The sequence below is a fragment of the Colletotrichum siamense genome (genome assembly GCF_013390195.1).
Source record: "Colletotrichum siamense strain Cg363 chromosome Unknown KSG_Cg363_contig02, whole genome shotgun sequence".
NCBI lineage: Eukaryota > Fungi > Ascomycota > Sordariomycetes > Glomerellales > Glomerellaceae > Colletotrichum > Colletotrichum siamense.
In genome coordinates this window covers 6,391,817-6,612,160 of record NW_023501015.1, presented here as the reverse complement: position 1 = coordinate 6,612,160, position 220,344 = coordinate 6,391,817, and the positions used below count along the sequence as shown (strand labels likewise).

At 52.0% G+C, this 220,344-nt stretch overlaps 69 protein-coding genes across 69 annotated transcripts; 32 read left to right on the top strand and 37 right to left on the bottom strand.

Moving 5' to 3' along the window:
- Positions 1 to 613: 613 nt before the first annotated feature.
- On the top strand, positions 614 to 973 carry CGCS363_v003735 (uncharacterized protein; the record flags this gene model as incomplete). The annotated part of the gene is made up of 1 exon (XM_036635584.1): positions 614 to 973. One exon carries the CDS (start codon positions 614 to 616, stop codon positions 971 to 973), a length of 360 nt encoding a protein of 119 aa, XP_036499350.1.
- A 1,220-nt stretch (positions 974 to 2,193) lies between these two features.
- On the top strand, positions 2,194 to 5,745 carry CGCS363_v003734 (Dynein heavy chain-like protein; the record flags this gene model as incomplete). Its single annotated transcript, XM_036635583.1, has 1 exon — positions 2,194 to 5,745. The coding sequence occupies one exon, from the start codon at positions 2,194 to 2,196 to the stop codon at positions 5,743 to 5,745; it is 3,552 nt and encodes a 1,183-aa protein (XP_036499351.1).
- Positions 5,746 to 9,234: 3,489 nt separating this feature from the next.
- Positions 9,235 to 10,425, bottom strand: ustQ-6 (Tyrosinase ustQ; the record flags this gene model as incomplete). The annotated part of the gene is made up of 3 exons (XM_036635582.1): positions 9,235 to 9,473; positions 9,557 to 10,362; positions 10,403 to 10,425. 3 exons carry the CDS (start codon positions 10,423 to 10,425, stop codon positions 9,235 to 9,237), a joined length of 1,068 nt encoding a protein of 355 aa, XP_036499356.1.
- A 725-nt stretch (positions 10,426 to 11,150) lies between these two features.
- Positions 11,151 to 11,733, top strand: CGCS363_v003732 (uncharacterized protein; the record flags this gene model as incomplete). Its single annotated transcript, XM_036635581.1, has 2 exons — positions 11,151 to 11,220; positions 11,297 to 11,733. 2 exons carry the CDS (start codon positions 11,151 to 11,153, stop codon positions 11,731 to 11,733), a joined length of 507 nt encoding a protein of 168 aa, XP_036499357.1.
- Positions 11,734 to 12,583: 850 nt separating this feature from the next.
- Positions 12,584 to 13,437, bottom strand: cctO-3 (Cyclochlorotine biosynthesis protein O; the record flags this gene model as incomplete). Its single annotated transcript, XM_036635580.1, has 4 exons — positions 12,584 to 12,816; positions 12,878 to 12,980; positions 13,045 to 13,316; positions 13,398 to 13,437. 4 exons carry the CDS (start codon positions 13,435 to 13,437, stop codon positions 12,584 to 12,586), a joined length of 648 nt encoding a protein of 215 aa, XP_036499354.1.
- A 2,609-nt stretch (positions 13,438 to 16,046) lies between these two features.
- On the top strand, positions 16,047 to 18,588 carry CGCS363_v003730 (uncharacterized protein; the record flags this gene model as incomplete). The annotated part of the gene is made up of 3 exons (XM_036635579.1): positions 16,047 to 16,354; positions 16,412 to 16,709; positions 16,771 to 18,588. 3 exons carry the CDS (start codon positions 16,047 to 16,049, stop codon positions 18,586 to 18,588), a joined length of 2,424 nt encoding a protein of 807 aa, XP_036499355.1.
- A 557-nt stretch (positions 18,589 to 19,145) lies between these two features.
- On the top strand, positions 19,146 to 21,424 carry SDA1 (the record flags this gene model as incomplete). The annotated part of the gene is made up of 2 exons (XM_036635578.1): positions 19,146 to 19,192; positions 19,237 to 21,424. 2 exons carry the CDS (start codon positions 19,146 to 19,148, stop codon positions 21,422 to 21,424), a joined length of 2,235 nt encoding a protein of 744 aa, XP_036500382.1.
- Positions 21,425 to 26,276: 4,852 nt separating this feature from the next.
- On the bottom strand, positions 26,277 to 27,188 carry CGCS363_v003728 (uncharacterized protein; the record flags this gene model as incomplete). Its single annotated transcript, XM_036635577.1, has 2 exons — positions 26,277 to 26,854; positions 27,026 to 27,188. 2 exons carry the CDS (start codon positions 27,186 to 27,188, stop codon positions 26,277 to 26,279), a joined length of 741 nt encoding a protein of 246 aa, XP_036500381.1.
- Positions 27,189 to 30,984: 3,796 nt separating this feature from the next.
- Positions 30,985 to 34,362, top strand: CGCS363_v003727 (Adenylate-forming reductase; the record flags this gene model as incomplete). The annotated part of the gene is made up of 7 exons (XM_036635576.1): positions 30,985 to 31,561; positions 31,627 to 31,761; positions 31,823 to 31,905; positions 31,973 to 32,076; positions 32,138 to 32,422; positions 32,474 to 32,567; positions 32,626 to 34,362. The coding sequence occupies 7 exons, from the start codon at positions 30,985 to 30,987 to the stop codon at positions 34,360 to 34,362; spliced, it is 3,015 nt and encodes a 1,004-aa protein (XP_036500378.1).
- A 310-nt stretch (positions 34,363 to 34,672) lies between these two features.
- patC-1 (Efflux pump patC) lies at positions 34,673 to 36,541 on the bottom strand (the record flags this gene model as incomplete). The annotated part of the gene is made up of 4 exons (XM_036635575.1): positions 34,673 to 35,728; positions 35,788 to 35,935; positions 35,996 to 36,278; positions 36,346 to 36,541. 4 exons carry the CDS (start codon positions 36,539 to 36,541, stop codon positions 34,673 to 34,675), a joined length of 1,683 nt encoding a protein of 560 aa, XP_036500377.1.
- A 1,377-nt stretch (positions 36,542 to 37,918) lies between these two features.
- CGCS363_v003725 (uncharacterized protein) lies at positions 37,919 to 38,852 on the bottom strand (the record flags this gene model as incomplete). Its single annotated transcript, XM_036635574.1, has 2 exons — positions 37,919 to 38,686; positions 38,739 to 38,852. 2 exons carry the CDS (start codon positions 38,850 to 38,852, stop codon positions 37,919 to 37,921), a joined length of 882 nt encoding a protein of 293 aa, XP_036500380.1.
- A 1,716-nt stretch (positions 38,853 to 40,568) lies between these two features.
- ASB5 (Ankyrin repeat and SOCS box protein 5) lies at positions 40,569 to 42,548 on the top strand (the record flags this gene model as incomplete). Its single annotated transcript, XM_036635573.1, has 1 exon — positions 40,569 to 42,548. The coding sequence occupies one exon, from the start codon at positions 40,569 to 40,571 to the stop codon at positions 42,546 to 42,548; it is 1,980 nt and encodes a 659-aa protein (XP_036500379.1).
- Positions 42,549 to 42,766: 218 nt separating this feature from the next.
- CGCS363_v003723 (Peptidase M20 domain-containing protein) lies at positions 42,767 to 43,875 on the bottom strand (the record flags this gene model as incomplete). The annotated part of the gene is made up of 2 exons (XM_036635572.1): positions 42,767 to 43,262; positions 43,322 to 43,875. 2 exons carry the CDS (start codon positions 43,873 to 43,875, stop codon positions 42,767 to 42,769), a joined length of 1,050 nt encoding a protein of 349 aa, XP_036500374.1.
- A 530-nt stretch (positions 43,876 to 44,405) lies between these two features.
- On the top strand, positions 44,406 to 45,386 carry CGCS363_v003722 (putative 2-hydroxyacid dehydrogenase; the record flags this gene model as incomplete). Its single annotated transcript, XM_036635571.1, has 3 exons — positions 44,406 to 44,473; positions 44,572 to 44,866; positions 44,925 to 45,386. The coding sequence occupies 3 exons, from the start codon at positions 44,406 to 44,408 to the stop codon at positions 45,384 to 45,386; spliced, it is 825 nt and encodes a 274-aa protein (XP_036500373.1).
- An 84-nt stretch (positions 45,387 to 45,470) lies between these two features.
- CGCS363_v003721 (putative transcriptional regulatory protein) lies at positions 45,471 to 47,738 on the bottom strand (the record flags this gene model as incomplete). Its single annotated transcript, XM_036635570.1, has 4 exons — positions 45,471 to 46,199; positions 46,256 to 46,777; positions 46,831 to 47,497; positions 47,545 to 47,738. 4 exons carry the CDS (start codon positions 47,736 to 47,738, stop codon positions 45,471 to 45,473), a joined length of 2,112 nt encoding a protein of 703 aa, XP_036500376.1.
- Positions 47,739 to 48,135: 397 nt separating this feature from the next.
- On the bottom strand, positions 48,136 to 50,001 carry CGCS363_v003720 (putative transporter; the record flags this gene model as incomplete). The annotated part of the gene is made up of 8 exons (XM_036635569.1): positions 48,136 to 48,453; positions 48,505 to 48,548; positions 48,611 to 48,888; positions 48,945 to 49,265; positions 49,316 to 49,465; positions 49,522 to 49,701; positions 49,778 to 49,812; positions 49,867 to 50,001. The coding sequence occupies 8 exons, from the start codon at positions 49,999 to 50,001 to the stop codon at positions 48,136 to 48,138; spliced, it is 1,461 nt and encodes a 486-aa protein (XP_036500375.1).
- Positions 50,002 to 50,480: 479 nt separating this feature from the next.
- CGCS363_v003719 (Uncharacterized protein) lies at positions 50,481 to 54,677 on the top strand (the record flags this gene model as incomplete). Its single annotated transcript, XM_036635568.1, has 5 exons — positions 50,481 to 50,548; positions 50,631 to 52,821; positions 52,874 to 53,189; positions 53,240 to 53,742; positions 53,796 to 54,677. The coding sequence occupies 5 exons, from the start codon at positions 50,481 to 50,483 to the stop codon at positions 54,675 to 54,677; spliced, it is 3,960 nt and encodes a 1,319-aa protein (XP_036499311.1).
- A 260-nt stretch (positions 54,678 to 54,937) lies between these two features.
- Positions 54,938 to 55,318, bottom strand: CGCS363_v003718 (uncharacterized protein; the record flags this gene model as incomplete). Its single annotated transcript, XM_036635567.1, has 1 exon — positions 54,938 to 55,318. One exon carries the CDS (start codon positions 55,316 to 55,318, stop codon positions 54,938 to 54,940), a length of 381 nt encoding a protein of 126 aa, XP_036499312.1.
- Positions 55,319 to 56,176: 858 nt separating this feature from the next.
- Positions 56,177 to 57,151, bottom strand: nlhH-0 (Carboxylesterase NlhH; the record flags this gene model as incomplete). Its single annotated transcript, XM_036635566.1, has 1 exon — positions 56,177 to 57,151. One exon carries the CDS (start codon positions 57,149 to 57,151, stop codon positions 56,177 to 56,179), a length of 975 nt encoding a protein of 324 aa, XP_036499317.1.
- A 3,214-nt stretch (positions 57,152 to 60,365) lies between these two features.
- sirT (Thioredoxin reductase sirT) lies at positions 60,366 to 61,397 on the top strand (the record flags this gene model as incomplete). Its single annotated transcript, XM_036635565.1, has 2 exons — positions 60,366 to 60,784; positions 60,836 to 61,397. 2 exons carry the CDS (start codon positions 60,366 to 60,368, stop codon positions 61,395 to 61,397), a joined length of 981 nt encoding a protein of 326 aa, XP_036499318.1.
- A 1,455-nt stretch (positions 61,398 to 62,852) lies between these two features.
- CGCS363_v003715 (uncharacterized protein) lies at positions 62,853 to 63,455 on the top strand (the record flags this gene model as incomplete). Its single annotated transcript, XM_036635564.1, has 2 exons — positions 62,853 to 62,956; positions 63,032 to 63,455. The coding sequence occupies 2 exons, from the start codon at positions 62,853 to 62,855 to the stop codon at positions 63,453 to 63,455; spliced, it is 528 nt and encodes a 175-aa protein (XP_036499319.1).
- Positions 63,456 to 65,449: 1,994 nt separating this feature from the next.
- CGCS363_v003714 (uncharacterized protein) lies at positions 65,450 to 66,412 on the top strand (the record flags this gene model as incomplete). The annotated part of the gene is made up of 2 exons (XM_036635563.1): positions 65,450 to 65,754; positions 65,806 to 66,412. 2 exons carry the CDS (start codon positions 65,450 to 65,452, stop codon positions 66,410 to 66,412), a joined length of 912 nt encoding a protein of 303 aa, XP_036499320.1.
- A 765-nt stretch (positions 66,413 to 67,177) lies between these two features.
- On the bottom strand, positions 67,178 to 69,193 carry CGCS363_v003713 (putative MFS-type transporter; the record flags this gene model as incomplete). The annotated part of the gene is made up of 7 exons (XM_036635562.1): positions 67,178 to 67,340; positions 67,419 to 67,748; positions 67,804 to 68,282; positions 68,348 to 68,470; positions 68,537 to 68,656; positions 68,715 to 68,922; positions 68,985 to 69,193. The coding sequence occupies 7 exons, from the start codon at positions 69,191 to 69,193 to the stop codon at positions 67,178 to 67,180; spliced, it is 1,632 nt and encodes a 543-aa protein (XP_036499313.1).
- A 969-nt stretch (positions 69,194 to 70,162) lies between these two features.
- Positions 70,163 to 72,035, top strand: CGCS363_v003712 (putative amidase; the record flags this gene model as incomplete). Its single annotated transcript, XM_036635561.1, has 5 exons — positions 70,163 to 70,714; positions 70,780 to 71,204; positions 71,267 to 71,560; positions 71,626 to 71,858; positions 71,920 to 72,035. The coding sequence occupies 5 exons, from the start codon at positions 70,163 to 70,165 to the stop codon at positions 72,033 to 72,035; spliced, it is 1,620 nt and encodes a 539-aa protein (XP_036499314.1).
- A 3,960-nt stretch (positions 72,036 to 75,995) lies between these two features.
- Positions 75,996 to 78,022, bottom strand: CGCS363_v003711 (putative transporter; the record flags this gene model as incomplete). Its single annotated transcript, XM_036635560.1, has 6 exons — positions 75,996 to 76,067; positions 76,124 to 76,251; positions 76,309 to 76,373; positions 76,427 to 76,505; positions 76,557 to 77,573; positions 77,629 to 78,022. The coding sequence occupies 6 exons, from the start codon at positions 78,020 to 78,022 to the stop codon at positions 75,996 to 75,998; spliced, it is 1,755 nt and encodes a 584-aa protein (XP_036499315.1).
- A 1,979-nt stretch (positions 78,023 to 80,001) lies between these two features.
- Positions 80,002 to 81,112, bottom strand: CGCS363_v003710 (Glyoxylate/succinic semialdehyde reductase 2; the record flags this gene model as incomplete). The annotated part of the gene is made up of 4 exons (XM_036635559.1): positions 80,002 to 80,395; positions 80,466 to 80,797; positions 80,849 to 81,034; positions 81,086 to 81,112. The coding sequence occupies 4 exons, from the start codon at positions 81,110 to 81,112 to the stop codon at positions 80,002 to 80,004; spliced, it is 939 nt and encodes a 312-aa protein (XP_036499316.1).
- Positions 81,113 to 85,460: 4,348 nt separating this feature from the next.
- Positions 85,461 to 87,128, top strand: CGCS363_v003709 (uncharacterized protein; the record flags this gene model as incomplete). Its single annotated transcript, XM_036635558.1, has 4 exons — positions 85,461 to 85,489; positions 85,544 to 85,811; positions 86,283 to 86,685; positions 86,740 to 87,128. 4 exons carry the CDS (start codon positions 85,461 to 85,463, stop codon positions 87,126 to 87,128), a joined length of 1,089 nt encoding a protein of 362 aa, XP_036500310.1.
- Positions 87,129 to 89,955: 2,827 nt separating this feature from the next.
- On the bottom strand, positions 89,956 to 90,696 carry tropI-6 (Hydrolase tropI; the record flags this gene model as incomplete). The annotated part of the gene is made up of 1 exon (XM_036635557.1): positions 89,956 to 90,696. One exon carries the CDS (start codon positions 90,694 to 90,696, stop codon positions 89,956 to 89,958), a length of 741 nt encoding a protein of 246 aa, XP_036500309.1.
- Positions 90,697 to 92,046: 1,350 nt separating this feature from the next.
- On the bottom strand, positions 92,047 to 93,099 carry sdh (Serine 3-dehydrogenase; the record flags this gene model as incomplete). Its single annotated transcript, XM_036635556.1, has 6 exons — positions 92,047 to 92,057; positions 92,115 to 92,209; positions 92,265 to 92,650; positions 92,706 to 92,861; positions 92,927 to 93,013; positions 93,070 to 93,099. 6 exons carry the CDS (start codon positions 93,097 to 93,099, stop codon positions 92,047 to 92,049), a joined length of 765 nt encoding a protein of 254 aa, XP_036500318.1.
- Positions 93,100 to 95,352: 2,253 nt separating this feature from the next.
- Positions 95,353 to 96,264, top strand: ykvO-1 (putative oxidoreductase YkvO; the record flags this gene model as incomplete). Its single annotated transcript, XM_036635555.1, has 2 exons — positions 95,353 to 95,542; positions 95,654 to 96,264. 2 exons carry the CDS (start codon positions 95,353 to 95,355, stop codon positions 96,262 to 96,264), a joined length of 801 nt encoding a protein of 266 aa, XP_036500317.1.
- Positions 96,265 to 96,529: 265 nt separating this feature from the next.
- CGCS363_v003705 (uncharacterized protein) lies at positions 96,530 to 97,936 on the top strand (the record flags this gene model as incomplete). The annotated part of the gene is made up of 1 exon (XM_036635554.1): positions 96,530 to 97,936. The coding sequence occupies one exon, from the start codon at positions 96,530 to 96,532 to the stop codon at positions 97,934 to 97,936; it is 1,407 nt and encodes a 468-aa protein (XP_036500316.1).
- A 122-nt stretch (positions 97,937 to 98,058) lies between these two features.
- Positions 98,059 to 99,029, bottom strand: CGCS363_v003704 (uncharacterized protein; the record flags this gene model as incomplete). The annotated part of the gene is made up of 2 exons (XM_036635553.1): positions 98,059 to 98,784; positions 98,844 to 99,029. 2 exons carry the CDS (start codon positions 99,027 to 99,029, stop codon positions 98,059 to 98,061), a joined length of 912 nt encoding a protein of 303 aa, XP_036500315.1.
- A 1,064-nt stretch (positions 99,030 to 100,093) lies between these two features.
- Positions 100,094 to 100,935, bottom strand: CGCS363_v003703 (putative short-chain type dehydrogenase/reductase; the record flags this gene model as incomplete). Its single annotated transcript, XM_036635552.1, has 2 exons — positions 100,094 to 100,438; positions 100,492 to 100,935. 2 exons carry the CDS (start codon positions 100,933 to 100,935, stop codon positions 100,094 to 100,096), a joined length of 789 nt encoding a protein of 262 aa, XP_036500314.1.
- A 608-nt stretch (positions 100,936 to 101,543) lies between these two features.
- On the top strand, positions 101,544 to 103,258 carry CYP7B1-2 (25-hydroxycholesterol 7-alpha-hydroxylase; the record flags this gene model as incomplete). The annotated part of the gene is made up of 3 exons (XM_036635551.1): positions 101,544 to 101,791; positions 101,868 to 102,293; positions 102,355 to 103,258. 3 exons carry the CDS (start codon positions 101,544 to 101,546, stop codon positions 103,256 to 103,258), a joined length of 1,578 nt encoding a protein of 525 aa, XP_036500313.1.
- A 1,797-nt stretch (positions 103,259 to 105,055) lies between these two features.
- On the top strand, positions 105,056 to 107,414 carry agl2 (Alpha-galactosidase 2; the record flags this gene model as incomplete). The annotated part of the gene is made up of 3 exons (XM_036635550.1): positions 105,056 to 105,149; positions 105,201 to 105,804; positions 105,872 to 107,414. The coding sequence occupies 3 exons, from the start codon at positions 105,056 to 105,058 to the stop codon at positions 107,412 to 107,414; spliced, it is 2,241 nt and encodes a 746-aa protein (XP_036500312.1).
- A 162-nt stretch (positions 107,415 to 107,576) lies between these two features.
- On the bottom strand, positions 107,577 to 108,239 carry CGCS363_v003700 (uncharacterized protein; the record flags this gene model as incomplete). The annotated part of the gene is made up of 1 exon (XM_036635549.1): positions 107,577 to 108,239. One exon carries the CDS (start codon positions 108,237 to 108,239, stop codon positions 107,577 to 107,579), a length of 663 nt encoding a protein of 220 aa, XP_036500311.1.
- A 625-nt stretch (positions 108,240 to 108,864) lies between these two features.
- On the bottom strand, positions 108,865 to 110,687 carry CGCS363_v003699 (uncharacterized protein; the record flags this gene model as incomplete). The annotated part of the gene is made up of 7 exons (XM_036635548.1): positions 108,865 to 109,065; positions 109,143 to 109,283; positions 109,369 to 109,985; positions 110,041 to 110,234; positions 110,288 to 110,361; positions 110,416 to 110,492; positions 110,543 to 110,687. 7 exons carry the CDS (start codon positions 110,685 to 110,687, stop codon positions 108,865 to 108,867), a joined length of 1,449 nt encoding a protein of 482 aa, XP_036500615.1.
- A 2,900-nt stretch (positions 110,688 to 113,587) lies between these two features.
- On the top strand, positions 113,588 to 114,755 carry CGCS363_v003698 (Isoflavone reductase-like protein P3; the record flags this gene model as incomplete). Its single annotated transcript, XM_036635547.1, has 4 exons — positions 113,588 to 113,671; positions 113,735 to 114,019; positions 114,079 to 114,405; positions 114,456 to 114,755. 4 exons carry the CDS (start codon positions 113,588 to 113,590, stop codon positions 114,753 to 114,755), a joined length of 996 nt encoding a protein of 331 aa, XP_036500614.1.
- A 607-nt stretch (positions 114,756 to 115,362) lies between these two features.
- Positions 115,363 to 116,743, top strand: hisD1 (Histidinol dehydrogenase 1; the record flags this gene model as incomplete). The annotated part of the gene is made up of 2 exons (XM_036635546.1): positions 115,363 to 116,433; positions 116,480 to 116,743. 2 exons carry the CDS (start codon positions 115,363 to 115,365, stop codon positions 116,741 to 116,743), a joined length of 1,335 nt encoding a protein of 444 aa, XP_036500607.1.
- A 54-nt stretch (positions 116,744 to 116,797) lies between these two features.
- On the bottom strand, positions 116,798 to 118,744 carry prtT-4 (Transcriptional activator of proteases prtT; the record flags this gene model as incomplete). The annotated part of the gene is made up of 1 exon (XM_036635545.1): positions 116,798 to 118,744. The coding sequence occupies one exon, from the start codon at positions 118,742 to 118,744 to the stop codon at positions 116,798 to 116,800; it is 1,947 nt and encodes a 648-aa protein (XP_036500606.1).
- Positions 118,745 to 120,551: 1,807 nt separating this feature from the next.
- Positions 120,552 to 122,620, top strand: CGCS363_v003695 (Pantothenate transporter liz1; the record flags this gene model as incomplete). Its single annotated transcript, XM_036635544.1, has 11 exons — positions 120,552 to 120,591; positions 120,647 to 120,706; positions 120,763 to 120,776; positions 120,833 to 120,869; positions 120,935 to 120,960; positions 121,014 to 121,087; positions 121,143 to 121,239; positions 121,298 to 121,559; positions 121,611 to 121,803; positions 121,859 to 122,405; positions 122,468 to 122,620. The coding sequence occupies 11 exons, from the start codon at positions 120,552 to 120,554 to the stop codon at positions 122,618 to 122,620; spliced, it is 1,503 nt and encodes a 500-aa protein (XP_036500609.1).
- A 351-nt stretch (positions 122,621 to 122,971) lies between these two features.
- CGCS363_v003694 (uncharacterized protein) lies at positions 122,972 to 124,476 on the bottom strand (the record flags this gene model as incomplete). Its single annotated transcript, XM_036635543.1, has 2 exons — positions 122,972 to 123,058; positions 123,118 to 124,476. 2 exons carry the CDS (start codon positions 124,474 to 124,476, stop codon positions 122,972 to 122,974), a joined length of 1,446 nt encoding a protein of 481 aa, XP_036500608.1.
- A 1,198-nt stretch (positions 124,477 to 125,674) lies between these two features.
- On the top strand, positions 125,675 to 126,422 carry rnc (Ribonuclease 3; the record flags this gene model as incomplete). The annotated part of the gene is made up of 2 exons (XM_036635542.1): positions 125,675 to 125,903; positions 125,983 to 126,422. The coding sequence occupies 2 exons, from the start codon at positions 125,675 to 125,677 to the stop codon at positions 126,420 to 126,422; spliced, it is 669 nt and encodes a 222-aa protein (XP_036500611.1).
- Positions 126,423 to 129,005: 2,583 nt separating this feature from the next.
- patE-2 (Dehydrogenase patE) lies at positions 129,006 to 131,132 on the top strand (the record flags this gene model as incomplete). Its single annotated transcript, XM_036635541.1, has 4 exons — positions 129,006 to 129,129; positions 129,306 to 130,132; positions 130,187 to 130,675; positions 130,731 to 131,132. 4 exons carry the CDS (start codon positions 129,006 to 129,008, stop codon positions 131,130 to 131,132), a joined length of 1,842 nt encoding a protein of 613 aa, XP_036500610.1.
- A 1,461-nt stretch (positions 131,133 to 132,593) lies between these two features.
- CGCS363_v003691 (uncharacterized protein) lies at positions 132,594 to 133,871 on the top strand (the record flags this gene model as incomplete). The annotated part of the gene is made up of 2 exons (XM_036635540.1): positions 132,594 to 132,736; positions 132,764 to 133,871. The coding sequence occupies 2 exons, from the start codon at positions 132,594 to 132,596 to the stop codon at positions 133,869 to 133,871; spliced, it is 1,251 nt and encodes a 416-aa protein (XP_036500613.1).
- A 1,714-nt stretch (positions 133,872 to 135,585) lies between these two features.
- Positions 135,586 to 137,336, bottom strand: MBZ1 (BZIP-type transcription factor MBZ1; the record flags this gene model as incomplete). Its single annotated transcript, XM_036635539.1, has 2 exons — positions 135,586 to 136,403; positions 136,457 to 137,336. The coding sequence occupies 2 exons, from the start codon at positions 137,334 to 137,336 to the stop codon at positions 135,586 to 135,588; spliced, it is 1,698 nt and encodes a 565-aa protein (XP_036500612.1).
- A 7,121-nt stretch (positions 137,337 to 144,457) lies between these two features.
- On the bottom strand, positions 144,458 to 146,255 carry CGCS363_v003689 (Baeyer-Villiger monooxygenase; the record flags this gene model as incomplete). The annotated part of the gene is made up of 2 exons (XM_036635538.1): positions 144,458 to 144,825; positions 144,881 to 146,255. 2 exons carry the CDS (start codon positions 146,253 to 146,255, stop codon positions 144,458 to 144,460), a joined length of 1,743 nt encoding a protein of 580 aa, XP_036499571.1.
- Positions 146,256 to 148,167: 1,912 nt separating this feature from the next.
- On the top strand, positions 148,168 to 153,993 carry CGCS363_v003688 (putative helicase; the record flags this gene model as incomplete). The annotated part of the gene is made up of 6 exons (XM_036635537.1): positions 148,168 to 148,336; positions 148,412 to 148,935; positions 148,989 to 150,324; positions 150,394 to 151,441; positions 151,499 to 152,293; positions 152,364 to 153,993. The coding sequence occupies 6 exons, from the start codon at positions 148,168 to 148,170 to the stop codon at positions 153,991 to 153,993; spliced, it is 5,502 nt and encodes a 1,833-aa protein (XP_036499572.1).
- A 608-nt stretch (positions 153,994 to 154,601) lies between these two features.
- CGCS363_v003687 (uncharacterized protein) lies at positions 154,602 to 155,246 on the bottom strand (the record flags this gene model as incomplete). The annotated part of the gene is made up of 1 exon (XM_036635536.1): positions 154,602 to 155,246. The coding sequence occupies one exon, from the start codon at positions 155,244 to 155,246 to the stop codon at positions 154,602 to 154,604; it is 645 nt and encodes a 214-aa protein (XP_036499580.1).
- A 1,555-nt stretch (positions 155,247 to 156,801) lies between these two features.
- Positions 156,802 to 157,340, bottom strand: CGCS363_v003686 (uncharacterized protein; the record flags this gene model as incomplete). The annotated part of the gene is made up of 2 exons (XM_036635535.1): positions 156,802 to 157,049; positions 157,106 to 157,340. 2 exons carry the CDS (start codon positions 157,338 to 157,340, stop codon positions 156,802 to 156,804), a joined length of 483 nt encoding a protein of 160 aa, XP_036499581.1.
- A 1,634-nt stretch (positions 157,341 to 158,974) lies between these two features.
- Positions 158,975 to 160,264, bottom strand: CGCS363_v003685 (uncharacterized protein; the record flags this gene model as incomplete). Its single annotated transcript, XM_036635534.1, has 1 exon — positions 158,975 to 160,264. One exon carries the CDS (start codon positions 160,262 to 160,264, stop codon positions 158,975 to 158,977), a length of 1,290 nt encoding a protein of 429 aa, XP_036499578.1.
- Positions 160,265 to 161,007: 743 nt separating this feature from the next.
- On the top strand, positions 161,008 to 162,866 carry CGCS363_v003684 (uncharacterized protein; the record flags this gene model as incomplete). Its single annotated transcript, XM_036635533.1, has 2 exons — positions 161,008 to 161,112; positions 161,163 to 162,866. 2 exons carry the CDS (start codon positions 161,008 to 161,010, stop codon positions 162,864 to 162,866), a joined length of 1,809 nt encoding a protein of 602 aa, XP_036499579.1.
- A 295-nt stretch (positions 162,867 to 163,161) lies between these two features.
- yanD-2 (Short chain dehydrogenase yanD) lies at positions 163,162 to 164,235 on the bottom strand (the record flags this gene model as incomplete). Its single annotated transcript, XM_036635532.1, has 2 exons — positions 163,162 to 163,276; positions 163,331 to 164,235. 2 exons carry the CDS (start codon positions 164,233 to 164,235, stop codon positions 163,162 to 163,164), a joined length of 1,020 nt encoding a protein of 339 aa, XP_036499576.1.
- A 922-nt stretch (positions 164,236 to 165,157) lies between these two features.
- ARO1 (Pentafunctional AROM polypeptide) lies at positions 165,158 to 165,688 on the bottom strand (the record flags this gene model as incomplete). The annotated part of the gene is made up of 1 exon (XM_036635531.1): positions 165,158 to 165,688. One exon carries the CDS (start codon positions 165,686 to 165,688, stop codon positions 165,158 to 165,160), a length of 531 nt encoding a protein of 176 aa, XP_036499577.1.
- A 585-nt stretch (positions 165,689 to 166,273) lies between these two features.
- Positions 166,274 to 168,073, bottom strand: qutD-9 (Quinate permease; the record flags this gene model as incomplete). The annotated part of the gene is made up of 4 exons (XM_036635530.1): positions 166,274 to 166,634; positions 166,688 to 167,050; positions 167,113 to 167,608; positions 167,668 to 168,073. The coding sequence occupies 4 exons, from the start codon at positions 168,071 to 168,073 to the stop codon at positions 166,274 to 166,276; spliced, it is 1,626 nt and encodes a 541-aa protein (XP_036499574.1).
- Positions 168,074 to 168,891: 818 nt separating this feature from the next.
- On the bottom strand, positions 168,892 to 175,029 carry CHIT1-0 (Chitotriosidase-1; the record flags this gene model as incomplete). Its single annotated transcript, XM_036635529.1, has 15 exons — positions 168,892 to 170,114; positions 170,182 to 170,454; positions 170,539 to 170,875; positions 170,974 to 171,330; positions 171,393 to 171,936; positions 171,997 to 172,071; positions 172,131 to 172,207; positions 172,273 to 172,930; positions 172,979 to 173,441; positions 173,494 to 173,552; positions 173,613 to 173,855; positions 173,903 to 174,299; positions 174,543 to 174,565; positions 174,619 to 174,814; positions 174,876 to 175,029. 15 exons carry the CDS (start codon positions 175,027 to 175,029, stop codon positions 168,892 to 168,894), a joined length of 5,079 nt encoding a protein of 1,692 aa, XP_036499575.1.
- A 2,296-nt stretch (positions 175,030 to 177,325) lies between these two features.
- Positions 177,326 to 178,210, top strand: CGCS363_v003679 (uncharacterized protein; the record flags this gene model as incomplete). The annotated part of the gene is made up of 1 exon (XM_036635528.1): positions 177,326 to 178,210. One exon carries the CDS (start codon positions 177,326 to 177,328, stop codon positions 178,208 to 178,210), a length of 885 nt encoding a protein of 294 aa, XP_036499006.1.
- Positions 178,211 to 180,274: 2,064 nt separating this feature from the next.
- On the top strand, positions 180,275 to 181,237 carry abnA-1 (Extracellular endo-alpha-(1->5)-L-arabinanase 1; the record flags this gene model as incomplete). Its single annotated transcript, XM_036635527.1, has 1 exon — positions 180,275 to 181,237. The coding sequence occupies one exon, from the start codon at positions 180,275 to 180,277 to the stop codon at positions 181,235 to 181,237; it is 963 nt and encodes a 320-aa protein (XP_036499005.1).
- A 2,360-nt stretch (positions 181,238 to 183,597) lies between these two features.
- CGCS363_v003677 (putative MFS-type transporter) lies at positions 183,598 to 184,758 on the bottom strand (the record flags this gene model as incomplete). The annotated part of the gene is made up of 5 exons (XM_036635526.1): positions 183,598 to 183,802; positions 183,860 to 184,003; positions 184,065 to 184,412; positions 184,469 to 184,566; positions 184,624 to 184,758. 5 exons carry the CDS (start codon positions 184,756 to 184,758, stop codon positions 183,598 to 183,600), a joined length of 930 nt encoding a protein of 309 aa, XP_036499014.1.
- Positions 184,759 to 185,208: 450 nt separating this feature from the next.
- Positions 185,209 to 186,213, top strand: Ephx2-0 (Bifunctional epoxide hydrolase 2; the record flags this gene model as incomplete). Its single annotated transcript, XM_036635525.1, has 1 exon — positions 185,209 to 186,213. One exon carries the CDS (start codon positions 185,209 to 185,211, stop codon positions 186,211 to 186,213), a length of 1,005 nt encoding a protein of 334 aa, XP_036499013.1.
- Positions 186,214 to 188,741: 2,528 nt separating this feature from the next.
- On the top strand, positions 188,742 to 189,638 carry CGCS363_v003675 (uncharacterized protein; the record flags this gene model as incomplete). The annotated part of the gene is made up of 2 exons (XM_036635524.1): positions 188,742 to 189,105; positions 189,163 to 189,638. The coding sequence occupies 2 exons, from the start codon at positions 188,742 to 188,744 to the stop codon at positions 189,636 to 189,638; spliced, it is 840 nt and encodes a 279-aa protein (XP_036499012.1).
- A 99-nt stretch (positions 189,639 to 189,737) lies between these two features.
- Positions 189,738 to 191,310, bottom strand: HGT1-5 (High-affinity glucose transporter; the record flags this gene model as incomplete). The annotated part of the gene is made up of 3 exons (XM_036635523.1): positions 189,738 to 190,389; positions 190,452 to 190,755; positions 190,812 to 191,310. The coding sequence occupies 3 exons, from the start codon at positions 191,308 to 191,310 to the stop codon at positions 189,738 to 189,740; spliced, it is 1,455 nt and encodes a 484-aa protein (XP_036499011.1).
- A 1,178-nt stretch (positions 191,311 to 192,488) lies between these two features.
- On the top strand, positions 192,489 to 195,294 carry CGCS363_v003673 (uncharacterized protein; the record flags this gene model as incomplete). Its single annotated transcript, XM_036635522.1, has 2 exons — positions 192,489 to 192,875; positions 192,937 to 195,294. The coding sequence occupies 2 exons, from the start codon at positions 192,489 to 192,491 to the stop codon at positions 195,292 to 195,294; spliced, it is 2,745 nt and encodes a 914-aa protein (XP_036499010.1).
- Positions 195,295 to 195,527: 233 nt separating this feature from the next.
- CGCS363_v003672 (putative aldehyde dehydrogenase-like protein) lies at positions 195,528 to 197,155 on the bottom strand (the record flags this gene model as incomplete). Its single annotated transcript, XM_036635521.1, has 3 exons — positions 195,528 to 196,708; positions 196,768 to 196,967; positions 197,028 to 197,155. 3 exons carry the CDS (start codon positions 197,153 to 197,155, stop codon positions 195,528 to 195,530), a joined length of 1,509 nt encoding a protein of 502 aa, XP_036499009.1.
- A 1,313-nt stretch (positions 197,156 to 198,468) lies between these two features.
- On the bottom strand, positions 198,469 to 200,262 carry amyS (Alpha-amylase; the record flags this gene model as incomplete). The annotated part of the gene is made up of 6 exons (XM_036635520.1): positions 198,469 to 198,493; positions 198,548 to 199,062; positions 199,112 to 199,493; positions 199,550 to 199,957; positions 200,008 to 200,055; positions 200,111 to 200,262. 6 exons carry the CDS (start codon positions 200,260 to 200,262, stop codon positions 198,469 to 198,471), a joined length of 1,530 nt encoding a protein of 509 aa, XP_036499008.1.
- A 7,391-nt stretch (positions 200,263 to 207,653) lies between these two features.
- CGCS363_v003670 (uncharacterized protein) lies at positions 207,654 to 210,338 on the bottom strand (the record flags this gene model as incomplete). The annotated part of the gene is made up of 6 exons (XM_036635519.1): positions 207,654 to 208,661; positions 208,714 to 208,885; positions 208,946 to 209,369; positions 209,421 to 209,493; positions 209,562 to 210,216; positions 210,307 to 210,338. The coding sequence occupies 6 exons, from the start codon at positions 210,336 to 210,338 to the stop codon at positions 207,654 to 207,656; spliced, it is 2,364 nt and encodes a 787-aa protein (XP_036499007.1).
- A 1,179-nt stretch (positions 210,339 to 211,517) lies between these two features.
- Positions 211,518 to 212,279, bottom strand: CGCS363_v003669 (uncharacterized protein; the record flags this gene model as incomplete). Its single annotated transcript, XM_036635518.1, has 4 exons — positions 211,518 to 211,635; positions 211,711 to 211,877; positions 211,930 to 212,032; positions 212,086 to 212,279. The coding sequence occupies 4 exons, from the start codon at positions 212,277 to 212,279 to the stop codon at positions 211,518 to 211,520; spliced, it is 582 nt and encodes a 193-aa protein (XP_036499930.1).
- Positions 212,280 to 212,863: 584 nt separating this feature from the next.
- Positions 212,864 to 214,547, bottom strand: chyH-0 (FAD-linked oxidoreductase chyH; the record flags this gene model as incomplete). Its single annotated transcript, XM_036635517.1, has 4 exons — positions 212,864 to 213,499; positions 213,554 to 213,948; positions 214,004 to 214,220; positions 214,293 to 214,547. The coding sequence occupies 4 exons, from the start codon at positions 214,545 to 214,547 to the stop codon at positions 212,864 to 212,866; spliced, it is 1,503 nt and encodes a 500-aa protein (XP_036499931.1).
- Positions 214,548 to 217,249: 2,702 nt separating this feature from the next.
- On the top strand, positions 217,250 to 218,806 carry CGCS363_v003667 (uncharacterized protein; the record flags this gene model as incomplete). The annotated part of the gene is made up of 6 exons (XM_036635516.1): positions 217,250 to 217,453; positions 217,524 to 217,651; positions 217,706 to 217,805; positions 217,874 to 218,015; positions 218,072 to 218,280; positions 218,333 to 218,806. 6 exons carry the CDS (start codon positions 217,250 to 217,252, stop codon positions 218,804 to 218,806), a joined length of 1,257 nt encoding a protein of 418 aa, XP_036499936.1.
- Positions 218,807 to 220,344: the final 1,538 nt, after the last annotated feature.

The window sequence follows — 220,344 nt, the reverse complement described above, 5'->3', positions numbered from 1 at the left end:
AAGCGCGCAACATCGGACTGGCCCGCAAAACCTCTTGTTTTATCCGTTAACAAGAACTCCTTTGGGTGGGAAATGGGAAATCTTTTCAAAACACACCGACACCAATTGCCTATCATAGAAAGCATAGAGCATGATACACGAAAAGATGGGCTGAGGCCCCGCCAGAGGGTTGTATAATAGTCGCTTTGTAGCTTGCAATCATAGACCGGGAGTTTGGACCTCTCACGATGTGTTCGTATTGCAGTGACGTATGTTTCCCGGGCCGGAGCCATGAAAGTCTAGACCAGTACGAATTCATCAACGTCTTGCAAAAAACACGGCACTATCGAATGGCCTACGGATATGAGGGGTCCGCGATTGACTTCGCCGTCAAAGCGGCCCGGCAACGGCTTATGCAGCATGGACCTTTCTTCCCTTCTAACTTTTCTTCCGCAGTTTGCCGCCTGGAGGCGCACCTTGTTGACTGCCGTATGACTCTCACGGGGAATAATCGAGGGCCAGGATGGCTCACAGAGAAACCTCTATGGCCACCTATGGGGGTATATGAAGAGAGCGCGAATCGCCAGGGGGCAGGCATCTCCCTCTTCACGCTGCCACAACCCATTACACCAAAATGCCGAAGCAATACTACATTCACTACCTCTGTGACCGCTACCTCAAGAGCGGTGACAGCCTCACCCAGCTCATCAGAGAAAAAGAGGATGATGTCTGCAAGTTTCGAAGCAAACGCCTTTTTCCTCAGAACCGCAACAAATTTGAAGAAGCATTATTCTTCTGTCGCCTACTGGCATACGTCATCCTCCGCCGATACGGCCGTAATGATCCATCTCTTCTCAAAATATTCAACGAGTTCGAAGACATCGCCAAAGCATTCGAAAACAACGAGATAACCGACGACCAGTATCGCGAAGTAAACCGGTTGAACCATCCAAAGCAAGAGAGCCTGTTGGCGGAACTCAAGGCAGCACTGTAGCTCGATGGAGCAGTAGTTGATGAGGGTGGTTAGACATGTAGGGGGTGGTTGGAGTAAGGGGGACCTCTCATGTATCCCTGGTCATACAAAAATTCACAAAAGAATTCTTCACAAAATGATGCAGCATGGACGTTGAAGGGCCCCTCCATATTCCTTATCGGACGAGGAGCGGTCACCGACATTTGACCCCCTGGAGACAGCGTCCGGGCGAGCAGACGGCGGGAGCCCGGGATGACGTCAAACGACGCCAGTGCGAGGCATCGTCGAGGGTCGACACGAAGTGTCAAGACCCTGAGAATAGCAGGAAAAATCGTTTCACGGAGAAGACTTGAGAAAGTTTTTTATTCAAAGAACATTTTAATCATACTTTTTACGAAGAAAAAACCCAAAAGGAAGACTGGGGTCGTCTGCATGCCTGCAAGTCGTCGTGGTCATTTTTCATTACCCCAGAAGTTGCCCAATTGGGCGCCAACCAGAAACAAACGTGGTTGGTTGGGCGGGGACGCTTGCAGCCCCACCGGCCGCTTCACCCGGGCAACGCGGTGTAAACAAAAGAGCTCCGACCAGCCACTCCCGCAGCTGCCAATGCTGCAGGAACTCCAATCCAACCGTTTCCTGTGCAGTTAGCCCACCTGGCAGAGACGAGAGAAGAGCTTGACCAACCACCGCGGGACAGCGCAGCACATATATGCAACCCCCGAAGGATTAAGTCAACAAAGGACACACACACCACACACCACCTACGCACCAGACTCATATCACTCACTCGCATATACACTACCTCCACATACGCATACCATTGCCCAGAGACAGGCAAGCTCCTTGTTCTGTTTCTCTTCTCTGGCATTTTGTGATATTCTCAGAGCTGGCTACGAACGATTTACGAAAAAAAACCCTGAAGATCCTCTCCAATTAGCGAGACAGGACACCGGTTGCTCCCTCGACCCCACGCTGCCCGTCCCGAGCCGACATAAACAGACAAGACTCTTGACCGCTCTTCACACTCGCACAAAACAAGAGACACGCACCCCCCACGACTGCGTTCTTCCCGGCAACCCTTGAGGGAACGCAGAAAGCCCGCTTTTAATCTTTCCGCATTTCTCGCTCCTCGTGTGTCGTGCAGCATCTAGCATAGCAGTTAGATGCCACGACCCGGGCCAAAACCCGAAGATTTGGAGTTTGAGATCCATGTTGATCCGTCCTGCTTGAGCGAAGATCCGATGGCCGCCGACGACGAGGTCCCCACCAAGGTCGAGGAGGAGAAGAAGGCTGACGAGGTCAAGACGGAAGATACCGAGGTGAAGGAGGATACAGCAGCTCCTGAGGCTACGAAGGAGGCTGAAGAGAAGGAGGAGGGGGCTGCTGAGGCTGCTACGGAGAAGCCGTCAGGAGCTCCTGTCGAGGAGCCCAAGACAGAGACCGTCGAGGCAGAGACAGAAGCAGAGCCTGCTGCTGAGGATACGCCTGCCTCCACTGACGATACGACAACGGGAGAGGACAAGCCTGAGGCTGAGGAGAGTGTCGAGGCCACTGCGCAAGACGAGCCCGAGCAACCAGACGCCAAATCGGAGGAAGATCTCGCGGAAGAAGTTGCCGCGGAGCTAGCGGCTTCGGAGGAGGCCCAACCGGAGGAGTCTGAGCCCACGCCTGAGCCTCAAGTCGAGGAGGAGAAGCCCGCCCAAGAAGAACCCGAAGCCGAGCCGGTAGCAGCGGCTGAAGCTGAGAAGGCGGCTACCCCTGAGCCTGAAATCACGGCCGACGAACTCGCAAAGGAAGTGGAGGAGGAATTGGCGGCTGCGGCGGCTGAACCCACCCCCGCTGTCGTTGTCGAAGAGGTCGAGGACGATAACACGGAGCCTGCTGCAGTACGCGAAGCAAGCCGCTCTTCGTCGTCGATGCGCCGTGCTTCCGGCCAGACTGAAGCTCTAATTCAAGCCGCCGCTAAGGAGGTTCTCGAAAGACTCGAGGCACAGACCATGGAGACCATTCGCAACCGGTCACACTCTCCCCGAGATTCCATGGGCTCGACAAATAACGGCACCGAGATCCACTACGACACAAGATCCGACACCACCCGCGGTGAATCTCACGACAGAAGGTCAGACGTCACCCACCGCGACTCTTGGGCTTCCCGTTCTCAGGCAAGCTATCATGATAGCCCCCGTGAAAGCCGCCGTGAATCCCGCCAGAGCCGGCGGGGCAGACACAGCCGACGCGACAGCGACGTCCGGCCTGCGCCCATGCACGTCGAGGACGGCGGCGATAGCTCCTCCCAGCACGGTGGTGACTCTGATGTGTTCAGTGATCGCAGCGCCCGCAGCTCTATGGGTTCCTTCGACGGTGGCCACATGGATCACCACCACAAGGACATGGAATGGCGCTCGTCGAAGCGGTCTTCGGCCATGTCCGATATCTCCATGTCTGACATCTCCCACTACGACCGCGAGGAGTTTGTGCCCACCATCCGCGGCTCTCAGAGGATGCCTTTCCGCACGCCTTCTGATGTGAAGGCCATGCAGTACTCCTCACCAGCCCCCTCCATCGTCGGATCACCCCGCTCGGCGAAGCGTGGGCAGCTGCCGACTATTTCTCGGCTTGGAAGCCCGACGGTGTCCGCTCAGTATTCTCCCAAGGGCCGCACGACGCCGACACGCCTCAAGGTCAAGAAGGAGCCTGCTCCCCTTGTCTTGCTGCATGTGACTCTTCTACCTCTTCGCTGGCAATGGGCTGAGATCCTCGAAAACACACCTTCTGATAACCTCACGGCAGAGGCCAAGAACCTGCGCGAGGCCTGGCACCACCTCCACGACCGTGTCGCGGAGACCGTCTGCGAGCGCGGTATCCTCCTGTCCCATCCCCAGGATGACTATGAAATCCTCGAGGAGAGACTGCTGGAAGCCCTCGACCTCCCTCTGCGCCGCAGGGCACGTGTCCTCGAATGCGGCCATTACATCGGACCCTCCAACGAGTCAACCATGACCGAGGAGATCGACAGCGACGAAGAGGAGTACGATGAGGAGATCCGGAGGCGGAACGCCCTGGCCAAGACCCACTGGTGCCCTACCTGCCGCCACGACATCCGCTACGAGTCCCTCGGCCCCGGCAAGATCTTCCGCATCAAGGTGTACGCCAGCAACGGCCTTATGAGGACCGGCGCCTGGGCTGCTTGCTGGAAGGAGATGGAGCGCGTCGACGTCGAGATCGAGCCCATCGTGACGTCCGGCGTCCTCGACGAGCTCGAGCGTCTGGTTATTGCCCAGTCTCAGCAGATGGTCAAGCATGAGAACCCCACCATTATCGAGTCGACCGAGACCGACCACGACGACATGTCCGCGTTTGAGCACGACATGGACGACCACCACCTCGACCGCAGCATGCCTGCACTGGAAGAGCCGCCTCAGGAGCCCTCAATTATTGGGGAGTCAAACATGATTGAGCCCAATTACGAGGATGAGTCGCATATCCCTGCGTCGTCGCCTGCCCCGGCCATGGAAGAGCACCGGTCGCCTTCTCCTGAGCCGATGCACCGCCACCATGAGAGTGAAGAGCGCCGTCTTCGTGACGAGGCTCGCATGCGTGAAATCTACGGAGACAGCGCTCCCCCATCCGCTGAGCCAGAGCACGAGCCCGTTCCCGAGCCGGAGCCGCAAGCCGAGGAGTACAACCAGAAGGACTACACCCAGACGCCGCCGCCTCAGCAGTCCCGCGAACAGCCCCATGAGCACTACCACCAAGAGCAGGAACACCGCCACCAGCAGTCACCGCCGCCTCCGTCCAGCCACGGCTTCGACCAGCAACAGGGCCAGCCACGCACCTTCCAGAACGCCGGCTTCGGCGAGCTGCTCCTTGAGGCTGCGCGCGTGTTCATGCAGGACAAGAAGAACCTCGCCATTGTGGTTATGGGATTGTTGATGCTGTTCATGGTGGTCAAGCCGGCGCCGCGGGAGGTCAAGGAGTGGGATGGCAAGTTTGTGGAGCAGATTCGGGCCGAGGTCCGTATGGATGAAGGGTCGAAGGCTGCTGTTGAGCCGGCTGTAATGGAGACGGTCCAGTCCGTGGTTGAGTCGGTTACTGAGTCGATTGTTTCTGCCGAGACGCCTGTTGACATTGTCGTGGAGCCTAGTCAGGCTGTTACTGAGGTTGACGAGAAAGCCGAGGCCGCTGAGCCTAGCCAGGATATGCCCGTTTCCGAGCCAACTGCTACGGTCGAGGAGGATGCCTTTGGGACCTCTTCTGCGTCTTCTGACGAGCCCTCTCCTTCTGTGGTTGAGGGTTTAGAGGAGTCTGAGCAGGAGGTCGAGGAGGGTGCTGAGGAAGCGACTCCCTCGCCTGAGCCTACTCCTTCCCCGCTTGACGAGTCTGAAAGCCAGTCCCACGTCGCCGTTCACCAGACGATCACGACCAGGGAGGTTGTCCGCATCATGGAGACTGTCACCGAGACTGTCAAGGCGTTCGTCACCGAGACGGAGGTCATCCAGTCCGAGCCCACGGCCAGTGTTGCGCCTGAGGCTGAGATCGAAGAGCAAGAAGAGGGGCAGGTTGAGGACGAGGAGGACCCTGTTGAGGGCGCCGCTGCGGAGGAGACTGTCGTCGAGGATGAGATGTCTGCCCAGCCTACTGAGACCGAAGAGGAGCAGGCCGCTGAGACTGTTGCACCTACCGAAGAGCTTGTTGACGAGGCAGTGGTCGAGGAAGAGCCTGCTTCTGAGGAGGCCGAGCAGAAGGTTGAGCAGGAACAGGAGTCTGAGACGGCGGAGCACGATGAGCTCTGATTTCATACTCTCATGGGCAACGATGAGAATGACGAAGGGAAAGTGGTACATGTGAATGAACAGAAAAGGGATCAATAACTACTGTAAGAGATACGAAGGATGGCTTTTACGAGGAACAGACGTCCCAGCAAACACGTTTTTCGAGGGAGACTTTTCTGTTGTCTTTTTTTGATGATGCAGCACCATAGCGCAGCACAGCACAGCACAGCGAACCTGCGAAAAGAAGACTTGCTTTTTTAATGTTGTTTTGGTTTTATTGTTGGAAATGTAGATAGATGGTCATGTGTTACAGATGAGCTGGCCTTTGGGCTGGTTGACGATGAATTGAATGTTTTTAATACTACATGTACAAAGTAAGCCCCAGCACAGGAAAGCCAAGCAGTCTGGCGCCTTCTCCGATGTAAAACATTGTATGCTGACGTCCAGAATTTGCATCGCTGCCACAAACAAATTAGTAGTCTACGAAAAAGCCACAGTGGGCTGTGTCGTGTTACTCGCCGTCGTTTTATTAAGCTTTGTCGGCAACTAATTCTACAGGAGGGAGATGGTTAGGTTCTGGCCTGCTCGTCTCTGGCGCGATCTAGCTCCACGCATCAGCCGCAGGTCAGCAATTAGCAAGTGAGAGCTGAAGCTGAGCACCTCAGCCTGTCTTGGCAGCACTTTAGGGGCATCATTCTGGGTGTTGACCAGCAGTTTCATCTTTTCCTGATATGCGCCTCCCATGGCTTTTGAAAAAGAAATCCGACAGCCGTGTTTTGTGTATAAAATAGCATTGCTACCCCCTTGGAGACTTTTCTTCACTTTAGTCATGTTTTCCACCCGCTGCAAAGATGACGCAGAACCACATCAGACATAGTCACGATGAGCGACTACTCACCCCGACATCGCACACACCAGTGAAGCCAACTCACGGGACCATGTTGGCATCGACTCCGGCATCTCATCCTGTGAAAAGCAGGTACTGGACGCGGTCACTCGTTTTGTTAACCGTATCGCCTATTACGGCGGCGTACTATTGTTGGATATGGCAATCCCTACTCAACGTAACCTCGATGGCGCCGTCAAATATGGGTACCCGTCAGAGATTTGGATATACTCCTCTTGGTTCATCGTTGGTGTCTTTTGCTTGGAGTTATCCAGATACGGCCTGGTTGGCGTCGAGGTTGCGATGCTTGAGACCAACTTCTTCCGACCTCCGCATCTACTTGCCCTCCTGAGCCACAGCGAGAGTACTTGGAGTGGGCCAGGCGGGTGGTTACGATGCTTCAAACGTTTTCTTGTCAGAGGCGATGGTGGCAACGGCCGTCCGGGATTGGGCAACGCTCTGAAGAGCCTCCTTCGCAGTGCTTTGACGCCAAAGGGGTGGCTGGAAGGAGCCCAACGTCTGGCTGTGTCCGTGAACACTTACAGGTTGTGGTACTTGCTGTCTTTTCTCAGTCTTTGCCTATACGTCGGGCTCCCCCTCTCTGGTCTAACGATGGAGTTATTTGATGGATACGTCCAGGTCGGTAACTCTGTGCCAATGGTCGTTGGGAGGAATTCGAGCAACTTCCACGAGAGATACTTCATCATCGCTCCGGACAGCATCAAAAACGCGTGGAAAAAGGGGGCGCCCACCATCTTGCCTGGAATCGGTGTTCTGTATACCCCGGAAACGCTGGACCGGAGCAAGCAAGAGAGCGTCGGAAAAGTCCCAAACACCTTTCCCCTAGACGACGGCGTAGAGGAGATGTTTTTGGTCCCCCAGGCTAAGGAGGTCGTCTCGGGATCGGCCTGGGGTATGAGAGCCCGGTACAACTGCTCCGTAGTTGACGACGTGGCCAAGTTCACCATTCTCGGGAACGGCTCAGCCATCCACTGCTCAGAACCCATAGGCGTGCCTTGCACCGAAGCGTACCTTTCCACCGGTTTTGAATACACTCTCAGCAACGTTTGGGCGTATTTCGAAGTAGGGGTTAGCATGCCGTTTAACAACAACACTATCGGCCACCCGACTTTCGAGGATCAAGACTACAGCTCATTCAACTCCCCAGACAAGGCTCAGGAGGATGTGCTCGAGTTTGCTTTCTGGCAGGCACGCAGACCAGCACAATACGGCGAACCTGACAGCTTTGTCAACGAAACCCTTCCGTCCGTTCGGGGAATGCCGTCGCCTTTCAAGAGGGCAAGCAACCAGTCGTGGGTAGTGGACGAAGACTTTCTCCAGAGAACGTATCTTGCAAACTTGCGGACCAACTTGTCAGAAATAATGCAGGGCAACAACATGCTTTATGCGGCAGATCCGATCGGCGTGCGTTGCCGCTCTCGCTCAATGCTAGGCACAGCCAAACTGAATGCTGCGTCAATGGCGTTTGAGGATTTCGCAGTCTCGGACCCGACGCCGTGGAACGAAACGGACTCTATGGCAGAAGAGCCGGTCAGACGTCTGGGGTATTACGCACAGAGCACCGTACGAAATGCTGCCGTGGACGTCATCTTCATGTCTACCAACGCTCGGTCCGGAGAATCGCGTGAAAACACGATTCGGTATAACCGGTTTGTCAGCCCGGACGAGCTCAAGAGGTCGCTTCTGCTAGCATACGGGCTCGAGTCCCTCGAGCTGATGTACGACGGAAAGTATGGATTTGAGGGAAGCTGGGAGGAACCCAGCATGGAGGCGGCGGCAGAGGGCAAGGTTCTCTGGGGAGGAGAGCTCACGCCTTGGATCTCCGTTGTTACCATAGGCCTTTGGGCTTTTGGCTCGTTGGTGCTTTCTGTGGTTTACGGTTTCAGGAAGAGATCCTCGGACTCGCTCAACGGCTTCAGCTTCTTTCGTTTTGGTGTGTACTCTGCGGATTCGTTGCGGGATTGCTCGAGGCTTCACCAGGCAAAGGAGCCAGATGAACTGGAGGAACTGGAGAGGATGTCGGGAACGCTCCAAGCTATGCAGCGAATCCCTCAAGAGATGAAGTCAGACCCGCAGGTCACAGTAAGATGGGAATTGTAATGGGGGTGAAGGTCGCTGTTAAATCGGGAAGATGATCGTTCAAACTTTGCCTGTAACTACATGGCAGTGTTGAATTTGTTCTGGCTCATTTGACTACCTTATCAAGTGAGGCATTCCATGCTCCATTGTTAGAAACAAAATGTCTACTGCAGGCTGCTTTGCGTAAATTGTTGATCATCAACGTTTTAAGTGAGCCAATTTGTTGTCTAGGCCGGGCCTGCTCCCTCTCTGACTCCGAAACAATCTTCCATCTTGAGTATGTCACTATGATCTGGTGACCCAAGCAGCACTGGATCTGCTCCTCTCACTAAAATACCTTTTTCATTTGATCATCGGTCGCTTGTGTAATCCAACTCGGCCTGCGAACCCATTCTTGAGCGAGCAGGGCCTCCGTATACTTGATTCAGCATTTCAAAACCTCCTAGACGTCCTGTCTAGGCGGCGAGGACGCAACTACTTTGTCTTGAAGTCTCCCATCTGTAGAAGCATGCGGGTGCCCTTTGCTATTCGTACGTGTAACACATGAGACCACCAGACGTGCTCAAGTAGTCGCTGACCTTTCCATCCTTGATCAGACCGCCCATTGAAAGTACATCGATAGAATGAGAGCCCATGGTATGAGGATGCTTCAAAAAGTTTTCCGAAGGTCCAAAGTACTCTTTTGATCGATTCTCAAAGTCGCGGTTCTGCCATAACCACCACAACCGATCGACCTGGGCGTGGTGCAGAAAGAACAACGGGTCTTTGGAAAATACGTCAGCTGATTGCAATTTTCCTTGAGTATTGCCGGCAAGAAGCCGATTGATCAAACCGATAGACACATACCATTGGTCGCTGTGAAGTTGAGCCACTCGCCCCTGATGAACATTGGAATAGCGTTGTGGGCGCCAGCCTCGAACTTTTTGAAGAAAGAATTGTAATCGGCTGCTTTCAAAGTCTCGTTGACATACTCGGGCGATATACGATCGTAGATCTTGCGATACAAAACCTCGTCCTCTCCATCTCCCAAGGAATAGCGATCTCTGAACCACCGAGATAGGCAATGCGGCTCCTTTTTGGCAACGTCCTTTTCAGGAAAGTGTCTCCATGCATATCGTCTACCTGCAAATGGCCCCTGCTCAACGCAGTGATCTCCCTCAGAACCGCCATTCAGTCCAAATCCAAGCTCAGAATCCCATACAGGAGACTGGCTTAGGTCTTTTGAGTCCAACACCCAATTCCAGTAAGGCTGAACACCTTCATATTTGCACTTCTGGCGCAGCGTTTGCTCATAGGTATGCACGAACATTCTATGCCACGGTAAGAAGGCGGCTGCATAGTGCGAAGAACCACCTGCCGTAATGTGGGCGTATGTGAAGTCGTCAAAATGCGATGTTTGGCTGTCAAAAATGGATGGTAGGTCCATAAGACACTTCACCGCCGAGATGTAAGATTTCTTCTCGGCAGCGCTGAGAGTCCTCCACTCTCGGCGGACATATGGCGTTACGCAACGAGTTCCGGAACGCCCAAAAAGCTCGAAGCCCATCCAACAACTCAGTGCGATGAAAAGAGACAGGAAGGTCAGCGTCAAGAGAGACTTGATGAAGACCTTGTCAAGCAGCGTTTCGCGCAAGCTCCACCGGGTGTTTCGTCTACACTCAGTCAGCCAGATATTCACAGCACTAGACGCACCGCAGAACGTGAACGAAGTTCATCTTTGAGATCTGACCTCATGGAATGAAGCGATTTGGCCTCTTCATTGTCGCCTTCTTGCACCTGCTGTGGCACCGGGTGATACCACGGTCCAGCGATCTGCAATTGATCGCGAATGTGTCGCAACTTCGATAACACCATTGCTGCTGATGAGAAAGAAATACAGTTAGAAAATGGAATATGGCTCTCTCTCGTGATACGAAAGACACAGAGAAAAAGGCTTCAGATCGAACTTGCGAGCTAAGCTATTTGGTGCTCACCCTTCTATCCGAGCGAGAGGTGATTTCGATGCCGTTTGCCTAATGCAATAATCCTCGTCTGTACGGATACTTCGGTCACCTGTGCCAAGAAAGTCCGCATCTCTGCATCTATCATACCTTCCTCTTGAGTTTCTAATACCACGTTGAATTGTCAATTTGACTGATTTACCGGTCAGAGACAATGCCCGTGACCTCCGAAACCGAGACCGACGCTGCGGAGATTGACACTAGCCATCTGCAAAGGGTTGTATTTCCATTGTCGTCAATCACCATGGTTTGGTTGTGAATCTGTGATGTACAGCTTCTTGAATGTGACTTTGATCGGCATTACCAGAATTTCCTCCGATGCTCGTTTGTGAAGCTATCTGCTGACTTATAAGGCTCTCTCATTTCTTCTCTGTTTTGTTTCACCTAAGCTTCTGCAACCATCCACGATTACAGTTACTTAAGTTTCCATCTCGTCCAAAATGGCGCCCGTTAGCCCTAAAGCCCTTTGCCTTGGCCTGTTGTTGGCCGTTCCGATCTTCGCAATTCCGGGTGAGTTCTTCTACTCCTAGTCATTACGAGACAACCTCTGAGAATCACCCTCGGCTGATCATATGACGGGTGATAGTCCAGCAGAGTGACTTGGTAGTCGCAGAAGCTGCGAAGTCCAAGCGGCTTCTGGGATACACCTATCAAGCCCTGGATGGCGACGCTACTGAGAAAGATGCTGCGGCCAACGACAAGATCAAGCGGCTTCTAGGATACACTTATCAAGCTCTGGATGGAGAAAATACCCAGACTGATGAGGCAACCAAAGAAAAGGCCAAGCGACTTCTGGGGTACACCTACCAGGCTCTTGATGGAGAAGAGTCTCAGGCGGATGCAGCAACTAAAGAGAACATTAAGCGTCTTTTAGGGTACACCTACCAGGCTCTTGATGGCGAAGACACTGAGAAAGATGCCGCAACCAAGGACAAGGCTAAACGGCTTCTGGGATATACTTACCAGGCGCTGGATGGTGACGCAAACGAGGTCGACTCGGCGAAGAAGGTCGAGACCGACTGAGACGCGTGAGGAACACAGTTGAATATGCATCAGTGATAAAACACTCGGAAGTGCTCGCCGACAAGAAGATGGTAAATGTTAGCCAGCCTAGACAAGAATCGATAGCCTTTACCTATCCAATCTGCCCCACGACCGCCAGTCTTTGAAATTTTAACGTGCTTGGTAACTGGATTGTGTTGGTACAAGCTTGATTGACTTACGCGACGCCAGTATTTCTTGAAACAGTGTAAACAAGCGAGGAGGTAGGCAAGGCATACGTTGGTTAAGTCGAGTTTGTATTTTGTGGCGGGAGTTTCAGTCACTATTGCATTCTGAATGGGTTAGTCCTTGCCACCTATTGCGAGTCACTTATCTTGTGTGAGTGCTGTCCGAAGAGTGATGGAGTCGGGCGATTCACAGGTATCCTAGGTCGGAGGATGAATTCCGCCAGCAGTAAAACATCTGCCATTACGCTAGGAAGTGAAAGACGGATGAGTCGGAAAAAACAGGAGGGGGAAGCAGTCTAAGAAGATAAAGTTACTTAGGTTCGCTTTCGGTTTTACGGGGGTTTAAAACTGCATAAACCCGTTCAGTCTATCCTTGATTAGCTCTCAGACCCGTTATTTAAGCACAAGACTTGCAACTTGGCAGCATCTCAGTTCCACAATTATCAGTCATCTTCTGCGGGTAGCTCCTGCGGGGTTGCACCTCACAAAGCCAAGTATTCGATAAGGAAAGCGAGAATTATCGATATGAGGCACAAATGTTTGACGTAGATAGTTGCGCCTCTCACAAGAGACGAGAAGTTGTGCACGATAACAGCTACGATGTCTACATGTGAATCACACCCCCGCATGATCAGCCAATGAGACTAAGTGCTGCCGGGCGGTTGATCAAATCTTGGAACTCTCCTTTCCGAGGCAAACTGACGAATCTTCTCAAAGTCCCGACACGTATGCTGCGTCATGAAGTCAGGCTCCGGGAGTGTGCTTGGGTCGTTCGGATCCGGAATAACATGATCATTGCCAGGCCTGATGTTGCCCGTCAAGGGCGTCACATCCGCCCTGCACATGATGGACAACCTGAAAGATTCTATGCAGTGATCTAACCCGACGTGAGCTTCTGAGGAAGACCGAATCGCAAGTTGTGGTTTCTTAAGGCTTACCTATGTGCTCCCGGTAGTAAACATGCCTCCATGCAGCATCATCCTCGTGACCAGGAGGGGCGAGTTCGTAATGATCAGGCCAAGTGTACTTTCGAAAGATGTTCTATGTTTATCGTGTGATGTCAATCGAGAGTTCAGACCAGAATGAAAAGGATTGTATTTCTTACCAAACAGTGAAGTTGATGGAAAACCTCGAATATGTATTTGACACCGTTTGGGTCCTGGTCGTAACTGTAGCCCCAGGCTGTGTCCATAACTTCAGACTTGTTGATCCGACGAAGGTCTTCTCGGTCCATTCGCATCAAGTATAAGTCCTGGTCGGAAATCAGATCCCAAGCGTCGTCTAGCTCTTTGCTTGGAGGCCCACGGTAGGGAGACGGCGCTCTGAAGTCGGAGGGAAACATGGTCCGGTAGTAGTTGACGGCTTCTAAGCCAGGTGCTAGCGGGCTGTTCAGCAAACATTGCCTTGGTTCTCATCATATGCAGTTGAAGCACACAAATCAGGAGAAATTACACTTACACCATGGAGAGAGGCGCTTTCCACAGTCCTCCAAACTCATGGAAGCTCGCCCAACAAAGAAGGCCGCAACTCCAACCAATAGAAAAGACAAAAGCGTTAACACAAGTATTCCTCGGCGCTGAAACGCTTCCGCCAAGTGGCGAAAAGTCGATTGTGATTCTATAGGCATACGGCCGCCGAGCAAGCCTGCATTTTCCTCGAGAGATCCAGCATCTGACGTGAGTGGTGTGCAATCAGAATCTTTACGCTTTTCCATCGTTTCGAAAATGTCGCAAGCTGCACACACAAAAATGATCGAGAGAGGCTGTTGGGTGTAGGAAGGAATGAAGAACAGTTTAACCAAATGACAGGATGATAGATTCGTCCCAGCTACACAAAAATGAAAGGCGCAACTGTTTCTGCATCTCCATCTGGAGCAAACCGACCGGAAAGTTCAAGAGTCCGTGTTTCCAGTAGAGAACCACCCGACCGACCCGGAACTCCGCAGTGTCCCCATCGCCGTTGTAACATGGCGCCTTAAAAAACAAAATAAATTAACCTGCATATGCTTGATCGTAACTCGTAACTATGCAAATTCCGGATAAGTGAATAATACTGATAGATTAAGCACTGGGAATTCGACGCGCTATCCCTAGACTTTTCTATGTCGAGTGTCAAGCCATTTGTTTTCCCGGCGTTGTGAAGGTCATACCTCCGGGCTTTGAACGTGCTTGAATGCTTCCTTCAGCAGCGTCAAGGCCATCAACGCAAATGGAGGACGACCTCAGTGATGGGATGCCCGCGCATGGCCGAAATTCGTCGGAGATGCCCTTGCTTCTGTCCCCCAAGGGTACGACAGCTGCCGCGCACAAGCCCAAGTCGCCCAAACGCTTATGTCAGATCGGCCGACTTGAAGTTATCATGGTGCTGCTTATCTTCGTCATCATTCTTCAATCTGTCTTCATGTGGAGAGGGTCCTACTGCTTTAGCGGACTGACGGGAGCATCGGGTCGCCCATGCAGCAACAGAGCCAATTTGCCCGTTCCAGAGTGTAAGAGAAAATCAATCCGACTTTTCGCACCACCAAAAACTCCGCATGACTGACAGCCCGGTCGATGAATCGCATAGTTCGCACATATTCCCAAGAATTTTATAATACTACGTCGGAATACGGAATTTGGAGAGTGCCTTGGACGGAAGACGAATGGATGCGATGGTACAAGAACTGGGAAGCGCTCTACCCTCCGGGGCGAGGCATGGTAAAAGTCGTGAACCCTGGACAATACGCGGGCATCCCGCCGCCGATGGACGATTTCGAAGGCAAAGACCCTCCTGCGGATGATGGCTACCGTTATGAGCTCGCAATAACCCATCAGCTACATTGCCTGGTACTTCTTCCCCTGGCCACTGATGTATTTGATGTAACACAATACTAATGATTGGATGTTTCAGTGGGTTATGCAACGTTATTTTTACGAAATTCAAGCAGGCCTTCGGCGCGGCGATCACTGGTCTACCTTTTTCCATATCAATCATTGTACCGACTACCTTCGCTGGAGCCTGCTGTGCAAGGCGGATACAACGCTCGAGGGGTGGGATGAAGAACAGCTCAATAATCCCAACCCCCATCCTCGCCATCGTGGACCTTCGGGACTGCATGCTCCGCATCAATGCACCGACTACAAACAGGTTTATAGTTGGATGGAGGAAAACAGATGGTACAACTTGAAGAGCATGGACAATGACATTCCAGAAAACTCCACCTATCAAGACTGGATAACGATTTGGGAGAGAACCCGCGAATGGATGGGAACCGGGGCTTAGAGCCAGTATGAGACTGTCAGTGTATGATATCAAAGCAGAGTATCTGGAGGTATGAAGAGACGCGTTGGGATAATCGGTATTTAAGCAACGAATCGATTCTTCCGTAGGTAGTTGTTCCCGCGTTAGTTCCCCTGATCGCGTGTCGTCGTCTGCGTAAACCGACGGGTAAAATGGATCCCAGTACCTATGTAGCAAGTGAAATAAACGCTTCAACCAATTGCGCACCTGGAGCTGGGCTTAGTGACAAAGAACGCAGATAAAGATGTCAAATAAAGCAAGTTGCAAATTGGCAGTCAATTTCCTTGCTAGTATCAAATGCCTCCCATGAATAGCACATTGAAGTTTGAAAAATGACTAATTATTTAGCGAGAGAGGACAATCTTGCGCAGTGTTGATTATGTTATTGGACCTTTCCTGTTCGTCCCTGATTTGTCCAACCTGAACTTAGAGGGTTCTAAACGACATTCGCCTGAGACAGATAAATAACGGGCTTGTTTTCTGTTGTAAGAAGGCAAGAGCAAAGGGAAGGTAAGCTCTTTCCTTTTGGGGGCAAAACCGAACCACACATTCACCATGGAATGAAAGAATCCGATTTTAGGGTTGGGTAAAAAGTGCGTCCGATCTTAAAACACTAGTTTTCTTTTCGTTCTCCCTTCTGATGTTTTCCTACTTCCTCACAAAAGGCACCTTCACCTTCATCTCAAAGGTTGTCTGTGAACAACCCGACCCAATCTCCTTCCTCTGAACTTTCTCCTCTGAACTTCCTCCTCCTCACCTGAAGTTTCCCTTACCTTCGCCAGAGAGCTTGCCCATCACCAAACCAGCCCTCCAACCTTCCCGGCCACAATGGCTTCCGACGGAGGCCGCGTCGATGTTGCAGAGCCTTACCAGGCTTACAAAACTGCCACGAATTACGTTTTGCAGTGGCTGTGGATTGAGTACAGACTTCGGGCGCCGGAGGCAGCCAAGACGAACAAGTTCAAATCCACCAAGGACATCTTGCGCGCGGCCAAAATTCTTGCAGCCACCGCTGCTTCAGTCCCCTCCACTGTCATTCACTCTCTTCACAATGCCATCAACAAGCGGCAAGAGGTTCTTAAAATCTACCAGAACCTGGGCTCCGACGACGCCGCTCATGAAGCCTTTCTTCACAGGTGAACATATTACTCTTGCCGAACCTTCCTATTATCTACGCACTGACAAGCGGATAGACTGAAGGAAACACTGAATGTACTTGAACCCCTTGTGCCGAAACCATCGACACCACGTGCAGGTACTCTTGAGCTTGACAGCTCGGTGGCAACGAACCGTTTCTCAGCTCTCGGCATCCAAGAACCTACCGAATCATCCCCAATCAACACTTTCCTGCCGGAGACACAAAAGAAGCACTCAGAGACGCCTGAGGATAAATCTGCTACCTCAGCCTCTGAGTACGGGGATATTATCTTGGAGGACGATTCGATCATGATCAGATACAAAGCCATGTGTGAAGCAATCGCCTTTATCCGCGTAAGCACCAGAGACCCATGCTTTTTCACACCTCAGAAGAAGAGACTGACATGGTGAGAAGGATCTCTACAAGTTGCGACTTCGATTGGATAAATATTGGACAGACGTGGCTGAAGGAAAAATGACGTTCACACTCGCTTCGTGGCTTACGAGTGCGGCTGTTAGCCACATTCAGTCCTTTGCACCATCAACGTGGCCTTCTTCCATGAAATATCTCATCGATAACACAGAGTTGGCATCGGAAATCTATTCGAAAACCAAGATGATGGAGGAAGTCACCGCATCGACAATTGTTTCAGAAATCCACTACCTCAGCCATTTGATGGTCCTCGTTTGGAACCAAGGAGATCACGCTCCGAAGCTCCCCTCTCCAACCATATATCTCGACGAATTGTCAGGAGCGCAAGTGGACATTTCGACTTTCACCACGTTGAAAGAACATTTGACTGGACCAAAGAACGTAAAGCCGTGGAGTACTATGGAGACGTACGCACTCGTCATTCCGGAGATACTAGACAACATCGACCGGGCCCTTTGTGGGAAACGCTCAATCGAGACATTTGAGAAAGGATTCCAATACAATCTCTCTGCTGCAGAGTTGGAATTGCATCAGAAGCTTGCCAACGGACAGATAAGCATGCAAGCATTGTGGACCAGGATTCCGGAAATGAACCCGGAACACGTCATGACACCCAAAAACCAGGAACTTGTGAGGAACTCAATGATCAGACACAGCACCTGTGAGCCACTCATCATCCCCGCTCTTCAACTTATCCGGAACGGAGAATTGGTCAACGCCAGCACTCTATATGCTGGCATCCAGATTCTTGTATCATCCTCAAAGGCATTCTTCTGGCCGCGAGGCGCGAAGCAAAAGGAGTGGAACTGCGGGCTTCGTCCACTGCGACTCGCAATGGATATGAAGAAGAAGCTGGTCCCTGTCACACAAGTCATCAAGCGTTTTGTTGATCACAGAACGGCAGTGCCGGACCAGCTCAAGCAGGCAGAAGATCTTCATCGTGCGCTCATTGAGTACACCAAGGGAATGCGCTGGGACCTTTACCACCAGGCCCCATGGACCGCAGGTTGTCATCTGAACGAGCTGCTCGTTGGTGCTACGATATTTGGCCAAACGCTGTATGACGGCTACCCTGTCATTCCAGCGGTACTGCATCTCTACAACGTTCTATGCATGTCTGACGTTGAGCTCACCAAGATCAAAGTTCTTGAAGGGCTCTGCGAGTTCTTCAAAAACTCCGCCTTCAATGGAAAACGTCCAAAAGCCAATTTTCTGACCCACTCCCGATGCTCTCTCTACTATGACTGGAAAAAGCCTGTGCAATTCGCCGACCAGCTAATTCGACGCCCATATCTTCACGAGCCAATGTACCTCACTCAACACCTCTCTGACCACATACTCAACTACGAGACTGTGGCAAGATTGCATAACATCAACGCAAAGCGGCCTTTCAATGATGCGGAGGAGGCAAAGTTACTTTCGCTGTGCAAAGGTATGACTTTTGAATCATACCTAGAAAAAGCCGAAAGGATGGTGAAGAAGGACTTCGATCAATGCAATCCAGTGGCCAATATCGACTTTCTCCATATTTTCAATATGTGCAGTAAAGTTCTCGATACCTTCGGAACAAATCTCTTTGAGAGCTTTAAAGAGAGCACTGATCGGATAGCCAAGGAGGACGCTGTTGTTCTGGGCAGCAAAATGGTAGAAACCATCCTGGAGAGAGTCGATGAAAGTCGAAACAAGGGTAGATCAGTGAGGAAGAATTTGCGACACGAGCTTATTTTCAAAGAGGCCATCAGCGCACTCGACACGGTAGATAAAAACATGGTACTTCAGGACCTTTGTTGGAAGGTTTAGTAAGTTTGGCGACTTAAACGTCCAACTTGGATCGTTTGGAATTAAGAGTCATTTTCATGAAACTCATTGTGAAGAAAATGGGAATTGGTTGTACACTAGAGATTATTCAAGAGATCGTCTGTTCTTCCTGTACTTGAGAGGCTACTGTCCTGGGGCTTTAACTTACCGTCGTCGTTGTCGTCATCGTCGGCGACGACGACACTATCAATAAATTTACTTCCATTATAATCCTTTATAGGAGTACTTCAGTGCATTGCAAATGTAGCCGCGCAGATACCAGAAGTTGAGGCGGCCTCTCGTTCAATGCTCTGGAAATTGTGGTCAATTTCGGTGAGAGTCGGTCTGCTGAGTTAGTCGTATTGGTATGCGCGGTGAAGCCTCCACAAGGGACCCCAAGAGATCCGTGCGCTGCTTTCGAGATAAGATACTGCGATAAGGCGCCGATAAGCTGCCTCGACGCAAAAAAGTTCTTTTTGCTTGGACGGGCATTTCAGGTCCCCGCCAACCGCCCATCCATTTTACCCATCGCATCGCCGACTCGACTGCAGACAGCAACCATGGGAAAGCGCAAGGTCACCGCCCTCGAGAAGGTCGATGTCGACTTGTAAGTTCAACCACTATTACGACAGTTCACGCTGACTTCTCCAGCGCGAGCCTGCAGTACAAGATCCGTCGCGATCCCAGGTCCTACGAGGAAAACTTCCTCCAGCAATGGGGCCAGTACGAGAGTCAGCGCGAGGTTTTCCTGACCTCCCCAACGACCGCGACGAGAGAGTACACCGAGTCCTTCCATAACCTCGTCGACCTGATCGCCCACACCGCCGACCTCTACCCGAAGCACGCCGCCGCTTTCCCCGACGACCTGAAGGCGATCCTGCTCCAGCACCATGAAGTCCTGCACCCCGAGCTGCGCGAGAAGATCGTTGGCAGCCTGGCGCTCCTGCGCAAGAAGGAAGTCATCGACTCGACAAGCCTCCTCACGTCGCTGTTCCCCATTCTCGTCTCCTCGCCGAGCAAGACCCTGCGCACGCTCCTCTTCCAGAAGATCCTCTCCGAGATGCGCAATGCCAACTCCAAGGGCACGAACCACCCGCTCAACCGCACCATCCAGACCGTCCTCTACAACCTTATCACCGCCGACCGCACGTCACCCAAGGCCTTGTGGGCTGTCAAGTTGACAAGAGAGCTGTGGAAGCGCCAGATCTGGACCGATGCGAAGACTGTGGACGTGATGAAGGAGGCGTGTCTGTCAGACAACGAGAAGGTCGTCGTTGGCGCCACAAGGTTCTTCCTGGGTGGTGACAAGGAGCGCGAGGAGATGGAGGACGAGGACAGCGACGAGGAGCAGATTGACTTGCAAAAGATGAAGCACCAGATCGGCATCAACAAGAAGTCCAAGAAGCAACAGAATGCATACAAGAAGGCTGTCTCCAAGCTCCACAAGCAGGAGCGCAGCAAGAGCAAGCCTCACCCGCTCAACTTCTCCGCCTTCCACCTCCTGCACGACCCTCAGGGCTTCGCCGAGAACGTCTTCCAGAAGCACCTGCAGAACACCAAGGTCAAGTTCTCGCAAGAGAACCGGATCCTTGTCCTGCAGCTGGTCACAAGATTGGTCGGTCTACACAAGCTGACCATCATCAGCTTGTACTCGTGGTTCATCAAGTTCCTCACCCCTCGCCAAGAATCTGTCACCTCATACCTCGCCTGCCTGGCTCAAGGCACACACAACCTGGTGCCTCCCGATGCCGTCGAGCCCCTCATCCAGAAGATCGCCAACGAGTTTGTGTCGGAAGCGTCTGCCTCCGAGGTTGCCGCTGCGGGTTTGAACGCTATCCGTGAAATCTGTGTCAGACAACCTCTGGCGATGAGCGACACGCTGCTTCAAGATCTTGTGCAGTACCGCAAGAGCAAAGACAAGGGTGTGATGATGGCTGCCAAGGGTCTTTTGTCTCTGTACAGAGAAGTAGGCGCGGAGCTGTTGATGAAGAAGGACAGAGGCAAGGACGCGACCATGGGCCTGAGGAGCGGCGAGATGAAGCAGAGGAAGTTTGGAGAGGAGGAAGTCGGAGGCATCGAGGGCATCGAGCTGTTGGCGAAGTGGAAGGAAGAGCAGCGCAAACTCAGACGCGAGGCGAAGGGTCTCCCGGCGGATGGCAGTGACAAGGACGACGAGGAGGATGACGGCTTCAACTCTGACGACTGGGAGGTCGACTCGGTTGACAGCGATGACTCTGGTGGCTGGATCGCCGTCGATCACTCTTCGGATGAGGAGGAGGAGCCGGTGCCGAAGAAGCGCAAGACGGGCGAGGAGGGCTCTGACGACGAGGACGAGGTTGATGAGGAGGACGATGCCGCCGAGATCGAGAGGATACAGAAGCTCGCGACTACCACTATCCTCACCCCTGCTGACCTGGCGAAGCTCCAGGAGCTCCGCCTGGAGGCCGGCCTCAACAAGACGTTGGGCAACCGCACGTCAAAGAGATCGAAGGAGATCGAGAAGGCCCTCGCGCGGCACCTGGATGACGGTCTTACGGCTGAGCAGATCGAGGCACCCGCGAAGCTGCGCAAGACGACAAAGGAGGAGAGAGTGGCCATGGCGAGGGAGGGCAAGCCGGACCGCGAGGAGCACAAGTCCACAAAGGCCATCCGCAAGTCGAAGAAGGACGCTGAGGGCAAGAGTACGACGAACAAGGAGAAGGCGCGCCAGAAGAACTTCTTGATGACGCTGAGCAAGGCGAAGCACAAGAACAAGCGCAGTTTGGTGCAGACGCGCAAGGTGCTTCAGGGACATATCACGAGGAGTAAGGCTGGTGGTAGACGGCGTAACGGCATGTAGACAGGCTGCTCGGGTTTGGGGTTTGTTCTTGTCTGTGGGAACAACGGCACATTTAATACAAAAGTTAGATCAGCGTACAAAACTCACATCGATCAAAGCGCATCTTGATATTGGGTGTTACATCTGCTGCTCAGATACGTCTCAAATACACTTACCGTTCGAATTGAATTTACCTGTAGCCGGAAGAATACCTTAAAATTGTCTCCGTTGACGGTGTCCATCCCAGCCTAGCCTGCGTTTCTCTCTCCGCCACCCTATTGTTCCCACGCGGTTGAAGGCTTCGTAGCAAATGCTACACATACCAGCCCCCGGTGCGCGGACGTAGTACTTGTTGCAGCCACATATCTGGCTCCCATGCTCAGGGCTTTCCGGGCTCTCGGGTGGTGTGGGGCTCCGAGGCGTCGGGCTTCTGGGCGGCCTAGAATCCCGCCGTTGACGTCTGGGAGGCGGTGACGGGCTTCTAGACGGCGAACTACGCCGTCTACGACGAGGAAGCAAAGCGTCGAAGATCGACCGCCGTCGGGGAGGCGGTGTCGGGCTTCTAGACGGCGAACGTCGACGTCGCGGAGGCGAAGCGTCATATATTGAGTGCCGCCGGGAAGGCGGCGATCGAGCCCGGCTCTGACGGCGAGTCTGGGTGTCTCTGTCTCTATCACAAGTCCCGCAAAGCCGGTTGGGCGAGGGACGACATCCCTGGCCGCAGTTGGCGCAGGCGATGGCCTCGTATCTGTCCTGGTCACGTCCTCCGCTATACAAGTCACTGTAAGCGCAGTTCCCGCAGTGTGTCTTACCTGGTTCTGCCCTGGCGCGATCGCAGATGGAGCAGATTCTCTGTTGCGGATAGAAGGTTATCGGCTCGTCCATGTTGACGCCGGGGACGTTGGGCCTGCCGTAGTGTGACTGACGGCGCTCCTCGCGGACAGAGGCCTGCTCGGCGGAGATGCACTGGTGGCAACGGCTGCGGCTGTAAGCTGCCCTATTTCGGTTACATTGTGAGCAGAAGGGACGGTTATCAGGTCTTGGTGGAAAGAGATTTCCTTCAAAGTGGATGCTCGGCGTGCTGAAGGCTGCGTCTGCGGCGATGCACTCCGGGCAGAAGGTGCAACCAGAGGATGGACGTGATCGTCCGCAGCGCGCACAAAGGGGTCCTGGGGTTCGCCGGCCATTGTTCGCCTGTTGGTGGGCTCGGGCAGCGATTTCGGCGTTGCGTATGTTTTGCCGGCGGCAGTTTTCGCAGATAGTCTCAATGGGTTGGCCGTTGGAACCCATACCGTAGAGGCCTAGGGGTGTCGTTCTACATTGAGGGCATATTCTGACGGGGACATACTGAGGGCGGTACATGATTGACTGTGATCTTGGACTTGGAGAGCTTTGGGAGAGATTGACGGCGAGATCGTGTAGTAAATGGCGAACCTGCGAGATGTTAGAGCTTACCTGAAGCTGAGAGCGCAATGCTGATATAATCGGATGATGTTGTGGATGTTTAGTAGATGAGCTTCTCCAAGGCAGACTGCAATGAGAGACTATATGTAGGCGATGCCTATCAGGTCGAATCATTTCTATCTACCCAGAACCCGTATAGAACAATCATGTTGTCCTCGAGAAGACATCAGACAACAAACGGCGCAAGAGCTCGCATTGTGTCGAGCGCCTTTGTTGTTTTGGCTGTTGAGCCTGGGCATCTACCTGGCTTTGAGCGCAGGAATTGAGCATGCAAAAGGACCCGGATTATCACTTTTGATATGATACTGTGGTTCTGTGAATAGAAATTGTCTCGGACTGTGATTGGACATTCCTTCGAACATTACCTACGAGCTTCAACATGGTACCGGCGGGGTTCGGCGATCCAAAATTCCTACGACCGCGGAAAGGATTTTGGGTTTCGAAGGATCAGTGAATCAACACTCATGAGCCGCGAAAGTCTCGATCCTCCTCATAGTGGGTCAAGGGTCCAGTCCCGGCCTCGATGCTATAATTGTTTGGGCCGTCCGCGAATTAAAAAGGCCTGCGTGCAAAATGTTCTTTCCTCCAAGTTCCATCGTCCACGCTTCGCGCAGACAGCGCCCTTTTTCTTTCAGCCAGACCGATATCAGAATCTCAAATGTTTCGCGAATTGCTGCGTCGTCTTTTCCGCAGGCGTAAGGCTTGCTATCAATCGGACAGCTCAATTTCATCCACAACGAATCTCATCCCCCCCGAGATCCCTCCGCTCGCAATGCCCACGATTCCGAACGATCTCATAGAGAAATGCCGAGACGATGCGGACTTGAACGAACTACAGCTCTACACGGGCTATTCACTGTCACACAACTCTAAACGCCGGGACAACATGAAAAGATGCATCTTATACCGACTTCCCCGTGATGTGCTTCTCATCATCATCAGCTGTTTAGACTTGGCCGACCTCGGTGTCTTGCGACAAACCTCCCCTCTGTTCCGGTCACTCATTTCGATTATCCCCACAGACGATTTGTGTTGGGAGAAAATGAGAAGAATGGTCACTAAACGCACAGAAAGAGATCGACATGAGTGCCAAAAATGTCGGATTCGGAGAGCAAAGTCCACCGACAAAGCGTGGGACGGTACGGAGTGCCTTCACGCGTACTGCCTCAAGTGCAAAGAACCGCATTACGGACCGTGTTTCTCAACCGGGGGTTTCAGACGACCGCGCAAGTGCATCGGGTGGGAGGGAAAGCTGAGACTGTGTCGCCATGTCTCAGTGTCATTGTTGAAGCCCTTGGCTGGGGCACCGGCGGACGTACGAAGGGATATTACCATCACTCAGTGCACAAGATGCATTGCAGAGCTGAAGTTGGAACCCGGCGAACAGCCTCCAAAGTTGTTTCGTCGGTTTGCGGGCCTGTTCTCAGGCAGAGGGGAATATTATCTGGAGACAGGGTTCAGAGTCAGAGTCTGCACCATTGAGAGAGGACACCTCGTCACCAAAGACCTGCTTCGAGAAAGCCTTCGAAGGTTTTCGGACATGGAAATCTTATGCCGCCACATCACATCCGACATGGAAGCTCTTCTGGAGCCTTTCCACCACGAAGACTGTGTGTGTTTCAGGCGACTGAGCGCATCATGCACGCCAGGCGATGATAATTCTTTTGATCCTGGATGTCGAAAAGAACAGAGCAAGACGAAGCAGTGTGCCATGGCCAAGGATGCAGCCGAGCACGTCGGCCGCTTCATGTCGGTCACTTCAGACTCCAAACGCCATGTCGCGCTCTGCAAAACATGCCTCAGCTGCTACATTTGGACCGCAGAAGGCCGTAATATTTACCTGTCAAGGCACACGCGGATTGCGCAATTTGAAGACTACCCAAGCGAGACTACTCGGACGGTCGCACAGTGCCGGGTAAAGAAGACATTTTTCAAGAATTCGATGTCACTCCTAATCCCTCATCTGGACCCGCTCACATATCGTGGAAACTCAACGAGCAGGTCGATGGGCTTTTGCAATGATAGGGGGTGTAAGAACTATGGAGTCAATAGGCGCACAAGATACTTCGCAGAGCCGTTCGGGGTTTTCTACAGCAAGGAACGCCTTCTTGATTACATCGCAAAATGCTAGAAGAGATCGAGAGATCGAACTTCTTAAGTCGTAATAAGAATGCAATTTGTTCAGCAGCCTGTGACTTAGAGCTTGTTGATAATGCAGACAAAGAGGGCTTTTTACCTTCAATCGTAGAAGAAGAGTGTTCCAAAAAAAACCTTCGAACACCATGGAAAAAGTACTACCAATGTCATCAGCAAATCTATTACCTACCAAGCGTGGTGGAAGTTGACGCTCGCTGGGTGCGTCCGTTCATGGTGTGTTGCGGGGCGGTGGTCGTCAAGCAGGGTTCTCAGCCCTAGTAGCCCAGATCGTCTAGTTGGTTAGGATGATACGTTGTGGTCTCCATCACTCAGCGATACCGTGTTGACGGCGGTTCGAATCCGCCTCTGGGCACAAAATCTTTTTCATTTTTGGTCTTCACGTAACCTAGTCTACTTATCTCTGACCTGCGCAACTTTCAACGGCACGATTTCACATGCGCTGTCGACGTTGAGACCGTTGCTCGCAGAAAACAGTGAGAAAATGCCAAGGTTTTCTATGTGGGGCGCCCGGGATGACGATCCCGGGCGGCGCCACAAGGGCCCTGGACCGGATCACGGCAAGCGCCCGATATGCCGGAACTTTAATGACAACGAACCTCATCTTATCGGTACTTTTGCTGTCGGCGAGCTCTCTCATACATGAGAACTACGATGATTCCAAATCCAAAGTCAGCGTGGCAAGTCCTGCTGCCCACCGGTACCTAGGCATCCATCAAATGGAAGCGCACGCCAACCTAGTCGCAGTTGGCACAATCGCGGCAGTAACGGTGCAAAGTTGACGAAATCTGCAGGTTTGGGACACCATTCTTCAATTCAGAGCTCTGCGTTCTGGGACCCAATCTGAGTCCTTCCATGATTTCCAATCCCCGCCATGATTGATCCAGATTGATCCAGATTGCATCATAGTCTTGGCCTGGTACCACCTTCCCAGCGCGGAAGACAGAAGCTAGTCGATGCTGTCGATGCAACCATACACAACGGGTAACGGCAAATGCAAGGAGCAATGCGGAGGAGACAGCTGTCAAAGTCCTTCGGCATGTGAAGAAGACCAAAAAGCCGGCGATCCGAGTAGCATCCAGATTCTCCAACCTTCCCAGCAAGCTGTAGTTTGGTTCAGCTTATCGTCCTGCTGCAAGTAAATCTGTAACAAAGTAATCCGCCGCCAAAGATGGCCCTTCTGTCAGCGTGATCCTCTGCAAGAGCAAACAGCTTCCTCTTCCGGGCGTACAGAAGTCCCTCGACGTCTCGCATCTCACTTTCGGCCTGACGGGGCCTTCTTTTTGCCACGACTGCTCTTCACGAGAGGCTTGTCGGCATTTGGGAAGAAGATGTCGTCGTCGTCAAATGTGTAGGCAGGCGGCGTGGGGGTCGTAGTCTGAGGCTGGACGCTGCGGTTCGGCGGGGTCGTCGGGATGCCGTGATGATCAACAGCGACGCCAGCTGCGTTAGGCGCAGACGCGGAGCGGGAAGGTGGCTTGTCGGACGGGCCGCCGAGGGCGTTTGAGATGCGACGCTTCTTGGGCACATGCATCTGGTCGGAGCCGCTCGTCGGAGGCGTGTGGGCTGGATCTTCACTGTCAGAACGGAGGACCAGGCCATGATGAGAAGGAGGCATTCGAAGAGGCCGCAGGAGGTCGATGAGGCTCAGCCGGAACGGGCAGGAACGCGACCGCGATGAGACGCGGGCGGCAGATGTGAGATGAAGTGGATGGATGGGCAGCTTCGGAGTGGTGTGCGGGCTGCAGAAGGGACTGGAGATCATACCGTGGGCGCGTGCGGCCATCAACTTTGCAGCCTCGGCGGCTTTGGCCTGGTGGTAGACCAGCTCGACTGCAGATTCGGATGTTAGCGATCTCCTGCCGCTGTGAGAAGGTGGGATCTTAGGGGGAGATCCCGATGTGAGTGGGGAGTGGTGGGGGATATGCGCGCGGGTGTCTCTGTGTGGGTGTGGGTGGATGGCGATGTCGTGGGGGAGCGCCGTTGCGTGTTTTGACGACGTACCTTGGTGCTGAACGGGAGGCGAGTAAGCGGAAGGTGCCACCGGTGGCATAATCGCGACAGGAGTGAAGGATCTTGCGGATGGATTCAGATTCGGCTGCTGCTGCAGAGACGGATTGGGTGGAGGAATGGCACCGCTGCCAGAGTTTGATGGGCGAGGTTTCATTTTGCCACGACGCCGTCGGCGATGGTCCATCTGTCAGATGGTTGGCGTAGCTATTGGACTGTGGTCGCAAGTCTACATTGATGCTTTTGGAGGTGGGAAAAATCAGCATATTGTCCTGGTGGAGAGGTCGCTGCCTGAATGAGGTTTGTTTTGATCAAAGCTCAGATCGCAGAAGCGTATTCGCAGTATTCCATTGTTCCGCAATTCGAGCAAAGCTGCTAGTCAAGACTGGAAGGAGCCAGTGTTATCTTTGAAGAATGAACAAAGGCGCTGACATTCACTCAGTTTCCAAAGCGGAAAATAGAAACTCTGAAAAGGTCAGCTTTCTGCATCGTCGACTTTTGATCATTTGAAGCCTTTGAAGTATTTTTAAGCTATCGAATTCGATGGGTTCTATTTCTGAGGAATCTAATTCCATGTAACATGCAAGCACTCGCGAAAGGTCCATTCTTGAGCAATTTGTTTCATATCATGGTAAGTCGTAGAAGAAAATAATTGAAGAGATACACACCTTTAGGCAAATATGTCAAGGGCATACCTTTCCCATGTTGTCAGATGTAAAATCTTGAATCATGAGCATCACTCAGAGTTTTGATTTATTACAGAAAATTTACTTATCACAATTGTGAGCTCATGGAGGAAATCAAGAAAAGTCATGATAAACGTTCTGCAGGCTGTTGAGAATTGTACTACTGTAGCTTTCCACGGCACATTGAAATTGCTCCCAAAAATCAAGTCCGGAATGTGGGAGTACCTTCCTTCACTCTTAAACTGGGCCTCATAGAACTAACAGGTTCTACACTAAGAAGACAGAAACTGTGAATAGAACCTACCGCAGCAAAGTCGACAGTCATCATCCTCAAGGACGCCATCAGAATCTCAAACTCCTTGCTGCAATGATGGGAATGTCTTGTTCTCTGTTATTTTGCCAAGACATTCTGCCAAGAAGGGAGATGGAATCACGGCAAGATGATCCTCTCCCGAACGGAGATATCATCGGTTTCCGCCACACCTCCTCAAAAGCCAGGTGATATCGTCTTGTCATGTCAATGCAGGAATGGAGACTGCAAAGATGCCTTGCATCCTTCAACACCTTAGTATTTCCTGCATGCGCGCGTGGACGCGGAAGTGGAAGTTGCTCCCAGCCACCTCTGTTGTTATTCCGACTTCGGTTGGCGGTCGCAGCAGACCAGGGGGTGGGATGAGAAAAGAAAAGCGACGTCACAAGGGGACCTTTTTGCGCAAGTTCGAAAATGACTCGGAACAAGAAAGCAAATCGTCTGTCGACGAGATCCGCAGAAAAACAAAAAAAAAAAAAAAAAAAAAAAAGAGAAGAAAAGAAAAACAAACAAAGCTGGCCGCGAAGTTGACCAAGTTACCTACCAAGAAGAAAGCTGCAGATGAGATGCAACTCTATTCGAGATGCAGTCCCAAGCGCAGCATTCCAGACCACACACATGCACCTTGCAGCTACCTTGACAACCCAGGAGGAACCTTGAGAGAAGACAGGAGCTGCGAGGAAACACAACCCGCAGCGAGGCCACCCCACACCAGCTCCGTGGGACCCCACCGCGGTCGGGACTCCGATGCAGAATGGACGGCGCAAACGGCTCGGAGGAGATGGCTCGTTGCGGCAACTGCGAGGTGATCGTCCGCATTGCGTACTTTTCGTCTGGATGCGACCCCTCTGGAGTCTGGAGATGTGGTGATGACTGGCGGAAAGAAGAAAAAACGTTGAAACGTCTTCGCGAAAACCGGTTAGAGGAGAATGAGAGCGCAGCCCGCGCGCCGCGCGCGCATATGTCGGTTACATGCCTAGATGCTGGCAAATGGTTTTTCTGGTTGTCCCTTCACTCTTTTTTGCTTCTTCTCTTTACATCAGCATATGTCATCTTCATCACCTTGGCAAAGATGCTGCCAAAATGCAAGCCGAGACGTTGGCTATTCCTTGCATGTGACGTTTGTCGAATTTAGGCGCGACAGATCCGCGTCTTTCGGTAGCAGGATGGTGTGCTTCCCTTTCCTCTTCTGTGCCGCGCCGGCAAGTCTGGTCTCTTGTCCTGGGCCTCTAGAAACGGCCGCCTTGTTGTCGTTGGGGAACTTCGCTTCGGCTGAGTGACGTGAGGTTGCAGCGGCAGCAAAGAAGTTCCGAACTGGGAATGGCCCTTCGACCCCGGGATGTTGTAGCGTAAACGGAATCGAGATGTCCGCGTCTAAATCGTTTCCCCCCACGGACGGTCGGCCCCATGGGTCACACCGACCGGGTCTGCGTCCGGTATCAGGAACGAAGAGTACTGCTGCTCTCACTCCCTCTCTCGAGGTAAACAAAAAAATTGCACAAGGGGAGCTTCCAAACAAGCTTGACCAGGCGCGGATCGCGGGGGCAGAAAATCACACCACTCGAGCCCACCCCATGCAGATTGATTAGATTGCGTTGCAGCCCCCCCATCTCGATCTGGACCTTCGGGGGTATCCTCCACATGGCGTAGGATTGGTGCCTTGGGTAGCTTCAGTAAGCTCTTCGTAAACGGCGAGCTCGTCGGTCATAGGACCAGAGTCGAGGGAACCTGCAGACGCGAAGGTGGTTTCGTTCCAAGGAAGCTGCCCTGAAAATGGCTCTCTGACGATCCTCCGAGTCGATCCCGAGCTGCCCGTGGGCCGCGTCCCGCCTCGTCGCGCCAAACAACACAGCAAGCAGGTTGATAGAGAAACTCCAAACGAGGTCCCAGTTTTCGTCCGCGCGATCTTCTGAACTGCCCGATCACAGTGGGATTCTCTACTGTCGTATGCCGGTAGCCAGCAGGCGATGGCACGCTGCGTCTCATTTTTTGCGGGCTCGTATTCCGGCGGGCAGACGGTCCAGGCTCGGCCGAGAAGGTGGTTAATTGCGACAATCACCAACGGGCTCGTCTGGTCTCCGCCCACCGGCAGTGAGGGTATCCACTCCGCTGGCCGGGGCCGTTGATGGCAGAGTGCGTTGTGTCGATGTCATTTGTGGACTTGCTGTGACGACAGACGGAACAGACCCTTCAAGGTCGCAAAGAAGGTTTGTGAAAGTGCCTGCATGAAGCACACAACTAGGTTCCACGTTTTTCCGGGGCGGGGAGGGCGCAGGGAGGACCAGAACTGCATGATATCCCGTCCGGACTTGCAGATTCGACGACGGAGCCATCGCGGGTGTGAGGGGGCGGAACGTTGTAGCTTGTGGTCGAGGTTGGTTGATGTGCAAGGCGCTGTCCAAGTTTCCTGTTTGAGAGGTCAACGGCCAGGTTCAACCCGTGGTCGGACAAGGACATGGCTTTCTCACGGCGCCGCCTGCATGACCTTCTCAACGGGGAAGGAGGCGTTTTCATGTGTCAATCAACGGCCTGCGGTGTAGGCGTGTGGATCTGGAGGGCCGGTCGTGATGGGAGGATTCGCGCGGCGAACCCTGGTGGTTGATGCAACTCAAGACGGCTGTACGTTGAGAGATTTTCACGTCTCTTGCATCCGGTCTCGATGCATTCGTCCCTGACGCATTCGGAAGGTTACCGGCGATGTGTCGACGAGGGAAGGGCGAGAAATTGTCTCAAGGAGGGAAGGTTGGGCAACGGTGGCCCAAGGAGGTCTGTCAAGATATTTAAAGTCGTGAGGGACCGCCGGCGTTGGATGACTCTCCCCGGACCACAGGAGCATTTACTCCCTCGAATCAGTGAGGATTTGTAATAGTCGACATCATCATTTGGAATTCATTTGGAATTTATCCCTGCCCCGTTGCTCTTTTGTTGCTATTTTAGTAGCCACGCAGCCAGCAGACATGCAGAACCAAGTGGCCAAAGACTCGGCATCAACTCCGGTTGGGCCGCCTCCCCTCTCCTTCACCCAAGGACCACGAATCACAGCAAACTATCCCACCGTCACCGCCGCCTTCTATCATCATGCAGAGACTCAGCCTGATGTCACTGCAGGCCGCGACCTGTCGGCACCCCAGATTCGAGAGATCACATACGGCGAGCTCGCTCGTCGAGCCAACCAGCTCTCCAGGAAACTGACCAAGCTTGGCGTCAGACCCGGAGATCGTGTCCCGCTTGTCGTAAAGCGAGGCATTGACATGTTGGTTGGCATTGTTGCGATCCTGTCTTGTGGAGCGCAGTATGTGCCCCTCGATGGGGGCGTGGTTCCCGACTCTACGCTCCGCTTCGTCCTCGAGCAGGCCGGAGGCAAGCACGTCCTCTGCCTCAACTCGACAAAACATCGCTTCGAGACCCTCGGGGTGCCTTGTGAGACCTTGGTGATTGATGAAGAGCGGGAGAAGGATCCCGAGCATGCGCAAATCCTGCCCTATCAGGACTTAGCTGAGACACACCACGGCTGCTATGTGATCTACACTTCAGGTACGCGATCTGGCCAGCTGCCAATTAGACACCATGGTACGATTACTGACGAATTGTCTTTACAGGAACTACGGGTACTCCGAAAGGGGTGGATGTCACCCACAAGAACGTGACTAACATGGTGTGCCTGTCGCCCGGGAATCTGGGTATCTCGGCCGGTACCAGAGTGGGCCAGGTACTGAATATCAGTTTCGACATGGGTAAGTTGCCAAAAAGAAAACCCCGTCTCACAAAAAACAACTTTGCTGATTAGTTTGAAAGCGGCGTGGGAGATGCTAGGTTGCCTCTGCAACGGCGGAACCCTGGTTCTTCGAGGCTCAAAATGGGAACCCTGCATCCGAGAGGTACGAAGAAAAACGCCACAGATTTCTCTCGCAAAGATCAGCGCAACTAACTCGAGCTTATCCCCAGATCCAAGTTCTGATCTGCACACCCAGCATCTTGGCCAAGTACGATCCCCGGGAATATTCCAACATCCGGGTTGCTGCGACCGCCGGCGAACCTAGTTCCCAGAGGTAAGTCAAACGCCACAAAATTCTACCTTGGTGAGAATTCGCTGATTTGGTTTTGCTCTAGACTTGCCGATCTTTGGGGAGCTCACGCAAAGTACTACAACTGCTGTGGTCCTACCGAGACAACGATTGTCAACACCATGCACCTCCACCAACCAGGACAGACCTTGACCATTGGCAAGCCAACCCCCAACAACACCGTCTATGTTCTCGATGATGAGGGCAACTCCCTTGGAGTTGGTGAGCCCGGCGTCATGTGGGCTGGTGGCCATGGCATCTCTCGGGGATACGTCTCCCTCCCCGAGAAAACGGCTGAGAGATACAAGCTTGATCCCTTCGCCAATGACGGGTGAGTAGTTTTGTCCCTAGGCTTGGCTACATTGCTGACCATTCGGAACAGATCCATGATGTACAACACCGGAGATCTTGGACGATGGAGGCAAGACGGGTCGATCGACATCCTCGGAAGAGTCGATGACCAGATCAAGATCAAGGTACGCAAAACCCGTGTCATATTCACGTCTTACATCCTCGCTAACAGCACATGTACAGGGTTTCCGAGTCGAACTCGATGGAGTCACCTCTTCAATCAACTCATGCCCCGTAGTCTCAAGGGCAACTGCCCTCCTGATCGACAACGAGATCCACGGCTTCGTCGCCCCAAAGGACTGCGACCTCGACACCATCCAGGTCCACGTCCGCGCCCGTCAGCCCTACTATGCCGTCCCGACAAAATTCCACTTCCTCGATGCCTTGCCCCTTACTTCAAACGGCAAGGTGGATAAGCGGGCGCTCAAAGACATGGTCACCGAGGACACCATCGACAAGAAGGAGCCCAACGTCACCGTCAGGGAGACCAGCTCCAAGGAGTCCCTCTCCGTGGACAGCCAGTCCACCACCGCCGACGAGAAGTCCCAGTCGTCCTCGTCCAGCTTCACCGAGATCGACGAGAAGCTCGATCTCGACCGCGAGATTCCCGGAAAGACCTTGGATCGCCCCTACCGCGGCTTCGTCCACCGCATCGCCATCGTCTACCGCCGCCTGTTCACGATCGTCGGGCTCTTCAACATTGGCGCCGTCATCGCCCTCATCTTTGCCGGCTTCACCAGAGACTGGCTCGGTACCCTCACGGCCATCAACCTCCTCGTCGCCGTCTTGGCGCGCCAGGACTTTGTCATCAACGCCATGTACACCATCACCTGCAACGTCCCCAAGTCCTGGCCCCTCAGCATCAGGAAGCGATGCGCAAAGATCTTCCACTTTGGTGGCGTTCACTCGGGCGCGGCTGTCTCTGCGGGCGCTTGGCTGCTCGCGTCAAACATCAGCTCTGAGGTCTGCCAGTTGACCGAGTGCCCCAACTGGGGCCACCAATCCATCGCCTCAAAGGTCATCTCTTGGCTGCTGACCGGATTGTTCACCATCACCATCGCCCTTGCCTGGCCCGGATTCAGGAAGAAGCACCACGACATGTTCGAGAAGACCCACCGCTTCGTCGGATGGACTATGCTCGGCCTCTTCTGGGCGCAGATCGTGCTCGCTGCCAACGACGGCAAGGTCTCATCCATGTCTCTCGGCGAAGCCTGCGTCCGCACCCCCGGCTTCTGGATGCTCGCCTTGGCAACCCTCAGCATCGCGTCATCCTGGTTCTTCCTCCGCAAGGTTCCCGTCGACGCCGAGGTCCTCTCCAACCACGCCGTCAGACTGCACTTTGACTACACTGTCCCAGTCAACGGCAGCTTCGCCCGCCTCTCCATGAGACCCCTCCTCGAGTGGCACTCTTTCGCAACCATCCCAGCTCCCAGGCCCGTGGGAGGGCGCCCCAAGGGATTCTCGCTGGTCGTGTCCAACGCAGGCGACTGGACCAAGAACGCCATCCAGAAGCCCCCCACGCACATTTGGGTGCGCGGTGTCCCGACCTGTGGTGTCATGCGCATTGCCACCTGCTTCAACCGCATCGTCGTCATCGCTACCGGCTCCGGTATTGGTCCTCTTCTCGGCCATATCCAGGAGCAGAGCTGTGCGACCCAGCTCATCTGGTCCACGCCAAAGCCTGAGCAGACTTTTGGAAAGGAGCTGCTGAACAACATCAAAGAGAAGATCCCCAACGCGGTCATCCACGACACCAAGGTGTCTGGCCGTCCTGACCTGGTCAAGATGGGATACAACCTGGCGAAGAGCTTCGAGGCGGAGGCTGTTATTATCATTGCAAACGAGAAGATCACCAAGAAGGTGGTCTATGGTCTCGAGACCCGAGGAGTTCCTGCCTACGGTGCCATTTGGGACTCTTGAGTGAACTTGGATTGGGGTGGAAGCTATGTATCTAGTGAAAAGCGATAAGAGGAGGCATTGGTTTCATTTCATTTCATTCGTATGGTGTCCGGAGTTCTGGGGGTTTGATCTTAGCCTTTGGTTTCACCAGTCCACATGTCACGGCCTATGCATCTAGTTCTCGAATTCACAGTCTGTTCTCTTTTGAAACCCTAGCCCGTCTAAACTCTTGCCTACTTCCCGCTTCGCCACCCGATTTTGAACAATTGAGAAGGCTGCCTGACAAACTTTACTGAGCCCGGTATGCAACATCGAACAGCACTAAATCACATCACTTGGCTACCTTGGTCTTACCAAAGTCCAACTTTTCCCAACTCATGAGGCAACCGCTGACCAGGGCAACGATCCCGCAGGCCACAATGAGATACTGGTTGTTGGCGATCACGTCTGCGACGTCACTCACAGCTGCTCCAACAACCCGCGGATCAGCATCACTCCAGATCTTGGAGTCGAGTCCAGCCAAAGCCTCTCGGATGTCGTGGTCGCTGAAGCCCAGTCCATCGAGCGAGTCCTTCAGCTTATCGAAACCAATGTTCTGGAAAATGCAGCCGGCAAGAGCTAAAGTCACCGAGACACCCGCAAGCTGGAACATGATGAAGAGTGCAGTAGCATCCAGTCGCCTGTGTGCAGGCACGCTTTGCGCCATGACTGATACTCCCGTCTGCCACATGCAACCAACACCCGCTCCGATGAGACTGCTCACGCCCATCACGCGGCTCTCTGAGGTTGTTGCTGTAATCTGGGCTTGGAGGGCGCCTCCGATGATGGTCAGGGCACCGCCAACGACGTAGAACGGCGCATATCTGCCGACGACGGGGATCATGCCTGCCATAACGATGGTGAAGAAGATGAAGGTGAAGATGAACGGGAGAAGCCGGACAGCTGCGTCGACGGGGTCGAAGCCTTTAGTGAAGGCGAAGAACAGAGGAGTGTAGTACAGGGCGATCCCGTAGCTGCCTCCGACGGCGTAGGTGGCGAGACAGACGAGGATGACGGCTCGGTTCTTGAGGAGGTCAGCGGAGATGTTGCGGTGTGTCTTGTCAGTGAGCAGGCAGAACTTCTGCTGCAAGGCGTAGGCGAGGTAGATGACGCCGACAAACACCCAAGCGATGATGGCGGAATGGGATGACCATTCCCATTTGGAGCCGCTGAAAATGAGGGCGGAGCAGAGCAAGATGAAAGAAGCTACGTGCAGAACTACACCCGTCCAGTCAACAACGCGCAAGCCTTCGATGACGGGCAAGGCGCCGGGTGCGTGCATGTTCGGCAGGGCTAGGAGGTTGCAGACCATGATTATGGCTAGCATGGGGAGGTTGATGTACATGGCCTATATGGACTTATTAGATATTTATTTTGCAGTAGTTCTACGTGTGAAGAAATACTCACCCATCTCCATGTAGCTTTGTGGTTCTCGGCGAAGGCACCGCCGATGACGGGACCCAGCGTGAGGCCGATGGCCCAGGACACAGCTAGCAGGCCTTGTGTCCGTGGGAGCTCCGTAGGTGTAGTCAAAGTCATGTTGATGATGATACTCCTGTTGAAAAAGTCTCAGTATCAAGCGGTAGGGTTCTGGAGTGGTTGACTTAAAACGCACAATTGGTATAGCCCGGCTCCTCCGATTCCCTGAATTGCACGACCGATGATCACCGTGTTGATGTTTGGAGCTGCGCCCGACACTGTAGAGCCGATGAAGAAGATGAGAGAATATCCGAGAACCTGGTACCTCAGGTTCCCAAGGACGACAATCTTGCGGGCGAGAGGGACCGTTGCGACGTTCATGGCTGTGTAAGCTATGGCAACCCATGACAGGAGATGGACCTGGCCGAATGCCTCGTATATCGGAGGCTGAATGTTCGCTGTGTTACTGACATCGTAGCCTGTCCGTGGAGTGGGCTGTATCAGTTTTGTACGAAATGTTGTGCCATGATAGGAGATAATACTGACCGAGAAGCAGTCCAACCAGACAGAATGCACCCTGAATACACGGCCATCGCCAAGCTGGCCAACCTTCTCTGGGATGATTGCTCTCTGAAGTGACGCTTTCCACGTCTTTGGCTTCAGGTGCCACACTGCCAACATGGGTGCTCGCGCGTTCGGTGTCATCGACAGGGTCTGGCGTGGGCTTCCGTTCAGTCTCCATGATGAAACAAAACACACAAGAGAAAGACCTTGATTGAAATGACTACACAACCTGAGGAAGCAAAGAGTGCTTTGGATGTTGTAGGATGAAGACGAGCGTGGCACAAAAAATCTTCAAGTCGGGTGTCTACACCAGGCAAATATACCAAATCCACTGCCGTCGAAGACACGGGAGGCGTCGCATTGTTATCTGTGATGAATGGGGGCGGGCGGCTCGATCCTCACATTTCACCAACACCAACAGATTGTCGACATGCAGTTTGCAGCCCGCCGCCCCCAGTCGAGCCACAGCCGCAGACCCCCATGTTCCAGCGAAGCAACCAACGGCGGACGCACATTGCAACGCTAGGTTTTAAAAATAAAGACATTTAACGGGGCGAACCGAAAAAGCCGACGGCAGCGGCAGACACTGTTTGTCGCCGCAAACTCCCCCTCGAATGCTACATTGGGGCCGTTGGCCGCGTGAAGCACCAACAGAACGTTGCATGTGGCGCCAACAAACCCATTCAGCACCACGGCCGGACCAACGTACGTGACGGCCGCCCCCAGTACGCCCGTAAGGAAGGACGGAACACTGTGACTGCGCCGCAATCTGCGATGATTATCGCGACAAACAGAGCACCAATACGGACGTTGCACGCTGAGAATTTTGATAAAGCTCGGGGTTATTGATCGAATTCGTCGATACCGCCGGAGTGTGTGTTCCGCGACAGCATCCGGCAGACGGACACGTAGTTCAAGCCAATCCCGAAGTGCGGAAGCTTCAGCCTGGGCGTTTCACAGACAAATGAGCTTGTTTGTGTCGTTGACTACGTATGATAAGCTTACGCACGGGAAGGAGTTGGAGGTGGCAGACGTCTGGGATGGTAAGCTTACCGAAGGAGGAAGTCTTGTTGCCCAGAGAGAGCGATTCAAGTAAGATTGCTGCATCCGTGACCAGGATTTGATTGGGCCCGCAAAGTACAACACAGCAAATCGGGCAAAAACGTCATGCACGGTGATGATTTGGCTGGTTGCCGAGACCATTGAGGCTCAAGCAGCATTCCTACCCGAAGCTGTCAGATTTTCAAGATAATACCTAAGGTGTGGCGCGGATAGCTCCTGACGTGATAGTCGCACGTTGTTCAAACGTGATCCGAACGTTCGCTTATGGTCGAGGACGAAGATCGCCTGCATCTTTCAGAGATCACTTGACACAGAGTTTGTGGTCGAGACCGGTATCTGAGACTCGGATAATCCACAGCGATTGGATTCGATCTTGCGTTAAGCTACACATTGAAGCTGGCGTAACCTGGAGACAGGCCTTGCGTCGAATACATGTATCCAGCGACTGTAATATGTCCCAGGGTGTAACGTGCCGAGAAACGGCAGAATTCATTCAGTATAAGTACATCTCAATGTCCAGCTCTGCGACAAAGTCTTCCGCCAACTTTAGTCCACAAACCCCCGGTTGCATTGTAGACCTCTGCCAAACCTCGATGACGATGTCCCACGCCAGTCTGAATTCGTGGTCTCCCCATTTGTTGACCACGGCCGAGAAGAGATCTCGCGAAAGAGACCGAGCAATAGTGTCCTGCTTAGTGGATAGGCAAACTATGAAGAGGGGATACATGAGTGCAGCAGCTAGGTGTGGCACACCAGGGAACGAATCACCTTTTGAGTCGATGACAGCTTGACATGCAGCCAATGCCTTCATCTCAAGAAGCTCGTCGCTAAACCCCGCCGCTGCTCTATTCTCCTCATTCTCTGTCGCAGGCCGTAAAGCTCTGGAATGAAGTATTGCCGCAGTACGGAACGCTTCCCACAAGTGAATTTGGACCAATTCACGGCATAGCTCTCCAGGCCAATTGCGAAGCCTCTGTTCAGCGTCAGGAGAGTCCATATTGCAGATGAGGTCTAGAAGAGAGTACGGCAGGCCAGAGGTTTCTTGGACCCCCGTCAAATGCCGCTGAGCAAAGTATGAGGGCCATATCCTAAGCGACTCCGTGCTCCGGTTTAACGTGAAATGCGGAACATCAAGAAGTGCGATGACTTCGATCAGATGACCGACGAGGGGCGATTGATTAGTTGTCTCTAGAAGCTTTCGTTGATGTAAGACGGTATGAAGTCCTTTGAGTAAGGTAGTCCACTTGTAGAGGCCATTTATCTAACCGCGCAATCGTCAGACTCTGTCATGCGTAGAGTTCATCGAAACTTACGCTAACACTACATAAGAGAACTCCCGTGGCAAGAATTTCGTCTCGATGAAGGTCGTCTGGGGATTGAAGGTCTTTGATGTAACCCGATATACCAAGCTGTAGATAAACCGGCATCAGATGCCTGTATTCGTTTGTCAGGCTCGCCTGATATGCTGCGAAGGTATTGCAGAGCGAGGTCGAAGTCTTTCTCATGGGTAGAATGTCTGACTTCATGAGTCCTCCGTCGCCAGACCTTCCGGTCAAAGTCAGATATCCGCTTTCGCAGACTATCGAAGTCAGCCGCCCGTAGAAAGTTCCATTGAATGGCACTAGCATACATTGATAGACCAGCAATTCCGTTATCTTGCCATCAACTGCTGGAAGCAAACCCTTTTCAGACGGACTTCTCGACTTGTCTGAGGCTGTCATAGAAGAGCTTTGACGATCCTCGTGCGATGTAGTGTCCGAACTACCGCTGTCAGCGATGGTCTGCACGCTTTCTCCCAACTTCTTTCGCTGTTGTGCGACCCTTCTACTCAAGCTCTGCGGGCGGACTGGCTTGAGGATGATGCCGCCTTTGGAAGTCGTTCCGCTCGATGATCCCCAGGTCAATCGAGTCTCATAACCTTCGCATGCAAGGTTTGCATGTGCGCATCGGTTGCAATTCGGCTTGATCTCGTCGCACTTTTTACGGCGCCTCTTACACGTCCAACACCTGGAGCAAATTAGTTCTCGAAAACTTTACCCCATCAACTAGGAGCCGGAAAGATAGGCGGGAAAGGGGAACCGCAGCCGTATCCACCTTTGTGATGTGCCAAGGCACTTTGCAGCGCGGAGCCTCGGTGCTGCTCAAGCAGTTGGATGAGATGTCTTACCCTCTTCGAGATCTGGAACCGGGAGTAGTGACTTCGGACACAAGCCCAGAGTTTAATGATGACATACTGGCCATGGCGGGTGCTCTCAAGACGAGCTACTTGACGCTTGTGATTGGAAATGTGAAAGTAGAGTGGCGTATCTTTTCTTTTCAACGCGCTGCTTTTAGGGAGCTCATAGGCGACATGCGGTGCTAAAAATTGCGGGGAACCCGGTCAATGTTAGCGGCATGCGGTAAACTCGGGCTCCGAGTGAAGAAGTGACTTGACGTTTGCCATCTATCGATAGTCCTAACTGCTCTACTCTTGATATTTCTTGATCCATGAATGTAATCTAAGTGACAAACTGTATTACCAAAGCCTTTAATTCTATCCTTGGTCGTGATCTCAACTCTGCATGTGTCTAAGCCTTCGCTACCATCAGCGCTAAACAGTCCGAAAAGGGGTCCCAGCAGGCGGTGAACTGCTGCATCGGTACGACGAAGGCTTCGACCCGACGGTTCAAAAAGCAATAGACAATTATGTTCCATGCTATTGCCACTGATGTGAGGTAGAGCTTGGAGTCGCGTCGACTTCAAATTGAACTACAAGAATTCACAGGCTTGTTGTACAGGAAACACACTAGCGCTGCTTAGGTCCCAAGCCACCAAAAGAGCAATCCAATTGGATCACGCAAGAGGCCCCACTGATCCGTCTTTTATCCGTGCCTGCCCCTAATAAGTTCACATTCTCTACTGACGACGTGAACGATCAACATCTTGGGCCAGGTTCCAACTGACCACCCTTGCGTACGGTGGCCACATTCACCTAGATCCGCCAATATTCTACTTCTTCGAGGGTAGGTTTCGAACTGTACAGCCGTCATATGAGATTCGCGCAGAACTTGCTAACAATATCCTTAGCCCATGTGCAGTCACGGCAACTCAGTTCACACCGACCCCTTTCACCACGACGGCAACGCGTCATCGCCAGAACAATCATGGTGGAAGCTTCCCTACTTGTTCCGGAGCTATGGATCGAGATAGCCCGACACTTTCGCAGCAGATCAAAGACCAGGACGGCAGCCCTTGCACGGGTCAATCGCTACCTTCATAGCATCTTCCAAGCCGAGCTTTATCGTGCTGCTGTCAAACATTGGGCCTCTGAGATCACTATTTTCGCCGCTGCCAAGGGCAATCTGGAAACTCTGCAGGTCGCAGCCAAGTATGGTGCAAGACTCCAGGATTTCTATCTCGCAGACCCAACAGAAGAAGTGGAACACAGATGGGCGTCCGCACTCCGGGAACATCTCCCACCCCAGGCTTGCTGGGCCACACCTCTTCATCTGGCAGCGCATAAAGGCCATTACCATGTTGTTAAATGGCTTGTTGCGCAGGGGGTAGATATCAACGCCGCTGGAAGACTTATCTGCGACTGCAGGCCTGTGGGGAGTCGTGTACCAGTACCCAGGCCTCTCGCAGACCATCGCCACCCAATGTCCGATTACCCTGCTTGGACACCTCTACACCACGCCATTTGCGGTGGACATACTTCAGTTGCCAAGCTTCTACTCATAGCTGGGGCCAATCGCAACCTGATCGTACCGGTTGGGTCCGCCTCGTACCCAAAGGAGTTCCCAGAGTTACAAGATAGCGAAGCAACCGAACATGGCGACCAGCATAAACCTTTCGCCTGGTTTCATGATCCAGCCCGGAAAGCCTTCGTCCAGGATATACACCCAATTCACGTTGCAGCGGCATTCGGCAACAGGTCTCTAGTCAAATACCTGACGAGAGAATGGGGTGTGGACATCGACAGACTAGATGACAATCTCGCGACACCGCTACACCATGCCATTGCGGCGAAGAACAAGTCCATGGTCGTGTACTTGCTGTCTCACGGGGCTGACGCGACCAAGCCATGGCAACTCCGTGTGGATAACGATGCCGTCGTGTCACACCACAACGCCCTCGACTTCGCCCTCGCGTTTGACGCTGACTGCTGCTCTGCCATACTGGAAAAGGCAGGAAACACAACATGGATCGAAACTGTTGATGATGACGGGCATGTCCGCTTTGAATCGAGCCTGAAGCTTTCACTCGCGGCATTTGCCTTCGAGCCAATGCACGGAGAGCATATCTACACGTTGAGAGGTTACGCGAGAACGGCGAACGCAGACTTGATGAATTACGTGAGATATCCAATCACATCCATTGAGAGCACCTTTTACAACATCCTCGACAAATTTGTTGACTGCACGAAGGAAGAAGCCCCTCGCATGGGAGCTGGATGGGAAGGCCATTTTCTTGCTGAAATGCAAGCATCCTTCATTATTATGTGCATCATCGATTGCGTCTATTTGAATCATGATGCGTACCTAAGGAAGCTTCTTGGTATGAACCATTTTGGCATTGACAGCCTTTTTCCGAAGGAAAATTTGCTGCAATTGATCCAGCTTGTTGCGAAGGGTATCCCCGATGTCCCGTCCCAATGGCTGCGTCCTATCGACAAGGATGTCGAGTCTTTATCGCAATGCCCCATCGGAACCCTTGCAATTGTGTTTCTGATAAGCTCAACCCGTATTGAAGGCATTAGAGGTGAAATTCGCCGAGTCGAATTACTCATTGAAATAGGTGCAAAGTTGGCAGTTGACGACCATAGTACCATTGCATGCTCGCCGTTGGTCGTACTCCTCACTCGCTTGAAGTATGATGAGGACTACTATAGGAGGGTAAGTCACCGCAGTTGGATGGGGAGCAATCTGGTCACTTTAATCAAGAGGCTCGGAGACGCTGGCGGGTGGAATACTGTTATGGAGGCAAACGCTCAAGACATGGTCGTCGCTGTCAACGACTTTTTCCACGCGATTCCAGAGGACGATAGAGTAACGCTATTTAGGGATGTAAGAGATTCTATGCCTACTTCGATGCAGGTATCAGTCAGCAAGGCATTGGGAGTTGAGTTGGAGAACGATATCTGAATCACTCACCGCGGGCAGTCACAAGAAGCTGTGATGTTTCCACAGTAGAATATTTATCAGATGCTACTGGAAATCAACCAAGTACAAGAATTGCAGACACCCTTTTTCGGCCTAATCACATCGGAAGCATTACCAATCACCTGGGTGAACTGGCACGCTTGCTATGATAGCTAACTAATGCTTTTCCTGGATAGAAGATGGTATTGGGAATAGTTCGGTCATTGCAAAAAGTGGAGTGTAAGCTTTTTGTATCCGTCGACGCTTTCCAACAATTCGTCGATGACGACATGTTCGTCCTTCCCATGAGCAACCAAAATTGTACCCGGTCCATACAGCACCTTCTTATGCGACCCTTTGAGTCTCGGAACATCTGTTCCGTAACTGACTGGGGCGGACTCGAACCCTTCAATGTCGAAGTCTAACAGAGTTTCGGGGTATTCAAATTTGAAGTCAACTTCAACTCCCGGAAACTCTTGCACAACACTCGCAATCTGTTTCTTGATCTGGGGTAGATCGGCAGCTACACGAACCGCACACAAGGCCTTTGCCTCCGCAGCCACGACGTTGTACCCGGCTCCTCCTTCAATCTTGCCCATGTTGAAGGTCGAGGGACCTAGTAGATCTGAAAAGGGCCAATCCGTCGTTTCCAATTTGCTCATGGCTTTGATCAACAACGATATGGCGTTGCTCCCTAGATGGGGGTAGCCTGAGTGACTGCGTAGCGTGTTAGAGCCAGCGTCCAGTCGTTGAAACTCCCACGAAACCTAACTTACCAAGCCTTTCCAGTCGCCGTCAACTCGAACACAACATGGCCTTTGTGACCTTTCCCCAACTTTCCCTCAGTAGGCTCTCCGAAGATGCCAGCCTCCCAGGTTAGGCCCATGTCGTTGGCAGCGATCATCCCCGGGCCTCCCTTCTCTTCGCCCACGACGAAAAGAAAACTGATGTCTCCATCTTTGATCTTGCCTTCCTTTCGGAGCTCCTCGACTGCCATGACTTGAGCGGCTAGAGGGCCCTTATCATCACAAGCTCCACGGCCTCTCACTATCCCCGCGTCTAAGTCGATCGATAGCGGGATGTGGGGCGGCACGGTGTCCATGTGGCAGGTTAGTAGGATGCGCGCCTCCCGCTTAGCGCCCAAATATGCATAAACATTGTGTCGTGTTGAGTCCGGTGCAATAGCGATTCTCTCAACCGTATACCCAAGACCTTTCATGTAGTCCTCCAAAAATATGCCAACTTCAAGCTCTTCGTCGCTGGTGCTTTCGACTGACATGAGCTGTGACAGTAACTCCACAACCGGAGGAAGCTCCTTTGAGCCCGTCATCTTGAATATGCGAGTCGTCGGTGTTGATGAAAGGAACAGCAAATTGCAGACTTTTGCAGCTCATTAGACGCCAATAAGCTGGCTTGAACGTGATGATTCTTTTGTTGTTTCATCCGACCGGTGCTGGTTGCCGTGGGCGGACCGGAATTGGGCCCAGCAGAAGTCCCCGCACCGGCAGCGATACCGATTGCCGATCTCGGCGTGTGTGCCGAGTGTCCAAGGCCGTCATCCTAGCTATCGGCACCTGACCAGATTACAGCATCACTGACAACGATAGGCACCTGGAAAACGCCCCCAGCGTTAACGTTCCGGCTGGTGACATAAGGCCGGGAGCTAATCCGAGTTGCTTGGTAGGCACGAGCAGAGTACACAGTATCATTCCACAAACCCTGCAAGTATGGGGAGCAAAGCATCCCAAAAGGCAAGCAAGCCCACCATTCTGCTCGTCGAATCGAGCGTCCGAGGTGCCGAAACAGAACAGTGGGATCGCATACGATCAAGCTTTAACATCATTAAATACGACTGTCAAGATGAGGAAGAATTTTGCTCTCGTCTTGCTCCAGGTGGACCTTACTCAGCCATCGACGCCATTGTCCGGGTAGGATGGTTGAAAGCTGGGCAATTCGCAACGCATCAAATCTTCCGAGGACCTGCTGTCGCCAAATATCCACCATCGCTCAAACTCATTTGCTGCAGTGGTCATGGCTATGATGCCGCTGACATTCCTGCCCTCACAGCAAAGGGCATCACCTACGCCAACTGTCCGGATACGTGCACCGAGGCCGTGGCTAATACGGCACTGCACCTCATCTTGAACTCATTCCGATACTTCACTCTCGCAGAGCATCTTGCACGAAATGATCGATGGATTGAGAGCCGTCGTATTGGCACTATGGCCGTAGATCCTGCGGGCAAGACTCTGGGCATCGTCGGCATGGGCGACATTGGTATTGCCATCGCTCGTAAAGCCGCCTTGGCATTGGATATGAAGGTAAACACAAGCTAACGAGAAGCACTCCCTCCAAGACCATTGGCTAACGCTTTAACAGGTTCACTATCATAATCGGAAACCGCGGGAGGATCTCCAAAGAATTGGTGCCGAGGCTGTCTACCATGAATCTCTTGAGTCACTATTGAGAGTCTCGGATTGCATCTGCCTAGCGTGTCCACTAACACCCGAAACAAAGCACATGCTGTCTACAAGCCGATTCGACATCATGAAGCAAGAAGGTGTTCGTATCGTGAACATCGCACGTGGTGGTCTTATTGACGAAGACGCGCTACTGGAGGCGATGAAATCAGGGCGTGTCGTTGGCTTGGGTCTTGATGTTCATGCGGCTGAGCCCACGTTGAACCCAAAGCTAAAGGAGAACTACGACACGACACTCTTGCCCCACATTGGTGTTTGCTCCGGAACGAGTTGGAACAACTTTGACAAGATCACGCTCACGAACCTTGAAGAGTGGTTCTTCGGCGACAAGACCAAGGTGACTGCGGTAAATAAAGTCTGAATACGATATAAATATAGAGATGGAACGTAGTTCCCTGAGTTGAAACATCATGAGAGCTCCTCAACTCCAAAGACCACGTACATATTAGATGTCATTCGTCGTTCTGATATCCCAAGCCAAAGAAGAAACGCCAATTTCATCATTCGTAATGTCAAAAGCACTCGGGCTCCACTCTGAGTATGGCTGGCCCAGGAAGTCTTGAATAAAGGGATCATCGAAGGGAGCTCTACCGACCGGGGAGACCTCAGCTGCGGGGCTTGTTGTTGTCGAGGGTGTCTGGCCAGTCTGCGATCTGTTGGGGTCGCCCTTTCGCCGACTCGAGGTCGGGGCAACGTGCGCGGCGAAGGTACCAGCAGCTGTCATGTACCCTTGTTTTGGACCTGTAACCTGGCAGCTGCTAGTGGCATACTTGCTCTCGAGGTCCTCCTTGAGTGTTGCTAGTCGGTCGCGAAGTTCAGCGGCTGGGAGATTACCGTCGTCGGCCATGGACTGCAGCAGCGTGCACGCTAAGTCGACGGAGTTGCGGTCGCCATCGTTCGGGTTTAGAATGTTTGAGAGAATGAGTATGATGGTGGATGAGAAGATGAAGTGAGCGTCGAAGTATCCGAAGGTTGCGATGGCCCCGTCCACCCAGAGCTGCTTCAGGAGTCGATTGGATGCTCTAGCAGCATATATACAGGCCTCTCCCAAGGCAATTGTCATTGGCGGCAGCACCTTCGTAGACTCTGATGATGGCGATGACGGAGTTTGAGATTGGCGCATGTAGTATTTGAAGAGAAAGAGGAGGATAGGCCTCGTTGTCAATACCACGCACTAAAAAGTAAAGTCGTCAGTATTCAGTGTTATTCTCGACTTCAATCGTAACATACCTGGTTGAAGTGAAGTCGCAAAGAAGCGACTGCCCTTGTGCTGTACGAGGGGGTTCTGCTGTGGTCGAGGGCCAATTCAGGAGGCAGTGTCGCATCCCATTCCTTCAGACTCGTGAGAATTCTATGAACGTTGCTGACAAAGGTCTTTTCGTGGGGCGAGTGAATCTTGTAAGTGTGGTCTAAAAGTAGACCAGTGATGCGGGCCAATCTGATGTTGGCGATGAGTTGACCCGCGTCCACGAACTCCTCCTGCTCCTCGGCAGAAAGGCCGTCGGATGAGGGAAATGGGGCATCGATATCTTCATCTTTGATCATCACCGGATGGCCCAGCTTTGCACTGCATAGACGATCGAAGGTGTATACGGTCCACCAGACGCGCCGCCGATTTTCGATCTCAACTGGGGGCGTTTTTGGGTCATACGTGATGTTTCTGTGGAGACCCATAGTGACACTCAGTCGTAACGCAATGCCCGCATATGTGTATGCCGTGTTCTGTCTGTTCAAGGCATGCGAGTAAAAGCACTGCGTCCATGTTAGATCACTTGAAATCAGGGCCATTTCAATCAGCGACTCACCATCAGGAGCAGAGTCTCGATGTACTCTATGTTGGGTTCCTCGTACAACTCCTCAAATAGCGACACTGATTGCAAGAAGAATTTCGCACCTGGCACTTCTCGCTGACTTGTCGACTTTTTGAGATACAGCTCACCGAGGGCAAAGACTGCAAACAGCCGACAGAGGAACATGGTGTCCGGAGTTTGCTCCGTTGCGGGGCCATAGAGCCGATCCACTCTCTGAGAGAAAGACTTCTTCTTCAGCAGGTGGTAATCACTTCCGATAAACCTCAAGACAACTTGGACGAGGAGATTGGCGTAAGTGTAGTTCGGGAGCTTGTAGTCGGTCTTGATGGCGCGTTGAAGCGTTGGATGTTTGAAGACTTTGACGTTCCGTGGTGGTGTAGGGCCATCGTGCCATAAGATGTTGGCGAAGGCAGTAAATGCGGCAGCGCCGACATAAACTGGCCGTGGCGCCGCAGGATCACATATCCGTTGTTCAATCACAGGATGAACCACTTCAGCGGTGGAGATCTCTTCTTCCTCCTCCTCCTCCTCCTTTTCCTCGTGAGCTTCTGTGTTGACCACGATCTGGTCCGACACCTGGCTTGCTGACGGACTAGCCTGAGACGGTAGTGATGTCTTCCGCTTAAGCTCCTCATTCTCGTCTTGGAGTTGTTTTATGTAGCTGCAAATCATGAGCTTAAATCTTCCAAATTCCTTGGCAAAGCTTACCTTTCCAAGACTGAGATCTTTCTCTCGCGGACTGGATAAAGACAAGCAGCGATATCATTGGACCTGTCACAGGCCCTGCACGGAGTGCCTCCGGTACACTTGATCTTCTGAGCGTGGCATCGTTGGCAAGCTACAACGCTGCGTTTAAGCCGCTTCGAAGCACGCAATCCCGAGGACTCACTAGGCGATGCCATGACTCCGACCTAGCATAGCGTTTCGACAATATTGAACAGCGAAATGGAGAGAATCCGGCGTGGAGACTACTGTTGGAGTGGATCTGGTATTTAGATCCGCATCCTTACCCCAGTTGTTGCGGGGGAACGAACCATGATAAGGAGCGACAGCTGCTATTGGAAGAAAGTGCCGGGCCTATCTCCCCTGTATCTACCCCTATCATCGCTAACGCGCGCCATGGGCTGTTTATCGTTAGTCAATGCAACTCAATCTTCGGGCTCTGTTTATTTCCTGAAGATGACAGCTTTCAAGCAATACTCTGTTGGGGGTTCTTTTCAAAACTTTCATATTAAAGGTATTGCTAAGTTTTTGAAAGTGTCTAAACAAAAATCCGGCTCGACAAACAATAGCGTGTGATCAGAGGGTGTACTTGTAGTACACATCGAAGTCTCCCTTCTCGGGGATGCTCGGCAGAGGAGACCCCTCCTCCTCCGCCTTCCTGATTCTCTCCGCACGCCTCTTGTTCACAATATGCATTCCTATCATGAGAGCGGCAACACACGCCAATGCGACTGCCGCGAGACCCATAGCGATAGATAATCCCCGGATATATCGGGGCTTGTCCGAGCTGACGAAGATTTGACCCACTGCAACTCCAGCAGTGTTGCCAAGGGTCAGGGCACCACCAACCATGGTAGCTCTCTTGAAGTGTTGTGCGGCGTTGTCGCTGAGCCACTGTTGAACTGATTAGCATCTGTTGATGGTCAACGCAGGATTTCTACTCACCATCAGACTCATTCCTGTTGTAGGGTAAATTCCCATCACAGCAACTGTTCCCTTTCAATTAGCAAGGTTCGATGCATTGAGAAGTTTTTGGCACAGAGGAACGCACCGAAGCAGGCAAAATATCTAACACCCAAGTTATCAACGGAAATTAGCAACGCGTATCCGATGATGAGGCAGACGAGAGGACCACCGATCCAGTATCCGCGATTTCCAGTCTTGTCGGACATGTAGGCTGTGAAGAGGAAAGTGATAAGGCCCCAGACGTAGATGGGAACCGTCATCAGGTTCGCGGTAACCGAGGTGTAACCCAAGCCATTCACAATGGCTGGGAGGAATGTTGTGAAACCGTATAGGGAGATGTCGACAGCGAACTGGAAGATCCAGCTATTGAACTGGTTAGCTTTGTGAACGAGAAGCTTCAAGTTGCATCGTAGACGTACTGGAGATGGAACTTGGGATCGATCAAGCCATCGATGACAGCCTTCCAACTGAACTCTTCATCAATACCAAAAGATGGCTCCAATTCGTAGCGAAGTTTCATCATTTCCTTCTCCTCGGGCGTCAGGAACCAGGCGTCCTTTGGTGTGGCAGGGAAGAACAGCCAGAAGAGCGGAGCGATGACAATCGTCATGCAACCTTCGACGATGAAGAGGGCTCTCCATGTCGAGAAGTAAGTTCCGGTTCGGATTTGAGTCAATGCATATGCGAAAATGCCACCGAAGGCGCTGGCAATTGCACTGAAGGCAAAGATGATAGACGATCTAGAGCGATGATGAGCCAAATGGACATCAGCAAGTTCGGCGCAACTAACCTCTTGCCCCTTTCAGACTTCTTGTACACCATTCCAATGTAAACATTGATGCAAGGGATGAGGCCAGCTTCAAAGAAGCCAATAAGCATACGGCAAGCGTAGAGTCCTTGCCAGTTATGGACGAAGCCGGTGCCTAAGCAAACGATACCCCTGAAGATCGCTCTTGTTAGCCGCGTTTTTCTAGAATGAATGTGGATGCAGCATACCAAGCGAGACAACAGAAGGTGAGCAAATGCTTGGGGCCAATGATCTTGAGCAGAATAGCAACTGGCCCCTCGAATGGCACGTATGTAGCGTAGAGAAGGGTGACAGCAGTGCCATATTGGTTGCCGGTCAAACCAAGATCTGCTGGGAGGCCGGCGATCTGCGCGTTTCCAATGTTGCTCCTGTTGTCAATCTGTTAGCTATTCCGAATCCACAGGTAGTAGTTGACGGCCGACTTGCCTGTCAAGGTTGGCCAACATGTACAGGATTCCGAGGCCGCCGATCGCCCAGATCTACAGGTAAATAGGTCAGCATGGACACATTCAACGAGGTACGAATCTCCTTACGTCGAACTTTCGCATCATCTTAGCCTCCTTGACCGGGTCGATATAGGCGGAAACCTCATGTCCCTCGCTAACATCGTTACCCTGGCCATCCTGGCTACTGCCGGTCTTGATGTAGAGTTGCTTGTCTGCACTCATTGTGGTAATCCAGTCCTGCAGCCGACCAAAGATGGAAACTGGCGTCGCATCGTCAAGAAGCCGAAGTCGGCATATACTGTAGATATATCTCTATTCACAACTCAACGACAGGTCTGGAGAACTATCATCCCCCCTAGTTGGCGGGCGCGCCACGACAATCCTCATATCTGTTGATGCCTGTTTATCGCCCTACACGCTAGGGTGGCGCAGATGATAAGGCTCACTTGGCGCAGGGTCGCCGGGGTAGCTCAGCCGATCCTTATCAGCCGTTATCAGATTCGATCGGCACTTCATTTTACAAACCGACTCAGCTTCGATAACCCGGCAACTATTGCCGATCGAGTCTCGGCACAATGATGCTGAACCCGAGTTGAAGTTGACTTATATCGAATATAGGACCAAAAGGCATGGAGAATTGAATGCTGGATATTGTTTTGAGCAGATGCTATTAAGCTCAACACTATTGAACAACATTGAAAATGCCGTCAGCAATCTCCAATGAGGGAGTTCGCATTGCGATAGACAGAGGCGGTACCTTTTGCGATTTGTGAGTTCATCCCTGGAAAGCAGCCATCAACACTTCTGTAGCTTGAGACAAGTACAGTCAACTGACACGCAACTCATATTAGCTGGGCAAGAATTCCGGGTCATAAGGAAGACCTCGTCTTCAAGCTTTTGTCCGTATGTCCAGATGAATATGATGATGCTCCTACCGAGGGCATCAGGCGCATCTTGGAAACTGCCACAGGATCGTCTATGCCCAAGGGAACCCAACTAGACTTGGCACCAGTTGAGAGCATACGCATGGGAACAACTGTCGCCACGAACGCATTACTCGAACGGAAGGGCGAGAGGGTTGCCTTGCTGATTACGAAAGGATTTGGAGATCTTCTCATTATTGGAAACCAGGCCCGACCACGTTTATTCGATTTAGCTGTGAAGAAGCTGGATCGCCTGTACGAAAAGGTTGTTGAAGTCGATGAGAGAATCACTGTCGAAGGCTCTTCAGAAGATCCGGACTCTCCCGTTATCGACATAGCCTCAGACCCAAGTCTCTTCACCGGCGTCAATGGTGAGGTACTGAGGTGCATCAAGAAGCCGGACGCAGACGCCGTCAAGAAAGACTTGCAAGCCGTCTGGGATGAGGGCTATCGCAGTTTGGCCATCGCGCTGATGCACTCTTACAACTTTCCGGACCACGAACTACAGATTGGCGAAATCGCTAGAGGGATGGGCTTCAAGGTCTCATTATCTTCTCAACTTCAGGCCATGATCAACATCGTTCCTCGTGCTCAATCCGCCACCGCCGACGCCTACTTATCACCCATCACGGAGAACTATCTGGACAGCTTCCGAAAGGGCTTCAAGGGCGAGCTGATGAATGAGGACGGAAACAAGCTTTTGCTCTCTCAATCGCATGGTGGTCTGGTCAAGTTCAGCGACTTCACCGGTCTTCGCGCCATTCTTTCCGGTCCCGCTGGCGGTGTCATTGGATATGCGAAGACCTGCTATGACGCGAAGGAGGGAACCCCGGTTCTTGGGTTTGACATGGGAGGAACCAGCACTGACGTCTCCCGTTATGGCGGAACACTTGAGCATGTCTTTGAAAGCACCGTTGCCGAAGTTCCTATCCAATGTCCTCAGCTGGATGTCAACACTGTTGCTGCCGGTGGTGGATCTATCTTGGAGTGGAACGGTGGTCTTTTCAAGGTCGGCCCTGACTCTGCCGGCGCATATCCGGGCCCGGCATGCTACGGAAATGGGGGCCCGCTGACGATCTCGGACGCCAATTGCTTCCTTGGTAGAATTCTGCCAGAGTACTTTCCCCGCAAACTTCATGTCGACACCGTCCGAGAGAAGTTCCTCGCGCTCACGGACCAGGTCAACCGGGACAAGCATGGCAGCGACAAGCTCACGCCGGAGGAAGTTGCGATGGGCTTCATTCAGGTTGCCAACGCCACAATGGCGAGACCAATCCGTACTTTGAGCGAAGGCAGAGGATTCGAGGCGTCGGCGCACAATCTTGCTTGCTTCGGCGGCGCAGGCGGCCAACACGCCGTTGCCATTGCCCGAGATCTCGGCATTCATCGCGTTCTGATCCACCGACTATCCAGTATTCTGTCAGCGTTTGGTATGGCACTGGCTGATATTGTCGTTGAGCGCCAAGAGCCGGAAGCCGTGACGTATGGCCCGGAAGCTCAGGAGAGATTGACTCAGCGTTTTGCGTCCGTATCTTTGCAAGGGACGAAGGACCTTGAGCTTCAGGGCATTCCGGCTCATCGAGTGTCTCACGAGAAGTTCCTCAATATGAGGTACCGCGGCAGCGATACAGCTTTGATGATCCCCGAACCAGAGGATGGAGACTTCGCCGCAGCCTTTGTCACCCGTCATCATAGGGAGTTTGGTTTCAGCCAGGAGAGGGATATCCTGATTGACGACGTCCGAGTCCGTAGTGTCGGAAAGGCTATGGAGCTTCCCTTGTCGAACCCTTTCGAACAGATGGCTGGCTCAGATCAATTTCCTCACGCCGATGCAACCAATGCGAAGACTCAGAGGATATACTTCGAGAAGTTGGGCTGGACGAATGCGCCTGTTTTCCACATTGACAACTTGCCTAAGTTGAGCAAAGTCCAGGGCCCTGCAGTGATTTTTGACGCGACTCAGACGATTATCTTGGATCAAGACAGCCATGCCGTCGTGCTGGACTCACATCTGGTTATTGACCTGGTCAGCCGAGAAGAGAAGACGACGTCAACGGACGAGGTCGACCCGATCAAGTTGTCTGTTTTTGGTCACCGTCTTATGTCAATCGCAGAACAGGTACGTCACCGCCACTGACAGTAATTGCAAGGCAATTTCTAACACAATGCAGATGGGGCGAACTCTTCAAAAGACGTCAATCTCCACGAACATTAAGGAGCGACTGGACTACTCTTGTGCAATCTTTTCAGCATCCGGAGGACTTGTTGCTAACGCACCCCACATTCCCGGTCATCTTGGCTCAATGAGCACGGCGATCAGGTATCAGGCGGAGAAATACGGCAAAGATGGCCTGAAGCCCGGAGATGTCATTCTCTCTAACCACCCCTGTGCCGGAGGAACTCATCTGCCAGATCTTACTGTCATCACGCCAGTCTTTGACGACAACGACAACCCGACGAGGATTATGTTCTTTGTGGCAAACAGAGGTTTGATCTATGGGCTTCATTCGTATGAGCCAATTGCTAACTCTTGATAGGTCACCACGCTGACATTGGAGGCATCCTTGCCGGTTCAATGCCACCCAACTCCACAGAGCTTTGGCAAGAAGGTGCTGCTATTGAGTCTTTCAAGATGGTCGATAGAGGAGTCTTCAATGAGGAGGGCTTGGTAGAGGAGCTCTACGTAAAGCCTGCGCAGTATCCTGGCTGCAGTGGAACGAGGACATTGCGAGACAACATCGCCGACCTGAAGGCCTCAGTTGCTGCTAACAATCGGGGTATCTACCTAATTCAAGATCTCGTCCGACAATACTCGTGGCCGGTGGTTGAATTCTACATGGAAGCGATTCAAAAGAATGCCGAGGAGAGCGTCCGGGCCTTACTGAAGACCTTCAGCCGCCGGTTCCGCGGACATCCCCTGAAAGCAGTTGACTACCTGGATGATGGAACGGCGCTGGCTCTGCGGGCGACCATCAATGGAGAAGACGGATCCGCCAAATTCGACTTCACGGGAACCGGACCGGAGGCGTTGAACAACCTGGTGAGTCTGCTCTGTAGGGATTTGTGGCGGCAAAGGCTGACTTGATTTCGCAGAACACACCCTCAGCTGTCATGTACTCTGGCATCATCTACTGTATGCGCTGTATGATCTCTTCAGATATCCCCCTGAACCAAGGATGTTTGGCACCCATCGAGATCTACTGTCCACCAAACACCCTCTTGTCACCTAGTCTCAAGGCTGCAACCGTTGGATCCAACGTCGAAACCTCTCAACGCATCGTAGACCTCATCTTCAAGGCATTCCGTGCTGCAGCTGCCAGCCAAGGTACCTGCAATAACTTGACATTTGGCTACGGCGGCACGGATAAGGATGGGCAAGTCACCAAGGGCTTCGGATACTACGAGACGATTGCTGGCGGTGCTGGTGCAGGTCCTCACTGGGAAGGCCAATCAGGAGTACACACGAACGTCACGAACACGCGCATTACCGACCCAGAGGTACTGGAAAAGCGTTACCCCGTGTTGTTGCATGAGTTCTCTATCCGCAAGGGAAGTGGTGGTCTCGGCCGAAGACGAGGTGGCGATGGCTGTGTTCGTGATATCGAGTTCCGCAGGCCAATGCAAGTAAGCATTCTGTCAGAGCGACGTGTCATCGCGCCATATGGTATGGCTGGTGGCGAGGAGGGTCAACGGGGAGTCAACCTTTGGATTCGGAAGGATGATACCGACAACACCGTGAGAACAATCAGCTTGGGTGGAAAGGCGACGGTGATGATGAACCCTGGTGATCGCATTATCGTGCAGACACCAGGCGGTGGAGGTTATGGACCCAGTGAGGAAGTGGTGGAAGAGTTCATCCCTGAAGATGAGGGAAAGGTGGAAGGTATGAAGACCAAAGGGGTCAATGGGTTTTCCCACATTTCACGGGCGAGCGGCAGTGTGGCCAACAGAGAGTCCGCCGCGGCATCTAACTGAAGACGTAGCTCAACGATAAATCAATCATACAAAGAGTCAGACACGATAATCACACATATAGACAGCCGCAAGTCAGTGAGATGAAGCTTTCTCAATTATGAATCCCTACAACTAGGGGTTGATTGACTGGCGTGCAAAACGGTGATGACAGAACTTCTTCCAAGATACACAAGGCGCAAGTTTGCAACTTCAGGGGCGGTTAAATCTTTCTTGACATGACTCCCGCGAACGTGAGCGTTGCAGCAGAACTAGCCGGGCAATCATTTCCTCTCCCAAACCTTGACGCCTCCCACGTTGAACACGTGCATCTGGTTTCTATCCCAGAACCCATCCTCATCAGCCGCGATCTTTGCGGCAGCCTCCGGCTCGGACAGTATGGCGCCAAATTTCTGCCACGCAGCCTCGTCTTCGAACTCGATTGTCACGATGACGTCGTATTTCATCTCCTTGTTGTTTCCGAAAAGGACAATGGGCTTGTCATCTGCTCCGCCGTGTTGGGGGTAGTATCTGGTGTGCTTCAGGGGCATCGCGTTGCCACACAGCTGCTCCACCAGAACCAAGTGTTGCTCGTATCGTCTCTCGAACTCATCGTGTGAGATAACGTCTTTCCGGCAAGCGAGAACCATGCTGGTGAAAACCATGTTGATGGGACTTTGAGCGAGGATGTTATAGAAGATTGAGGATCTTGAATATTATTTCGAAGACTTGTTTTTCGATTCAATGTTGATTTAGGGATGTGATGACTGTTGTGAAGATTGAATGACAGACCTACAGGTTCCTGTCAGTGTACTTATAGTTTAAGGCCGTATTCGGTTCCCATCACACGGATCTAGGGAGTATTCCTGTATGTTCCAGCGCCTTCACTTTGACCCATCAAGCCTCTTCGTTGCGTGAAACATCAAAGCCCGAAGTAAGCTGACACCAGACGGCCTCAACTGGTACTGATTGGCCTCTAGTGGGTAGCACAGCGACGATACCCCGCTACTCCGCACCTAACTCCGCCAGTCGCGAACACGATCAACTCCGCAGAGGGCGATACGAAAACTCCGCAGAACAGTGACGTTGGAATTAACTATGGATGACTTAAACCTATGTAGGCAATTGATTGTACACCCGCGCTAGGTGAGAAACCAAAAACCCGCCCACACAGTTTGGGCGCGGTGCGAATGGAACATTGTCCGCGGCCATTTTCTTAGTTACCACATGGGGCTTCTTTTGGAGCTTGATTGGCTCGGTTTCTCAACGCACGTATGCAGAACATAAACTCAAGACGAAAGAGCGTTGTGATATTCATATGTATTGTCTAGTCTTTGGTAATGAAAAGTGAAAGTGGTTGGACAGATATCTCGGTTGTTCATAATGGTACTTGTCATTCCCACGATTGAATGATGGCGGATGAGACTTGGCTAGGCCTGTGAGTTCGCCGGCATCGGTTCTGAAGTGACATGGTCTTTGTTCTTATCTAATTTTCCAACAGGTCAGGCGATTTGACACCGATCCTACACCTGCATCAAAGCTCTTTGGCGTGACTGAAGTGCTTGCTTGACCAAAGTAGCATTGGATGCAAACTCGAATGCATGGGGCAGTCCAGGCAGAATATGGAGCTCAACCTCAACCTCTGCTTCAGCCAGCTTATTGGCATAGGCAATGTCTTCAAACATGAAGAGATCCAGTTGTCCTACATCAATGTAGGTAGGTGGTAGACCTCTCAGGTTTTTGGCTCTCCCCGGCGCAGCATAAATCGAGGCATTGGCTTTCGGGTTCCCGGCTACTCCTTCGCCCAAAACGGAGCTCCAGCCTAGCTGGTTGGCGTTTTCAGTCCACAGTAGAAATTGGGTGTAAGCAGAGTTCTCAGGGAGCCGTGTTCTGTCGTCCAGCATGGGGTAGATTAGGACCTGCTTCGCGATGGGAGGGCTTAGGGCGCGGTCTCGGGCTAGTAGGGCGGCACCAGCCGCAAGCCCGCCGCCTGCGGAGTCACCCATGATAGCGATGCGCTTGTTGTCAACGCGGTACTCCTTGGCGTGGTCAGAGAGGTATTTAAGGCCATAGTAGACGTCCTCCGTAAGCTTGGGACCGGGCTGCTCTGGCGCGAGACGATAGTCTACAGCGAAAAAGTCAAGTCCGTAAAAGTCGACGGCATTGGCGATATTGGGAGCATACAGCTCGACGCTCCCTGCCACCATGCCTCCGCCATGGACGTAGAATACTGCAGGTTGTTGCGTGGAGTTTTTGGGCTTGTTGGAGTTGGAAAAGTGTGTGATGTTGAGAACCGTCCCGTCGTGGCTCTCAAAGGGGATAATGGTTTGAAGAACATTTTCTGGAATGGGCATTCCGAAGCCGAGACCCTCTAGCAGACTGTCTCCCCACTCCCGTAATTCAAATACGTCTTTGAAGGTTGCGGGGGGAGGAGGAATGTTTACACCCGAGAGAACTGCTGCAAACTCGGGGTCATAGTGAAGAGTTGAAAGAGACATGTTGATGTTTTGAGGAAGGAACAATGTTGTTGTTACGTATGCGCTTCTCAAAGCTGGAAAATTGCGGACGTGAAGCATGCTTTTTATATCAAATATTCGGTCTAAAATCTTCAAGGCTGTCTAGCGATCGCGAGATATCTCCTAGCTTAGACAACACTTGCATTTTGCAGCAAGTGGGCAGCCAAGTCGGACTATGGAGGCTGTGATGTAGTGTTGGGGCCCTATTGGTGGGTGGGGTCCAGCTGAATATGGTGATGGGGATGCAACCTTACAATTGAGACCCCAAGGGTTAGCGAGACACACTCTTTCTTTTCAGATGACGATTCCAGTCAGCTTTCGCCATTCTCAGCCCCGTCCATGGGGTGGCTAAGACAATTCGGTGTGCTCAGGCAGGCTTCAAACCCCCAACAGTGTGGGCACATGAGACCTCGTACGAGACTATTGATCTCATCACATATGGGGACGCACTGCTTTTTTTTCCTTGTCGCCTGAAGAGTTCTTTTTGGGGTTTCTGAAAGTGGATGTAATCATCGAAGAAAAAGTCGAAGTGTTGGTAAATGACCTGGGAGACGCGTCGCTAACGTTGCCGGGTGGAACCATCCATGTCATTGCTGAAAGCCCTGGTCGAGATGCCTGACGGAAAATGCATTTTCGAACAGAAAAATGTATCTACAAGCGGCGACCTCTGCAAAAGACACGACTGAGAAGATGATTCGATTGGGTAACTCATTTGGGGTTGTCACAGCGAAGGAGCCGAGGCATTTGAAGTTGAGTTGCCCGACCACGCTGAGTGGCACTCAGTTCTAAGGCTGGCAGAGAAGGCACTGATGATAGCAAATACAGAAAAGCAACAGTAGTAAATATGGTGCTTCATCTATGGTCAAAGTCACAAATGAGTGGTTCCGTTCAAAATGAAAGGGATCCGTGTCAGCATTCACGAGATCTTTCACGTTCTGAGCCAACGCAAATGCATCAGGAAGTTCTATTCAACGTCAAATCGTTGCCAGAAACTTGGCGGGTTAATTTTAGCATCTCTTGATAGAAACAACACGAATTTGATATGATAAGCAATCTGGATCCTAACCACAGCCTTACATACTTTGGTTGCATGGCATTGCGATATCGCCATTTCGGCCTCCTTTCCTGTAAGCTGCCGTCAGTGCTTGAAGCTCTCAGATGCCAAACCTTCAACGCGAGTCATCCCTGCGCCAGATGACCTCGGACACTTTCCATCGCTATCATTGGTCACAACTTGCTCAAACTCACTCCACAGCAGCCAGTGTCGAATGAAACCACATTAAAGTCTCCGCGACTGTCATTTACTTGCCAAATTCGAGGTTGGTGCCAGCCTCCTTCCTTGAATTTCATTCCGGGCTACAGAATGAATGCCGTTGAATATACTCAAGCGAATTCATAATGAAGTCAACACCAGTTGAACAAGTCCCCGCGACCAAGCGTGCATCTTGCGACCGGTGCAGTAAGTGGATCTCGCCTCGTTAAAAACGGCGCTAAACAGGAACTGATCCTCGACCCGATAGGAGAGAAGAAAGTGAGGTGTGATGGGAAAGGACCGAAGTGCGGCAGATGTACAAGATTTGGAGCAGAGTGTTTTTATTCCATCCAAAAACCAATTGGCCAGCCTCCGCGGCGGAAGATCTGCGCATGCGGCGTGCCCACCCCGATGGATGACCGGCAGGCGGGTACATCGGAGCCGTCTACCCGGACGCAACACTCGGCAATCGGGCCCAGTCCCGATCATCCGTCCAGCACAGCGACATCGGCTCCAACTTCGTCCGCATATACAGGGGACTCAATTCCCGATCAAAACAACTGGGCGACTAACAATTCGATCTCAAGCACCACTACCCTCTGTGAAGAACAGGCGGAAGCTGGACTGGACGCCTTATCTGAAGATGGTGGAGTCTTGATTACAACAGCTCCAAGTCCCGACAATACTCCGCTTGGGTCGACTGCGGCTCCTTCCAATCAGTCTTCGTGCGCCTGTCTCGCGAGCTTGTACCTTATGCTAGATCAGATGCAGGCGAACGAGGAGATGACTTTCCCTTCAGGTCTCCATTTCTTGAGAGGGATGATGGTAAAGGCAAGGGACATCATCCATTGTCCGATTTGTCCGACGAGATTTCTCTCAGCCACACAGAATATGTCACTCTTAGGCGGCCTCATGATGTCTATAGCAAGACAGTACGGCTCTGTGCTTGAGGCTATCGAATCCGAGGCAACAACAGCCACTCGACTCAACCAGACCAAAGCCATTGAATTCCAGGGCTTGGGGTCAGACGGAGTCGTTTCATCGACAGATGCGCCATCTAGCGCCCCGGGGTTCAGCATACAGATGCATCCACTAGAATGGATGATTTTGGCTAACAAAGCTGTCAAGACTGAGATTTATGGTTTGGATGGAGCAAGCAAGAGCTCTTTCATGGGTTTACTGGAGGTCTTGGAAGAGCGCCAGAGGGGCTGGCACAGCAATCCTCGGAGCCAAGATTATGCCCAATACGCGAGCGGTGCTGATCGTCCACCATGTATTCGCATCATTGACGAAGTGAGGAGGCTTATTGGCATTTTGAAGCTTCAGGACAGTGCAAATATTGATCCCATGATGCAGTCATGAGCTTTTGGAATGCTAATATCTGTCTCGTCTCCACGTATCTATCCATGTTCAATAGAAGGTACACATGGCATAACTATATTTTCAATCGCTAGCAGAAGGAACTTGATTATGAGGATCCTCATTTGGTTGCTGAAAATGACGGAAGCCACAGCTAACACATATCATTTCGGGACCTTAGATGGAGTAATATGGCTAGCGTGTTCGCATTCGAATCCAACGTCATCCCTAGCAGCGAATGAAGCCAGAGCGGTTATCGGTAGGATTTGTCGTGTTCTGTTTGTAGTTAGCATGTTATCCAATAAGCCAACGGTTCGGACCCTTTTGTAGTTGCCCCTCTACGTGGCCAGCCAAGACTGAGATAAGTCTCCGACTAGTATATTGAGGAAGAGCGCCACAAGTTCTGAACGTTCAATGCTTCCCTAATTTCCCCCACGGCGTGGTTCGTCGATCGTCTGACGTGAGACAAGGACCGTACAAATCACCAAATCGCTTGCAAATATCTACCTACCTACCCATCGCCAACTTTCTCATTCTCCTCGGCCATACTTGCATTCTCTACGGATTTCCTGTTTCTCTGCAATCATGGCCTCAGACTCGGCAATGACACCCCACGTATTCAGAAACGCTCTCGATGTCTGCATCATTGGGGCCGGTCCCGCGGGTCTATCTGCGGCCCTATCTCTTGGAAGGGTTCTTCGAAGCGCCGTGGTGTTTGACTCGGGAGACTGGAAGGCGCACAACGTCTCTCGTATCGGCGGGGCTCATGACCAGGATAATCCATCTTTGATCCGCAATGGGCTGAAGGCAGAGCTGCAACGAAAGTACAAGACCATCATGCTTGCCAAGACAGGAGCCAGGACCGTTCGTGAGGCCGGTCCAGTCTTCGAGGTAGAAGATGAGAACGGACGGTGTTGGAAAAGTAGAAAGGTGATTTTGGCGACAGGCACTCGTGATGTGCTGCCAGATATCGCAGGATACAAAGAATGTTGGGGGAAGGGAATGTGAGTGCTCCCAAAGGCTACAGATCGTTCTTATTACTTACAGATGGACAGATTCAACTGCATGCATCGTTCAGGATTTGAGAAGTTCGGTGCCGTCAACGCAGCTGTTCTTTTCACTTCAAACAGCAGCATCAAGCTATCCGATGCAATCTCATGCGGTCAACTTGCACGGCAATTTTCGACGAACATATGCCTGTTGACCAATGGTACCGGATCTCTGACCCTAAGCGATGTGCAAAAAGCCGGCGAGATCCATGGTCTCAAAGTGGACGATCGGAAGATTCGGAAACTTCAGACCTTGGGCTACAATAGGGATGCTTCAATGATTGTTGAATTTGAGGATGGAACAACGTCGTCGTTTGGCTTTCTTTTCCACAAACCCGAGACGGTCCCCAGCGGTAGTTTCGCAGAGCAACTTGGTTTGGAAACTACGCAAACGGGAGATATCCCGATTTCGGGCTACATGCAAGAGACAAGTAGAAGAGGCGTGTTTGCGGCTGGCGACTGTGCCACACAGGTGAAGCAGGTGTCTGTCGCTATGGGTGCTGGTTTCGCTGCTGGAGTTGGAGCAAATGCGCAGATACTGAAGGATGACTTCGAGAAAGATTGGTGACATATCTAGGACAGCAAATGTCGGCAGCACAAGTGTTCAGGATTTATATCGACCTATGGATTAAAGCTTAAGACTACAGGTTGCCTACAATTTTGATTACTTCTTTTGTGATAAGACTGTCGTAGTTCATTAAGAAATGCTTGGCTTGTCAGAGAAGAGTACCGTCGATGAAGCCTATTGGATCAGACAGCACAAAGTTTCGGTTCACTGACTGTGGATTTCATAGGCCTGGTCTGTACGAAATATCTCGGGTTCGCATTGTCCACTACGCGGTCTTGGCTCCGGTGATTTGACTCGGGCGCAGTCGATACGAGTATTCGGATTCGGGATGATCCACGCACGAGAACCCGAGATCATTCGTATTACTTCAAGCGCGCCCCCCATTCGTCTTCCCATCTCATGCCTCGTCACCTACACTCCATCATGTCAACTCGGCGGACACATACAAAGTCTCGGTTCGGCTGTCGCCAATGCAAGCAGCGCAAAGTCAAGGTAGGACACTGCGGCAAGTCCCTCTGTGCTGCTGGAACCCACCGAAGCGCACAGATAGTGGAGGCTTTCGGCGTTAAGAATGCGCGTTCCTGATTACCTCCTCCTATCGAATGCGAGGTTCTAGCAATGGATTGTGGCCCCTGGCAAATGGATACCCGCTAACACGGTCTTCATAAAGTGCGACGAGCGTCATCCGGCATGTTTCAATTGCACAAGATACAGAATTGTTTGCAGCTTTGTCAGTGATGGAAGCTCAACGACCCAGGACAATCTTTCGACTTGTCATGCCTGTTTAAGGTGAAGCGCCACGTTGCCCTCGCCGGAGTATGTTCAAGTACCTGACTTCTGTATCTCAGGCCTTTCGAACCAACGGCATTGGAAACACCAACATCGGAAACTCCCGGTCTTCCCCAGAGACCCTCGTCAAATCAGATACCCGAATCTCCAGGAAGTGGTAAAAAGAGATCTCTTCCTAGCGATGGCCGTACCGATTTCCTTGATCTTGTTCCGAAATATCCGAGAACAGCCTCTCCAGTCTCCTCGACTATCTCCGACGAATCTTGGACAATCGACGTCGACTTGATGCACCATTACTGTGTTCTAACATGCGACACTATGGGCTATCGAGACACTGTGAGGCACGTGTGGCGTGAAGTGTTTCCGAGAGAGGGACGTCGACATAGCTTTGTAATGCATGGCCTTCTCGCTATAGCAGCTCTCCACAAAGCTTCCATGTTGCCCGCAGGCGAAAGACATTTGTACCTTACCCGGAGTGCATACCACTACGACAAAGGACAAGAGACGTTTCGCAGCCTGCTGTCAAATGTCACCGAGGACAACTGGAAAGCCATGTTTTGCTTCTCGGCTGTAGTCAATACTCGGGCATGCACGCCGGCCACGTGTCCAGGAAACAGTTCAAATGCGAATACGTCGATGTCGGATGTGGTCAACCTCCTATCAATCATGAGAGGTGTTCGCGCCATCCTCGAGGGTTGGACGGTAAGGATTAGGGAGAGCGATCTGGCTGCAATGACACACGGCATACCCATGATTGGGGCACTTGAAGCGTAAGCAACTTTGGGCACTGCAAGAAGCTGTTTATCGGGATCACATGCTGATGTTGTGCTCACCTTGTGTTGCAGCAATACCCGTCCAAGCCTCGAAGGAACCCGTTTGCCACGAGACACGTTTGGTGCCCTGTCACACCTTCGGTCTCTTTACCGCTCTCAGGAACACCCGATTCCGAATTGCGGAGACTACGACACAATGATATCGTCTCTCGAAAGGAGTTGCATCGGTTTGGCCAACGGGGGGCTGCAAGTTGAAGTCAGCGCCTGCCTCCTATGGACATACTCCATCCCGGAGTCAGTCATTGATGATCTCCGGCGGACCGAGCCACATGCATTGGTGTTGCTGTCGTACTTGAATGTGTTCATCACGGTTTTGGACAAGGATTATTGGTTCTTTCGCGGATGGTCAAGTCAACTCTTGGCAGATATAAACAGCCACTTCAAGGAAGATCACCGTTTTGACGAGTGGCTGGCATGGCCCAGAGGTAACACTTAGTCCTGCCGGAGATGTTGTCGGAATTTCTCGCTGCGGAGTTAAGGAAACCCATGCCTGGATTGGCAGGTACACTTGTATGATAATGCACGAAACAGTAGGACCTGCAACACAGGTAGCGACAGTAACCCCAGGACTTGGCGAAGACACAAAATCAACGCCAAGGCGGAAGGAATCAAGGTTCTTCCACGACTACATTCCTCTTCAGGACCTCTGTTATGCATTACAACTTGCCGACGTGGAATTCGCAGCCGCAGTGATGACTGATGCGTCGATACCCAGCACCGCCGATGTTGCGTACGTAGTGTGAAAAAGATGGGATAAACGGTCACATTGGCAGGGAATAACAGAAAAGGTTATTTGTCAAACCTGCAGCTGAAAATCAGAAACTTACCATCGACGGATACAACGTGAAATCACCGAACCCAAGTGGCCGAAGCGCTGACGTGCCGGAGATACCCTGGCTCTCCCCACAACAGCGAAAGCGAAGTGAAAGGTAACGGCGCGCTTCGCTGCGGGCGTGCCCAACGTCCAGCCGTGTAGTTCTAGGCCAGCCACAAAAGACGGGACGACTGGCCTGTGCTGCTTCGAACTTCAGACAAACTTGAAGTAACGGCGAAAGCGAAGCCGCAACCCTGACTGCGGCAGGTGGCAGACGCAAGAGCCACATAAGGCTTCGGCGTTGACGAGATCCTCTGGGCGAGTGGTTGTTCGGATCGCGGCAGAGTCATCCAGTGTGTGTGTTTGCGCCTCGCAAAAAACCGCAAACTCAATCCCATTATTGGATGAGTGGTAGGTGGTTGATGAATCCATGTGTTCGGCACGATCGATGCCGGTGCTTACAGGAATTAATATCAATAAAGTAGGTGTATGGCCAACACCACTTTCACATACGAAGGCTTACATGAAGACTGGGGCGCGCTATTGCAGAGTTTCCTGTCACCCTTCAGTCGCGCCTCATCTGAAGGAAGGCGAAGCATTGTCGACATCTCAGGGAGCCAAATAACGATACCGGATTCGTTGATTTATCGAAACCGAGCGGCCAGGCTGTTTGGATTCGAACTTTGCCAACTACTACCCCCTTTAATGGGCTTCTTGATTCGTCCACGTCGGTATTTGCAATCCTAGCGTCGATCTGGAATCGTGAAGGTTCCCCCACACAATGCCGGACTGCGTGGGATCCAGTGGACAGACCGGTTCACGTTGATTGAGATGGGTGGCTTGGCTCCAGATAAAATTCTCCGCTAGCCCACCGTAGGGCAGATCATCGCAAGGCACGGGCAAGGCAGACTGGACAGGGTGGACTTTTCTAGTGCGATTAACTACCGAACCGTCCTTGCAGGAACTGACAGATGTGGCTGGCTTCACCAAAAGCTGCGTGAAACGCCTCGTTGCAATCACAATCTCTCACCGGATGGCAGATCCTAAGTATGTGAGCCGGGGCAGCCCTGGCACGACGGCCCGGATGGGACCTACCGGCTGCTGGTGATTGGATCTTCTGCCGTGTCAAAGCCCGGATGCTCCACTCGGCGCTACCCGTGCATCGCACATAGCGACGCAAGGACGTTGAATTACCATGGGGTCGCGCGCGAGTCGGTCTCGCTCTCGCTCTCGCGGGTGGGGAACACCAGATTGTCCAGAGTCCCATTTCCAGGCTGTGTAGTATTCCAGACACGAAGATTTTGTTATCGCGTCAGTGATCTTCTGTTGTTGTACAGTCTGAACTTGTTTTAGACTCAAACGTCGTCATGGAGAATGACTCGATCTGAAGTCTTGCTATTTCTTTAATAGTCATTAGCTACCGCTGGTCAGAATTCAGTTCGACCTCATCACCATCTCGTCAGCTCTTGGCAAGCTTTAGCGTCCTCAACCTTATCAAGCAGGATACCCCAGAGTGCTTTATCTGTTTGCATACTCCGGACCAATTCGATATTCTCGACAGCGACAGCTACCACAGTCCGACTTATTCGAAGCCGAACGATCCAACAAATATCAAAATGTCTGACCATTCGACCGCAAACTTCCCCCCGGTGTCAAATAATGTCGTCAACCTGGCCATCGCAGAACTGGCCCTTTACGCCATTATGTTTCCGCCAGCAGTATGGATCACTTGGAAACACGGCAAGAAGGGCATGGTCTGCTGGCCGATCTTCCTGTCGCATTTTGCTGCGAGATTCATCGCCGACATCTGGCAAATTGTGAAACGACACGAGCCTTTGCTACCAAACCAGGTCAACATCATGACCAACGCCGCCAGCATTGCTTGCTTGACACTGACACTGATTGGCATTGTCTATGAGGCGTAAGATGTTTTTCAGATTAATGGGAGAGTTTCAACTGACAAGAAAATTAGCAACATCATTCTCCCTGCCCCTCCGAAGCGCTGGACTGAGAAGATTATCTTGGGCGTCACCCATCTTGTCAACACTGGCGGTATCGCCATCGCGACCTACGGAGGATCCCCGGACCCAAAGAAGGGAGTCATGAACGCGATGCTGAACAAGATCGGTAACTGTCTTGAACTCGGTGTTCTGATCGGAGTCTGCGTTTGGATGTGGCCCACCTTCAAGCGCATTCGCGCGGCCAACTCCCCGAACTGCCGGCCTGCAATGCTCATGCTTCGCGCCGCCGTTGTTGGCATGCCCTTCCATTTGGTTCACCTGACTTACACGACCACCTACGCCTTCAACCGAGTTTCCAGCCTCGACCCCGTCATGGGTTCTTTCGCCACCAAGCTCATTCTCCTCTTTGGCACCGAGCTGTGCACTACTATTGCCATGATCGCCGGTGGCTGGCTCGGTATGTCCGCCGATATGCCCAAGGCCGTCCAAATGGAGCTGTCCCCGCTCGATGCCGAAGGCGGCAGCAGCAACAACAACGAATCTGTGAGAGACGACGTTCCTTTGTCCCGGGACTGGAACAGGGAAGACGTCGCCCGGGCGAAGCTTGGCTTGGTCTGAGCCCAGGTGTTCGTTGGCTCCTGTATCTGGTTTTGTGGAATTTTCGAGCGAAAAAAGCGCATTCTTTTATACGAGACGAAAACGGTCAGGAGACTGACTACGAGGCCTTTCTTAGGACTGCACTTCACGAACCGAGAGATTCCGCCTTGGACGAACCCGATCGAGGAAGGGTGCTAGAGCGTGGGAGATGTCTGTCAATGAGAGGGACTAGTGTGCAGGTCTGACTGTGTAGGACATGGAGACTGCACTTAGAAGATGCTGCCATCAACGCTCGCGGGGAAGGGTATTGCTTTCTCCGGAAGGATTCTCTTGTCACACTCACTGCCTGTTTATCGTATCCATTCTTGATTTCCTTGCATATAGAGTGTATAATGATTTGTCTTGGAGCGTAGATTTGTCTAAACCTCACTATTTCTGGTCCTCGATACCACAGCATAATGGGACTATACATCCTTTGTCACTTGCAAAGCATTTCTGGCCCACATCGTGACTTCTGCGTACTCTGTACTCCAAATGACTTTGCGGTTCGAAACTCTTTGTCTGCCAATAAAAGCCGCAATGGAAGCTCACGTTGTGAGACTAGTTAATCAAGGAGTATCAATTCATGCCCCTTGGGCTTTCCGTTCAGGGGCAAATCTAGCGTAATGTCTCGCCGACTTTCCAATTATCCACATTAGATACTACCGCACTACTAAAAGCAAAACTCTATATCATCCTTGGCCCGGCACTAGTGGCCCATGGCACAGGTCTTGGTGACGACAAGTTTCATTCGTGCTCTCGATATCTCCAATAACTGACAACGCTCTTCTGGCGGAAGCCCCGACCCTTCTTGATTATCAAGAAGAAAAGTGAAATCTGAGCTAGTGCAGCAAACGCTGCAACCAGAAACGCATTCTGCCAACCCATATTCGTGACCCATGGCGTGATACTACCTGATGATTAGCGCATGCCATGTAGATGACGAATTCAGGTCGCCAAGACGATACCGAGGTTATTAGTTACGTACCCGTACGACACCGCGAAGCTCATGGTGTTCCTGATAAGAATGACTGTAACGATTGCATCGGCACCGAGTTCCTTGTAACTATCGATGCAGTATGTGATGGCAAGTTGACTCCCAGCGGTCACGCCTCCGCTCAGAGCCCCCATGGCAAATACCAGGCCGAACCAGTGCACCCTGTGGGCCGCACCAACTCCCCACAGAAGCAGGGAGCCGGGGATGACCACCATCAGTGCACAGAAGAGCCAGAGGCGGAACTCAGGCTCCATGACACCCTTGTTATGTCGGGCTTTCCAAAGGATAAACGCATCGCCAAGATGGCCGGAATACAACGTTCTGCAATTCGAGTCAGTGTCTGTCTGTGAGCCCAAGGCAACCTTATCGGACTTACCCAATTGCAACTCCAATGAGGCAAGAGATATACGAAAGCCCCACAATGCTGGCTCGGAAGTTGTAGGGTGGGCTGGACAAGATGAGAGACGCAGTGCCGTTGAGGACGTTGAAATAACAGAGGATAGCTCCGTACATAAATCCAGAGAACACGATGACCGGAAAAGAAAAGAAGAGGAATGGGCGAATTGCCATCGTCTTAAGTGACAACTGGAGATTCATATCCTGCTTGTGGAACATCTTGATCTTGTCCATGAATGTCTTTGGAGACGGTGTCTTTGAAGTTTCATCGGCATCTGGCTGAATTGGGGCAACATTGTCGGTATCGGATTGAGTCTTGGCTCCCTTTTCAGCTGACGACTCCGTTCCGTCACCAGGAAAGATCTCGGCATTCAGCACCGTCACGCGCTGATAATTGGTCTCTTCCATAAAGAAGAAGCAAATAAGAAAGCCGATGCCACAGAAGATAGCGCACCAGTGCTAGGCATTTAGATGTTAACATCGAACAACCAAACACAGCACCAAGATGTGATTCGACGACGTACCAAGACCCATTCCCATCCTTGACTATCATTGATGAACCCGGCAATGACAGGGGCGAGGAAGTTGCTGCCGAAAAGAAAGAGCGCGTAAAAGCCCATGTAAGTACCTCTCTCGTGTGTAAACCACTACACGTACTTGTTAGTACTAAGTTGGATCCCCGAAAGAGGCAGTTGGAACTTCTAGTAACATACCACATCCGCGATCGATATCTCGCAAAGGGACTCTATTGGTGCTCCAAAAAAGCCTTCAAGAACTTTGTTGGCTGTCCATTGGCTACCTGTCGTTGCGTAAGGAGCCCACACCATGATCAACTGCGGCGGCAAGACTTTAGTTTCCAGATTCATCAGCTTTGGAGATGGGATGGCTCACCAAGGTTGCTAGCAAGCTTAGCAGATAGACTGGTCGCTTGCCGTATTTTTGAGCCAGTGGTTGCCAGACCAAACAGCCCCATCCTAATGTCAGGAACATGTATCCAGTGCCGGCATTGAGATCGCCCAAGGTTAGGTTGGTTGCGGCGGAGATGGGCACAAGGATCGAATAGATAGCCGCCGACGCGATGCCGATGGAAAGGCAATATCTACCGGTTGGAACACCATGCATCAGCGGGGGTCTAAAGTTGATACCGAACCGAGTACTTACACACAGAGGCAGCTCAGAAGCAGCGTCTTCCTCCGAGGCGACCAGTTGAGAGGGTCATCGGGATCGTTCGAAGGTGTCGGAATCAACACAACGTCCCGAGCACCCCCGGCGGCATGACGAGATGCCATTGTTCCATCGAGATCAACGAGATGAACGGTGCCGGGAACAAAGCCCGACGGCGGCGCCGACGGCTCATCGGGGGAACCCATGACGGCTACAATATTGCCGACAGTAGGCCCGGTTCAGTGGCAGTGTTCGAATCCGAAAGAAAGTAAGGTCGAATGATCGGACGAGACAGTTCGTATACTCAGGGAGGAAAGACGATGGAAAGGACTCGCTGGTTTGCAGCTGAGTTGTCATGCACGATGTGGAGGCACAGACGCTTTATCAACCAGTGCAGATGAACGGGTTGAAACTTAGCAGCGAACGTCAATCAGCCTCTGTCCACGAGATAGTCAGATGGCGAGATACAAGAATGATGCATCTGATCATGATAAGTTGACGAACGCCATCTGGCCAATGTTTTCCAATTGCGAACGATAGCGTCTCGGTGAAATGGAGAGAACGGGGCTCAGCCAGTCTTGACATGAGTCCCAGGCCTCTGGAAAAGGGTCTCTGCCATGATGGTATGTGCCCAGGGGTTTGGCAGTTGGTGGAACTGATAACCTTCGGGCATAATCTAAAATGGGGAGCTTGGAGGTGTGATTGACCAATCACGTATAATTGCGAGTGCAGCTGCAGGCTAATCATTGATAATGGACCGCCTGTATCCAATCACTGATAATTGCGATGGGTCGGGGGTTTCTTGCCATAAACCATGATCACCTGGGGAGGGGGAGAATACAGCCGACGCGGGGTGTTGAGAATGCTTCTTGTTTGTCGTACATCCCATGTGATCACCATGCAATCCTTGCATCAGTGTTGAAGTTTTTCGTCATCTCGGCATATCATCAGTGATTGATTGGATGACGGAAGCATGTCATTTGATGATAACGGAACAGGAACGCGGCACTGATAGTGTTCGTCATATCCGGACCTGTGCTCACTGGGGGAGCTCCAACTGGCAGTGCAGTTCAATTATATCTGTCGCGCAAAGACCACTAGGAGAATTGAAGCACGAAGTCCAGTCATACTGCTTTCACCCGTCGCGGCCAAAGCACCTTATCAGTCACGCCAAAATGTCTCCAGCACAATGGGAGATCAAGGCCGAGGCCTGTCGACAAATCCTGCAAAAGTCACTGAAACCCGAATGGCTGCTTCCCCCAGACCAGCTACCACCCGCCAGTCAGCTCAATGTGTCTAACTTCATTGAATCTTGTGGACAGTTGACACCGCGCGAGCTGCAGATCACGGCGAGTACCGCGGCCGAGCTGACGAGTCAGATGGCCGAAGGCAAGCTCACTGCGGTCGAGACTGTCACGGCTTTCTTGAAAAGAGGTCACATTGCGCATCAACTTGTGAACTTTGCTACCGAGTTCATGGTTGAAGATGCACTGGCTGCTGCCGAGAAGCTGGATGCGCACTTCAAGAAAACCGGGAATCTCGTTGGGCCTTTGCACGGTGTACCGATATCCGCCAAGGAGCACATGAGCCTGAAAGGCCGTAGAGTCCACTCTGGCTATGTCGCATGGGCCGACAACGTGGCCGATGAAGATGCTCTAGTCATTCGTCTGGCAAAGGCTGCCGGCGCGGTGTTCCATGTTCGGACGAACGAGCCTCAGAGCGTCATGGTAAGTGCCCGGGTTCTCTTGGAATACTAGTGGTCGACACGAATGCTAATTGGCGCTTTCAATAGCATCTTGACTGCAGCAATCCCATTTACGGAACAACGGTGAACCCCTACAACCGAAATTTGACAAGTGGCGGGTCTAGCGGAGGAGAAGGTGCTTCGCTAGGCCTTCGTTGTGCAGTGATGGGCATTGGCACAGATATCGGTGGTTCTGTAAGGGTACCGGCTGCCTTTTGCGGTTCTTACGGTATTCGTACGACTGCGATGCGCAACCCGTACAAGGGGGTCTGCATACCTGGGCTCGGACAAGAGAGCATTCGCTGTGTACTGTCTCCATTAGCCAACAGTATTGCAGACCTCGACCTGTTCCAGAAGGTCATCATCGATCAGGAGCCTTGGGAGGAAGAGACCCAGCTTGTACCTTTGCCCTGGAAACGACGCGAGCCGTACAAAACTGGAGACTTCACCATAGGTGTCATTTGGGATGATGGGTAAGTGTCTCCGTTCTACAACCTATTAACTTTGGATACTAGCATATGCCATTCTGGGATAGGATGGCTCACCCTCACCCGCCTGTTACACGGGCCCTGAAGCGTGCGGTCGCGAAGCTCAAAGAGGCCGGAATCAAGGTTGTTGACTTTGAGCCATACAACCACAGGGAGGGAGCCGAAATCATTCAGACCCTCTATTTCCCTGATGCAGCTGCAACTCAAAGAGAACTCTTGGAGAAGGGCGGTGAGCCTGTTGCATTCTTGACAGAATGGGCATTCGCGTACTCAAAGCCTGAACCACTTTCTATCAGAGAGAATTGGGAACTGAATGTTCGACGAGACAATTTTAGGGATGCGTGAGTTATCCATTCCATACACATACCCATGACAGCCTGAGCGATGTAGACTGACCTGGTCGCAGCTATCACAAAACCATGAAGGATCGCGGAGTTGACTTCATCTTGTGTCCAGCATACGTGGGCCCTCCTGCAAGATTAGGCGAGGCGCAATACTGGCATTACACTACCATCTGGAATATTCTAGATCAGCCAAGTGTGATATTTCCGACGGGAGTCCACGTTGATCCAGCCATCGATGTTGTGGAGGAGGATTACAAGCCTCGCTCTGCCGAGGACGACCGAGAGTACAAGAAATGTGAGTCAATCGGTTTTAACCCTCCTTAGGCCTTGTCTGACTGAAAATCCCCAAACCAAAGATACTCCAGAAGATTTCAAGGACGCTCCCATTGCGTTGCAGCTCGCCGGCAAACACTTCCGAGACGAAGATACGATCGCTGCGTCTGAGTTGGTGTCCAGGATTATTCAGCAGTAAGAGTAAGTAAATGACGCTGTTCGTCGCGATGCATAGCATGGTTTTCATCTGGAATTTCGTGCAGGTGGTTGAGCAGTCACCTTTTTCGATGATGCTGTAGTCAATGAGACATCATTTTCAAGATACACAAGTAGTTTAGCAGTTCTGCAACCTGTTCTTCTTTTTACTGGGACAAAAACTCGAATTGCCGAAAACTGGCACGTTCGGCAGCTTCCCCGGACTTTCAGGGGTCTGGGTTGTTGTGCGATGCAGCCTAACCCACCTGTGTGATTAGGCCGCTCCACAAAGATAATGAGTGCGGGGTTTGTCGATGCTTTTGATAAGAAATGGCCACCTGCGATTTGTTTCTTTTATCCCACTGGTCTCTCTGATGTCCACTGAAGAGATTGGAACCTAGCTTAACCAAGTCTCCAATCGACTCAATCAGCGACAGCGATAGCGATCAGTCTCTCTATCACGATGCCGAGGGCAAGACTGAGGACCAAAACCGGCTGTACCACCTGTAAATGACTTGTTCCATTGTCTCTGAGTATCACTGAACCCCCTTGTAGGCAGACAGCGAAAGGTGAAATGTGGGGAAGAAAGACCCTGTTGCCGGAATTGCGCTGCTTCAGGCCGCGATTGCGCGTGGCCGTCCTCCGATCAGCTCCACGACAGGCGTTTTCGCGGCAAACGACTGACAGCGTCTGAGAAGCATGCGTCACAACGCTCATCACCACCATCACCAACGCCTTCATCGTGTGACGAGCTTTCTCTCATATCCTTTGAACCGAGAGAATTGCCAGAGATTGAGCATGATTTGTCACATCACTATCTCAACGTGCTGGTCACTGCTTTGTTGTTGCCCACAGTCACCGAAGCTGACCTGGAGGACTACGGGACCCAGGTCATGGGGATGATGATGAGTTGCGACAGCGTTAAATATGCTGTTTTGGCCAATTCCGCCTCCAATAAATACATGCTCACCAAGAACTGCCGATATCACAGTACCGCGTTGAGGTACTATTTGCGGGCCATCGAGTCGGTCAATCGTTCGCTCCTAGATCTAGGCTCTTCTCACGAAAGCCCGAGCGACACTCTTCTGACGACGGTGGTATATCTTTACCTTTATAATGTGAGCCAATTTCATTCCACCCCAGATAACGACCCCAACACTGACCGCTACACTCGACAGTTCTGGGGAGCAGATACGTCTCTCGACGCCAGGAAACACGTGGATGGTGCTATGAGTCTACTGAAGCTGCGTTATGAAGACAAAAGTTTACCTTTGTCCATGTCCAGCACGCTCCACAGACTAGCAACAGAGAGCGTCCTGTACCAAGCCTTTCTTCTAGCTGCAAGAAAGCCGTTTGCGCCAAATTTTCACATCGATCCGCAATTCATGGCTCAGTCAGAAAGCTTCTTGGATAATAAGCTCATCAACACGCTATTCTCGGATTCGAGTCTTGTCCTCGGGCTTCCACTACGTCTATACCGTCTCATAACAGTCATCATTGACTTGCTCAATTCTCCTGAACATCCCAGTGCGGAAACGGTGACGCGGCTGCTACAGGAGATCAAGCCATGGGAAGAATTCGTCACTACGGATACGACAGAAAACAGCAGTCTCCCGTTCCCAACTCCGTCTGAAAGGTTTCAAAGGGACGCAATTACGCTTTTTGTTTTAGCTGCGTCTCTTCTTCTCGATTACATCACAGAGTACTCTATCTCAACACCGTCAACGAGAGAGGCAGGGCTCTTAGGAATTACCGGTGGCACCACCTCACCTCTTCTACAAACAACTCGATGGCAGGTTGTTCGTGCTCTATCTATCTTGCGTCGCCCAGAAGCATACGAAACCTGGACGCGCTGTTATTTGGGTGCGTGGCCCATGCTGATTTTAGGCTACTCTGTCACCTCCCAGGAGGACATTGACCTAGTGAAGCTGGTATTACATCAGATGCGTGACCGCATGGGTTATGGAGAGATACAGAGAATTATAGATGACCTGAGGGATGTGTGGTCTATGAGGGAACGGGCCACGGTAAACTCTCAGTGAAGATTGATCTTAATTATCAAATTATCAATATGAACGCCTTCTCGTATGAACAGTCGCCGTAAGAGGGAAGCGGGGGAAGAAATTTTCGCAACCGAAATTGGCGTATTGGACGACCTTGCTCGATGTTTCATTGTTCCCAAGGTATGATTAATCGCACGAGATCTGTAACCTTTATGAACACCTTGAGGATCATTTCCCATCCCAGAATTGAATCTGTCAACGGTCACGACAAAAGCAGAGAGGTCTTCCACACAGGTCCGCATGATATGTGAGAAACCTTGACGACCTCAAATGCAAGATAAAGCATATAAGCAGACCGACCCCAAGGGAATCCAGTGCACTTCCATACACGAAAAACTGAAATCTCGCTTTCGATTTCCCAGAACCCCCGCTCACCTAGCGTCAAGATGTTTCGTTTTCAAACCAAGACCAGTCGCTGGACCCATCTTCCGCCAGAGCTACGCCTCATGATTTTTGAGGAGTTGGAGACAACGACCTCAGACGATCACAAACATCCGATGGCAAGCTAGACGCTTGTTTCCAAGGAATGGCAAGGCTTCTTTGAACCATTGCTCTGGCAGACGTTGAATATTCGGCCGTCCGTTCCAATACCTGGGGCTGAAAATTTCCACCGATTCACGCAGAATCATCTGGGAGAAATCAAGAAGATTGTGCTTTATGCTCCGCTGGAACGAAGCCGTTGTGGAGAATGTGGTCTGCTGGATGTACGTCTGGCTTTGATGAACACCTATTATTTTGATGACTACCTACGCTTGCTTCTTCATTCCCTTGTTCGGATGGACGGAGAAACTCACCCTGGCATTGAGCTCCATATTGGTGCTGTCTGGTCAGACGACCCGCAGTATCCGAGGCCCCGGCTTTCTGCCCAACGTGAATGTCATCACCCGATGTCAGTTATGCAAAATGGGGCAGCTCGACGGATGGCCCTAGCCTCGATCAAATTCATTCCCCATTTACCAGCGCCAGATATGGTCACATCACTCTCCGTTGACCAGGCCATTACTGACGAAATTTGCCCGGGAGCCTTGGACTGGATCCTTAGAGGTTTACCTCGCGTCACGACGGCCGACGTTGAGTGAAAGATGTTGTAGCTCGAGCAGCTGGAGAGGCGTTGGGTCAAAGAATCATTAGAGATCAGGAAACATAGACAATTCAAAAAGGCTGTTGCTGAGCTTGCGGTCTTTAAATACCCTCCATGTAAGAAATCCAGGTTGAATCTGAAAGAAACGTCTAAGAAATTCTCTAAGCACTCGCTTCGAACAGAGTACTCATCACTTTACATGATGTAAAGTCTTACCTGATGCTTGCTGTGCTCGAGGGGTTCATCCCCCTCGACGAATCTTCGAACACGAGTCTCACAAACACTTTCTTCTGGCCACACAACCGCCGGCCACCCTTTGAGACTGGCAATCGTCCCGCCATAGCTAGGCGAGAATACCAATTTCCTGTGGTCAATACAATATTTTCCTGGCAAAGAAGGACCTCGTCCCAACTTGTTACAGAGCGAAATGGTTTGCCGGAGTATTTTTGAAGTGCAAGCCCCTTTGAGCTACCAGAGTGGATGTCACATGCGCATCTGTACAAGTAAACGTGCACTTATTCTGAAGTTGTCTTCTAGGATGCCGCAAGATGATGGAACATCTTCCATTCGGACTTGCAAGGGCCAAGGTATCTCACGGCCAAGCGTGAATGTGGGTATTACATGTCCAGATAGCCGTCTCCTGCCCTCTTCTCTAACAATACATCGAGTAGAAACCTATATGGCATCCCATGAGACACCAATCTGTTGTGTTGTGAAAAAAGCCAGAAGGGGGTGGGAAGGAAAGGATTCGTATTTTGTGAGAAAATCGTCCTATCCTTAAGTACGTGTACGTATTTCATGGCTCGAGCGTAGTTGAAACTCAGTGCTTGAAGCGAACATCTTTCCTACTGCTTCCTTGGTCTTTTGTCGTAGCCAGGTAGGTATTTCGCTCCTAATAGAGTTGTTAGCTATTAATCAGAGCAGCTCAAAGACTACCGGTAAACTAACCTCTTCTGTCATGGTGTTCCATTCTGTTTCCCTCTTTCTGTTACACCACATGTAGAATACTTTCGCTAGAAGATAAATGCATATGTTCCCGCAGCAGATTCCAATGAGCACGCGATTCCCTCTGCGGTCTGAGAATCGACGTTAGCTGAAATAAGTTCACGGAGTGGGTACTCATGTATGCTCACATTCCGGTCTATCATCTTCGCGGTAAATATTCGAGTAGATTACACGAGCAAGCTGTACCATCATACTGCGAAACAATCAGACTCCTTTCTGCTCGGTGCCAAACAAAGGCCGACTTACTTATACAACGCAGCCGACACAGCTCTAGTGCGAACTGAATGGGAATTACGAGATGCCCATGAAACGTGCATTGCATGAGCTAGAATCCGGGTCAGATGTTTCTAAGGCTGTCTCAAGTCGAGTGACTTACGCGAAGGGTAAGATAGGAGGACTGTTACAACAGCATATTGCACCCAGGGACTGCTGTTCGATGGGAGTACCGCCATGGCTATCAGGTTGGGCAAGTACCAGAGCTGGGTGAAGGCACCAAACAAGGCTCTGGAGTCCCAAATCTCAGACAGATACGTCATGATCATCATGAAGATTGCGCCGAGGAACTGAGGTGGTATGCTCAAAAGGTTGGTGTCGTTCGTGTTGAAGCCCAGGTTTCTGAGAGTCAAGGTGAGGTACTGGTCGGGAGGACCAGACGGGATCTCCCATATGAGACCGAAAATGTAGATGGGCCACAGTTCCCAGTCAGCCAAAGACTGAAGAAGCAACTTCGGAGTAATGGCTTGACGGTTGTGCATGTCACCCTTGGATGGATCATCACGCAGAATGCGGTTGACCAGCACCCTCTCTTCATGCTCGTTGAACCAACCATTGGGGCGCCAAGGTGCTCGAGTTTGGGTTGGTGACGGAGCCATCATAAACCATGCCCAAATGCTGATCGACATGGTCAAGATGCCTTCGATTATGAACAGCCACCTCCAGCCCTCATATCCACTGAGGCCATCCATTCGCAGGACGCCGAGGGCAAGGAGAGGTGCGACAATGTCGGTGATGCGGCGGACTGTCCAGAACATGGCGAGTCGGAAGGGTAGCTCTGTTGACTTGAAGAAGTATGTGAGATAGAGAACCATGTCTGGGATGAAGCCTCCTTGAAGAATGCCGAGTAGCGCGCGACAGACAAGGAACGAAGTTCTCCCGCTGAGCCAAAACTGGCAGCCGGATACGAGACTCCAGGAACACATGATGAATGGGATCCATCGATCGGGACCGAGTTTCTTGCTAACCATCTGCGAGGGAAGCTCAGCGCATAAAAACGAGATCTGGAAGACTGTATTGCCCAAGTTGTAGTCGTTGGTGTCCATCCCCAGACTCTCGAGAAATGATGCCGAATTCGCTTGACTCAAGTTTCCGCGGGGCAGGTCGAGGGCGAAGAATGCTATAGGGGAGTAAGTAGGTGCAACTGGGGCGGTACTATGCATCGAAGAACTGACCAAGGCATGCGAAAAAAGTGATTTTCCAGTCGAGCTTGTTGATGAGACGAAGCTCTTCGCCCCATGTCCAGCGGAAGGTAGGGTCGAAGCGGTGCAGATTTTCATATCGCGGGTGCGGTTGGAAGAATTTGGCGGTGGAGGGATGATCGTAAACAGAAGGTTGAGTTGCTATCGCGTTCTCGTCATAGCCGCTTCTCTTCTTGAAAAACGACATGATTGGAATGATGGGTGCATCTTGCTTCCGAAGTTCCTCTTGCTCGCGAAGTATCCGATTCCTTTCCCGCTCGATCTCTTCGTCTGTCTGCTCGACTTTTGAGACATTGTTCTTGTCGACGTTGCAGTCAAGCTCCGACGGAGGAGTCGACAAGCTCTCTATCTCCTTCTTCTCTGACATATTGACGCGGAGGTTCCAAAGCACCGTCTAGAAAGCAAAGAAGCACGGGACGACAACGGTCAGCCGAGGACCTGTACGGTTTTAAGCCTTCCATTGCGAACATTGTCTCCCGAAAAATCCTTCTAGCGCAAAACCACTCAAGTAAATGGGTTCTATGCATGCCCAGCCTCCGCTCAAGAGCTTCGCGGAGGGTGGTCATCTTCTTCCACAGATAAAGAGGCAGCCTTGGCCACAAAGCCCCAGGGGTGAAGCAGCCAAGACCCTTCGATTGGGCCAAAACGAAGCCATTCAACCACTGCCAATGTTGAGATTGCTCATCGCGTGCGCTGAAAGTCAGCCCAGGGTTGATCACATCATCACCTTCGCAGTCGGTAGACCCTTGGCCGTGGCAGTGCTTGATGCTTGCTTGTCGCAAATCACTCAATTGCTGTCGAAAATTCAGGTAGGAACATTGAGGGCAAAACGCGTTTTGAGCTGTTGAGTCCCAAAAATGATGCGATCTACCAAGGAAAAGACGTGATTGACTCGACAGGAAAACCGCGGCGACAAGATATGATTTAGTCCTTAGCGGTCTCTTGGTATTCTTGGTATTGCACCTTGGCAACTTTCTGCGAGGAGGTGATTTGGACTTAGCTGGTCTCTGGTGTCGACATCAAGTCTCACAATGACGAAAACACTGGTACTTCAGCCCCAAACTCAATATGCGCCCAGCGATCGAAGGTTTCTGCGCCAGAATGTGTTTAAAGTGTTGCGCTGTCATCGATCCTGAACCCCCGAAAGTTCGCCGGATCAGACCCGCAGTTCGGCAGAAGAGTGGGGCTTCGTGGCCGGCACACCGGGCAGGCGTCGGTAAACGTCGGCCCCTTTTCCCGCGGGCTCCTTAATGAATAGACGCAATGAACCTTATTGGGTAGAGAAAAATTGATTGGGCACTCTCCTCCGGCTCGTGGTGATGTTGAAGTCTAGACATGAGTGAGCCCTATGAATTAAGCTTTTCTGAATAGTCAAGCCCTTACGTACGGAGCACGAGGCGGACGAACAGGGAAATAATCCAAGTCTCAGCCTCTGATATGTAAGTCATCGCAATTCTAAGTTGGAGTTAGCCTCAAATCAAAAGCAAAACCATCCCACTTCTTCACTAAAGTCAGCAAATTTTCGACAGAGCTCTGAGGTTGACTAGTAGACACCGACACGGCAGAAAAGCTCCTCTTGATTCAGAAAGCTAGATCAAATCACAACGTGGCGCATCCTGTTTTAGGTGATAGTCTTCGAGTGGATTGGCCCGTGATGACACTTGCCATGTTCCCGACAGTGACACTGTTTCAGATGCTTCAGATGAAGTCTAAGCTAAGCTGGGGCAGCGCAAGGTTTTCCCGTTTGACTCCGGTGCAGACGGAATCTGATCCGTCATAACCGTCAGCGATAGAACTAGACCAGGTTCTATCCGCGAACGACGTGACCGACGACCGAGCTTCCCTGAGCTCGTACTTTGAGGCCAGCGAAGCGGCATTAGAACACGCAAATTATACGCTGCATTTAGTCTTGACACATATCTAGGGCTGAGTCGCATTGGTGGTCACGAAGTTTGACATGGTCATTGTACATACTCGACCAACTAGGAGTTACGGCCGAGGATACTCGCAACGATTCCCCTTACTTTAGTACTTCTTCACGTCGTCAAATCTTTCGCCAAATTGCTCGTAACATCACCTCGTAACCTTTGTGTCTCGGCAGATGATACCCAATAAGGCGACGTTGAACGCGACAAACAGTAGGTCGGACGTATCCTGACATACTTGTACGGAAACCGGCCCGGAGGTCGGCGACCTCAGGTCGCCATTCCCCACGGTGAGCATTGGTCTTCGGTCCTGCATTATCCATATCAAAATCGGTGTCCTCATTTGCCGTAGGGTATCTGTCTAATGTCTACGAAAAGTCTATCTCTATGTAATGTTCAAATCCAGCTAATCTTCAGAAGATCACTCTTGCCGACTGTTCTCTGACCAAAAAGGGAGCCCAGCCTGAGATCGCAAGGTTCCGTATAGGGCAGCACCGTCCAGATTCTCACCCCCATAGGCCCTGGCACTCAGCATGTTGTTGGCTGCGATATCGAGAGCCGGCATTCTCACCCCGAGGTCACCAGCCACGCGCAGCGCGTGCTTTGCGTCCTTGATGGTGTTTGAAACCGCAAACCCAGCCCAGCCCTCCTTAGGTGCCCACGAGCCGCTGGTCATGCGGCGCGAATAACTTCCCAAAACAGGTCCAAAGTTTTCGAAGATGAGCTCCTCCATCGCATTCGTACCGATGCCGTTGTGCTCGGCAAGAACCTGAGTCTCTGCAATAGCTTCCAAGAAGACAACTAGCAGCACATTTCTACCAGAAGTGTCAGAGATGTGCAATACGAATCATACGAGAATGGATAGGAGGGGCACTCGGCACTTACCCAGTAACTTTGAGCATGGGAGACTTGGTCACATCCTCGCCCATGTTGATCACCTTCCTACCCATGACGTCTAGGACCAGAGGCTCCAGACGTTGTATCGTAGCTTGCGGGCCAGCCATGGCAAAGATCAATCGTCCAGCTTGAGCAACCGGACTAGCACCGAAGACCGGGGCGGCGATAAAGACAGCGCCAGCTTCTTGCAGCGTCTCTGACACTGCTGCTGCGGTGTCAGGGTGAATTGTGGAGCAGTCCACCAAAGTCTTGCCCTTCAAGCTGATGCCACTGCTAACGAGCTCCTTTACCAAAGCCTGAAGGACTGCGTCGGCAGAGACCTAAACAGTTGGTCAGACTAGGGTAAAACTCCACTTCAGACAAAGACTTACCATGGTGAAGATGTCATCGCATGTTTGGGCAACCTCCACTATGGAGCTCTTTGCGACGGCCCCTGCGTCGACCAACGCATCCCCCTTGGATAAAGTTCGGTTCGAAAATGTCAGGCTGGACCCATGTTGTTGCAGCTTCTTATGCAGGTTGAGGGCCATGGGTAGGCCCATAGAGCCGAGGCCATACTAGTCGTCGTTTCAGCAAGGTATCCTGGTGAGGGAGCGTCTTGTACCTACCCAGCCGACGGGATTGATCTTCTGCATGATGATTGGATAGTTTTTACGTATTATTCGTCGTAAATGCAGCCGAATATTGTGGGTTGAAATGGGCTTCTTGAAGTTGGCATATGGCCTGGAATAGATGCCTTCTTGTTCACACGCATCTTATGTACAAAGCCTCTACTACGCATAGGATTGCGATCTCGGGATGTGATCCGTTATCATTAGTCTTGCCATCCGACAAGAAGGCAAGGTGATAATGGCTCAATTCCTATCGACTCGGTGGGTCAAGATTGATAACATGAAGCATTTCTTGGACGGCGAGTCTCATCAGTGGCTACTGTCACTGAAGAACATGAATGGAGCACCACCTGCGCAACTACGGTCCGAAAACCGAGAAACTACAGGGGTCTTCGGAGGGCCGTGATCGGACCCACGCGATTTTGTGCTGTGCAATGATGGTGCTCCTAGTCCGGCCTTCGGAGACAACGTCCGATGCACTAATTGACTTGAGTCATTATCTTAGTAATCCCGAGCCGGGTACTTACCCGAAAAATACGGAAAGATGCCTATCTGATTGATATCCGTATCGTCTTCCGAAAGATTCAGCAAGGCGTAAGAATTGAAAGAAAAGCTTCATGGTCTTGCTGGCCGCCATACAGGTGATCACGTGCGAGTTTGTCGGTTTTATTTCTCGAATAGGAAGTCTGCTGCGCCGTGAATCCGAGCCTTGTGTGCCACGGACCATCTTGCCTGCACATACGTTTGATGAGGGCATCAATTTGCAAACTCGGATTGCGAACTCACTGTTCGTTAAGATCTTTCATCCGCAACAATTCTTGTTCAAGATGTCGCTCAAAATCCATCGTAACACCCAGACTGTCCGTTCCCGCGCGATTCAACTCACCGCAGTACCGTCTTCCTGGTCGACGATCAATCGTGGCCAACTTCGAATGAGAGACCAGCATGCTGGCTCGAGTCGAGTAGTCCATCAGGCTACTTCGAGCAATCATTGAGAGCGTCTGACATGGAAGAAACAAAGAAGATACGCCTTTTATCGGTTTTTGCTCGGTATTGCAATTGAAGGTCCGTACCCAATGAGTCCGAGATGGACAGTAAGGGGGAATTTGCCCCGGGCAGGAAAGGCAGAATCTCTCCGTAAAACCTCGTGGCTGTCAACCATGAGCAGCGCAGCCTAAGAGCTTTAGACTCTCAATTGAAGTTCGTCTAACAGGGTTACCGTCCCTTGAAATATGGTCGTCATCCTTGTTAACATCTGGCAGACGATCGGAAGCAGGCGAGCAGCAATTACGGCTCCAGCCGGCTCCCCTGAATCTGTGGAGCAAGGTCTGATTTGAAATTTCACCCCATCAAACCTATTGTGCACCCTGATGGAATGCGCGCGATGCGCGCCGTGAGACATTAGCCTGCAGCGACGGCGCCCGCCGATGGAACTCGCCTGATGTTGCGAATAAAAGCAAATTCCCAGTCTGTGCGTAGCTTGCCGTGGGTTTTCGCCCATGAGAACTGTAAAATGAACAGAGGCGACTTTACTGCGACGGGCCGGCTAAGCGCTTACACGTACAGCGTTGAATGGTCAGTGTCTGAGGCTTCTTGCAGCAGAATGATGCTCTACGCATCGATGACTTCGTAAATGAAGACAGGCGGTTGAATGGAGCGGCGGAAAGATTTGACTTCGTTTTACAATTCATCTGACTGGTTCATTCCAGATGAGAAGGTAATTCTGTAATTGAGCCCGCATGGGCTCTCTCCGTATCACGAAAACGAGGATACCTCGCAGTAGTAGCGAACTCAGTGTCCTTGACATTCCAATAGTAATGTAAGGTTCCTTTAGGTGCACCGCGCGGCGCCACAGAGCACCTCAATGAATAGCAGACAGGAACCTTCAGGCTTTCACAGGCATGAACAGTCAGCAGTACGTAGGGAGCAAAAGTGACCCCGCCATCATGGGCCAATTGCATATCAAAACATATTCCTATCCCACCGGTAGGTTATAGTACCCCGATTGAGTTAGAGTCGCGGACCATACGCGAGTATCGTTAGGTGCGCATGAGTGAAGCCAGCGTATGAATAAGGCAGCCGCTCCCCCTAAATATTTATCCGCCCTCTTAGTGGACCCGACTCATGTTCTTCTTTACAGCTGTCGACGTAACGTCACGTAAAGTTTCTCAGGGACCCCTGGCAGCTTTACGGCCTTACTCAGTATTGTAGTTCACAAATTGCTGACCAACGCGGTCTAAGCGTTTGGCTTGGAGCCAAGTGGTTGGAGATGTCTCCATCTGACGGCGGGGCCTTTGGAGACGGCAAGAACTTGCCTAGGCAAAAGGTCCTGCAAGAAGGCTTGTGTCACTTGATTCCTGTCACGCCAAGGGGGCCGATCATCCCGGGGCTGGCAAAGGGGCGTTCCTGCGGCGGACTTTCAGTCCGACAGAATCTCCCAATGACGGCAATTTATGGGTCTGTCACCGAAAACCGGGCTCCACTCTTTGGTTCGGCCCCGAATGGCGGCATCTGTGGACGGATATCGGGGGGCAAAGCGGACAGAGTACACCAAGGATAGAAAGCTGCTGTGTGCCCGGGGAAAACCCATCTGTGTCTTCACGAGAACGGATTCGAAGGAGATAGGTGCCCTTGCGAAAGTTTATCCAGATTGCCTAGTCAACTTGCTGCCCAACCAGCTGGCAGAGTTCACAAGCAACCCACCACGAAGCTGTCAAAGAATATGCAACTGATACCAACCTTGGATGCAGCGACGTAGTTCAAGATGTCCCAAATTACCAAATTAGGGGTTGTAGCAACGGGAATACCAACCTGACGTAAACTTTCAGCAACAACGCGACCTTGTACGATTTTACGGAGGACCGGGAGTTACGTAGAGGCCCGCTCAAGGCCCATCACGATCGATGTTGTCGATAAACATGGCTCGTCGCGTCATGTAAAGGCTCGCGCGGATGTAACGGGTATCATCCATCCGCAGCCAGTCAGAAGGTTGGTATGCAGCGCGATGCGGTGCGCAAAATCACACCGACTTTCATCCGCTGTAGATGCAGAATGGCAGACGGTAAATCACTGCTAAAGGCTTCTGTACCTTCGATCCCTGAGACTTTGCTACGGACAACAATCCACTGGACTCCTTGAAGTGTCCGCCGAGAGTGATTTACCCAGGGGTTTGGAAGGAAAGTCTACAGAAACTTGATCTTGAGGTTGATGATTGCCGTTGCTAGCAACCATAACCTTCTTGCGGACTTGGGTTCCACTGGAAGATAGGCCGAATTCAGAGAACCGAATTCAGAGGAGCCAGTATTATGGCAACGAGAAAGACCGGCATCTAATCTTAGGGCAAAATTGTGCCTACGCCTTTCTGCGTAGGGAGAGTAGCTGATCCGTCAATGTGGTAGTGGTTGGTTGGACTAGCGGCTAGGCTTGTGTGAAGGGCAGTCAATGACTCGATGTACGTCAGATTTAGGACTCGTCCTTCCATAGGAACTACTATGGCCGGATTTGAATCGCATGGTATAGTTCGTGTTGCTGTACTCCAGTGGCGGGGAACAGCCTTGGAATCGTGCGGGGGGGGTAGAGCTCCCAAGTGGCCGTGTGCGCCTAGGAGATCGGACCAGCGTGGCAGCCCTGTCCAGGGGGGGTGGCCTTCGCCCTCCATCTTACCTTGCAAGACTCCACCGACAGTTCTGTACCCTAAAGTCTCTAACGAAACGCATCGTCTACGGCTATCACCCCTGACCACCCGTGCATGCCTCTGTTGCCTTATTCTCTGCTCCCAGACTTACTCCTTCGCCATGCCATCACGCTTCCTGCTCCTACAGATACCAAAGAGAAGAACCAAGGCGGCTTTTCAACGGTGTCGTCAACTTTCTCAAAGATTAACGCGAAGAGTGCGTACGGGGGACCTCCAGTCGACCCACAAAGAAGCAGCCGCCCAGGACCCGACCAAACCAATACACCGAAGGCTCGTCAGATGACGCGAACATCAAGCCCAAGCGACATACCATCGATCGCCTGTATACGCTGTCGACATCGGAAGAAGAAGTGCGACCATGCCCTTCCCAAGTGCGGTGAATGCAAGAGAGCAGGGTCAGAATGTGTTCGGTTCCAGGAGCGAAAGCCCAGGGATGCTGCATCGGTGCCATGGGAGTACGTCAAAGGACTTGAGATGCGTCTTGCCCAGGTCGAGAGAAGTCTGGCGAACTGTATGGTCTTGATCAGGAAGCAGGGAAATCCGTCAAATCAGCCGCTTCCCAGACAATCGACATTCGGAAGCACGGCTACCCTGGATCCACCATCCCTTAGACGATCGCCCAGCACAGTCACCACAGAAGCCGGTTCCTCATTACAATCATCGTCAAACTTGGAGATCATGGAGAGAATGCAAGCAATCAATGCAGAGTAAGTTGGACGGCCTGGGGAGATGTTAGTGTCATATCGTTGACAGCATCATAGACGCAGCTCGCCCTCTTTGGCAGCATCACGAGATGGCGTCATCGCCATGATCCAAACACCATCCGCCACTCACGATAACACATTCCTTCCCAACCCACCCTCTGACGACGACATTGGGCTATTAAGAAGAGCCGACCTAGCCTGTTATTTCCAACTCGTTCACCCCAACTGGTCGTTTCTGGACGAGAACGTCCTTGTTGAATGGTTCCAAGCGTGCGTCGAACAAAAGGTGCCCTCCAACAATTATCAGTCTTACTTCGTCCAAATGGTATGCGCCATAGGTGCTCTCTATTCAAGCCCCTCTACCAGAGGCTGCCCACACATCGCGCGGTCCACGTCCCTTTACAGTCAAGCCGTGGTTCATTGTCTGCCAGATGCATTTCTCCAGGGGCCTAGCGCTCAATTGAAGGCTCACCTTTTGCTCCTAGTCTATGCTCTCCACAGTCCGAATCACTTTCAACTACGAGACAACACCGGAAAATCGACTTTAGAGATCGCCCGAAGATTGTCGAACTACGAAGCGCCGGGATCGTTTACGAGTCTGGACGTCACACCCACCCCAGCTGTTCCGGAGACTTGTGAGGACAGAGGGCTGCTCATACATTGTTACTCAGTCTACGAAGTGATAGCCTTGACGTGGCCTCATCGATTGCATGAGTTGGTTGATGTACTAGATGAGAAGGTTAGTGCCGATTCTGCCTGCGCTGCTCAAATGACTGTGAGACTGACTCGTGCAAAGATTTGGAACCAGAGCATCTGGCTTACCTTCGATGGCGGCCTAATCGATGCGAACTTCGAGCATCTGTTCGCAATTCGTCGGACTCAATCAAAGATACGGAGGTTCTGGAAGCAGATGCGAACTCTGAACGGCCAGAGCGATTACCGAATTCAAAATATCCACGAGATTAAGGCCGAACTGGATCAATGGAAAGGAATGATTCCACTCATCTCCAGCAATACCGACAGGTCAACCAACTGTCATCCGCTATCGATGCTCATGCTCTACAACTACTGTATCTGCTGTTTATTTCAGAACGAGCTAGCCGTCCCCAACATTGACGATCATGCTGTTCTCTTGACTGCAGCCAGTGAGAATGCGAGGTGCTTTCGTCGTATCCAGGAACACCGACCTATGGTGTACTGTACGTGGACCACGGTAGGTTGCCATGCCCCCCCGAATTCAATCTAATGTTTAGCACACTTATTTCGAGTGTTACAGCTTCTCGAACAGTTCACTGTTGGAATTATTCTCATTTCTTGCTTCTGGGGAACTCCCTACATCTATCGCAGCACAGCGTTCCAAGCTCCCGATACCCTACAGGCCTTGGAAGATTGTGGATCGACCTTGTCTGGCTTTGCCAATCGATGGAAAAATGCCGAGGTTTACTACGAGACGTACACACTGCTTACGTCTCAAACACCTATCTCCTTCCCCGATAATTCTGACTTCGAGTTCCCCGATCAACTCAAGCCTCAGATCAGTGGCCTGACCCAGACACTGGAAGAGAGAGGGGTTTCAATGGCCGTTCTCGCGATGATCGGTCGAATTATCAGCAGTCCGGCCTCGTCACGCGAATATCCGTAGCTATTGGGCATCCATGCTGTGGAGTGGTTGGCGTAATCGCCGTTTATTACACTACCATAGTCTTGATCCCACCACGTCGGTTACAATCGTCAACGTCGAGTTCCTCTGGATCCAGACAATAGGCAAAGCTGCACCAATGGGGCGAGAGCTCACGGAGTGCAATTCATATCCGACATCTCCTCTTCAGTCGGTGTTCGGCTCGCCTTCGGTCCATCACAACATCCAATGACTGAGCATGGCCAACGCCACCCATCGTTCAGCGAAACAAACGCCCGAAGGTCCAACCTGTCATGGTCGTTCATTCGAGACAGGGCTAAGCACGGATGATCGCTTGCTTCTTCTGTCGAGTGCAGCCAGAGCTGAATGAGCTAGTGGCTAGCTGCAGTAACCAGCTTCCCCAATAAGAGAACTATTGGGTGCCTTGCTTCAACGTCGCATCCGACGATGTCAGACGGGTGTCGAGCCGAACGAGTCTAGATAGGCTGGCCACCGCAAGATGGGGTTTCAATTACACCACCGTCATCATATGATAATTGTTGTCTATAAAGTCTTCGGCCACCGCTTCTTCCCGAGCCGCTAGTGAAGGATTTGTGTCACAATCAGCCAGGCCCTGTGGGACCGTTGTTAACCACTTTCCGACGTTGACTCTCTCTCTCTCTACTCCACTTCGCTTCAAGCCGGGTCAGCGGTAAGTGAACCATGACTTGGGTCACTACTCTCTTCAGTAAGGCTAATGATTGTACAGACTGCAGCCAATCGCAACTTATTTCATCGAAATGCGGTTCAGGTCTATCATCCTGCTCATCTCAGCGGCCGTTGCAGCAGTCAAAGGCTCCAACATCCAGGTCCGCGAGCCGATACCTGCTGAGTTGGCTCAGCGGGCATGTACCTACAATGGCTGCGCATGTGTGACCGGACTTACTCAGGGGGTTTACTGCGGCAACTGTGTGGTTGGAGCTGGTACCTATGCTGTCAAGACCAAGCGTGTGTTGACGCATGCGTTTGAGTGCAGCTCCAGCGGGGATGCTGTGATTATGGAGTGGCAAGCGATTGCGGTACAAGTCGGGCCAGGTGCAAGTCTGGGTCGGCAGTGTGATTTTCCACGCGTACGGCATGGTCGGCGGGCAGTTCGGAGGTCTTTTGGATGTGGGAGGCAAAAGCCTTCTCATCAACTGGGGATGAACTCAGAGGACCTCAGCGAGATAACAGCGTGTTAAACTTCCACTCTCGTTGCCGTTTTCGAGAAAGATCATCCAAGAGACGTGATATCTGGTTCCAGAAAGTCCAATGATTGTTCATCACAACACCTTTCGACCTCCTCACAGTCTTGTACTAATTGATTGCTGCGCCATCAAGATGAACATGTGTCTGTAATCAACCAACATGCCTGCCAATTTAATCGCTGGCAGTTACCATTTGGAACTTGCAAGCCAAGCCTTGGTTTCTTTCACGTGTGAAGACCGGCCCTTCATCTTCCAAGAAAGGTGACTGTATCCAGGAAAGCCTCCGGCATCTACTGCTCAACCTTTGGGGTTAGAAGATCTTGACATGTCGGAAGAATCGATGCGTGTCGAGCTTTGGTTCAGCCCCAGCTGAAGTGAACATGCTCTAGCCTAATTGTCCAGCGTGTTGTCGATGCACCACATTCGTTGATAAAGACTCGAAGATCAAAAGGAAGTGTTCGGAGATAGAGTCAAGTAGGAATAGGCTGATACTTCTGATTCAAAGCCCTACGAGGAGCATTAGGAACATTGAAGAGCTTTCGATAATGCTACAGCAATCGAGCCCATTTTTGTTGCATGTGAAGCAGCCGCTGTAGGCTGTGGAAGCAGTGGCAACTATCCAGATCCGATCTACTGTGTTTGCAACGAGAATGATTAGACATATAAATCCCCCGATCTTCCTCTTCAGATGGATATGTCAAATATTCGGAGTCCCAATACATCGATCAAAACCGTAACCTCAACAGTATGAGGTTCCTGCTCATCCTGGTTCCCGCAGCTTTGTTTGCCTCCACACCTGCTCCATCAGGCCCGTAGCACATCGTTGGTGATAGTGACATGTCGCGAGCTATCGGCAAGAATCATCTCATTCGATTTGAACCTGTGCATTCTTTCTGCAGGTCTAACGCATCCCAGACCCGCTTATCAACGGATTTTGGTCCCGTAACATACCCGCAGGTGCAGTCTACACCAGGAATCAAGAAGTGTTTGGCACTTGCGGTTTCCGAACCCACATGCAATACTTTGATAGGTAATTTTGTTCGAGAAATTCTAAATGTCTGTGAGGTCGGTCGGTTCACCAAATAATACGCTTTACGCAAGCCAACGAACGGACTAGAGGCTTGCGCGGTGCCAAATGGATTCACACACACCAAAGTCAGAAGTGGGTTTGGCGTAAGCGGAACAGGGCCTTTGGCAACTCTGTACACGTTATGGACTCCAGTGAACGGGTTGAATGCGTGCTCGGTGCTGAGTGGGTGGTCTTCCAGCTTTAGAAGGCAGATGACTGTGTATTATCAGCGGCCTTGGGATATGGTATACTCTGAGGACGGTATGATGTTTAATGGCGCCCATCTCCTTGTCCATGCATTGGGGAGCGTGTCTTCACTTCTCATCATTGGTCTGATTTCTGTGCAGCTCATTCAATTATGTCACGTCCCTCCAGAACGACACATACATACGTCGATATTCAATTTGAATCCCTCTGGGTCTTTTCCCTATACGATTTTACTGACCAACAAATGACTCCCAACTTATGAGAAGAGACAACCTGCTGTACGCGATCAATAGGTGAAGATGCTGTGTGGAGAACAGGAATCTTCATTTCAGCCAAGAAACTGATTGAACCAGCTGACGGCTGAGTTCTTGCCCCTTGCCATGGCATCTCTTTCACCGGGCTTCTTTGGGTCCCCGCGCACCAAGCATGCATGCTCAACTCCAGGGAAATGCTGGTAGTCGAAGGCCACGCCTTTCTTGAGAAGGGTCTCAAAGAAGTGAGACTTAAGCTCCGCGTTGAAAACATAGTCGTGCTCTGGGGCTAGAACCTGAACCGGAACCGAGACGTTGTCGATATCCTCCTTGGTTAGCATGCTTGGGTGCCCTGTTGAAATGCAGTCCACCAGAGGAGGTTGATGCTCTTTCGCGCCCAGACGGAACACAGCCCAGCCCCCATAGCAATATCCCACTGCTGCAATCTTTTTATACTTTTGACGCAGGGTCCTAGCAAACTCCAAGATCTCAGGCTCTCGGATCTCACGAGAGTTCCTCATGGTGTAGCCCTTTAGGTCAAGTTCGTGCCATCGCCCTTGAAGAATGGGTTCAAATGGCAAGGTCTCTCCGCCGAAGAAGTCCGGTACGTACACAGTCGCGTTCGCTTCCCGGGCGAAATGGTCGGCGAGTAATCTGGCATTCGGAAAACTCCATCCGAGAAGGTCATGGATATAGAGGACAGCAATATCAGGGTTGTTGCCGGTGACGTAGACCTGCAAATTGTTGATCTTGTCGATGCGGCCGACGGGGGTGCCATCCCACTCGAAGGCTTTCACACAGCAAGACGGGACAGCCATGTTTTGGCAAAGGTTTTCAGAGGCGGGAGGTATGAAAGATTGATCTAGCAGTCCACTTTCACGATCTGTGGATGGCTTTAATGACCTTGGATGTAAGTGGAGGTAGAGCGTCGAAACGAATCAAGCGGTGCATTCGGCTTCGGGGCAATCAAGAGAAGTACAGCTTTCGTGCATGGTATGACATGATTTTCCACTGCAAAACGTCAGGGAATCTCGGTTACAGGTTCGTCTGATAGGCAGAGGAAGATGAGTCATATCGCGCCCGCAGTGACCGAGCACTAATGCGGTTAGAAATGCACACTCCTCTGCTCAGCAATTGCATCGCTAACCTCCTTGCCTCCGTCAACTGACTGGCAGGGGTTCTCCAATACCAAACAAGTAAGCAGATCTTGGCGCGGAGACGAGCACCCCTTAACCCCGACGGCTCATTCGTGTGGTTGGCAGCAATAGACCGGCTCGGCACCGATGTAGCGAGCGTAGCCATTGTTTCCAACAAACAAAGGAAATGCGTCGTGTATGAAGGACTTTGTTCTGGGTTGAAAGCAGCAATGGAAGGATCATTACAATCCAGGCAGGTACGCTTGAAGAAGTGCATGTCAAAGAAAACAATAAGATTGTAACGAACAACAATATCATCATCATTGTGAAGAGAGCCCCCTTGACTGTGCCGCAACATGCTTATTCGAATAATATGATGGCACGCGTCTCTCAAAATTATATTCACATTGCCTTGGCTGGTCAAACCATTGCTGTCAAAATATGAATACACCTTGTATCACGATGTCGACGTTGGCAACATCAGAGGCGTCAAAACCTCGAAGAGTTTTGCCAACGCTGTCCAGAGGTGGTTGGGTCGCCTACGCGAACCTATCTTTTACATCTGACGCTTGCAAGTTGGGGATCACTCCGCGAACCTCTCCAGATCTTTTACCTGTGCTCTGGCCAGGGACAAGAACCTTGCGGAGGAGACGCTAATCCTCTGAGCAGGATGGCGATACTTGATGACAATCCGACCATATTTTGCTACTCACCTTACACAAAGGCCGTCTTCCATCATAGACACGTGTAAGTTGATCTGGGTCAGACTGCGAAAGGCTAGTGGTGCCGTGCAAAAAGATCTTATCCCTGCAAAGAAGCCGAAATAATAACAGAGACGTTGAACCCGTCAATTCAATGTCTGTTGATTGTGTTCAAACTCTATCGCTAATGGTGATGAAGACAATATGTTGTATTCCTCCCAACGGCTATTGCCGTCGCGATTAATTCCATGTCGTCCTTTAAAGTACCAGGCGCCTCATCTGTTGGGAACCTGTTCAGTGGCTTCGGTCGGTCCATGTTTTATCGAACACGTTAAGTGATCTCTGGGCTTGGATCTTGTCAGTATCGAGATCCTCGAGCGGGGTATTAACAAGCCCTACCAGTTGGCACAACATCCAAAGCCTTGATAGAGATGTTGGGCGGTTGGTCTAGCATATACAGAGCCGCCTGAGCGATGTCGTCGGATATGAGCGGACTAGAATCAACTTATAAGCCACCTCGCATGTCATTGATCCGAGAAAATAGCTTACTCATATCCCTCGATGAAAGAGTCGTACTTCTCCTTGTCGTGACCAACTCGTTGGGAATGGAAGTTGGTGGTGACAACACCTGGCCGAAGTGCCAGAACCTTGATGTCGGTCTTTACCAGCTCGTTGCGAATCGAGTTCGTGAATGCCTCCTGGAAAGCCTTACTCGCATGATAAACCGCCTCACCCGGGAAAGGCGGAACTTCCAAGCCAGTAACGGACGTAATATTCAAGATAACTCCTTTGCCGGGCTTCTCCTTCATCATCGATCTGTTAAGGACCGAATGCGTGACGTACATCATGCCGTTGACGTTGGTGCTGGCCATGGTCATGACATCCTGAATCTTCAGCTCGGGGAACGTCGCAGGGGCCCCCAACGCAAGACCAGCCTGTTTGCATTCTTTGTAAATCTCTTTGACGAATCCTCGGACACATATTACTTACGTTGTTGACTAGGATGTCAATTTGCCCCATGGCCTCAACTGCTGATGCGATGGCCTTATCTACAGAGTCGAAGTTGCCAACATCAGCGGCACGGTAAATAATCTTGAGGTTTCCGTGCGTGAGTGAAAGCTTGTTCGCAAGCTTGGCCAAGGTTCGCTATGAGTTGCCTCCGTCAGCCTGCGAATTGACAATTGCCAGCTTCACCTTGAACATTGGCTCACCTCAGACCTAGACAGAAGAACTAGGTTGGCGCCCTTGGCCGCCAAAGCCGTAGCAATAGCTTCGCCGATGCCCATGGAGGCCCCGGTCTATATTGCCCTGTTAGATAGTGATTATGATGTCCCAGAATTGGTCTGAGACTCACTACCAGAACATTCTTTCCTTCGATACCCATTGTGCTTTTTGTTAGGGGGCTGGGGTGTTGACGTGCAGAGAGGAGTGCAATGTTCAGTGGTATTGCGTGGTTTCTAAAAGCGCGAGGGTGACTCTACTACGATGCGGTATTCTCAGCGTTTGTTCGAACTTATTTTGACATCGGTAGTCTAGTTCCCCGCGCAATGGTGCAGAGGCTCCGATAGGTTGACGATGACAAATGTCTTTCAACTACGTCACCGCGAGATATTCTAGTGACCGACATCATAACGTCAGCCCCCACTTCCGAATTTGCTTTTCAGCCACCGAATAGGCCCGGACCGGCCGTTCATCGGGGATTCTTGGGGCATTTTCCGATTTCCCGGGGCCCACTCGCTTCCCAACCCAGGCCGAGCCGATCGCTGGCGGGCGTTCGGTCGGAGACAGGACCCATAATTCCTCCTTCTCTCTCAATGAGGCATGCGCTCATTGATAGCGAATTGTTTGCTTCGCCCTCATAATGCGAAGTCTACTCTTACATCGAGATGTCTCAACTCGGCACTCATAATCGGTCATATCTAGTGGAGGATCAAGTTGCGAACGGATAAGCCGGCTGGGCATGATCAGTAACTGAGATTGTAATTACAAAGAGCTGACTGTCATCTACCCACTCTAATGGCTCCGCAACATCATATCGACGTAAGAGCAACGTGCCGCCGTGGCAGCTATAAAGTCAGTTTAAACCCTTACCGATCGAGATCGTTCATGAAGAATGCACCTGCGTCTGAACAAGAAACGGTTTAAAATGTCGATGCCTTACGCGGAAGCCCGAACACGGCCGCCCTCATTTAATACTAACATGCAGGGCCTGTACGAAAACGCCGATGCTCACTCGGCTCAAGAGTCCTGTCAAATCATAACTCGATCCGGGCTATCCAAAGCCAAGCTATCGTTGGGCGATCTCATTATGAAATCCTTTTTAGGCGGCATTTTCATTTCCCTTGGATCTCTTTTCAACCTCGTGGTCGCAGGCGGCTCTCCTAGCCTTCGATCTTCCGATCCGGGTCTCGCGACATTTGTGGCAGCTTTTACTTTTCCCATTGGTTTTATTTTGACGATTTTCACCAATGTCGAGTTGGTGACCAGCAACATGGCTGTTATGATGTATACAACCCTGCAACGCAAGACGTCATGGTACGACCTTGGAAGAAACTGGGCAGTTTCTTACATCTTCAACCTCGCAGGGTGTCTGTTTTTCGCGGGAGTCCTTTCCTGGTGGAGTAATGCGCTAGAGTCCGATGCGCAATCCACGTACGCTGTTACTCAGGCAGAGGGCAGAGTGAACATCAACTGGGGCTATAATTTTACTAGAGGCATCGGTTGTAATTGGCTTGTTGGTCTGGCAGTGTTCATGTCTTCAAGCTGCAGGGATGGATTTTCAAAGATCGTCGGCATTTGGATACCGATATGGGCGTTGTGAGTCTAATCCTTTCCTCGACGTCACAACATGACTTTGAGTTGACGAATACTGTGTAGTGTTTGTCTCGGCTATCAGCACTCGATCGCAAACTTCTTCCTTGTTCCCATTGGAATGTTTTACGGGACGAACTTTGGCGTTGGGAAATTCATCTATCAATCAGTCATCCCTGTCACTTTGGGTAACATCGTTGGAGGCGCGTTGATGGTTGGAGTTGTCCTTTGGTTTCTGTATGGAATCGATGGTAGCCCGTCTACCCAAGTCTCCAGGAACAGAGAAATGAAGGAAAGTCAGATCGAGCATGAAGGGAGCCCGAATGGACATATATCGCAAAACAGATATGGATTCGTGGATCGCAACAACCCCAGCGCTGACCATTACGGAGAAACAAGAAGGGGAAGTGGACCAGACTTGGTGTAACGAAGTACATGAAAGCATATGGAAGGAATTCAGAAATCACTTAGATTGCAGCTATCGGGAAATATATACCGGAATATCGGCCGAGCTCCGTCAATGAGTATATTTCCCGGCGCAAATGACTGGCCCGCTTTCGGCCTCATGTCGGAAAAAAACGAAGATACGACTTCAGCGCACTGTTACTGGCGCAATGATGGAAACTTTGTATATCTGTGTTTGCGCATTTGTCAACGGAAGAATGGATTTGTAATCCTTTGCTTCTTATTAGCGACTGTCTGTCGCTTTCCGCCACTGCACTCACTAGCATGGCAGTCTCTTGGATGATGAAAGACGCCCTTTCTGAGTGAAGTTGGTATTTCGATCCATCATTCTAAAGCTAGCCTTTAATTACAGATTACAATCATGGAGAAGCTGTTTGAAAAGAAAACACTCGCCATCATCACCGGAGGAGCCTCTGGCATCGGTCTGGCACTTGCGCAAAAATGTGTCAAAGCAGGCATGTTCGTCATCGCTTGCGACAAGGACCAGCACGCCATCAAGTATGTCATGGAAACATACGGTCAATCCATCAAAGCAGTTCACATGGACGTCAGTCAGTCTGATGACTGGGTAGCGTTGAAAAGGATCGTTGATGACGAATATTCGGGCACGTAATGATATCCTCTGTTGGTTGCCTATGGCGACATTACTGACCAGCCTCCAGGCCGTGTTGCTCTTTTGGTCTTGAACGCAGGGATCAAGCCGGAGTCTTCTTTTGACTCTGTGGCTTCCTTTCATACCACCTTCGACACCAATGTGTTTGGAGTGGTCTGTGGCGTTGGCGCACTCCTTCCATCCGTCAAAGCGAGCGCCGAAGTTGGCAATCGATCTGCTATCGTCATCACCGGTTCAAAGCAGGGCATTACAAATCCGCCCGACTATCCTGCGTACAACGCGTCCAAAGCAGCGATAAATTCCATTGCGGAGCAGCTCAGTTTCGACTTGCGAAATACCGAAAGGGTATCAGTGCATCTTCTCGTTCCTGGATGGACTCACACCGGCATGGGTGGGAGGACCCCGCAGACGAGTCTTTCCAAGCCTGATGGTGCATGGTGGCCGGAACAGGTGGTGGAGTACTTGGAGAAGAAGATGCAAGAAGACCAGTTCTGGGTTCTTTGTCCGGATAATGAAGTGACGGAGTCTCTAGACCGAGCAAGAATGCTGTGGAGCGCAGGCGATGCTGTAGAAGGGCGCCCGCCACTGAGCAGATGGAGAGAAGATTGGAAAGGTCCAGCTAGTCGCTTTGTTGAAGCATACGAGGATACTGAGCATTGAGGCCCGACTTTGTAATTGCAATGGAAGGAGCTCGAAAATTGCGACCTGATCTTTGTATCAATGCACTCAAAGCATCAATGACAGACGCGTTCACACTGTAATACTTTCTGGGACAATCAACTCATTCATGAACGTGCCAGCATACTCTGACGCCAAGCCTGTGGCAAGTGAAATAATACAAAATTGTGTTATTGCATGTAGAGGATTGAAGATATCTCGTCGTTTCTTTCCAGTCGACTCATTTAACCTAGCCATCTCTCTCAAGATGCCGCAGATCGTACTTAGTGTCCGGCCGAAGGTATCGGAATGGGCGGTTCCCCGGCCAAGAAAACTCGGATTCTTGACTGTCCCCATCGACATTCGATACCAGATTTACAAGCTGGTCCTCATCGATCCAGTCCTGCTATGGGACAAGAGACACAAGTTGAATTGCAGATTCAAGACTTTCAACCCTCAAAAGTCGGAGCCTCCACCGTTTCTCATGACACAGATTGACATCGACGAAGACGGCGTCCTAACTATCCCAGACTGTGATTGCGGCAAAAGAGAGGGAACGAACCTGTTGTTGGCCAATCGCCAGATACATGAAGAGTCAGCCCCAATCTTCTGGTCTCGCAACACCTTTTGCTGCCTGGGTGGATGGGATGTCGTTGGCGCAACTGATTATGAGCTGCGCACCGCAACACTCACCTGGATCAAGCACATCAGCATCATGAACCCGGAACCCCAGGGAGCGTCAGACCATATCAGATACTTCGACGCGTCAGGCTGGAAGGTCGATCGAGAATGGAGCCAATCCCTATTCTGGCCCTCTGTCTCAAAATTGCCGGCGCTTTCATCGTTGCAGGTACCCCCACATCTCATCTTCACCGATCGCGAGTTGTACGAGGCGGCTTGGTTGCAGAATCCAGAGCTCAAGATTGAAATGGTCGGCTTGATACCATTCTGTCGAGACCCAGACGTGGACTTCATGGGCTTCGGAGGCGTGTCGCGAAAGAACTTCCGTTTGCACTGGTCAACAATCTACGCCCAAGCCGTTCAGCCTCTTGACATCAAAGAATTGGAAGGATCGGAACGCTCTTCATACCCCAATGCGGCAACCTTTCTGGATGTATTGTTCGAAATTAACACGGCTGTGAAGACCGACTTCTTTGGGGTGGACCCGAATTATCTTGTGATTTGGGAGGACTTTTGGAAAATCCCGGACGGCTTTGACGAGTTCAACGACCACCACTCGGTTCATGTCGCCGTTCCAGACTCATTAGTGGACAAGGAGGTTCTTGTCAAGTTTTATGGCTTGCCGTCTTCCAAACAAACGGAGGCACGACGAGTCCAAGATAAGGCTGCTCGTGACGCTGAGCAGAGGGCCCTCAACGGCTTGACCGTGAAGCAAAATGAGGTGCACGAGGCTAGTCGTGATAACAAACGGTATTGGCGAAACTGTTTGGAGAATTACCGGGTTGGGCGCTGGTACAGGTACTATTACATTGAGAACCCGTGGATCGGGGAGGGAATGTGGGATTCCACGGGCAACCCCTCGCCTCAACCACTGCCCGCGAGAATCGAGGCTGTCAAGAAGAAGGCTAGAGAGAAAGCCAAGCGTAAATCAGAGAAGTCGAACGCAGAGGCGAGAAAGATTGAGCGGAAGAGGGTCCGCGGGAAGGGATGTTGAGCGGGAATTGCATCCGGATGGGTTTAGCAGGAAAAGGGACTTGCGTACTACTTGGGTCTATCTAAGTCTGTTTCCCGAGCACATCAAGAGATAGGCGATTCGTCATTGGATCTTTCAAAAGCTTAGCAAGCCTTGTCGTTGAAGTTGTAATATCCAGGACCAAGGTCCGCCGAATCAGTGACAGACTTATCGTATTTCCTGCAGGTTCCAGTCTGCGTACCACTGCCAGGGTCGGTTACGATGTAGAAGCCAGTGCTGAGGCACCTATTATCTGTCTTGCATGAGGCGATGCAGTCAGCCTGGTTGGTGTTGAAGTTTGCGTCATAGTTGAAAGCGTTTGGACCTGGGAGACCTCTCGCGTTGCAGATTTTGGGTTTAACGAGAATGGGAGTGACCGCGGTGGTGACGGTTTGCGTGACTGCATCTCCGGCGACCGTTTTGGTAACCTGTGTTTGGCTGGTGACCTGAACCGTCTGAGTAACAGTGACAATGACGGTCTTCCCGGGGGCGGTCTGTGTAGCTTGAGGTCCCGATACGGTCACCTTGGCAGTGGCGGTGATGGTCTTAGTGGTAGGTTGGGCGATGCAGCTGCAGGCACTTGAGATACGACTCTCGGCGAAAACACGCAGAGCAGGCGGGCATGCAGGACGGTTATTACGCTTCTTCTTTTGGTAGATAGTCTTGGTTCCGGCAGTGACCGTGACCGTCACAGTGGCAGTAGAACCTTCTCCCGTAATTGTGTTGGTCATCGTTTGTTGGTTGACGTTGGTCAAGGTGACAGTTTGTGCCTGGGTCTGATCTGGCACCGTGACTGTGGCAGTTCGACCCGGACCTGATTGTGTGGCCGTCTGGTAAAGTGTCAACATCAGCATTTACCAGAGAAAAAAACGCATGTGTAACTACTTACCGTTGTTACTGTGGTGGTCTTCATACCTCCGAGGTGGCCCAGACAGAACTGGGATGCCTCGGCTCTCAGGGGCCCTCTCAAGATTGCATAGACTGCGTCCACTACATTGCATTGGCTAGCCGGGGCTGCAGTCACAGCAGACCCCCAGGCAAGAATAGCGGCAAAACTTAGGCGAGAAATATGCATAACGATATGCTGGGTGGTGAGAGGGGATGATTGATGATGAACTGGTTTGCGATGAAACAATCTCATGACCTGCAAGGTCCATCAAAGGGACAGCAGACTTTATGTCTGATGCTTCATAGACTTCAGCAATAGGGAACAAAGCAAGCAGCTGAACAATGGACGCCAGGGTCCATTTTTCGCGCTGGCAACGCCACAAGCATGTCAACTAGACTTCCCCGCCACGCCGCTCCTGGCGATGGCTTTAATACTGCGTCGTGACTGGTGGCCATCCAGCCGTCAAACTAGTGGATTTTGACGTTAGCAGATCTCAATTATCTCAGCCGCAGCTCCTACCATGAATGGAACATCTTTTACCAAAACGGGCGAACTCGTGGCTGCCCACTAGTGGAGATATTCAGTCATCGCCTCCCAAATGTCACTAAGCTTATGCCTAGTACACTTTGCTAGAGTCAACAGAGGAACGCTCGCCTCTCACAGCTAAAGACTAAGAGGTCTGGAGCACAACTCCACCACAGCCTTGTCACTGGATTCTCGGTGTTACCCTTCATTGGTCCCGGTGATCGTCAAAGTTGAGAAGCAAGACTTACATTCTGGCTCGAAGAACCTATGACTTTAGCCAGATTGAGCCAAGAAACGCTGAAATCAGTGCACTGGGAACACAGCCACAGATTCTATTGTCTGCCTTTGGGACGCTTGCTAGAGTCTAACCTTCTACCTACGTCGTGAGGTTGAATATGATGTGTTGGTGAAGCCAGGTGGAAGCAACACTCACACAATACTGCCTCGGGGAACGTCTGTGGTGTCATTTGCAACCTAGCATACAAACCTATGTGTGGCCAAATTTCAAATTTCACGCAGACTCTGGAATTGCATGAGCCTTCAGAGGCTCTCAAATACGTGCGAGTTTTGTCTCGCCTTATTAAAGCACTTGATAGAGCGACGTTAGTCGATGAATGCTGTCTTTTAATAATCCGTAAGTACATGCTGTCAATTTATCTCGTATTTCTCGCAAGCGTGAGGTTCTGTACACATTATGTCGTGGAAGTTCCATTCAATCAATCATTTCAAGCATAGGTCATGACATGAGTTCCTCCGTTGATTGACCAGATATCACCCGTGACATATGCCGCATCTGAGGATATCATAAATGCCAGCAGAGCTGCCACCTCCTCCAGCTTCCCCAGCCTTTGCAGCGGCACCTTCTTTAAGCCCTCTTGCATGGCAGGGCTTGCGTTAATGGACTTCTGGAGAGTCTCAGTCAAGATAGGCCCCAGAGCAACAGTGTTGCACCTGACATTGTCCTTGCCATATGTCGTGGCTGTATGACGTGTCAAGGCATGCACGGCCGCTTTCGAAGCAGCGTAGGCCACTCGGAGTGGCTCTGGAGTACCCAAGTAGTGCCCACCCATCTGCGGTTTGTCAGTCATCAACATGAGTTAGAATGCCACAAAATTGGACTTACACTGGAAATGTTGATGATGGTACCGCCACTGGCTTGCTTCAGGTGGGGAAGAGCATATTTCGTCGTCAAGGCGTAACCTGTCGTGTTGACTTGGAATGTCCGATGCCAGATTTCAGCATCCATGTCGTGCACTGCTCGGTCATTGCCCAAAGTCTTGGGGCTCAGATCGGCCCCGATGTTCAGCAGGCTGTCAAGCCCTCCAAGCCACTCAGTGCCCTTCTCGATGAGATTCTTGATGGACTGCTCATCCGCAAGATCGAACTCGATGACGGTCGCACTGCCTCCAGCATTGTTGATCTCGACACCAACACCCTTTGCTGCGGCAATGTTAATGTCGGCTACGACAACCTTGGCCCCACGGGCGGCGAGCAGTTTCGCGGTGCCGGCACCAACACCAGTGGCCGCTCCAGCGACAATGACACGCAGTCCAGTGATGGTCGCCATGATATTTGAAATGAGCAATGAATCTGTGTAGATGATGGGTGGGCTTGGTATCAATGAATGCAGCAATCGCTTAGCTTGTTTCTACATTGCATTTTTCTTTTCTCCATCTACGACTCTTATATCAAATAACACCGGAGCAGACCAGCAGGCTCTCGGAATCGTATGTGACTGCGCAAGACCCCGAAACCGAGACCGAGAGCGGAGCGTTGCAACGGTCGGCCAGATCAACCGTGGCAGTGATACGTCTGGGCAACTGGCCAAGCGCTACAGGGGCCTTCAATTGGCCCAACAGCGGCAGATTAGCGACATTCAGTGTAATCCCCAATGAAATTCCATGAATTGGCAATAGCCGCCAGTAAGGGTCCCATCTCCGAAGTGAGGCACAACGCCTGAGAAGGTTTCACCATCCGAACTCAATGCCCGAACTGTTGTACTGCATAGCATGCTGTCAAGCTGCCTTGACAGATGCCGTCAACAATACCATTGGGCGGGTCGACTGATATAAATTGGCCTACAGATGGCACTCATCTCATAGCTCTTGCAGTTTCCCATCCTCCTCCCTGCTACATTTGTTCTCTTCTATTGCTCGTCCGCTCTTCTTTGCAATCATGGCGGACAAGGTACCTATCGATGCGACGGCTGCAGCGACGCTGCTTGGACGCCTCACCTCAGGCTCTCCGGTCTCCTTGGTTGCCACAGCTCTTGCTGTTGTCTTCGCATTGCTCCTTGTTATCGACAAGCTGATTTCGGCGCCCGTTGACCCTCGCGAGCCTCCCGTCCTCAAGGGCAACTTGCCAATCATAGGCCATCTTCTCGGCGTTCGCACCCAGTTCCCGAGAGTATATGAAAAGCTCGCGTAAGTATCCACAGCCACAATTCCAATACTGTGATGTCTCGGCGGCGATGACATGTACTAACGGCCAATCATGCAGCAAAAGCACAAAGCTGCCTATCTGCACCCTTCCCCTTCTTAACAAAAAGATGTACGTGATCAACACGGCACCTCTGGTCCAAAGCGCTATGCGCAATAAGACCTTGGAGTTCGGTGCGCGCATTGAGGAGATTGCCCAAGCAATGGGTGTTGATGTGACGATTACGAGGAGGCTTGTTCGGGAGAACGCCATCGAAGAGATTTCCAAGATCACCATTGCAGCTCTTTCCGGAGACAACTTACTGAACATGAACTTGAACGCACTGCACTACATCGGCGACCGGTTCAACGCTGTCAAGCCTGGGTCTCCCGTTGAGATTAGCGACTTTTACCACTGGACGAGAGATATCATTGGCACCGCCACCACCCGGGCCTTATATGGAGAGCACAGCCCGTTCAACAACCCCGAGCTGGTTGACTCTATCTGGTACGTAACTTTCCTCGACGTCTCAAAGAATTGTATGGTATACTAAATCGTTTTGTTCTAGGAAATATGAGACTGGCCTCGGAAAGCTGCAGTATGGATGGCTCACCAAGATCATTGCCGGCAAGGCGTTGAAGGCCAGGATGACTATCGTCAAGGGCTTGGCTGGCTTCTACATGCAGAAGCTCGACCAAGGAGAATCTGTTTCAGCTGTGATTCGTGGTCGCGCAGCTTTCTGGCGATCTTTCGGCCTCCCCGACGTGACAATCGGTGCTATGGACTCACTTCCCGTTGCATCAACGGTCAACACGGCGCCGTCAATGTTCTGGCTTTTGGTTAACATCTTCTCTGAGCCAAAGTATCTGGATCGTCTCCGTAAGGAGGTAGAGACTGCTGGTGTCATTACCATCACTGAAGAAGGCGGCCGTCGCGTCGCAAACGTCGACGTCATGGCACTTGGAAACAAGTGCCCTTACCTTGTTGCCTCTTACCGCGAAACTCTTCGCTTTGAGAACACTGTCACTGGAGCAAGGATGGTCATGAACAAGGACACCACTCTGACTGACCATGAGACGGGACGAGAGTACCTCCTGAAGAAAGGAATCGAGGTCCAGTGGAGCGCCTCTGTCATGCACAAAAAAGAGGTCTGGGGTGATGACAGAGAGACCTTCAACCCGGAGAGATGGCTCAGGCCGACTCCTGAGATCACCAAGGGCTCCAAAGAATCGTTCGTCCCCTTTGGTGGTGGCAAGCATCTGTGCCCTGGTCGTAACTTTGCCTTCTCTGAGCTGTTGGGAACACTTGCCGTGTTGGCTGTCGGCTTTGAGGTGAAGGGGGTTCAGGTGCCGGGACATGCAATGCTCTTCGAGCATTCTGGCTTGCGATCGCCTATATACGGCAGCAAGTCGACGAAGGCAACGTTGACGAGAAGGCAGGGCTGGGAGGACGTCGAGTGGAGATACCAATGAAAGGCCTGTCGGTGGAGTTTGTCTAACAAGTCTCATTAGTTCTAACTTCTCTCTATATGGGTTTCTCTATCGACTCTCCTCCGTTCGCACATTCACTTTGTGTTGAAGTACGATGATGTTTCATTTTATGTTACGGCTTACCACAGAACTTGTCGTTGTCATGGGAATATGCCTCAATTCCACGTTTGTTTCACGTGGAGTCTTGTCGTTCGGGCTTGATAAACTACATAAGCAGAGTTAGCTCAAACACAAAGCAATACTTACCAAGAAAGATTCATATTTTGTCCGAATTATAGGATTCCTATTCTATGATAAGGATAATTTCCACTCTATGAAGCTTTGAACAGTGATTGTTCAAGACAATACCCATCGTGTTCATGCTATTACCAGATCAATGGCAAGTCACGCCAGGCGTCTAGTCAAAGCCTAAACTCCGTCACTAACTGCAACCGCTGCGTTCAACTCTATCCGGGCTAACAGACACTTAAGAGATAGTCTGAAGCTGTCTATTCTCATTCATAACAACGTATTGAGCCATGGATGCCCATGCCTCGTTGTATTGATAGATGCTTCCAACGGCTTTTCACATGGACCTGTGGGAACGATCCGGCATGAACCACGCAACCCAATCGTGCTATTTTCTCCGGAGGGCCAATCGACGACAATAAACATCTCCGCAAAATATTCGCTTGAGTCAGCGTGACTACTCTGCAACTAGCCAAATGACAGCCTTCTGCTCATATCGTCGTTCTGAGAATCCACAATAGGACCGAACTACGAAAAGCCAGATCAGTCCGACCCACGATAGACCGTCTTTCTTGGTGCCGATGATGATTCTAGAAAATCATACGAGAACAAACGATATGAAAGAGGTTGGGGTAAACTTCGCAAATAGCCAATCAACAGATAGTTACTCCGCCCTTTGAGCTTACTATGAGTGGGGATTTCCTGTAGTAGTGGTGCCGGCGGAAAACTGGCGGAATACTTTATACCACTCAACCCCACGATGACGTTCCGCGATCAGGATCAGACCAACGGTCTTCTTGGCGGCACTAACAACAGTGGGGTCATCATCGGCATCAGCGAGGAACAAATTGCTTCACCGGTGAATGATGCGAAGCAGGAACATTCTTTGCGCCCGAGATTTTCTTCGATGCTTCAGTCAACTGTCAGCAAATATCCATGCGCTCAACTTCGAGCTCGAATTTCTCTATTACTCGGCTGATCGACTACGTAGAAAATGCTGCCCGGAGTGTTTGCCGGACAGTTCCCCGGCTACACAGAATAAACATGGCTTACCCCAGGCCGGGCGCCCACCAATCTTCCCCATTCCCCAGTGTTCCACTGCAGTGCTACCCCGTCCTAGCTACCCCTCATCTCCAACTAACAGGATTGGGTTTGGCGCTGCATGTTGCCCAAAATTGTGATCCGGCCGAACGTTGCATCCGATGCTTCTGGCACTGCGGGTTAGCTGCGGAAAACTAATCCTGCAGGTTGATCGTTACTCTTTTGGCTCTCGGGTGCAATGTTGGAGGAGTTGTTTTTCTTGCCCTGCTGATCTTTGAGAGGGGAACCGCCCGACAATTTTGACGATGGGTCGTGACTTAAGCGGATGCATCACGAGATTCTTGGAGACCCGGACGAGCCGCATATGCAGGTAGAAAGTGACATAAATACCGGTTCTTCCGCCGTGAAAAAGTCAAATGGAAGCCAGGACTTTCGAGAACATTGCACTTCTCTGGCGAGCTCATCCGGCATCCAATTGTCATCGGTGATCCGACCTCTTTAGCCCTCAACATGGCCGGTAACAACTGGCTGAGGCATTTTGCCTTGGCTGCTTCCGCAACTGTGCTTGTTGGTCAAATATCAGCCCAGAATGCCTCCGCGAATGGTAATTCACACCCATTGTCCACTCAAATCCAGAAGCGCTGACCTTGGTAAGGCATCGTTGTTGATGGCACGTCCTTTGCCCTCAATGGTGACCACACATCGTACCGCTTTCACGTGGATGAGCTCACTGGCGATCTTCTCACCGACCATTTCGGAGGTTCGGCTACTGAGAGTATGGCAATGCTTGCTCCAGAGGTCAACGGATGGGTGGACATGATCGGCCGTGTCAGACGGGAGTACCCAGATCTTGGTCGAGGGGACTTCAGGGTCCCCGCACTACAGATTCGCGAGACAGCTGGATACACCGTCAGTGACCTCCAGTATCGATCTCACAGGGTCGTCCAGGGCAAGCCTGGCTTGCCTGGACTTCCGTCCACGTTTGGGACTGAGAACGACGTCTCAACGTTGGTCGTTTCCCTCTTCGACAACTACAGTTCAATCGCTGTCGATCTCTCTTACTCAATTTTCCCGAAGTACGATGCCATTGTGCGGAGCGTCAACATCACCAATGAGGGCCAGGGAAACATCACGGTGGAAAAGGCTGCAAGTCTCAGCGTGGACTTGCCATTTGACGACATGGAGTTCCTCGAGCTGAGAGGAGACTGGGCACGAGAGGCCATGAGAACCCGCCGGAAGATTGACTACGGCACGCAAGGGTAAGTTCAATCCAACTACCCGACATTGATCTGCCAAGGGAAGTATGCTGACTCCACTCGAAACTAGTTTCGGAAGCACAACCGGGTACTCTTCTCATCTCCACAACCCTTTCCTGGCACTTGTATCTCCGGATACGACCGAATCTCAGGGTGAAGCCTGGGGATTCTCCCTAGTCTACACTGGTTCATTTTCCGCCGAGGTTGAGAAAGGGTCTCAAGGTTTCACTCGGGCCATGATCGGCTTCAACCCTTACCAACTCTCTTGGCCGCTCGGACCAGGAGAGACTCTTACCACGCCTGAGGTTGTCGCTATCTACTCCAACACAGGAATTGGTGGCATGTCTCGAAAGTTCCATCGACTCTATCGGAAGCACCTCATGAGAAGCAAGTTCGTCACCGAGCCTCGCCCGGCGTTACTCAACAGTTGGGAGGGACTCTACTTCAACTACAACGAGAGCACCGTCTACGACCTCGCCCAGGAGGCTGCACAACTTGGCGTCAAGCTGTTCGTTCTCGATGACGGCTGGTTCGGCCAGGAGTACCCCCGATTGAACGACACGGCCGGTCTTGGAGACTGGACGGTCAACCCGACTCGCTTCCCGGATGGCCTGCCTGCTCTTGTGAATAAGGTCACGAATCTGCAAGTTACCAATTCTTCCGACAAGTTGCAGTTTGGTCTGTGGTTTGAGCCCGAGATGGTCAACCCCAACTCGACTCTTTACCATGAGCACCCTGATTGGGCCCTCCATGCGGGGCCGTACCCTCGCACGATCCGACGAAACCAGCTCGTCCTTAACGTGGCTCTTCCTGAGGTCCAGGAGTATATCATCGAATCAGTTTCCAGTATCCTTTCCAGCGCTCCCGTCACATATGTCAAATGGGACAACAACAGAGGTTTTCACGAGACACCTACCCCTGGCATCGGCCTCTCCTATATGTTGGGAATGTACCACGTCTTTGAGACCCTCACTTCTCGCTTCCCCGATGTTCTTTGGGAGGGTTGCGCGTCTGGTGGCGGTCGCTTCGACCCCGGTGTTCTTCACTACTTCCCTCAAATCTGGACTTCCGACAACACTGATGCTCTGGATCGTATTTCCATTCAGTTTGGCACATCCCTCGCCTACCCGCTCGCTGCCATGGGTGCCCACGTCTCAGCGGTGCCCAACCACCAGACCACGCGTACAATCCCCATCAAGTTCCGTGCTCACGTTGCCATGATGGGCGGTTCCTTCGGTCTCGAATTGAACCCAGCCGAGATCTCTGACGAGGACAAGGTCCAAATCCCAGAATTGCTGGCTCTCAATGAAGTGGTCAACCCAATTGTGATTGGAGGTGATCTTTGGCGATTGAACCTGCCTGAGGAATCCAACTGGCCAGCTGCCATGGTCATCTCCGAGGACGGGTCCCAGGCTGTTCTCTTCTACTACCAGGTCAGATCCTGGTACAACCACGCCCTGCCAAGGCTTCGCCTGCAAGGATTGGACCCAACTGCTTCGTACTCGTTGGACGGCAACGGCACCTACTCCGGAGCAACTTTGATGAATACTGGAGTTCAGTACGCATTTGAGGGAGACTACGACAGTCGTGTGGTCATTATCAAGAAGACTTAATGTATATTTTCTATCCACGGACTTGAAGCTAAGGCTAAGACCATAAGTAGGGAACTATCTCAATCTACTTGTCTTCCGAACGGGGAAAGCTTCAGTACCTGTTTGTTGGTACGATGTTGAGGTGTCTCATGTTGACTAAAACACGCCGGAGGGTGCGTCTCCTTAAAGATCCCATGGGCGCTTCCTGGGACGCTTAACCAGCCCAGACTGCCGATCCCATTCAGCTCCGTAAATCATGATGTCGTAGTAACGGCACAGCGACTCGCACTCCAGATACATCCAGTCGTCTTCAGGATCGTGCTCGCTCGCTTCAGACTCATCGTCACTGTCTGTCACGTCTTCGTCACTGTCCGAGTATTCCTCCTCAGAGTCAGGAATTGGGGTCTCTGCGTTAACGACCTTCACAAAAGGAATGGGTGTTTCCAATGAACTCAGGCATTCTGCGTCCACATAGAGACACAGGTTGAATCGAGCGTAGTCGCGGCTATCGTTGGCTGGGATGTCTTGGCTCTCGTCGCTTTCATCCGGAAGAGCATTGGCCCAGGATTGAAATCGCGCGAGGACCTCTTGGATAGATGCGCCATCCAGAGACTCTCGATCCTCTATGACGGATATCCGGAAAGTTGCTTGCATCTCGTCGCGCTTGCTTGAAGAGTCTCTCGCGATAAAGTCGACGGCTCGTTGTCTGAGGTTGGAGATGTAGCGTTCCCAGAGCGGCTGATTGTCATAGGTCGTGCGATAGAGGTAGAAGCCCCAGCGATAAATGCCCTCGCGAGACAAACGGAGAGTATCGTAGACTCCGCGGAGCTCCGTGTCTTCTAACATGGCTTTTTACCCGTAAGGCAGGGATGAACAGGCTCTGTCGATGAAACTGAGCTGAACTTCCATGCAGTCTTGACTGTTGACTTTTGATTAGGAGGGATGAGGCGAGTATGCTAAGTGGAGATGAACGGGACGTAAATATTGGTGTTTCTGATGAGAATTGATCCGGCAATAGTACGCAAGTGATTTGCAAGGCACTGTAAATTTATAGTCAACTCTAGTCTAGCAAAAGTTAGTTCCCTGTAGCGATCTTTCGTGGCCTCTCAAGGTAGCCACAAAGACCATTTTTACGCAATGGCCAATTTATGTTTAATCGCCTGACTCAAATTTCCCCCAGCAAGGTGAATTATTGTCCAAAGTATCTCACTGGATAACCCTTTGAGTTCCACTTTGGCTGGCAACTTTTACACTGTCTCAGATATGTTGAGTTATTGGGCCTGAATGTGAATGATTATGTGACCCTTGTGCGCTCCAAATACCATCCGTGCATCGTCCAAGACCTCGTCTTCGTTGCAGTCCATTGCTTTCATTAAATGTCTACATCCATATGTAGCTTTGACCAAGTTCAAGGAGACTTAATTAGAGGGAACACAACATCGTGTCGCAGCGGATGTTCTCAGACAGTTGTTCAAACCGACATCCTTGGTTCCTTCTGTCCTACATCCTGCCATCCCCCTACTGCAACTTTCCACCCTTGCCTAAGCATGGCCTGAAGCTTCGTAAATTGGAGACCGAGTACAAATATGGCCAAAGTAATAGGGACTGTAGATGGTATGTAGGTGGTCCAGGAGTGGTCGTCGGTCGCGAAGAGACCGGCGCTGAAGATGGTCTGCGTAAAAGTCGCAATCAGTAACATCCAGACTCATGTTGCAGAACTTGGAATCAAGTTCAAATAAAGAATCTTACCGCTATCAAGCTCGCAGGCGCATAAATCAGCGCGACTATGGCAATCATGGTAGTCTGCGAGGCCTCCTTATGTGCCGTCATGTTATGGATCTTGGGAATGTTGTCAATCACACCAACATGAATGTTGACCGGGTCTCCAAACTAACGAAAGCCGTCTCAATGTCTGGACAACGAAGAGACAGGGGAATCTTTCACCCCATATTCTTTCAAGACTCGAAGTACTTACCAACTCAATTTGCACAGCAACGCGGTCTCTAAGGCCCTGGATCTGAGTTCTTCGACTCTTGGTATGAGTCAACTGGAACTTGACCGTGTTCAGCATTGTGGTTTGGATGTTCTTGTTGGTCGGTCCTTCAACGTTGCATATCGAATTTCTATCCTCCAGCAGACCCTGCAGTTGCCTCCACGCTTCAATTTCCTCGTCGACGGCCCTGGTGGCAAAGACGAGCTGGTTGTTGCACCTGTCTAGGAGGCCTATACACTCGTAATGATCCTCGGGCCAACAGACCTTCTTGGTGAAGAGTGGTTCCGGCTGACCCTCTACCGGCGGGGGAATACACGTGTTGGTCTCCATTTCAATCTTCACGATATGGTCATCCAACTCTTTTCGCTTTACCTCTGAGGCCTGCCCAATATCCCGAAGCAGCGCGACAAGAAAGGCCAGTGGGTGCCGCCAGTCGAAATCTACCGTGCGAGCAAGGACTTTGCTGACCACCCTGCAGAGATCGTGCCGCTTGCCCTCCAGTAGAATGCAGGTTATTGAGCACTGCTTCTCAACGACTCGGACTCTCATCGAGAGGAAAGATTGCCTCATCGGAGATTTGGAGGTGGACAAAGTGACGACTACTGGGAAGTCAGTGATTGAGTGTCATGATCGTGCGTCCTTGTAGTTACATACCGAGAGACTTAACCTGACTGTGAGTGATTTCATCTTGCTCCTCGACCTCATCGAAGCTGCAAAACACCCCATGAATGGACTGAACCACTTCCTCGCTCATACTGGGAAGCTCAAAATCCTTGATGATCTGTCTGAAGAGCATACGATCGAGACTTATCTTGTGATGGGTGTCGTATCCATATCCATGAGCACCGCTTTTGTCTGTGAGTGTGGGTCTGACGTGGGTGCTTAAGAAACGTTTACTTACATGAGGGTAATGGAAGGGTATAGAATATCTTCGATGCTACCTCGCGCACGGTTTGCCGAACCTTGTCCAAAATCCTGCGTAGTAGTTAGATACAGTCTTGATTTGTTAGGCTCTTAACACAAGCAGACCCCGAGGAACCTCAGCGATTCGTCCCTGTTGGACGGCAAAAGTGGACGGTTCAATGTCGCCCGCAAGCAGTTACCAGCTGAACAAGTTAGCACAGCCTCATCAGGAAGGCACGCGAAAGTTACCCACCGCTACTGACCGGGCTCTTGTAACAATAAAGGCTTGCTTCCTCTTGCTGAGAAGCAGCCAGAAATACCCTGTCTTCATGACTGACTGAGTCGGTTGGAGCTCTCTCGATATAGGTGGTTACGCTGTCAAATTGCTTCTTTCCCATGGCGAGTGACGTGTATTATCACACAATCAGAGGCAGTATTGGGTTAGAGTTCTTGGACCGGCTTTTTGCGTTATGAGGTCGCGCTCTTTTGGAAGACAAGGAATTCTGTTGCTGTTTCTTTTTCGGTCGTTTCTTGTGTTTGAACCATCTAATCATTGCCCAATTTAATGGGAAATCCAACGTTTTATTAGTCCGAAAGAAGGACGCATCGGGCGTGGATAGAAAGAGAATCGGATCAGGCGGCTCAGTTGAAGCCAAATCAGGCTGCGGAAAGGTCTGGGCTGCCGCGGAACCCATGACGAATTTTAGAACACCCTCTACGATTGGACGCCTCGCTGCACCATTGCTTCTCGCCAAGTCAACGAAGTTTCAGCCTACTGGTTGAACGACCAATATTTGGGGGAAACGGTGTCAGATGGAGGACCACGGGGAGGCTGTGCTGGGAAGGTGATGCGTTGCCAATGTTCCCTGTTGGGGGAGGTGCAGCTAAGCAACCGGGAATACCAGCGGAGATGTGATAAGAACGTAAGCTCTACTCAGATGTGGCCCTTTCAAACTGTTCTTATACAGTATGTGGTGATCATGCTTTGAAATGTCCAAGTAGGCTGTGTGGGTCGGTGACAGAATCACGCTTGAACATGTTACTTGCTGCAGGGTATGCCGGAAATTGAAACCAAAATCGGACCGTGATTGATGATAAGGCTCGGCTACGATCGCCGCCTCTTCGAATCGCTATTTCATTGAGGTTTGTCCAAATTGCGGATCGAAACGTAGGTCATAGGATTTCCCACCCCGCAGAGAAGGATGGCAACTTTACATCGTCAAACTGGTAGTTTGGCAGACGGGGGTGGGGTTTATTTTGCTCCATCCAGGTGATCCTATCGGAGTTTGGAGTAGTAATCTGATCCGTCACGACCAGCCAATGTTCAGTGCTTCATGTCCTTTTTCTGATGCACCTTTCCTTCCCTCCGCTGTAGTTTATAGACCATCTCCTGAGCCTAGGGCGATGTTCTGCGTACACATCCGTCATAGCAGCAAGCATTGGATTTCTTTTAGGCTCAAGACCTGAAACAACCTATAAATGAAAACTTTTCTTTCCCGGATCCTCAGTGCTCTTAGCAGTAACCTCGTCGCCACTGTGAACTTACGTAGTAATTACCTAAGGCTGACTCTAGACACACCAAGCCTCGAAGGTCACCTGTATGAATGCGGCTTTACCGTCACGTACTCTTTTCGTCAGAAACACCACATCCATTCTTTCCTACTCTCCTCAAACATTTGTTTATACTCCTCGTGCTCTAGGCGTTATAGGAAGCTAGGACACTTCGATTTGTAAAGGCTGTTTCTCCCTATTTCACGCGCGCATCCCAAGCAACGATTGGATGTCAAAACACACCAAACACAATGGAGTGTGTGATGGTCTTCGTTGTATCGAGAGAGCATCTCTAAATACAGTTGCTACATATATCGCGCGCACAACAATATGAACCAATAGATCGCACGAAGTTTTTCAGCTCGTTCTTCACTGGCAACTTATACAGCCTCTGGATAACTATATATAGTTGCACCGGATCTGAATTTGAAATACCATGTCATCTTTGCGCGGTCACACTGCTCTCATCAAAGCCTGTCGGGCCTTGTTTTAATCCCAACAGAGTATTACTTTCGGATACTGGGGTTCTGTCCCTGGCACATCGATTGGGCATTGGGCACTGAGCGCAGACAAGAGGCGAAGTTCATTCCTAGAGCTTGTAGCTATCCTCTATACGTGGGACTAAGTTGCTTGATTTCGAAGCATGCTTACCTGCCCCAGGGACAAGTAATCGTCAAAGCAGAGTTCCATGGCGACGGAGAGCACAAATAACAGAGTCGATTTCGAGTCGGGTTCAACGAGTCGAGTTCTACAGAATTAAAGACCGAAGTGAAAATTCAGATCGTGCTCGATGCTTCCCGTGGTCAATTGGTTGTTCCAGCGGATCCTATTGCATATGTTGTGAAGATAGGCGTGCCCTCTCGACAGACGACGATAAAGCAGACGATGATGACGACGAAGATACAGCCACGGGAAATTCATTCGTCAAATACAGCTGGGAACCAAATGTTTAAACATTTCAAAGCTTAGACAAGGTTTGAGATTTGATCAGGAGGTTTAAGCTCAGGAGTTCAACGACTTGGGATCTGTAGTTACCGCGCCACCAGCAAAACTCTCTCTGTAATTAGAGATGGTAATAGTAATATACATTAACTCAAAAGCATTTGTTATTCTGTCAGTTTGCCTGAGGTCTCCCTTTGTGTGATATAACAGCAAAGGGATCATGAAAGGAAGAAAAGACGGTCCGTAGGTATGCGGAAAGGTTTCATGACCCGCATTGGGCGAACAACAATGATGCCACACTTGGCGAATGATCTTCCCGTAGGATCTAAGCTTGATTCTGACTTGTCATCTTGGCATCTATTATAGTATTTTTGGTCCGTGCCGCTGTTCACGGCATCGCTGCCACCTTTCGGACTGTCGGTGGCTTTCCGGAACCGAAACCGAAAGCGGGGACCCCGGTTCAGAGAACCCACAAACTCCGCCCGTTCAACGTGTCTCAAGCCGGACCAGCCCGTGTCTTTTCCCCGCTTTCCTGCGGACTTTGTGTCCTGCTTTGTAAACACGGTAGCAATGATCTCATCTTGGCGGCGGGAACGAATGAGCTTTGAGTTCCCCAACTAGGGATCCATTTCACGCTTGTTGTCGGTTGCGAGATAAATTCTATACAAACCACAGACTTCTCACTAAATCACAATCGATTGATCTTGGACATTCTATCCTGTTCACTCGGTAAAACAGTACAGTCGCACTTTTTCATGGGAAGCACTTCCAGCACAGCATACTCGTCAACAAGTACAACGCAAGAATGAAGGTTGCGGTCGTCGGAGCCACCGGGGAGACGGGGAGTTCCATCGTCAATGGACTGCTAGCATCTCCAGACTCGAAATTTGTGAGAGTTTAAGAAACCCGATGCTTGTCAGGGCTATTGCATATTCTGACTGCCACGAAACAGGACGTCACCGCTCTCATCCGACCCAGCTCACTTGACAAGCCAGAGGTTCACGCCCTCAAAGAAACGGGCGTCAAGATAGCTTCCACCGACCTCACAGGACCTGAGGATGAAATCGTTAAGCAAGTCACTGGCTTCGATGTCGTCATTTCCGCCATCGTTGCAGACAGCCTCCTTGATCAGCTCCCACTTGCCAGCGCGTCGAAGAAGGCCGGTGTCGGGCGATTCGTCCCCTGCTTCTTTGGTACCGTGATGCCGGCTAGGGGAATGTTGTGGTTCCGTGACCAGGTAAGACTTAGCGCCCCTGGTGAGCCTAGGAGATGAAACTACTAAGCTTTGACGCACAGAAAGAGGATGTCCTGAACCATGTTCAAACACTCTACCTTCCCTACACCGTGATTGACGTCGGCTGGTGGTACCAGATTACCCTGCCTCGCTTAGCTTCCGGTCGCATTGATGCTGTCGCCAGCCCCTTTGACAACTGGATTGCAGGGGATGGCACTGTCAAGTCTGCTATCACGGACCTAAGGGATATCGGCAAATACGTCGCTCGCATCGTTGCGGACCCTCGTACCCTGAACCAGAAGGTTTTCGCATACACCCAGTTGATCTCGCAAAACGAAGTTTACGATCTCATTGAAACCTTGAGCGGAGAGAAACTTGAAAGACAATACGTATGTAGCTCCTATTCTCATCTCACTGAGTTGTAGCTGACATAATGCAGCTGTCGTCTGATGATATCGAGGCCGCGATGGTGAAGGCGAAGGATGACAAAGCCAACCCTCACAAGCTGTCTGTGTTGCAGTACCGCAAGTCTTGGGGTCTTCGAGGGGACAACACTCCCGAGTATGCCCGTTATCTGGGTTATCAAATCGGCAAGGAACTCTACCCAGATTTGACTGGGAAGCCATTTGAAGAGTTCTGCAAAGAAGCATTGGATGGAAAGGTTGAGCCCATTTTCCAGAAGAAGAGGCGCGAGATGATTGAAGCTGCTCAGAAGGAAGCCGCGGCTGGGCAAGCTTAAAGTTGGTACTTCACAAGGATAGAGTGAATGGGTTGAGATGAAAGATTATATGGTTTTCGTCAGAGAGATTTTGGAAACTCACGAGGACCTGCCCCTACATCTTGGGGTAAGTAGGACATCTAGAATCAAGCCAAAAATGCAAGTATCCACAAATAACCTAACAGAAATTTATCCTCTAAAAGCTCTCTCAATATCTGTTTTATCGCATGCCGACGGGTCGGGGAATTTCGGCGACTCAGACGTTGGCTGGGACTCGGCTCGGCGAAGTTCACCGACACACCTAAACCCCACAACCCGAGCGCTGCGGAGAACTTCGCCGGCCTATTGGTCACTTCGCAAGTATTGGCGGCAAAGCCGTACTTCGCTGAACATCCGGATCAAATTCCGGCTCATCGGGACTTATGAATCCGATAGCGGAAAGTTCTTTGATTTGAAATGCAATGTTCGTGCTTCTTGTCGAGCATTGCTGCAATACAAAACATAGTCCTATCCTGCTCGATCAAGTACATTGTGTTTACAGCCTGCTCCTCTTTTTGTAACAACATCATCTGCCTTATTGCCCAATAAGTATTCTTTGATTATCATTGCGGACTTAACCTTTTCAGAAATGGCTCCGAGACATATCAAGAAGCCTAGTGCCGCCACTTCAAATGGCACTGTCCCAGCTCCGTCGGTAGACGTTCCCAACGTTGTTCGAGGGGTCATCAACGACATCTCGGCCAACGGTGACGCTGCTGTTCGCTTATACAGCCAGAAGTTCGACAAGTGGGAGCCCAAGTCGTTCAAGCTGTCATCGGAACAAATTCAGGATATCATTGCAAAAGTCGACCCTCAGACCATCAAAGACATCAAGACGGTCCAGCAGAATGTGAGGAGATTCGCACAGGCGCAGAGAGACAGCATACGAGACTTTGAGATCGAAAGCGAGCCGGGCGTCTTTCTTGGACAAAAGAACATCCCCATCGAGACAGTTGGCGCCTACATTCCGGGTGGCCGGTACCCCCTTTTGGCCTCAGCACACATGACCATTCTGACTGCAAAGGTCGCGGGCGTTCCCCGTGTAATCGGGTGCACCCCTCCCATCGCTGGTCAGATTCCCAGCGCCACCGTTGCAGCGATGCATCTTGCCGGTTGTGATGAGATCTTCATTCTCGGCGGCGTTCAGGCTGTCGCGGCCATGGCTTTGGGAACCGAAACCATAGCGAAGGTCGACTTCATCGCCGGTCCCGGTAACGCATTCGTTGCTGAAGCAAAGCGTCAGTTGTACGGCGAGGTTGGCATCGATCTTGTGGCAGGCCCCACTGAGATTCTCATTGTCGCCGACGAGCACGCGGACCCGATGACTGTTGCGACGGACTTGGTCTCTCAAGCCGAGCATGGTCCAGACACCCCGGCGGTTCTCATCACGTCTTCTCAAGAAGTGGCAGAGAAGACTATCCGCTATGTGGATGCATGCCTGGAGCATCTATCAACCAAGGGCATTGCTGCTGTTAGCTGGAAAGATCACGGCGAGGTGATTGTCGTCGATGACTTGGATGAGGCTTATAAGGTCGCCGATACCTTTGCTTCGGAACATGTCCAGATACTCACACGAGAGCCGCGAGAAGCCCTACAGAAGATGAAACAATACGGCGCCCTCTTCTTGGGTGAGAAAACATGTGTCAGTTACGGTGACAAGGTAAGTCAGCGTCTGTCTCGTTTGATCCAAATACTAATGACTGTAGTGCATTGGAACAAACCATGTTTTGCCAACGAGAAAGGGGGCTCGCTACAGTGGCGGCCTTTGGGTTGGAAAGTATCTCAAGACATGCACTTATCAAGAGGTCGTCAGTGAGAAGGCCAGCGGTGAGCTGGGGCGGCTGTGTGGTCGCGCTGCTCGGGCCGAGAATTTCGAAGCTCATGCTCGTTCTGGTGACCTTCGTGCGTCGACGTATCTGAAAGAATCCATTTCGTGGATCAAGACTGCAGAGAATGATGTCCGAGCTTAAGGTAGCAGCGAAGGATGTTTTGTCATTATAAGCTAGAACTATAGATTACAAGTGTCACAGTAACCCAAAACCCATGTGTTCAAGATCAAATGTTGGGAGTAATGATTCCCATCCTGCGTCAGGCCCTTCAGACCCCATATTCGGGTCAAACGTCGGGTTTATGAAGCCTGAGCTCATGTTACCCAGGGATGCATCGATTGGCCCCATTCCCCATTGGAAGCTTGCATCACCTCTTGCTGCATCCCAGGCATTTCCAGGCTCAATGGACATGCCTAGACTCGTCTCAAGCTCTTCGTGCGCCTGCTGCATAGACATGTCGTCCTGGAGCAGCATTCCCTCGGCCTGAACTCCAATGCGAGCTTTGGGACCTGTCGACTGGTCTGATAAGGCGTTCTCACACTTCGCTGCGAGGTCCCGCAGGCCTGCACCCATCCAGTGCACGAGATGGTAGCTCGTACACTGGGCATTCTGGCAGAAGTCTGCTACTTTTCGAATCGCACCAAAGGTTTCCTCTGCGTTGAGGCTTTTGTCATGTTGACTCGTTGCAAGCTTGAGCAAAAAAGAACAGGCATATGCAATCATGGTATGACAGTAGTGAGGCATCCCCACGAAAGCAGCTCGGATGTCGACGTCGTTTATAATAAGCTCCACAATGGCGCTCGCACTGCTCACGGCAACTTGAGCCATGTCGGAGTACTCCGGTGGAACCGGCTCACCGCCACCGTGAGACGATCGGCCGCGATAAACGTGAGAAGATATGAAGAGCTTCGCAAAGTGGTAGTGGAGTGTAAGCGCCTTCAATGGAAAGTTGCCTATTCTCTCATGTGGTCCTGTCCACGTAGTCAGAGCCTGGTCACCACAAGCTGACTTGCGAGATAAGAACTCACGATATCGGCCTGTCCAAGCCATGATCCACTGGTCAAGTTGACGATTGAACCCCTGTAGTTGGGTGTGAAAGTGACCAGGGATACAAACTTCCAGGTTTGTGCCAAAGATTCCAGTGACTTTGTCCAGTATCAGAATCATCTCGATTTGGCTTGCCAGCCGCACGTCGGTGCTGTTCTCCGGGACTGCGTTCAGGTAGGTTTCCCACTTGTTGACTGAGATTTGGTCTCCAAAGCTTGAGGGCCTGCCATAGAGAATTGATAGATGACGGTCGCAGATGTAGTAAAGGTACCAGACTCTCAAGCATTCTTGTGCCTCTTCTCGGCTCCCAAGCTGAAACCTGTGGGGAGAGACCTTCTGAATAGTGGTGGCACCAATGACAAAATCGAATGCCTTCCCAAGTTGGAACTCCATAGCCCGGCGGATGGCCAGGCCTGAGACTGACCACGCCATGTCGCTCAACCAGAATGAGGCGATACGTAGTCCCTGGAAGTCGCCCATGCTCACTTGCGGGGCAAAGACGAAGTTGGTAACAAGCTTGCGAAGCTCTAGGCTGCAGGTGCGGTAAAGCGATTCACCTTGGGGCTCATGGAGAGCTGATACGGTGCAAATGGCTGTAAACAGCAGCGGCGACGCATTACGAATACCATCCAGGTCTTGATATATCGTAGTGACGCCATAGAGATAATGGTCCGTTTGGTCCAGGAACTTCTGAACGAGGCGTTTGGCATCGACGAGATTGATCTTGCCTTCTGTAACCAAATCGCGAGGCTCGTTCACGCCAGCCGGTGTTCTCTTGTTCGTTGACGACGGTGATACTTGACGAGAACGTAATGATTCGAGCCGCGTGATCTCATATAGAGACTTGATGGGTATCTGGGTCAAAGGTTCTACCGACGCTCTGTCTTGAGTCCGCATGCTCAGTGAGTCGCCCGTTAAATGACCACCACTCTGTGAAAGTTGATCCGATGCCACGGACGCCGAGGGACTTGGGCTCCGTTCCGTTTGCGGGAAGACGGGTCTCGTCTTGAGAGGCCCAAGTGTCGATTGTTTCCTGTTCGCCAGGATGTTGTTGATTGCATCGCGTAGCGTCTCTAGGTCTTCGGCCACTGTCATCCTAGCTCAAGATGTCAACAGCAATAAAGACCAAGAGGTGACGAAATCATACTGGAGAGCTTCATTGCCGCTAGGTTTCCAGTATTGTGGGATCTTGCTGAAATGACACTGAATTCCCCTTTTCTGGCACCTTTGGCAAGGGGTGCCATCGTCACTCGCTCGGCACCGGACCTAGTTGCGGGGTCAGTACAGGTCCGCGGCGAAAGGCCCAGGTTTCAACCTTTTGCTTCTGGCATGGAATGCAAGCTTTGTTGCGGGACTGAGGCATTCGTCTCAGGGGTTTTCGGGCGCTCTCAGATGAAGAATTCATCTCGGACAATCGATGGAATGAGACCACGGACACACATGCCCTGGATGAACTCATCTACAGCTAGGTCCATGGCTTAGAAACAACCGAAAGTTTCTCGGTTCCAGACTAAGTAGCTTAAGCGCATATTAAGCCACGTATGCATCAACGCGAGACTTCTCAAATACTTGCATGCCAGTGATCCCTCGTTACAGTCATATACATGACTAAGCCATCATCTGATAGTAGGTAGTTCGCGACACAACAAGTGGCAGGTTTCAACTCAATCCACACCTAATAAGTGGCACACTGGGAAATGTTACGTTCATATGGACTTTCTAGATAGCACGTGGGCAGTCGCTTGTAAGATTTTTGTTTTTGCGACCAAAGGCACGAGTCTTCTTCATGACTAAAAGCCAAGAGATTGAAGTTGGTTGCGGGTCTTAACACCGAGCACCGAAGCGTGGATGCTCGGCTACATCGGAGCTCGCCTGTTCACTTACGATTGGTACGATTGTCTCTTCAGCCCCTGCATCATCGGGGCAATAGTCTTTCCTGCCCTGTACCACTTGATTCTCGTTATCGTCAGCATCATGCCTGACAAGTTGGTTTTCTTCTTGATGATTGATGGAAACTTTGGCTTTGAAGGCGAGTTTGAGCATGGTTGCGGCTTCGGTCCATGAGGAAGGCTTGACTCGACTCAAGAACCCTCGACGCCCCAGAATCCGGAGCCAAACCGGGAGTCTGGATACTGTGGGGGCGGTTCTCGGGACGACTTTAAGTTCAAACCGGTGGGGATCTGCTAGAATATGCTAAAGCTTAACGCAAAGTCCTATCCCCAAGCTTCAAGCCGTGACACCGGCCCGGTCCACGACTCGACCATATCCTGATTATCAGATTTTATCTGATAAAGAGCGCCAGACGATTTTATCTTTGTAAGATGAAAGATTGATAATGATAAACCCAAGAAAAGCTCTGGGCGAGTCTTGGGCCTCCTGCTCATTTGTCACCTCCTCGGAAAGATTTCCCGAAGTCAGGTCTCTCTTTCCTCGTGTCCGCGTATGACTCGAGCCTGGGCCGGTCTCATTATTCACGGACGCCATCTCCCTGCCCATCAGTGGAGTTCGCTTACACTTAACCTGCCAAAAGGGGAGCCATGCGGCAGGCCAGACAGGTTCGCTTGACACCTTCGGTATGCTTTGAGGTAACGCTCCCCAAGCGTCTTGGCTGTGTCGCCCAGTCAGAACCATTTGTCACAATATGTCAGCTACTACACGAGCTCCACGAAGCTCGGATCTTCACTGTGAATATATGCGCCATTAGGCAGGGATTCCAGGGAAGTCCCCGCAGCAGGAGGCCAGGTGGTGGGATGGAAAAGTTTTATCAGATTCGGAGATAATCTTATGGGATGGATCTGATTGCGCCGTTGCTGTTTGATATACCTCTGTCTCCCTGCTTTGCCGCAAAACTACTCATTCGTCTTTCACAACCATTCGCCCATCCGCGTAGGCACTTGCAAAGATGTCAGCTGACAAGAGTTCTGTCGGGGAGAAGATTCGAGGTAGAGTTGTACTGAAGAACCAGAGCTCAGACTGGTACTGACTCGGGGGTCACAGTCTTCTTCCTGGGTGACGAAGCAAAGAGCAGGGAGGAAAGGAAGCTTGTGCAGAAGATTGGTAGGTCATGCTGGCTGGCGAATAAACCCGTAGACCGAAGCTGACAGTGACATTAGACTTCTTCATCCTGGTATGTAACCGTATTCGGTCGGTCGCAGAAGGACTCACGACTAACAACGTTCACAGACCTACTGCTGTCTAAGTTACTTCTTCAACTTCCTCGGTAAGAGCCGTCTCACTCTTGTGACCAATGAGTTGGATGGTGAGCTTACCTCTTCAATGTTGAAGACCGTGCTGCCTTTGCCAATGCATATGTAAGTTCCCTGGTTCCATCATCTACATTATGATGTTGATTGGCAATCCACAGGTCGCCGGCCTCCGTGAGGCACTGAACATGAAGGGCCATGACTACAACACGGTCCTTTCGGTTACGACTGCAGGGTCAGTCGGCTATGCTGCCACCTCCTTGTCAGAATATGCTGACACAATCGCGCAGAATGGCTATCGGCCAGATTCCTCATGGATTGATTATTCAAAAGATCAAACCCCGCATCTGGCTTCCATCCATGGTCGTTGTCTGGGCTGCTCTGACAGTAAGTTATACATAGTCAGTAGCTGTGTGGCCACAACAGGTACTGATCCAACGGATAGATGATCAGTGCAGCATGCAAGACAGTCACTCAGCTTTGCGTCGTCCGTTTCTTCCTTGGCCTTGCTGAGGCAAGCACGTACGCCGGCACCATCTACATCATCGGCTCTTGGTACAAGCCAAAGGAGATCTCCAAGCGCACGGCCATCTTCACAGCATCCGGTCAGGTCGGCACCATGTTTGCTGGCGTCATGATGGCGGCCATCTACAAGGGCATGGGAGGACTTGGTGGTCTTGGTGGCTGGCAGTGGGTTTTCCTCATTGGTAAGCAAAGCGTAACACCTCGGCGAGAGACGTATACTGACAAACTCCTAGATGGCATCATCACGCTTCCCATTGCCTTCTTCGGTTTCTTCTTCTTCCCTGACATCCCGGAAAACACCAAGGCGACCTACCTGAGTGAGTCCGAGAAGAAAATGGCTGTTGCTCGCCTGCCTCCCATCAAGGAAGGGGGGCATAGCATCAACCCCTTTTCTCTCATGAAGCGCTTGTTCCTGCAGCCCATGTTGTGCGTCTTTCCTTTCCCCTTCCGTGATGAACAAACCTCGCTGACACTTACCTAGTTGGATCCTGGTTTTCTGGTCTCCCGTCTGCGCTACCCTTGAGGCCTACGCCGTTCAAAACAACTTCCTCATCTGGCTGAAGTACCAGTCTTCGCACTTCACTCAAAGTCAGATCAACACATACCCTCTCGGGGTACAGGCCGTCGGTATCGTGTCCAATATGTTGGCCGCCTGGCACATGGACGCTACCGGTACCCGTGTCCCCATGGCCGTCTTGGCTATCTTCTTGCAGCTCATCTGCGCCATTATGCTCCTGGTCCCAACCCTTCCCTTTGCTGGAACCTTCTTCGCCTTCTACCTGTCCGGCACGGCGTACATGGTCAACCCGTTGATCTTTGGCTGGGCAAGCATCATTCTCCAGCGCACTGGCGACGACGCGGTCCGCAGTGTTACAGTCTACTGCATGAACGTTCTCTCCTTGACCTTGTATACGTTCTGGGGTATCGTTTTCTACGCGGCCGATGAGGCCCCATACTGGAAGAAGGGTGGTATTGTTATGATTGTTTGCTGCTTCGTCATGCTGGGCTATGTCTTTGTCGTTCGGAAGGTAAGCTACAGTGCCTTATCGCGTCAACTAGGAGAACGTGTCGCTAATATTTTGCGCGATAGCTTGACATTCATACACTTGAGAAGTATGGAAATCCCACGGCCGGGGACTCAGAGGCATCGCCTGAGGTCTCCGCTAAGACCTCGGGTATTGAGTTGACGGACAGCTTGGAGGGCAAGAAGAATGTCAGCTCCGAGAAGGTTGTTACTCTGTAACAATCAAATACAGACTTGCATTGTCGGAGAGCAACAACGCCGGGAAAAAAAGCCTTCATACAGAAATTTTCCGTGGCAGTATTTCACGGATCGTAGCAAAGGTACATGTATACACAAATCAACACTAAATTTTCACTCATTACTGCGCGCAATCTTGTGCTGCAACGATAAATATTAGGTTCTTGGGCAACCCAACACTGTCTACCTCCGTTGTTTGACGGCCGTCACACAAACTGAGCAACTGACACTTCCGGGGAGATGTAACCCGGCTCCGGTGTCTTGAAAACCTCACCGTACATCATTCCACATACATAGGATGAGCCAATAGTATGGAACACTCTGTCTCTTCCTTCAACGGGCCTTATCACCAGGGGTGTCTGGACAGATGGAATGATGCATATCAAATCGCCGGGCTTGATCAACGGGGTACTTGTTCCACTACAACTGGTTAGCAAGCGAATGGAAGTCAAAGCATACTTGACAGGAAATGTTCGCACATACCAGTACCCCTTCTTCGTGGTGAAAAACTTCTCGCCTTTTATGCTACTCGCCGTACGTGGTACGAATGGTATGAAGCGAGTCTCAGCCGAAGCCCACTGGTTGAGCCACTCGTGCTTTTCAAGGCGATCCTGGATTGTGGGACAGTGTTCTTTGCAAAAGTCGCTGAAGCTCCTAGCAATTGAGGCGGGATCATTGTCATCCGCGTCACATGCGTGTAAAAGGGTGCTGGCGAACGCGAGAGCCTTGTCCGCATAGGCGAGGTTATGACTCCTTTCAGTGGCCTCCAGCAGAGCCCAGTATTCTTCCACGATGCTGGGCCGGGTGAAAAGCGCTGCTTCTGTAGCCAGACGGTGGGCATCTGCATCCTCGGCTTGCGCACTACCGTCCAGGGACTGCTCTCCTCCAGCTATACTGCCACAGAGGAAGACCGTATCAATAATATAGACAGACGTCTCAAGGCAGGAATCAACTACTCGGGGTTGAATATTCGTTGCCTGGGTTAAAAGGCTCTCGTCTCTGCTTGCATCGTATCTGCCGTTCATCGTCCAGGGTCGACGAGCATCTAGATAGGGACACCAGGATGGTCCCTTGGAGAGATCTTCGAGAACCTTGTGCCACGTTAAGCCAAGAAACCGAAGAGATCGTTCGCTGAGGCGGGAGAAAAGAAGGAGTCTCAACTCCGTCATGGTCCTTTCGTAGTCTGCCTCCACCAAAAGCTGCCCGTCGTCCGACTTTGCAAGAGGATGTCCAAGAAACGCGTAGACGAAATCCCGTGGGTCCGTCGCCTTCTGTATATGTCTGGCCTTGAACAGCACGTCCTGAAACTCCGGCTTATTTGTTCTCATCACCTGTCGTGCGGAAGTGGTGAGGATGACAGAAGATCGATACCATGACTGGTCAACGCTCTCGGCGTACGTTGCCCAGACGTGGTTGAAGAGCCCGGAAATAAGGCCGGAACTGAAATAAACGCCAGGAAAATCGTTGCCCGTCTGCGCCCACGCCTGGGCAAAGTCCATGATCTCAGTAAAGTTGATAGTTGACCTGCCGTACGCCAGGAGCACCTCTCTAGCAAGGCCGACTTCTTGTAAGACCCAGACTCGCCCGAACCACGGCTTCTTGAAGATCTGCACAGCAGGCAGTAGCCTCTCGCCAGTAATGAGACCATAACCTCCCTCATCATCTGCCGGCTTCCAGCCACTGCCGTCAACTATTCGACGTTCCGTCATATACTTCGCGGCAAGACGATTGTAGTCTTGAATAGCTTCAAAACCGATTCTCGCAGCCTCGCCATGGTGTCCGTCGTCACCGAGACAGATGACGACTCGCCAGGCATGCGAGTATATCTCTCCCATCATATTGACATGAAATGCCTTTTCTTGGAGATCGCGCTGGTTTATACAGAGCGCATCCACCCACAGATGTCGCGGGCGGTCTGCATATCTGACTTGGCGGAGAGACTGGACGAGGTTTGCTGTCACGTCAATCTCAAGACCCTGACAGACTACGGAGTCGGTATCTTGTGTGCTCCCCCAAACATAAGATATTGCTTCATATTCTTCAGGCTGTCTAAGCATCATTCGTTTTGACATTTTATAGCAGTCATGTCTTACCTGCAGATTGAAATGGTGTGAGATACAATGAGCAGCTGACAGGGTCTTCGTAAGCCCCTGGCTCAAGCAGTAAGATGCGAGTCCATTTTCCTTCGGGTAGGCCGTCATAGAACGAGTAATGCTCAACTGTAGACATGGTTGGTTCCGAACTTTTCAACTGGATCACGGACGCGGAGTGACCTGGAAAAGGTTGAAGAATCGAGAATTGGATGGCGAGCCCAGCTGAGATGCGTCCATCATATCAGCTTACCCCTCTCGAACCAGCCCTACCCCTGTCAGTTTTATCAATATTGAGGCCTCGTAGTGGCTCAGATGTTGACATACAGTGGGCCCACACACTCAGATGCTGGAGGCCAAAAGAATCTTTTGTTGCCTCAAGGAGACAACGTCGGCGTGGACAATGACTGCAACAAGGACCACCTAATCTTACACCTTATCATTCTTGCCAGAGAAGCAAATTTGACTGAAATCTTCGGGTCGAGCTGGTTGCAACGTATCAAAATATGCCGGGTACTTGTATCTATCTTTGATTTCCACGTTAAACTAGGATAACAGCAATGGCGCTGGTCCCAGTTTGGGAACACGAGGGTCGGCCCTGATCATTACTGAAGATGATGAGCATATTGTGATTTAACTAATAGTCCGTTCTTGTCCCTTGGAAGACACAGCTTAGTAGAGAATAGCATACATACATACAGCGTGAGGTCTTTCTTGTGGCTGGCTAACAATGCAGGTCTTAGAAAAAGAAAAGAATACGTCCATGATGCAGCCAGCGGTCATCGTGGTGGCTGGACTAGGACGATTATTTGAGAGGGGTACAAGTGGTAGAATAAAACCCCTCAAAACCCCGGAAGTTCTCAAACAGTCTGGTAAATCTCATCCACTTAAGCCAACAAGCTGTCCATACTTTGTTCTCAATACTCGCCACCGCCCTCTGACAACAATGAACCCTCTCCAAGCCGATCAGAGAATGTCTAATGCCGAGGAGATCCTCGGGTATGACTTCAAAGACCCTCGCTGGCTCTGGGAAGCGCTCCAGGCTGCAGGGTCTCCGGTGACGAGGGTGGGCACGCGGAGTTTGCGCGAGGGCAACAAGCAGCTCGCGGGACTCGGCGACAGGATTATCTCGGTCGTAATTGTGATGACGTCCGTCGATGATAACATTAGCATCGGTAATTACTATTTCCTCAAAGAAGCCATCATTCAAGTACAGGAAGAAAGGCCGCAGGCCTGTCCTGACTGCCGAAACAGGCAACACCAACGCCCGAATCCAGATGTGCGCGAACAACGAGCGTCTAGCTAGGCTTTGCGACGCTGTCGGTTTGACCCGGTGCATCGTCAGAAATCCGTCCCAGCAGGGGATGGTGTCGCAACGCACTAAAGCTGACACCCTGGAGGCAGTAGTCGGGGCAGTCTTCAAGGACGGCGGACTCGACGCTGCCGAAGAGGTGATTGAGCGCCTGGGCATCATTGAACTTCTGGTAACGTTGCAAACTCTCCCAACATCCCATGTCAAATCTGTGATCAAGATGACCCTTAACAGTGTGCTCTATCCGGTCTGCCCCCGGAATCCCTCGGTTGGGTGCATCCGACGTCGCGGGAGGAGGTCCACATACGGAGCCGGGGGTAACGGCCCTTGGTACTCCACCGACTTGGTTGACGGCGCCTTGCTGAGTATTCGACCTGGCTAGCCGCTGAGATCAGATATTCCGCTAAGGGTCGTTTGAACCTGGATGGTGAAGTCAAGCGCTGCTCTTTCGGTTCCCTATGTGGACTTCCTCTGGAAACCTTAGATGCAATTGTACGAGGGACGCGGGGGGCATGCCGGATGGAGCAATTTCGCAGAGCTGGGTGGGGTCTATCAGATCGCCTAGCTCCGCGATAATTGAGGTCTTCCGTAGAGGACCGGATCTGCAGGATAGTGTGCGGCGCCCGCGAAGTTGGACGAGAAGACCTAATTCGCTTGGTCATTTAGGTTATGTGACCAGATTCGGCACAGAGACAACCAAAGGTCTACAAGGTGCGATTTGCAACGTTATCTGAAGGAGCCTCCCCTCTCTAATTCTCGGTCATTCAGAGATTGGCTGGCAGAGAAGTTTCTGGAAGCTGGGACTCTTGTTACATGGAGAAGAATATGTTTAAAGGGGATGGGTTGATGGGGCGTCTATGAAAGGATTGGTTACAGAAGGACGAGGCAAGCCTTGGGAGGGAAGATTGCTCCAGACACTCTTTACGGTTTCTTTTGGACTTTACCATTGGTCTATGGCTGGCTCAGTATACGAGAGGCACAATGATGATCGGCATCATATCCGAACGTCGCAGTATTTTCTATTTTCACGGCTTCTAGCAACAAGATCGTGAAGAATCTCTTCGGCCAATACAATAAGAGCTTGGGAAGATCCCAAGCGATTTTCACGCATCATTCTGAGTAGTAAAGTCCCCGAGGAAGCCCTACGGACTTTTCACTAAGTTCCCTGGGATATTTAGGCCATGGCGAGCTGTGCGACATCTGGGCACATGGCAAGGCAGATATTGCTAGCATTGGAGCATTATGCTCCATCAATCTGACTCTGCGCCTGATATCACGCACTTACTATCGATATTCTGCCGTCGCTTGGTATTCTCGCTTCCTCCAATCGCCTGACTCTATGCAGGCAATAACAGTCAAGCGCTTCCATTACTCCCAAGTCTCACTATTTCCAAGCTTTCCATCTGCATAAGAGCAGGATTATGTGAGACAGAATACTCACCATTATATCGAACAGGCGACTTCAAGTTGCCCAAGGCGGAATAGATGCCGATCAACGAGGCGCCGCAGCCCGCATGGCCAAGCCGCCAGCGCGATCCTCTACGTACCTCTCGCGGCCAGCTCGGTAGACGGTGAGACCAGGTCGAATTTGAGAGGAACCCGAAAAATACGGTCGCATCCCTTAGAAAACAAGGTTAAACACAAATAACATTTGCCTCCAGTCAGCCTACCTTTCAAATAGACGCGGCATCGAACCGGGAAGATGGCTCTTCACAGTGGGCATGTTCCTGATCACCGCTCCCGTGACACCCTAATCTCACACCGATCCTCTGGAGGCTCGGCAGCGGCTTGGGGTTCCTGCGGGGAAAAGCACAATGCAGGTCGTACACTACACGCCGGGCAAAAGCTGGGAGCTTCGCATCGGCCCTTTATCCTTCCAGCACGCATCTTGGCTCTCTCTCGCCAAGTCCCGTATCTTACCTCCCAAGGACCCAGGAAGGGCAGATTCCATCAGCAAACTGCCAAGAAGGGAAGCAGCAAGTCATTCCTCCCGGCATTTGGACGAAAAGAGACCTTAATTTAAGCTACTTATTATAGGTAAGGTAGCTTGCTTCTGCTGAACTTTCGACAACGTCCGCCAGAACCTTTTTCGCGGGACGGGAGCAGCCAACTACCAACCGCGGGAGCACCGGCACGCGGACGCGGCGCTAGACGGGAATCCCAGTCGGCGGAATGTCTTGACATACGTCGTTTTCGATCCTTCGCGACCGCGTACAATGTAGGCAGCTGGTCGAGTGTGGCCTGTCTCAATTGTGTTCTGCTAGAGGCTGCTGTGCCACATTTCTCCCCCCGCTAATGCCTTCTCATATGATCTGCAGAAAGTTGGGTTTTGGGTCTTGCTGAGCCGCGAAAGCTCTCAATTATGTCTCTTGGAGCTTTCAAGCTGACATCTCATATACTCCACATATGTTAGTGACATGCATGGTTGAAAGCATGTCCGCTAACACTCAAAGGTTCCCCAGATGCCGCTGCAGCTGTCAAGCCTGACATCTCCTCCAACTCTACCTCAAATCCCTGCTCCCCCAGATTTTCCCCCCAGCTATTGAATGCGCCGAGACCAAAACAACAACACATTTCGGTCTTTTGCCAAGCACGCCGACGGCACGCCTCGCTTTCGCCCGGGGCTGACGCGCAAAAGTACGATGACGCAGGCCATTGCGCAAACTGGAAAGGCGTTCATTCAGGCTTTCTTGTCTTGGAGAACAGTCGTCCAACCAAGAATGAGGTCTCAACGGTTTAGAGATTGGGGGTGATGGTGGTGGTGATGATGGCTAGGAGTATATCTTTCGTTGAAGCCCCCCTTTCCCCGTTTGTGGAATCCAAGAAGAGGGACATCGAGACTTGTCAGTCGACAAATCAATTGCTTCGTCCTGACGTCCTTCGGTTCTTTCGCCGGCCCCCAACTTCACAAGTTGCGCCCAGTCCATCGTGCCGGACACTTCAACGAGCCTGAGCAGTCACGACGATGAAATACCAAGTCACGCTGCAGAGCGCACTCGCGCTGCTCGTCGCATACACATCCGCAGCACCGCTGAAAGGCATCGACCGCGAAACAATCCAGGATGAGTACGACTTCATCATCGCAGGAGGTACGTGACATCACCGCGTCGGTCTCGCTCTCGCACCTTACCAGTCCCTCATCCCATCCATTTCCTGCATGTCAAGACATACCAAGAAACCCAAAAAGCATAGTCTAAACAACAACATATCACAATCGAACCATATAAAAGTCTAAAGGCTAACCTGCACCACCCCAACCCCCCAGGCGGCACCGCCGGCCTCGTGCTCGCCAACCGGCTGAGCGAATCCGGCAAAAACCGGGTCCTCGTCCTCGAAGCGGGGCCGAACCCGGACGTCGTCTCCGCCTACAAGGCCCCCGGCGGCAACCAGTTCCTCGGCGGCACCGCCATCGACTGGTCCTTCTACACCACGCCCCAGGAACACCTCGACGGCCGCATCCTGCGCTACCACCGCGGCCGCTGCCTCGGCGGCTCCTCCGTCACCAACGGCTTCTACTACGGCCGCGGCAGCGCCTCCGTCTACGACGACTGGGTCCGCGTCGGCAACCCCGGCTGGGGCTGGGAAGACGTCTACCCGCTCTTCGTCCGCGGCACCTCCTTCAACTCGCCCGACGACCACGCCGCCAAGGGGTTCGACGTGAGCTACAAGACCTGGGACCCCGCCGCGTATGCGGACGGGCCGCTGCAGCTCGGCTTCCAGGGGTACGTCCCGCCGTCGGGCGTGGGCTTCATCGAGGCCGCGGCGGAGGCGCTGCAGATCCCGATTGTGAAGGACTACAACACGGGGAACAGCACCGGCGTGAAGCAGGGGACGGGACACCTGGACAGCAAGTTCCACCGCAGCTCGAGCTACGACTCGTACCTGAAGCAGGCCATCGGCCGCAAGAACCTCGACGTGCTGTACTTCGCCCCCGTGTGGAAGATCAACTTCGACACCACGGGAGCGAAACCCAAGGCCACGGGGGTCGCGTTCATGGACCACCCCACCGGCATCGTCTACGAGGTCTCCGCGAAGAAGGAGGTCATCGTGAGCTCAGGCGCCTTCAACTCGCCCCAACTCCTCATGGTCTCCGTAAGCCACTCCCCTCCCCCTTCTTATCATCATCTTCACTAACACCAAAACCAGGGCATCGGCCCCTCCGCCCAGCTCTCCAAATTCGGCATCACGCCCGTTCACATCAACGAGAACGTCGGCCAGCACCTCAACGACCACTCCGTCTTCTCCATCATGGCCCTCTCCACGCCCGAGTTCTCCACCACCGACATGGCCGCCACCTTCGCCTCCCTGCGCGCCGCCCAGGACCAGTTCGCCGCCAACCTCACCGGCGAGTACACCGCGCCCTCGGGCATCACCAACGCCTTCCAGCGCCTCTCCGCCGACGAGCTGCGCGCCATCGGCGCAGAGCCCATCCTCGCCGCGGGGCTCGGCAATCAGTCCCACATCGAGTACCTCTTCGAGAGCGTCTTCTACCCCTCCGGCCCGACGCCGTACTACACGCCCAAATCCAACGAGACGTACATCAGTCTCACGGCCTCGAGCATGGTCGCCCTGTCCCGCGGCAACGTCACGCTGCGCTCAAACTCCATGGCCGAGTTCCCCGTCATCAACCCCAACGTCTGTCTCTCCCCCTGCCAATCTTCCATCAACACAAAGCTAACTTCCCCAAAAGTACTACGCCCACGAAACAGACCGCAAAATCGCTCTCGCCTCCTTCAAATACCTGCGCAAGATCCTCGCCCACCCGCGCATGTCCGCCTTCACCGTCGGGCCCGACCACGGCGAGGTCTCCCCCGGCGCGGCCGCCGTCGCCGAGGACGACGAGGACGCCGTGCTCGCGTACGTCCGCCAGAACACCATCCCCAACTGGCACGCCTCGGGGACGAACCAGATGCTCCCCGAGGCGGACGGCGGCGTCGTCGACCCGCGGCTGCGCGTGTACGGCGTGGACGGCCTGCGGGTGGTGGACTGCTCCATTATCCCGATCCTGCCGGACGTTAATATTGTGGCGAGCGTGTACATGGTTGGCGAGAAGGGGGCGGATCTTATTAGGGAGGATTGGGGTGACTTGTAAATGGATGGGAAGATGGTATAATTTGAGTGCCCGTGTATCTATCTACCTTAGGGCCATACTTAACGTGTTGCAACCACTATTCACGCGACATTGCTGCATTGCCTGTGTGCCCGACTTGAGCATCCCACACTAATAACCCCTACTCAACTCTCGTTTAAAGTACTGTGCAGCTTCATGACACTTGTGGCGCACGTCATAATCATTATGTTAGCCAACCAGATGGGTCGCCACAGCTAGCAAATATGTACCGGTCAGCATGAGCGGCTGTGCTGTAAGGCGTTTCCCCCCTTCAAAGGTACTAAAGGAGGCAGAAGTACGACCTTGTTTTGGCCCCCAACGAGAGTATAACATGTCAGCCGATCCTATGAAGGCTCATAGGAAATTTCATCAACTCCGTGCACGTTTTATCTTCTCGTGTTGTCTGAGCTTATTTCGCCTGCGCAAAGACGCGAAGCCTCCATCAAACATCCCTTGCAACCTCGTACTCTACGACATGAAGTCCAATATGTCGCCAGATTCGCATGAACCCTCCCCTCCACTGCTGCAAGAAGCATCCCACCAGCAGGCTGGCCACACGTCAGCTTCCCCAGTGTCTCCTCGACACTCGCAAGATGTAACCAATGAGCTCAACGACGCGACACGACATGACTCTGGCTCGTCTGAGGATACTGATACGAATACCTGCGCGTCTGATGCTGAAAACACACTGCCTTCCATACAGGATCAATCATCAGAATACAAGCCTGTTGCCACAGATGATCAGGCAGCAAACATCATTGCAGGTCGCAAAAGTAGCACACCAGTGACTACAATCATCTCCGATTTAATTTCCATCTGCCTTCCAATGGCAGCAGTCATCTTTGGTGTGCTTGTCTGCTCGTTAAATGGCTCCGGAATCAACGAAAGCTTCTCAGCGTGGCAGGATGCTACCACTATCGTAAGTCACAGTCAAATCTCGAAATCCATTAAAATAGTAACACCTTTTTGTGATAGCTCGCGACAGCATTCCCGATCTTGTATGCCGCTATCATTGGCCGGTTGATGTCAGAGTCAGCACGGTGGAAACTTGAAAAAGGGGGAAGCATCGGGTTACTTGAACAACTTATAGGCAGCAAGACGGTTGGCTCAACCCTTGTCTCTCTCTTTCGATCAAGGGCAATTAACCTGCTTGGAGTTGTCCTTTTGCTTGTTTGGTCCTTCTCTCCTCTCGGGGCACAAGCAGTGCTACGTATGTTACGATCTGGCTTTCGTTCAGACCTTCAACCAACGACGATATTTTACTTCAATACCAGCTTACCTCCAGACTCCGGTATACTAGACGAAGGACAGAGCGGTCTTGGTAATGGTCAACCTAGGCCTATGCTTTCCAGCCAAGGAACTTTTTACACCCTACTTGTCACAGCGCCCAAGATAAACAAAATCGATACGATAGACCTGTGGGGAAATGTCAGAATCCCTTTCATGCCCCCAAGCACGGATAAAGAATGGGTGGTTGTACCCGAGAATCGTTCTGCCATCGAATACTCATCTCTGGCTGGAGTTCCCGTTTACTACCCTGCTGACGGAAACGCCACCACCAATTTCACTCTGGAATCCAGTCACATGTATGTCACATGTTCTAATGTCACCAGGTTCTCTGCCGTCAATGAGGGTGAGCCATTGACGGCAACGACGAACGTCACAGGGGGGTTTCAAGGAGAACAACATCCTTCCAACGGAACGTGGCGCGGGTATGGCTTTCAAAATGGTGATACGCAATGGGGTCTGGCTACTGATAGGTTTGTCGACCCGCTCTGGCTTACAACGCCAGACTACACTGTTTCCTCACGGAGTAGCCATCCAAACAGCCCGGCCATATTTACTCACGAGTCCAAGATCAGTAGTCGTCTATCAAGAATACTGGTCCAGCTGGTCATGCCACCTGGAGGGAACAAATCCAACAGGGCCTTCGACCAAGTTGAGATCATCTGCAACATCACCCAACAGTATATTGAGTCCTATATTAGCTGCTCTAAAGGCAATGACCAACGACTATGCAGAGTGATTAAGCAGCGGGCCTCTACACGGGAGCACGCCGCAGAAAGCATTACGTATCTATCATTTCCTCAAGTCTTCGACTTCGTTTCTCGGGAGCTACCTCTTGCTACAGGAAGGCAAGCTCTTGGTTTCACCGACCCGAGTATATACTATCTCAAAGATCCCATGTTCGAACACATGTCCAACGGCACAGCAGTCTCAATCGACGAGATCAATATCAAAAATGTCGGAGTGCGACTTGGGCAGCTAATCAACACATACCTTTTGCTGAGCCAAGCATCAGAGACGATTACAAATGCGGGTGTAGCATTTGAATCTAATATTACCGTGGAAGGGGAGTCAACTACCCTTGTAGAGATAGTTGTGGTCCGGAAACTTTGGGTATCTCTGTATCTACTATCCAGCATCGTATTGCTAGCCGGCGGCATTCTCAGCGTCATCTTCGCACACCTGACGTATGGGCCTGAGATTCTCGGCTACGTCTCTACGACGATTCGAAACTCCAAGTTCGTCAGTGTTCCATCGGAGACGACTTGGATGGATGGCCCTGAGCTTGCGAAAGAGATGAAGACACTGCGAATAAGGTACGGGCTTCTTGAGGACACGGCTGGGACATCGGTGCTGGCTGTCGGGCGTGAAGAGGAAACAGATCGGATCAGAGACGTTGTCAAGAATCGCCGGGTCCAAAGCGAAGAGAACTGAGCAGTCTGAAGGGGTTTTGGATACGTTAACTGTAGTGTCGCCGGTGTTGTGTGATCTGAGCCACAGGCGCTTCAATGTTGAATAAATGACTAAAGCTCTCGAAGGTGACCCTTCATTCGTCATACCCGCTCCCTCGATAAGTGCATTGATGGGTGCTTTGCAAACACGTCTCGACATCATCGCTCACCAACTGGCGACATGTTGCGTCGTAGGCCATTCATAGTCCTGGTGGACTGAGCTTTAGCAGAGACGGAAAATGACGATGACCTTAGAAAGAACAGCGGAGGCAGTAAGGTGGAGTATGGTATCTTGAAGGCGAAGGAGTCAGCTCAGTCGTCGGCGTATTGGCAGAGAAAAGAGACTACGACATCACCCGAACGACCAGACGACATCTCTACGTACAGTTACATCCCACCGCCGCCAAGAATCTTCCCCATGGCCACTCTGCTGCCATCCCACCTCCATCTCACCTCCTCCCATCAAGGGTGAAAGGGATACAACTCCCTCTTACAAAGCCAAGACCACAACGCCAAACACAAGCTCCTCCATACAACCTTTCAACCCCGAAATCCCAACTCGCAATGCCGGCATCCATACTCCATACCATACAAAGTAGGTCCATAACCAATGCCAATGCCGCGCCGCACCGTCGTCGCCGGGTCCCTGGCGTCGGAAAACCCGGCCCCCAAAGCACCAGACTAGACAAGATACTATCTATCCGTACCTGGACTACCATACTCCCCCCTACCGTCGTTCTGGGCCATCGGCACGGGTCGGCAACCGCCAACGCCACCAACCAGCACCCCGTTCCCCTCCCCTGCCCTAAGAGGCAAGAGGCCTCCCCTCCCTACAATTCCCAACCCTCATCCCGGCGTCCTTCGAGAGCAAGCACGGAAGCAAGGGCTTTAAACCAGGGGTGGTGGGTGACCATGGTGTGGAGGATCTGGCCAAACACATGGCTAGCCAGGCGTGGAGAGCAGGGACCCCTTCGCAGCCGGAAGGTGGGAATCCTCGGGAAATGCCACGAGATTTCCGTACAATGTTCCTGCGATCTGGTCGGGGTGGTGACCTAGATTTCAGAGAGCAAAAGACCAAGAGCTGATCAAAGCTGAGAAGAAAGCCAAGGCGTTTCATTGACAGGCGCGCTGATAGGCTATTCGGGTTTTGCAAGGCATGAATGAGTGGAGTGGAGAGGATGCGAACATCGGCTGAAAACCATGCGTTGAGCACTTTCCTGAGGCTGACCACGCGACGTTTCGTGCTTCAACCGCTCGCCGGACCCATTGTAAGTACCATGGGCGTAACGGCAAGTGTTTGCAACCAAGACATCACGGAACGAGGGCACGGCAATCGAAGGTGTTTGCAGATTCTCTTTATTGTTGTTTAGATCGAGTTGCGGGAGCGCCCAATCTATCTAGTACACGATGGCGACTATGGCCGACCGTTGAATTCCATCTCTTGCTCGCCAATGATAACAATCATCAATCATACCGAACCTGCTTGGTTCCTATAGAATTCTTTTCATCCGCCACAGATACAAAATAAACACAAAATATGAAAGTAGATGCCATCCCGGTTAGGGTGTAGTAGTGATTTCCCCATGTCAACCCCAACGCCATGTCCCAGATATCAAGCTAGTATGCACAGGAAATGGTGTAACGCACAATGCCCGTAATAAAGGTGCTAAAAAGAAGGTGGTGTAACGAATGAGCAATTAGAGGCAGAGAGACTCTAATCTCGCGAGGACAGGCTCGAGGCTGGCGGCGATGCGTTGCACCTTGGCCATGGCGACACAGGCGTTTTGCTCCTCTTCCGAAGCGTCAACAAGCTCGTAGCGGGCAAGGACCTTCTCGCTCTCGACACCTCCGAAGATCTCGACGTGGGAGAAAGCCTCGGTGTCCAGTTCGATGGGTCCTTCGGTAGCGGGGGCAGGGGCAGAGTGGTAGAGAGCAAACTCGGGGTCGTTCTCGAACTCGTCGTCGAAGACCTCCTCAGCAACGGCAGCCGGGGCGTTGACCTCAGGAGCCAGGGACTTGGGAGCCTCGATGGCGGGGAGCTCGATCTTCTCATCATCGGACTCGAAGTGCTCGCCGACAAAGTTGGAAGACTTGCCGGAGAGGACCTCGGTGTCGATAGAGACAGGGGCCTCGGGAGTCTGGACGGTGAAGACCTGGGGCTGGTAGTTGAAGTCGGCGTTCTCCATCTGGAGCATGGAGAAGTCCATGTTCTGCTCAGGGATCATAGCCATGCCAATCTGCTGCTGCTGGTTGTTGTAGGGGTTGACGTCCTTGGGGATCTGGCGCTGCTCGGGCTGTCTCTCGACCTTGACGGCGGGGGCGGGCTGCTGGGGAACAGCCTGGGGGTTGGTGCTCAGGTGGTCAAGAAAGTTGGAGAATGAGGGAGAAGACAGGAGCATGCGGGTGAGGTCCTGGAGACGCTTGTTCTCGTCGGCCAGGGCACGGTTGTGGGCGCGGAGGTCGCCGTTCTCGGTGACCTTGTTGGCAATCTCGGCCTCGAGCTGGGTGATGTATTCTGCGAATTGTCAGCGGGATCCATGTGGCCTGGTGGTGATGGTGATTGCTTACCCTTTCTGCGGGAACGGAAGGCGCGGGCGGAAACCTTGTTGCGGAGCTGGCGACGCTCCTTGCTGCTGAGCTTCTTGCCCTCCTCGCTGGCGAGCAGCCTCTCGTCCTCGTCCATGTCCTCCTCATCCTTCTTGGGGCGGGGCAGGTTCATAAGAGGAGCCGGGTTGCCGTCGTCGGAAGCGGGCTTAGCACGCATGGAGTTGAGGAGCTGGGTGATCTTCTGCTCGACGATGGGGTCGGTAGGCTGCTGGCTCTTGGTGCGCTGCTTCTGCTGACCCATCTGTTGGCGCTGCTGCTGCTGCTGGATGATCTGCTGCTGTTGCCTCTGCTGGGCCTGGGCCTTAGCCAGAGCGGCCTGAGAGTGCATGCCGGGCCAGAGTCTGCCAACATTGCCCTGCTGGGAGGGGACGACAGGCGACTCCTGTCCGCCGATGGCAGTGGGGTTGACGGTAGAGTTGGGGAAGAAGAACTGGGACTCGGGAGGAGAGTCGAATTCCATGTCCATATCCAAGCCAGTGGAGTTCTGGGAAGGAGAGGTGTTGAAGTCAAACAGGTCGTTCTCGGGGCTCATTCCACCGTGGAGGTAGTCCAGGCTGAATCCACCGTTGTAGCCAGTGATCTGGGGGTTGGCCTCGTTCACGGCCAGGGTGTTTGCGAGGGCACCGGGGACGATGCCGGTCTGCTGCTTGTACAACTCATACTGATGGCTCGGGCCGGTGAGAGGCTGTGATGCTGAAGGCAGAGTTGGTGTCGCGACGGAGCTGACTGATGGGCGAGAGAAGGTGTTCTTTGCGGTGGCAGCGGGAGAGAGGGAGGGAGACTGGTACGAGACGTTGTCGTACTCGCTGAAGTCGAGGAGAGCGTCGATGTTGTCGGTCATCTCGTCGGTTTGGAAGGGTCGAGCCCTTTTGGTGTCGAGATGGGATTGCTGGGTAGAGGTGTGGCGAACGCCGTCGGTGTGATCGTGGACCCGATTCGGTTCCTAGTAGTATACGCAGTCGATGATGAGGCTGGTGACGATGGGATCCAATGCCTCAGGACGATGTTTCGTTTGGTGGTTTGGATAGTCGGAGTTGGTTGAAGTGATGAATGGAGAAGAGGGAAAGAAGAACAGGAAGTGACGGACAAGAAAAGGCAGTGGAGGGTAGATGAGGGAGGGGGGTCTGGGCAGAGGATGTATGGATTTCTTGGTACGGGGGTACAGCGCAGGACGGAACAGCCAGAGGACAGGACAGACAGGACCGGGGGTGGACGGTTGTCAGTCCAGAGGAGGTAACGGGGGCAGGGTGGGCGTCTGTAACAGAAAAAGGGAGTGCAGCGCACAGGGCACGGGGCTTCCGTTTCCTCTGCAGTCACTGAGTGAGTGGCCGTTCCGTCGAGACTGAGAGAGAGTCTTCGGAGGACCAGGGTCAGAAAGCGGGCCAAGCGGGCTTCTGGGCGGGCTGAACAGGGATGCCTGCTCGCTGGAGGAGGGGGGGCGCTGATGGGAAGGAAAGAGGGACGCGTAAGCCGATGGACGAGGAGCCCACATTGGGACTAGCGCGAAGAGGCTAGGAAGCGAGCCCGAGCCAATGGATACCCGGGCACTTGGCTGACGGCTTTTGCCTTTCCTTCAGCGGTGTTGCTGCTGATGCGGTGCTGATTCTGATGCTGATGCTGATATCGATACGCCGTAATTATGGCAGGTGCTGTTGAGCCTGTTGCCAGTTGGTACTTCCTGCCGTTGTTTTCTACGATGACCTACAGCAGGTGCACTGGAAGGCAGGAAGCACCCAACGTGAGGCAGGCGCTGGTCGTGTGTCCTTTCCCATAATCATAATGCAGCAGCATCAGGCAGTTGCTTTTCGAATTGCTCTTGCCGTGCCCGGCGATAGGATAATTACTAGATGACAGGCACGCAGGCACGCAGGCAGGTGCAGGTACTTCCGTCCGTACAGCAGGCAGGAAACATTGCAACCTGGGGGCACTCGTACTGGACGCCGATGCACCTGTCATCAGCCAATGGCAGCCCGTCGCTGGCACAGAAAGAGGGCAGGAAGACACGTCTGCGGCCTGAGGATGACGACGCCAGCTGCCCTTTTGGGGTGCGCTTACGGCTAACCGTCCTAACCAATACTGCTTTTCTGCGTCTTTTTGCTGAGGCCGCGACTGTCCCGCTGCGGTGGAATTCGACGAGGCCTCGTCACTCGCGCCCGACACCCCCAAGAGACCGCTTGTTTTGATATCAAGACAGCGCAAGCCGCCGACTTTTTTTCTATGGCGCCATTGGATGCACCCGTACCGACCAACTGCTGACGACGACTCCCCCACGAAGGTGCCTGCCGATTGACTTTTTTTTTTTTTTTTTTTCAGTTCTGTTGAATTTATCCGTGATTTGTGTGCCATCACCCGCTGCGAAAATGTGTGCGATTCCACTCCGCGAGAGAGGTTTTTTTGGCAGATACTGACGACAGGACTGGCGAAGAAGCCTACGACTGGAACGCCCATCATTACACGGCACAGCACGTGGCTGCGTCGTCGACGTCGTCGGTGTCGGTGTCGTTATCGCTCGCTTCCATCCTCGCGAATTGTCAGCAGAAGCAGTTCGAATTGCCCCGAAAGAGAACTCGAGGAACACCAAACTCGGGCCCGAGGGCGGCGCTGGCCTTCAACTGAATCCCGTCTGTGGCTTCGGGCGCAACACTGAAATCCGAGAGCGACAATACGATGCTGAGCAGCCGCTGTTCAACGACTCACTGCCCGACGGAGGCGGCGTACGGAGGGTTGTGACTGCGCGGCGCCCCTGTTCGCACTCGCCTGGTCTGACAGCAGGTAGCGGTACTTCGTCCGTCACTCTCTCATGGTCTAAATCAAAGTACCGGCTACAAGGCTGCCGCGTTCCGGGCGTGGCTGTTCCAGTTGGCGCTCTGGCGTTGGCGTCGAATTGCTGCAGCTCGAGCTCTCGCTCTTTCCACCACCAGCAAATCGCAGTCGCTGCCGCTCACCCTACAGGAAGGTTGTCTGCTCCGCCTCCATGCCAGACCACATTTTCGGTTCATGATCGTCGCAATCTTCAAATCGTCCAGCTGCTCCAAGTAGGCTTATCTGCCTCTTCCTGCCTTGCATCCATCTACAAACACCAAAAACCCGCCGTTGCAATTCAGCCCCCTCTGACACCTATTCTCAGTATCGCCATACCGCTTTCAGCCATCTGCAACTGCAACGGTTTTCTCCTACAGCCTCATCCTCGACCTCACCTCACCATCGACTCTCGGTCGTTCCCCTTGAAGCACAGATCACGGCATAGATTGTGGCTCTCGTCTCGACTCTCGCCTCCCACGCCCACATCACGAAAGGCTCCTCCGAAGATGCTCTCAACACGGAGGGTCGTGTTTTGCCATGCGCTGACACAATTTCATTCCCGCGGCTCCAAATCTTTCAGCTGCCCCGAACAGGAAGCTGTCCTCCGTCCGTTCTCAACGGCATAAATCAAAAGAGTTTGGACTTTGGTGCCCGCCTCGTCCGTGCACACCGAGCATCATCACTGGCCCTCGCTCTTATTCACGCCGCATCGGAACGGGCACAATTCATTCCATCCAGACTCCAGACTACCTGCACCTCCCGAGCCGGGCTCACTTGATCGCCAGTGGCCAGCCCGTCCAGGGGATGTCCCTTTCGTGATGGAAATGCCGGTCGCTGTGCAGAGCTTCATTCCTGTGGGACGCTGGTCAGATCGTTGAATCTCCGCTCCCTGACCCTACCTCGATAATTCATGCACTGCCTCCACGGCCGCTATCAACTGGACCGATAGTTGCTCCCAGCAAATCACCACCACCGTCTGGTAATCTGACAGTGGAGGGATGTTGATTCGCCCTGTGCCCGTGGGCTGTGCCGTCCGTTGGGAAAACATTGCGCACCCGGTGGCTGTCAACAAGCCTGCCTGTTCACCACCGTTGTTTACTGTCAATCATCTGGCAGGGGCGCCGACTGGCTTGCTCGCGATGCCAGCAGAAACATGCCAAACGGAAACGGGCAAATAGACTTTACGAAAATACCCAATTCTGCCGAACTTCCTGGCCGATGCGGCAGACTCCGACAGAAATCGTTCAGCTGTTGCAAATACTGAACAGCGAAAGAATCAGACAAGGCGGCCAGCAGGAGACCTCGTCTGGCCGATACACAATAGCTTGTTGCAGCCCCCAGACTCGAGGACAAGCTCATGTTCCTCACCATCTCGCCTACCCTGGAGTCTGGACCGTCTCTTCGAGTCTCGATTTCAGGCCGCGGATGCTGAGCCGGCCAATGACTACCCCGGCGCCGTTTCGGCATTCTCCAGCTCGTGCTGCTCCACAAACCCTTCGAGCGTCGAGAGCGTCTCGGCCACCTCGCTTTCACCCCACCTCTCCCGACGTCCTCCCACATTCCCGGCGGCCGAGTTGCTCAATTCTTTGTGCCTCCGAGCACCGCGCTGACTCTCTTTTCCGTTTGCACGCCTTCGCACACGCCGCCAGTGGATGCACAACTCCCCTCAAGAGCCACAAGAGCCACCGCCGGCGCACTACTGGCCACTAAGCGTCGTCCGGGCCCCCGGGGAAGCTTACATAAAGTTCCATCTAAGCCCATTGTTATGCCGCAGCGATCAACATTAGCTAATGCTGGCTGTGGTGCCGCTTGCTGCTGCTCCCCAACGAACCATGACGTTGGTGTTCAAAAATAGCAACAGCGCGACCGACGCCTTGTTTCACCTGCGGCACTTCCCACGAATCCATTCCAACAACACCACTGAGCCAGAACGGCCGTCTTTCCGTCCTTCGCCCAACCCAACTCATCCAGCCCCGACATGGCCTGCCCCGGCGTCCCGGCACTTAGCATCTGCCAGCATTCCACTACCCCGTCCGCCATGGCTTGCGGCCAATAACGACAAGGCTTTGAAGGCTTTGAAGGAAATAGGGGTCGCATCATGAAGCATTACACCAGATTTTCAGCCCCTCGAGAGGCCGAAAGAGGACGTCTTGCCAGACGTAGCCTGCAGTCTGTCTGCAGAGATGCACTCCTGACGGCCTGTCATCCCATAAACCCATGGCATGCTTCTCGCCCCTATCCACTGATGCCCACGGGAATGGCGTCGGTTTGATCGCCCACATCGGCGCATCGCCAGCAGATCAGGGAGGTTTCCTAGATCCGGCCAGTCACACCTTCAGCTGAGGGGTCGTCCTCGGTGCCAGTCTGGAGTATCGATGCCATCTCGTCGTTCTAGAACGACAGCCCATATTCTGCCCCTTCGGCCCTAGGGCAGCAGGCTCCCTCCAACCCCTCATCGAAAGACCCTCGACTCCTGACCCGGACATCCCAAGCTTTAACTGCAATGGTATATTCAAGAAGAGCCTTGCCGTCCCCAAGCCTCTCCCAAACGGTTGTGTTTCTTTTGCTTTCCTCTCTCCACATTGCTCTGTTCATCGCCCAATACGACCTTGCCGGTCAAGCACACCGCGCCGGTGAACGCACCATTATCCCACATTCCAACACAACCCGTCCCCACCAGGCAATAAACCCGTCCAAGCCGTCGAGCCAGCCAGGCTTGATTCGAACAAACTTTTGGGAGGGGGCAGAACATGTTAAAATTCCGTTATCAGGCTCTTTCGTCCCGGGGAGGGGCTGAGCCCGGAACAAACAACCTTCACGACTCAGTCCCTTTCGGAGGTTCAAGACATTTCTTCTCATTTCGGGCTTAGCGTTAATTGCACAGAGCCAAGCCTCGGCCGGGAGACTGGGGGCGCTCTTCCCGTCCGCTGCCAAATAACGCATGAGCCACTGCAAAAATTCAGTGCAATTTGGCAACACTGCCGGAAAGTGAACAGCAATGGAAAACATTCCGTGGCGACGGGGCTCAATGTCACCCTTTTCCGCGGCGTGGTTCCCTGGAATAGAAACATCTCACCACGTTTTTGGTCGCACCACTGCCGTCATTCGGTGTGCCGACCAACGCCCGGTTATGTCAGCAATCATGATTCTGGCAGATTTACGGAGTACCGCAGTAAAGCCACAGACAGTTGGTTTACATAACATCACGTGTCGTGGCAGTGCGGTAGCTCCTCCTTTTCTCTCGTCCACTCATCTGGTGATCTTCGCTGCAAAACACTCACATACATGTCGCCACAAACAACACAGTCCATCCTCGAATGCTCGTTCGTCGGCCAGGCATTTTACCTCGAGTGATTCGCGCAACCATCAATTCCCGTGTCCCGTCTGCCCCCTGACGATCATGCCATCCGAGCAGGTTTTCTGCCAGCCCAGCACGGCACAACTGTGACGCTGTGGCTGCACTGCCACATCATACTGACCAGCCACAGCAACGATACCCCGCATCTGTGGCGTCATGGGTCTCGGTGCGCCACACCTGCGGCCTCCCATCGTCGGCTCGGCAGGCGAAAGTTCAATGTCCCGTTGGGTGTGGGCATGCGGATATCGAAAACTTCGCCGGAGCGCTCCGTCTCTTCGAGCCCGGACGACTCCCCGTCGTCCGAACAGAAGGCCCCCCCTCACCTCTTATCGCACTCGCACTGGACGGAAAAGGGTAAGGTTTTATCGGCAGTGCGGAGATGCACATCACTTTCTGTGTAAGATGGGAGGTGAGGTGCATGTGGATGGTCTGTGTGTGATTGTCTTCTCGATCCTCGGTTCGCACTGCTGTTTTGAAGCTGCGATAGACTTTCCGATGGATCGCCACTGCGTCAGCGGAGATGGAAAGGGAAGACGGGTCCAGACCGTTTCGTTCGCTCCGTCTGATGCTGGTGCTGGGCTGCTGTGATGTGCCGAAGAAAGGTTGATCTGTGCAGGTAAAGTGATGTGCACCCGCGCGCGGGCAGGCGTGCGGGGGGGGAGGACAGTCAGGTTCTGTTTTGGAAATTTAGAGGACGGGCGGGAAATGAGTAAGGTGTATTCTGCGGATGTTTGTAGAGCTCCGAGTGGTTGTGAGTGGTTTGCTGGTGGATGGTGTGAGGCGTGGAGAGCTGCGGCGGAAGGTTTTGAGAGTCGTGAAGTGACGGCTCTGCATTTCGAGAGTATATAATGTTGAGTCATTGGCTGATTCATTCCCATCTCTCTGGTTGTTTCCGTTGATGCGTGTGAGATGGCGGAGGTTCATTTGTCGATGGTATTGGTTGTGGAGGGGGTCGTAATGTGGATGGGTAAGATGAAGTCGCGGTTTTTGAGACCGTTGACAGGTGTAGAATTTAATGAAACTGCCTTGGGCTGATTCTTTAAAGACTTTCGTACCGATTTGCGATGATTTGAGCAATTTTGCATGAGTTTGTGTGCGTGAGAATTTTTGATTACTTTTGATGTGCATGTTTGTATCACGGATTGCTCGCGACAATTTTGGCTCGACTTCTTCACACCATAGCATTTTGTATTAACGAGTGCATTACTCTAGATCATGAAAGCGTGTAAGGCAATGAAATTTGTCGGAAAAGCGAATTTATTGAGTGAATATGCCCGTACAGTAGCTATGGATGCCATGAGACCCTCTAGACCTTCGCGCCCTGAATGTACCGCCCGGATGCTAGAATCCTGAGATCTCGTAATTGAAGCTTGCTATGTAGTAGGAGATGAAACTACCTGTTAATAAAAAGAAATAGAGATGGTTTTTCTGTACTAGTTTGGATCGGGAAATGGGGATAGGTGCCGGTAGACACAAACTTGAGGCTATCCGGTCTCGCATTTAGAAAGCAAAAGTAGACGAGCAAGTTTCTAAGAGGCTTTAAAAATCTAGAAGCCTGCCTAGACTCATAGACCGCGCAATTCCATGGCGGTTGTGGGAAAGAACCTTGCCTTACGACACAAGGGGTATGTGCCCCCAAACGCGGTTGACGAGAGCCCTGCTAAAGCCAGGCAATTGCAGTTTAGGAAGGATAAGGTATTAGGCAGTAGTAATGCTGATCCAATTCCAAGGCTATGTATTATGATGGCTTACTTATTAGCTCTATCCCCTCACCGTGCCATAGTCGCTCTACTCTCAGCCGTCTAATTCAGGGGCCTGGCAGCCTCGCCGTTGGCTATGCTTTTCCCTCCATCCATCCTGACAACATCAAAATTCCTCCAGTCGCTTGTCCCTTCTCGGCAAGCTTTCATATACGGCGGAATGCCGCCGACGTAGTTGAGCTGTTCTCTCGGCTTACCCGGTATGTTGGCGCCGAGGTACCACGAAGAGTCATTTTTCCGGAACAGCGTTGCCTCGTTCATGGATAGAATCAACTTTTTCCACTGCTCTTCTGCATCGCGCCGAGGCTCGATGGACTTGACGTTCTCATTACGCAGCTTGGCTATGAAGTCCGTGATGAACTCGACTTGCTGCTCAATAAAGGGTGGGGCGTTCGTGAGAGCCGTGGGTGCTGTTCAAGAAATCGTTAGCTTGGCTATCTTGACGTCTGCTAGGTTGGAAGTTACCTTGAGGACCGTATATCATAAACATATTCGGACATCCCCTGACCATGAGCCCGAGATACGTCCAAACACCACTCCGCCACCGCTCCTTCATGTCAACACCATCTTTCCCTCTCAATCCCATGCTTGTCAGGCTACCCGTGCAGTTGTCGTAGCCGGTCGCGAGCAAAATAATACCATGCTCCCTCTCCGTCCCATCCTCCGTCACGATACCCCTTTTCGAGAACTTCCGGATGGGGTTCTTCTTCACTCCGACAACATCGACATTGTCCTGGTCAAGACACTCGTAGTAGTCCTGCTCCAGGCTGCTCCTCTTCGTCGCAAAGGGGAACGGCGGCTCCTCCGGCACCACGATTGCCCTCTTCGCCAGATCCCGCACCCTCGGGCCCGTCTTTTTCTTCCAAAACTCGTACATGGACCGATTCGCCTTCTCGTCGATCAAGGAGTCCACGTAGTTCCCCGCCTGGAAGTTGAAGCCCCCTCGGTGCCACAGCTCCTCCCAGAACGCCTCCCTCTCCTGCTCCGAAGCCTGCGCCGCCACCTTCGTCGTCCCGTCGCACGGCAGCCCCGGCATGCTCTCCCTCGCAGCCCTGAACAGGATCCCATACACCGACTTGAGCTGCCGCTGCTCCATCTCCGTCATCTCCCGCTGCACCATCGGGAGTGCAATGTTCGGGTTGCGGATGTACACCGTCAGCTCGACGCCGTCCGCCTTCGCAATCTCCTGCACGCACTGCACCCCCGTCGCCCCGGCCCCGATCACCGCAACCTTCTTCCCCCGAAAGTCGATGCCTCCCTCCGGCCACGACGCCGAGTGCACCACAACGCCCTCAAACTCATCCATGCCCTCAAAGCTTGGTTCGTACCGCTTATTCGAGCTCCCCGTCGCCGGAATCAGAAACCTCGCCGTGATCCTCCGCCCCTTATCCGTCATCACGCTCCACAGCCCCGTCTCCTCATCAAAATCAGCCCCGACAACAACAATCCCGTAGCTCACATCCCGCGAGATGTCCAACACAGCGTCCACGTGCCGGAAGTACCGCTTGATCTCCTCGTGCCCGGGGAACCGCTGCGACCACGCCCAGTCCTTCCACACCTCCTTCACCGAGAGCTGGTAGTACGGCGCCTCGGAGTCGACGCGCGCGCCGGGGTACCGGTTCCAGTGCCACACGCCCCCGAGCGCGGCGCCGGCCTCGACGATGTGCGCGCGCAGCCCGAGCCGGCGGAGCTGGTGCAGCGCGTAGACGCCCCCGAACCCGCCGCCGATGATGAGCGCCTCGTAGTCCATTTCCGCGTCCGGTGTGCTGTTGACGCCACCGTTTCCGTCGCCGCCGAGGCGGCGGCGGCGGGTCTTGTACGGCTGGGCGATGGAGCCCATTTTGCCGGCGTCTAGTCAGGTGGGAAGTTAATCGACGGTCGGATCGAGTCAAGTGGAAGAGAGTTTGGAGAGATAGGAGTCAGGTTGGTTTTGAAAGGGGAAGGAACGCGACTCAACGTGAGAGATGAGTCGAATTGTGAGGGCTGGGTGATTGGGTGGCGAGTTCAGACGGTGGGTTTTGGGTTTGTGCTGGAGGGCATGTCTGAAGCTGTGGTCTCTTTTCAGTCCCATGTTTTTCTCCTCACCCGCCCACCGGCAGATAGACCTGGAAACATGGAAACACGGAAACATGCTAACATGCCAAGTAGGGAAGTCGGGGCACCTCGTATGAGGCCTACGTGCCTCCGCGGAACCCTTGCTCGCGAGTGTCGTTGGTTCCCTCACGACTCTGCCGAGAGTCTTGGGTGCTCAGGGGAGAGATCCTACCGATTCATCAATGATCGACAGAGGAGCTTGGAGTTTTGTTTGAAACGGATCGTGGCAGTCGGGGAACCTTGCCGGCGTTGCATCGCGGGGGGCTGGATGGGTCCATGTTGGTTCTCGCGGGGAAGATGATGGCGACTTCCGCTCTCCGAGGATATGCAGGTCATGCGCGACATCCCATGGTGATTAGTCGAGGCCACCGATAGAGCAGGGTTGGAGCGGTCTGGAGGTTGGAGAGTTTGGGTAAGGCTTTCCCCTGGCCGATTATCTGTGCGATTCAAAGCAGTTTGTAAGCGGTATTCTATCACGGCGATGCGCTTTCATGGTCAAGAACTTAGTGAAACATTGGAGTAGTTCCGAGCATGGGATGAGGCTCTTGTTCCTCTGCTGCTAGGGGCTCGTATCTGGAAACGCTGGATCAAGAGATCACGCTGTGCCATTGACTGATCTCAACAAATGCGGGAACACCAAGCCCACCATGCCAAGTGGCGTGAGACTTCGGGGCGTTCGACTCTGTTGAAAAAGGACCAAACACTGCCTCCACCAGCCCGGTCAGCGTCTTAGGAGGATAGATTGTCGGAAGCAGACACCTTTACTGCCGAAGGCATGAGGAATGATTCTTCCTTAATGCTAAAGAATGTATGAGGTCTTTTTCAGTGAAGGTTTGATACCCGGTAAACGCCGTGCAGAGTTGCGATTATGTCATGTCTGACTCCCAGCTTGGCTGCCTGGAACTCTGTGATGACCTCCACGTTGATACCCCAGCACCCGGAGAAACACTCAGCAAACCTGTGCCTCAAGTGACAATTAGAGATTGAAAAAGGCTGGAGGCAGTAAATCAAAATTGGGAGATGCGCATCTCTCATCATGCCGGCCAATGAGGTCGCTTGGTGGTTGACGGCCTCCTGCAGCACCAACAGGCAACACACCGCTACAGTGACGAAGTGGAAGAACAAAGCCAGGACGAAGGTGGTTTCAAGACGTGGAAAAATTGATCTTCCCACAGGCTTCTTCTTGCTGAGGAGAACAAAATACACTTCTTAAAGACCTCCTGCATTGTGCACATGCTTCAGTTGTGTCGATAGGTCTCAGGGGAAAGACTCACAGAAGTGGCTTTGGAACCTGCAGCAATTTGTGAATACGAGCATCATCCAAAGAACGTTCCCAATTACCAATCCGGAAGGAGGGCTGAAAAGTCTGCTCGGTCGACAACAACCGGCCTCTTCCATTGACCGCTGCCTTGCTACCTTACCACCTCACCACCTACACATCCTCTGTCTCTTGTCACCTTCTCATCTTCCCCTCTCATCCACCGACCGCAAACTGAAGATTCTTCATCTTTTGGTTATCTCTACGTCCTGTATCACCACAGCCTCCCACTTTTGAGGTTCAACCTGGAAGTAGTGCTTATCTTACCCATCTGGCAAACACCCAGCAATCTCCGAGGATATTGTGCCTGCCCTCAACAGAATTGGTATCGACATCAACCATGGCGACCGAAGAGGGCCCGACTCTTGCGGCTCTGAAGTCATGGAAATCATCATTGAGTCCTCTCAGAGTCGATATCGTCGGTGACTTCGCCGGGAAGGAGCTCTTCGCCATCCATGGCGAGTCGCTCGTTGCCCACTGCGTTGTGCAGGCCAAAGCCGACTTCAAAGGTTTGTCCTTTTTCATCTCTTTCCCAAAATCATCGGATTTTCTTCAATGAATTTTCATCGCTAATGGTTACATAGATGGCTTTCAACTACTCCACGCGGTTCATGCCGTCGAGACATTCCTCAGCAAGCTGCAGGAGCGCGGTTGCAACTTCCATGTCCTCTGGTTCGACAGCCAAGAGCAGCTTTGCGTGCCGCACGATGTTCTCGAGAAAAACCGACACAAGTACCTGTTGACGCGTGCCGTTCTCATGGAGCATCTGCGCACTCCGAAGCCCCGCGAGCAAAAGACCAGAAATCCTTGGACGGAAGATTCGTCAGACGATTCGTGGGATGCTTCGACGGATCCTCCAACGGACCCCATCAGGAATGGAACACCCATGAGCTTTGTTTTCTCTACCATCCAAAGCAAGGAATTCGAAGAGTACATGGAGAAGAACTGTCTTCACTTCGTGATGTGTTCTCAGGGAAGCGACTTCGACTCGACGCCTGAGGTGAACGACGGCGTCGGTAGCGGCAATCACCTCAAGGCCATGCGTTTGTTCGCCGACCAGGGACACAACCTCGCATTCATGGATGATATTGAGTTCCGGAGTTCCAAGGTCAGTGCTCATTATCCGGAATTGCCCAAAAAGCATGGCTGACAGTGAAGCAGGTCTACACTCATGTCGTCACGTCGGCGCGTTCCGAAGATCCCATCGAAGTGACTGAACCCGCGCCCCGCAGCATCACGACTGATGGGTGGGTCGAGTTTGCATCGAAAATCGACGACTGGTCGGAACTCGAACCTGTTCATCTCAATGATACCACGGAAGTCAGGGTGCGAGATGTGATCGCTTTTGTTGCGTGTGCCACTTTGTACTCGGCGAAGCCCGACGCTGCTACTGAGCAGTGTGTTACTGCTTTTCTTATCCACATTGAACTTCTTGAACACACTGAGCTGGCTCAACGATCCTGTGGTCCGCTCGAGGAGAGCATCCTGGATGATGTCGCTTCGTTTCTCGAAGGGTTCTCGAACATCGCCATCCCAATGATTCGGAAGTGGATGGTTAGCCGCAAGTCCATGGGTACGCATGTCAACTGGAGAGTCTTCGACCTGGTGGACGGACGGGTCTTTCTGCACATTTTGCAAAAGCTTCAATCTATGAAACTGGCTGTGAAGTTTCATCATTTTGAATATTATGACAGAAGAATCCGCCACCTTGTCGATGTGGATATGGGGCGCCTCCTGTCTCAACAAGACCCCCCGAACGAGCAGCCTGCGTCGAAAGCCGCCCCCAACTTCGAACTCCTCAACATTGAGCTGAAAAAGACACGCGCCGCCAACCAAGTACTGCCTTTCAGCCATCCCGTGTTGGACTCGTACTTGGAGGAGATCTGGCTTGACACCGACGAAGAGTGGCAGCAGTCATCTACCGGCTCCAAGATCTTCCAGGAACTCACACACTGGCATAATGCGAAGAGGCCGATCGACGCTAAAGCCCCAAGCAAGCCGATGGAATGGCGGGCCCAAAGAAGAATGCAGAGATTCATGGCGGATACCATGAAGTATTCGGCTAGCTTGACTAATGCTTCTGGCAAGAACATCGAGCCAGAGCCTATTGTTGCTCATGGCACCCGCAACAACGGCCAAGCAGACAACGGAAAAGACGATGCGGAGGCGAACTCCTGGAAGAAGCAGCTTTCAAAGAAAGACGCCGCTAAAGCAGTCAAGCGCGGCGCAGGAAGTGGAACGAACAATGCTCGAAAAGCAGTCGAGGAACTCAAGAATGCCAGACTGGATTCGAGAGGTGCTGCAGTTGTCACCTTCTTTGCACAGCAATGCCAGAATTTCAACAAGATCCAGTCGCCCGCGAAGAGATATCTGAAGGCAAACAGATACATGCTGGGTCTTTCGGATCAAGACAGACAGACATTTGGGGGAGAGTTATTGCTGTACATTTGCGAGACGTTGTTGGAGCTCCTCGGCGAGCCGCCGTTCATCGCCAAAGGTGAGATGAGAGCGTTCCAGGGAGGGGAGATTGAACTACGAGGCAATATGCTGACAAAAGACTGCACAGATATGAGCATCATCGCCCTCCTTCGTTCCCATTTGTCGCTCATGAATACCGTGCCTCTTACCAAACCAACAAGGAGGCACCTCGAATCCCTTGCACGCGCCATGCGGCTCCCGCCGCCTCCCAGCTCCGATTCCACAGCCATCGACCGCCCGATCCCCTTCGCAAGCAAGACGGCTATCGCGAAAGAGGTTCTGAAGAGAGGGTTCTTTGAGGAGAGGACAGCTCGCAAGTTCCAGTTGGAGCATTGCGGCCCGTATCTGGAACGAAGCTTCGACTCTGCCCCCGATGGCCGTGTGCCCTTTGCACCAGATGCCTGGCAGAGAAAGGTGCTCGACGCAATCGACGAAGATAAGAGCCTCTTCGTGGTGGCCCCAACTTCTGCTGGAAAGACATTTATCTCATTCTACGCCATGAAGAAGGTCCTCCAAGCCAACGACGACGACGTTCTTGTATATGTCGCTCCTACAAAGGCGCTTGTAAACCAGATCGCGGCCGAGATCCAGGGTAGGTTCTCAAAGACGTACCACACCGCCGGCCGATCTATCTGGGCAATCCATACCCGCGATTACCGCATCAATAACGCGACTGGCTGCCAAGTACTTGTCACTGTTCCTCATATTCTGCAGATCATGCTCTTGGCCCCTTCCAATTCCAAGAAGCCAAATTCTTGGTCTCACAGAGTGAAGCGCATCATCTTCGACGAAGTTCACTGCATCGGTCAGGCCGAAGACGGCATCATCTGGGAGCAACTTCTGCTTTTGGCCCCCTGCCCCATTATTGCATTATCTGCGACGGTCGGAAACCCTCTCGAGTTCAAGGAGTGGGTGGCTGGGACCCAGAAGGCAAAAGGCTTTGACCTTGAGATGGTTGTCCACTCTGCGAGATACTCGGATCTGCGAAAGTTCATGTACCAGCCCCCAGACATGGAGCAGTGGAAGTTTGATGGTCTTGAACCCGTTGAACGTCTTCCCACACCTGGTCTGGATGTCGACGGCATTCGCTCCGACCGATTTGTGTTCGTGCATCCAGTTGGCAGTATCGTCGACAAGTAAGTTTGATTCGAGCCTTTCCTCATGGAAGCTCAACAACACTAACACCTTTCCAGGAGCAAAGACACGTTGAATGATATTAGTCTGGAGCCGCGTGACTGCCTTCAACTCTGGAACGCGATGATCGAGTGTGCCAACGATTCATATCCTGTTGACCGCAGACTTGACCCCGCCACCGCCTTACCTGAAGTCATCAGGAAATCTGATGTGGTGGAATGGGAGGTTTCTCTCAAAGAGCAACTGCACACGTGGATGGCTGATCCATCTTCGCCTTACTCCGACTTGCGCAAGAAATTTGATACCTCTTCGAAGCCTAGCACAGATGTCAAGAAGACCATCGAAACGACGTTTCCTCTTCTGATCGATTTGCGATCCCGAGGAGCCTTGCCGGCCATCCTCTTCAACTACGACCGCGTGGGATGCGAAATGATTCTCTCCGAGGTTCTTCAGAGACTGGAGAAAGCAGAGGAGAAGTACCGCACAGAGAGCGCCGAATGGCACAAGAAGCTGAAGTCTTATCAAAAATGGCAAGATGGCCTCGCAGCGAAAAAGCCAAAGTCCACCAAAGCCTCTGGCAGCCGTCGAGATGACAAAGATGACGGCACGGCTTTCGGCAAGTTGGATCATGTCCGAGAGGATTCGAGCCAGGAGGCTAGCCAGTGGGCAAGCTTCGATCCCTCGGCTCCTATCGAGCAGTTCAGCTTCGCAGACTCGACAAAGCTTTCGAGAGAAGAGCTCGAGGAGATGATTGAAAATTTGGCATATGCCAACATCAAGAAGCCTATTTTGACCGCGCTGCGTCGAGGGCTGGGTGTCCACCATGCGGGCATGAACAGGCAGTACCGTCAGGTGTAAGTTGTCTCTCACGAGGAGGTGTACGGAGAGTATCTCTTGGGACAGTCAGTTAACAGTGAACGAAAGGGTGGAAATGCTCTTCCGCAAGGGTTTCTTGACCGCCGTCATTGCAACAGGTACTCTGGCGCTCGGTTTGAACATGCCATGTAAGACGGTCGTCTTCGCAGGCGACTCCCCCTTTCTGACAGCCCTCAATTATCGTCAAGCGTCGGGTCGCGCTGGTCGCCGAGGCTTCGATCTCCTCGGCAATGTCGTCTTCCACGGAATCCGCCATCAACGAGCGATGGAGATTATGTCGTCTCGCTTGCCCGACTTGAGAGGCCAGTTCCCGATGTCTGTCACTCTGATTCTGCGCCTCTTTGGCCTCTTGCATGGTACGAACGACTCCGACTTTGCGACAAAGGCAGTCCAATCTCTTTTGACGCAGACTCGCCTCTTCCTCGGGGGTCCGTCCTCTCAACTGTCGATCAAGCGCCATCTGCGTTTCTCGATTGAATATCTCAGAAGACAACACCTTCTATCTGCCAACGGAGCCCCTCTCAACTTTTCTGGTCTCGTGGGGCATCTGTACTTCACTGAGAACGCTGCCTTTGCTTTCCACTCTCTGTTGAAAGGAGGATACCTGCATGAGCTGTGCGAAGACGTGAACGACATCAGCAAGCGCAAGGATATGCTTCTGGAGCTACTGAAGGTTCTGTGCCATCTGTTTTGTCGCATCCCTTGCTTCCGCTTTATGAACAAGGAATGGCTCGAGAAGGTCGTTCATCGATCCCCATCTGTTGTCATCCTCCCCAAGCTCCCGGAAACAGCTGAGCGACTCCTCACTGATCATAATCGAGAGACCCTGAACATCTTTCTGATCTACGTCCGGAGCTACATCAGGAAGCATCTCAGAAATGCCCCAGACGATGTTCTGCCTTTCACGAAGCGACGGGTCCAACCTCGTTGTGACTCCGCCTGGCACGATATGTCAGCAATCAATATTCCGATTCTCCCGGCAACTACCATCCGATCCCCATTCGCGGCACTGTCCGGCTTTGCAGACGATTTTGAAACCATTCACGAGTTGTGCGAGACGGTTCGAAGCGGAGTTTTCCTTGAGGAGGAGTCCATTCCGTACATCCCGATTACACCTGCCGAAATCAACAACGTGCCGTTTAACGCATACATCTTGGATTTCTTCAAGCACGGCGACATGGAAGCCCTGGTACGTGACAACGGAATCAAGAGAGGCGACGTGTGGTTCCACCTCAAGGACTTTTCCCTCATTCTGGCGACAATCGTTACTAGTCTGGCGAACTTCCTCGACAAGAGTGGTGCCGAGTTTGATGATGCATCGATGATTGACGTCATGGATGTTGCGGATATTATTGATGGAGAAGCCGACAACGCGGAAGATGGATGCTTCTACGACACACGAACTTCAGAGACCTCTGCGTCAGTCGGTAAGGCCCAGAAACTCAGGCCCAAGCCAAAGCCGAAGAGCGAGGAAGAAGTTCCAGAGTCTTGGATGGACAGCGGTGGTTCGGAAAACGATGCTGACGACTCCTCTGACATGAATGCCAGCACGGACGAGTCTTCTGGGGACCCTCCCAGCCGGGATGAAGATGATGGAACAGGTTTGGTGAAAGTGTACCGGGCATTCAGACTCTTGCAGGAGGAGTTTGATGAGAAATTCCGCAAGGTCTGGGCTTGAGTAGGGGTCAAGTACGAGTTTTCGTGTGGAAATGATGGAAATGACGGATTACTGAAACTGCAATCAACGAAGTGTGAGTAGCTTAGAACAAAGAAAGAATACAGTTTGAGAATACAACTTCGTGGCTTTGTCTCTCAGTTCGAAGCTACCTTCTATCAGAACCATTGAGTCATTTGGGGACACGTTTCCCTGGGTCACTGATGGCCAGCCGTGAAATCGACGGAGAATAGGTGTCCAGCAGAAGAAATACCTAAGACCAGTCTCGACCATCTCGAAGAGTGAAGACGGCTGTGGTGGATCATACACCCTTGTGGCTTTCACTTTGCTGGTTTAACACAATATAGTTCTCTGACACCTTGAGAACCTGAAGCGTCCAGCCTCCAAGACAAATGTCTTTGGGTGACTTTCCATCTAGTCATTACGAAAGGTTTACCAAGCTTGTCACATCTAGGATACAATCATACAACGAGGCTAATCCGTAGTTGTTGTAAACCCAGCCTCGTCCGTCAGTTGCTTCCGCTTCTGTGCCATCCGCTCCAACCCTTCCTCCCAATATTTATCTCTATCATGCCCGTTTCCACTTCCATTGGGACCCTGTTGAGTTAAAATCACGTACCCACTCGCCGCGCACCCGTCGACCCAGAACATTGTGTCTCGCCGTATGAATGGCGGCCATTGCTGACCCCATGAAGTGTATGAAGCCATTCGTGAACGGCCACTGCCAGCTCACCCAACGTGACGAACGGTCTCTGCTTGGCGTCGACACATAGCTTTGGCGGATTTTGATAATATCGCCAGGGGTCGTCTTGACATTCTTCGTCGATGCAATATTCGCTGACCTCGTTTCCGTCGTCGTCTAGCTCGAACTCGTGCTGTTCGGAGATTCTGTGGCACACAGACTCAAATTCTTTCAGGTGATCGACCTCGACAGTGAGGCGAGAAACGAGGGGGTAGCATGCGGGCATTGAGGCGATTGGGTGAAAGGTTTGCGAGGCTCCATCGGCGCCAGGAAAGACAAATGGTTGCCTCTTCGCATAGGTCTCCTTAGGAGATGCCGTAGGATCCAACACTCGTATGTTGCTCAGTGGCCCGGGGAAGGGCCAGACGAGAAGCTCATTTCCGGGGCCCCCGTGGGGCTTCCGCAAATCAAATTCCTCAGACCGGGGGAGAGTTGTATTTTCATTGATGTGAAGAGGGTCATAGATGATGTCCTTGCCAGGCGGCGCTGTGATGGGTATCTTCGTCGAGTCCATGTATGAAAAGTCCACGAGGGGGTCTAACGCTATTTATGTGACAACGACGATAATGAGGATGGAATGGGCGTTTAAATACGAATCAATTCACTCAGGGGACCATCGCTCCCTACGCTGACCGGGTCCGGCCATTCCACTTGCCTATTTGAGACCCATGCCAATGCCCAATTTTGGTCCTCCGGCATCATGCACCCTATCAACCGCATCCACTCTATGTTAGAGAACTGGATACAGCGAAGTTCTCATGCCTAACAACTTGCATTAAACACCCCCATAGCCTCTTCGAATAACCGAAAAGACATGCTAGGTGACCATTGATAGGCATAGCCGTTCAGCACTGTAGGATAAAGCTCTGTAAGGTCTAGGCTTAAGTAGGAGGCATATACGAAATCATATATCGCGGAAATGATAGAGATGAGGGATTATTAATATTACAATCGACGAGATTTAGTTCAGACTAGACATAGAATATGATTTGGCATGTTTTTATTAGTCGCGAGCGGCGCCACCCCAAGAGCCCGTTCGGCGCCTGCAAAATCTTACTCATGGCTTTGAAGATATTCCTGAGACCTGATGCGACTCTTGTGGAAGCTAAGATAGGATGCGACACGAGGCTTCACATGAAGTCTGCACTCATCAAAAGTGCACTCCAGTGTCCTGGTTGCTGCGCCAGAGTTTTGTCATCTTCACAGGAGAGGCAAGTCATGTATGTTCTGCTTCTTGAAGAGACTTACCCAGCTCGAAACGGTTGTATTGTGATAATGAATAGATCTGTTGTTGAAACAGAACAAAATGAAAGCCCACCGCGGCAACCGTTGAGTTGCAACAGCTTCAATCAAACAGAAAGGTATGAAGGCCTTCGTGTGCTAGCCAACCGCGTGGGAAAACATCTCCCCAAAGAGTTCAAGATTGGCAACGAGTGTCTGGAGTCATCTTCCCTCCCAAACTTCTCCATCCATCCCATCAATATCCCATGCACCCGAAATCCACCAGCAACAATGCGTCCCACAATTGTCGACCTGTTCTATCCATGAATTAGAACCTGAAGATCTCAACGAGAATCACCAGCTTTCCTTATTCACGGCCCACAGTTCCAGGTTGCCCAGGTAGGAAGGCCGGGGCTCCTGCCTACCCTGCAAAGAGGCCCTCGGCCAGAGGGAACCCTGGAACACCCGCCAAAAGGCAGCCGGTGTCCAACGACGGGCGTGCTCTGCAGCTTCCACACATTCTTCGAAGCCTCCGGTCCGAGGGATGTCAACACTCAGGCAAAGCCCCAGCTTGCCTCAATATCCCTCCCCCGACCGGTGAGTTGGCTGAAGGGAGTGCGCGGAAGCGGTAGAGCACAACCGTATTGGACGCCGGATGCCTTTTGGCAGGGTTTCCGGGGTTCCCTCTGGTTGAGGGCAGTACTAGTCCGTTAATATGAACCTGCGTTTGCCCGTGGAAGAGGATTCAACGACGCCGAGGCGTCGTCAAATGCCCTTCCAGAAACATAGGCGCAGTATAGCTCTCAGTGGGGGAAGGGTTTGGTACGTTACCGTGTGATGAAGCTGCTTCAGACAGGCTCAGAGGCGGTAGGCTCGATGATGCCCATGTTTTCCATCACCCTTTTTGCGACAGCTTCGCCCGCGTCCTCGAACACAGCCCCAACAATGGCTTCAATGGTTGCGGATTTATTGTCTCTGGAGACAAGTCCGCCATGGAAAGGACTGACATTGATCCATTGCGTTAGACCAATGTTGTCGCAAAGAGCTTCGAGTCGGCGATCGCTGGCGAGCTCAGCGACGCGCCTTGTCGCTTGTCCTGCTGACTATCAGCTTGCTGAGGCACATTGGCATTGCAGATTTGCCTTGCGCTACCTATAGTACGTCCGTTGCGGCGTTCGTCGCGGATGATGATAAAGCCGATCATTTTATCACCGAGCAAAGCCAACATTTTGTTGTTCTCAGGTACTGGGCGGCCTCCAATATGAGTCACGAGGGACCCTTTCCCTTGGAGAGCCTCCCACAAGCGGTCACGGTCTTGAAACTCATAGTCAATGATGGCCATCACCTCGTTCTCCTTCTGCGCACGGTTGTATAGATCGTCGTTCATCGTTCAGTGATGTCGCAAGGGGGAAATAGTATGAAGGTTAGCAGGGCCGAAATGAAATCTGCAGGATGAATTGGGTTGGAAGATATTGCTGTCAACCTTGAGGGAAGGCATGGCTTATTTATCATTTGGCTTATGAGCTTGCCGCTGGCCGGCGAACCAGTTGCCCAGCCACCGTAATGCTCATGCCAAATGTCTCAGACTCGCATGGCTCCCAGCCTTCTTGGCAAGCAGCGAGACAGTCTACGCCGAATCACGCTTCTTGAACTTGAAACAACGCAGGCTGGGAAAGTATTTCCTGCCTTGCTTGTGCCCTGAATCGATTGATTCAGCAGATGTTCCGGGTTGAAGTGCATTCCACTTGGTGTATGCCGTCACGCAGGTATGCTTCTTCGCAGGCCGCAAACATGGACTGATGCAATGAGTAGCCGAGGGGAGAACCTTTGCGTTTCAGACTTCAAGTGCTTATTGCAGCGGCTGGTATTGGTCCTTGAGTGGGTAGTCGCCGTACTCTGCCATAAGGAGTGACCCTCATTCAATCCAACCACCATCGGCCAGAGGCGCAATAACTTCACAGATGGGGAGCAATGGTGACAGGATGAAGCAGTTGTATTCATGATATCTCTAATTGTTTGCATGGGCAGGCGATGCTCACAGCCGGAAAATCAGAAAGATGGCAACGAGACACGCACAGCTTCCTAGTCTCGATATCGCGACGTCTATGCTGTCTTCTTCTAGAGGCCACGTCAGCGCACCGAGGTTTCTTTCGATACGTAAATCTGAACAGAATGTTAGCGAATGTTCCAAGCCAAGTCTGACTCCATCAAAACAGATACAAGGCAACCCTGTAGGTCATACATCCAAGGAAGGTTGAACGCTCATCGCACGTCTCAAAGGCTCGAGTGACGTCTTGCGTGGAAACTGCGAATAAGGTGGAACATTTAATCATGCAAAGGGAGGTGTGCTGCGAGATGGAATGAAATTTCTTGGTGACTTACCGAACTGGCTTCACGCTCTGAGGGCAGCGTGTGCTCTCAGAACGGTGATGGAGGAGAAAGAAAAAAGAGGGAGGGGCTCAGAAAATTTCGCGTTGAAGAAATTCTTCCCCGGGTGGGTCCTTTTCGCGCTGGCCTGTGCGCTTCGCGATCTCATGTGCATAGTGGAGACATATAACCGGCTCGGATTGGCCACACATGTTCGGGCTGGAGGGACGTAACTCCGGAGCACGTTCTTATTGAATGGCTCTCCCGTCCCATCATTCTCGATGTTCAACATCTGTTCACTGCCAGCTGACTCAGTCAGCATGAGCCGGAGGTATGGCTTGATATTGGCTGATGCATGGATTTTCGATTGATTGGCATGATTTCTCTGCATCGTCACCACTCCTTTGCGGAGCAGAGAATGTCTCCACCATGGCAAACAAACGCGTCATCTTCAGCGCCGACATGAACATCACGACGCGTCTCAGTGGAAGCTGGCAACACTCAAGTAAAGTAGAATTCCAATCTAGTTGACATCTTTTCCAGGGTCATTCATGTCCTTCCTTCTCTGTCCCAGAGCAACATACAGAAACCAAGCCAATCCGTGTCCGCCCTTATCATACATACAAGCAAGCAAGCCATCCCAAAATCTCAAATTCAATGCATGGGGAAGTCGTAGGCGCCGGCGACGTTGCGGTGGGAGCCGTCCTTGTACGACTGGCCAAAAATAGGCTGCGGCTCGGGGATGGGAACGACCATGAGATCCAGGGTGATAGCCGCCTCTCTTCTCTTCCAAAGTCGGTCGATCTCCTTGTCTTCTTGCGTGAGCAGGAACGGGCACTTGTGGCGCGCGTCGTTGAACCTGCGGCGCTCGTAATCGGTGCGCATCTTGTGGATGTCGTCCGACATGCGGGTCTTCATGACCACGGTGGTGGTCTGCTCGAAGTGGTCGTAGTCGAGCAGCTGACCTCGGGGGATTTCGCCGGTTGCTCCCTCGGCGGCGGGAAGGGGGTCGACGAACAAGTCAGTGATGGCGGCAGGAGGGTTGAGTGAGTTGTTGTCGACGGTGTTGTGGCCGGCGGTGTGAGATGTGGCAACGTTGTGGTCGATAGAACCGAAGTCAGTGTTGTCATGCTGGAGCGCGGTGCCAGAGTCGACGACATTCGGAGAAAGCTTGAGCTCGAAGTCGCTCTCGGAAGGCAAGAAGGCGCTGGGCGAGACATATGGAGAGGGTGAATTCTTGGCGAGGGCCTCCATGTCGTCCTCGAAATTCATGCCGTCGTAATCCAGGCCATCGTAGGTCTGCGGCTCGAAACGGCTCATTGAGTGGTCATGGTAGTCGATGTTGTCAAGACGGTGCTGCTCAAGTTCCTGCAGCTGCCGGTGCTGGGACGCAAGCTTCTCTCGCTGTGCGTCGCGACGCTCCGCACCTTGCTGGAACGACTCATGATCTTTCTGTCGCTGTTGCTCTTCCTGGTCGGCGTGTTGCTTGTCCTTCTCCGCCTTCTTCTCAGCGTCCTTGCGGGCCTTGGTAGCAGCGGCGGACTTTCTCCGCCTCGCACGGCAATCGTAGCAGTGGGCGAAGTACTCGACGTTGCCCATGGAGCGTCTGCTGGAGAAAGACGAGGAGGGGAAGTCCTTCTTGCACTTGGTGCACTTTCGCTGGCCCTCGGGGCTGGCCGATCCGGAAGCGGCAATAGCGGTGGCGGTGGAAGCGGGAGAGGGAGCTGGACTCGGAGACGAAGCGACAGTCTGAGAACGACCGAACGGGCTGGAAGACGGAGCAGATGGAGTGGATGCCTGGCCAGACGGGAGGGCCGAGTTCAGAAGAACATCCTGAGGCGCGACGGTCTGGGGGACGCTCCGAGGAATCTGGCCTTGCGGATTACCGGGCAGAGAGATCTTCGAAGGCTCAGGCGTGCCAAAGAGCGAGTTGTCGGCGTCCATCGTGATGTGTGCGATATTCACTGACGTGGTGTTGTGTATGGGAGAGAGTGGTGGATGGGAGAGCCCTTGAAATATTTTGACCTCGTGAGGTGAATATGGAAGAGTGAAAACTCTTGACTAGAAGCAAACTCCAAGAAGGAAGGTAGGAGTAACTCGAGGTAAGTGCGAGTGAGAACTTCAACAGTCGATTTTCTTTCCTTTTGTCGTCTGATCTCGCGCACTTGCGGTTTCTAGGGCTTCCGCGGTTCTTCGAGGTACAATATCGTTGTGGTTTTCTTTGACCAGAGAGGCTTTGGGTTCAGTTCCCTCGTCAAAAACCGCCAACAGAGAAGAGAAAGACGACAGCTTTGACGCGTCGTCTAGACCTTTCAATCGCGATACTTACATGAAAGACGCGTGTGGGCAATTTGAAGCAATTTCTATGCCCATACGGAAGGCCCAATAGAGGGCTCTTTCCAATTTGGGTGAAAGTCCAAGTGAGAAGGTGAATTGCATTTGGCCAGTGAATGGGCCTCAGAGCCAATAGAAGGCTTCGCCTAATTCTCCATCAGTCATTGAAAACGCAAAGCGCGCCTCAAAACAATCTTCTCAGCAGCATCACCCTCATCCGCCACTCCAACATCGGCAGCAACATCTATTGCCCCCCTGAACCAGCCTTTGAAGACTGCTTTGCGGGTCAAATTTTTGCAACAATATCGTCGCCCGCGCCTGCCTCAGATCTGCCCCCTTTGCGAATGATCGATATGGCCTCGAGCCCTGGTCTTCCGACCCCCGCGTGGAACCCGGGCTGCGAGAGCATGAGGGAGTTCATGGGCAACGACGACCTTCTCAGTCTGCTCGAGTCATACGTGAGTCGACGGCTGTTACATATCTCCTTCGATCACTAACTTTATTCTAGATCCACGACAGGCACCACCTTCACTCGCTGTGTCTGGTCAACAGGATGTTCAACGTAGTCTTTTCCCAGTCTCTATATGAGCATCTCCTCATCAAACATACCCACGTTCATTGCATTGAACCCGACTCGGAAAACTTCCAAGCACTTCTGAACAGCCCAAGCCTTCGACACACACGGAAGCTGTCGCTCCTGCAGATGGACCAGCTGTACTACACCCGAACAGAAGCCGCCTCCAGATACGGCCCCATACTCAACGAAGCAATATGCCAGATCGTGAAGCGGTGCCCCGATCTCCGCCAATTTACTTTCTCTGCACCGTCACGTGCTTCGTGTGAAGGCCTGCCAGAATACTTCGTTTCGGAGGAGACGCTCGACTGCCTCCATAGCTCCTGCCCAATGCTGCAGTCTCTCTCACTGGAGCAGGCATTCCCTCGTATCCCTCGCCGAGGAGGCATTGGTCAGCGTGTCGAAGATGTAGTTGGCGTCATGCGATTTCCGGAGTTCTCGAACCTCATTACCCTGCATATGATGGGCATCAGGTGGAGTGCGTTGTGGGCGGAGTGGATAGCTGGAATACTGTCGTCAACACCGCAGGTTGAGGAACTGAGCCTATCAATGCGGTCTCCGATATGCTGCAGCATCACCTGGGATTTGGAAGTCTACAGCAACTGGAGTGATTTCTTGATCAGCCTAAGCGACGAGTACGAAGCGCTAGGGAAACCGCCCCTCAAGCTTCGCAAGCTGAAGCTCCACAACGATATCGGCTTCGTCGTCCACACCCAGCCAAGCATCGGATACCTCGAATCCCTCACCGATCTGGAGGTGCTCGAAGAGCTTCGTATTTTCAACAATCACCGGTACCCTGACGAATCGATGGTGGCCCCGCCTCACCTAAGAAGGCTGTCGATGCCCTACAGATTCATCACGTACGACACAATGCCACGACTCCGCAAATTCTCGTTCGACAACATGGATGGCGACATCATGGACTGGCTCATCCAAGTGGCAGAGACGCCCTTCAAAGACCAACTTACCCTCTGCAATGATGGAGTTGACTACTGGGAGGCCGGTGCCGAGCTCTTCGATGCTGTTTCCAGCGCGCGAGCCCGGAAGAGAGCAGAAACCCCGTTGGACAGCTTCACAGCAAGCGACTTGGCGTCGGTCTTGCGACCGATTCATTGGATTCATGCTGACTCTCTCCTTGTGCCCGACGTCTTGAGTGAATGTTTCGTGTTCCCGGGCAGGCTAGGAGTAGGTTATTCCAACCATCTAAGCCTCACGAATCCTCATCGGCCGGGAGAATGCACATGGGTCAAAAGCATGCGTCTTTTCGTCGGAAGTGCAGACCTGAACATGCCAGAGTTACTTCTACTTCTCGACGGAATGGACACGATCGAAAACTTGATGATCGTCAGCTACATGGCAGACCATTGGGAGAACTTTGTCCACCCATGCGACAATCAAACGTGGGAGGCAAACGCTCGGAGGATTGCTATCACGTTGCCGAGTTTGAAATACCTGAAGGTAAACAGAGTGTCATGGAGATTCCAGCGCTCGCATGACGACAATGGGTTGATGGCGCAGAGACTGAGTGTGGCAGAGGACGAGATGCTCGGCAGGTTTCCGCCGCTCAGCGACTTGCCAATTTACGCGAAGGTTTGGAGAGGCTGGAGAAGATCGGTTATGAGTCCTGGCTTGATTTGAGGTTCTGAAAGATAAACCTCAGAATAGGGTTCAAGTAACGGCAAAGACGAACAGATACCAGGACCAGGGTGCGGAACGAGTGTCAGAGAATGGGATCCCAAGCTGCCCCGTTTCTATTAATCCGCCAAGAATGATTGAGATACAAAGGAAGGGAAAGAACGTCACTCATTAGTCCAGAACTAGATAGTTACAATGGATTGCGATACCTGAACAAAAGGAATGTTGAACATGATTCCAATCGACCGCAACAAAGGCTTGGTTTCCCACGTGCATGAGGCCGCGAGGCGGGCTCGCCCTACATCGATTTCAACATACCACGAGCACCAGCAAACTCCAACTCATCCAATGTTTCAGCCCAGAGCCGTTCCGTGACATTCTTTCCTTCGGATGTGTAAAGAAAGGCCGCGAATCTCCAGTATGTTAGTCTTCCATGCAGCCAGCGAGGACGGGTCATGTAAACTTACGGATGAATATTCCAGCTCATCAGAAAGCATCCATGAGATTCTTTCCCTTTGTTCACCACAGCATCAATAAAGCAAGAGGCACCGACTCTCGGAGTTCTACCCGTTGCCCCAAAGGCCCAAAGACCCCACCTCAGCAAGCCGGGAGCATCTCGGCCCAAGGCAGTGCCCCTGCACCAGGCAGGATCTGACAGGTTGACGATGACGTCGTCGGCAGAAACAATATCGGAAAGCTTCCAAAGGAACATGTGAGCCAGAAGCTTGGATGAGTTGTATGTTTCGGAGCTGAATATCTTGGGGTCGTCAAAGGACGGTAGCAAGGGTTTGGCATCCCTGTTGGGAAAGCTTGCGGCGAGCGTCAATGCAGCGTTGACGATGGTCAGGTGTGCAGGGTCGCCTTCGGGCTTACGCTTAGCCTTCAGGACCGGCAGTAGAAGGATGGCGAGCAACACGGTGGACAAGTAGTTGACCTGCAGTGTCTCCTCGTGCCCGGTGCTCGGATTCTTGGAGAAGGACATCTTCATAATGCCGGCGTTGAGAATGATGATGTCGATTGGAGATAGATGACTTTCTGCTCGGCGGGTAAATGCTTGGATGGAGTCGTACGAGTTCATGTCGAGTTGCCACACATCGATGGTGGTGCTAGGATGCTGCTTGCGGAGTTTGGCTGCTGCGTCCTCTCCCCTCTCGAGAGAGCGGACGGCAAGGATCAAATTCGAGAGCTTCAAGTTAAGCAACTGAATGGCTGCTTCGTACCCAAGTCCAGTGTTGCCGCCGGTAATAATGGCGGTTTTGCCTGAAAGGCTGGTGTTCGGAGCTGGCCATTGGGGCTTTGCGCAGAATTGATTATGAAAAAAGACGCTGCCAAAGGACGCTGTTGAGGGAGGGAGATCCTTAGAACCAGTCATATTGAAAAACTTGTTGGCTTTTCGATTTAAATTTATGAGAAAGTGAGGAACAGAATGATTTTGTTGGAAGCTGTGTGCTAGTAGTGATGACTCGAAGACGAGGGGCATGGGCGTGAATACTTATACCTCAAGGGCTGTCCAAAGATGCCTTGGAAATCAATCGGAAATCAAAAGCGATTGGCATACATATTGACGAATGGACTTAAAGACTGCGCCATCTTCCATCAAAGCCTTGCCATATCTCCGCCGACCAGTTTGTATACCCTTTTGGGAAACGGCCGCGATGTCAGCCTGAATGAGGCTATTCCCGATTTGGCATACAATGTGGTCGAGGTCGTAAGAGCGATCAGCAGCTGGTACCCATCGCACAGGCAGTGGCGCTTACGTCTGTGTAATTCCGAATCCCGTCCGATATCATAACATCATTAATTGAGACACCCGGGCTTAAGTCATAATCTGCCCGAGGCTCTCGATTGCACTTATCAGATCATTACATCGCAGAAGATCTGTCAGCTTGTGAGAGGATTCATTCCATTATCTACTCTGACGACAAAAGATTGTGACATGTGATCTGGACACGAGCAAGGGAGCAACCAGATTCGCGCAGCCCATAATCATTGTATCGGAAGAAGGCCCATCAGCTGTCTCCCACGATTCACCTCTGCCAGAGTGAGTTGACCGGGAGCAGATGGGACGGGGAGGAGCTCGTGTGTTACAAGTGATATCGGCGAAAGCATCCTTGAAAGCTGGCCATGCTGACCCATGCCCACGGCAAGAAGAGGCTTGGGGTTTTTTTGAAGAATGACTTCTCTCGAACAGAGCAAGCTCGTGGCAGTCATAGACATCTGCGGACAAGATGCTGAGCTTGATGATATCTACGGATGCCGGGTTAGCAGTTAAGGCTTTGTATGGAGCTGACGATTTAGGTGTGTTTACCTCCGAAAGCGTCCGCTGTGGCATACTTCTCCCGTAGGAGGTCACTCGGCCATCGTATAGCACCAGTCCAATCATGGAACGAGGCGATGATCTTCGAACTTCCTTTCTTCTCAACGACGGCATTGACCAATTTAGGAGACCATTCGATCTCAACGTCGATGTATTTGCACCGCTCTTCAACAGCCATGAGCATCAACGCCAGAGCCTCGTTCTCGGCGTCCGGCGGAAACTTGCCCCCTTGAGGCGCTGTGCGGATAGTAAAGAGAATAGGCATGTCGGATAGAGATTGAAGGAGCTTTATCTGAGCTTGGACGTAGCTCAGTGGCGGCAAGTTCGTGGTACCCAGAGGCTCACGAGAGGGGCTGAGGAGATCGACTCTCATTTCCCAAATGTCACCACCATGGCTGATACGAGGAATATCAGCAGCGCCAAGAGCTATATCTGAGTAAGTTAGGGGTATGATGAAGGTTTGTCGACGCGGATCATGGTTGTGATTATCGAAAAGGATGTCCGCCATGACGATGGTGAATAGGCGTGCGAAGTTGATAGTGTGGTTGTGGAGAAGATTTATATTTATGCGCTTTTCACAGGTGGTGATCATGTACTTTGTCAATAGCGATATCTTAGCAGATTTTCCCCCGCGTTTTGTTGGTTCTAATGCCGTTCAAATTCCGAGAAAGCTCATCGGGTGATGTCAACGCCGTCCAGTATCCGGGAATAGGTTCCGTCCCGTCTCTTGCAGCCGGCAAAGAAAATAGCCGTCTCTCATCGCCGCAACGCATTGAGATCGGACATCAATATCTTGACAAAGCTAACTGCCATTAATACTATCGGCTAATAAGATATAGTCAACTTAGCTCAACTCATGTACTAGCACAAACGGGGTATGAACACGTGGTTCTCACAATTGCAGTGAAAGTTTTCAGTCACGGCCAGGCGTTGGATTGCGTGATTGATAAAAGACAGATATTAATTATACTGAGAGCGCGAGATCTTGTGATTTTCACTTGCCAAACATATCCAGGCATGCTGGTTCCGGTGCCGGAGAAGCTAATAAAGCTCCCGCTGGAGTTGTTCGACAGCCTATGAATCATATAACACCCTAAGCTTCATGGTGAGACGCTGCAATCTCCTTCTCGTCACGTCCCAAAGCATCAGCATGGCCATCAGCTCGACGCTGGTTGATAATCTCCTCAGTCTGCCGACGCCAAGTGCGAGGCATGCCCTTGCGGGTGAACAGCACGTCCATGTCTTCAAGAGAGATACCCTTGGTCTCTGGAATGAGGAGGAAGGTGAAGACAAATCCAAACACGACAGAACAAGCGAACAACAGAAACGTGCCATACGTGATGTCCGCCATCATGTAAGGCGTCGAGTAGACAATCGTGAACTGACCGAGCCACTGAGCACAAGTCGTGAAGACCAGGCAGATTGAGCGGATACCCATGGGGAAAATCTCAGCGCTATGGGGCACGGTCAGCAGCGCGCGAACTTGAGATGGTCGGAGAGGATATACCAGAAGATCCATGGAATGCCGTTCCATGAGATGGCGTATAAAACGGCGAAGATGTAGATCATTACGATAGCGACATAGGCACCAGGTGTTCTATCGCCTGCAGACAACTGACCGGCCTCGAAAGATCCAGACAGCTTCGCGTATGCTCCTAGATAGAACAGGGCGATCGCGGCCCCGGTCGAACCGATCATAAGGGATTGCCGACGGCCGAGGGCGTCGACGCCCCATATCATGTAAAGCATCGTAGCAAATGCTTTGACGATGCCGAAAATGCCGGTAGCCAGAAGACCTACGCTAGTGCCAGTAAAGCCGATGGATTGGAAAATCGAGGGCGAATAATAATTAAGAGCGTTGATGCCAGACCTGGAATGATTGAACTCAGTAATCTGTTGAAACATCACACTGAGACGACCATCACCACTCACATGTTTTGGATAAACATTAGGGCAATGCCCAACAGAAGACGGCGTCTGTTTGTGGGAAGCTTAATCTCCCGCAGTTTCTCCAACAGGCCCCTATTCGCACCCATCGCAGTCTCCTCCTCGATCTGTTGTAGAACCGTGTTGATCTCCCAGTTCAGATATGGATGGTCGGCAGGCAGTTTTCGCAGGCGTTGAAGAACTCTTCGCGCTTGATCAGTGCGACCGGCGTTCAAAAGCCAGCGAGGAGACTCAGGCTGAAGAAACATGCAAATGGACAGAAGGCTGCCAGGGATAATCTGCAGTGCAAATGGCACATGCCATTGGGTGTCAGAGCTTCCTGAAATATGTATGTTGACTCCGTAGTTCACCCAGAAGCCGATGATCTGAGAGAATTGCAAGAAGATTTCGAATACTCCGATAAGGCGCCCGCGAATCGCAGGGGGGCCAGACTCGGAGATATAAACCGGAATGATCATAGACGAAGAACCAACGGCAAGACCTGTAATTAGTTTCAATGCGTCAGCTACCGCAAGGACTTGGAATCGCATCGTGACCAACCTGTCAGAACTCGGCCGGCGTATATTAGGGCTAAATTACCGCTGGCAACGAGCTGTAAGATCGCGCCAAGGTCGAAGAGCGCGCCGCAACCGATGAGCACCCAGCGACGGCCCAGCCGCTCAACCAAGTAGTAGCACAACAAGACACCAAAGAAGCATCCACCCTGAAATGTGCTGACGATGTTGGCTTTGAGCGCAGCAAGGTCGGTGCCTGTCGATGAGTCGAGACCAAATCGACTCTGAAAGGATGGAAGCGACATAGTACCTCCTATGAACGCAGAGTCGTATCCAAACATCGCGGACCCCATGGCCGCGGAAGCCGCCAGGCCATAGATCCTCCAGTTGTAGACCTCCGCAGGCGCGGGGTTGGCGGAGGCATCCTTGGGTCGCTTAAAGATATTGACCATTGTCGCTGGCTTCAATCGCATGCGATACGAGCGAGATATCAGACCGAAGAAAAGACAAGTGTGTCTCAGCAACCCGCCTATAATCGAAGAAGGCTGTCTCCGGGTGGGCTTAATATGAACATGAAGTGGGTTTATCCACTGTGTTTTGACGTGCTACCCCAGATCTTACCCCAGACATCCACACCTCTCTTCCCCAGCTTTTGGAGCGAGCGGAGGGTGAATATTTTCCCCAAATTCGAGATATGCACGATGACCCAGGGATTTGAAGAGGGGGTTTGAATTGGAAGAGTTCTTTCCCGATGCCAAGAAGCCAATCGGGTTATCACGCCAATGAAAGCCAAGTTGCTCTTTGATTGGAGATCCCATGATTTGGTCAGAGACGTATTGCCCAGCAGAAGGTGGGGTATGCCGAGCTCGCCAACAAAAGTTATTCACACAGCCATGTCACTTTGTCTGCGGACCATTGGATGATGGGAAGGGTGTCAACAAGGGTCGCGTCTGACGGTTGTTTGTTAAGCCGGCACAGGTTGACAATTGAGACCACAAGTTACATCGCACACAGTAGCGCTACATCCAGCTTGAAAGCGTACACACCGCAGGGCCGTTACCATGGACTTGGGCTCCAAACTAAGAAGTCAAATGATTATGTTTCAATGCTTTCAAAGTGGATGATGACATCACCATTGTTTTACCAGCGATAGCATCTATATCTGGGTTCCTGGCAAACTCCCCATACATGTTCCTAAGTCAGTGGATGAGCCGTAGCGATGACATCTGGATGATAAAAGAGTGGAAGGTGTTATTTGGGCTACGGAAAATTAGGAGCTACAGCTGACGTCGTTTTTCTTGCAGGTGTAAAGCCCACACATCGAGGGCGCCTTGCACAGGCCGCAGTTACCACCGCCCCAAGTACTCTCCATGTCCGAGCCCTTGATTGTCTTATTGTCAAGTTGATAGCATACTGTGGATTCGTAGCTGTAGTCGACACTGAATATTTCGGGCTTCCAGCCGTCTGCTGCAGTATACTCAAAGGATCTCGCGTTGTTCTTCACAACGGCCTTGGCGCCGTTGTCGCACTCGAGCTCGAAGACGGTCTGGTCGCTTGCCCAGTGTTTCCCACCGCCCGTCCGGCAGACTTCCACGCCGTTCTCCCAAATCTGGACGTTGACGCTGTCTGGCTGGAATGCGCAGTTGCTCATGTAAACGTGAGCAGCCATGCAACGTGGTTTCGGCGCGGGAGCTGGCGGCGCTGGGGCAGGCGTTGGACCTGGGACCTGCCACGTCGCACATCCAGCAGTTGTGACGGTGGCTTCACCGTGGGGACCGCCAGTGATGGTCCAAGTCTCGCTCTTGATACACGTACCACCCGACGGGCTCGGGGCTGGGCCGAGTGTTGGGAGGTCGGGTAGATGGAATATGCTAGACGTAGTCGTACCAAAGCTGGCGCAGGACGTCGAAGTCACGCAGACGCCGCCTCGCGGTCCTCCGTTGCACAGTGTGGCAGTTGTTGACGAGAGACATACTTGCCCAGGAGGCGCTGCTGTCGGTGCCGGTGTCAATGTTGGCAAGTTGGTCAACCCACCTCCAAATCCTCCACTCTCAGCTGGCCTGGTGTTGGTCGGGCGCGAAGTTTCCCACGGTGGAGCAAAGTCCGGTGGCGTACCAGTTGGGTTTGGGCTGCAGTAATATCCAGAGCAGAGATGGCCGCAGTCTGCTGTGCAGAGGGGCGCTGGCGGACCCGGCTTGTACGTGACGCGAGGACCTTGGGGTACAGGGTTGTTTCCACCTCCAGGCAAGTTGGGAATCGGGCAGGCTGCCTGTCGGCTGTCCAGCCCTCTCTTTTGAGAGCTTCCACATTGTTCGAATGGATCGGCAAGGTTCCAGACCATTTTCTCTTTCTGTTCAAAATCTGCTTCATCTTCCGTGAGAGGGAGAGGTCGTGACACTTGTTGCATGATGGATTTGAGGGATGCGGGATCCTCCCCGAATCCGTAATGCATTCCTCTGACGTAGGCAACAAGACCGGCAACCAGCGGAGCGGCTTTGCAAATGAGCATAATGTAAGTAAGTGGTCGTAAGCCTTGACAATGAGAATGCCTGTGACTTACCAAATGATGATCCAGTAGCCGTGCCCTCTGAGAATTGCGGTGACACAAATACCTCGTTTGGAGGAACAAGTAGCCCTTCGCCTGGGGCCCATGTGTCGCCTGCATTGCTGTCAACCCACCAGCCTGCATTATTGAGGTAGCCAACAAGAAATGCCCCGTCGAGCTCTCGGACTAGGATTCCTGGGACAGTTGTAGGGTCATCTTCGCCTTGGTTTCCAGCGGCAACGACGAAGGTGATTCCGTAGCTTTGTTCCATTCTCTTCATCAGCATATCTGCAGAGAGTTAGCTGGTGTCTTATTTACGGCAACTCAACCAAAGCGGGGGCCGCTCCTGACGAAACATCTTTCGCCACTTACAAATAAGCTGTGTGAGAGGATCGTCCCTGTTCTTCGCAAAACCACCGGACACATTCACCACACCTGAGTTCCTAGGTTTCGGGTTCCGCTTGTCTTCTTCTGTGTCTTCATCCGTGAAGTCATTACAGATAAGCGTAAGTGCTTCCAAGAAGCCCTCTGCGCGTAATCCTGGAGGTCCGCGTGGCACAAATACGAGGTCAGCATTTCTCGCGATGCCAACTTTGGAGCCAACGGCATAGTTTGCCACCAGATGTCCATGCTCGGTCTCGAACGTGCTGGACTGACGTGCTGGGCGCCAGCTGCCCCCGGTGAGAGCTTTTGCTTGCTTGTCGAAGTCCTGCATTTGAAGAATTAGCATAATAGGAGACGGTGGAGGGCTGAAAGAATCCAAGTCTAGAGACGCTTTCCATCCGATTCCCTGTCTCAAATACTTACTGCTGCAACATGTCCCCTCCAGCCGCCTTCGATGATGTAGATCGTTTGACCCTCACCTTCGGGTGAGCTGAATTGGTACGTATATTTGCCATCATTCGGATCGTGTTCGCCATTCTTTTGGAACCAATATTTGTTGGGCGGCCAGGAAATCTGTGACAGATGCCAGTAATGGTCGTTGCCTTCGAACCTCTTTGTTTTGGAGGTACCCGGCGCGAGCTGGAGAGGTGCTAGTGTGATGTTGTGACTCGAAGGTCTTGGCTCTTGGATTGCTGCAAAGCTTCCATCTTCCGAGCCTTCAACCTCATCTCGCTTGCCCGTTGACGAGGTCGTAGACGGCATTCTATACGCACGACCAACCTGGGGATGGAAGTTAGTGAGTGTATTGCGACCGTTAGTGCGACGTGGTTACGCCGACGTACCTCGTCAATTTCGTCAGAATTGAAGTAGTCAAAGGCAAGAGGGCCAAGGTTAGTAACATGGATAAACGCGGTAAAACCCATATGCTTCGCTTGAATCATCTCAAAGCCATTCTTCATCTCTCTTTTCTTGAGAGCTGTGTCGCGTCGCTCGAGGACACCTTCGACAATTGCTCGAGCGGTGACCGAAAAAGGCATGCTCAAAAGAAGGATACCATCACTACCGTCTTGCTCATTGCACCAACTCGGCTCGGAACGCTTCACAAGGAGTCGTTTCTCCGGTGCGTGGGTCGCTTCTGGAAGATCCGGAACCTGCATAGCTCTGCGCGTAAGCTTGCAGGCATTTGCTGTCTTCGTAGCTTCAACGTCTTGGATATTGCAGCCCGTAATCGTAGCACACCGAGAGTTGACCTGTGTAGCTGTAGTCTTTGTTGTGCCCGCGGACACTGAGGTAGCGAAGGAGCTGGTTGTAATGCAGAGCGAAGCTTCCGCGGGCGTGCAAGAGGCGGGCTTTGGCGGAACCTCGATACTCCCACCGGGATGGACACTATTCCAAATCATAATCAGCAATTAAATCATCACTTGCAGCGGGACTAGGGGGTCTTACGTGATCTTAGGCCAAGGGGGAAGCGGACCGATGATGTTGATGTTGGGTGGGAACCTCAATGGAGGCGGGGGGCCTCTGCAAATGACAGGTTAGAAGACGGTGGGCGTTTGGTTTCGAGATAGCGCGGCACTCACGGTCCCCAGATGCCGGGCGGAATGATCCATTCCAAGCCACCGATGTGTATGTCGAGGTCATCCCACTTAACGCATATCTGTATCAGAAGGATGTGTTAGAAGACTTGTCAGAGTAACAGGAGGTGGAACGTCGAGAACTCACCCAGAAAAACCAAACTTTACAGGTGCTCTTGTGCTTGGGGCCTTCTCCATCGTCATCTTCACCACTGTCGGGCACGTCGGTCTCGACCGGCACGACCGAAATTACTTCGGGCCATGTACCTGTGGGCTCAGGATCATCATCTGTGTCCCATGTGAACGGTGTTTTGCTGGTGGAAGGGAGCTCGGTTATTGTGGGCGGTCCTGCTGGCGGGACAGTGATGATGGGGAAACCTGATTGCCCTTGGCTTGGATCCTTTGAAGTCCATTGAGCGGGAGGACCTTCTGTGACAGAGGGCCAAGGAGGGACAACGAGAGTCCTGACCTGAGTTAGACCTCCTGGAAGAATGAAGGTCGTGACAATAGGCGGGATGCTGATGCTGGGCAAAGGTACGATTGTGCTGGAGTCAATTTGACCAGAGGTGACGTTGACATTATAGTAATCCATCGACTGGGTTACGATGGGCGGAATCTGAATCGTAAGGGTCGTCGTAAGATCTGGCGCGATCACGACAGATGTCGTGTAGGATGGGATTGTGATGGTGGTGGTGGACGGTAGTGCCCTCGGGGGCAACACCAGCTGACAAGGTCCAGTGCATTGAGCGGGAGTGCCGGAATACACTTCGGGAGCCAGGAAAACAACTTCTGGATCATCATCTGGCCTGCAAATGGTTAGACTGATTGAATGGGAGAGATTCTGAAATACTTACCCTCCTGAGCCAGGAACTTGGAAATCAATAGACCAAATCATGGTGCCACCGAAGCAAAGGCCATCAGCAAAGGCCCTCTTTGCTGCAAATGTCTCTTCGTCATCGTATCCAATCCACTGATCGTCCCAGGTAATCTGCTTCATCATCGAGTCTGCAAGATACTTTGGCTTGATGTTGCGCCGCTTGATTAGCTGCTCAATCTCGACCAAGGACATAACACCTTCGAAGTTGGTGCATGGAGCTGGGTTGCTTGGACCCGAAAACGGACAGAGAAGATCGCTGCAGGAAGGGTCCGCAAGCGTGTAGCCACGGCCGTACATAGCAAGGCCGAAGTTGAGCTTTGCGGGATTCAGGCCGTCGAACCAAAGAGGCACGGTATTCTTGGAGATCTCCTGTATATCGGCTTGGCCTCGAACCTTCTTGCCCAGAGCCAAGACATCGGCGTCCCAAGAGCCATGCAGATCTGTCAAATGTCAGTAATCCACTGACCTCGAGCTTCCTCGAAAGAGACATACCATATGCCATGAAGCCAAAGAAGTCGACGTAAGGCTCCATAGCCTTTGCATCAAACCACCTGAATGCCACTGTTAGCGAACTTGCAACGCCAAACAAGTCCGTAGATCTTAGGACTCACCTCAGATACCAGTAGTCAGGAGCTAAAGTAAGACTAATGCCATAGGCGGTGCCGTACGCAGCCCGCATCTCTTTAACCAGAAGGGCGAGATTCCTGGTATCAGCAAGCTTATTACCACCTCGTTCAGGTGCGCCAGGGTACTCCCAATCCAAGTCGACTCCTTGGAACCCGTGTGTATCCATGTAGGTCTTGACAGAAGCAATGAAAGCAGCTCTGTTCTCTTTGGATGCTACCATCTCACTCCTATACAACGTTAGAAATGACCAGGCTGCGGCATACCTCATGCTTACCAAGTCTTATGCGTTGCGGCTTCCGGATTGCTCATGTCAAAGCCTCCGATGGCGATCCAAGTCTGTAGATTTCCATCTTTGGAGAGGTCCGTAAACTCTTTCATCAGCGAAACATCGTCAGGGTGCGCCGTGGCTATGGTGAACGCAGCTGGATCAATGAAAGCGAACGAAAAGAACAGATGAGTGTAGCCTTTCGTGTCGAGCTGCTTCGGCGTGACCCTGTTGCAAAGTCGGGTCCTAGCATTCCATGACTGGTAATATCCGATGGTTCTTCCTTTGGAGCTTCCGCTGCCCTGTGCACAGGAGGGGGAGCCCGTGATTGCGCAAGAGCCATAACCAGCCTGGCATGGCAGTGTTCCGTGAAGAGGATCGGCATTGTGGCAGTAGACGTCGGTGGCTATATCGGTTAGCACGGGTGCAAGAGTTTGAACCATTCAACTTACTTCCACTAGATGGCTATCAGTATCGCTTCTGAGCTTGGGAACTTTGAATTCGAGAGGGACTTACCACCATCCGGTTGCACTACAGCACAGCTTCATGCCACATGGCATCTCGGCATTCTCACTAAACTCGCCACACATTGCGGTCGCATTGCATTGACTCTGGCAGCCTGTACCGCAAAAGTCTGGCCCATACCCACAGATGTTCTTGGGCCCACAGCAGCTGTTCATATCCCAGTCAGCACGCGCCGTCATGAAATACATCAGAACTGTTACCTTCCGTCAACACAAGGACCATCTGTGCAATACAACGGTCCGTCGGCACGGCGCTCGAGGCTATGTGGCTGCCTTGAAGTCAAGTTTGCACTAGACTCGAGCAATGAATCAAACTCCACGTCCTCTGGAGTAGCAACGTGAGGTGCCTTGGCTGGGTTCTGGTGAGCAGGACTGAGCTTGATGGTGTCGATCCATGCTGCGACTTGTTAGCTGCAAAGCAATGATAACGCAAGGCCCGTGTTCATCATGCCACTCACATCGTTCTTCAGATGCGCGTTTTGCGTTGTTAAGCTGGTTAGGGTATGGGTTGGTTCGACGATAGGCGGGGGTACCATAGTTTAGAGTCAAGATACAGACAAAGACAAACGAGCTGATAGCCAAGGCTACCAGCCGGCCGGTTCGTGACTGCATGTTTGACAGATTGCCTGGTTGACGCCCTTGCTCGTGTCACTGTGCAGTGACACTACCACCGGGCGGAACGTACTTATACTGGTTCTCGGGTTGCGGGTTTTAAATCAACCCGAGTGCGGCTTACAAGGCATCAAACACGGTCATGAATTTTGCCGCGGACCCCAAGCCTAAGAGTCCACGAGCTTCAAATTTAGAAAAGTCATCAGACATATCTCGTATTGATCCCTGAGTAGAAGGATCAGACCGACTCTCGCCGGAGCTAACGGGAGGCAAATTGAGAATGTAGTCGAGAAACTTCGACTCTTGTCAAAGACTTCCAAGTCTAGATGTTCGGGAAGATCTTGGCAAATGTCCTTCGGATGGATGCCTAGGCTAGCGCTGGAAGGAACTGGTTGAATGACCTGAAATGCAACCCATCAACAAGGGAAAATTCTGGCTGGTCATTGTGGTGCGGCCCAGAGACAATATGAGCAAGGGCAACTATCTTGCCCCCCTGAGTGCAGGCGATTATCGATCGCGTGGACTGTTGGCCGCACCTTACCTGACAGATTTCGGCACGCTTCTGATTTGCGCGCTCGGAATGCAAGTGGAACTAAATATTGAGTCCCAGGATTTCCAGTAGTGTGTTGCTACATTAGGCAGTCGACGTTACTTAAAGCTTTTCAGCTCCAGGGCTAGCTAGATTCCTCTGCAACCACACAAGCGGGGCTCGAGTCCGAGGATAACCAGGGTTATTATGCTTGTTTGTAGGGCCACCGCTACGGCACAACGTGCAGAATGTTCCTGCCTAGAACACACTTTATTTAGAAGCTCAATGAGTCCGAGAAGACTTTGCCATATTAGGAAGGTTACTGTGGTTGAAGGATTTTCGGTATGACCCGATTCTTACTATTGGGCTGCGTCGGAGAGCCCCTCAACTATTGAATCGAGGACACTAATTGAACTCCTGAAGTCACGAGGTGTCGCGGCTGGTTCTATCACAATGTGACAGACAGAGAGTGTTGTTATGTGTAGTTGTGTTGATGTACTACACTATATATCATCTCACCTCGGCTGCTGGTCATTATGGTGTTCAATGACACAACTATCTCGTTCATTGCGCTCATTAATTATTAGCGATGAAGCAGTTTGCTCTTCTCTGGCTGTTGCCAGCTATTTCATTTGCCCAGTCTACGACTTCTACTACCGATGTTCTGCCACCGTGGCAGACCGGAGTGGAAACTGAGGACGGATCTTGCGGCCCGTCAAGTGGCGGACGAGTTTGCACTCCCACTTGGGGTGCATGCTGTTCTGCTGACGACATCTGTGGCCGATCCAAGGTTGCCTGCGGAGACGGCTGGTCAGTTCTCACCATGTTCAGCATTGATATTCACCTCTGCCCATTATGCTGACAGTGAGAACCCTCATTTTAGTCAACCTCTTTATGGCAACTGCAACAGCGCTGCTCCTCCGCCAACAACTTCAACTGTTCCAACAACTCCGGCACCAGGGCCTGGCAGTGCATCTCCGGACGGCTCATGCAGTGGAACGAATCAGTTTACTTGTGCCGGCTCAACCTTCGGTTCTTGCTGCAGCGGCGGCAATTGGTGCGGTGACAGTACCAGTCACTGCGGAACCGGCTGTCAGAACAAGTTTGGTAACTGCACGGTCATTGCGGATAACATCAGTACCGACGGGAGATGCGGCTCCAACGGCAAGACTTGTCTAGGATCTGCCTTTGGCTCCTGCTGCAGTGAGGGCGGCTGGTGTGGTAGCGAGCAAGCCCATTGCAGTGCTGGCTGCCAGACCGGCTTCGGCAACTGCACCACCAGCGACGGCTCAACGCCCCCCAGCGACGTATCCATTGATGGGAAGTGTGGAAGCAATGGGAAGACATGCAAGAACTCGACTTTCGGAACCTGCTGCTCCAGCTCGGGCTTTTGCGGTTCTGAATCGGGACATTGCGGCAGTGGGTGCCAGAGCGGATTCGGTACCTGCACTGCTGGCAACGACAACGTATCAGCCGACGGATCTTGTGGCAACAATGGGAAGACCTGTAAAGGGTCTTCGTTTGGCGAGTGCTGCTCACCTAGCGGATTCTGCGGAGGCACGAAAAGCCATTGCGGCCCGGGCTGTCAGTCAACCTTTGGAACTTGCGATGCCTCCTCGAGTAACGTCTCGACGGATGGCACCTGTGGAAAGAATGGCAAGACATGCAAGGGGTCTGGCTTTGGAGACTGTTGTAGTTCCTCGGGATTCTGTGGCTCATCCACCAGCCACTGCTCTGTTGGCTGTCAACTGGACTTTGGAACCTGTGATGCCTCTGCTGGTACCATCTCCACAGACGGTACTTGTGGCAAGAATGGCAAGATATGCAAGGGTTCCGGGTTTGGTGACTGCTGCTCATCTTCAGGCTTCTGTGGCAGCTCCAGCGATCATTGTGGAACAGGCTGTCAAACTTCGTTCGGCACTTGCAATGCTGGCTCTGGCAGCATATCAACGGACGGTTCTTGTGGTAAGAATGGAAAAACATGCAAAGGGTCAACATTCGGCGACTGTTGCAGTTCCTCGGGCTATTGTGGCGGTACGAGCGACCACTGTGGCTCAGGTTGTCAGGCCTCGTTTGGTACGTGTAACAGTGGCTCCGGAAGCATTTCCACGGATGGGTCTTGTGGGAAGAACGGCAAGACCTGCAAGGGATCGGCTTTCGGTGATTGTTGCAGCTCATCTGGGTACTGTGGAGGCACCAGTGACCACTGTGGAACAGGCTGCCAAGGCTCGTTCGGCACATGCAACACGGGCTCGGGCGCAGTATCTACTGATGGAGCTTGTGGCAAGAATGGAAGAATTTGTAAGGGATCAACTTACGGAGACTGCTGTTCTTCTAGTGGCTATTGTGGCAAGTCGACTGATCACTGCGGTGCTGGCTGCCAGTCTGCATTTGGGACGTGTAGCAGTGGTTCAGGGGCCATCTCCACCGATGGAGCCTGCTCGACGAACGGCAAGACTTGTAAGGGCTCAACCTTTGGCGATTGCTGTAGTGCTTCGAATTACTGCGGTAAGACGACTGCTCATTGCGGATCTGGATGGTAAGTTATGTCCCATGACGTGTTTGAGAACTAGTATTAATCCTTGGACAGTCAAAAGTCATTCGGAACTTGCTCGTAGGGGCCATGAGATCGAATCGAAATCTGCCACGTGATTCATGGCTTCTCTTTTGTTCATGGACGCGTGGTTTCTTTACCCATTCGTGTACTATATTTATGTGTGTTGCATTGGTAGAATTCTCGGCAGTCACTGGCAACATTTGAACATAGAGAATGAAACCAATCTGCAAGGCATGATTCGCCTAGAAACCAAAGATGTGAACTTTACCGACTTTCCGGGGACTGGACGACACGCGTTGCCTCGATGCCGATCACAACCTTATGTATAACTGCGTGGCATAATAGTCTGCCAGCATCTTGGTAACACTCATAAGGCTGCAGGGCCAAATACCAACGACAAACTGAATCTTTCTCAGGTATGTACATATCCACCAAGTACCCGGTCCCACCGTTCCAGACATTTACGAGGGCGACACACCCGCCACGCCATGTCTCGATTCTCCGGCTGCCCCTTTTGAGTCTGCCCCGGCAGGTGCGCGATCTCATTTGCACGACTTTATTCTGGTCACTGGTAATCGATGCCACTGACCCGCAATATAGCGGTGAAGACTGCGCTTGCGACCCGCGCCTGGCCTTTTTCCGCGTCTGCCGGCAGATTTAGCGTGTTGGAAACTCGGTACTAGCTACCTCGATCCAATCAAAGTCATATCCATTGTGATATTAAGTACCGTTGCGTTGAAGATTTGTCGTGATCACTTGCATGCATTCTGAGGCACCTCGGTACAGACACCCAGGGAAGTTCATCGGTGGCTCTCGGGGCCAAAGGGATGGGCAGACAATTATCAGCCCCCCGGCCCCTGAATGCCCCGAACCGACCGGTCCTGGGCAGGGGGCCGCCGCGGAGGTGGCCGAATACGGATAACCCCTGGCTACTTGCATGTAACCTTCTTCCTATTTAGTGGGGCTATATTGATGGCTCGGTCGTCTTTCTGCACGGTTGTTAAGATCCTGGCCACGTGGGTGCCCCATCTATATTAAGGCCCAGATCTGGGCACTCTAGAAGAGACAACTTTACCTTCAGAATCGTTGCAATGGGACTTACCTAGCATTCCGAGGTTGACGCACATTCGCATGAGCTGGAGTCTTTATGTGAATAGCCCTTTTGCGCCTCTTCAGACCCCTCCAAGCTTGCTGGTGTCTCCTCGCTTATCCCATCGAGTACGGCCTGGCGTCAGTACAAACGCGCGCGAAATTCTAACCAACCGGACGTTAATCCGAAATATGGCCGTTAATCCCGCGAACGAAAACACTTAAAAAGAGTTGTTTTGGAGAAAACTGGGGAACGGATGTACTGACGCCATGCCGCACTCGATGGAATAACAGGGCGCATCCATGGCACTTGAGCATTAATTCCCAAGGAACCTCGCCTGTTCGATGTATTAGTCCTGAGGTGCTATCTTATCAGCTGAAGACAGAACCTCGCCGCCTTGGATCTCCTCAGTGTAGTTTTGATTGTCTGCGCGACCGAAGCGGCACTCGCTTGCAGGTTACCTCCCGCCCTCGTCCGATGTGGCCTTGGCTTGATCTGTTTTCCTTTTTTCTGTAATACCGCCTGGCTGGACAGCCAGCGGGTTATCCTTGCCAGCATGGAGTGTTAAGTCCGGAGCGGAAATCACGAAGGCTTAGGTTAGGTCGCGTGCTAATGATACCCTGCTCTTCCTGCAGGGTGTCTCGGCGAGCAGGCATGCTGTTGCTACCGCACCTATCACCGATCACCCCCTTAAAGTTTTCCACCAGTTGTTTTCGAGGTCTGGGAGCCTCGCGAGGTCAACTCTGTTCTTGGCCCATTCGGAGCGTTTCCGACTTAGACCTGCATGGTATCCGCCGCTGAGCCAATCTTGCGTTGGATGAAACAAGGGCCCTCAGTCCGTAATTGCAGGTAGGTTCAATTGTTGAACTTATTGTTCCAAGGCATGTCCCATCCCGAGGCCCCTTGAAAGGAGCCCGCTGTTGGCCAGAAGCAATTGTCGCCTCGCGAGGAAGGGAGGGAAAAGACACACTGAAACGGTTGTATAAAGGGGTCATTGCCAACCTGCGATTTCTTCCAACCATTGCTGCTCTGCACTGACACATCTAATCAATAACCGGAAGAACTTGCAATGTTCTTCTCACCTCGACTCGCCGTCGTCGGCCTGCTGGCAGTCGCCACCTCGGCCTTGACCTTGGAGCCAAGACAGAACGTCGCCCCTGGCCCCGTCTCCGGTGATACTTTCATCCACGACCCGACAATAACCAAAACCCCGAGTGGCACATATCTGGCCGCATTCACGGCCGACGGCGTGGGACTGAAGACGTCCACCGACCGTACCAACTGGAAGGACGCCGGTGCTGCATTTCCCAACGGTGCGTCATGGACAACCAAGTACACCAACGGCGAGAAGAACCTCTGGGCGCCTGATCTGTCGTACCACGACGGCAAATACTTCCTCTACTACTCCGCCTCGAGCTTCGGAACCAGCAAGTCAGCCATCTTCCTCGCTACGAGTACCACCGGTGCATCCGGCTCGTGGACCAACCAAGGTCTCGTTATCGAGTCTACGGCGACCAGCGGGTACAATGCTATCGACCCCAACCTGATCATCGATGCCGAGGGAAGGTGGTGGATGTCTTTTGGCTCATTCTTCGGCGGTCTTAAGATGGTGGAGCTGTCTAGCAGTACCGGCAAGCTCAAGAACAGCAATATCATTTCGATCGCTACCCGCCCCGACAACTCTGAGAATGCCATCGAAGCGCCCTTTATCACCCGCAGTGGCAACTACTACTACCTTTGGGTCTCTTTCGACCGCTGCTGCAAGGGCGCTGATAGTACCTACCGTATCATGGTCGGCCGCTCTACTAGCGTCACAGGCCCTTACGTTGATAAGGACGGCAAGCAGATGATGCAGGGCGGAGGCACTCGGGTCATGTCCAGCCACGGCTCCGTCCACGGACCCGGCCACAACGCCGTGTTCACCGACAACGACGCCGACGTCCTGGTCTACCACTACTACAACGATGCCGGCACTGCGCAGCTTGGCCTCAACCTCATCCGCTACAGCAGCGGCTGGCCGGTCGTGTACTAAGACGTGTACTATTCGCTCAGCCAATTCAGGAATTGCGCAGAGACGACAGGGCAGATGATGGGCTGACGTGCAGCTGAGACCTCTCCACATGCATGCAGCGCAGTTTTTCTGCGTGTCCGCACTGGTTTCAGACCTTTGTTTCGATTGTATCTACTTGTTTCCACTGTATCTACTTACCTCCATTGTATCTACTTCTTTCCACTGTATCTACTTATTTCCGTTGTACATACTTGTTTCGGTTGTAGTCGCATTTTGCGATTTTAGTCGGCTAATTACTGTAGAAAGAAATATGAGCGTGTTCAAGAGATTTAACGGTTTTGCAAGCTGGATGCGGATGGCGGAACTCTCGGGTGCCGACAACGCTGAACTAAAAGAGTTCTCGGGTGCACTCGGGCACTGTTGTTGTACACCTCAGGCATAGCACTCTCAATTGCCGCGCATATAACTCAGTCATTTAGTCATTCAACTTGTCCTAATCGCGTCGCCACTTCTCACGAGGTCCGTATGTCGTCTGGTCATGACCTGAAAGTTTCGCAGGTAGCTACACAACATCCCTATCCAATAGTGCTACCTCACGAATAGCGGGCTAACTCTAGCCAAGGCAGCGGCATGCGCGGCAATAAGCGTCGACGTCTTATTGCATCCACTGGATACTCTTATTACGCGCATGCAATCCCCAGTCTACAGGACGCAGTACAAGACAGTCAATGGCTCGTTCAATCGGACATTTTTTCGTGGACTCTACCAGGGGTTCGGGCCCACGATCATCACTGGGATACCTTCATCAGCGGCGTTTTTCACGATATATGAAAGGCTAAAGACAGTTACCCAGGACGCGAAGTCAGCGGGTTATCTTTCCGGCGTCCCCCTTCCCATCCTTCATGGACTCAGCAGCGCGGTAGCAGACCTCGTGAGCTGTGCCATTATCAACCCCGCCGAGGTGTTGAAGCAGAATGCGCAGATGCATGGAGGTGATACCCTTAAGCCTGCCAACCCACGGCAGTCCCCAACGCTTCTCGCTGTAAAGCATTTCGCAAGAAATCCAGGGAGACTATGGGCCGGGTATACAGCTTTGGCGGCGAGTCATCTGCCTGCGACTAGCCTAAGCTTTGGTCTGTATGAGTTGCTGAGAGAAAGGTTTCTTGGCGAGGCTCCGCGCCAGCAACTCGAAGCCAGCGCATCTCGCCAAGTAGCCGTTAGCACATTCAGTGGAGCTCTCGCCGGCGGCTTTGCGTGCACGCTCTTCGTGCCTGTTGACGTTGTGAAGACGCGAATGAGGCTAGCCGCTGGGAACTCAGTGCCTAATGACCACCAATACCATCCAAACCGAATGGCAGACCAGGGGGCGAAATTGCCAAATACGGTTCGGCCTCGACCGCGCCTCGGCCCTCTGGATGTGGCAAATGGCATCTTCCGGAAGGAGGGAATTTTTGGCTTGTTTAGAGGCGGCACTCTGAGTTTCTTGGCGTCAGCATTAGGTTGCGGACTATATCTAGGCTCGTATGAGGCTTGCATTCTGTTCTTGTGACAACCGGAACTTGAAAGGGAACTGCTCATCACTGTGGAAAGCACCGTGGTTGTATGATTATGTTAGGAAAGAACGCATCCTACTCACTTTAATAACACCTCGTATCACTGTCACACGTGGATCATACAGGGAGTGGCCCAAATGTGAGTTTGTGCACTGTGATCGTGGTTCCATGCAAAGGCAAATCATTCTTGAGTCGGAGAAGATACTTGAGTTCCACTTCCCTTGTATGCTTTGGTTGTACAGGTCAAGGTTCGGCCCTGGGTAAGATGACGTCAGGTCCCATCTGTTCTTCACCCCAGCCCTCACGACGATCTCTTGGTATTCTGACAAACGCCATAGACAGTACTATGGCAACACCGGCCATCCCGATGCCAAGGTAGAGGCCATTCCTATACCCTCGAGCCAAATCTTTGCCATTGTTGTTTGTGTAATGCTCCACCGTGCCAGCAAAGCCCAACCCAGTTGCTAACCCGTACGATAGAATCGTCCCAATGAGAGATCCTGCGAGCCCCTCTTGATCCCGCCGGACTGTCCCACTGGCGATGAGTTGAGACTCCGTGAAGACGAAATCAGGCCCTAGCGACCCGAGAAGAATCGCAGGAAATGCCTGAGCCCAGTAGGTTTGCTGGACTGGCATTGTTGCCACGAGGAGAAGAGACACGAGTGTTGCCGTGGATCCGATGGCCAGAATATATTGCGCAGCCAAGTGTCTCACCACCTTTGCGCTGAGGAGTGCTGCGCCTGCACCACCCACTGCTAAGGGAGCGTATGTAGCGGCATTAAGAAGCATTGTGTAATTTCTCAATTCGGCCTGCCATGCAGTCAAATATCAAATGAGCATGCCAAATCCCATGAGGGATACAAAAGATGACACAATCATCATGCTGAACGACGGCGACCCCCAAATATTCATTGGCATGATGGGCTCGGCTGCGAATCTCGCCTCCCAGATCACAAAGCCAGCCACGTGAAGAATCGATACAATAAGAAGCGCATAGACGTATGGGACGGACCAGCCCACAAGAGCGGATTGACTGATTCCCAATTGTGAGAATGCCACACAGATGTAGGGGGAGAAAGAGTCTACTCACGTCCACACAAAGTTGAAGAGAATGAGGCCGGACACGCCTAGGTATGCTCCAATGTAGTCGACCTTGCCCAGAGGATCCATCGGTGTGGGCTCAGCAGGTACAATTATGATAAACAGGCCAAAGATGACACTTCCCAGAAGAGCTCTGTTATATTTCTCGATTAGAGATGCGAATTCCACTGCGGGGCGTCAAGATAAATACTCACAAGAAGAAAAACAGCCACCACCATTGGGTCAGTTGGCCAAACAAAGCGGGGAATACACTCCCACCCGCAGCACCAATTGGTGCCATGGCGCCGAACAGCCCAACTGAAATGTTGCGAGCCTTACCAGGTGGATTCGTTATCGTGAGGAGAGCCACGGCATTTGGAAAGACGAACGCAGCCCCAATGCCGCTGAGTGCACGCATGATGCTCAAAGATATGATGCTGCGCATGAAACCGGATATAAGATGGTAAATTACCCAAAGTATGCCACCAGCGGCAGCAGTCTTCTTGTGACCGTAGACTGCACCAACACGCCCTCCCATAAGGACAAACGTTCCTTGAGTAAGGCTGTGTCTAAAGGTCAGCTTTCAATCGTTTGAGTGGCCGTTCCTATAAACACTTACGGATAAGATGCTATAATCCATATGGCAAAAGCGGGTGACACGCCGAGCTCCTTAGCCATGTTCAGACCGCCGTTGATGCCTGCGCCCAGGGGAATCGTCTGTTGAAATTCAGCTCTAATGCCTACGAGAGGGCTCTCAGTAGTTAATGCTCATACCTGAATGAATTGGCATAGAATAATGCAGGCCGAAGCAGCAGCTTTGCGCCATTTTCCATCAGCTTTGCTGACTGGTTCACTGTAGTTTTCATGAGGCCTCGTTGTCGCACTCTTGCGCTCAATGTTGTCTGCCATCTCTGCAAGTCTCAAGCCAGCTTATGCTTTCTGGTCATCTAGCTTCTCTCATGTGGTAGGCGGTTCAAATTTACCGGAAAGGCTGAATGTGGACAACTACCGCGCTCCATATTTCAATTCGATCACTTGGCGGTCGACCCGGTGGTTGGGTAAGCAAAAGAGTACATATGGCTGAATTATATAATTCGGCATAATTGCTGAATCATTTAATAATCAGCGTGGAGCATAGTTATTCTATTCCAAAAACAAATCATTCATGAGGAGCGTGAAACCATCGGGTCGTGCCGAGAAAATGACAAAACACGCGGACACGTTGACAATTCACTCGATACCCGAAGAAAATCATGTTCACCACGCTAGATTCATACAAAAGACGGCGTGAAAACTCGTGAAACATCTCAGCCTCTCACTTCAACTGCCTATCCGACGTTATTAGGGCTTCAAGTCAACATGGACACTCTCATCCAGAAGCAATTGATCAACTCGCGCTCTTTGCAGTATAATTACTACATATCCCCTAACCTGAATGAATCCACTGCCGATCCCGTTCTCGTTCTCCTCCATGGATTCCCCGATTCAGCCTCTGTATGGGCGCCAGTTGTTACACTTCTCGTTGCCGTTGGTTTTCGGCTCATGATACCAGACTTACTTGGGTATGCTGGCACGTCTAAGCCATGGGACGTCTCATTCTTCAATTCGAGCGCTATGGCGAACGATATCATAGAGATACTCGACCACGAGGGTGTCGTCAACTTCGTTTCCGTTGGGCATGACTGGGGAGCTTTCATGGCACACCGCATGTACTTGTGGCACCCTGAACGCGTAAATGCTCTCGTCGTGGGGGCATACAATTACGAACACGTGGCAAGAACGCCAATCAACATCGACATGGACGCCGAAAAGTTTGAACGACAACTGGGATGGCCAGTCAAATACTATTACAAGTTTCTCGCCAGTGCCGACGCACCGAGTCTGTTGTCCGGCCATCCTGAGAGTTTCTATGCTGCTGGGCACGGAGAAAACAACGCCATGAATGATACCTTTGGCCGACGAGATGGCCTTGTCGACTGGCTCTCTGCTGACAAACGGAGAAAGCTGCAGTCATATGCCGATGACCCCGCAGCTATGAGTGCCGCCAGGGATAACTTCCAGGGCGCCGGATTTACATCGCCTTTGATGTGGTACCGCGCCCTAGTGGAGAACGTACATATGGAGGTGGAGAAGAACCTTGCAGCCGATGCAGACAACATTCGGGTACCTTTCTTGCATATGGGCGGCTCAAGGGATCCCGTTTGTCCTCCGGCAATCTTTGACAACCCAGAACTGCGCGCTTATTTCTCGGACTTCACGAGTGAAGTCTTTGAATGCGGTCACTTCCTCCCATCCGAAAAGCCCAAGGAGATTGCAGAGACCATGATAGAGTGGTTGAAGTCAAGAGGAATCGCACCACAGTGAATGAAAGCTCAAATTACCTTGAAAAGGGTAGATGTGTAAAATAGCGGGGCCGCCAAGCAGACGTCGACGTCTACACCCATAGATGATATCTTGATTTGTGAACAACCCCAGTCAAGAAAGCAATACAAATACCTGCGGATCTTTGCGTTCAAATGAGCCTCGGCTCTCATTATATAATTTTGCCGCTCGTGCCCCAGGTCTGGCATTGCAGATGTTGGTTCACTAATCGCAAAATCGACTTCGGTATGACGGTCCTGTGCGGCCTGTGGTAAGAGGCATTTGTCATCAGCTCACGCCCTAAACTTGTCATTTCAGCAATTACGGTACACATATCTTACATAAACCAACCATGATACGTTGATACGTTGAAACTCAAACTCCGGGCTCTGAATAGCCTGTCCAAGAAACATACTGAATAGAATTTGAAATACTACCTTTCCATTCAATGCGCTCAATGAGTGAGATGGAGAGCGACAACACCGCTATCTCTGCACACCATCTTCGGACAGGTAGGCGAGGCCGCCCACGGAAAGAGCCATCGAAGAGCATGCAGCTGAATGTAAGTTTATTGCATCGGCCTCCACCTGATAGGAAGCGTCTAAAGGCTAATCTGGATAGAGTCGCCGTGAAAGAAACCGCATTGCCCAGAATACCTTTCGTCTGCGACAAAAGGCTACAGAGAAGGAAAGACAAAAGGAGGTTGAGCAGCTCGAGCGAATGATAGACCATGTTGTGTCAACATTCTCGAGCTTCGCCGAAAGTGTGGTAGAGTCATCATGGGCTCGAAGGGACACAGAGTTGATTGATAAACTGCGGCAATCAATGCAGAGCATTCGCATCATTCTCAACCATGGTGGTGGAGTGCCACCGCCTGATGTACCGCCACGAGATGCGCCGAGAGACTTTATCAGTGCCCCACAGAAAGAAATGCCGTCGGACGACTTGAACGACGAAACGATGCAGCATGATCCGAGAGGCCTCGAGGCTGATACATCGACTAAGTGGCGCGGGAGGAAGTACACGGAAGCATCAAAAGTTGCAGAAGGTGGCTCTCATACGAACCACGTGCACTTTGATTCGAACCATCACTTGAATCATCTTCACGAGCATGCTACTCATTCAGAAATCGAAGCGAACATATTCGGTAACGGCTGGATGATGCTGTTGCCGCCGAAGGCGAATATCTCAAGCCATGAATTTTCACAACGAAAGGCCCTCGACAGCCCCTTTAGCCTCCACGTTGCGCTTACAGCTTTGAGAGCTGGATACGACTCGCTTCTTGAAACTAAGGCTACATCTCAGGCGGCAATTCAGCAAACGTTCGGACACGTGTTGCAGTTTCGTACTCGGGAGGAAATACTCTTCAATCTCCGATGGTATCTCGGACCGGGGATCGGAGAAATTGATCAAGTGGCTCTAGTTTCATTCAACAATCGTTCGGCTTCCCAATTTGAAAAGCACTTGCTACGAAACTACATTGCAGATGAACCATACCAGGGGGAATTAGGAGGCACTGAAAACCCCAATGACGACGAAGAGCAACCGGTATGTAATGCCAACGATGTCGCAAAATGGATAAGGCAACGAACGGTGAGGGAAGTGGACGATGACACTCTGGAGTTGGATCTGAATCCTAGCCCAGCCAAGTCAAAAGCTGTCAAGGAAGCCGCTACGTATTTGAGCCACGGTCTGCTTCGACTCCCGGACTCTTCATCAGATGAATCGGGCGATGAGGATGCTTGGATGAAACGATCTGTTTTCATATCAAAATCACTGTTTCTGAGAGCCATATCCAATGTTGCTTTCTGTCTCTATCTTGGGCCTGCGTTCGGGAAATTGAAGCTAGAGGATGTGGTAAAAGTGTCTATAGTCACACCTTGAAGCAGCTTTCGCCTGGTGAGAATTCGTTCCTAGCTTATACAAGGATTGCGTGTAACTTCTAGGGACTGGCGAGAATTGTTGTCAACATTCAAAGCAGCCAAATTTATAATAATGTCAAGCCTCCAGTGGTCCTAGCCTGCCTGTGATTATCACTGGGCGACTTGCCAGCACTAACCGGAACAGGTGGAATGGGAATCTTTAAGTTGACAAAACTCGGGCCCAATGTAGACTTGTGGTACTGAGAAATTCGAAGAAGTTCAATTTCCATTGGCTCACGCAGAACGGTGATTGTTATGGTGGTCAGCCCCGCTAAGGAGTCTCGACGCCCAGCTGCTAAGAACATCATCACAAGGTGAGTACTGGGCCAAGCCAATGTCTTGAATTTCTTGAACGTCACTGGACGCCACATTTACAAGAACGCCGCGGCTGAGAAGCGCCTCTCCACCGGTCCACAGCGGAGCCGCCCTTATTTAATGCTCATTTCACAGTTTGGTGGCCTTTGCCTCTACCTCTATCGCAACCTCAATATCCCCATTCTTTAGACAGTAGTACTAAGTCTGATGGCGATTAGGAAATTCACCAGAAGAGAGTATTGTGAAAAGCCGAATCTTACATCTCCTTCGGACACTTCCTCTAGGATGGACGGGATGAACGAGCCTATCCAGCACGTTCCTGCCCCTTGGGACTTGAAAGGGACGTCCTACTTCTTCATGTTCTGGATTCCATCGTCGCAGGCAAAGGAGTTTCCAACGGACATTGCGTTTTCCCCACTTGAGGCCCAGTCCTCTTTCGCGCGCTCCTCAGACTCAGGATCGCCACAGGGAGGGATCGGCACAATCCAGATCCACCGATATTCTTCTAGTCCCGTGGGGCCTTACGACGAGTTCATCTTATCAACTGGAGAGTACTCTTATCAGGTAGAGGAGCATGGTAAACGCAAGGAGAAGCAGAACATGCGAATCACTCGTATCTACGTGTCGCAGAAGACGACATGCTGGAATGGTCGTAAAGGTAAGATCTGGCGACTCTTTTCCGGGTTGACAGGGTGTTTATACTAAGCCGATACAGATTGGAGCATCCCAAAGCATCTTGCTCGATTTGAGTTCAATGAACTAGCTGGTGGTGGTACAGAGATCAAGATCTTCCCACAAGATACGACAGGCGACGTTGCGGAGGCAGTGGCCGACAAAAAGTCTTTCTTCCGCACTGTGTACAAGCCGGTCAACTACTTGCCCAGTTTCCCGCTGACGACATCGCTGGTCAAGTTTCTTGGAGTTGACTTGACCCTCGTACAGCCTCCTTTGCCAGAGGGCAACGGCAGCCAAGGGGAGCTCGTCGGTACCGACCGATGGTGCAAGTTCTTTCCAACGATTTCAAGCTCAAAGACGGAGATTGGCTGGTTTGACATGAGACAGGAAGAGCATGCGAAGGAGGCGAACTTCTGGCCGGGCCTCGGACGATGGAGGCTCGGGATGATGATGAAGAATTCTGACATTTCATTTGGGGGCATGCAGTACTGGGATACGCCGCGATCGGCGCAATAACGAGTCATTATTATTGATATCGTGTTATTCCTCAGACTAGTCACAGGTACACATAATTCGTTGCATCTTTCCCGGATTTTGAGCATACCATGATGCAGCTCAAACACGATCAAGCTGCTCCACCAACTTCTCGTCCTTGGAGACAGCCGCAGCAGCACCCTCCGAATCCTGCATGGCGTGGGGCACAAGCTGGTCACCGAACAGCTCGTCCATCTGCTCCAGGGTCCTACCCTTCGTCTCGGGGAAGAAGAAGATGTAGCACAGCATAGCAATAAGATTGAAGACGAAGAATACGTAAAAGTACCTGAAGCCGATGGAGGTCAAGGCCTGCGGCGAGAACTGGGCGAAGACGAGGTTGACGGTCCAGTTGGTGAAGGTCGTGATAGCGTTTCCGAGCGCTCTGACCTCGACGGGGAAGATCTCGGCCGGGTAGACCCAGCTGATGATGCCGAGCGGGGTGTAGAACATGTTGAAGACAAAGTTCATGGCGACCATGCTGCGAAGCTGGTTCGCGTTGTTCTCGTTGATGTATTGGGCTTGGACTGCATTAACTAGCAATGATGCTCCGAGACCGGCGGCGGAGACAATCAGCGGCTTGACTCTGCCGACGCGGTCAAGGAGCCACAGGCCGATGGTGCAGTATACGATTGAAAGAGCACCGCTGATGCCGATGATCATCAGGGATTCTTGAGTTTCGATGCCGAGGATCTCGTAGATGCGGGGGCCGTAGTAGTTGATAACGTTAATTCCACTACGATCCGTGTTAGTATACGTCTCCCTACAGAGGTTAACTTCTTCAAGAGACTTTCATACCTGAGAGGACCAAAAGCTTGAATTCCGCAGCCCAATAGAAGACGCTTGCGCCATGACGGCTTGGTGATGATGGACTTCCACGAGACATCACCGACAGCTCTGTCAGCAAGAATGACATCGCGAATCTCTCGGAACTCAAGGTCAATTGTCTCTTCGTCGAGGCCGCTTCGGAGTTTGTTCAGGGATGCGCGGGCTTCTTCATGGCGATCTCTCTCCATGAGCCATCGAGGCGATTCTTGCAAGAAGTATATCCCGGAAATGAGGATGACACCGGGAACGCATTGGAAAGCAAGGGGAAATCTCCCTGTTGGAAGGTTAGCTCCTGTGTAATAGACGCGTTGGGTTTGGTCGGATACTGACAAGAGAACGCGGTGTGGTTGAAGGAGCAGCCGTATCCCAGCCACTGGGCGACAAAGAAACCCCAACTCAACATCCACTGCAGCAGTCCGGAGAGGACACCGCGGTACCTCGCCTCGGACAACTCAGAAGCGTACATTGGAATCGTCGAGGTAAGCTGTCCCACGGCTGCGCCTCCGAGGAAGCGGCCGATGATGAGCATCGTCATGTTCACGGAGCCCGCCTGCAGCGCGGAGCCGATGCACGACACCACGGAACCGAAGAAGATGGTGTTTCGGCGACCCATTCGGTGTGCGAACATCATGTTTATGATGGTGCCAAGAATCGCGCCGCCTTGGAAGGCCGACACGATGCCGCCCGTGACGGTATCTGACGGGTCGCTGAAATACTCCTTGAACGTGTCAAGCGCGATCGTGGACGTTATGATACCGGAATCATAGCCGAAGAGGAAACCTCCTATGGCCAAGAAGACGGCCGAGAATACAGTGGTAAGACGCCCCATGATGTTCGCAGTAGGGATACCAGGAGTCGGCTTGACAATGTTGGGATAAGATGAACTGCAGAAGAAGCCTTGAAAGTCTCGCGATCGGACGAGGGTTCAAATACAGTTCCAAAGGATAAAGGATTTTCAGGAAACTGCACTGGCTGTAGAGACGAATAGACTCTTCGCCCGCGTACAAGCCCCGATCAAGGTGTCATCCCATCAGGTGGGGCTCTCTTCTTGTACTCGGCCGATCCTCCCCTGATCTTACAACCTCCAGAATCTGGGGGCAAACTTCCCCCACAACCACCCCATACTAAGCTGTATCTTTACCCCGACATTACCGAACTGGATGCTATGCTACTGCCAATGCCTACCGTGACTACGATACTAGAGGATTTCGTATTGTACTCATTCTGTAAGCTCTTCCGGTCCTGTGCAGCGGTATGTGGAGTTTACGAGGGGCCGAGTCCGGAACGGTGGGGTTTGTAGAACGGGCAGAGGACATTATCAAATGTCCGGAAGAGTCTTGTTGGTTTGACTCAACTGGCATTGCATCGTAATTCGCAAGCTCGAAAGAGGGACGCTTCAATTGCGAAAACCCGATGAGCTGAGTACATTGAATATATGGTGGTGACGGCCCCGGAAAACCCGGTCTCACCCCGGGATCTCCGCCAAACAACACGCTAGGACCAAACCTGTCAACAACGCGGCGAGAATCCCGCCTCCCATTCGATGACACCCTCACAAACCCCACTCGGCAACTGTGCTCGGCCAGATAGCGGACTCAAAGTCCAGCCTCCGAGTACCGAATTGTGATGATCCAACCCACCGGCTCTCCCAAGACCTTGTCCACTCTCGGCGCAATGCGACCCAAGTGAATGGGGAACCAACAACGGTAGTGGTATGTTTCAGCCCCCGCCAGAGCCACCTTTTCGAGATAACAAAGCACCGAAACTCGGTCCTCTCGGGACATTGATGACTTGAAGCCCTCGCCTGGCCATGTTCTTTTTACACATCGTGAACTGTTCGTGTGCGGAACTTGTCCGAAACATTGCGAGACGTTCGTACAAACCGTACACGCACTAGGCCGAGAACCAATACTTGAGCCGCTTGGACGGCCGTGAACTGTCTCGCTTGCCCAGCTCGTTATTGACGGCAACATATCGCCCTGGCCTTCAAGACCCTGGTCGTTCACCATGGAAGTAACGCGTTGCGGCATCCATGCTTTTCATGAGACCCTGGGCATTGACGCAGACGAGATCCGATTCTACTGGACTCTTCATTCCGATGTCGAGCATGCTTCGCAAACAGCGTACCGGGTGGTGGTCGCTCTGAGCCAACAAGCGCTCGATCAATCCTCGCATTCAGACATTCTGTGGGATTCTGGCAAGGTTGAGAGCAATGCTCAGCGAAACATTCTCTGCAAGCCAGACGGCGGCTTCAAGTCGGCGAGCTTCCACTACTGGAAGGTTACCGTCTGGGATCAGGATGGCCAGCCTTCACCCAGTGGCCTCAATGAATTCTTTACCGCGTACCCCAGATCGAGCAGACTTCTGCCTCCTTACAGCATGAACCAGACCTACGTATGTCCATCCTAGCAACGACTACCATGAACTTGTACACTGACATTTCACTCGTTCGCAGATGCCCCATACGAGTCTAATCTTCCGTGCCTGGTTCGAAGACGAGCCTAACCGTTGGAAGGGCGTCTGGATCGGCGACAGCAGCGACAAGCCCTTCTACCTCCGCAAGTCCCTCCGCCTCGACCGCAAACCCACACGAGCCGTCGCCTTCGCCTCAGGCCTGGGCCACTTCAACCTGTCCTGCAACGGCACCCCGGCCTCAAACCACGTCCTGGACCCGGGCTGGACGAACTACCACCGCACAGTCCAGTTCGTCGCCTATGACCTGAGCAGCTTCCTAAACGAAGGAGAAAACGTGCTGGGCGCTCATGTTGGTAACGGCTTCTACGCAGGCGACCAAGGCGACCGCTTCTTCTGGCCAATGTACGAGGACAACACATATGTCCGGTACGGCAACGAGCTCTGCTTCTTTGCGGAGCTGCACCTCTTTTATGAGGATGGTAGTAGGGAGACCATCATCACCGGGCCCGATTGGAAGACGAGGAAAAGTGCGACTACGCTGGCGAATATTTACGCCTCGGAGAACAAGGATTTCCGGTGTTACCCAGCCGGGTGGGATGCGCCGGGCTTCGATGAATCGGAGTGGAAGCCGGCGGCGCCTGTGACCGGGCCGCGAGGAAAGCTCAAGTACCAGAGCCAGCCGCCGGTCACCCTGCACGAGACATTTGAACCGGTCTCGAAGAAGAGTTTGGAGCGTGGTGTTGTGGCCGTTGACCTGGGCCAGAATGCCTCAACCATGGTCCGCATCGAGGTCAGCGGACCGGCAGGGGCTGAGGTGATCGTGCGGTACTCCGAGAGCGTTGACGAGACTGGCAGGGTATTGATGCCTGACCCTCTGTTCAAGGAGTTTGAGACCAAAGTCTACTCCAAGATCACCCTAGCTGGCACCGGAAGCATCGAGGTCTGGGAGCCCGACTTCAGCTTTACGAGTGCCCGATACATCCAGGTCGAAGGTGTATCACTAATCGAGGGCGAGGGGCTTCCCGTCATCCACTCCGTCGTCGGCCGTCATGTCTCCTCCGCAGCCCGTCGTCTCGGTACCATGAAGACAGACGTCGAAGACGCCAACGCGCTGATTAACATGTGTTACTGGTCCTTCGTCAGCAATCTCTTCAGCTACCACACCGACTGCCCGCAAATTGAGAAGTTTGGATGGCTCGAGGTGACGCATCTCCTCGCGCCAGCGACGCAGTACATCCGCGACATTGAAGCCCTCCACTCCAAGATCCTCGATGACATCTTCGATACGCAGGAGTATAACGGTCTGGTGCCCACGATGGCCCCTGAAATTAGATATATGTGCGGCCCGCTTCATGACACCATCACCTGGGGAGGTGCCATTGCCCTGATCCCTGAGATCCTCAAGAAGTACTACGGGTCTACACACATGTTCCAGAAGATGTACCAGCCCTGTGTTCGGTACATGGAGTATCTGCACACAAAGGAGCGGCATGGCGGGCTGATTGAGCACGGTCTCGGCGATTGGGGTCGGGACATTGCGTTCGGAAACCATCAAGCTAACATAGAGACCGCGATTTACTACCGGTGTCTCCGCAATGTTGAGTTGATGGCTCGAGAATTGGGTTACGCCGAAGATGAGAAGCGATTCAGGGAATGGGCTGACAGGATTTACAACGTGTACAACCAACACCTCCTCATCGCCGACAAGAAGGAGCATCCTTACGCCTTCTACACCTCCCTCGACAAACCAGACACCCACGACCGCACCATGATTGCCCAAGCAATGGCACTCCAGTTCGGCCTCGTCCCCGAAGAGCACATCTCAGACGTCCAGAAGGCCTTCGTAGACGACGTCTCGGACTGCAGAATCCGCGCCGGCGAGATCGGCCTCAAGTGGCTGTGGAACACCTTCACGGACGTCGACAGGCCCGACATCGTGATGGCGATGGCCCGCCAGGAGGAGCACCCCTCGTACATGCGCTTCCTGCGACGCGGCGAGACCACGCTCAACGAGTTCTGGCAGGACGCGTGCCGCAGCAAGTGCCACGACATGCTCGGCACGATCTACGAGTGGTTCTATGAGGCTGTTCTGGGAGTCAAGGTCGAGGACGACGCGTACAGGACGTGGACTGTGAAGCCTCCGCTCAGGTCGGAGTTCAACCTGGTCGAAGGCACGTTTGAGTGTCCCTATGGCATGATTGAGGTCACCTTCAAGCGTGAGGGCGACGATGTGCGGATGAAGGTTACTGTTCCAACGAGCACGAAGGCTACACTGCTGCTGCCGAGAGATGAGAGCGAAGTCGAGATCACTAGGCAGGGGACCGACGGGTCTAGAAAGGCGGCTGGAAAGAAGGTGCAGCTGCTTCCAGGGCATTACGACCTAGTACTATTTCCATAGACGACGAGATCAATGAGAAATCAAACCTTCATCGTCACCTTGGTCACCTTTCATACGGATGATGCGGCCATGTGTCACAGATGTGAGCCTTATGCGTACCTAAAGCGTCGACACATGACCGTCTCCTTACACTCATCAACACCAACAACTTTGTCACTGACTCCGGTTGACGTAACTTTCAATTTCCTTCATTAAGTATCAAAATCGTTGATCAAACACCCACTTCAAGCCCCCTACAGCTTCGTACCCATGTTGACGTGAACAGACTTGATCTGGGAGTACGCCTCCAATCCCGCCTCACCCAGTTCCCTTCCAATACCGCTCTGCTTCACACCACCAAACGGCACGCGGGGATCGCTGTCCTGCGTGCTGTTAATCCACACCATGCCCGCCTCAATCTCCGACGCCACGCGGTGCGCGCGCTCAACATTCTGCGTAAACACCGCCGCGCCCAGGCCGTACTGCGTGCTGTTCGCCAAGCCCACCGCATCCTCCTCGTCCTTGAAGCTCGCAATCACCACCACGGGGCCGAAGATCTCCTCGCCCCACACGCGCATCTTGGTCGTCACATTCGTAAACACCGTCGGCGCCACGAAGAAGCCCTTGCCCTTGCCGCCGATGCTCAGCGGCGTGCCGCCCGCCGCGAGGTTCGCGCCCTCCGCCTTGCCGATGTCGATGTACTCGAGCACCTTCTCGTACTGCACCTTGCTCACCTGCGGGCCCTGGTAGGTGTCCTTGTCCCACTGGCTGCCGACCTTGCTGACGGCCTTGAGCGTCTCGACGAAGCGCTTGATGAAGTCGTCGTAGATGGACGCCTGCACGATGATGCGCGACGTCGCCGTGCAGATCTGGCCCTGGTTCGACATGATGCCCATGTGCGACCACCGCACGGCCTGCTGGATGTCTGCGTCGTCGAAGACCAGCAGCGGCGACTTGCCGCCGGTTTCGAGGGTGATGTTCTTCAGCGTCTTGGCGGCCTCGCCCATGATGGCGCGCGCGGTCGCTGTGCTGCCGGTGAAGGCGACCTTGTCAACGAGCGGGTGGCCTACTAGCGCGCTGCCGGCGACGCGGCCGAGGCCGTTGACGAAGTTGACGACGCCGGGAGGGAAGCCGGCCTCCTTGATCAGGGTGCCCAGGAACAGGATGCTGAGGGGGGTTTGCTCGGCGGCCTTAAGGACCACGGTGTTGCCGCAGGCGAGGGCGGGGCCGAGCTTCCAGGTGGCCATGGCGAGGGGGTAGTTCCACGGGATGACCTGGGCGACGACGCCGATGGGCTGGCGGATCGTGTAGGCGAACTTTGCCGGGGTCGTGTTGATGGTCTGGCCGAAGGTCTTGTCGGCCCAGCCGGCGTAGTAGCGAATGACGGTGACGCACTCTGACAGGTCGCCGTCGAGGGCGTCTGCGTACGTCTTGCCTGCGGGATACTCAGTTTCTTCATTCATCAGCCACAAGTTGTCGGTGCCCTGTGCTTACCGTTATCCCACGCGTCAATGGCGGCGAGAACCTCCTTGTTCTGCTCGATGAGATCGGCGAACTTGTACATGAGAGCTCCACGGTCCGTCGCCGAGATGCCCTTCCAGGACTCGTGCCTCAGCGCGGCGTAGGCAGCCTTCACGGCCTTGTCGACATCATCAGCCGATGCGGCCTGAACGGCGGCAATCTTCTCTTCGGTCCTACAGCATGTGTTAGCTATTCTGCTTTCGTGTCTCAAGAGATGAGGGGGTTGAGCTTACGCGGGGTCTATCGTGTCGATAGTCTCGCCGGTAGAAGACTTGACAAACTCGTTGTTGATGAAGAGACCAGTGGGCTGCGTCCACTTGACACCGTTCGGGGCCTGGAGCTGAACGGAGAGGTCGGCCATGTTGACGGTCGTGCTCAGTTGTGTTCCTAGAGAAGGTTCGGTTTTGCTGCTCTGCGGGGTACTTTGATAAGAGCTGGCAGTGCTGAGAAAGGGGTATCACGGTTTTGAAGTGAAGAAAAGAGAAGATGATTAATAATTCCCAAAACTGAATGAAAACCCGAGTGCGCAGTGAGGGGTTTATGAAGGCTCAGTGATCACTGAATAATCCAGTCTGCTCGGTTGCGATGACAAAGAGGAAATTCAGGAAGCCTATGAAACACCACACACCGGGTGGGCATACCGGCCGGATGGCTTCTCCGCACCTGATAGCTGCGGCCCACGGCCGCCGGCGGGGTTAATGACGTGGGGGCCCGGGGCACAAATCGGCGATAAGCTAAGCGTCACGATGCGGGGATCGCTGGGTGCACCCTTCTTGTCTGAGGTTTTGTCCACCGGCCCGGGTGGAATCGGGTCAACGTATGGATATCTCGCACATTGGCCATATCTAGCAAGTGGACAATCAACCCTCGGACTGATGGAAGTCTGTGATTCATCGGCGAACGGGCGACATGATATCGGTGTTAAGAAGAAGCATAAACCCCCACCTGGGCAGAGGGAAGCTTCTCTTAATCACGGCTGAGTCGTCGACACGACTCGTGCTTTTCACGTATCTTGCGTTCTTAAACGAGAAAGACTCGAGCATAATTCCCCATATCCAGAAGGACAATGCGAATGTAGTTATCCACTTCCAGTATGTGAATGCGAATGTCACTTCAAGGATACACTTGCCCGGCCCGGCAACTTTAGGCAGGTTGACATGCAGCTCCAATTGTCAGACTAGGAACGGCTAGGCGGTAGAGGTACTGCAGAGCATGCTGGATTCTAGCCACATACAGCTACTTAGCCGTCAATCCGCTTCGCTTCTCCAAGTGGAGAAAAGACCAAAAAGTGACCAAGGTGGAGCTCTTGAAATGCTCAGTCGCACGGGCGAGACCGGCGATGCCGCCCTGATCCGTCCCATCCAGCCCCTCATGTGGAAAATGGCGGGGCATGACCTCTGCCGAGCTCATGGTTCAGCGTTCCGATTGATAATCACCCAAGTGGACACGCGTCGATTTAAAGGCGACTTTGAAAGTCCCATTAAACCAAGTTTTAAGATTAGACTTATTCCATAATAATACGGAATTTTAGGAAGCTCTATGACTGCTGACCATGTTCCCATTAGGTACCAACCCATCAAACCACACGATGCAGGCCTTATTCAGTAGGTCCTAGCCAAAGGGAAAACAAGAACCGTTAAGGATTTTCAAGCCTCTTCATGATCCACTGACAACTTATTCCTCGTAAATGTTGGAGTCGCTATCAGACGTTAGCTGGTATCCATAGGCCAAGGGAAGGGGTGACGGTACTCACAATTCCTTCGTAAACTTGTCTCTGCCATCTGCATCTTTGTTGACGAAGATGCTCACTGAAGTGCCAGAGCATACGAACTCGCCGAAGCCATCGTCGCCAATGGTGACCTCACGGTCGTTCCATCCGAGGACATCGGTCCAAACCTCTCCAGCGTGCATTTCGCCGACGTGCATCCGCTTGGAGCCGGGCCCGGCATTGCTGACAACGACCGCGCAGCCATAGGGACGGTCCCAAGTTCCGTACCTGACCCAGCCGAGACACGTGGCGTAGTCAAAGTAGTCGGCCTGCTCACCGTAGGCATAGAGCTTCCTGGCAAGGATAAGTTTCGGCAGAGCGCCGCCACATGATGGCGGGAAGGGGTGCTCTCCCTTGATGCCGTAGAGGTCACCGTACCAGACGCAAGGGTAGCCGGAGGAGCGGAGGAGAATGAGAGAATACGCAATGGGCTTGAACCAGCCCTCGATCGGTGCCTCGAGGGCTTGGTAAGGTTGAGTGTCGTGGTTCATGACGAGGGTCTGCTCCTGTCAGATGGCCCTACGAAGGTCAGAAAAGAGTCGGACTTACCACAGCGTTGATGGGTTCCTTCTGCACCAACGTGTCGTCAAAGACCTTTCTCATATCCGCTCCGTTACCCTTGCTGATCTCGCTGAAGTTGTATACCAGCGGCGCGTCAAAAAGGGTGAACTGACGGCCCATGCGAGCCAGATACTCGGTCATGTCGTCGAGGCTGTCCTTCCAGAACTCGCCGACAAAGAACCATCCCTTGCCATATTCCTTGTCCAGCTCGGTAATGAATTGGCGCAAGAAGTCCTCACTATAGTGCTTGATTGCGTCGAATCTGATTCCCTGGAGGGGCACCTCCTTCGCCAGCCACTTGCCCCAGTTGAGGACATCTTTCACGACCTCGGGATGGTCGTAGTCGAGATCTGAACCCATGAGGAAGTCGCTAGCGAACTCCAGTCAGCTTTGGGAGGCATTGATGGCAGCGATATTTGTCCTTACTAGTTGCCCTTCTCATCGTCGACGGCGTCAGCCCACTGCTGGTCACCCTTGTCACCCATAATCTTGTAGATGGCCGTCTTCTCGTTCCTCGCGTTGTAGTCGACACCGCTGAAGTGGTACCAGTGATACTTCATATCACTGTACTTGCCCTTGCGACCGGGGAAGTCGTAGCCGACCCAGGCGTCGATCTCGTACTTGTCACTGACGAACTTGGTGCGGTCCTCCTGGTCCACCTCCTGGGCGAGGCACTTCTCCTTGCGATCGGCTGCGAACTTGTGGTTCAGGACAGCGTCCCAGTAAATGCCGACGCCATTGTCCTTTGCTGTGTGCGCGAGCTTCAGGAGCTCCTCCTTGGTACCCCATTTCGTCGCGACGGATCCCTTCTGGTCGAACTCGCCCAGGTCGTACCTTTGCTGGTCAGCGTTGCGGTCCAATCGCCCCAATTGAGCGCGACGTACAAATCGTAGATATCGTAACCGTTTCCAGTCTTCGATGAGCCCTTGCATCTGCCTTCAACGTAAGCTAATGATCGCTCAATCGCGCAATCGACTGGAGGCTTACGCTGGCGGGATCCAGATGTTGTCGACGCCCCAAGCTTTGAGCTGCGGTACGTGCTTCTCCAGTCGCACCCAGTGCTTCTGATCAGCAGGGACATACCACTCAAAGCCCTGCATCATCGTGTGGTTCTCGGGGGTCGGTTCTTGTTCTCCCATCTTGGCGATGTTTGGCGTCGTGGGCGACGGCGTTGAAAGCTGATGAGGGGTCGGCGGCGAGATGGTGAGGGGTAAACCGTGTCGATCACACAAGAGGTCCAGAGGGGTTGAAGGAGGGGAGAGCAGGTTGGAACATGGCGCTTGCGAGAAGGAGGCGCTTTCCTCTAGATAAAGCTTCTTTCACCGCTGCAGGGAAAGGGCATTGACATTGACGAACGCTAGAAACGAAACGCACGTCCTTGCCTCCTAGCAGCGAAATCTTACGAGGCGTCGCGTCGTGGCTGTTTCCCCATGTTCTTTCACACTGCAGGTTGACGTGGTGACAAGCAAAGAACGAGCAAATCAAATCGCCCCGGGCTGGCATTCCGGCCCTCGCGCGATGGCGGCTCAGGTGAGAAGCACATGCGTATCTGCGACACAGAAACCGCAGAAAGCTCCTAGAACATGGAAATGGCGCGACGCTAACAGGATTCCGTGCCGTGCCAACCAGCAACCCCCAATCTGTTGGGACTGGCGCCGAAACAGCGCGCAATCCAGGCTTTCTGATGCCTTGAATTTGGCAGGTTGACAGGGAACATTGACGTCATGTCGCAGATAGCTTGATAACGCGGCAGTAGCCGGGCGCTTTGGTAGGTCTAGACCGTCTCAGACCGTGACACCGTCTTGGACCGAAGTTGTCGGTCTGCTGACTGCACACCGAAACAAGACTCGGTCTACCTCGGTGACTAGATAGTCTCGCGTACCAACCCCGAAAGCTCTCTCAACCTACCTAGTACCATAGGAAAAAGCTATACAACGCCAGACCAGCGCAATAATGTGATACTTTGCTTCGCCGCTGCTTTTACTTTCGCCATTCCAGTTTGACACACTCCAAAAAATCCACAACAGCGGTCATTATTACATTTCCTGTTCATTTGAATTATGCCCGCCCTGAACCGGGCTTTGATAAACACTCTGCCGCAGCCATAAATGCGAAGCTTCTTGTTTTCTCCGTAGACTTAATGTTAATGCCATACGCATCATTGGATTCAAGTACACTAATGTGACCAGTGATATCAGAGCGGAACCTATATTGGATTTCAGACGTGGAGCGGGTCTAGCCCTGAAAATGGAGTCTGGATATCAGCCATCGGCTGTGGACCTTGTTCACTTGTATAGGCTGGCCGATTAACCCTTTGCAAATGATGCTAGATTCGCACGTAGATTGATATCGATGAGATTCGCTGACATGCCAGACTCTCAAGCAGTAAGGTACAAGCTAGAGAAAGATCCCGACCCTTAGAAGGTTGCATCAAACTCTAATAGCTCCCAAAACTACATTTCCTGTCTTTCCTAAGTCTTTTACTCTGAATGAGAATGGAATGGCCTCCGTTTGGGCGTAGGGGAAGCTCCTAACACGACAGTCGGCTATTGCAGGCGCATTCTTCGTTACTGGGCACTCAATCCTGCAGGGTGAACATCAGCAGCCACCAAAATTTTTCATAGTGTTGTGATCCAGGTCGCATTCGTTTGTTTCATGGAATACACGGTGCAAAGGCCATCAGCGACCTATCTCCGGCACTCAATCTCTCCACCGCATGGGAGGCCCGGACCACCGTCACAGAAACCAGTCACGAACAGAATTTCAATGGCAGGCCCTCCATCATGCGAATCGATTCTTCCCGCCCAAACAGCCCCCATGCCCTTCACGGATCACACTATGACCATGCCGAATCTTTCAACTTTCCAGCTTGCCACTTTTGAAACGGCAATTCTGCAGGAATGAGTCACAAAATTGATTTGATTCCACAGCGTCTGCTATATCTTGTACCTTTGTGAAAAGGGGTGACCGAAGCGTTCTGGCGCCTGAATCCAGCGTGAAAAGGGAGGAGATCAAGCTGGGCACACCAAGCAAAGGCACGAAGCACCTGCACATTGATACCTGATCTTGCAAGTCAAGGACCCAATGCTTCATGGCTGAAGACTTTCAGGGGTTCCACTCCAAATTGGCATAGTTGCATGCGCGGATCCCACTCTCTCACTCACTTTTGTCGGGAGCTCTAGTCCCGGGGGAAGAGGTTCCAGTGAAGTACTTATTGTCACACGTTTGGTGTTCCTCGTCTTTCGGATGCTACCTTTCCTGCATTCTCCTGCTTGTCGATGAGCAGACTCATTCCTTCGCCTCAACTAGACATAGTGGAGGGCGACCCAACCGGTCATGATGGTGTCGTTTCTTTTTTTTTTTGATCTTTTGAGCACCCTCAGCTTGAGTCATGACCCTGTAAATAAGGGGTGTTGGTGCACATTTTCCCAACCTCGAAAGTACCGTACATTCGCGACCACGGATGGCCAATGAGTAGATGGCTAGAGAGCGAGATGACACGGAGGTGCGGTGAGCTGTTCTGTTGGACAGGCCGCATATTCGGCCGCAACCTCACATCTTTTGCAAGGATCGTTGGCAAGGCGGCACGTAGGCGAATCATTTCGCCAAGGCAGCCTTGCACCCCTCCAAGTGCAAAGTGCCTATCTCTGCACTGTACGCTGTCTTCGATGTATCAACTACGATTCTGTGTTCTTCAAACAGTTTATGGATGCCAAAACCGAACTCAAGGCCTTGTTTGCAACGAAAGCTTTGTTCCAGGGGCAAGGGAGCTGTCGTTTTGCGGAAGACTCGCAAGCCTTTTGGCCGATGTGCGGCTTGACCGATCCTAGCATTCCTTCACTGCCGCATTTCACCATTTACTGAGATACAGTAAAGCGATGGAGGTCCAGAGATTGAGATTGAACTGCGTAAAGATTGGTTCGTAGTTTCCTGTAGAACGCTTCTTGTGAGGTTCTTCTTTTATTCATGGTTTTCTTCAAAATCCACACAAAACGCATAATAGAACGTCAAATACACATGTTTCAATCACTGTCGTCATCCCCTGAGCCGTCTGAAATCCCGACATACCGTATTCTTCCTGTCCCTGACCTGGCCCGTTTAGATGCCGGGTTGTTGACTGTTTGAGTCCGCTCGGATGCCTCATCTGACACTACCCGCCGGTGTTTTGACGACTGATGGATATCCTTTTGGCCCCGAATGTCCTGGTTGTCGAAGTCGCCTTGAGCCAATGGTGGTGTCGGCATGGATGTCGGCATAGGGCTGGAAGCATGCGTCGGAGCCATTACAGCTTCTAGAACAGGAGGACCTTCCCGGAGAACGAATCGAGAGCCGCATGTTGGCAAGTGTCGATATTCCGTAGGGGTACAATCTTGTTGATCGGATGCTGGTGAGCCTTGCAGTCTGGTAGGGTCGATACAGTCATTGGTCTTGTTCGCCCGCACCGTAGCTGTCTGTTCGGATTTCTCGGCTTGCCTAGCAGAGCGACGTGTGCCTTCATTGTTGTTGGCGCCAGCCACCTTGTTCAGATCTTTCTTTGACGCTTTTGCAGGCTTGAAATCAGGCCCCAAGTTCAGTGAAGCGACGTCGAAGCTCTCGTGCATTAGGAAGCAGTTCTTACCGCCGTCAAAGTAAAGCGGAAGGATGACAGATGTCTTCTTATCTCCTCCGGGCGCATCAAGATCTTTAGGGCCCTTTCGCCATTGCCGCCCGTCCTCATAGGTCTCTCCCGCGAACCACTGCCGTCTTGTCTTGAGAACCATGACAACTTGGTCATTGTGGGTTCTGAGAAGCATTTCAAACCACCACACTCCATTCTTTGGTTTCCCCAAGTGTATGATGTCGTAGCATCGATCAAATTTCATTTCAGGCATCTTCTTAGCACCTTGTATGTCAAAAAACGGATCGCAGATGATTCGGAATTCGTCATTGGCGGTGGCAAGAATTTCGAGAGGGTCTTGGCTGGTCTTAAACGAAGGTCAGCCAAAGTCAACCGAGTCAGAAAGGCTGGAATGAGAACACTGACGAGACTGAATATCGGTGGTGCGACATCTTCCCATCTGTCATCTGACTCTTGTTTTCCCCGGGTTGAGTTCTGTTTCCGTTGCAAACCAAACCCTGCACCTCGTTGAACAAATTCATCAATTGTTAGGCGATTAGAAGCTGCATATGCCACGCCCTTTGCAATATTACCGGATCTTCCAAACCATTAGCACGCATTTTGGGACTAGAGAACAACATGGCGTCACTTACATAAACTCGCCCATACGTTTCTTCTTCGTGTCCCATACGTAGGTTAGCTCTTCAATTCCATTTCTTTTGCATATGTCGTTGACCCGCCTTTCGACTGCCTTGTGCCGAGAGGTTCCGCCCGACACGATGACGACCGGTTTTGTGTCCTTGATTGCTCCAAGAGCGTTGATTTGTGTCTCTGCTTCTTTGAGACATCCTCCCATCCCTTGTTCAAAACATTCGTTCACCTCCTCGTGGAACACCTCAAACTGCTTATTTTCAAATTCTGCTTGAAGATCCAGCAGCTCGTGCGGTTGAATAGGCCCAAGTTGATCTTTGAACGTGTGGAACCAATTGATCCACTCCCTCTTTTCTGAAGAAGATGATTGGCAACCAGGGGCCTCCTCGAGCTTTCGCTCGAACAGCTCACCCATGTAATAAGCCCAGTGTTCGCTACCACCCCCTGCACCTGCGTGGATGAAGGTCAGAAATCGCATGCAGTATGAGGCGAGGATAGCTTACCGAATGCTTCAGAAATGCTGTAAAAGCTTGCCCTACCGCTTCCAGCATAGGAAACATTAAAAATGCATCCATTCTAATGCTTGTGGTAAGATTTCTGACACGCTAACCTTGAGTAAATTGTGGATATAGGATGAGACTGACCATGTTGTGTCCACCAAAATCGAGGAACAAAAGAACCTTGGGAGCGATTCTATTTCTTTTGATTGCAGATAGGATTTCTTCGCCTAGAAGCTGCTCGAGATGGTGCTGCAAGAGGAAATGGGCCAAGGCCTCAGTCTCGGTATGGAACGAGATTTGCTCGTTCGGACTCGTCATTTCGTCGAAAACCTCGCCTACGATATCGCGATAGACGTCTTCGAATTCCATGGTCCACTGCGAAGGGACTGACAGACCGATTGATGTGACTCGCAAACCTCGAGATTTGCATTGTTCTTGGACCATAGTTCGAACGGCGGAAACCAAGCCCACAAGGCCCCGCCGAAGCCTTTGACGAAAGGCAGGATCATGCTGTCTCTCCCTCAAGGGAGTGACTAAGGCGTACTGCTCGAAGAACTTGTCCTCTCCGTGGTCTGCCTCGGGCACCAACACGTAAAAGGCGTATTTTAACGAGATCTCCTGCCGTTTCCTATCGCCCTTTTCGCCCAAGTATACTTGCTGGTCTGGCTCAAATGGATATCCTGCCGACGAAAATTCGCCCTCTCCATATTTGCCTTTCCACGCGAGTAATAACTCAGTGTTCGGTACGTCGATTCTGACCTTCCTTCTGGGACACCAGAGGAAAGCGCGCGTGCTAGTGCTGCCTATGTCCAAGCCAAGGAAGCTTGACAAACCCAAAACGTTAGCAAACTGGAATGCAGCTCAAAGAAAAGACTATCTTGGTTGAAACACCAAGACTGGGTTCTTGTCATACGTATCGTCTATGCCAGAAGGTCTGTTCATCATGAAGGTGTTCTTCATGAGTGGGGACAAGCCCGCCAGTCATGTACGCCACAGTTGGAGGGTGCTCAGGAATCAATATGTCAGTGGAGCTGATGGATGAGGCCACGCTGTTGTCTTCAGACAAATACAGAATAACAATAGATACTGAGAAATTGTGGTCGATGCCGGTAAGATAAGGAATTTGAAGGGGGGTAGGATACCGCGGAGTGTCGCCCAGATGAGCAGAGGCAGGGCAGAGGAACCCAACGCCTGGATAGATATTTTCGACCCAAGTCCCAGGTACTTTGCATCAAATCTCAGCACAGTGTCAAAATCCTCAGATGTGAATAACAAATTGCAACCATGTCGGAACGCCTGTAAATTAACCAGGGTGAAACGCCACCAACGGCCTAACCGCAGCCAACCGCCAGCCCCCAAAAGCATGTCTAAGGCACAGCACGACCAGGGTCGGAGCACCGCGCACTCAACTTTGGGAACAAGAAACTGGGCTTTCACACTCTGTCAGAATGAACTCCCCGCTGCTTAATATCCAGTGGAAATGTTCTCTTCATGCTGTAAGCACCCATTGATAGAGTTGAGTGTGTACTTATTCTGTTCAGCTCTCAGCCGAATTGATTTAACCGCACAGAATACGTCATCTGGTATGATATTGCCTACATGTAGGTCTAAGAGGGGAGGACGAAGTAAGGTCAACTCCACTAGCAGGTGTTAACAAGCCAAGTGGTACATGACACTTCAAAATTGGCGGTCAGCCTGGGGTCGGTGAGCACTTCCTTAGATCCTCGTTATCATCCGCGACATCGTCCTTATCACGCCTGTGTACCCACACCCCCCAGCTCAACTTGAAGGAAGTGAAGGGAACCAATGAAGCAAAGAGAGAGCGTCTAATGCCCATGTCTTTCAACCTCCTGTCACCCAGGAGTATTTGACAGAGACTAAAGTTCCAGGCCATCCCTTGAGCACATCATGCCAGGCTCTCTCCAGGGTAAACGATTCCCAAAGTCTGATCTGGCCCCTGCCAAACTTTTCATCTCGTACGTGAGAACGTGATGAATTAAAGCATATTCTCGCGACAACGTTGACCTCGAAAACACTCATCAGCACATTAGTACATGGCGCTATTCTCCAATTTCCACTGCAGAGATTACATGCTAAGATAATGTATAGATTGTGGTCTTGCTTCAAGCCAAAGAGGAGAACTGATGGCAAATCACGCGCGTTAGTCGGCTTTCGTCCGCAAGTCAGCGCCGCAATCCAGAAATTCACCCAAAGACAATCAATGCGAGGTAATGAAAGAATATACACATCGCGGAAGATGGCGTCTTCTTCTACAAAAGCTGACAAGGTAAGGTATTGCAAGCATATTGCGAATCTACGAGACTTTCTACCGTACAACACAAAAGTCAGCAGTGACTATCTCTCTTCAGGCAGGTTATCATGTGGACTGCATTTTGATAGTTGAAGATGATAAAGTCTAGGGATGTATATCATACCCTATTTGGTATTACCTATCATGTGAAGGACAATGTCTCTTTGTGTTAGGCTATAGCGACACTGCAGGCTGCAGTGTCAGCAAACATGCTGCTAATCATCTGCATAGTTTAGCTGAGCCTGGAGTAAGTCAAGACCCAAATGCCAATACCAAGTGTAGGAGAGGTTTAGCCTCGTGCTGCATTGCCTAAGGTGTGTTTCAATCACAGCCCAAATCAAGCACTACTGCCTAAGGAATAATAAAATGTTTTTAGTCTGCTTCGTGTGCTTTTAACAATCCTAGGTCTGCAAATGTCGAAATGATTTAACCTTCCAGGTTCAGTGCTATTCTCCCTACACGTTGTGAAACTCAAGCATAATACTCCTCGTCTGAAGATCCGGTGTCATAGGCGGAGGAGTCCGCATCAGAGGATTCCGTGTCAGAGATGCCTCTCTGCTTGTCTTGTTCATATCTTCTCTGCCTCTTGGCATCTCTTGCACTCGTAAACTGTCGACCAGACCGGAGGGTCACGCCTGACTCCGAAGAGGGTCGCTTCAGCGATGGGCTCAGCGAAGGCTGTGACAACTGGCCTTGATGCTCTGTGTTCCTGCTGACACGGGGAGTGTTGCCATGGGCATCGATCATCATTTGAGCCACCGGTGCCGGTTGTGAGGTCGTGACTTCCTGTTGATACGGATTGTCGCTCTGAGTATCAATCACCATTTCAGCCACTGGTGCTGGCTGCGGGGTCGCCGAACCATTGGGAGACTGCCGAGCAGGATGTAACTCGAAGGATGCAGCTGAGTACTCCGGTCGAGTATTTTGTTGCGACAACATGGGTGCGGCAGAATCATCGCCCATGTCGCGTACCCCTGCTGAACTCAAGACCCCATCGTCGATAGGTGCCATATGCTGAGACCCCTCCACATTTGGGGTTAAACGAGGTGATGTCTTAATGCTTCCACCTTGCCGCGCCAAGCTGGCACGCGTTCTGGCGGCTATGCCGACCTTGGTGCCTCCTGCCAAGAGGCGTTCGAAGTCGAGCTGCTCATCATCAATAAAAAAGCAGCTGGGCCCACAGTCAAAGCTCAGAGGTAGTGGGCGGGATGTAAACCCTGGGCCAACCCACTCCTTCATACCCTTAGTTCTAACGTGCGCCCACTCAGATTTGAGTACAGCAAAGTCTTTGCCGTCTCTCTTCTCCAAGGACATCGTAATTCTAGAGCCACCCCTCTTCAGCTTGCCAATGTACAGGACGTCGTAGCATCTGTCATAAAACAGTCGGGATGAGCCAGTGCGCCCAAAGAATGGGTCGCAGATGATCTTGAACTCGTCGCAGCCGGTCGCAAAGTTAAGGTCGAGAGCATCCTTCTTGTCCTGAAAGAGGGTTAGACGACACATAGTGGAGGGCAAGGATAGCTCTGTATACCTTGCTGAAAAGCACCTCTGCAGTGTCTTCCCAGTATTTGTTCTTGCCAGAGCCTGGTCCAGTCCCTACAGCCTTCCGCTGTATGCCAAACGCAGCGCCCTGTCGCAAGAAATCGTCAATGCTGATCTTTGTCGAGGCCGAATAGGCAGCCCCTTTAGCGATTTTGACTGAGCTTTGAACCACATCAGCGCTGACCAAGTCCATGGATTTGAAGACCTCATGTAATACTTACTCGTAACGCACGCAGAGATCAACGTTGACAAATACTGGCTCTGGCACCCCTTTCTTCAGACACATCTCTCGGAGGCGCTGCTTGATGCCGGCATGCTTTGCTGTTCCACCAGCAACGACCACGGTGTTGTCGGTTATCTTGAACTTGGAGAGAGTTGCGATGTGACGTTTTGCCAGCTTGAGAATCTTTTCGTGCGCCTTCTCGAAAAGGTGTCTTATCTCCTCGGGCGAAACGATCGTTCCCTCGAATTCGAAAGGCTTTTCGTCGTCAAAACCAGGGCCCAGACTATCCTTGAACCTGTCGAACTTGTCGACAAGCTCCTGCTTCTTCTCGGCTGTCATGCGCCGACCCGTTAGACCTTCGCTCCGCTCGATGCATAACTCGCTGACGTCGTAAGACCACTGCTCGCTTCCACCTCCCGCGCCTAGACTTGGTTAATCCTTGCAAGCTGCTTGAATGTGCGCCGGGAGCTCACCGAAAGCCTCGCCAACCCTGTAGAAGCTTGCTTCATGATCTTCGCCATAGACAACATTGAAAATGCAGCCGTTCTTGTAACTCGAAGTAAGTCTCAGGCTCAACGTGATTGGCGATATGCTAGATGGGGCATGCAGCTTACCATATTATGACCGCCAAAGTCAAGGAACAAAAACGCACTATGTTCACCGCGGTGTCCATGGCGGCGAAGCTCTTCGAGGTGATCCCTCAGCAGGTAATGAGCCAATGCCTCGGTCTCGGTAACGAAGCAGAACTCCATGTCACGGGAACCCGCCCCAATGACTTCACGCATGATGTCTTCGTAGACTTCGGTGAACTTGCCACTGCTATCCGTCCATTGGGCTGGAATGGAAAGACTAATCGTCGTGATCCTGAGCCGCTCTAGTTTGCAAAGCTTCTCGATCTGCTTCCAGATCTTCGAGAACAGGTCAACGAGACCTCGGCGGAGTCTCTTGCGAAAGCCTTCCTCATTCATACGCTTCCGCAGTGGCTTGATCAAAGCATAATGGCTCATAACATCGTCAGAGACACCCGATAAGACGTAGAAGGCATACTTGAGAGATATCGCCAATCGGTCGGGGTCAGTCTTTTCGCCCAAGTAGACTTCCTCGTTATCGTCATCAAACGGGTATCCTGTTGACGTGTAGTCTCCCGGGTCGTGCTTATGGGATGCTGCCTTGGATATGTCCTTGTTCTCAACCTCGATGCAAAGTTCTCTCGATGGACACTCGACGCAAGCTCGCGTGCTGGTGCTTCCTATGTCAAAGCCAGCCTTACTAGTGATACAATCAGTCAGCAGCCATTTGGGTATGTCCGCTATGAGCACACAAAGTCTCCGGTTTCATGTTGAAGATCAGGGCACTAACGCATCGTCGGGGGCTTTGCTCGATCTAGCCATGTTGAATTTCGTTGCGGGCTGAGATGAGGGGTTGTTCAAAAGTCCATGCAAAGTAGCAAACGCAGCGTGCCGCTACTTGTGGTCGTCAAAACGGTAGAATCCTTGCTAGAGCCCTTAGCAAGAAGATACCAGCTTATGGTGAACTCCTTGTCACCAGCCAGAACCTTTCGTATGGCGCAGTAAATGGCCTGGATAATGGTTGTTGGTGGTACTGAGCTGGAGGGTGAGTCCTAAGGAGACACCACACGTCTTTTATTTATACATACAACATCATATCTGCTTGGCAATCACGTAATCACGTTTTGGAGTCGCAAACAAATGCATTTAGCCGTGCATGCGTTGCGTGAAGGGCCCGTTGAAAGGACGTTGGTAAGATGCAAACGAGCTCAGCTAATAATGATGGGCTGAGAGGCTACACTTGGGGCCCACGCGTTGCAAAAAGCATTAAAATAGAAGTAAAATCTCAAAGCACAAAGAACATAAGAAATTGCTTCTTGAGACAATCCAAGGACAGACCATGCTGGGGTGGGTATTTCCCAGGTTCTAAGATGCGCAAGTTTGCCAGAAGCTTTCTATTTGTTTCTATACCCGTCTATTTTTAGAACTGTCATTTGCATTGACATCTAATATTACTCCATTAGGTTATAAGCTACAATTGATACTGAAATGGCGATTTTGTTTCAAAAGGTATAGAGGTCTGAGAATCTAAAAAGATGAGGAAAGCTGTCGCTATATAAGCACGTTCTCAACGCGGGATAATTCATTTGTAATGATACAAGTTGAGATTCTCGGGCACTAATGATTACTCGGCAACTATACCGCTTAGGTCATAATATAGCCCTTCGTACATGTGAGAATAGACTGATCACTCACCCTCAATAGACCTGCAGTAGACATAATAAACCAAAGTAACCCTCAGCGTAACAATATCACTTCAGACTTTATTAAATCAAACATCTTAGTATATAAGACACCCGCGGGAAATTATCTACTATAATACTAACCCCACGACTTCTACAGATAGTACGTTTATAGAGAAAGACTTCAAAACCAGCACCTAAAGGCCATTACTACCAGTGCCTGTGCCTGGACCTGTACGGTAGGTTGGTCAAGACCGAGGTCATTTCCCGGGTTCAATCAACGTTGATCACACTACACCCTTGCATAGGTACTTAAAGCTCATTGAAGCCATCTCTCACCCAATTGCACCACATTTCCGCCAACCTCAACCTGAGATGGTTTAGCGTCGACGATAACACCGAGCATACGAACCCAGGTGTCAGAACGATTGGCCCACCTAGATGGTAATCTGTTAGAGCCTATGCAAGCCTTTGCGGAGAAATAGTCTGTGGAAAGGGGCTGTCCAACTTACACATGCATGGCTCCTCGCTGGACGGCAACATCTCCAGGGCGGAGGGTAGTCTCAACAACTTCATTCCAGGCCCCCTTGTCGTTTTCCACACTGAACGCCGTCTTAGGAGTAACAAGGGTCGGGGTTCCTTCATTGACAACGACGTAGTCGACCGAGGGAGTGCGATGCTACCGACTCGTTAGGTTGTGGTCTGGCAGTCTTACTAAGAACCTAACTCACCATGGGAGTTGTGCATCCAGGCGCAAGATCCAGGAAGTACACGTTGAGACCACCAGGAAAGACAACGCCGCTTCCGGGAGCAGCTTCAATCTTGGGAAGTCCTCTTCTCCAGGTTAGTACAGCTCAATCCAGTTTGTTAAGGTCTTTCTAGCTTACGATCCATCAAATTTAGTGGGAACAGCAGAGACAGTCCCCACAGGCGTTTTGCGAAGCAGGCCTCCAAACATCTCCTCAGTCTGCAACTGCTCTGTCAAAACTTCAACTGCAGGTTCGGTCTGGGTGGCTGATCCACTAGGCTCGAGTGGCAGGTTGGACAGGACGATGCGTCGACGGGGAAGATGACCAGCCATTGTAAAATGAGGATTTGAGAGTAGAATTTGGCTTCGATTTATTCAGAAAAGAATCAACTTTCGTTGTGGTAAGCGATGCTTAGAAAATGTTAAGAGACGATTCAGGTCAATAAACGCCACCATATCGAAGCTTTTATGTATGCATTTTTTTGCGTCGAGCAGAGAACGACATTAGAAAGATCATAGGTTTCGGCGCCGAGTCAATTAAAAAGCGGGCGCATTTGTCAGACGCCGGCGCCGGTATGCTGACTGGCGTTCCGCCCGAAGGATTCGGGTCCTTGAACCTGCGGGGGCCACATTCCTAACATAGCGACTAGACTTAGGGACCAGCCCAGCTGGTGATTAAATGCCTTTAAAAGTCTTGAGATTGAAACACATAGGGATCCAAAAGAGCCGTGGGGGCGAGGCCACCTCGTAGCCCTAGCCATTATCTTAGAGGTGCACTAATGTGAAGACACGCATTGCTTTGGGGAAACGGATTGTCATGGACACATGCTGTCTATTCATGTTCAATATGCATCATTCTACAACGCTATCTTTCTCTTCGGATCTTCCCCAATGACTAATTCTAAGGCCTAGTGCGCTCAGGCAATCGGGCCATAGAAGCTAAACTTGCCCTCAGGGTCATACTTGGACTTCAGAGACTTGAGACGATCCTGGCGCCACTGGTCAGCACCGTACCATTCAGAGGTCGTCTCGTCACCGAAAGCATAGTTGAGGTAGACGTGAATCTGCTCACGACCGCTACCCTCGTGGATGATCTGGCGCAGCTGGTTGCCGAGGTCAGCAGCCTGCTGGTCCAGGGCAGTGCCGTTGGGGGTGTAGGTGATGAGAGGGGCGAAGAGAAGGTTGTCCTCGCGGAAGGCAAAGGCAGTTGAGTCGCTGTCGACGGCCTTGACACCCTCGTTAGAGTAACCCTCGAACATGAAGAGGGAGTTGTAGAAGGGAGAGTCGGTCTTGACGTTGGCCGCGAACAGGTCGTAGGCCTGGCGCTGAGCGGTCACGTTGTATGACTCGACGTAGATGGGGAAACGGGGGTTGTTGAGGCCGGCCTTCTGGCAAGGGATGGCATCAAGGTCGATTCCGGTCCAGGTAGCGAGGTCGAGGTAGGTTCCGGCAGTGGGCGTGGCAGAGATAGGGCCGATGTCGAGGAAGGGCTGGGTGTAGGTGGAGTCGACAACATCGACACCCTCCTGGATAATCCAGAACAAGATGATGGGCTATCAGATCAGTCAGTCTGTGTTATCCATGAACGTGAAATGGATGTAACTCACGTTCTCAGCATCGGCGTCGGGGTTGTTCAGCCAGTAGGACCAGTTGACGACGTCAGCAGACTGGGTTCCGTTCTTAAGGAGGTGGTCGTTGGCAGCTTGGTAGACCTCCTCGACCTTGTCTCCACTGAAGATGAGAGTCTCAACGGCCCAGTTGCTGTGTTCGATGTCATAGACCTTAACGTTGACTGAAGTGACGATACCAAAGTTGTGGCCGGCACCCTTGACAGCCCACCAAAGGTCAGAGCTCTCATCGATGGTGACAAGGGTTCCGTTAGCCAGGACAATGTTCATGGAGAGGAACTGATCAGCAACAAGACCGTGGTGACCCTGCAGCCAGCCATGACCACCTCCAAGGGCAGGTCCGAGCGTACTGACACACTCGCAAGTGCCAGTGACTGATAAGGATGTCAGTAACGTAGAGATTGAGCTAATTTTCGGTATTTGACCTACCAGTCTGCTTTCCGGCTTCCCAGAGAGTGTCAGTGACAAGCTTGGAGCGGGTACCGCCGGCAATCTTTGCGGATTGGCCATCCTCAGAGACCTCGACGCCGCTCAGCTGGTTGAGATAAATCTCGATACCATTCTGCATCTTGCCGAGGGTGGTGATAGCACCATGCACGCCGTTGTATGCAAGGAAGGGCAAGCTCTTCTCATTGGCGAATTTGATCTAGATCGAATTATTAGCCACTAGCTCAAGCTCTGTCGGTCCCATCAAGGCACGTGGAAGATCGGAACTTACTGTCTCAGCAACATCGTTCTCCGTTCCGGGGACGACGACCAGGCTGACGGTCGGTGCGTTAAGGTTAGACCACCGGATGGTCGCGTTGGTGAAGTCGGCCGAGCCCGGCTCATAGATCTTGGCGGTGTCCGAGAGCTTGTTACCCAGCTCCGCGGTGTCTCTCGCGCAGATGCCTCCGAGAAATTGACGGGCGACGGGGATATTCGCGCAGGATGAGGCGATCGCCCATGCAGCCACGGCTGTGAGCACCTCCATCTTGAATCGATACATGATGACGGCAGGGGGGAGAGAGGTCAGAAACGAGGGATATTGGTCAAAGATAAAAACTCTTGTTCACCAAGGATGCAACTGATCCCGAGGTGTCGGCCCAAGTGTAACCCGATCGCAGGATTTGAGACAAAGAGAGTGTGGTGGTATCTGTAGCGACTGACAGTGACAGGCCCTTCCGGTGGTTGAGCGTACCGCGCAAGCAAGAACCTGTGAAGACACAGCGCCGCGATTAGTATTTATTTCGCCATCCATGTCATGATGCGGTCGCAGTCGCGGGTAAGCCAAGTTCCTCCGTCGCAACGCTGCTTGCATTCTTAATTTCGGTCCCATGTACAAAGTGGCTCCCCTACCCTGCATTGGCATGCATATGGCCTTGCTTCTGCGCCGCCCGACCAGCACATAGTTCGGGGCAAAAGAGGGAAAAGGCCCTGTGAACCCACATCGATATCTGCAGGTGTGGTCGGTCGATCCTGGGGCTTAGAACCCAAGTTTATGCGCGATCCTGATGAAGCGATAGTCCGTCGGCGTTAAACACCAGCTGGTCAGGCTCGTCGTCTTGACTTGTTGAAAGTTGCGAGACACTGGCGACCTGAAAGCCCACGTTTGACCTAGTTCTGTTCCACGTGTCCCTCCCTTGGATCAATTTGTAAGTCGGTTGCATTCATTTAGAACCCTTCCAATCAGCACCAACACCGCAGCGGGCCCCAATGCTGACGTTACCTCGAGAAGCGGGACATCGTTCCATCAACTCCCAGTGTTGTAAAAGCCTCGGATGCCTCCTCGCAAATCCTGCGGCCCGTACCATGGGAAACCTGTGCAGTTGGTGTGGCTCTCAAAACCCAAAAGCTTGCAGAGTGCTGATGCCAAGTTCTTCGGCCATGACCAAAACTTCCGGATGCTACTGAGGGCGATTGTGCCACTATGCAATGCTACGCAACTCGGAGAGATGAAGACTGCGTGCTCCACTTCTTGCCCCTCCTCTTCTTCCTCCCTCTCAAAGTCCGACTTCCGACGCCTCAACGGCTGCTAAAAAGTCTCGGCAATGCGGCACCTGGCAAATGACGGACGCCACAGCCGCGGCGCTTCTCGGTATCAAAGGATAGAGGGTTTCTTCAGTTGTGGAATGTTTTGGGCGCATGGTCTCGTGGTCTCATGTTGGACTCGATGTTGGAAGCTAACGATTCGTAAGGCAGGGGATCGATGAGAAAAGCTTCAGACGTTCGGTCTAGACGCGGAGTGAAAGGAAACACACCAGACCAGACGACGCTGCTTTATGGTCTGCGCCGCCCAAGTGCCGGACCATGTTTTACCTTTTGGGCCGCATAGACCTGTCAAACATAGACTTGAACCCTTACGCATTCTTGTCTTCCGTGTAACTCTTGTGTTCCGTGGAACTATTTCAACCAAACCTCCGGTATAAAGCTTTTATCAGGTCTCTTCGCCGAAAGGATTTGAATGGTGAGTCTCAGGGGAGCCGAACATCGGTTCGCTCGAGTTGCCGACCCTGATCACTCTCACGACTGGCGAAGACCCCCTTTTGTCTCCGCCCCCTCAGCACATCCCCCGAAGTATCCGTATTACCTTATCGTAAAGAAAAGTATTGTAGTGGAGATGCTCGACGCCGGGGAAGCACAGCCGTTGCCGCTCGGACCTCCACCAGGGGTCAGGGGATTTTGTGCGCGTCGTACGCCAGGCGAGTCAGGGGTCAACAGGGCTCAGTTCTCATCATCCTGATCTAGCAGCTTGGCATGGTGGAGAAATTCCTCCTTCAACCGTCGAAATTGGCTTGTCCAGCGTGCCCTATGGTGAACGTAGTGGAGGTAAGTTGAGGCCTCAGACTTGAATGTGATATGCAAGTTAGATATGTGATCACATCCCCACTGAAGAGCTTGTTACCAGAGAGAGATGTTGGAAGAAGTGGAGTAACATCCATTTCTCAAGTGCTAGGTCCTTCAAGGTATCCTTTTTGTTGCTTGGCCGGTCATATGGCAGTCGCAACGAGGATATCAGATGGAAATCGTGTTCCGAGGTTTATCGGCTCGTCGCCGAACGAAGCTAGAGGAAGGATTGCAACGTCCTTGTACGCACTCACCGTTGAGGTAGCAAAGCACGTACTGCTCACCGGAATCGGCCATTGTCCGATGGGAACGAACATGTTCATGGGCTTCAGGGACCCTTCTAGCTTAGCTGCATAATCCGTCACGTCTGTCACTTGCGTTTGTTCTGCTAGTGTTCCAATACCCCTGACACAAATTCTGGTTCACAGGGTCGTAACTCGGAGATGGGACCATGCAGGAAACCAAGGCTGCCAGGGCCCTGGCAAACACTGAGCCCATACCACAGGTCGCCTTGCACATAGTGAAGAAGTTTACCTCTATCGTGGAACGTCGCAGCTGCTGTAACTCTGCGTTCCCAAGTTCCGCGTTGAAGCCTGTTCCTCGGTTTCCAATGATCGATCCTCTCGCACATCCGGTGCAGTAGTGCCGGATCAAGGGCCCTGAGTCAAACATTGAGATGTTTTGTCCCGCTTCTGCCCTCATCCGGTGTGAACCGCCTTGAATATTTGTACGATGGGTTTCCCAAGGACCTCGTGCAGTTCGTCCTGACTGTTTCCGCAATCTTCGCCGACTTCCCCACCCCGTTTGCGTGCTCGCTCGACGGAGATTGACTCCAACCATCAAGCCGAAATGTCATCGAGTGATGCTACCCTCGACCCGGCGGCGCTGGCCGCCTCTCAAGCTGCTGCCGAAGCAGCTCGCCGGATGACGATCGAGGCTTGGACGCTCTACGGCGTTGGTATGGTTGTGACGTTCCTCCGAATGTTCGCCCGAGCGAAGGCCGTTGGCTTCCGAAATTTCCGAGCCGATGACTACCTTGCATTCGGTGCCGCTGTATGTCAACAACGTGTTTCCCGACGATCCCACTACGCGAAAAGCTTATCGCTGATCCCAATCTATCCAGATCTTCTACACCATCCAGTCGACCTTGGCGTACGAGGTGGGCAACATCGCGCATGGTCTGGCCAACAATGGCATGACGGATGATGAACGGACGGCACTGTCTACCACTGACCCCGAATTTACGCTAAGGTCTGTGCCATCTAAATGGATTATGGTACTGAGCGCTAAGTTTGTGTGACACAGGGTCATCGGGTCCAAGATCCAGGTCGCGGGATGGACAACCTACTCCGCTCTGCTTCTGCTGTTGAAGCTGTCGATGCTATTCTTCTATCTGAGACTTACTGTGAGTCGCCGTCCTTTCGCGAATGACAACATCCCAGCCTTGCGAACTGTTAGTTGACAACAGCTTAGGAAGGTCTTGGTCGCCGCTACCGGATGCGCATCTGGATAGGCTTTGGACTGGTCATCGGAACCTTTATGGCATCTATCCTTGCCGTCTTTCTCGCATGCATACCGTTCGATAAGTACTGGCAGATCAGCCCGGATCCCGGTAGTAAGTCGCCTAGATCCCAGCTTTGTTGGCGTATTCTATGCTAATGGTATCCCTAGACTCTTGCCAGGCTGCTATTTCCTTGCCGATCATCTGGACATCGTTCGCGGCAAACGTTTCGACCGACATATACCTTATTCTTATTCCCATCCCGCTACTTTGGGAGTCTACCCTCAGACTCATCAAAAAGATTGCTTCGACCATCGTCCTTGGCGCCGGTATCTTCGTCTTGGTCTGTGCGACATTGAAGAGCATCTTTGTCCTGGTTGTGAGTAGATATCATACGCCTCTATCTAATAGCTATTAACATATCTGGGCAGGATCCCGTCAACGGAGCCCAACTTGCAGGAACATGGGGAACGCGAGAAACATTCGTCGCCGTCGTCACGACTAACCTCCCTATGATCTTCCCTCTCATCCGGACCTGGCTCAAGCCCCTCTGGCCCAGCATGCTGCGCTCATCCAAGAAGGCCTATAAGACACCGAGTGGATTCCAAACCATTGGTGGCGGGAATGGACAATACGGCAACTCTCAACGGAGTCGCGATCGCCGCACTGGTCCATCAAGTGCGAACCCAATCACCGCCAACATTTCATTTACCGAAAGCGAGGAACGAATTATGAATGATGTCAAAATGCAGGACATCAAGACGTCGACCAGCTCGGTCTCACCGATACCTGGAAGCAAGCCGCCGAATGGCATTGTGGTTTCGAACGAGATCCAGGTCACTATTGATGATAGGACTAGTCAATTTGTTGAGCAACGCCCGCAACATCCCCGCGAGGCTTGGTAGAGACCTGGCCCAGAAAATAACGCATTAAATAGCTATATGATACCAATTCCTTCTGTCCAAAAGACTACCCGTTGATTGCATTGTTTGCGCAAACTGTTCAACCACGTCAATGGGCACTTGCGTCCACAATTGCCCCTGAAAGGCAGTGAGGTCCTACCCGACAGTGAAGAGCCACAGGGTGCAAATGGGGTTCGGATGCAGGGATGTTGAAAATCCCCCGAGTCGGAGAAATCACACTGAACAGACGCGCACTCATGTCATTCTGCCGCCGTCAACAGCCGCGTGTCCACGTCACATCACCATCGGCAAAGACCCTTGAGGATCCTGCTTCCTTCCGCTGTTGCCCGCTTCTAGTTCAACATCGGGTGGAAATCGACTTTGGTACGCTAGATGTTGAGTGGGATACCACGCTCCCACATTCCGGGCATCTGTGCGGCGAGCACAACACCAGCGGACCCAGTGACAATTTCCTGAGGATGGATCCTTTGAAATATGCGGTATTAAGCGCAAACGGGGTATTGAGCAAAGAACCCGGGATTTGCCAGCGTCATGGAGAAATGAAAACATCAGGGGAAAGTTTCCAGACAAAAACTTGTGGCAACGGCTCCAACTCAAGTCTGCAGATGGTCTGATGTCTTATGGAAGAAGACAAGCCGGTTGGCTTGGCGAGGGGGTAGTGGGCACGATGACATTAGCTGCGCCGGCTCCACGTCACATTGGGCCCCATCTGCCTTTCTTAAGGTTGAAACGGCCGATGTCTTGAACTCCTGATGATGAAATGATAAGATCCTCCTCCAACGCGACGATTAAGAAACGTTCTAGACCCAATGTCACGGCCGCAGATGCTGGTCCTCGGCCTCCTATTGCAGAGCGAGACAACGTAGATGACATCGTCTAATACAGGCCGTAGGCCCCGTGCCAAAGAAAGGCATTTGAGTAAGAAACGAAGATTAAAGTTCTTGAGACATGAAGAATAGAGTCATCATGGAAATGTTGCGCGCCCTCGGAGAAGGCTTGCGGTCGTCAGGTTCTAATCTAAGACAGCCAACATTGCTCTGACGGAAGTTCTTGTGTCTGAGCAAGTGTGCCATGTCAGGCTACATGCTGTATCTGAAAAAAACATTCTCCCGGTCAGTGACATCTGATTCGTCTTGTATTTGACCTTGTCGAGAAGACTACTCAGGGAGAACTCCATTTCCGGAATAACAGCGTCTCTGCGCTGGTTCTCGAATACATCTAGATGAAGTTAAGTAAGGTAGTTACCACAATCCACAAACGCGATCGACTTACAGTAAAACCTCCAAGCGATAAACAAGACACACCTCAACGCATACATTACGTCACAAATAACTTTAGCTGGGACGTATACGGGTGCCGATGGAGCTTGAAATGTTTGTGACCCTATGGCGTTTCCGATCCAGGAGGCGATGAACATGACGGTCCCGGTGACTAAAATCTTAGTTCTGCCAGCGACGTTGCCAGCGACGTTGGATGGAAGAAGAGTCCAGATCAAAAGTCCCGGTAGACGCCCGGTTACA